This window comes from Stegostoma tigrinum, chromosome 37, assembly GCF_030684315.1.
Source record: "Stegostoma tigrinum isolate sSteTig4 chromosome 37, sSteTig4.hap1, whole genome shotgun sequence".
NCBI lineage: Eukaryota > Metazoa > Chordata > Chondrichthyes > Orectolobiformes > Stegostomatidae > Stegostoma > Stegostoma tigrinum.
In genome coordinates this window covers 3,174,391-3,452,500 of record NC_081390.1, presented here as the reverse complement: position 1 = coordinate 3,452,500, position 278,110 = coordinate 3,174,391, and the positions used below count along the sequence as shown (strand labels likewise).

The 278,110-nt window shown below is 42.2% G+C and overlaps 1 protein-coding gene across 12 annotated transcripts; it reads left to right on the top strand.

Moving 5' to 3' along the window:
- The first annotated feature begins 42,388 nt into the window (after positions 1-42,388).
- Positions 42,389-271,279, top strand: LOC125467494 (paired box protein Pax-2-like). 12 transcript variants are annotated; one of them, XM_059640241.1, is made up of 11 exons: positions 42,389-42,522; positions 56,343-56,508; positions 59,078-59,275; positions 63,951-64,036; positions 69,631-69,723; positions 71,047-71,169; positions 206,547-206,743; positions 221,725-221,851; positions 244,439-244,540; positions 258,703-258,789; positions 262,104-264,938. In XM_059640241.1, exons 1-11 carry the CDS (start codon positions 42,498-42,500, stop codon positions 262,223-262,225), a joined length of 1,326 nt encoding a protein of 441 aa, XP_059496224.1. In that variant the 5' UTR covers positions 42,389-42,497; the 3' UTR covers positions 262,226-264,938. The 12 variants fall into 12 exon arrangements, with proteins under 12 accessions (XP_059496224.1, XP_059496226.1, XP_048419366.1 ...); XM_059640243.1 differs by lacking the exons at positions 42,389-42,522; positions 262,104-264,938 and adding exons at positions 52,059-53,585; positions 271,166-271,279 and having other exon boundaries at positions 56,298-56,508; XM_048563409.2 differs by lacking the exon at positions 42,389-42,522 and adding an exon at positions 52,059-53,585 and having other exon boundaries at positions 56,298-56,508.
- Positions 271,280-278,110: the final 6,831 nt, after the last annotated feature.

Genomic DNA, 278,110 nt, shown 5'->3' with positions numbered 1-278,110 from the left:
TGTTGCCAGGACCAGGAAACTATGCTTTAAATTAATTAACTTCAGACCTTTGTAGCTGTTCATTTCCGTAAACAAACATTTTAATATGCAGTAATTAATTAAATCTGCCAAGCCTATCCCCACCTCCAAATGATCTTACAGCATTCTCTCTATGTTGGCGTCTTTGCTGAGCAAGCATACAGCAGGAATGGCACAGTGTTAAGCTTTCTTATTTCCACTTAACTCAAATATTTCTCATTTATCAAACATTTAATTTAGTGATTGTAGCTTCTCTTTCACCTCTTTGGGGATTCTGTCAGCAGTGTTATATTTTCTTTTAAGGATAGCCGCTGCAGAATTAAGCAACATCATCTTATTTCTACTGCTCAACATTATTTTCTCACTCTTGCTACTCATTTCAATGTTTAATTTTATTGTACACTATAATCAGATCAGAATTTTTACTGGATGGGGATGGGGAGGTCAATACTAATGTGTTTTAATTTTTATTCAGCCTGATAAAACTGCTGAACAGTTAAATATTCTGGCACGAACCAGACAAAAATAAATCCCCATATTAAAACTGATTTCTTGCATTAATGCTTCATATTAGTTAATTATATTGCTCTGTGCAAAATTAAATATTTAAGTAGTTTTTTTTAATTGTTGCTTTATGCAGTAATGATTTTTAATAACGTACCCTGTCTCTGGAGGAAATATTTTTGCACATAATCTTCTTTGAGAGTATGGACTAAAACCACCAGGTTAAAATTCACTTTGGGTAGTAACATGACATTGTTGACATTGTACCAACTGCACATTAGTTGTCTGGTTTGATATTCAGCTCATTGACTGCAATGGAACTGAACATTGAGTATGTGTCTTGTGGTATTATGGCAGTGTTCCCACCCCTGGACCAGAAAGTCACAGCAAGTCAAAACAGGGTGATTTAAAATAATTATAAAGGGAGGGGATGCAATACCACTGAAGATGAGTTGTCGCTCTGCCATTGTTGTCCTTGGGTTAAGGACAAGTTGTTTAATGGTAGAGTAAAACAGCTACTGTTATCCTTTTACTGGCCTTCACTGTTTCCCCAAATGGCAAGAGAAATTCATTGGGTGTCAACTGGGTGATTTCATTCTGATTCTGCCACTTGAGCCGTACCAAAGGGTTTAAGGGCAGTCAAACTAAGGTTAAGTTCCAGTGTGCACATAAAATTTACCTGTTGGTCACTGGCAATATCTTCAAGATTAGATTGTAGTAATAAATATCAGGAAGATCAAAGCCAACAGCAATCTTGCCTGCCAACTGAATATTCCTGCCTTGCCTCTCTTAGGGAGGTCTTATACAGTTAAGTGCCTCCAGGAATATTAATGATAGCGGTGAACCTTCCCATAGTATTGCAGACCGCAAAGGAATTGGAGGGATGGGGGAGACTTCATCTCTACTAGCCACTCTCCATTACAGTCAGTGCACCTGGAAACAGTGATAGATCTTCACTCGCTTTCTTTCATTTTCTCACATTACTGCCCAGGCATAAAATTCCATATGGAAGTTCATTTCAGATGCATTGCCCATTTGTTGAAAGAATTACATCTAAAAATAATATTAACAAAAAGAATACTGTATTGCAGAAATATAACTTCACTATTCAATGCATTTACTATTCCAATGTAACTAGAATAATCTGTCAGTGAGTCCAACCTGAGAATAGATTCTTTTCCTTACAATAGTTCCTGTTATAAATTCTTACAGAGAAGGACCCAAGAGAGATTAGGAGCCAATTAGTCATGCATCTGAGAAATTATACGTTTTCCCCAATAGTAAGATAAACATGTGGGGTGACTCTCATTGTTCATGACGTGTGCAACTTTCAAAAAATTCTTCAAAAGTAGATTTTCCAAAGGAACATCGTCTTACTAAGTTAGTTAAGCCATTGCCGTAAAGCTACAAAATCTGCTTTCCTATGATATCCGTACCAAACAAGCCTTCCAAAAGTGTATAACTCTCAATATTGCATTGTGACACAAAAATCATTACCTTTATGAGATAGTTTAGTCATCCATGTTCTTTGGCCACCAAATCTGTTGCAGTTCTCCCATTCAAAATACTCCAACTTTGAAACACAGATACTTGTAGTTAGCGATACTGGGAACTGCAGATGCTGGAGAATCTGAGATAACAAAGTGTGGGGCTGGATGAACACAGCAGGCCAAGCAGCATCTTAGGGGCACAAAAGCTGAAGGGTCTAAGCCCGAAACGTCAGCTTTTGTGCTCCTAAGGTGCTGCTTGGCCTGCTGTGTTCATCCAGCCCCACACTTTGTTTATTTGTAATTAGTAATTATCTTAACATCTATATCATGTCTACACCTGCCAGTAATATACCCAGCAGTGGCCCAGGATCAGCAAGAAATCATCATGTAGAGAGGCAATAAGTAAACTTGATGGGATTTGTCTTTTACGTTCCCAAGTCATGGCTTCTCTGCCCATTGCTAGTGGATCATATGAATAAAAATGGTCTAATAATCAGTCATATGTCAGGAATTGATTAACTGCATTGACTTTCATTTATGAGAAACATGTTATATGTTTCAAACAGTTGTCTAAACAAACTGACTGATTTCTGTGTGCCCAGACCGCAAATCCAAAGCAAATTTACTGGCAGGCAGCGTCACAACTTTTTATACACAAAACATATGGAGTCCTTCAAAGTGAAGTCTATGAAAGGAAGATACACATACAGCAGCATAAGTTTGTAAATTGGACATTTGCTGCAATTTAATGGCCTTTATTGGTGTCATGGCAGGAAGGCAGCATTCAGCCTTCTGACAATGGTCTTAATCAAGGCAGAGGTGGGAGGGTGGTAGAGTTGCACCCCAAAGCCTACAGCCTGAATAAACACCTCTAGCACCTCCAAACTCACTACAGGAGACTACATTAAATTTGAGTTTCTCAATGAGCATATCACTTCACATTGGAAAAGAACATAACAACATTAGAACTAAGAGCTTGAGAAGGAAATTCTGCCCATCGAGCCTACTCTGCCATTTAAAATGATCACAGTTGATCTTATCTTGGCCCCACTCCCATTTTCCTGCTCCCTCTCCATTACCCTTCCACCCATTATTAATTTTTTTTAAAAAACTGTCTATCTCTTCCTTAAATTTATTCAATGTCCCAGTATCAACTGCATTCTGAATTCCACAGATTCACAATCCTTTGGGAGAAGTCATTTTGCCTCATCTCTGTTTTTAATCTGTTACTCCTTATCTTAAAACTATGACCTCTCATTTTAGGTTGCCCCGCATGAGGAAACGTCCTCTCTATGTCTGCTTTATCAATCCCTTTTAGATCTTCTCTCATTTTTCTAAACTCCAGAAAGGCTGCACCCATCCATAGATTGGTTGTGTATTTGTACAGGGAAGACTGTATCAATGCATGCAAAACATGTGGGTCAACGCACATATCGAGTAATTGTACCAGTAAAAATGGGCATAGGGACAGAATGCCTTCGTGCACATATATAATAGCTATAGCAGTGTAGGGACTTTGTGCGCACCATGCACAGGACTCCATTTAAATAGTTAAAATTAGAAAATTCAATCCAACTCATGCACATTTGGAATTTCAAAACAAGACACCCTAAAGCTCTTTCCAGTCCATCTTCCGAAACTGCTTATCTGAGACACATCAGGAGCAGAGCAATAGTTCCCAGCAGAGAGCAACTCTTGAGTTTGGAGCATCTCAGACTCTAATACCATTTGAACTGTTTGGGTAGTTTGCTGGGCATGTTTGCAGAAAGGTTTATCTTTCCTTTTCGAAATGTCACTTAACCATAACATAGCTGAGATGAAAGTGACAAGGGATAATTGGTGCTTTTGTAGTTGATTCCTCCACACTTCACCAAATTGACTTTCAGAATCCAACCTGCCATCAGCAGCATTCTCAGTCAATTAGGTAAGTAACAGAAGGAACTTCCTGTGGCGTCATGGGTATACACAGAGACATGTTTGCAGTTTGCTGAACATTCACAGAAGAATGACTCACTGCACTGTCACTCATTCTACAGATACATAAACTATAAAATTATTTGCTTAAATGCCCCATGTTGACCTTAATAAGATGGTATCATGTACCTATGTACCCATTATCTTGAATCTATCAAGATGACTTTGAATCAGATTTTTTTTTATCAGAATGTTTTATAATTACATTTATTGTAATGTATTCAATGATACAACAAAGTCACCTTGTTTGTCTCTCTTCTCTCCCCTCCTCCTTGCTGGATAAAGTTGAGATTGAACCAGCAGTTCACTGTTTTGACAAAGCGACCATCTTTAATCTCTGAGCAAATGGATGTTGATCATCCAGCAGGGAGGACTTTACAGTGAAGACCAATCCTCTTCCTCCACTTTGTCTGCACTTTGGGGTTCTCAAGTCACCTTGTCGCAATTGGTAATTGTTTCTCCTTTCTGATTCGAAAAAGTTTAGGGTTTAAACCCAATTACAAGGCTGCAAGGGGAAGATTTACAGACCTATATATTTAAAATCCCATTCATTTTGAAGGAATGTTAACCAAGCTGGTTCTGTGATGAGGAGATAGCAAGAGCTGCAGATACTGGAGTCAGAGTCAATACCATGTAGAGCTGGAGGAATACAGCAGGTCAAGCAGCATCAGAGGAGCAGGAAAGTTGATGTTTTGGGTTGGAACCATTCATCAGGACTCAGGACTGATGCTTCCTGAATAAGTGTGTAACACAAAACATTGGCTTTCTTGCTCCTCTGATGCTGCCTGACCTGCTGTGTTCCTCCAGCTCCACACTGTACTGGTTCTGTGATGAGCTCCAAAAGCCTGTCGGATGATGGAGGCCAATACATACTCTGCGCACATTCACATGTAGTCTCCTCCTAGGCTGCAATCTGGGAGTTAGAACCAAAAAAATCTGCACTTAGATTTCTAATCTAGGATATGAATGAATTGCATCCAATCTCATCAGAAAATGTACTAGGAGGTGCTGAACACATACCAGTAAACTACACCATTGAGTCTTGGAATGAAACATTTTGTGTAATTTCACCCTCATACTTGTACTTCAGGGACAGCAAGTTATTTTGATGACAATATGTGTAAACCAAGACCAACTGAGTGCAGTGTTAACCAGATTGGCCTGTTTGAAATTCTTGATTTAGGATTTAGTTTTAATTGCTCTTAACCAAATTTGAATTTCCCTAGAGATGTTGATCTGACACTTGAATGTTTGTCATTCTAGTGTTCCTAAATATGTGCCTCTGTATGTAAGCGCTCATGCACTCTTACACTGAAAGTGTGAGGAGCTCAGTCTAGCACACAGTGACATTTTGCAGGGTATTTCAGGGACTGGGGGAAAGGATGCCTGGAATTTTCAGCACAGAACTTAAAGTCCTGTTGGAAAACATCCAGAAGAGGAAAGCTATCCCATAGCTATAGGAGGGAAAGATACTATCACATCCTTTTCAATTTCCTGTCTCTCTCTCTCTCTCTCTCTTTCTCTCTCCTGAAGCAGCCGATCCATACAAGTGAACAAGGAATAAGCCTAGGCCATTTGGCCCTTCAAATTTGCTTCACCAATCAAGAATGTCTTGACAGATCTGAGCTTAACCTCAACTCTACATTCTTGCATAACCCAATAATCCTTCATCCTATAGGTCATCCAGAACCCATCTACCAATGCCTTCAAAATATCCAAGATTCTGTATTCATGGCCTTTTAAGGAAGGGAATTCCAAAGACTCCCAACGTTCTGAGGGAAAAAAATTCCAACATCTGTATTTTAAATGGACAGCTTCTTTTTTTAAACTATTGCCCTTAGTTCCAGATCCTCCCACAAGATGAAACATCTTTCCAACATCCACCTGCCAATATTGTCAGGATCTTATTTTTCATAAAGTCATCTCTGTCTCTTCAATAGTCCAGAGGTTATTTGCCTAGCCTGTCTAACTAATCGAAATACTGCTCTGTCTTATCTCATATTGCCCTCCTATTCCTCTAGACAGACCAAGAGGGACCCCCAGCAACCTATTGATGACCAAATAAACCCAATCACCTGGTGAATCTAATAATCTGGAATGTTTACTCTTTTAAGGTGAAGTCTTCAGAGTATTTGTTGATCTTTGGTCTTGTTTACAACAGTTTGCATTTTGGGGAGGATATTAGTTGAAGTGTTTGCCAGTAAAATACAAACTCAGCCTCCTAAATGAGCACTTGCAGAGATTTGAAGTAGCGGTGAGTCCATTAACAAGCTTCTGGTTGTCTGTTCCTGAGCACTTTTCAATTCCTTTCCAAGATGACATCCTGCCCTAAACACAGGCTAAACTGGCATTGCTGCTCAGGGCAATATCTTATCCACATTGTAGGATCTTCAGCTGTGCTGCTGAAAATCCTCCCCTCATGTTTTAAAACCTGTGACCAGAAATGTTTTTAATGTGGGTTATGCTTCTGCATAAAAATTATGTTCAAAGGTAATAGAAGATACAGATTGGGTGGCAATCAGGGGTAAATGTACAAACGCTCCAAAAATTGCAAAGGCCCAGAAAAAGGACTTTGTTTTCTGCTGGACCTGAATGTCTGGTTGCAATGTTGGACACAAGAAAATGGAGCAATGGAAGACCATTCACCCAAACATCATCATGGCTGAACTTTGTCTTTAACTTGACTTTCCTTCTCGCTTCCTCATTCCCCTTGATTCCCTGAGGGAACTGTCTATCCCTGCCTCGACTACGTTTAATAATGGCTCACCCACTACTGTCTGAGGTTAAGAATTCAGAGTCACAACCCTTTGAGTGAAGAAATTTAGTTTCCCTGTCTTACCCTGACATTGTTTCCTATTTTGTGTTTGAATGTGCAGATAGAAGCTCATTTTTTAACACTCAGGACCTTGCTAGCTGGGCCAGCATTTTTGCCACTGCCTGAAATTTTGTAAACCTTTGAGTCTACCCTGTACATCCCCTTCACAACTTTGAGTTCTGATGAAGAGTTGCTGGGCTTGAAATGTTAACTCTGCTTTCTTCCCATAGATGCTGCCAGACCTGCTGAGTTTCTCCAGCAATTTCTGTTTTTGTTTCAGATTTCCAGCATCCACCATTCCGTGTTTTATTTAACCCTTCAGGGTATTTGAGTTTCAATGAGAACACTTCTCATTCTTCTAAACCCCAGTGATTGCAGCACAAATTATTTAGTCTTTCATGGCTATAGGACGATCTTATCATAGCATGAGACACAAGTAATAAACCTTCACTGTATCATCTCCACTGAAATTACCCTTGCTTAACAAAAAAACAATGTGAGATGTCCCTGGTTTAGTCTGACCTAAGACCTATACAAATGTAACAAAGCTTCTTTATTATTTTAAACAAATGCTGTCCTCCATCCCAGTCAACTGCATCTACATTTTCACAATCTTCCCAACCATCACTACCCCTCTAATCTGACACACCCAACTCAAGGAACAGAAGCAGCGAGAGCTCAGTGTGAGAGTTGGTTTGCTTGTTTTAATGGGTGAGAATATTTTTGGGCTGAGGGGTTTGATAAATAGGTACAATTGGTCATTGAGACTTAGACATATTATTGCCATTTGAGGGGAACTGACTTAGACATAGAGTCATAGAGATAACCAGACAGAAACAGACCCTTTAATCCAATTTACTCAAGCTGACCAGATTTCCTAAATTAATCTCATCCCGTTTGCCAGCATTTGGCTCACATCCCTCCTTATCCTTCCTATTTATACACCCATCCAGATGTCTTTTAAATGTTGCAATTATATCAGCCAATTCAATGCAAAAATGCACCACCCTCTGCATGAAATTCTTGCCCCTTAGGCCCCTTTTAAATCTTTCCATGCTGACTTTAAATCTATGTCCTCTAGTTTTGGACACCCCTATCCTCGGAAAAAGACTTTGGCTATTCACGCTATCCATGCCCCTCATGATTTTATAAACCTCTATAAAGTTACCCCTCAACCTCTGACATTCTGGGGTAAATAGCCCCAGCTTATCCTGTCTCTTCCTACAGCTCAAACCCTCCAATCCTAGCAACATCCTTATAAATCTTTTCTGAGCCCTCTCAAATTCAACACAGAATTGAGCACAGTATTCCAAACGTGATCTAACCAATGTCCTCTATATCTACAACAAGACATCCCAACTCCTATACTCAATGCACTGACCAATAAAGGCAAGTGTACCACTTTCAAAGAACTATGAGCCTGCGTTCTAAGGTCCGCTTATTTGGTAACACACTCCAGGACCTTACCATTAAGTGTATAAGCCCTGCCCTGATTCACCTTTCCAAAATGTAACACCTCCCATTTATGTAAATTAAACTCCATCTGCTACTTGTCAGCCCATCTGATCAAGGCCCTGTGTACTGTCCACTCGGCCACCAATTTGGGTGTCATCTGCAAATTTACTAGCCATATACCTCTGATGTTCACATCCAAATCATTTATATGGATGAAATTGTCCAAAATTCCATAATCCTTTAAGCCACAAGAATGGGTTTTCCACAAACGATGGGAGAATCTGTTTTGCAAAAGAGACACTCCTTGTAGGAGTGGTTTGGAGTTACGCTGTCAGGAGACCTGCTTTCTGATAAGCTATTCAAGTCAACCTGTTTACCTGTTCAGTTGGATGTAAAAGATCCCTGACGCTCATTTAATGGAATGTCATGTATTTCTTCTAATGACCAATCAGACATTATTAGGAAGTGAACAAATAAAAGTGAATCTATCTCATTGTTATTTGTAGGAGTGTTCTGCGTGCAAATTGATGGCTGCATTTGCTACATCAGTGACATAATTTTGAATGTCTTGGGACCTCTGTAAATGTCATACAATCAAAAGTAGAAATTGCTGGGAAATCTCAGCAGATCTAGCAACATATTTGGAGAGAAAGCAGAGTTAAAATTTTCAGTCCAGTGGCACTGTACAAGTACAAACATTTGGACTGAAATTTGAGTGAGATGCAGTGACCTCAACTCCTCTCCCCACCATCCTACCTAAAAGTGTACTGTGAAGATGCCTCCAGATTTCTGGCCAACTTTGTATTTTATGGCCATCGGACTCTTTGGAGTGGAAATCCTGCATTCAATAGCTGCCAAGCAACCAACCAAATGGCTGGCAGGTCTCTTCTCCCCAGCAGCGCCACCAGATGCAGTCGCCATTCATGGGATTTCAGGCAATCCAAGTAGATAAAGAATCATGGAGCTTGGGGCACTCATGTTAGTTAAAGAGTTCCCCAGGATGAAGACAGCAGGCCCAACAATGGATTGAGTGTCTGGAATCAACTGGATAGGGGGGACGAGAAATGCATGGGCTACCTACATTGTGATGGAGCCTATGATGGACACAAGGTGTCACTGTCTAAGCACAACCATGATCTATTGGATTTTGCCTGGCAACCTGTGCTCTTGGTACAGGCTTTCCCCAATGTAGAAAACATCCCAGTGGCAGTGGGCGTAAGTCCTTAAGTTGTCATTACTTCCAATGGGCATAGGAGGTAAGAGACATCCCCTCTCCCCTACTGTGGTGACGACACTTGGTACTAGCCCAACCCGGACAGGGAACTTCCCAGCAGCAGCCATTCAAATGTCACTCCAAAGCCAATATTGGTCTGCAATTAAACAAGCCTCCTGACTCCTCTTCAACCAGAGGTGAAATGGGGGGAAGGGAATGGGCAGATAATTGGCATAGCAAGACCGTTATGGTGCCTAGTTTTACATCATCCAGTTGGCCTGCCAACCTGTCCCAGAAGCAAGCATTGAATTTAGTTGTTAGTTCTCTCTAACCAAAGAATAGAAGTAAATCAGAACTCTGGCATGTCAGACATCATGGCGAATCCACTATTGCAAAATATCAAATAATATGTATCAAAAGCTGTGACATATAATTATTACGGCATGATTTGTATCTGAGAGCATGGTATATCCAAGAAAATGGGACATCAAAGATGGTCATCAATAACTGTTACATATCAGAAACAATTTTTAACATAGAAAAGAGATACATCAGTAACAATGTTGTCAGTAGAGATTCTCATTTAATATCACAAAATGAATAAACAATAATTGTACTTGCACTCTGTACAATAACTCTGAGCATATAGATAATGTGTAGAGATAATGTGTAATAACAATATGATGGCATGTTACATCGTTTGAAACTTGGAAACAGTCGGATGAAATGTGCTCTGCTGATCTCACTCAAGAATACAATTCCTAAAGTTATTTAATGATAGACTATATCATGAAAAGTTTGAGAATAAACTGTAGTTTGCATTTTCTCTTTTGAGCTGCACTCTGAACAGGTTGCATTGATGAAATCATGAAGTGATCGGCTACATTTGTTTTCACGGTGATTATGCTAACAGTGCTGAATAAAGTAGGCTGTGAGTCTTTCTTCCATCTGCCAGACAAAAGATTTTAATCATTAATCCATGAGCAGCCACCGAACATCAGTGAATTGCAAATTACAGGCGTTTTACTGTCTCCAGCATTTCACATTCTCACTACTTCTGTCACTCATTGGTTTATATGCAGCTTTCATTCCATCCATCACTTGCCTTTCCACAGTCATACACATTTGCGTCCGTAATTTTGTTGCTTGCTCTCCTTGAGGCACCTTCTTCCCTAGATCATTTCATAACAGTGAAACTGTGAAGAGCTCTGTCCAAGTGACTGTACGTGAGTGAACTTAAGCTGTGAACTTCAATGTGTGATTCCACCATCCCAGTGGAAAACAAACCACAGCCAAGTCCAATCCTACAGTTCTCTGATAGCCGTATTTAAATGGATTCCGGGGGACTTTTTAGATCACGATCAGAAATAGTAAAGTATAGCTTTAGTAAAGTATATTACATTTTAGACTGAGTGCATCAGATGTTGGGTATATTCAATGGTGAATTCAGTCCATTTGATGCTGGCAGCTTGAAATTCAGGCAGAATGACTGTCTCCTGAACTAGGTGTGTTGAATGGTGAAATGGTTGAGGTAGATGGTAGACTAAGTGTGTTGGATAATGGATTGGGTGTATTGGATCATGGATTATGGAGTTGGATGGTAGAGTGGGGTTTTGAATTGTCAACTGGGTGAGGTAGATAGTGTTCTGGGTATAATGGATGGTGGGCTTGGTTTGTTGGATCGTGGACTGAGTGTGCCGCGTAGTGGATTGGGGTATTGGATGGTGGACCTGAAGCACTTGGAAAGTGGACTGAGAGTTGGATAGTGAATTGGGTGTGTTTGATGATGGACAGGGTAAGTTAGATCATGGGCTAGGTGTGTTGGATAGTGAACTGGGTGCATTGGATAGTGGATTGGGTGCATTGGATAGTGGACTGGGTGCGCTGGATTGTGAACTGGGTGTGTTGGATAGCAGACTGGGGGAGTTAGATAGTGGATGGGGGAAGTTGGATCATGAACTAGTTGTGGGGGATGTGGACTAGGTGTGTTGGATAGTGATTAGGTGTGTTGGATAGTAGACTGGGTGTGTTGGATAGTGATTAGGTGTGTTGGATAGTAGACTGGGTGTGTTGAATAGCAGACTGGGTGTGTTGGATAGTGATTAGGTGTGTTGGGTAGCAGACTGGGTGTGTTGAATAGCAGACTGGGTATGTTGGATAGTAGGCTGGGTGTATTGGATAGTGGCTTGGTGTGTTGGATAGTGGCTTGGTGTGTTGGATGGCGAACTGGGTGTGTTGGATAGTGGCTGGGTGTGTTGGATAGTGGCTAGGTGTGTTGGATAGCAGACTGGGTATGTTGGATAGTGGCTAGGTGTGTTGGATAGTAGACTGAGTGTGTTGGATAGTGGACTGGGTGTGTTGGATAGGGGCTAGGAATATTGGATAGCAGACCGGGTGTGTTGGATAGTGGCTCGGTGTATTGGATAGCAGTCTGGGTGTGTTGGATAGTGGCTAGGTGTGTTGGATAGCGGACTGGGTGTGTTGGATAGCAGACTGGGTGTGTTGGATAGTGGCTAGGTGGGTTGGATAGTGTACTGGGTGTGTTGGATATTGGACTGGGTGTGTTGGATAGTGGCTAGGTGTGTTGGATAGTAGACTAGGTATGTTGGATAGAGGCTAGGAATATTGGATAGCAGACCAGGTGTGTTGGATAGTGGCTCAGTGTGTTGGATAGCAGACTGGGTGTGTTGGATAGTGGCTAGGTGTGTTGGATAGTGGCTAGGTGTGTTGGATTATGGCTAGGTGTGTTGGATAGTGGACTGGGTGTGTTGGATAGTGGCTAGGTGTGTTGGATAGTAGACTGGGTGTGTTGGATAGTGGCTAGATGTGTTGGATAGTAGACTGGGTGTGTTGGATGGCGGGCTGGGTGTGTTGAATAGCAGACTGGGTGTGTTGGATAGTGATTAGGTGTGTTGGATAGTAGACTGGGTGTGTTGGAGAGTGGCTTGGTGTGTTGGATGGCGAACTGGGTGTGTTGGATAGTGGCTGGGCCTGTTGGATAGTGGCTACGTGTGTTGGATAGAAGACAGGGTGTGTTGAATAGCAGACTGGGTATGTTGGATAGCAGACTGGGTGTGTTGGATAGTGGCTAGGTGTGTTGGATAGTAGACTGGGTGTGTTGGATAGTGGTTAGGTGTGTTGGATGGCGGACTGGGAGTGTTGGATGGCCAACTGGGTGTGTTGGATAATGGCTAGGTGTGTTGCGTAGCAGACAGGGTGTGTTGAATGGCAGACTGGGTATGTTGGATAGCAGACTGGGTGTGTTGGATAGTGGCTACGTGTGTTACATAGCAGACAGTGGCTAGCTGTGTTGGATAGTGGCTAGGTGTGTTGGATAGTGGCTTGGTGTGTTGGATGGCAGACTGGGAGTGTTGGATGGCCGACTGGGTGTGTTGGATGGCCGACTGGGTGTGTTGGATAGTGGCTAGGTGTGTTGGATAACAGAGTGGGTGTGTTGTTTAATGGACTGGGTGTGTTGGATAGCGGACTGGGTCTGTTGAAACATGAAATGAGTGAATTGAAGAATCGACTGGCTCAGTTAGAGAACTGGGGGAATGGGTTTCTCTGCTGAACAGTCATCAGGACACAACGTCTTCCTCAGCCAGTAGGATCTATAAATGACATGGGAAATTTCCTTCTTCACACCACAACCTCTTCCCAGAATTATTAAAAATGGCACTCATGTATATTTGCAAAAGGAAACTAGCCCTGTGTTATTTCTAGTGTGACTGCACCATTATCATCACATCTTTCTATTTATTGATGTGAACCTGAGTGATAAAGTTAACCAGCTAATAATATGAAGTCACTTATCGGGAAAAATATATTTTACATAAAAGCAGCAGAAAAAATAGAGCTATACGTCCATTATTTGGCTGACAAAAATAACAATACCTTCCATGCTACAAAATCTCATAAGAAATTGAGAGCTTTTCCGGACAATGCAGTTCTAGAATGACGATAATGAACATCAAACTCTTCCATTTACCAACGCATTGCCTTGCAAAGACAGTATTCACAAAATTAAAAACAAAAACTGAGTGCAGTGGAGGCCTTCAAGGCAAAGATCGACAAATTCTTGATCTCAGAAAGAATCAAGGGCTACGGGGAGAGTGCAGAGAAGTGGAGTTGAAATGCTCATCAACCATGATTTAAATGGTGGAGTGGACTTGATGGGCCAGATGGCCTTACTTCCACTCCTATGTCTTCTGGCCTTATGGCCTTATTATATTTTAAATTTATTGTTGCATTGTAAAAGAAAACTGATGAATAGAAAGATGGGCTAACCCAGCAAAATTTGGAATCTATAAAGGAGAGAACCAGAAGGGGAGCTTCAAATCCTGTCTGCACCTAATCTTATACTTTGACAAAAAACACTAAAGAACTTTCAAAAAAAGCAGAAATGTTACAATATATTGGTGAGAATATTTGTATAATCAGATCAGTTAAAACTAAGTGACTTTGAGCTTACAGCAGAAGCTGCATCTGTAATAAAAAGGAGCGAGGGGGAGAGATAGGTTAAACAGAAAGGGCAATGTGACTAAGACAACAAGGTGTAGAGCTAGATGAACACAGCAGGTCAAACAGCATCAGAGGAGCAGGAAAGCTGACGTTTCAGTCCTGGACCCTTCTTCTGAAATTGGGGAGGGGAAGGGGGTTCTGAAATAAATTGAGACAGGGATGAGGCAGATTGAAGATGGATAAAGAAGAAGATAGGTGGAGAGGAAACAGACAGGTCAAAGAGGCAGGGGTGGAGTCAGTAACGGTGAGTGTAGGTGGGGAGTTACAGAGGGGATAAGTCAATCCAGGGAGGGCAGACAGGTCAAGGAGGCGGGGTGATGTTAGTAGTTTGGAGATGGGGTTGGGGTTTGAGGTGGGAGGAGGGTAGAGTTGGGAGGAAGGACAGGTTAGGGAGGTGGGGCCAAGCCGGGCCGGTTTTAGGATGCAGTTTGTGGGAGGAGAGATTTTGAAGCTTGTGAAGTCCACATTGATACCATTGGGCTGCAGGGTTCCCAAGAGAAATATGAGGTGTTGTTCCTGTAATCTTTGGATGGCATTATTGTGGCACTGCAGGAAGCCCAGGATGGACATGTTGTCGAAGGGGTGGGAGAGGGAGTTGAAATGGTTCATGACTGGGAGGTGCAGTTGTTTGTTGTGAACTGAGTGTAGGTGTTCCAGAAAGTGGTCCCCAAGCCTCCACTTGGATTTCCCATTGTAGAGGAGGCCACATCTGGAACAGTGGATACAGTTTACCACATTAGCAAATCTGCAAGTGAACATCTGTTTGATGTGGAAGGTCTTCTTAGGGCCTGGGATGGGGGTGATGTGGGAAATTTAGGGGCAGGTGTAGCACTTCCTGTGGTGGCAGGGAAAAGTGCCAGGTGTGGTGGGGCTGGAGTGGAGTGTGGAGCTGACAAGGGAGTCATGGAGAGAGTGGCCCCTCCGGAAAGTAGATAAGGCTGGGGAGGGAAAAATATCTTGGGGTGGGGTCAGATTGCAGATGGCGGAAGTGACGGAGGATGATGCGCTGGATCTGAGGGCTGGTGGCGTGGTACGTTTGGATGAGGAGGATCCTGTTTTGGTTGTTATTGCAGGGAAGGATTATGAGGGATGAGTTACAAGAAATGCGGGAGACATGGTCGAGGGCATTCTCGACCACGGCAGGTTGATGGTGTTGTGGTCCTTGAAAATGAGGACATCTGAGATGTTTGGGAGTGGAATGCCACATCCTGGGAGTGGATGCAGCTGAGGAGAAGAAATTAGGAACAGGGGATGGCATTTTTGCGGGAGGGTAGGTGGGAGGAGGTGGAGTTCCCAGAGATGGAGACAGAGAGGTCCAGAAACAAGAGAGAGGTATTAGAGATGGTCCAGGTGAACTTAAGATTGGGGTGGAAGGTGTTGGTGAAGTGGATGAACTGTTCGAGCTCCTTGTGGGAGTATGAGGCAGCACCGATACAGTCATCAATGTAACAGAAGAAGAGGTGGGGTTTCGGGCCAGTGTAGCTATGGAAGAGCGATTGTTCGACCTAGCCTACAAAGAGGCAGGCATAGCTTGGGCACATGCGGGTACCCATGGCCACCCTTTTGTCTGTAGGAAGTGGGAGGACTTGAAAGAGAAGTCATTGAGGGTGAGTACAAGTTCAGCTAAGCGGATAGGGGTGTCGGTGGAGGAGGACTGGTCGGGCATGCGGACAGGAAGATGCGGAGGGCCTTTCGACCATCTGCATGGGGAAGTGTCTAGGGACTGGACATCCATGGTAGAGATGAGGCATTGGGGACCCGTGAATCAGAAGTTTTGGAGGAGGTGGAGGACATGGGTGATGTCATGGACATAGATGGGGAGTTGCTGGACCAAGGAGGAGAAAATGGAGTTGGGAATAGGTGGAGATAAGATCAGTGGGGCAGGAGCAGGTAGAGACAATGGGTTGACGTGGGCAGTCAGTTTTGTGGATTGTGGGAAAGAGATAGAAATGGGCGTTGCAGGGTTGGGGAACGAAGAGGGTGGAGGCTGTAGGTGGGAGGTCACCTGAAGTGATGAGGTTGTGGATGGTTTGGGAGATGCTGTTTTGGTGGTCGCATGTGGGGTCATGATTCAGGATGTGGTAGGTGGAGATGTCAGAGAGCTGGCATCTGGCCTCAGCAATGTAGAGGTCGCTGCACTACACTACAAAATGCCTCTCTTGTCCATAGGTTTTATGGTGAGGTTGGGATTGGAGCGGAAGGAGCGGAGGGCTGCACCTTCTGTGAGGACAGGTTGGAGTGGGTAAGAGGAGTGAAGAGGTTGAAATAATTGTTCTGTGAGGCAGAGGCAATGTGACTAATCTTATTTCTTGACAAATCTGCATAAGTGACAACAGTTCCTTGATTTGAGGATGATATTCAGTCTATGTTATTGATATCTGCCATGGTTCTTCATGTACCTGAAAAAACACTGGTCTTTGGGCGCATGGGAAAGGGTTTGGGCACATGGCCCACTCTATAGAGTGGATTCCAGAATGCAGGATTTTCTCCTCTTTCTTCCTGTATTTGCTGCTGGTCTGCCTTATTACTGAGTCTTTTGAACTAGAACTGTAATGTAGCTTGATTGGCAAGCTGTTACTGTTCTGAATGATTGGTAGCAAACTTCTCCTAGATGTTTGTGTCAATGTTGCCAACTTCATGAAGATCTTCAGAGTGACCTGGACTTGTGCATTAAAAAGCAGAATTTTTTTTTATCCCCGATCATTATCCAATCATCCTTCATGCAATAACAAAGTGTGGAGCTGGATGAACACAGCAGGCCAAGCAGCATCTTAGGAGCACACCTGCTGTGTTCATCCAGCTCTACACTTTGTTATCTCGGATTCTCCAGCATCTGCAGTTCCCATTGTCTCTCATCCTCCATGGAATGTTTGGCTAACACTTTTTTTTAACATGGACCATCAATGCACTGCACTTAGTTCCTTCTTAGATGATCAGTTGTGAATGGCAAAGCCTTTTTAAAGTTATGCACCATATCTAGTTCTGAAATGACATGAAATAGACATGAAATAGATTACAAACACATTTTTATTTGCCCTGCGATGTTCCTAACAGTAGAGCTGACAAAGTAAATTGAAGGGCATTTCTGGCTAAGTTTGCAAATTCGTTACACATCATTCCATGAGAGGTTACAGAGGAGATGGATATGTTTTCTTTTGTGTAATACAGCAGCTTTCAGTGCTTCTTGTGGTCTGTCTTCCACCGGACTTTGTGATCTTCCCCCAGAGGGAGAAAGGAAGCACTAAACAAAGCCTCAGTGCCATTAACAATATGTAAGCATACAACAGATTACACTCTCTACAAGATGCCAAAGGGAACAAAAGCAAGTATTTGTGATGGTTTGAATAGGAGCAGCCCTTTCCCATATTGCAGACATACGACTGGAAGCTGCTTCCCATCTGACCTCAGGAAAGCAGCTGGGTCCTAATGCCTGAGGTGGCCTCTTTGCAAACTATAAAGCTGAGCCCAGCTCAGTGAATTCCCAAACCCCGCAACACAGGGTAGTGGACTCTTACAGAAGAAAAGCTGCATCATTTCCTCAAAACAGGGAACATCAACCCTTGCAGGAAATTTCTGATAGTTGTTTTATAGAAAGGATTAATGGATATCCCAGTGGCAGCATTCAAAAGGTTAAGAATATACTTAAGTATCAGTTACTGCACCCTGACAATGAATACAGTAGCATCCCTTTAAAGGTTAATGAAATAACATGTGTTCAAATGCATCAGACAACAGCCTTTCTCTTGCATTAGTGTGAAAGGTGCGGATGAGGGGATCTTCCATCTTACCTGGGCAACTTGAATCACAGTCCTCTTTCATACTGGCTCTGTAACTTCTATACAGACCAAGGAGAAGATGTGACATCTGAGGTAGCACCAGTTCACTCCTCATGCATTGCTATTGTGTCGCACGAAAAACATGTTTGTATTTTTGCTAGCTGCTGGATTCCCTAATTTAGAGTTTTATTCCTCCCTATTGCTGAGCACTCAGTGTTAAACCCTGACAATCCCGACTCAATATCACACATTAAACTATATCTGAACCTAATTATCGTCAGAATGAAACCATAAGACATAGGAGTAGAAGAAAGCTATTCACTCAATCAAGTCTGCTCTGCCATTCATTGAGATCTTGTCTGATGTGATAATCTTCAACTCCAATTTCCTACCTTTTCCTCATAGCCCTTGATGATCAAAATGCAGTCCATCTCAACCTTGAATATATTCAATGACCCAATCTCGACAAACCGCTGTGGTAAAGAATTCCACAGACTCACTACCTCCTGCAAAACAGATTCCTCCTCATGTCTAGCTTAAATGTGCAGCCCCTTATTTTGAGATTGCATCCTCTAGCTTTAGACTGTCTCACAAAAGGAAGCAATGCCTCCATGTTTACTCTGTCAGGATCTTATAAGTTTCAATAAGGCCATCTCTGATAATTGAAGATATCCCAGCTACTGTTGAATTTAAATTGAGGCTACCATGTATTATGAATCCCTAATTGCCTGAAGGGTAATTGAGAATTGTAGCTTTGGAGTCATATGAAGGTCAGGCAAGGACAGCAGATTTCCTTCAATGAAGCGCATTAGTGAATCAGATGGATTTTTAATTGGCCATCAATAGTTTACCAGATTTTCATTGAATTCACATTTCATCATCTGCCACAATGAGATTTGAATTGATGCATCCAGGACTTGAGCCTAGGAACCCATGCTACTACAAAACCATCTCCCCGGATGCACCTGTCAGGCACTTATTATGACCTCCAAAGAGTCCAATAACAGTTTAAAGAGAAATTTGAACTTGCAGTACTAGAGTCATAGAGTCATATGGCACAGAAACGGACCTTTTGGTCTACCAGTCCATGCTGAATATAATCTCAAAAAAAACAAGTCCTGCTTGTCTGCTCCTGGTCCATATTACTTCAAACCTTTCCTATTCATGTATCCGTCTAAATGACTATTAAACATTGTAATCGTATCCACACCCACCACTTCCTCTGGAAGTTCATTCCACACATGAATGACCCTCTGAGTAAAAAATGTTTCCACTACGCCTTTTTTAAATCTCTCTCCTCTCACGATCAAAATATAATCCCCAGTTTTGAAACTCCCCACCCAAGGGAAAAGACACTTACCATCACCCTATCTATACCCCTATTGATTTATAACCTCTATAAAGTCACCCCTTAACCTCTTACCCTCCGGTGCAAAAAGTCCCAACCTATTTATCCTTTCTTTATAACTCAAACACTCTATTTGGTGAAAAGGTAACATGTCAAGATTTCATATTTTGAAAGATGTTTTACTGTAACATTGACTAAAAGCCAATCACTATTTATTAAATGTTATTTTCCCTTCAGAGGCAATTTGTAATTAAAACCAACAACATAGAGGTCACCCCTTTCTGCTGTTACTGGCGACCAGAAAGGTCAATTTTGTTATGTTTCTCAATCTCTTAAGTAGCTGTTCCCTTGTCTTCCAACCAATCCAAAGTTTCCATGGCTTTTAACTTCTGTTATTTTCCTTTCCCAGTACCTTCATTAAGACCCTCCATATAGTTTCAGCCAGATAAAACATCCATATTTCATGTTATGAATGGTAAATCCAGGGTTTTCTCTGCATAAGGTGCAGGCCTGCTCCATCTCTAGCTTTGCTCTCTTTTCAACTGCATGCAAATCTCCTTTTAATCTGAATGATTCCAGAATTTTTAGGAAAACTTGTAAGGTGATTTCAAAGTAACTTCTTTCACCCTTCCCTCCACAGCAATACTAAATACACCTGGTATTAATCTAAGTGAAAATAGCAATCCATTATTTCCAATTGTCACATCTTTTCAGCTTAGAATCAAAGCATCAGGTTTCATCAAAACTGTTTATGACTTGATGCTGATCACATTTTTATAGGTTTCAAGAGGTTTGGAGTCTTCTCATTGTGAGTTAGAACAACAATCCATGTCTCACGTGTTCACATATGGCACAGCTCTTTCTATGACACAATAGAACATAGAACATAGAACAGTACAGCACAGAACAGGCCCTTCAGCCCACAATGTTGTGCCGACCATTGATCCTCATGTATGCACCCTCAAATTTCTGTGACCATATACATGTCCAGCAGTCTCTTAAATTACCCCAATGACCTTGCTTCCACAACTGCTGCTGGCAACGCATTCCATGCTCTCACAACTCTCTGCGTAAAGAATGTGATGCCTCTGTTGCTGTACCAATAAACAGTTCCTTAAAAATATTAATCATGTACCTCACACTTGTAGCACAATGAATTAAATGCATTTGTGTAGTCTGATTTAAGAATAAACAAATTCCTCAACCTAATCTATGAAGGACAGATTAGTTCTCCGGAAGACCCCAGTGAAACTGAAATACCATACTTTGAAAACACTATTTATAACTTCATCTGTGTCTATTAAAGCTTTCTAATGCAGTGGGTCCATCAAATGACTCAGACAGCAATGATGGTTGAACATAAAGTCAACATGCTTCAAAGAACATAGAACATAGAACATAGAACAGTACAGCACAGAACAGGCCCTTCAGCCCACAATGTTGTGCCGACCATTGATCCACGTATGCACCCTCAAATTTCTGTGACCATATGCATGTCCAGCAGTCTCTTAAATGACCCTAATGACCTTGCTTCAACAACTGCTGCTGGCAACACATTCCATGCTCTCACAACTCTCTGTGTAAAGAACCCGCCTCTGACATCCCCTCTATACTTTCCACCAACCAGTTTAAAACTATGACCCCTCATGCTAGCCATTTCTGCCCTGGGAAATAGTCTCTGGCTATCAACTCTATCTATGCCTCTCATTATCTTGTATACCTCAATTAGGTCCCCTCTCCTCCTCCTTTTCTCCAATGAAAAGAGATCGAGCTCAGTCAACCTCTCTTCATAAGATAAGCCCTCCAGTCCAGGCAGCATCCTGGTAAACCTCCTCTGAACCCTCTCCAAAGCATCAACATCTTTCCTATAATATGGCGACCAGAACTGGACGCAGTATTCCAAGTGCGGTCTAACCAAAGTTTTATAGAGCTGCAACAAGATCTCACAACTCTTAAACTCAATCCCCCTGTTAATGAAAGCCAAAACACCATATGCTTTCTTAACAACCCTGTCCACTTGGGTGGCCATTTTAAGGGATCTATGTATCTGCACACCAAGATCCCTCTGTTCCTCCACACTGCCAAGAATCCTATCTGCCAAGACTCTGTGGTCAATGCATCTGAATCTTAAATAAGTCTAAAGTTATCTCCATGATCTCATGAGGGAGACAATTCCATTGCATCCCAAAAAATTTCTTAATATTAGAACCAAATTGTCCTTTCACAATTTAAACCTCCTATTCTGTCTTCTGATAATTCAATTTGCGATTTAAGATCAAAGATTTATTTTTGATTCATCATCCCAGTGTTCCAATGGCAGTCATAGTGCCTTGGCTATTTAAGTTGGCCATGATACTTGACATAAATTGACATCTGGGCATTCATATCATTTTCTGTCTTCCACTCTGTCAATATAATTATAAATCAATATTGTTCTACTTTGTTTATTGGTGATCCAATGATCGGGTACCCTAGGTGCCAAGTCTAGTAGCAGCCCAGATCTTTCTCAATATCACTCTCCTCCAATTCCACACTTCTTACAGATCATAAATTTCACTTTCAAATTGCATATGTCTCATTGTTGTTTGTGTTAGATTGCAGCTGACACAGTCGTGTTGATTATTAGCTTATATTTAACTTTTTGAAGTGTTTGGCTTCTGCTTTGAATCTCACTGCTCCCCTTCCACTTACGCACCATCTAGAGTTCAATCAAATTGCAATCAAATTTTCAGTGTTAGTTATTAATGCAGATTAGCAGGGGTCAAGAATTAACCCAAGAACCCAATCCTCAACCTCAGCAGAAGACGAGCAACTTGTGACATTGTTTTCACCTCTCAAGTTCTGCTCTAACAAGTGGATAAAGAAAAGGCTCTTGAAGAATATTAAACTCAGCACAATGAGGCAAGTGATGTTTTCAAATCAATTAAGTGCCTCAATAGGAAACGTCAGGTCTGTTCCCTACCTTGAGACAGAAGATTGATGGAACTAAAAAGGGAGAGGAATTTTCATTTAATTGTCAAGAAGACATGTTTAAATTACTTAGCTGCAGTGATGAGCTGAATTTGATTTCATGCAACAAATGAGACAAGTCAATGTTAAGTAAATGCAAATAACTTGTTTTCAACTTTTAAGCATTTACAGGTCTTGGAACTTGCAACCTGAAAGACCCGTGGTGCTTTCAGAGTGCCTGCGTTTGTTTACACAGCACCATGGCCTAGGGCAAGTTAGTGTTTCCATAATGGCACCACTGGGATACAAAGTAGGCTTCATGTCATGTTTTTTCCATAACCTCAAACATCTGTCCTCAGCTACCATGCTGTCAGCAAAGGTTAACACGATATATAAATGTTTCTTGAGACAACTTAACATTATCATAGCTATTGAGTTACAATGACACAGTGTAGAATGGTGATGTTATATTCCGGTCCTTCAGACACTGCTCAGTGCTCTCGGCATGAGGCTGCTAACCCCAGTAATAATGTTTGTTAAAAAAAACACCATAAAAGAAAAAAAATGTGTTGCAAGGTCGTAACACGTCGAAGGGTCCAAATGACATCTCATAAGTGACTGCAAAGCCTGGGAATTTAATCAAAGTTGTCGCAGTGCCTTGAGTCAATGGATATGTGTTACTTTAAACTGCAATATATTTACATATTAAAGGGAAATGGTCTGAAAGCTTGGAAGAGCCAGAACTATTGAAGGTCAGAGATAAACTTGCATTGACAAACTAAAATAGCGCTGAAATAGAAATATGGAATGCGGCACGTAACTCAAATTAATATGACAGGGGCTTTAGTTTGTCTGATGCTACAAAATAAGCTGCATCATGAAATAAATAACAACTTAGGTTGTTAAGGAATACATTTGCAAAGTAAAAACATGCTCTGTATATTAATCATCAGGTCTTGCACATATTAAAAGGGACCAGTAGCCTCAGCATATTTTGCAGTACATTTTATTGGAAACATTAAATGCTGGAAATATCAAACGCTAGATATTTTAGTAAATACCAGAGGTATTTGTCCAGAGTACAACCAGATATTTTACTTGTTCAGAGGAATGTCAGACATGTTATATATTATGCACTTTATGCTTTGTAAAGATGACCAGGGTCTGTGTATTCAATATTTTATTCACGACAGTAAATATCAGACTTTCGATAAGTTATAGAACAAATTATACCCTACATGTACTTTGGTGGATGCTAAACCCTGCTATACCTAATATCAGACCTTGGATAAGGAATATTAAACTCTGTGTATTTTATGAGTTAAGTCAAACACTGATATTAAATGAATATCAGACACAATTTATTTTATTTTGCTTATCATATAGAGTTCATATTGTGACTAAGGTAGCTTTTTGGATCAGATAAAATATATTCTGAGCTTTATGCATAAAGATATCAGTTCTTTTACTTGTGAGTGATAACGGCTATCCAATGCTGTAGATATGAGATACAACATATAATATTTAGTATACTAAAGTGGTTGTTTTTGGCTGGTACAGATTGGATGGGCCAAAGTGCCTTTTTCTGTACTATAGACCTCTATGACTCTAATGTTGAATATCACTTATGGAGCTAGCATCATTATGTACTGCACCCAGAGATACCAGCTCTTGGGTTCGTGTGCAACTCACAACCCCATTACAATTTTTTCATCCAGGTCCCCATCCCTAAAAGTGATTGCCGTTGAAGTGTTAGCATTCATCCATAACATGGAGTCTGTCTCATCAATGTGTTTTTGACACCTTGTTTAGAAGCATGAAGTGAGTTCAAGGATCTAAGAACAAGTCTCACCATTCAGGTAAGGGACTTATGCTGAATATCATCCTCCAGTTTACACTACCTCAAGAGGGCAAAACCAGTTGCCATCCAATTTCTAGGTTTAGTTTTTATGTTTTAGATTTTCACAATTATTCTTTTGTCATCACCTGGTGTTATTGTCTGATCATCATATGTCATGCCCAGTTTACCAAATCTTTCTTCATGGGACAGTCTCAGCATTCTGAGGAATATTCGCTGCTCTATGACAATGAGATAAGGAGACCAAAACCCCACAGAGGAATCCAGGAACAGACTAACCAAGCTTCTTAACAATTGAAGCAAGGCTTCCCTGCTCCTGTGCTTGAATACTCCTGTGATAAAAGCTAACATTCTGTTAGCTCACGTTCTGTTCACCTTCCTAATAGCTTGCTGCACCTGCACGTTCATCTACAGAGACTTACTGGCAAGAACACCTCATTCCCTTTGTATATCTACATTCCTTAACCTCTAATCATTCAGCCCACCACCATCTCACTCCATTTTTTGAAAGTGCTACTCCACTAATCCTACTTCTTTACTTGTTCCCAATAACCTGGCAAATAGCTTTCTCAAGTTTGAATCCAGTTTCCTTTGGATGTTGTCGTTGAAACTGTTTCTGGCAACATTTCTTGCAGTGCATGTGTTACAATTTAACAGCTCACTGTGAGCCACATGGTAGCCTAGTGCTGAGTGCTGCTGCCTCACAGCACCAGGGATGTAAGTTTGATTGAGCCTTGGGTGACTGTCAGTGTGGGCTTTCCTTCCACAGTCCAAGGATGAGCAGATTAAATGGATTGACCACACTAAATTGCCCCATAGGGTCCAAGGATGTGCAAGCTAAGTGGATTAGCTATGGGAAAGATGACATGAATGGGTGGGATGCTCTTTGGAGGGTCAGTGTAGATTTGATAGGCTAAATGGCCTGCTTCCACACTGTAAGGATTCTATAATTCACTGCGTTAAATAGATTCTCACCCCTACTCTGAATCTATTGCCATCATCTGGGTGGGGGTAGCTTTTATAAGGGGGCATAGTTTTAAAGTGAAAGTAGGTAGATATTGAGGAGGCGTCAGAGGTAGGTTCTTTACTCAGAGAGTGGTAGGGCCGTGGAATGCATTACCAGAGAAGGTAGAGGAGTTGGCCTCATCAGGGGCATTTCAGCGGCTATTAGATAGGCATATGGATAATAATGTAAGGTATCGGTGGAGGTTAGATAGACCTTAGATGTCGGGTAAAAGTTCAGCACAACATTGTGGGTCGAAAGGCCTGTGCTGAGCTGTACTGTTCTATGTTCTCAGTTCAATTTCAAAGCTGTATCCACTGATAAGCAACCCTCTTGACTCTTGGAAATAATTTCTCCTAATGTATTCATCAAAACCAGTTATAATTTTGATCAAAATTTATCCTTAATTCTAACTGCTATAAGCCAATAATACAAAGAAGTGATAGGGTGTTATATATAGAACGATACATATATAATCCTCCTGGATCTCCTGTTAAGCGTTGAGTGGCAGTGTCACTTACTCCTGCTGGCCGCTCACAACACAGACACTGTGCTTTCAGCATCATTACAGAGCAGACAGCCTTACTCAACCAGAGACATCGGTGGTGAAAAATGTGTGTTATCTTTTAAGACAGTAACCTTAAGAGTGCACTGTCAAAACTCACACATGAATAATGACCACTTGAGCATGGCATGAAAGGCTGACTACTACTCTAAGAAAGAGTCTTGTCTTTTAGCAGGAACAAAGATGGAAAGCAGATCAAGTGGGCACTATAACCAGTCTCCTTGACCCAGGTTAAGGACTCAAAGCTCATCAAATCCAAACAATGCAAAATAACAATCAACAAAGCTCTTAGAACAGTAAATGCTACAACCAAATTGATTCTGGAGGAAATCAGGAGTAAATTGTATTAGGGTTGGTGCAAAGCAGTGGGTCCCTGATTCTCCAGCATCTGCAGTTCCCATTATCTCTAAATTGTATTAGGGTTGGTGCAAAGCAATGGGTCCCTGATGAAATTCTCTGCCACATTCCCAATATACTTCTGTCTTGACCATTTTACTTCAAACATGGCAAGGCTATCCAACCAGCAGAACATGGGCATCACTTAAAGGGTAATGTCTGGCCCGGAGCTGTCACTGGGATGTACATACAATTTTAACAACTACATCTCCCTGTGTCTGCGTGGGTTTCCTCCGGGTGCTGCGGTTTCTTCCCACAGTCCAAAGATGTGCAGGCCAGGTGGATTGGCCATGCTAAATTGCCTGAAGTGTTCAGGGGTGTGTGGGTTATAGGGGGTGGGTCTGGGTGGGATGATTCAAGGAGCAGTGTGGACTTGTTGGGCCGAAGGGCCTGTTTCCACACTGTAGGGAAACTAATCTAATCTAATCATTGTGGGCCAGCAGGAATTGAAATATGCTTGGCAAAGAATTTATACAGATTTCTTAGTTGGTAAGTAAATTGAACAAATTAAACATAGAATCCATACAGTGCATATAGAGGCCATTTGGCCCTCAAGTCTGTACTGACCATCCCACCCTATCCCTATAACACCACACTTGGGATAGTTAGCCCATCTAGCCTGTATGTTTTGGTGGACTGTGGAAGGAAATTGGTGCACTTTGTAGAAAACCACACTCCACACAGGCACCCAATGCTAGATTCGCACTCAGGTCCCCAGTGCTGTCAGACTGCAGTGCTAACCACTGTGCCACCCTATTAATGCTGTTTATATCTTTTAGGTGAACTGTAGAAATTCATTAAGGGGCCAGAGATTTGGACTTACTTCGCACAAAGGTGATCAAGTGCTTGGGACATACGGGTGAAGTGTATGAAAGTGGAAAGCCCCAGAATTACTTGAGCACCATTGCTGTAGCAAGAGAGGAGATTTAGGATTTTTCTGCAACGATAAGTTGAAGTGTTCTCAATTTTCTTCTTTATCCAAGTGCTTTTAGCTATATTGAGTTTGTCATGATCGTCTGTTGTTAATTTACAAATTCCATCACCTGATTGTTAGAGATAATGGGAACTGCAGATGCTGGAGATTCCAAGATAATAAAATGTGAGGCTGGATGAACACAGCAGGCCAAGCAGCATCTCAGGAGCATTGTTATATTTTTTTTTGTTATATTTATGATTGTTATATGTGAGACCCGGACTAAATTAATTTCAAAAGGATAAATACTGATCTAACATGGCTTCCATGATCATAGAACAATGAATTTAGATATGTCCAGGACGCCCATGTGGAATAAACAAAACAGTCTGCACTATAATGACCATTTTGTCTAAAGCTATCTAAACTAGACAACTGAGTGTGGAGTAAATCATATCTCTGATTTCAATTCATGTGATAATTGTATGATAATTTCACATTTTCGGGGATGAAATGCTCAATTGCCAGTTAGCCAGATTGGAAAGACAAGGCAGCCAGGCTTGGGAATATACAAACAAACTATATTTCAGTAATTGTTTTTGAGTGCAGATCAGGCATAAGGAAATATGAATTTGTAACAACAAAAGTTGTATTTCTCTATTCATCATGGAAGACATCTGGTGAAAAAAAATGAAGCAAGACAAATTATATTGAGAGCCCAAAGATATTAACAAACTTAAGGATACCCGTGAACAATTAAACCACTATAGTCTCATGTTAAAAATATATCATCAAGGACACAAAGGACTTTTAAATTTTACAACATTTATTCTTCTTGACTGTACCAAGCAACATGTACTGTTCAAATTTTACACCAATGATTTTGTTTGTGTTTGATGTCAAGCTTTATTTTTGTGGCCCTAGAAAGTAATAAATTTCCTTTTTCTTTCACTCAAAGAAATCTTCCAATTGCACCTTCATCCTGCACAGTATGCTGTTTGAACTGAAGTCTGATTATTTTAATAAAGCTTTAAAAAAGTGCTAGCAGAGAGGGGGTTAAAAGCAGACAGACAAATTCCCCTTCTTCACCTGATCACAAGAAATTGCCAAGGTTGTTTTGGGTGATTGTGCTAACATGTGGCATTAGCCTATCAGGCAAAGAACACACAATATATCTGTGATAACAAGGTGATAACAACCCTTCAGAAGGGTCTAGGCCTAAAACATCAGCCTTCTTGCTCCTCTGATGCTGCTTGGCCTGCTGTGTTCATCCAGCTTCATACCTTGGTATCTCAGGTTCTCCAGCATCTGCAGTTCCTACTATCTCTGACACAATATATCAGTGTTCAGGTTTCTTTGCATTAGACAATAACTGTATGAACATGTTCTGCAATTCTCACTCTCTCACAGCTCTTCCTGACACGTACCTCCAAGTTTCTGCTGTCAGTCACTTCCTTGTCTCACCCATTGATTTCCAGATAAGTCAAACAATGCAGGTTGACTTAGTTGCTGGTGTTCTTTATCTCTTCCTGTCAAAAATGCGACTTTCTATGAAACCATCTTCCCTTTCCTCATTGATCCCTACAGGGGCATGCTTTCTAGGGCACCACCAACATTTCCAGCACTACTCAATATTGTACCTGCAACAGAATGTAACTCTACCATAGGTTATTCACTGATGTTAGAACTGTGTCCATACTATAGAAGTCATTGCTGGTTAAACTTGTTTTCAGACATGCTGTTGTTCAAAAAGTTGCTTCACAAATACAAATTTTGCTTTCAGTAGAAATTTCAGCCATAGGAGCTTCAACTCCACAGAATAGCTTCGGCACCACTTAGGGGTTAGAAGTAGTCAAACAGGAGGTTGGAAGAACACAGCAAGCCATGCAGCATCTGAAGGAAACGGCTGGATGTGAGGATAGGAGTAGCTGTGCAACAAAGTGGAGGGGGTGTGGTACGGGGTGGAGGCAGAATGATGGTAGGAGGTACGATCTAGTTGGTCGACAGGAGGGATGAACCTGGTGAAGTAACTTTTCTGAGGAAAGCTGACATTTATGAAATTGTATTAATTGGAGCATTTCCTTGATTAAGAGGATCAATGTTGATATCATTAAAGGAAGAAAGAAATTATACAGTTTGTCATGATAGTGATAAGTATGTGTTGCTAATTTACAAATTCCATCGCCTGATTGTTATGTGTGAGACCCTTGTTCAGAAAAAGGAACTGAAGAAGAGCCCTGACCCGAAACAACAACTACTCTGCTCCTCTGATGCTGCCTGGCCTTACTTCTTTGTTTTGACCACTGCCTATCCTACTAGAAATAAGGGGTGAATGTGTCATGCATCTGTCCCCTCCTTGGACACACTTTCCATATTTAAGGGCAAGGATGTTGCACAAAAAAGTGCATTAAGTTTAAAATTTCAGGGACTTGTACGCAGGTGACAGTAGTTTCTTGAAGAAAAAGGGAGGCCAGGATGCTAATTATTGGTTGTCAAAACACTTTAAACTCCCATCGGTTTGACCACTGGATAAACTTTACACTTTGAGAGTGAGAAGAAAATTTGGGCTATATAATAGATATCGCTGAAATAGCTGAGCATGAAATTAAAAGTTAACTAGCCTAGGAATTATATGTTGATTTGATGCTTAATGTGTCCATTGTTGAGCTAGATGAATCTGTCTGGAAGCAACAAGGTATTAATTAAACTAAAGACTAAAAGCAAACATTGTACTTGCCATTCCATCATGTGACGTAGAACCCTGGATCTTCTACTGGCATCACATCAAAGTATTGGATTTGGATCGAAAAAACTTGAACGTCCATTAGGAGAATTTAATGGTAGGGCAAATCACACATCGTGCATTCTTCATTATTCTTGAGATATATGGAGATTACCCTCCAAAAAAATGATCATAGATGGCCAGGCCACAGATGCCACATGAATGATTTAAAAAATCATCAAAATCACATGCAATTTAGGTCAAACTCAGACAGTAAAGCATTTACCATGATTCATCCATAAAGCAATAACAGTTGAGTACAGGTCACAATAAGTAATGCTTCAACAGCCCTTGGCACTGGTCAGAGTGCAAATTCGATAACAAGCCCTTGCCAAATGAAACAGAGAATGTTTTTTTTTCAAATTGGGATGCCCTGTCTCCTATTATGGACATGTTAAAACAAAAAGCACCAGCCAGCAGTTGAAAACTTATCTTGTGTAGTTACTAGTATTTGTTCTTGTATTATATGGATGTTAAGTCACCAGGATTGACTTGGATGTATCTGAGGATGCTAAGTAAGCCAGGATGTAGATTGCAAAGTTCCTGACCATAATATTACAGTTCTCTTTAGCTGTCAGTGAGGTGCAGAGAACTGGAGAGTTGCAGGTGATATATTCTCATTCAAAGTCATTGACTGCAAGCAGGTCGAATAGCTAATGGAGTCAGCAAAAACTTTTCAAAATGATAATCTAAAACAAAATTATGTTGAGGTTAATTCATCCTTAGTGTTTGCTCTTAATTTTGGCAAATCTGAGTTTACTCTCTGTAGGGAAGTGAAGGCCTACAGGAAATGTGATTGAGGTGTTCAAAACTGTGAGGGATCTGAATAGGGCAGATAGAGAGAAGCAGCTTATATCACCAGAGATGTTGAGGAATAGATAGCACCCATTTAACCTGATTCTCAAAACAGCAAATGGAAGCAGTGAATAATTGGGATTCACAATGCATGGCCTATCGGTGTTGTAAAAGATGATTCACTCACCTTTCAAAAGCAAATTGAATAAGCACCTGAAGACAATTCAATTGTGCAGAGCTCTAGAGACATTTGTGGCAGGGTTTAGGCTGTGGGACAGTGAGTTTTTATTTCAAAGGAGTGCAGTAAGCACAAGCAGGGCAAATAGCTTCCTCAGGCCTGTAATCATTCTGTGACTCTATGTTTCAAGGCAAAGATGATACACCAAATCATTCCTCCTAATTTGACACCAATATGCCAATCTCACTCATAGGCATATAATACAGAAAATGGGAAAATATGATTCTTTGAAGTAAGTATGCTTTTCTACAATTTGCATTCAAATAATTATATGCCAATCATCTGCAAGCCTTCATTGTTTACATGTTATAACTCACTTGGAGCTTCCTAGTTGTTATATATAAATTATCCAAACTTCCCGTACCTATTATTTAATACACCATTTGAATACTTTGATTAGATTGCGACACAGTTCTCAGCTCTGGGTATTCAGTATTCTGTAGGATTAATTCTATGATGAGTTGCTTCTGTCAGGGTAACTGTGTTTGAAGAAACTGCAGGTTAGAGATATTATAACAGGATGGTCCCAATTTTGAACTCACACTTCCCAAACAAATAGTTGAATTAATTACCAGAATTTATAGAATTGAGCCCTTTGCATATAGCAATTAAAACCTTGCGATTAGATTCTGGGGTAAATACAGTCCCATGTATTTATTATTTGACATGGAGTTGTTCTGAATGCTAGTGATTAGATGGTAGTGTGTACTTCACCATTATTTAGAAAATAAACTGGGCCGCATGAATTGACTGTGGCCTGTAGCTCAGATTTTGTTTTGTCTTTTTGGAAGAGCAATCACAGGTTCAATGGGCCAAATAGCCTCTTTTTGTGTTGTACTAGTCTAAAATTCAGCAAATCAAGATTCCTTCGGACAGGAAGTTACACCACGACCGCATCTGACTACGCAAGTGGGCACAAAAAGTCACTTGGAACGATTCAAAGCAGAACGAAGAGTTCTCCCGGAGTCTTGAACAACATTCCCCTTTCAACCAATAACACCCAAAAAAGAACGGACTATCAGATCGCTCATTCACTTGCGACTGCTGGAATCTTGGTGTTTGCAGATTTTTGTCTGCATTGCAACACTTTAAAATCAAGCGCCAATTATCCTGCACTTGGAGGCAGTTGGAGGACGCGAAAATTGCCCTGGATGTTCAAAGTCTTTCTTTGCAGGTTTCCTATCTTATTTATTATTAATTTAGACCTCCTCTATCTTTATTGGAATCCATACAATTATTCACTCTCCGAGATCCATAACTATTGTATATGTAAACTGTGGGGTGCTAATGTATGGAGTAAACACTAAACTGTTGGCTCTGTATCAGTTTACCCCTTTCAGAGTCTGTTGCCCACTCCTCCACCTGCCACAGGTTGGGCATAACTTCTCATCTTTCACTTTCGTGTAAATTCTTATAGAACAAAAGGCGAACGCGCGGAACAACGTCAGTGTATGTGCTGTGTTGAAAAGAGCACAAGTTCTCATTAAAAATCTCGACTAAAAATTAACTTGGAAGAAAACAGATTTGATACAACATGTCCTGTTTAACGGAGACCTGGTATCAGTGGCTGGTTAATGATTTCAGGCAAGTCATGCAGTTTCATGGATTCGGATGTTATTTCCTGAGTTGAATGGTGGTGTCCAGTGCGTAGTACGCCCTCTCCACCCGCCCCACACCCCCACCCCATTTAAAAAAGCATACAGTGCTAAGCCTTTTATGTATCACTTCACAAAATGCAATAACCTATGCTATGAAACTGCATGATGTGATGTTGTTTATGGTTTATTGCTCAATGTAGGCAGGACAATACTTGTACTACAAAACTGAAAAACCTCCATAGGAATGTGACAATGTTGAGAATTGCTGGGAAGAAATAAAACTGGAGATTAAATAGCTCCCCTTGAACTGTATTGAAACAATTAGACTTAGTCTGGTTTTGCTTGTATTACCCGAGGCCAGAATTTTGCAGCTTGACACTCTCCTCATGTGATACAATATGTATCCCTTTTACCAGGCCTCAACAGCATATTCCTTTGACATGAGAAGTGTAACTCTGCCAGTTTATATTGTACCTTTTGTTTTAATACAGAATACTTTAAAATGTGAAACGTATTAAATGAGTAATAAAGGAGTAGAATAGGGCATGTAACGGGATTCCTAAAACACGGAGGGTTTTGAAAGGACCAGCAATGAATTGCATCGTTAGGTCAATTAGTAATTAGATCAAAATCTTCGAGTCACAGTGAGGATGGGTGAGTCTTGGCAGCTTGTTTTTGATTCAAAGTATTGTGGCAATTGATAGAAATAAATGTAAAATTCCATGGATGCCGGAAATGTGCAGAACATAGGGGAAAAACTTAACCCCTTGGATTTTAAACATTAACTCTATTTCTCGCTCCACGGATGCTGTCAGACCTGTCGAGTTTGTCCAGCCATTTCTGATTTTGTTTCATATGTCCAGCATCTGTTGATCTAAGTTTTATATCAATGTATCAAAAGGATATTATTCTGTGACAAAGGATTTTGACTTCCTCCAAGACTTTGTTTCATAATATTTATTGATGTTTTAATTCCTTTACACTTTCACGTGATGTAAATGCCACTGATGTGGCCTGTATTTACTGTCCATCCTTAATTGCCCTTGAACCGTGTAACTTGTTAGGCCATTACAGAGTGCACTTAGTAATCAACAACAATGTCGCGGGCCTGGAGTTAAGTGCAGTGAGAACCCAGTAAGGACAACAGATTTCCCTCGCTGAAGGACATTAGGGCCACCGGACTCCAAACGTTAACTCTGTTTTCTATACACAGATGTTGCCAGATCTGCCGAATTTCTCCAGCAATTTATGTTTGAGATTTCCAGCATCCACAGTTCCTTATTCTATTTTCGTGAACCAGATTTCATTTTAAGGACAATCGATTGTGGCTTCACAGCAACATTACAGAGATTAACTTTCATACTTCATATTTATGAATTGAATTTAAATTCTGCCAGTTCCTGAACCTTTGTCACAGAATTCCTACAGAGCAGAAAGAGACCATTCGACCCATCAAGTCTGCACCGATCCTTCCAGGACCATTCCACCCTGTCCCATCCCTGTCATCCCCAATGTGGTTATTTTTACCATGGCCAATGAACCCAATCAGCACATCTTTCAACTATGGGAGGAAACCCACGCAAGACACAGGAAGAATGTGCAAACTCCACACAGGCAGTTACTCAAAGTTGGATTTGAACCCATGTCCCTGGCTCTGTGAGGCAGCAATGCTAACCACTGAGCCACCAGATCATTAACCTGGACCTCGGCCTTGCGGCTTGCACTTGGCCTTCATGTGCTCCGCTTGGTGATGCATGAAGTGGTTGGTGCCAGCCGTTTGTGGATTGCTAGGCCAGCAACATTAATCGTATTACCGCCCTCTTCCCAAGTAAATTAGCTTGTGGCTCAGTGCTAGTGCCCCTACCTCTAGGCCGGAGATCCCAGTTCAAGTCCCATCTACCTGAGATGTGCCATAGCAGCATAATGTTATTGAAATGGCGCAAGGAACAGATCGATCTAACATCGTTAGATGCCGAGTGCGTCCAACCTAATGATAGGTAGAAAGTGCGAGTGGTGTCCATCTGGAGAATGGGTGCTGCGGTTGGAAATTTTCTGTGCTACATGCACTTCTGTGGTTTTAGGTTTATGACAATATCTGCCCCAGAAGGTTCAGGTGAAATAAAATGGCCTACAGTCCGCGTGGAGAATCTAAATACCACTCTCAATATACAGCGGGTAATGATGGACGTTTCACGACAGATTCCACAATCTGTTCAGAAAAGGGGGTTGAGGCCGAGGCAACCCATTGAAATTAACGAAGCGGAAGAATACAAAAATTCAAAGAGGGGCTGTAAAACCTACATGAAGGAACATTAACAGTCCCAATAACTTATAAAACATAAGTAATCTCATAGTAATAAAACGAACGCAATGAAATTCTACATAAAAGAAGCTTATTGCGGCCATATATTTCACCAGCACGCTTGGGACTACTTTGGACTATTTCTTTTCACACGGTGAGCGGAGTTCTCTGGTGCTATTCGGTTGAAAAATCTGAAGTTAATCTGAATCTCTGATTTTCTATAAGAAAATACATGGGGCATAAAATGCAAGAAAATGTAGTTCACGACACTTTAAACTACAAGCATTCAGAGCCACAAGAACCTCGGCATTTAGTGAGATGTTCAACAGATTCCACTGAATATAAATCATTGATGAGTTTTCAAAGATACACAGATTTCATGACTATTTACGCCATCCTTTGCAAACTATGATTAATAAGGCAAATTTATAAATAATTTGAAGTGATCCTTGTTTTTTTTGAACGATGACTATTGTGATAAATGCATGTGCCTTGTAGATAGATGACTGTTAAATCGGTTTAATTGTTGTTCTAACCGATTTATCAAAGTTTGAAATAAATTATCTAAAACTGTCTGAATGGCACATGAATACAAACTCCTTTTTAGCAAATATTTATACAGGTTTTTATTTGCCTGTATTAAACTCTATAATATTTCTATTTAAATATTTGTTTTATCGAATCTAATATATAATCTTCTACACATGCATGTCAAACACATTATTATAGTATATTTGAAATAAAATGCCCCAATGGTTATTACTAATAGAAGTAATAATTAATATTATTATCGATTTTGGGTTTGAAACTCATACAGGTTTGATGTAAACAGCACTTATCTCATTTTTCCTTGTAACTGTACCGCTGTGCATATTCATTTAACCAGAACTGGCACAGAGCTGCTTGACTGAGCCGTTTTCTCCTGTAACACAGGCTACATGTGTGACATCTTCGGTTCTGGACCATAAAAACTGCAGTAATCTACAATGTGTTGCATGCTTAAATAGCTGAGTGGCGTTTTTGCTGCTAATATTTCATGTCAGGCAGAATTTCAGTACGGTAACACGAAATCAATGACCTAAGCAGGACAATGTAATTAGCGAGCAGCAGAGATCTGCCGTGAAGTCCACAAACAAACACACACGCACATACAGTGAGAGAGAGATTATTGAATTAAATAAGCGAAAGCTTTAATTCTCATTTAAGTTTAAACGATTATGACAAGATGGCCAAACCACCCCTTCGATATCAGCACGGTGTTTGCTGCTAAACGTGTGAAATGTAAAAGAAACCGCTTGAAAAGTCACCAAAAAGTTGCTATCACTAACGAATCTCGGAAAAGAACTTTGAACGAAGAAGCATTTCGTTGTATAGGAGTTAAGAGCATTTTTTTAAAGGAGGAATTATTTACAAAAAAAAATAATTTGGAACAGCAGAAACTTCATTCTGGTAAAATTTATTTGCAGCATTGATCTTTTGGAGCTGTTTGCATATTTCAGTCTAAACTTGTGAAACAACATTATTGTTCGCCAATAGAGAGTTTTTGGTAACAAAATAGAAGCTATTTGCAAATGACACTTCACTTGGAATTCTTATGGACCTCTCTGTCACGGTTATGAGATTTCTCATTATTTTATTTCATCCTCCCTATAAAGCATTAAAACAACCCGTGAAATGTGACTGAGTGGCGTATTGGAACTTTGTAACAGGGTGACAAAAGAATTTTGTTTTTTAATCTGTTGGTATCACGTGGACACTGGGCAATAAAACTACTTAATTTTCAAGATTCCTTTAAATGAGTTCAAGTGTTGACATCTGACGCTTTAACCGCTGTAGCGATCAATCTCCGTAGGCTAAGGTGAATCAAAAGTAGACGCGGGTTCATCAGCGAGAAATGTATCGAAAAGCCGGTCACTTCTCTACCTCTGTCGCTTTCTGATCCCCGAGTAAGGGGCAGGGATAGTGTTGATGATCCTTGAACAATGTTGGAGGTTCATAAACAGCATTGGGTTAGTACAAAAACCAAGGATTTTGTTTATAAAAGAAATGAATAATTTCCACCGCCTTAAGTCATTTCAAACATTTGATGTAGACCACACATCTCTCTCCGTGTCAATATCAACGGTCACACTTTTATTTCTGTCCCCGTGGGTTTCATTCACTTAACCGAGTCCAGCGGGGCTGTCCCACGACGTGAATAGTGTTGTAAAAGATTAGCGGTTAAATGTAGCTCTGTGATGCTCCTTGAACTCTCTGAGTTTGAACGGTGCGCTCAAATGATATAGGCCAGGTTCAGACACGCCAAGTCAGACACAAAATGTTTGAAGGTAGACTCGAATATGTTTGCGCCAGAGAGGTTATTCACTCAAACCTACAATCTGTATAAGTCGCGAATGTACACACTTTGCATGCCTGAGTGTAGGTGCATGTTGTTACCCTTGTTCAGTCTGTAGTAGTGATACAGAACTGTTAACAACTGACTGGAATCAAGCAATGAAATACATCATTAATGGTCTCATTTCGTCGTTAACACAACTGTAAGCAAATCAAATTTGGAAGGTGCAGTGTAATCAATTAAGCCAGGACAAGGCTGTTTTGCCCATATATCTTACATATTAAGTGGAAGGGACATTGCTGCCTGAATAACAAATTGCGACAGCATTTGGGATCATTCTAACGGTTCAATATTGATTATAACCCCAATTTGATGTCTTTCTTGTTTTAAACAGGTAAAGAAAAATCGCGCGTCCAATTAATTTATTTCTCGTGAACTCAAAAGTGTCTTTATTTCATTCTTCAACATCTTTTTTCTAACTTCCACGACTTTCCCTGCTAAAAAGGGGAAGTTTTTTTTCCCAGGCGGTGCGCTGCCTTCTGAGAAACGGGTATGAGATGGGTGCGTATTAAATGGCAGTGCTACGGTACTGACTTTTTGTTCCTTGTCTCTTCCTAAAACTATCCCGATGTGTAGCTTACAAATCTCAGCTAACCACCCGTGCGACTGGCAAGCACGCACGAGAGAACGAAGGTGCCACGTCGAGATGGGATTCTCTCCCCGTGTCAGTGATCTTAAATCAGTAACTCTCTACTAAATTGGAACGCTTTACGCTGTGAAGAGATCCTCGGTGAAAAGCTGAGGGCAAATAGAGAGACAGAGAGAGTAACTGGCAGGGAATAAAGCAGTGAGATGAAGAGATGGGGAAATGCGTTGGACTGGACCTGTGCACACACGGACGCAACACACTGTACAAATGTGTTCTACACCTTCTGTCATATATTGTTGACTATTCCCTCTCCTCTCTCAAGTCTCTCCCTTTACTAAGCTGACCAACATTAGCAGGTGTCCCAGTCCTGGGGCCTTTGTATGTGTTTGTCGCTTTCTAAGTGCCCTGCAGTGCCACCTTATAAGAGGCCAGGTGAAGCCGTGCAGAACTAAGTTAGCTTGGTGCAGTGCAAGCGCCGAGTTAATGAACTGGAAAACTCCGGGAACGCGTCACTCTCACAACAGAGAGAGAGAGAGAGAAAAGTTAAGCTTCAAAGTCCACAGTCATTTCTGAGGGGAATCGGGTTACGGGTGTCATGGAGACGGGACCTGAACCGTTTCTCCCGCCGTTTGTGCTGGTCAAGATAACGGGGCGGGCGCAGCCGCTCACAGCGCTGTGCTATCCGGGGGGTGGGTTGGGGGTGGGAGTGCGCGGGGACCTGGAACTGAAGCAGACAGCATTACACAGATTTACAGTAACTTCAAACGTGATTCCTGCTCTCCCTTTACTTTGTCATGCTGCCCCTTCTGGCTACAGGCTAAATAACATGTAGCAATTTCCAGCATCACTTCAGATATCAAACTGCTTTACATGCCTTTCTTTGCACATGCACAATTTAAATAAAACACAAGCTGGAACAAAGATTGTTCCAAAACATCACATCGAGAAAATATGTGCTAGAAATGATTAAACGATTAAGTAACATGGAACTTGTTAATGCATTGAATTTCAAGATTATTTTATTCCATTTTCAATGCTAAGAATGATGCCTACATGTTCTTCGTAATCTAATCCGCGCAGAATTTAATGCTGAGCAAACTACTATTTCAAATACAAACCACACTAACAGTTCCTGCATAGCCGTTTTCGGTACATTACTGTCGGTATATAATCGCCATTTCAGCAGGCAAAATTGATTCGACTTGGCATTTATCCCGTCCTTTTTTTCCTGAAATTCTACGCAGTTGAATTAAATCAGTTTGCAAATGTTTCTGAAATCAGTTTTCCCGCGTGCCAGTAATCCCTGTTCAAATTGCAGATTAGATGCGACGATTTCGTTAATAATTTGCTGCTACCTGCGGGCCTTGCTTCACCATCAGTGTGTCCACCATCTACTGCGTTCAGGCAAACAGTCAAGGGCTCTTGGGTGGTGGGGGAGAGACATTTCCCGATTAATATCCCTTCTAAAACTCTACCTGATTTACAAACACACAGGCACAATCGCGCAGAGGCCAGAAGGCGGGATGGGATGTAATGATATTTAGAAATCTGGGACCTGTAGACTCACGTATCAATTACACATCTGGCTTCCCACTTTCAGATACTGGATTTCATTTAATTTTCTACCAAATAATTTTAAGGTGTATTAAATGAATACGAGGTGGCAATTTTGCATTTATCACTCAGAGTTATATTCCCTACCTTCAGCTCTGTTTATTCTGCCGAACTTTCCAATGTGATGCTCGAAAAGTAGCAATTCGAACATCTTTTCCATTGGAATATCTGCTCACGGCACACGGCTATCCTGAACTCCCTGGAAACTAAACTATCTCACTCCAGCCCTGTATTATAAACGGCGGGGTCTGTGACAAATCTACATTTTCATAGTTCATCATTTCAACGTTAATCAAGTAGTTAGAGAGACCACTTAAGCAACTTTCAATAAAGTTCTCTTGTTACTTTAGGACGGCGCTACTTTTGAATTCATGCCTATGTTTACACAAAGTTTGGTCTATCACAGATCTCGTCTTCAGACAATAATAAGGTCCGTCCTATGCGATTATTGTAACTAGTACATCAGTAAAACGAGTGTTCTTAAACAGGGGAAATATATCAGGCGACCTAAAACCACTGATGGCGATTTTTTAAAAACTTAGCGTTTATATTCTGTGTCACTTTCTATATATTATCTTTGTTATCTGGTTCTGCTACCTGAGAGAGAAAAACAAAATCCGATTTCTCAAGAATGCGTGAAAAGTCCATTTGGGACGGTTTGTTGACGGTGCCTATCTGGTTACTTTGACCCGCACGTTTGTTCATTTTCCTGCTTATAGCTGCACAAGGCATTAGTGTCTCAGTTGTTAGATGGCAGTTTCGTTCACCGCTTGTGCAGCCTTTCTGCTGGGGAGACTATACGCACAGAAATATAGAAACCGGCCAAACGCACACATCAATGAATCTACTGGCTGAGCCAACATCGAACGCGGCTGAACGGTGAAAACGGAACATAATCTGCGCCCGAACTTGGCATGCTTGTCACGCCAAGAAACTAGCCCCTTTTTTTGTTCAGTTGAGTACTATCAGGAAATCATAGCTGACATTTCCGAAATTATTTAGAATTATTTCTAAATTTCTGTTTCTGTATTATTTCTGTTTTGTCTATTGTTGTCCTTTTGTCAACCAGCTCTAATTGCATCGCCTCTGTCTCATTTGCATCAATTAAATGCGCGGTTCATTCGCTGTTTGAACACCCTTTTGGCTTGTGTGAATCACTTGGTCTGGGAAAGGGAGGGTCAGTTCTGGACTTTAACCGTTCACGGGTTAAAATTCGATTTGCGTTTACACCTAGTGGCACATGGGAATCGAATGGGAAGGTAAAGTGGGTGATACCTTTCTTTTCTCGGGGAGGGTTGTGACACAGGGTACCCTGGGTGGGTGATCAGAGAGGAGCCGTAAGTGAAGCGCCTCGACAGGCCCAACTCAACTTTGCTCAAAATGCAAGAAGGTGATGTTGATTGGAGATTGAAAGTTTGCTGGACCCACCCACTGGCCTCTTCAATGCAGTAGCGGAACCAAGGCCAACCCTAACTGGAGCACCTACCTAGTCTTCAACAGTCACACCAGTCCGGACTCCAACCTCCAGCTCTGACCCAATCCAACAGAGAAACCGCTCGAATATGGTCCTCCTCTATTTTATGAACAACAACTGTTCGAATGCTATCCCCAACATTAAACCTTGAACTAAATCAACCTCAACTTTAACTGTGACCCTAACTCCATCTCTAAACGCAGCTTTAGCTCTGTTCCGGCATGACTAGCTGCAACCAATCAAAACCCGAACCTAACCCGAACCTTAAAATTCTACCCAACCTGCAAACAAACCCCAATCCTGTCTCCAACGTTAACTCTAGTCCTGCACTGGCCCTGGCCTTAATCCAGCCCAATATATAACCCTACGCCCACCCTATCTAACTGTAAATCAACCCCAATTCTAGCCGTAACCCTAACCTAAAACTAACCCCAACTTTAGCTTTAATCTATCGTAGCCAAGTGCAAGTCAATCCAATTCCATACCCAACCCTAATCTCAAATTTTAACCCTAATTCTACCCTAACTGCAAACCAAATGTAGTACTAACCGCAATCCTAACCTTAATCCTATCCCCAAACTTCACACTATTATTTTCCCCTAAGTGCAAAGAGACTCGAGCCCCAAGTTTGACCCGAATCTTAACGCTAACCCTAAACTTCCCAAACTACCTGCAAAACAGTCACAAACCAAGCTGAAGCCCTAAACTTAATGTTAAGTCCAACCTTAACTCTAATTCTACCTTGACAAACTGTAAACCGATTCCAACTCTAACCGCGGCCTTTATCTTTATCCAAACCGCAAACCTGACTCCAGCCCTCATCTCAACGGGACGACGAACTCTCATACCACATGCAAACCCGCCCCCTCCCATGTCCAATTTCAGCACCAATTCCAGTATTAACTCTAATACTGACCCAAGTGTCAAACCTCAGGAATGATCCCAAACAATTAATTCACTTTTGTTTGTTATTCTCTTTCCTTCGAAAATAAATGACTTTTTTGCGTTCATATTTAAATAAGCATGTTTTCCCTGCTTCCGTTTATTAATACATTGATTATGGGGTTAACCATTCGGGACCTGCAGCGTTTTGCTGCGGTTCTAGTTCACTGTACAGAGTGTGTGTGTCACTACAAGATACGACCAGCCGCTCTCTCTCATTTCAAATACAGTTTGACCGCAGAAAGCAACCAATCAGTCTCTTCATCTGGTCAAACTAACTGCGCCTCTGTCCGCTCCCACATTGCGGGGGGAGGTTGCGTTTTGTTCTCCGCAAAACCTCCCTTAACCCATGCCATATACCGACTACCAATGACGCTCCCCCCCCCCCCCCTTATCTCACACACACACACACACACACACACACACACACACACAGAGCTCCATCTCCAACTTTCAGGAAGTTGTTTAAAACAGGCGCACTTCTAAAATACAAATCTCAGAATAATCAGTGTCTTAAACCCACCTTTCCCCTTCCCTTCACCTGTCCCGACCGAAAGTGAGAGACATTTCCAATTCCGTTTCTGCTTTTGGTCATCGGCCTCACCCTGCAATTAAGGAAATTCCTTTCTGATTTCGCTTTTAACGTTCATTAATCTCTCCCCCTCTTGTTTTTGTTTAACCGAATCTACACGGAGTTTCAGGTTTGCTTCCATCACTGTGTAACTTCAGTTAGTTGCAGGCACGACGAGAGAATAAGGTGGTGGTGGCTGGGGGGGGGGGGGGTGCAGAGAGAAAGAAAAAAAAGGACAGACACCCAATGTTTGGGTGGGGCGGAGAGGGGTTATAACGCCAGCGATACGACTACAGCTAAGGAAGCAGGGAACACGACCGTGAGGGGCGAGGAAGAGGAGAAACCAGCGAGAAAGTTCGGGAAGCCGGCAATATTCTGTGGAATCAGATTGTTAAAACAATGGCTCAGAGGACAGGGCGAGCAGGTAGGATGAGCCATGTTGTCAAAACTGATTATCTGATCTGGGGAGGGAGGGGGGTCATAAAGAAGTGAGATTGCTTCTCTGTTTTTTGACTCTATCTATTTCAGCATGTAATAAACTGGGGTTAATGCCGTCAGCTTTAACCCCCTATTTTTTTCCTAAGGAGCTGAGGACTTGGTGCAGTGAGGGGTGAAGGAGGATGGGGGTTGATCAGTCGGGCACTGGACCTCCCCTCGGGAACATTGTTTTCACTTCACACAGACGGAACAGGAGTGTCAGGCCCTTCACCACCCCCTTCCTCCCAGTCCTGCGTTGACCAGCTCATCACACCTTTAGGGTGTAGCTATGTTGCCTGAAATGGTGTCGGGCTTAATTTTGAAACAATATCTTTCCCCTCAACTTCAAAGGTTAGATACTTGACAGGTCTGTTTCTGAGTCACTGCAGACTGTGTTGGTAAGTCTCTTAAAGTGTGCAGTATAAACCAGTTCCCACTCTTGCAATAACACTGAACGTTATCACGGTTCTGCTGCGGGTTTTATTAACGTCTGGCCAGCATTGCCTAGCTATTTTAGATTTCGCATAATTATTCTCATGTCAATTTGGCTGCGTCTTAAGCTATTACTTTAAGTACATCACGTGAATTATTTCGCCGCATCTCCCAAATATTTGTCTTATATATACATATATGTATATATATATTCTGAGGCTTTGAATGCGCCTCATGTTAAACTGTCGCTGGCATTCCCTGATCATTTGTTAATAGACGTTTGCAGCATTGTATGAGATTGTAACTGACTCGCGGAGCACTCCCACGGCCTGCCTTCGATTTATTAATTCAGAAGAAACCGGAGGCAAAAATAAAACGCCTCAAACATGTTGTAATTTCTTCCTCGGTCAAGTTTAGCTTGAAAAACACATACGCTGTCTGACAATCCGACTTCCCTTTCCGGGCTTTGAAAGAATCAGGAAAGGGGACAGTATAATATTGTAGCCGTAGAAATTGCACCAACAATTGGATGGTCAATGGCGGATCCTTCTTAAAGTCAAATTAAGAGCCCAATACAAAACCGCTGTAATGATCTAATTAATTATGACAAAATTAAAACAGAACAAGTGAAAAATCAATCTCCGATCATGTCGAGTGTACAATTAAATTGATTGTCCATCTGGCTTCGTTCTACACCCGTTATGAATATGCAATCTGTACTGTCGCCAATTCCGAGACCCCCAGGATTAATATTAACAGCACCGTCTATTTACTTCCAATTAGATTGCGGCGACTTAACCTGCGCGATTTGGATTAAAACAAAAAAAAATCCAGAGATGAAGGAGCAAAAATTGTTTCTTTCACAATAAAGATCTCCCCAATCTCCTTTCAGTAAGAGAGTGCCAGCCGCGAAGATAGAATTTTTGTGAATGAGATTTCTGTCTTTCGGCCAAAGGATGTCTCGATCGATACTCTGCAGGCAATCCGTTTCCCTTCCGTTGCGCTTGCCTTACCACGGCTATTCTCCCGGAAAGAGAGGCCACTTAACGGCTACGGGGAGGACTCCTGCAAATGCAAACTTCACTTTCCTACAAACTGCAACCACCCTCCGCCCCCTACCTCCCGGAGAGTCCCTGCACACGAGGGAAGGGTTCTTTTTCTCAAAAAAAGTGAATGCATCGGTACCCCGTTACATTTGCAAATGTGTATGTGGTCATCAGCACAGGGCAGGATCCTGGACTCAACCCGAACATTATAACATAACGCACAAATTGGTTTGGGGCATTTTTAGCAACCATGTAATATTGCAGACACTGCGCAAGTTAAGCATTTTGAGCGGTCGTATTTAAAATGCAGGGCGAGATTTTAAATTAAATTCTTAAAATTTCATCCAAATTGAGGCGAGAATCCCCAGTTGTCAATTGCCTCTCTGGCAGTGGTGTGGGCCATAATCGACAAACTTTTCCTCAAGTCCTCTGTTTTATTTTGGAAGGCGCATGCTTCTACTTTTAAACATATATTGCAACGTTTAAAACAAATGCTGCGTTGCAGCGAAGCAAGCCTGGGCGAGTTGATGTTACGTGACGCTAATTAATTTTACATAAATACGAAGTCACAGCTGTGTAGCAATTATTTTCAATGATGAGTAACTCCGAATCTTTATTTCTGGCTGCTCTGTGTGTGTGTAAGCCACGGCCTCAAACAGCAAAGCTGAGAAATAGTACCTTAGCGTATGCAGGACACTCTGTAAGACAACGGTGTCCATTGTTGGGGAACTAATATTTCAACTCCAAAGGCAAATACTCTTTCTCAGGTTCTGGCACCCAGGCAGGGTGATCATGGGCGCGACCCTTTTAGTCTAAGGACACCGTGGCAACAATTGCTCTGGTTAAACGCTAACGAGTGTGTTTAGAAATATTCTCAACAACTGCTTCTCGTTTGATTGCTGGCTTCGCCTAGAAAATCAAAAATAAATGACGAATTCGCAAGTTCGACTTCTCATATGATATATTAATTGACAGACTAATTGATCTATCGATAGGACAGATTGATTGGCAAGTTGCAAATAGAAATTGTGTTTGTCCTACTAGGCTGATCTCCTGGCGTCTGAAATACCTTTTTTTACACCAAGGTAAAGCAATGAAGGCGGTAGACCTGCATTTTACTCCCCCCCCCGCCTCTCTCTCCAATGTATAAAACTTTCGTAATACCATCCCAATCCTTACTATCAAATTCAACCAGCCATCCAAGGTGCAACCATACAAATGTATCCGATTATGAAATTTCACTCCCAAATTATCAATTTATAATCTCCCATGGTTTACCTGACTGTTCAATTCTCGGGTTAAGTAAACACCATCTCAGAAACCGTTCACTTTATCCCGTTTAATGGATTATCGCCGCGTCAAGATATCGAATTACACACAATGCAAATGTTCTTTTTTTAATATAAGAAAAGTCAGCAAGATGGTTAAGAGGTTATGTGCTAAAACTCACACCCACTGGCACCGGGTCCTATGGCAGTGTAAGACCCATACATCGATCGTTAAAGTTGCCTCCGACACAGGGAGCTGAACGGAGCTAAAGGCAGATGCATTCTGAGTTTTCAGTGACTGACCAGCACCTGGCTGGAAGGGAAGGGGGGAAGTGGGGAGGGTGGTGTTGTTGGAGGAGGGGTGAAGGGAGGCGTGGGTGTTGGGGAAGTGGGGTGGAGAAGGTGGAAAACCCCAGCGCACAGATTTTGAGGGGTGGGGGCTGAGGGTGGTTGGAAGAGGAGTGGGCGCTCCATCCAGTCCCGTCTCCGACTGGAGACGCTTGGTCGCAGTCAACCAGCAGCAGCTGATGCTAAAGACGAATGGATTTCTGTCACTCGCTCAGGCGGCTTTTAATTAGGGGGTCAATTTTGTGCGCGCGCGTGTGTGTGTGTGTGTGTGTGTGTGTGTGTGTGTGTGTGTGGTGGGGGGGGAGATGTTAGTCAAGGTGGGGGTTGTTGTCTAATCTCCACTATTCCCAAATTACATTTCCCCACTAAACAGCAACTATCCAAAAGAGGACTCTCTGATCGAGAGAGGAGAAACATTATAATGCAAAGAGTTTCAAACACAGCCATTGCCTCCAGAAACTGCTCAGATTACCACTTTGTTGAAAAACAGTGAGGTCAGTCTGTGGCGCGTTATACAAATCCTATACATATGCACTACCATCTTAAATATAATCCAGCCAGACTCAGACAAAAAAATATATTTTATCCTTCTTTGCGGCTTCTTGATAATTTCAATACCTCATCCTCTTCCTACCCGGGTTTCCGTTCCTGGTTTAGTATTCTGCTACCTCTGATTTCTTCGGCGCATTACATGTAATTCATGCTATTGCGTTGACTTTTAAATTTTATTAGGGGCAAGATTCTTTTCAATTCTCTCCCCGTTTTTCATCTTATTTTTTTCCCCTGATTTATTCCCCTCCGCTCGACACACACCCAGGAAAACTGTCCGCGCTAAATCAGCAAATTCACAGACTCACAGGTGCGCGTTTTAAGTCCTTACACATCCCCGGGCATCTCTCTCTCTCACTCTATTTGCAAACATGTGTTGTGGAGATGGAGAGCCTGGGATCCGCCTGATTTCTGCGTGGAATACACGGCTTTCTTAATCAGTGAGTGGTTATGTATATTTAGAACATACATGTGCATGAGGAAGGTCGATATATTTACTTTGAGCCCAATTTCCTGGTCTATCAATTTACCAGTGTGCACATGTGTGTTGATATACATATGTACATAGGTATATGTCGATCCATATTTGTGTATACGTGCCGCAAATGAGTTTCTCATTATGATGAAGTATGTTTAACTGTGTATATGTACTTACTAATATTTGCTCGTGTCTGTGTATTTGTGTTTATGTACTTGCGCAAGTGTGTCGATTCTAGGTTTACTTCTAGATTTGTGTCAATATTCATCGTGTATTAATATATGCCTGTGTAAAATTTGTGGCTGTGTACATATACATGTCTGTGTTTCAATATTGTTTGTGTATTTATAAATGTGAGTGGAAATGTCTGCATATTAATCTGCATATGTGCGTCATTTGTGTGCTTACATGTCAATACATGTATGTCAATCATTTTTTTTTAGATGTTTGTATGTCTGTCTAATGTTGTTTCTATATGTATGTGTGTGTGTTGCAGCATAGTCTTGCTACAGGTGTCTTTAGCACCGGCGTTTTGCAGGTAAGATCCGCATGCCTGGCTAACCGTATAGCATGGTGCATCCACAGAATGAACAAGCCCAGGATGAAACACATTGCCAACATATTGAGGGTAGGGTTGCTGTTGTTGAGGTGATTGAAAGGAGATCATACTTCAGAATAACATCTATCCTATTGGGTTTTCTTTTATTGATGATGTTATTACCATGGATAGGAAACTATAACAGAAGCCTTCGGTGGACAGAGTCTCCAATTCTGCAAATATTCATTTTTGTGCGTATCTTTATAACAAGCTTAGTTTATATTTTAAATGGAAAGGGTCATTTAAATTTGGGGGGGCATGGGTGTTGAATCAAATGATAACCAAAAATCGAAGTTTCTCTGGACATTACATATTGAAGGTTGCAGTTATATTACGCCTAGCTAACACATTAATAGAACGTGAATTTGGGATGTAATCCTTTGCCCGGGCCGGCCAGATACAAAACAACATGTAACATTTTCTGCTCCCGATTCCGAAACGAAAAAAGTGTTAATTGTGAGGTGGCTCCAAAGTACCTCTGCACGTGCGCTATTAACATTCAAAGCAGGCAGATGCAAAAAAAAGAGAAAATAGGCTATTACCGATGTAGCGTGACCAGATTGGGTATAACATTCATTTTATCCCTGCTTCCTGTTTCAACGATATAGCCAGCACTGTAAGGAAGAGGGCAATAATCTTGGGGAGGGGTTCGAGACAAGTGAGGAGGGGGGAATAAGAGGGATTAAGGAGAAGGGAAAAAAACTAAGTTGCTTTAGGCAAAATGTTCTCCGGACTGTGAAATTGCCGCTACATTTGCGAGCAGAATGCCTCAACTTTGCTAAAACGCGCATATCCAGCAAACCCAAACCTAGTCAAGGGCACAAACTGGAACCATCCGCTCATTAGTGTCTCGCCAGCACATCTTAAAGCACTTCTAATTCTGCTTGTCCGTTTGTTTGGGGTTGACTGGGGCCTATATGTTGTGGTTGGACTGCATATACATTAATCCGAGGGTGTGCCTACATTTTTGGATCGGCAGGCACACATAGAACCAATCTTAAGACTGTGTAGATGCGTGTGTCCATCTATCTGTAAATACTCAATGAAGCTTAGTTAATACCATCTTTCTTTTCTCATTGTCCATCTCTGTAAGGGAAATCATACCTATCCATCGGGAGTGTGCAACTTCCACACGGCACTGACACTGTCTCACCACTCCCCCTGTCCCGTGAACCGACACCCCCCAACACATATACCCCCAAAACACCCAGTATTATCTCTTAACAGTATAACGTTTGCAATACCACCCACCAGGTCCCAACATCACACTACAGTTACCTGCTAAATGCATTGGCAAGATGTTTCAGAAAGGAACGGTGCTTGTGTGTTTGAGGAAATAAATTGTGACAAGCTCAAAATCATTCACCTAAAATGAAAGATTGGTCATTTGCTTTTTTTCACGGAGAACTTCAAGTGGAAACCATTGTTTGAGCAAACACACATGTATATCGTGAACATCCAACTGCAGCCCGAGTAATTTCCAATTCATTATCCTCCCGTACTGTCCACTTTTATATTTAACTTTTAAACGCTTCACATCAAAGGCAAACACACCGTCACGGGTAATCCCACGTGTAAACACCGAAAGGCGTCAAATCGAGCCAGTTTATTTACACCTAACACGATTATAGAGTTAAACAAGTGAACGGACAAGAACAGTCTGGATACAACATAGCATCAAGGGATTTGCCTCTCTCGCATAGTGTATCAAATGAAATGCGGATTGACTGCAACCGGGCAGGGGCTGGTTTCCAGAATCTCCACAGAATGTCCTCTCTCCGCTACACACTCCTTGTCCTCACCCTCCCTCCTCCTCTTCTCCACACTACCCCCCCCCCCACACAAAAAAAGTTTATTTTTCTTTAATTTCCGTTGGGCGAGACGGCACATTTCTTTGAAGTGCAAATAAAGCGAGAGAGGCTTCCTGTGAAATAGGTTAATGAATGGCTGTACAGCGGGGTCACCCAACCATCACTCCCCCAAATCCCTTCCAAGTCTCTCCCACCCTCTTGTCAGACTGGTATCCAAAGTTTTGCAAGTTGCGCCTCAGATAATAGAGTCGATTTCCTGTCCGCCTTTGGTCATGTCGTTTACTTATTTCTTAAAATACCGACTAACGGACTGCCCTAACACCTAAGTCAGCTTGCAGTGTAGTTTAACAGAACAAAGCCACTGTTTGAAATCACTTCATTGCCGCCTATCATACACCGATTAATACTCCAAGATGCGTTGGTGCCCCTGTTCACGACTAAATAAATCCAGCACCGTGCGTTGCTACAGTCTCAAAGGGTATTGTAAAAATAAATACAAGGACTGATCAAATGTTTGTTGTCGGAACCGTCCCGCGGAGAAAAAAGTGTCACTTTTCTCTCGCGGGTGATGCAAAACATTATTTTAATAAAAAAAACCCAGCCCGGGAGTTTGAAAGCACCATACTTTCCAGTGACTATTATAAGGTCAACTTGAAAATTCTTACAACTGCTAAACTGGACGCACCAAAAGAGTTTGTTAGCAATGGGGTTGGGCAATAATTGCAGCAAAAGTGACACAGGATCTCGCCCCATTGCGCTATTTTCCGCCTTCATCGTTTTGAGTTGTAAATGCTTGTCCCCGGGTTGCAATTCCGAGTTTCAAGCCCTTCCTGAAGCGCAGTGACCATTCCCTGTGCCCCAGTCCCACTAAAATTAGAGCCTTGAACAAACTCCTGCGCTCGGTCAAATGAATTTCCGCGGGATCTTCTCGAATGATCTCTCGAACGGGATGCCAGTGCCATCCTCACATTTAGTTGGGAAGGGTAAAACATCAAAATTTGACTCTGTCTCCTGGAATCCATCCCAGCGAGAAAAAGAAATAAAGATCCAGAAATGTTCCTAGCTACAGAAATGCTCCCTAACTGTCCCTCCGTGCCCACAGTTAATCCCGTATTATACTGTTTTATATTAATTGCATTTTATTATCATTGATCAGCAGCTAATAGCGCCTGCACTATTTAAGCAAGTATTAAAGTATAAGCCTGAATTATGTGGGTTGAGCTGAGTTGAAAGCGTTCCTTAGCAATACACGAATTTTAGTTTTGGACCTGGACTGTGCTTGGATAGATATTGTGCAGGGTCACCGCCGGCACTTCTCAAGCTGAACAGTGAAAGCGGGAATTGTTTGCAAACTAAAATTACTTCAACTACAGAAATGGAGCTGGGGGTCTGGAGTGAGGAGGGGGTGGCGAGGGAGACAATACACGAAGGAAAGATTTCAATTACAATATGCAGCGCACGATGACAGAAAATCGTTTGAAAACAAGCGGCTTGATGACAGATTAAATGATTTGTCACCGAGAAATCAGACTGTTGACTCCATTCCAAGAAGGACTGCAGTAGTAAATAGCGAAATTAATACAACTTAACAGCGAGTAGCCTTTATACCCATATTTGTATCGAATAATCTGATTGAGAAAAGATCAAACGGAGATTCCATTCACAGTCACTTGCAAATTTATGGCCAGAAAGAAATCAAAAAAGTCATGTTGGCCAGTGTTTCAGGGAGTTATACTTTATATATGTGATATATTTACAAAAATAAGGTTTCTATTGTGTCCCGGGAGAGTGAGCGCTGAGCTCAAGGAACTGTGAATATTTCCAACTTTGAACTCACCTACAACCTTTTACTGAAGTGATCTGACTTCAGAGAAGTTAGAAGCCAGCGCCACCTGCAGAACTATGGGCGACACGACGCCTAACTCACTCCATTTATCGCTCAAAAACCTTGCACATACACAAATCATTTCTTTACAATAAAACAAATAGGCACCTGAAATATTCTGGTCGGCGAACAGGCAAGTGAAGAAATGAAACGCACATTAACTACCCATTGCAGAAAGATTATGGCGAATTCTGAAAGCTATTAAGAAGGAATGAGTTTGAGGCTTTAGTACTTTTGCATGGTCGGCCCATGCTATGCGACTGAAATTGCTGTGGGTCACTAAATTGATGCGTCTACACATGGACTCAGTGAAACGTTAAGAGCAAACATTATTAATAAAAAAAAAACTTCAGAGAGACAGGGCAAAGTGTGATTTGTAAACTCTGTTGATATACCAGAAACGTTTATTTTAAAAAGGTCTGTCAATCTAATTTCACTTTCCGCCCCGTATAGACAGCTCAGGTAAACTAACGGGGTCTGTGAGGGGGAGGGGTGCGGCGGCTGGGGCTGGTTAAATAACTTGATTGCACAGAAACACCGGTTAATATAATCAGATATGCAAACAACATCTCAGGAAGTGGAAGCACCATAGTTGTCGTTTGATATATATCCTTCTTTGGAAGCGGCTGATTGCAATAAAGAGTCAATCTGTTTAAAACAAACAGATGTACAGGGAGAGCCTGTTCCCGCAGAATTCAATTTGGAAATAAGACAGGAATACATATGATATGTTAGAGGAAAGTGCAGAGACCCAGATTAAACGAAATACAGAGAATGCGTGGAGTTGCTCTTGATTAAGGTCTGTCTACTTATTATTTTCGTCCTATCGTCTTGTTCATGTCAAACGGGCTGTTTCGTAATTCAATTCCCCAAATAACATCGAAACTCAGATTCCGAATTTAGGTTTTGTATTCGTGCTAAAGTGTAAGATTGCGCGGTAAGCGTATGAATGAGAATTGAGTGTCTATGTGCCCAGGTCTATGTGCGTTGAGTTTGTGCGTGCCTCCGTGTACATGAAGTGTATATGCGTCTGTCAATGTATCTGGAAATCGTGTGCGAGGTATGCATCAATGTATTGGCAAGTGTATGTGTTTGTATAACTCTGTCTCTACGCGTACATGCGACGAGATGTGTCTGTGTATGTGAGCACGTGCGTAAATGCGAGTGTGCGTGTAGCGAAGAGTGTTTGTGGTGTTGTGTGAATGCGTGTCTCTGTATGTTACTTCATGGCTCTATATAAATTAATGTATATGTGCGCGCCCCTGTAAGAGTGCATTTATGTAAGCGTCTCTGTCTCTGTCTGAATGTATGTGTTCCTGTGTATATATGTGTTGCATATGTTCGTATATGCGTCTGTATATGTATGCCTCTGTGTATGTGAGTACCTGTCTGTGTGTGTCTGTATTTGAGTGCGTGTCTCAGTGTATGTTTGTCTGTTTCTCTTTGTATGTGCAGTTCTCTGTTTGTTAGTGCATTTTTGCATGAGTCTGAATATAAATGTGCGACTCTGTACACTAATGTGTATCTGTGTTTCTGCATATGTGAGTGAATGTGTCCTTGTGTCTGTATATGTGAGTCTGTGTCTGTATATGTTTGTGTATGTATGCTCGTGTCTGTATATGTATATGTGTGTGTCTATGTGTGTCTGTATGTGTGTGTGTGTGTGTATGCGCGTCTGTATACGTCTGCGTGTATCTATTTATTTATGTGTTTGCGAATGGTGACTCTCAACACTGGCAGATCACGGGACCTCCTCATTTGGGGTCCAATCTGCGCTGGCGAATCACAATGTGTTGTAATCTATTGGCTTTGTCTGACAAGTCATCCATCTTTCTAAAGGGGACTGGAGTGGCTGGAATCTGCGCAGGGTTTTAGAGAGAGCCACGCAGAACCCGGGCTCCAGTCTGTACTTCAAAACCTGCAACCAGCACCAGAAACTAACCAGAGACACGCTCTCTGGCTCCATTGGGCACTACCGCCCTGCAGAACGGCCTGTTACCCTTGCGCAACTCAGGCACCATCAGTCGCATCTGAGGAGACAGGGCGAAAGCAAAGGATTTGAGTGAAGGTGTACAGAAATTTTCAGAGGGACAGTGAAATTGCCAAAACGACGCATTGCGCGTTCATTTCCCGTCACTGCGTGAGCGCTTCTCTCTCTCTCTCTCTCCCCCTCTCTCTCTCCCTCTCGGTCTCTAAACAGTCTATAAATCCGAGACTTGGTTTCCGACTGATTTACTCCAAAAACATTGCAGAAAACTGGACGGACATGTGTCTCACCTGTGCGACTGCCGACCTATCTCTCCCTATCTCTCCGTGTACCGGGAACAGCGAGTGAGGACGCCGGCCGCCAGTTACAACTTTCTTTCCCGGAGTAGTTTTAGTATTTTCGCTCGACGCCACAGCTGAGAAGGGGCGGAAAAAAAAGAGAGAAAAGTTGTTTTTGTTTTGTTTTGTTTACAGTCAATGTTATTTTTTTCTGCATTAACGTAAGCGTTTAATTAAAAGACGAGACGGCGGATTCAGTCCCCTTCATTTCTGTAGCGTTGGCACTCATGGATATACATTGTAAAGCAGATCCATTCTCAGCTATGCACAGTGAGTAAGAGATTAATTGTACTTTGTATTTTCTAACGCCAGTTTTAAATGAAATATTAGTGCTGCGAGGCGCAAATTAATAAAGCTTTCTAATTGTAACTGCTAATATATTTATTTAGTACAGAAAGGTAACGAGATGCACATTTCATAAAAGGGCGATTTTATTAATAAAGGCAAGGACTATTTACTTGACAAAATGTCACTTACATCTAAATATACATGTCCGGGTTGTTTACGTTGGTAACAGAAAGATCACGGCACATATTAAACTGAGAATTTGAGGAATACTAAGCAGACCAAATATAATTGCACTGGAAAAATAAAAGGGGATGGTTGAAGCTCGCGGGAGTTGTGTAGCTTTTAAGAAGGTCATTCAACGAGTCTCTCCCTTGCACTCTCTGCTCGATTGTAAAGGGAGAGTGAGTGGTTTTCTCGCCAAACATATTACCCAGGTTTCGCTCACAAATATCTTCTAACATTCGGCTTGTCACGTTGCTTTTTACCAGTAACTCTCAGGTAGAAGATTCTCTCTTTTTCTTTCTTCCTCTCTCACCGTCCTTCTTGAGAATTTGTGTCTCCTCGCTTCCAGCTGCTTGTAAGAGATAACATTTACAAGGGAGCCCCGACAGTTCGGGTGGCAATGAAATAATCTTTTCATACAGCCAGGATTTGACAAGTGCCGGGTCATCCCGTTTCTGATTTCAGCGTTCACCACGTGTAGGGCCCCATAGTATTAGAAATCTCTCAAACACTATAAACCGAATCACTGCACTAATATATATATAGTCAAATAGATATCTTTTATTGCACTAGGTTGGATTATTAAAATAATTTGTAATTTGTACCAACCTCGATAGAATTTTAACGTCGTGTTGAGAGGAAAATAACTCGTTTCACGTATTGTCATTTTCTTTGTAAAGGTAAACGCACACTTATAACGCCAACAGAAATAACAGCGTAAAAGGCTTTTAAATTATTGATTCTAATCTTCCCTTGATGATGCAGCTTTCAAATAATACCGAATCTAAGATATCAAAGATGGTTTGAATTATTGATGCTGAATCAGATAGGAGTTTTGCCAGATAGTAACTTCAAACCACATCTCGGCAGAGTAAAGGAAAAGCGCGAACAAAACAGCTATCATTAGAGAGCACTTTACCTCACTCTCCCAGTTGTATTTTGTAGGACAGATTGGCAAATGCTTTGTTTCCTTTTTAAAATAATCAAATTACAATGGGAATCGAGTTAAAATGTGTTGGGAAGATCGAGAAAGATTTTAAAGAGTTTTGTTTTAGAATAATCATTCTGTACAAGATTGTCCTACACAAATCCATATTTATAATCTTTCGGTCTGTCTTGATTTCGGGTAATTCAGAATTAGTTAGAACGATGTCACATCATTGAGTTAGTGTTTGAAGCGAAGGAATTGCGTTGATGTCGAAATAACCGCGGTCACTCCAGTGTAAATAAACTTCAGACAAGTACACTGCGAGCAAGGAGATCATCATTGTCTCCTTCTTGATCCAGTGAATCACACAAGTCTTGTAAATAAGGCGAGGCGTTTGATACGATTCCTTCTGTCCGTTATTAAACAGCATGGCCACAATAAATAACACAACGTCTGAAGTTAAAGAAAATAACACTAGACAAGCGACACGTTATTTAGGACTAGCTGTGTGTGCAAGTTTTGAAACGTAAACAATTGGTCCACTTAATTAATCGGTGCCCAGCATATGCACCCCATTACAGATTGTAACTTATGTGTTCTATATATATTAACAGATTGGCTGATGCATTTATAAGTCATATAAATCCATAGATCCCTTTTTAGCTTTACAGTGCCCCAAACTGAAATTGTCTACTTTTTTAAAACAATTTTCCACTCAGTGAAATTGCTGATTGTCACCCGAGCAAAGCAAACTGTACCCCCGATAAAAAGATCTCACCAACACTCCCATGCCCCTCCAAACCACGCACACACACACACACACACACACACACACACTACAGGAGCAGAAGAAACCGAGACAGAGGAATTTTCAGACGCCTCCTCCGAAGCCCTGCAGCGAGGGAACCCTACACATTTGTAATTCTCTGTTTTCCACACTCTAACCGCGCAGATACCAGCGTGCCGTTTAACAAACAGATCATCTTACCGCCCCGTCAAACATACACGCACACACTCACAATACAATCAACACTTGGTCCACAAATGAAAATGGAAGCTAATTCAAAAGTGGTAAACATGGATTTTTTTATTAAAAAAATCCTGATGATCCTCAATTTTCAAAGTGCAATGAATATTTCTGCTTGTTAAAACTGCCACGTCTTATTGTGTGAGGTACATTAATTTAATCCGGTATCAGAGATTTTAATGTATAAATATACGGGCTTTGTATTCTGTAAGAAGGCAGAACGAATCAATAAATGGAAGTATTGTAGTTTTAAAATAAGACATTTCATGTGCCTTTATGTATAATTTAATGTGTGAACTTTAAAAATGTATCGCTGTTTTACTACACGTGTCCACATATATGTAATTTCTTTATTCCATGCTTTCGATTTTCTTTCCTCTCGTTCTCTTTTCTCTTTCTATTCCCATTTCCTCCCGCCCTTTTTTCTCCTTCCATTATTTTGTTGCTTTTGCGCCACTCCTCCCTTTTCTCCCTCTCTCTCTCCCCCCTACCCTTGTCTTTTTTTGCTCTCTTTCAGGTTGCAGTTCTACCTGGGATGAGTTCAGTTGTGTGTGTTTTGCAGGGCATGGGGGTGTGAATCAGCTGGGAGGAGTATTTGTGAACGGCAGGCCCCTTCCCGACGTGGTGAGACAACGCATCGTAGAACTTGCACACCAGGGAGTCAGACCCTGTGACATCTCTCGACAACTGCGGGTCAGCCACGGCTGTGTCAGCAAGATACTGGGCAGGTGAGGGGGGATACTGCCAGAGACAAGGGGCAAACAGAAATTAACGTAGCCAAGAGAGAAACAAAGGTTAATACAATTCATAAACCTACACAAACACATGATCCCGGAACTAGTATGAGAAATTGGTTAGTGGCGCTCTGAAGTGAAAGGACCCCCACAATAAAGTCAATTTATGCTCCAACCTACTTACACTGATCAAATTCACACCACCACTAATTACAATGCCGTTGGCAACGAAAGTTGAATCAATTAGCAGCGGAAATTTGGAAAAAGAAACTGTTTTAACAACACTAATATAGGCAGTGTTATCAAAGTGGCATACTGGGTCTAGTAACGGCACTACAAACAGTCCAGTGTAAATGATATGGGTAATCCAGGAGGCAGACAAGGTACAAAGACAGAGAAACACTCCCAGGACAAGAAGGTAGCTAGATGAACCATCAGTTAAGATGTGCCAAATCGGACCTGAACGCGAAATCGAGCGTTATTTTTCGAGCTGGTATGCCCCATTGTGAACACACTCCAGTTTTAAGTAGATCAGATCCGCCTCTAACGGAAGAAATCACTTACAAAGCAGGAGTGGAATAAAACGAGAGTGTTGGGGGGAGGGGGCGGTCTGTGGAGAATTTGTAGCTCGTTGCCAGGGCCTGTGGGGTTGACGTGGTTTATGCAAATATTCACAGATTCAGTAGAACAGGTGGAAATAGGGGGTGGACTGTATTTTTTGCAAGGTTTTAAAATACTCCACTACCTGCGATTTTAATCCCTGACCATTATTTTGGGAGTGGACGAGAAGGTAACATATTCTTTCGAAACTTCAGAAATGTCCATTTCTCAGGCAGTTATGCGAACAAGTCAGCCATTCAAGAGAAACTGAAATAAATAATGTTTTAATATCACAGAAATAAACTGGAAGTTAAAATCTAGGCCCGGAATAGTACGTGACGACTGATATTTCACTGTGAAACGAGCCATTTGACAAAGCCAGACTTAGAAATCTGAGTGACGTTGAAACAGGAGTCTCAAAAGTGTAAATCTTATAAAATATCACTGCAGCTGACTCCCGTTTTGGAGTCGTCACTTTAATTTTTTAACTTGCTTTCTGAAAGTTATTGCATTTAGACGCTGAAATTTTCCTAAGAAGTCATAGAGACACAAGAAAAGGGAGGCAGAAAAAAACACAAGTTAGAAATCCCTGGTATCACGCTGGGCATTTAGTGCCCAGTGATCACTGATTGTATTGCACCCGGAGTGGAAACATTACTGTGGTGTTGGAACCATTCTAATACGATTGGGGCCATTTGGGAATACACAGCGCTGGGAGCGGGTGGAGATAAAGTGGTTTGGCGTTAACCCCACTCGTCATTGCTTATGTGGCGCCAGATTAATAGGTGCCCAGACTCTGTATTTTTCCGAAGGCTGGTATTTGTTTACGCGGAGTGTGTTCAGACCTGGAAACGTTTTGAATCTCCACTGTGCGGCCACTGATCAGGAGAATACCACCAGCGCTGAATCTCAGCCACGCTGCCCAGGTCGGCTTGGAATGTTCCCTGGTTTACGCCGTTTCAGATCCTGAACGAATCCATGCTGGAGTTAAACCCGCACTAGAATTGCAATCGCATTGCATTGTTATTTTCATTCGACCTTCCCCATGCCACCACACTGCCCCCCACCCCCGCCCCCATTTACAGCCCAAATCGAACAGCGCACAGGGGGAGGCGAATGGTATTTTTTCCCACTTCAACAATGCGAAACAGTTTGATTTTAAAATAATAACCTAACCTGCATCGCTTGCACAACCCTTTACCATGAAATGGACAGAGGGTAGGAGGTTAGCGCTCGGTGACAGTGGGATAAAGGGCAATAATTATTAACTGTGAGAGCTGTGGATCTCAGTTTCAGATAATGCAGGGGGGATCGTCTCCAGATCGTGGCTCTCAATTTCTACACTGTCCATTCTACTTAAGATCCCTAAACAGGACACAACGACTCAGAAGCAAACAAGCTTTAACACAGACACATGCATAGAGCCGGGGAGAGCCTCCACTCTCAGCTCTTCTGCCTTCTGTCCCGCTCCCTCGGGCGGAAAAACAGTCGGCAGAACAATCCAGAAACTTCGCCCCCTCCGCCACCAAAGGCAAAGTGGCAGCTTCAATGTTTAATTTTAATTGTAACCTTTATAAAACTGTCTCCCCCGGTGAGGAGAAGAAAATGACGCATAGGGTTGTATTAAAGCTTTCTAATCTTTAAGCGAGCTGACGGGTAGTTAGAGAGTAGGGAGGACTGTAGCGCAGACAGGTTAATACCTTTGCATACATACACTGACTTATTTGTGTTTCAGTATGCCATATTCATTTTATGGGGCTGTAAATAACGAGTGAGGTCGAGTTTTGTTGTCGTTTCCCTAAATTCAATTATATAAGAGATAGAACAATTGTGTAATTAATATCCATGTTTAATCTAATTGTTGATTGCGGGAACTCCACAGCGGTGCGGAAATGACAGCATTCTTTGCTGAAGTTTTACTTGTCATATTTTTTTCGCTTTTCTGGTTCGTCTACCCTATCAGATATTATGAGACGGGCAGCATCAAGCCCGGAGTCATCGGCGGCTCAAAACCCAAAGTTGCGACCCCGAAAGTCGTTGATAAGATAGCGGAGTACAAGCGCCAGAATCCAACCATGTTCGCTTGGGAGATTCGCGACCGACTACTGGCCGAGGGGATCTGTGACAATGACAGCGTGCCCAGTGTGAGCTCTATCAACAGGTACAGGCGTGAGACTGGGCTCCGACAGCCCTCAACAAGTTAAAGTAGCAAGTCTTCATTTATAATACTGAAAAGAGTCAGCAATACACAGAGCGAACGAATAGCTAACCAGGTTTCAACGCTCAGCGTTATCTTCAGTTAGAAGGATAAGTTAGAAAGTAGGTCTGTTTCACTGAGGGAAACAATCGTTTTCAATCGCCACTAATAACTTCACAATTAAGTTCAAGGAAGTGAGGAAGTATTTGACTAAACCGCGCGCCGCTATAAATGTAGATTGGCCTGAGCAGGACATTTGGAAAAGCGGTGGCAGGGGGCGAGAGACAGACCGTGGAGACTGTTCATATCAAGAAAAATTAAACTTTAATTTTGCAAGATATAGGACGGTGTGCAGTAATCTGCCTCATTGATATAGTCAGAAAGGACGGAATGTTCTGTCCTGAGAGTTAAAGAAATATCCGTTCCTAACTCAAAGGAGTTCAGGAATAGTATCTGTTTATACAATATACCAATATAAAAATACCAATCTGGAAATACACACAATCAGCTAACCACATTTTTGCATCACTCCTGAAACGTGGGCTCCTAATGGGAACATATTAAATCTATATCAGAGGCGGCGGTCTCCTTTCTGAACTCACCTGGGATCATAGCGAAACAGGCAGCTATATCAATGAAGGGCAGGTGAATAAGACCCGGATGCACTGCCCCTTTTCGCTGTTTAATGTAATTGCAAATTGGTGGAAATGTAAACTATTAGGGAGGCTCTATAATACCATTGATTTAAAGATTACAGCCTGGGCGGTGCTTCTACAGAAACCCCCTGAGTTTTGCTGGAGGGAAGAGCGGCAAGTGGGGAGAGAGAGCCCATTCCATATCATCACAGGCAGGCGGGGGGTGGGGTGGGGGAGGCTCTGTAATTTTTTTGCGGGGGGAGAGCATTTTTTTTTCGCAATAAAATAGGCCAGTTTGGACGATCGGCGTGGGTGAGGGGGAGCGTTGTAATCAGCTAGAGCCAGGGGCAGATTTCTTGCAAGGAGAGCGAGAATTTTAGAATTCACAGAAGACCCTTCTCAAATTTGCACTAGATAAGTCGGGTCGATTAATTATTGTTATTAGTTAGACAAGTTGAAAAGTTACTGGACAGAGAAACAAAAAAAATTGTACACGACTTTTATTTTTTTCGGTGTGCGTCTTTGCACTCCCTTCACTGCTTGACTTCTGTTTATTTTCTCTCCTCTTTCGCTCATGCTCTCTCTCTTTTATCTTGTTAATTTTCTGACGCTTAATGAAGTTTTGCTCAGTCCAGGTTAGCGGTTCTGAAATCTGGGAGGAATGCAAAAGCTCTTTATAAGTAAATGGAGCTGGCTGGCTCTGTGAATGTGCACTTTGTCTAAGTTCACTGAGGTCCAGCTATATGAAACCGCGCCTCTACATCTGCAGTCTTACCTGAACACACAGGCATACACATGCCGGTACTGAAGTGGACTGTTCCCCTGAAATGCTGAACAGACTGACAACTCTTGTTTGTGCATTTTTCTTTGAAAAAATGAGATTTGCTTAAACCTATTCGGCAGCCTCTCGTAATTCGCCCCAGTGCGCTTCAGCCGGTCAAATCCCTAAAATGTTGAGACTGGACAGTTAAGAAAGCGTCTTACTTACAAACTGTATTCAGAAAGCTTCCTCAGGATTGTTCTGCGTTCCACTCCCGCCAACATATAATGCCCGCTACCTTTCCCCGATAATAATCCTCACTTATTATTAATTCTCGGTGCTGAGCCGACCGTGTTCCCTTCGGTGTGTTCTGATTTTGTAACATTAGAAAAAGAATTTAAGGTGGGGAAAAAAAACTCGAATTCGGAGACACGCGAAGAGGAAATCAAAAGATAAAGCAAGCATTTTAAATTTTCCGCTTATAAAACAAAACTGAGCCACACAATTGTATAGCATTTATGTAACGCCTCTAATTTTTCAACTCCCCACACAACCATCTTGAAGGGAGCGGGATCAGACGCACATGTTGACTTTTTTTGGGGGGTGTAATTTCTGTACGGATATACCCAGGACTAGTGCAGGAAGAGACTGGAGAGGAGACTAATGAATGCATTCTCTACAATATCTTAGATCCTTGGTGGAGAGAACACGGCAATATTACTTCGATACCAGTATCTGGAAAGGGTTTATTTATCTACGGCCGCCTCACGCCGTGACCAATAATAACCGGCTGTAACTCGATTAAAATCAGTTTTTTTTATTTTTCTACCTCTGGAAGTAGCACTTTTCAGATGTCTAACAGGTGTTTCAAGCAGCGGCTCGCTGTTATTTCAAAGGGAGGGGATTCTCCTGATTTGAGAATGAGATTTACCAGCTAATCGTGCCCCCTCCCCCTCCGCCCCCGCCTTTGCCGGCCGAGTTCGTTCTTCCTTTCCGCCGGACTGACCTCGCAACCGGCCGCCAAACATCTAGCCCAGCCCCGCAGTATTTACAAAACATTGCATTCTGCTCCCCTCCCTTCTCTTTTTTTAAATTTCCAAACGATCAGAGTCAGATTGCATGCATTGAATAGAGGGGGGAGGGGAGGAATTGAGAAATAAAAGATAGTTCGTGGTTGAAAATAACAACCTGTGGTATTCGGGGTTGGGGGGATGAAGAGGCGATTTTGTGAGTGTGTTGGAATGCTGGGCTACGGATATGAGCTTTCCCCGGTCTGTATTCGCTACTGTTGCCACCAGCGACACATTTTACCCGATCGCTGGTAGCGATTCCACACAGTATTTAAAGGCAGTGTGTTTAACATTAAAACAGAGTCTTTTAAAAAAATTGCATGGCAGTACAGTCTCTCACAAGGGCAATTTGTGTGGATTAATTGCATTACAGCATGTTGGTAAAAGTTTTCGGTTTCAATTAAAACTGGAGGTGGAGTGGGAAGAAATCGAGTTGGCTGCGAGAACTGGTGTGACAAAAAAAATTAGAATCCAGAAAAGAAACAATTAAATTAATTCCCCCCCTTTCCCATCTTAATAAAAGGGCGTTGCTTTGCGGTGTCGCCTTTTAATTCAGTATACAACGATTATCTCAGATCATTCCATTGGCAAGTCCACTTTGTAGCTAAACGCTGTCCTTGCATGAATTTTTAAAGATTACAACTAGACAAGGCTTCACTCTGTCGTTACATTGCAGTCAGGAATAAGAAGCAAACGGCTGGTGGTCATTAAAAAAAATCCAAGCCCTTCTTTCGATGCTTATTGATTCCGACTCAAAGCAATTTTAATATTTCTTCAGGGAATTTTCCGCAACGGCCAACTCATTAATTCGCCCTTCTAAATTGCTTATTCAATATCCAGGACATGGATTCCGAATAAAGTCGCTGAATTTATGTGGCTGGCGCAAGTCAATAGGTCAAATAACAGTTATGGTGGAATTTGGGAATCCAAATCAAATATTGATACATGTTTTTTTTTTGATAAGTCCTGTAGCTTTTGTCGTGTAACCCCAAGGACATTACCGCGGAGATTGTGGGCGATCTTGTGGCCATTAAAATCAATGAGTGTTTGATGTATATCGACTGTTTTATATGAACTCCTACCAGGGATCCCAAGTGTTAGAGGTCAGGCAATAACATAGAGGCGGGGGCTGGGTGGCAAAGGCAGCTTTAAGAATTAGCTAAAGCAGACTCGCCGGCTACAACGCTCGACGCGAGGGAGGGGACAATCCCACAGTGTGTTGTGATCGTTGTGCGCATCTCCAGGGTAACTACTAGAGTAGGTTTGGGTGACCTCCGCAGTCAAGACTCCGGGCTGGGTTATCAGCTTAAAGTTCCCCCTTCCTCCCAAAACACACACACACAGATCCTGTGAAGTAGAGGGTTGGAGCCGTGAATCCTCCCATAGTCGACCAGTCCTGGAAGACTTTCATCATTCTTGCTGCGGGAGCTTAAAGTGGGGATTAAGCTCCGGGGCAGTTAGGGACGGGGAGAGTAAATATCAAATGAAAGAAGTGAGGTGAAAACAAGCAAAAAAAATCTATATATATATTTAAAAACCGTATCCCTCCTGCGTTAAATCATTTGCAGACCCCAAACTATAAATTGAGATGAGAGATATTAAGGGGGCACGTCGAACATTTTAATTTTTTTCGCCTTTTCAATCTATTAACCACAACTGTTTTAAATCTGCGAGAAGTTAGCGTTGTTTTTAGACAGGGCCTTTGTTGTAAATTTCGTTGTCGGAATAAATCTCGACATAAATATAGCTTTTCTTCCCCTTTACTCGCCTTGCCTTCGCTCAAACGGTAACATTTGCTCGGCGCAGAACGCGCAGACCCAGTTTAAAATACCTCGGGAGTGAGCCCCTTTCAAAGTGTCATTAGTACAGACGATGGGAGAACGACTTGCAAACAGCATTACAGAACTATTGCATTCCTGTCACAAATAATTTATGGCTTTCCATTTGCATTACTGGCCTTGCAACTAATTCCCAACTTTTCTCCAGCCGCAGATCAATTAAATCACATCCTTTTTCAGCAGGTCTAGGCACCTCACGCAGATCTGACTCTGGGAGTTCTGCCTGGGGAGCCTGGGCTGCCTTACACGCGAGACAACTAGATTAGACGTGACCAGGTAGAGTCAGTCGCCCTGATCATTGAGGTGAATTGATGTGATTTCATGGTTTGTTTGCAGGATCATTCGGACCAAAGTGCAGCAGCCTTTTCATCCCTCACCGGATGGGCCCGCCACAGCAGTCGCTGCACCAGGCCACACAATAGGTAAGAAAGCAAACAGAGCTGGCAAGCAAATGATAATCATTTCACACCTATCAGTACTACACATTTCCCTATCACCGACCTACACTCCTGCTCTCCAGTCCATGCTGCTCTTGGCTGCATGTGTTGTTGATGTGGAATCTTTTCCAGGCCAGCACAGCTATTAGATAAAGAGTCATCTAGACTAGAAACCAGTAGCTTGCTAACTCTCAAATGTGATAACATGGTGTAGAGCTGGATGAACACAGCAGGCCAAGTAGCATCAGTGGACCAGAAAAGCTGACATTTCGGGTTGAGACCCTTCTTCAGAAAATTGGGTCTAGGCCCAAAATGTCAGCCTCCCTGCCACTGCGTTCATTCACTCTACACCTTCCTATCTAGATAAGAATGACATATTATCTTGTCTGAAAAGTATTAGTGAAGCAGATAGGGTTTTATGACCATTGATATCATCATCATCACACCCCAGATTTATCATGTGAAATCAAATTTCAACAGCTGCTGTGGGATTTGAACCCATGTTCCCAGAGAATTGACCCTGAGTCTTTGGGTTGGCTACAAAGTGACATAACCATGACACTACCATCTTCTCCAACTAAAGAAGACCATCACTACTTCAGATAAGGTGCAGAGGAGATTAGCTTGACAGTTATTCAGGGTACAGGCCATTCGTTACTTGGAGAAGTCAGAGAAGATGGGAATGTATTTCTCAGAGCTGGAAAGGTTAAAAGGTGAATTGTTCGAGGTGCTCAAACTATGAAAGACTTTGTTTGTGTTTGCGAGGGGAGATTGCTTCCAGAATAAGTTGATATGCAGAAAAATCAGATGATAGACCTGTTTATTCAGAGAGTTGTCATAAACAAAAAAGGGTGAACCTTATATTAGCACCTTTCATTAGCACAGAATATCCCAAGGCATGTTGCTGCCAGTGACATATTTTAGAATTGTAGCCATGGTTCTAAGTCAGGAAACATGGCAGTCAGCCTCTACACAGCAAGAATCCAAAACCACAACATGACAGTGATCACCTGAGCAGTTTTTATGATGTTTAAGTATAAATATTAATTAGGATGGGAGGGATAACTCCCCTGTGCTTCTTGAAAATAGTGCTACATAAATATGTCCATTCACCTGAGTTGGCAGACATGACTTCAGTTTAGCATCTCTGACTGTACATGCACCAGAGTGTCAGCATCACTTTTTCTATGAATATGCTGGCATGGGGCTTGAACCTATAACCTGTGAGTTTGACGCAAGAGGGCTGCTAACTGAACTACAGCTAATTTGGGACAGCCAACCTGAAAAAAAAATACAGAGGAAGCAGATTCAAGAGTTAATTTAAAAAGGATTGGATAAATACCAAAAGGGGAAAATTTATAGGAGCTAAGGGGGAAAAAGAACAGGTGCACACTACAAATTAGGTAATCCATTCAAAAGGACTGAATTTTCTCTTTTTTTGTTGCATGTAATTCTCTACCAATATTGATATGAAAATGGATGTTTTTAAAAGGCATACACACTGGACAGGAAACTAAACAAGAGCCAGCAATCCTGAGTATTTCATAATATGCACTGATATAATCTGTAAAAGTACTGTGTAAAATGCTACTTTTACCAAGATACATAAAGATATTCAATTGATTTGTACAAAGATGATGCATTAAAACCTGCAAATCTACATTGTTCCCAGTTTGTAAGGTACTTGTAAAGATGGCTTTACATGTTTAATTTTTAAAATTAGAGTTAATCTGTTATTGTTTTGCAGTCATTGAAACATCAGAGACTTGTAATCCTATAACACAGTTTCAAAACTTTTCATTTTCAACAGCTTATCTTGAAGTTCTATAGTTATTAGAACAAAAAGGGGACGTGGAGGTCATTAGGAGCTCTAACAAACACGAGTGACAGGAATAGTCAGTTGAATGTGCAACCATACTTAGGGCCCCTTTGGGTACTGCTGCAGTATCTTAAGTAGTACTCTGGTTTATCATCCCAGTTGAACGGTGACAATTTGACAGTGTGGCACTTCCTTCTACACTTCACTGGATCATCAGTTTGGACAAGGGGATGGAATTACTGCAAGGGTTTAGGAGTAGGACAGGGAGACCGAATGGTTCAGGTACATAATTTTTTGAAATTTGCATCGCAAGTGGACAGGCTGGTTAAAAATGCATTTGGCATGCTGGCCTTCATTGCTCAGACATTTGAGTACAGGAGTTGGGACTTCATGATGAGGTTGTACAGGGCATTGGTAAGGCAGCTTCTGGAGTACTTTGTGTAGTTCTGGTCACCCTGCTGTAGCAAGGATATTATTAAATTTGAGGGGGACTCAAAAAATGTTTACCGGCATGTTGCCAGGAATGGAGGGTTTCAGTTATAAAAGGAGGATGGATAAGCTGGGACTTTTTTCACTGGAGTGTAGGAGGTTGAGGGCTGAGCTTATAAAGGTATATAAAATCATGATGGGCATACATAAAGCAAGGGTCTTTTCCCTACATGGAGAAGTTCAAAACTAGCGAGCATATTTTTTAGGTGAGAGGAGTGAGTCTTATTAAGGACATGAAGGGCAACTTTTTATACACAGAGAGTCGTTCAAGTGTGGCATGAACTGCCAGAGGAAGTGGTAGATGCAGGTACTGCTGCAACATTTGAAAGACATTTGAGTAAGTACATGAATGGGAAAGGTTTAGCGGGATATTGGCCAAACTGAGGCAAGTGAGACTAGTTTAGTTTGGAACACGTTCGGCATGGTTTGTTTCCATGCTGTATGACTCTAACTCTGACTGTAACTAGTAGATTCCCAGTAAGTTGGCGTGTACAGCTTTTTAGACAACTTCTCTGGTACCTCTGCTTATTGTCTGGAAAGGGTCAATTGGGGGTCACTGGGAGAACTCCTATGATTATTACTGGGACATGTGCTGCATTTTGAAGTGGATCTTGTGTCCATCACTCTCCAACCAGAAGGTGAGATTGTCACCAGGTACATTAAGCTAGCAAATCTTCCATACCAATGGGGCATTTTCCATTTCTCACATCTTCTGACTTCTTGATTTAAATTTTTAATTCATGGGAAACATTTGGGAGGTTACTATGCAAATTTACAGCTATCAGGAAGCAGTATCTTTTTGTACAGTTATTAAGTTTTACTACACTCTTCCCAGGATAGATTCCAATGAGATATCCCATGAAACCAGGTCTGAAAAGATGGTCCTTCTTTGTTTTTGAAAAAAAGTTGATTTTTCTATGGATTTGATTGAAATAGTTTAGTCACATAATCTATATATAGTACATAGTGATTGTAAAGCCATGCATTGAGACTCCCACATTGCAACATTTGTAGCAACCATTGAAATGTAAGCAAAGAAGTGCAGCTGCTGAAAATCTGAAAAACAAATAAAAGGGCTTCTCTTTCTACAGATGCTGAGTTTCTCCAGCACTTTCTGTTTGTCTTAATTGCAACTATCTGTTTGAGCAGAAGATCTTCAATCACAAAGCTAGTGACTGCAAAAATTCTGTTCCAGTTCCTCAGAGCTAGGAGGACACTAGCCACAGAGCACATTGCAAGCATGGCTCTGCAGAAGTAGTACGTACATTCAACAATCAAACTTTCCTCAAATATGAGCCTAAATGCTGTCCAGTGGGCTATCCAGTATTGGAGGCCATCACAGCCAAACCTGCACCCATCTAACCCAATGTTCAAAAATGCACAGCGTAAAAACCCTGACTTTGCATTTCTCTTCCAGCCATAGAATGAGAGGATAGTTTGTGGGACATTCAACCAGCCTTGTTTGGGTTCAGTTAACTCATAACAGGCTGGGAATCAAAACTGAGATTATATCCAAACGACCCAGCTTTGCATTAGGTAGGCAATTCAGTCAGTAGACCTTTGACAGATGCTTGTACATTGAGGAATTCAAGGCCAATGCAGCCAGGTATAGATGGGAGTTTATTGTCTGGATGGGGAGACATTTACTGTGGATGTGGTGAGAACTTGTCAAACTTAAAGCTGGGGATCCAACTGTTTTCTACTTCTTTTCACAGAAAGTGGTCTATGAGGAAGATTTATAGATATCTTGGCTTGGGTAATCAGTGTGATTTACAGTTACAACACAGCGAGACACCATATATGCATGCCCAAAATGGGGCAGTTACTGATGACAAGATCACACAGATCTAGCTGAACAATACAGGCCTGAAAATGTAGACAGGGGGCCGATTGTCTCCCCTGTCAGTCACACTGCTGTTATTAGTCACATTGTATAATGCATGATATATATATGAGTTACATATAAGTAATTAGATGTGCATATATATATATACATATCCACATACATACGTATGTTGTACAAACATGCGGAGAAACACAACACAAATTTAACATATCCATGGTAAGTGAATGTTTCTTTTTAATTAAAGCATTAACACATTGTGAAACTCTGCTGGAGTAGCATCATTTGTGTGTTTATTGCTGATATGAGAGGCCATCCTTTTTATTTTTGATTTGCACTGTACATTTTAAGAGTAAGTTAATACAATGAGGTTGAGACCAGTCAACAGCCTCAGCAGCATTTTGGCATCATTCAGGGAAGGGGGGACCCTCAGAGGTAATCAGCTGAAGTGGCAGCGTCCTGGCCTACACTGATGTCCCATTGCATTGCAGGAGGCATAGGGGACCAGCTGACCCATGTTTTGTCCCTTGCCAGGATCAACAATGAGTAAAACAAATGGCTATCTAATGGTAGCTATGGAACTGTCACCCACCCTTTCCTGCTGCTAGCACTGGGCACACAAAGTTATCTGCAATGCCAGTCAGCAGCCCCTGTTCTTGGTGAGGTGTCTACAAGGCATGTTGGCTAGGAGTGATTGTTGAAGGGCATCGGACATAATCAGTGGACAATAATACTGTAGAAGTGATATATATCTGCACCTGGATGTGCTGAGAGAGGGGGAGACTGATACTGTCCAGTGTTCAACCAGTTCAGTGAAATGCACTTGCACTCACAGCCATGCTGCAGTTGTGATCAAGACAATTGTTGGCTCTTAATTATTTAAAAAATTATAGTTAAATTTTTCTCAGCTTCATGACAGCCATTAAGTGTGATATTACTCCATGATATAAACGTAAGCAAAGCCCTTGCAGTTGAAACTTAAATCAAAGTTGGTTTGATTTATTGTTGTCACATGTATCAAAGTACAGTCAAAAGTTTTGTTTTGCATGCAGTACAGGCAGATTATAACGCACAAGGAGAACATCTTAACCTTTGATCCTTGATGCGTTTTCTGGTGCATTGAGAGAGGCATGAAGGTGAAAAAGGTTAACGGACACGTGGCTACATGGATGGGGTGCTGAAGGACTTTTGGAACATCAAGGGAAAAATTTATTAATCTATGAACTTGGGATTCTCCATGAACTGTGCTGCTTTTAACATTCCTATAAGTATCATTACATACAGTAAAACCAATCATCCCTTTGAAGGCAATAATATTGACTCAAACCAGTTTTATTATCAGAGAGTGAATGTACAATCTGAAATTAGACTTTTCTTTTTTATTTAAAATTTTTTATTTTCCCAATTTTGTCTCCCCATTCCTACCAGATATTTCCTCTCACTGGGCTGCAGATCTTTTGGGAACCAGCTGCCCTCCAATACCTTGCTCGAGAGGCCTTTATTCACGTCTGAACCTTGACAGTGAGTATTGGCCAGCTATTCATTCCTGGAAGGTATCACAGCTGATAATTTTTTAATGGGTTGCAGAATGTAGAGTTCTGTGGTTAAGTTAACATTATTGACTTTGAGAATGTGGTGGTGAGCAGCCTTCTTGAACTGTTGCAGTCTGAGTGTGGTTTGGGTACACCCACAGTACTGTTTGGGAGGGAAGTCCAGGAATTTAGAAGAATGGTGAAGGGATGGCAAAATAAATTTAAGACAGGGTATCATGGAATTGGGAGGGGAATTTGCAGGTAGTGGCATTCTTACACATTTGTTCCTCTTGTCCTTCAAGGTTGTAGAGATTGTGGGTTTGGGATGTGCAGTTGAAAGACCCTTTAAAGATTTACTGCTGTGCATCTTGTATATGGTCGGTAGGGATACATGTTGTACTGTTGATAGAGGGAGTAATTGTTTAAACAATTAATGGTTTGTCAAACGAGCAGACTATTATGTCATGGATGCAGTTGAGTTTTTTTTGAGTGTTGTTGGAGCTACACCCATTGAGGCAAGAGGGGTTATTCAATCAGAATCCTGACTTGTGCCCTGTAGATGGTGGACAAACTTTGGAAAGTCAGGAGGTGAGTCACTCGCCAGAGAATTCCCAGACTCTGACCTGCTCTCGTAGCCACAATATTGATGTGGCTGGTCTAGATCAATTTCTGGAACCCCAGGATATTGATGGTGGGAGAATGTCTTTGAAAGTCAAGGGGACATGTTCAAGTTGCCCTGCTTGAAGATAGTCATTGCCTGACACTTTGAGCAGAGCACATAGTACTTGCCACTTATCAGTCTGTGCCTTGTTGTCTAGGTCTTGCTGCACAGAGGCACTGACTGCTCCATAATCCCAGATCTGAATCCCATCCCATCTTGACGCAATAGTCGCACTCCATCCATTTAGTGATAAAGGTTGTGGGTTAATGATCTGGTGTGGGAATCTGAATGATATTTTCCATCTCTCTCCTTAACTCATCAATACTCAGAAGAATTGAAGCCCTCTAATATTGCCCAGTTAACTATTGGTTAACTTATTACAGACAAATGTAGTATTTGAAAATCCCTAGCCTCTTTGAATTATTATTACATCAGAAAATACCTCAGCACTCTTGGCAATAGGCAAATTATATTTGGTTATACTTCATGCTGATTAACCTCCTTTATGAGCCATAAAGAATATTGACCACTCTCATTCATGACCATTACAAACTCAGTTAGTTTTGCCCAAGCCGGCTGGAGAGAATAACAGGTTAAGTTGTTGAATGCACTGTGCAACACAAGTTTAAAAAAAATATTGATTTCTTTCAGTCCCAAGCACAAACTCTCCGCCTGTGTCCTCAGCATCCAATGATCCCGTGGGATCGTACTCCATCAACGGCATTCTGGGCATTCCACGATCGAATGGCGAGGCCAAGAGGAAACGAGATGAAGGTAAGAGGGAAACATGATCCATCTTTTTGTACTGTCACCTGTAGGGCAGCTAGTATTTCTGGCACGGTGTCTGCATGCTATCCATCTGCTCTTTAATCATCTTCTAGTTTACATAAGGTTTGGGCTGTTGGCTGCAGTGAGGCTGCAGATGGGGTTTAATGTTTATTATAGAATTCGATTCTGCAACTGGGTTTGTGTAATGTGATCACTTAAGGGGTGTTATTCATTAAGGGTGTACAGTTGGAGATCAGTGCAAGGGCCTATAGTTCTAGCAATGGAAATTACAAGCTCATGCCATTGTATGACCTTCCAGTGCTGGTTAGCATTGGCAACTCACACATTTAAAGAAGTGAATGCTTTCTGTTGATGTTTTGTGTGGGAAGGTCACTTCATTACAGTCAAGAAGGAGTTAAATGTATTCCTTGCTTTGTGTGGAGATCCGTCCGCTTCTTTGGTACAATCTCTGTTTAGACAGAGCATCAAGAATTATTTCAGAGGTGTTAACCTCTTGGGCACTCAAAGGTTATGCCATGTACTGAGCAATTTTTGTTTCTGTTGGAATTGCAAAAGGGATTTTTCTTTGACCTTCTGAGTGTAAATTTCAAAGTAAATGATCACATATTATGTTACATATTCCTCTGATGTCATGAATGGCACAAAGTTACTTGATGCGAATAGCGTCCCTTGGCTAAGGAAGGACAAAACTATCCTGCTCCTAATCACCTTCCAATGATTCCAACTGGAATTGGATCTTGGAAGACACAATCAGGCCTGTTGTTGCCCATATTTGTTGGCCTGCTGACACTCACTGCCAAGATTTACACACAAAGAATGGGCAGTGGAGTGAGTTATTGGAGGACATTTAGCGTGAGTTAAGCTAACTGCTGAACACGAGTCAGTGCCTTCAAGACAGGAGGAGATAAAAGTTTGCAATTTTGGAAAACTAATATATTTTGTGAACTGTTGGTGTTCGACCCCTTCTCTTGTCATCACAAAATGCCCTCCTTTGCCCTAAGATCTTAAAGTCAGCTTCAGTCCCATGGTTTCAGAAAATGTTGAGGCTGGCTGCTAGTTTCAAAGAGTTAAATCTTCTCCGTTACCCTGTATCAAGAATTCCAGGTGAAGGGACAAGAGTCATTGTCAATATTCAAAGGGGATGGGAGACAATACTCAGGTTTTCTCAAAATAGGAACCATCTGATGCTACTCTTGGATTTGAGAGTGGCCTTTGACTGTAGATAGAGCTAAGGGAGATTTTGGTTGGTATTTGCTGGAAAAAGGAGGGTACATGTTGTTACATGGAGAAACTCTGTCTGTATTTATTTATGAATGCCAATGCATCCACCCTTGCTATTTTCTAAGCTTGCTGATGGATTTTTTGATCAAACATTATTTATAATAAGTATACAAAAGCATGTAAGACATGTTTTCAGAAACAATAATTGCTGATTTTTATATCTTGATTTATGTATTCTTGTTACATAAAATATTGCTTTAGAGTGCTGTTTTATTTTGAACTAACTCAATTATGATTTGGACATAGTCTGTGCAGTATATAAACTATAGGCAACCCGATGCTAGTGTAAGTGTGCATGGTCTAGCAGGTTCATCATAGTGTTAAAACATTGCGCATTTTTGCTTGTGACAGTGCTAGTATACTTAAAGTGGCAAGGCATTTAAGGTAGCTTGATTCTCACGGGGAAGAATATCACGCTCATGATCAGACACTCCCACTCTGGTAGCAATCTCCATTTTAAACATTCCTCCCAGAGCTTTCATTTCCTCCATGGGACTTAGCCCTCCCTATAACCTGTGGCCTCCACCAGACTCTCAAATCCCCGGGAACTCAGAATTCTGTCCATTCTGCACATCACTGATTTCCATTGACCCTTCCTTGAAGGCTGTGCCTTCAACCACTTGTGCCCTAAACTCTGAAATTCCCTCCCTAAAGCCTTTCTGATTCTATCTCCTAACCCTAACCCTCCCCAGCAGCACCTGTTGTGTTTTAAGTTGACCACTGCCATCTCAAGGGTAATTAGAAATAAGCATTTGAAGTTGGCCTTTTCTGTGATACCTACGTCTCATTAAAGAATAAAAAAAACTCTCCTCCAGTTATACCCTACCGATTTGACCAGATTATAATTAATCTTCCTAACATTTTGTGTGGCTTAATCTCGAATGTTGTTTGATGAAGTACCTCAGGATGCTTTATTAAATTAAATGCATTATATAAACGTGAGTTATTGTTGTAATGGCTTCAGAAACAAGAGCCCTCTATCCCCTCAATCAGTGTGTGGTATGATACTTGCAGGGTTGGCCTTTACTTTACCCACTGTTGTTACAGCTATGTTTTGCTCGTCTGTCCAGGTTCTGCCCACTGCAATCATCCCGTTACAGTCAATGTTGGCATTGGTATTTGCCTGTGTAATTCAGACTGAGATTTTCCTTGTCTCCAGATGGTGAGAAGTAGTGCAGAAACAGCTGTAATGCTCCTTACAGTCAGTGCCTCTTCACCAGCCAGACTCACCCGCAAAGAATGGTGTCTTGACTGGGGTACCAGGGGAACCAGAATGTGAGAGTAAGTGGAGGTGGGGTGGTTGGGTGATGACTAAGTTTGGAGGTAGGCGGTGGGAGGCCGGTTGTCGAATCATAATCAAGAGAGAATCACTGGAGGAAAGAAACGTCCCCATTTCCCTACAGCATCAACAACAGAAGAGGCAAAGTTGGGCCTTACCCAATGGAGAGAATAGGTTGGGCAATGAAGGGACTGCAAGGGGAAGGTAGTGGACCACATTGTGCAGGGGTGGGGTGGGGGTGGGGTTGTTGCAGTGAGAGGAAGTAACTGAAAGGGACAGCTGAGCGTTCTATTTCAAATAACTGACTGTGTGGCTCCTTATTCAACCAGCACCTAGGCCAAAAATAAAACAAGCTTTCTTATGCAGATTTTATAATGAATTCCCTGAAGATTCTATTCAGCCTCATTCCCCCTTCCCCCAACCCATACCCAACCGACCAGAACACTGACCAATCAAACTCACCACCACCACCACCATCACCAAACCTCCCCCCCCCAAAAAAAATAATAAAAATCTGGCTTCTCTTTCTGTGAAGTTTATTAATTGAGTCAATGAAGTGCCTATTGAACAGAACCAGGGTTTCCCACTCATAGGCCTGACCTACACTTTTGTCACTGTTGTCTTATACAATTAATCTTGGATGAAATGATTAAGAAGAGTTAGGATAATTACATGTCAAGATGATGTAGCAAGCCACCCAGGTCAGCCGCGGAAAGCAGCACTGATGTGTTAGATGCTTTTACTCCATTTCTAAGAGAGAAGGCAGAAGAAATGATTTTTTGCCTGGAGCCTTACAGATTATAGACTCACTGCACACAGCACAGCTCTCCATTTTAATTTTATTGAATAAACATTATTATAAGTAGAAAAAAATACAAAAATCAATCAATTCCGACACATTCATACTGTACAACAAATGAGCTGTATATGAGCCTGACGCCGAGGCAGGGTTGAGTGCTATTATATGATTACAGAGCCACTGAACTTTCACATCGCACAGAGAAAATTAAAAAGAGAGAGAGTGGAATTACAAACAAATGAAAATTAAACCCGAGAGTTTTAAAACTGCCAACAATCAAGCCAGGGGACGCTGTGTGTCTGTGAGGCAGAAGACCAGCAGCATTCGCCAGTCAAGCTTGTCCTTTTCACAAAGTGGATTCCAGTCAAAATGCCTGTCCTAATCCTTCTTTACTGGACAGAGTGTGTGGCTCTACCGCTGTGTTGATACAGCCATCCCCCACCCCGGCAATATACGCTGTGTGGACATTGCAAGCTATTAGCGAGTAGTTACAGTGATAGTTACAATTCTTCCACCAGTACAGGCAATCGCCGACACACGATATCCTGAGCACAAACTTCACTTTGGAACATCCCGTGATCTAAAAGCAAGATGGCCACACGTAGATCAACCTCCAACTGGCACGTTGTTTTTGTTTTCTGTTTATAATACTTAGATTCACCCTGGCCAGGAAGCAACTGGAGGGGAGGGAAAAGAAATAGAGGGGTCGGGGGGAGGGGAAATCGACAAACGTCGATCAAAAAAACAGTTAAAATTTACCCAGCTATTGTTACAATCATTCATACTCGCACAGACTGGTAATAATCTACGTATATTCCAATACACCCGTGTTTCTAATAATACATATTTACACGGAGACATGTTCCGGCTCACCGCAGGCTGACCTTGACAAATGTTGACATTTGAAAGACTGAAACCATAATACACTCCATGCAAGTGCTAGGAAGAGCCCAGATGTCAGGCTGGCTTTCCTTCATTATCTCCCAGTTTCCCACAACCTTAGGAGGATCTCCTCCCCATTGTCAACCATTGCGTCCCCTCTTGCAGTTTCACCCCAGCTCAGGCACTGGGAGGTAAAACGCACTTTTTGCACATTTGCAAAATAAGCAAGACCTGGTCATCACGAGAAGTTGGTGGAGAAATCCGATGGGTTGTAGAGTTGCTGCACCCTCCAAAGCTAACTTGAGGGCACCAGCAGGTTAATGAATGTGTTAGATCCAATATTTCTGATCACCACTCTTGCACCGTAATGAGGCCCAGCTTGAGGCAACTGAATCAGAAAGGTTTTCGCAGGCTTTGTTTTTTGGGATAAAAATTAACTCGTTTAAAATGGGATTTCCTTTGCAGCCATTGTTTCAACATTGCTGAGTGTTAGGCTCTGTGTTCGTATAACTGCTCAGAGCATTCATTTGCTGCAGTTTATTAGTGAAATGTTGCCATGTATTCAGCAAGGTGAAGTTACTCGCTATGTAACAGTGTGGAGTTGCAGTTTAAATGTCTGAGTGAAGGTTATTGTGCAGAGTTATTAAATTAGCAGGCTGAAGATTACTTACTGTGTTGAGTTTCTAATGTAACTGCTCAGGATGAGGTTTACCATTAAGCAAGAGAAACTGCTTGGAACCTGACTGCTGTTTACACTGACATTACCCTAGAGTCTCCAATGAGGTAAAATTCAGAGGATGAACATTCATAGCAGGACAAACATTTTTTGATTTGATTTATTATTGTCACATGTACCTAGTTACAGCGAAAAGTGAAAACCAGAAATGGAGGAGGTGGGTGGAGATGCTGTCTAATGTGGGCAGTGTGGCTGACAGAGGGAGGTCAGGTGATAACACCTTCAGAATTATGTCTAGTCAAAGTCCAAACTCCCAAGTTTCAAGCCTTCTTGAATTGGCAGTGCCTCATCTCCTTGCTGGCTCTGCACATGCCTGTTTTGGAAAGAATTCCACTTGTCAAGGCCAAAACCTACTTCAGTTCAACTCGAGCAAAATCTGGCAGGGGTGGACACTGCTCACTTACATAAAAGGCCGTAAGAATTTCATTTTGGAAGTTGGCATCCGACCAGTTTAAGGTCAATAGTGACTCTGGTTGGGCCCATACCTCCGCCTGTCCCCTTTCACTCAAACAATCTGTTATCCATTGCTATGAATTTAGTCACAAATAAATAATTACGGGCAGTATAGAAGACTCTGATTTAGCCCTTGCTCTTTTGTTTTAATCTTTCTGGTAAGTGGGGTGGGAGATTAATCTTTAATTCCCAGAAACTTCAGGATTGTCTCAGAGTGTTGGAACCCTACACCAGTCCTAGTGAGTTAGCAGCCAGTATTAATACAAAGCAGCGTGCCCTTATAGACTGACACAAACGTTGTGCTTTTACTACTGCACAGAATCTCTTTTTAATCAGCAGGGTCAACCTCTCCCACATCTGTCCACCTGTTCTTTGGTGATTATTGTTTTGATTTTTTTTTCTTTTGGTTCCTATTTATTTGGAAACTTAGGAAATCAAATATCTTGAGATGACACTGAAGTTTAGCAAGGCTCAAACAACCCGCAGAACCTCAGAAAGGTTACTATAGAAACTGTATGAATCACGCTGTCTGTTAAGTCACCTCTCATTAAAGCATGTTTTTGTGTGCCTATAAAGGATCGTGTTGTGAGGAATGCAGTGTAGTTCCATTAAAACTCCAGGAGTCATTCACAGTCAGCCCAATCACTTCCTCCTTTTTATTGGGAAATCAGCACTTTTTTTCAAAAAAGAAAACAAACGTTTTTCAGCCACAATAGATTGAAAGCTGCTGTAATTAAACGGAGTTTTGTCAAACCTACTGGGTACTGATCATTCTAATCTTCCTGCCACAGTTAGGATAAACTCTTTCTTTTTCTTCCTTTAAGCTTTCTTCTGGAGAAATTGACTCCTTGCTGGGCCACAATTGCACAGGCTGCCGCGCCCTGTTGGCTATTAGTCACATTGGTAATGAATGTCACAGGCTGTTCGGCCGCAGGTTGCATCACAGCTGAGCCCAATCCTACCACTGTCCAATGTTCAAATACAACACAGTGGTCAGAATGGATAAAACTATTTTAGTTCTTTTTGTGCTCCTCCTAAACCAGGGCACCAAACTCAATCATGGGGCCTGAGACAACTAGCCAGCTTGAACCAAGATCCTTTGGTCTACAAAGCTCAGGTGCTAACTGAGTACATTTCATGAAAGTATTTAGTGAGCAGCCATGTTGATTATTATCACAGGGAAATAATGGTGTCGTGGTAATATCACTGGATTAGTAATCTACAGATCCAAGATAATGTTGTCGGGACATGGGTTTTAATCCAATCAGGATGGTGAAATTTACATTCAACATTAAAAAAATTCTGGAATTAAAAGCTACTCTAATGGTCACATGTAAGCTTTACCATAAAAACCTATCTGAGGGTGTGTATGGCACAGTGGCAGCGTCCCTGCCTTTGAGCCAGAAGGCCCAGGTTCAAGTCCTGCCTGCTTGAGTGGGTGCAGATTGGTTAAAAAAATCAACAAACCCACCGATTGACTAATCAACTTTAGGGAAGGAAATCTGCCATTCTTCCCTGCTCTGGCCTACATGTGATTCCTGATGCATAGTGATTTGGCTGACCATTAACTGCCCTCTGAAATGGCCCAGAGACTCAATCAATTCAAAGATTGATTGGGCGTCAGATGCTGGCATTGACAATGATGCCAATATCACATAAAGTCATACAGCACAGAAACAGACCCAATAGTCCAACTAGCCCATGCCATACATAATCCCAAATGGAACCAATGCTCCTGGCCCATATCCCTCCAAACCCTTCCTATTCATGTACTTATCCAAATATCTTTTAAATGTTACAATTGTGCCCACAGCCACCACTTCCTCAGGAAGTTCATTCCACACGCGAACCACCCTGTGTAAAAAATTTGCCTCATATGTCTTTTTTAAATCTCTCTCTTCTCACCTTAAAATGTACCCCTTAGTCTTGAAATCCACCATCTGAGGGAATAGACAACAACCATTAACCTTTCACTTTGGCCTCAGCTTTACTTTGATTCACATATATGCTTTATCAAATGAAACTGATATTTACTCAGCACTTCTCATATCACACTGCAAAAGTACATTTTTGCACAATTACATCTTGAAGTTGTGTGGTCATTATTACCGAAATCAGTTCAGCAATTCAACAGCCTTGCTTTGAGCTTCGAACACATAGCCTTCTGTTTCAAGAATTGGGGTGACCCAACTGTGCCAAGCTGATTGAGCTATGGATATTAATGCCAAATATTACTCAGCTCCAGAGTAAGACATGCTCATTTGCTGCTGGTAATTTCTTTGTGTCCAAGCTGATGCAAAAAAATGAAATCAGGGAAAGCATTTTCATCCAAAGGACATTCAAGTTGGTATGTAGCATGTTGTCAGGAAAGAGCAAAGTTGAGCATTTTAAAAGGCAAGTCGATGTTCAGGAAACAAGAAGGCAGGGCCTGTAATTACCTTTTTACTGTACCCAAAAAAAAATCCTTAAATGTTCACTTTCTGATACTGCAGAGTATGTGCCCTTCAGTAATAACAATGGAGCCTCAACAATGATGCGGTTATACTGGAATATAAGAAAATCACAATTAATGAAGGTCATTTAATTCATCCATCCAGGAAAATTATACACTTTCCCCTTCGCATAATTCAATTATTTCAGAATTGATTCAGAGGGGGTTTTTTTGTCTTCGCTGTGCTCTATGTGGGAGTCCATTGCAAGTTTTGGTTCCCCTTTTAGTGTGACATTGATCTTAAATTTGACCTTTATTCACTTCATTCTGTCTCTCTCATCGCCCTCGCCTCATAATTCAGCTTAATGTAATTTTCTGGACTCCCCGAGTCTGTCCTTGTGTCTGGTTAAGTACAATGGAGCATATGCATTAAAATATTGCACTGGATTATACATATATTCTGGAGTGACAACTGAATTATACACAACAGAAAATATATGCTATGATAGGAATATTGACAATGTACACTGCAGTATGCTAATTGCAATGTGTATATAGAGTTTTTTTTGCAGAATGTAGAGTGGAATTTGGGTTTTGGAGTTGGCAGATTACAGGATAGCTTAATAATCAAACACTGACTTGCGTTAAAAATTGAACTGTTTCCAATAAGTTGCATTAAACAACGTAGATACAACATCAAAACAGTCATTTTATTCTGTAAAATATTAATTCATCTGATAAATTGACATTGAAAACCTCAAATTAACTGTATATGCTAGAATATGTCCATTAACATTTTTCCAAATGGAGTTGTATGTAGTAGGGTACATTCACTGGAACATGCCCATCTTGAATTCATTCTCACCTTAAAATTCACATTATGATGTGAATGTTGGGATGCAGACACTGAAATGAAAACAATGCAGTTTGTGGACTGGAATATTAACAATTAAGTAAACATGCTGGAGTATTAGGTGAGGAAGAATGAAGTATAAATGAAGTCTGCACACTGTGGTTTGAATACAGAGCTATATGTGAACTGGAGTATATTTGTTGCAGTATGCACGTGGGACTATAGACGGTCGTGCATGCATGCTCAGAAGTATAAAATTGAGTACGTCGACGACAGTATCTACTCCTACGTTTCTTGAGCTTCCCCTGTAGTTTCTCCTGAAGCCACTTTTCAATTTTTAAAAATCTTATTGGAGTGCTAACTGTGGGCTTCGTGGAGTGAGATTTGTATGGATTGTCAATGTGTCAGAGCTTGACTTGTTTTTTTTCGGGAATTGTCTAACAGAAGAAGTTCAGGGGCTGGCAAGAGAAGTAAAAGAGCAAGGTGTTAAACGTCAGTAGGGACTGCTGGGTGATGGACTGCACATTTGCTCAATGCATCTGTTTCAAATGATTTGCCTAATCTGCAGTTTCCTTGGGTTTAAATCTCGGGCACATTCTTGTCAGTTCATGCTTGGTGGGAAGGATTAGGGATGGTTCATAGGTCAGGTCAATCAAAACCCTGCCACGAGAAGGAGCTTTAATCATGTGACTGCACTTCTAATTCAACAGGAAGCAGATATGGTGTCTTGCAATACCAATAGGCCTAGTAAAGGCTCTTGTGGCAATGTGGTAGTGCTCCTATGTCCTCCTCAAGAGGACAAGGTTCAAATCCCACCTGCTCCAGCAGTGTGATAGCATCCCTGAACAGATTGATCAGGAAATTATCTAAGAACAGGCCTGAAACACCAAATAACATAGAGGTGATATCCAGTACTTAACACAGGTCAATTCAATTACACTTCCTTTTCTTAATCTAATTGTTACTTAAAATGAGGTCTATTCAACAACACCAGAAAAGTTACATTTCTGTAGCACATTTGACACGATAAATCGAGCCAATATGCTTTGCAGGAACGTTATGAAACAAGACAGAAGCCACAGGAGGCAAAATCAGGTCATGTGACCAAATGCTTAATCAAAGAAGTAGATTTTAAAAGAGCAAAAGGAGAGGTGGAGAGGTGTGAAGAGGGATTTCCTGCATGGAGGGCCTTGGCAACTGAGGGCCCTGACGCTGATAGTGGAGCGATTAAAATTGTGGATGCTCAAGAGGCCAGAATTAGATGAGTGCAGATGTCTCGGAGGGTTGTGGGGCTGCAGGAGATTACACAGATAGATTCAATTAAAAACATTGATGATTGAATTAGTAAAACAGCATTGCATTTTAATGGTGGCCTTAATTAACATTTCAACACGTCAACCCATTCTTTCACAGCACCCTCTACCTCCTTATCTCTCTCATTCTCTTCTATCCCTTGTACAGGCTTTTAAGATCTAACTCTGCTGTTAGTAGTTCTGATTTACCTGACTTCTTCCTTTGTCACTACTTTTACATTTCTTTCCTCTCCTGCTTGGTAAAAGAAATATGGGCAAGAGAGACAGAAACAAGCACAATGGGCCAAATAGCCTCCTTTTGTACCTTTGGGTAAGGTTTGGCCTCTGGTAGTTTTGATTTTCTAATTTTTCCCTCATTTCCACCTGTTCATGCTGAAAGAATCTAATATAAATCACCCCTCTTGTCAATGTGAACTGTTGAAAGGTCATCAAGCAATTTCATGACAGAATCCATGTTTCCAAATTTGGGCTGTACCTAGAGGGAGCACTTTGCATGTTATAGTGAGGTGAAAAACTATTATGGGCAGTTCTGTCAGTGATATGGTGGCAGCTTGAGGTGAGAAATTAATGATAATAAATATAAAGTGCATTGGTTAAAATGTGATTTTAACAGTAATGTTTATGGTACACACATCAAGTGTAATGAAATGCACATTTTTAATTTGCTATAAATTCCTGCCGAAATTAGGTATACCCATTTATAATAATCTTATTAAAACAGCTAAATAAATGGTTAATGCTTGCATTAAAATGTTATGTGGCTTAGCATTGCCCATTAGCAAACCTACTCTTTAAGACCAGAGTGATGTTCAATATTGCTTCATCAGTGACTGTATTGTTGAGTTAGAAATTCTAAACTTAAAGTCAATACTGACAAATTATTTAAGTCAGTGGTATTTTCTAGAGTGATTTCGCAAAACAAGTGATGCTCCTGAAAGGGAATTCCTCATTAAATTGATCATATTCATAACCATCATCACTGAGAGATGAATTTGAGAAGAAGGGTTGCTCCCCTTCCCGAACTATTGCTCACATTTCGAGATAACAACAAAAATATCAACTTACATTTATAGAGCACCTTTACTACAGAAACCAAACGGTCCAAATTATTTTATACTGCTGACCTGTGGTGATCCTTGGTTCAGGGATTATTTGCTCATCTTCCTCACACTAGTTCTTATCTAAATCGGCAGTGGGAAGGCCTGAATACATTTTCACTGCACAGACTAGTAATCCAGAACCCCAGCCTAATATTCAGGAGATAAGAGTTCAAATCTCTCCAAGGCAGAGTGGGTAAAGAGAATTCTGTAAAAATTTGGAATACAAAGCTAGCCTAAAGGCAACTACATAACCACCGTCAATTGTCATAAAAACCTATCTGGTTCACTAATGCCCTTTCGAATCATAAAATCACGGAATTATAGAACCCTTACAGTGTTGAAAGAGGCCATTTGCCTATCGAGTCCATGCCAACCCTCCAAAGAGCATCCCACTTAGACCCTATCCCTGTAATCCCACATTTACCATACCTAGCCCACCTAGCCTGCATTACCCTGGACACCATGGGACAATTTACCATGGCCAATCCACCTAACCTGCTCATCTTTGGAAGGGAATCTGCTGCACTTACCTGGAATGGACTACATATGACTCAAGAACCACAACAATATATCTGCCATCTTAGCAATTAGGGATGGGCAATAAATGGTGGCCTAGCTAGCAACATTCACATCCCATAATGGATAAACAAAATGGAGCAAATTAATTCAGAAAAGGATGATCTTTATTTAGTCCTGAAAACAATTTAAACATCAAAGTGCTGTGGAACGTTGATATCACCTTTAAATGAAATGAAGATTTTGAGTCAGTTTTAGCCCTGTTAAATGAAATAACATGGACAACTATTAAAACAGACACCAGATTAGTTGCAGAAAATAGACTCAATCCTATCTTTAGCAATAGAAAATGCTGCAGAAACTCAGCAGATTTAGGAGCACCTGTGGAGAGAGAAGCAGAATTCGCTTTTTGAGTTCAATATGGCACATCAAGAAAACTCAAAACATTACCTGTTTCTCTCACCACAGCTGCTGCCAAACCTTCTCAGTTTTTACAGAATTCTCTGTGCTTGTTCCAGGTTTCCAGAATCCACTGCACTTCATCTTTATTCAATTTTATCTTGGTTGATCTCAATGAGGAACCACGTTAGAGAATTGAGCTGTTATTATCACAGCCTTATCTCTGACTTTCGGATGAGGCCTTAAGCATGACTTTCTCAGAAATTACCTAAATAAACCAGGAATGATATTAACAGTCAGACCCTTAGACATTTGACTGTGCTTTCAGTTACACAGAAATATGAAGAAGTACAAATAAAACTTTTAGGGGAACAACAATGAAAATATTGCATGTAAATAGTTGTTTATGTTGATAAAGATGTAGGTTCTGGGCAGCTGGTGGCACAGGAAAAGGAGTTTCAATGGATCTGTTACAGAGACAGTAGGAACTGCAGATACTGGAGAATCTGAGATAACAAGGCGTAGAGCTGGATGAACACAGCAGGCCAAGCAGCATCAGAGGAGCAGGGAGGCTGACATTTCGGGCCTGGACCCTTCTCTGTTTTATGGATTTCAAAATAAACTTATATTCACTAACTGCCTTTGAATACCATAAAAACAGTTTGCTGGTGGCATCATTAAAAACTGTACATAGTTCACAATATTTGAGCTTTGTCTACTGTTTTGTGCTTTTCTTTAATTTACTCACATAGCGGTAGCACAATGCCAAGGGTATAGCTAGGTTTCATTGTTCTACCTTTTAGCTTCATTCAAATTTCAGTTCAAAAACAAAAATATAATTATGCAGCAACCAAAATCTCTCTCTCATATGTTAATAAACCAAGGGTATTTGGATAATGAAGAATCTAGAGAAATCAAGATTCCTTAGCTTACTACTTTTGTTTTGGTAGCTGAAATTTCTAATGTTCAATATAATATTTGTACGTTAATAAAACCACTACACATTGACATGACTAAACATCACTTTAAATCAAATGTGTCTTTAAATACCTTTATTAAATGAATGTCTCATACTTGCTCAACAGGCTGTGCTTAAATTTGATATTTTCTCCCCAGCTGAAATGAGGTCCCGCAGACTTAGTGGGTTCAGTGCACACAATTTCCAACCATGCATCAGTAGGATTCTCTCACTATCAGTAAAATGATGTAAATGGAGTTGAGTGTTTTGCAGTTTTCCCAGATGGTTTCAAAATAGGCTGATGAATGAATCCTGAGGTAAAGTTTCAGAAAACTTAACAGCAGTTCATTTTCACTTGAGAGAGAGTGAAAATGAGAGTCAGCTATTCAGATAATGGGAGGGAAATCCATGTGGCTGAGAGTTTAGCTCAGTCAAATCCAATATAGTTACACGGATTTAAAATTGGACACACATCTGTAGGTGTTAGAAAATGAAAGAGAGAAACAGAGTGAGAAAGATAGAAAGCAATGGGTGCTGCAATCATCTGGGCTTTTTTTAGAGTCACGGAAACCCTACAGTCTGGAAGCAGGCTGCTCAGCCCATTGAGTCGATATCAAGCCTCCAAAGAGCATCCCACCCAGAGGCACTTCCCTATCCATTCCCTTTAATCCCGTATTTCGCATGGCTAACCCACCTAGCCTGAACATCCATTGTCACTATGGGAAATTTAGCATGGTCAACCCACCTAACCTGCGCATGTTTGGACTGTGGGAGGAAACCGGAGCACCCGGAGGAAATCCACACAGACATGGGGAGAATGTGCAAACTCCACACTGGCAGTTGCCCAAGGCTGGAAACAAATGTAGGTCCCTAATGCTGTGAGGCAACAGTGCTATCCGATGAGCCACTTGTCTGAACTGAAAACCAAAGTTATTTACAGTAAACAAGGGTAAAGGATTTGCATTTATAAAATATCCTTCAGAATCTCAGGGCATCATAAAGTGCAAAGTTCACGAAAAAAGTAGCACAAAACAAGCTCCCATAAACACAAATGGAATAAGTAGAGTTTTATTGATGCTTGTCAAGGAATATCTATTAGCTGAGGCATCATGGAAATGGTGGTAATGTCAGTGGACTAGTAATCCAGCTCTGGGAACTTTGGTGCAAATCCCACTGTAGCAGATGTTGAAATTTGAATTTAATAAAGCCTGGAGCTAAGAGCTAGCCTAATGGTGACTGGCTAACCATTGTAATACAAACACCTCTGGTTCACTAATGCCCTTTAAGGAAGGCAGTCTGCTGATCTACATGTGACTCCAAATGCACAACAATATGGTTAACTTTTAATTGCCTTCTAAAATGGATGTGAGAGTCAGTTTGTCCAAAAGCATCTTAGGGACGGGCAACAAATGCTGTCCTTGCCATCAACGCCCACATATCATGTAATAATAATTTGCCCCCGTGGATTTTCTTTAATTGTTTGGTGGGATAATAAATATTGCCGTGGTTTAACATTACATCCCCCAGACAGCACCCCTTTAGTAGATTCATAGAGTTGTGCAGCATGGAAACAGGCCCTTTGGTCCAACTTGTCCATGCCGACCAGGTATGGTAAAGTAATACAGTCCCATTTGCCAGCATTTGGACCATATTCCCCTAGATCCTTCCTATTCATGTACATCCAGATGTCTTGCAAATATTGTAATTGTACCAGTCTCCACCACTTGCTGTGGCAGTCCTGTATATGCACCACCCTCTGCGAGATAAAATTGCCTCTTAGGCTCCTTTTATATCATTCCCCTCTCACTTGAGCATCAGATTTTGTGCCTAGTTTCAGGCCTGACACTTGAATACACAGATAACAATGCAGAGGTGAGTGTGCTACCAATAAAGCTACCAAGCTTGACACTTGTAGACACATATTCAGGACTTGACAGCAATTATCTTTAATAGATATATTTTAGTTAATGGGATACTTTATTTTTCTTCATGTCTTATTTGATACTGTAGTTTGATATTGGAGCTGATTTTTGCGAACAAACAACAAATTTGGGATTTAATCCTCAAAAGTATAGCAGCTTAATTAGAGTCATAGACTCATGCAACATGTAAACAGACCCTTTGGTTCACACCAACCATGTTCCCAAACTAAACCAGTCCCACTTGTCTGCGTTTCTCACAAATAAAATTTATTCATGGCAGCGTGTACTTTGCTAGTACGTGCAGGTCGATAGAATATACTGGAAATTGTAGTGGTGAGAGTGGGAGCAATGTGAAGGAAAACAAATGAAAGGAAATTATGGAACAGTTTAAAGAAGGAATGCCAATGCCTCGATTGCTCTATTGCTGAAACCCTCATCAAGGCTTTTGTTACCTTGGCTATAGAATTGTTGCAGTGTAGAAAGAGACCATTTGGCCCATCATGTCTGCATGGTGGGAAAATGGAACCAAGTGAAACGCTCATTCAGAGAGGCAACTGTCTGTGTGGAGTTTGCACATTCTCCTCATGTCTGCATGAGTATCCTTCAGGTGCTCCGGTTTCCTCCCACAGTCCAAAGATGTGCAGGGTAGGTGCAATGGCCAGGCTAAATTGCCCATAGTGTTCACGGAGGTGTAGATTAGGTGGGTTATTGGGGGATGAGTCTAGGTGGCATGCTTTGAGATTCAGTGTGGACTTGTTGGGCCAAAGGACCTGTTTCCACACTGTAGGTATTCCATAATAAACACCACACACAACAGGGCAGCAGGAGGCTGACCAATACTCCCTCCCAAATTGTTTTTAGCTGTGTGGATCTCCTGAGGTGCAGCAGAGGCCTCTGAAACCAACTTGCTCAGATCTAGAGAAGAACCTCAGTGCAGCTGAATGGCCATTTTCATAGAATCCCCACAGTGTGGGAGCAGGCCATTCATCACATTGAATCCACACCAAACCTCCAAACAGCATCCCTCCTTCTCTTTCCCTATTCCTGTAACACAGCATTTGCCATGGCTAACCCACCTGGCCTACACATCCCTGGACACTATGGGCAATTTAGTATGGCCAATCCACCCTAGCCTGCACATCTTTAGACCGTGGGAGAAAACTGGACCACTTGCAAGGACAATGTGCAAACTCCACACAGTCATCCAAAGCTTGAATTGAAGCTAGGTCCTGCAAGGCAGCAATGCTAACTCCTGAGCCCCAACTGTGCCCCACAATTTCGTCTGCCATTTTCTCAAGAAGAAGGACAGCACAGTTTTTGGAATGAGCTCAAGTTTCTAGAGGGTGCTGGTCACCCAGGAGACAGACTGTTGCAGTAATCTAGGCTAGCAATTTAAAGTAATTGGCACAAAAAGCTGGATTGTTATAAGAAAAATCTTTTACATTCAATGAGTGGTTATGGTCTGGAATGCATTTCTTGAGCGGGTCGTGTATTCAGTTGAAGGATTGACAAGGAAACGAGATTGTTATCTAGAAAGAAAGAATGCACAGACAGTTGCCTGAGGCTGGAATCAAACCCGGGTCCCTGGTGCTGTGAGGCAGCAGTGCTAACCACTGAGCCACCGTGCGCAGCAATACCACATTTCTGTGTATGCTCATTCACTGCTCTACCTAGGCATGGTGTTCACAATAAATGCAGCCTAGCAGAAAGTAATGGAAGTGTTCAATAGGTCTTGCAACATCGATGGATAGACAAACAGAGCTGACATTTCCCATGAAGACCTATCATCAGAGCCAAAACCTAGAAAGATAACAGGTCTTAAACAGGTGAAACTGGTGAGACTGGGATAAAGAAGAAAAAGGTAGGACTTTGTTAAGAATGTAAGAAGTGAGAGATTAAAGGACAAAAGAGTTGAGGTTGCAAAGCCAAAGGGAATGGCAATGGGTAAGGAAAGAAACAACAGTTGTATAGGGGAAGTGTGAATAACAGAATAATGCAGAGCCACCACCTGAGAGAGAAAAAAGAAATCAAAAGAGAAACCTAGACTAAAATCAAAATTTAGTTCAAAATTATGGTCTGAAATGGTCAAACTTAATGCTAAGTGGGAAGGCTATATAGTGCCTAATTGAAAGAGAAGGTACTGTTCTCCCAGCTTCATTGGAACAGTGCAGCAGGCCAAGGATGGAGAGGTCAGTGTGATACCAAGATAGAACTGATAGAAATGAGAGTTCACTGGGCATTTTTGAGGTTATGCTTATGGATTGAGTGGAATTGCTCTGCAAAGAGGCACCCTATGTTCATTTAGTCTCCCAATTTGAGTTAACTTTACTAGCTTTATTTAGCATGAGTAAAGTGGAAAGTTTACAAGTCTCCATTTATGGCACCATCTTAGGGACAAATGGTGACTAGGTACAGATTTGTGAGTACAAATTCTTAGGGAAGAAAATGATTAAATAAAGAAACAAAAGTCCAGCATTACAGACCTTCAAAAGTACCAAAAAACAAAATGAATTAGAAAAATAAAGAGATAAAAAGTTCAGAATAACAGCCCTTCCATGATAATATAGTAAAGGAAGGAAAAAGAAATTAAAAAGAGAGAATTTAAGACAGACAAGAGAATTTAGAGTATATTGCATTGTAAGAAATAAATAGACTGCACTAAATTGAAGGAAGGACATTGTTTCACATGAAAGGAATGTTTGGGGTCTTGAATAAAAATGATAGACGAAATGAATAAAGAAGCTGTTATATTTCCTATGATTTCATGGAAAGGTCCCATGAAAAGGTCCCATTAATTTCTTTTTCCTTCCTTTACTATATTTTCTCTCTCAGGTGGTGGCTCTGCATTATTCTGTTATTCACACTTCCCCTATACAACTGTTGTTTCTTTCCTTACCCATTGCCATTCCCTTTGGCTTTGCAACCTCAACTCTTTTGTCCTTTAATCTCTCACTTCTTACATTCTTACATAGAAAATGATGGGAATGATGGAAGAGTGGTTTGCTGTGTCCGAGAGGGAATAGTCCCTTCAGAAATAGAAGGTGCGCGGAAGGTGAATGTGGTGGTGGCTTCGTGCTGGAGGTGGCAGAAATAACTGAGGATGATGAATTGAATATGGTGGTTGGTAGGGTGAGAAGTGTGTACAAGGGGAACCTTATTACAGATCCGGGAGAGAGGAGAAAGATGAAAGCAGAAGTGTGGGAAATAGAATAGATATGGTCAAGTGTCCTGTCAGTCACAGTCAGGGAAATCTCCAGTTGTGAAAACAAGAAGACATATCAGAAGCACTGCCATGGAAGATTAGGCCGTTGGAATAGATGAGACAGAGATTTTATTAAAAAGCAATGAAATGGATTTAAGCTTTTGAGGAGGCAGAATGAGGAAATGTAGTTGAGGTAACTTTGGGAGTCAGTAAGTTTGTGTTGTATACATCATGATAACCCATCCTGAAGAAATGGAGTCAAATAACTTGAGAAAAGGAAGAGTCACACACAAGTGGGTAAATTCTAAGCAGCTGTCAGAAACTTCGAGGTAACTGTTTACTGCTGTAATCTCCATGGCAACACTTCTACCAATGACAGTCCATTTGCCAACCAATCAACACCACTTTTTCATGAAATATAAATTGTTGTTCTCTTCAAGATTTGGTATTTTTGTGAGTAATTGCAACATGAAAAGTTTTCCTTTCTTTAACAACCTTCAGGTTCTATACGACCAAGCAGTTATTTCTATGATACCCATGCCTGGGGCATTCAAAAAGCATTATTTCAATAAAATCCACTATTCCATGTAACCAAAAGGCACATTTTGTGGTCCAGCATCCAATCCTATTAAAGCTGCATTTCCTCAGCCTTATGACCAATACTAAAGCACGGGGAAAAGTACAAAAGTGTAGAAGATTCAAAACTAAAAATAATGTTAGCTGCAGCCAGCATTTGGCTGGAAATTATAAGAAGTCTATGAAGGGTAGAGTAAAACACTTGACTATGTCAAGTGTTTGATTGGAATCAAAGACTGTTCTAGCCCAACATAACCTTGGTGAATGACCAAAGATGCTGAATGAAGAAGTTGGAGTTATACACTCTCTCATTACTCTGGCCATGTTAGAAACTCTGAAGACACTTGTTTCCACATATTCCTATCTCCTCATAAAGGTCTGTGCAGTTCTCAGTGTATGGGAGAATTGCCGAGTGCCAGACTTTTACGTTAGAAAAGAACAGCATTCTCTATTGTTAGGGAGGAACTATCATTAAGATGATGTAACATCTGTGGCATGTAGGAGGTAACAACATCAGCATTCCTGTTGTGACCTTCAGCTGTCTGTTTGTAAGTTCTAGGATTTTGTTCATAAACCTCTCTGACAATGTCTTCACCTTTCTCTTCTCTAAGAAATTATTTGAAATGTACCTCTTTGGCCAAACATTTCCTTCCCTTTCTTAATATTGCTTTCTTTTACTTGGTGGCAGCGTTTGACTGACAACTCTCTTCTGAAGCATCTGAGAACAAGTTACTACCTTACCTGTGCTATAGAAATGTACATTGTTGCTAACAGGGCTTTCAGTCAGATATATCATTTGAGATACTTCATCATGTTGCATGGTTCCCTTTCCCAACTGAACTGTCTCCCCTCCTTCATCCCTGAAGATGCAATGACCTATTTAGCCATGACATTATCTGCCCTGAATGCCAGTGTTTGTAAATCATTTGATTGTGGGATATATCATGGCTGAGCTAGGAACAGCACGCGGTTTTCCACATAGTTTAACAGGGCACTTGCAAATTTATCCTTGCCCTCTCACTCAAATGGTGCTGAGGCTAACTCACTGTCTTATCCTTACTGTTGCCACAGCTGTGATCAGCCAATGGTGGAGTGAGTGGGAATGAAACACAGTTTCTTTTCTGTTCTTTTTTGCTCCAGACATCAATGCTTATAAACATCAGGACATGAGAGCAAACTGCGTTGGTGTTTGAAAGATTAATTCTTCACTCAGTATTTCTACTCAGAAAAATTCAAGATTATCTGAATTAACTAGAAATCAAAAGTTCTGGAGAAACTCAGTAGGTCTGGTAGTGTCTGTGGAAAGACCAATGGAAATCACATTTCCAGTCTTCTCTGTTTCTGTTTCCACAAATGCTGCCAGACGTGTTGAGTTCCTCTAGCACTTCTTGTTTTATTTCAAATCTCTAGTATCTGCAATAGAATCATAGAGTCATACAGCACAGAGACAGACACTTTGCTCCAAACAGTCCATGCCGACCATAATCCCAAACTAAACAAGTCCCACCTGCCTGTTCCTGGCCCATATCCCTCCTAAACTTTCCTATTCATGTACTCATCCAAATGTTGTTTAAACGTTCTAATTGCGCCCAATTCCAACACTTCCTCAGGAAGTTAATTCCACACGTGAACTACTCTTTGTGTAAATAAATTCCTCCCATGTCTTTTTAAGATCTCTCTCCTCTCATCAGTGTTTCCAAATTTAAACAACTTGTGTTGATCCTCCAAAGCTAAATGTTTTCAGATAAAACTTGACATTAATATTGTACAGTTCTGTGTACTGAAACAACCCTGTGATTCTGTAAACAATGCAATGAGTTATTATAGTAAATGATTAGGTTTTAAAGAGCATCTTAAAGGAGGAGAGAGAAGTATAGAGGCAGATGAGTTTAAGGAGGGAATTCAAGAGTTTTGGGTCAGTCAGCATGGGCACAAAACCTATGGTGGTCTTGGGGAAAGAAGGCGAATAAAGTGCAAGAACTTAACATTGAAGCAGTGGTACAATCTTGAAGGACTGCAGGAGGTTAAGGAAATAAAAAGGGGTGAGGTTATGGAGAGATTTGAACATTCACAAGATTGGTCCCCTTTGGTTACAAAGGAGCTACCTCCATTACAATGGCAAAACAACAATATAAAGGGGTGTTTTGTCCGTAGGATAGCTTTGAACTGAAAAGTTTGACCTCACCTATTTTGGGAGAGGACCCTCAAACTAAACAGGGAGGTGTTAAAATTTCAAAGACAAGATGCTGTGATAAAAGAGAAAAAAATTGTATATCAGTAATTGACAGTGTGGAGACTGACAGCCCCCGGTATATATTGGAATGTTTTATTTGTTCCTATTACCTTTGTTTGTAAAACAGAAACCAATTTGAAAATGTAATTTGCAAGAAGAATGGACGTAGGTGGGAGTCTGGCAGTGTGGTTGAAACACTGACAGCCATAGCGAAAGCAGTCTCAGTCCTGACTGCTCCCAGGCTCCTGACACGAAGGTGAAAATAAATTGCATATTCAATCACCTTGGGTTAATATAGCTCCTGCCACACACCACCTCAAAAAAACAAAAGCCCTTTTTTTTCACATTATACAGAATGCAGTGCAAAGAACTGAGAACTGAGTTAGTGACCAAATTGGAGTCATTAATTCTGGGCTAATGTGGGAATCATCTCTTACCAATTTCCGAGGATATGAGGGACCTCGGTAAAAGGTTCAGAGAGGGACAATGAGATAATGTAGTGCGACGTCTATTATGTACATGGTGTCTTTGGAGAAAGCTTAGGGGACACAGGTGTCATAAGGCCCATTATTTCTGCCTTTGTCATGTGTTATTGTAAATTAAAAGTAGCATGTTACACTCTGCGGCTATTGGAAAGGAGGATTGTGATTGTTCCCACAGCAGAGAGGCAACTCCACTGTGTGTGAAATGTGACATTTAAAACAAAATTTGCAATTCCGCTGAGAAAACCTATTAATTCGCAAATTAAGATTTTTTTTGCCTTTCTGATAGCGAACCAATTGAAAAGACAAAAAGAAAATAGCCTAAAGGATAAGTCGTATTCTCTGTCTCAGCAGAAGTCTATCTGTTTTCTGATGTGGCAGCAGAAACAGAATTCAGTTCTCCCATTGAGTGGCGTGTGTGGTCCATCAGATTTAATCCTTTAACATGGAGCATTGCACATTTTCCAGATAGACCTGTAATTGCAGTTAGTCAGAGACCGTCACTCTGTGCTCAGCTTCTTTTGGTGCAAGTTTGAAAATATCGCTCTGTGGGGTCAAAAGTTCTGGAAGGGTTTTGATGTCTGTGGGGTTGGGAGAGAGTAGATGTAACTTTGAATTACCCACAGGGGAAAATAAATCACGTGGAGAATAATATTGGAATGACCGGCTTTATTCTGCCCTTCACTCCTTTCTTTACTTCGAGATGTTGGGCTCCCTAAGAATCTTCAAGGGTATTCCTTATATTTCTGCTCAGGCTTTTCACTGTGGTATATTAACAAATTAATGGAAGTGATGAGAGTGATCAGTACGCAGAATAGTTTAACTCTGAAATTAGCACCCACGGTTTTTAATAACGAGTAACGAGAAATATCCTTAATCCAATGATACTCTGTGGATTTTTACTTATGAGTCCACATTACTGTTTACCTAATAAAAACCAAAAGAACTGCAGATGCTGCAAATCAGAAATGAAAACAGAAGTTGCTGGAAAAACTCAGCAAGTCTGGCAGCATCTGTGAAGAGAAATCAGAGTTAACTTTTCGAGTCTGGTCAGTTCTGAGGAAGCGTCCCTGGAGTTTAATGTTAACTCTGATTTCTCTTCACAGATGCTGCCAGACCTGCTGAGCTTTTCCAGAAATTGACATAGAAACATAGAAGATAGAAGCAGGATGAGGCTATTTGGCCCTTCAAGCCTGCTCCACCGTTCATCACAATCATGGCTAATCATCCAACTCAATAGCCTGTTCCCCTGAACCTTTGATCCCATTCACCCCCAAGTGTCATATTTAGCCACCTGTCAAATATATTCAATGTTTTGTTATCAACTACTTCCTGTAGTAGTGAATTTATAGGCTCCCACTCTCTGGGTGAAAAAATGCCTCCATCCTAAATGGTCGACCCCGAATCCTCAGACTGTGACCCCTAGTTCTGGACACACCCACCATCGCAAACATCCTCACTGCATCTACCTTGTATGGCCCTGTTAGAATTTTATGAGGCTGCCTCATTCTTCAAGGACCGCAACGTCCCCTCCGCAGTGGTCGAGAACACCCTTGACCGTGTCTCCCGCATTTCCCGCAACTCATCCCTCACACCCCACCCCCGCAATAACCGCCAAAAGAGAATCCTCTTGGTCCTCACATACCACCACACCCATCTCCGGATACAACGCATCATCCTTAGCCATTTCCGCCATCTACAATCCAACCCCACCACCCAAGACATTTTTCCATCCCCACCCTTGTCTGCTTTCCAGAGAGACCATTCTGTCCGCGACTCCCTTGTCTGCTCCACACTCCCCTCCAACCCCACCAGACCAAGGACTTTCCCCTGCAACAGCAGGAAGTGCTACACTTGCCCCCACACCTCCTCCCTCACCCAGGCCCCAAGAAGACTTTCCACATCAAGCAGATGTTCACCTGCACATCTGCCAATGTGGTATGCTGCATTTGCTGTACCTGTTGTGGCTTCCCCTACATCAGGGAAACCAAACGGAGGCTTGGGAACTGCTTTGCAGAACACCTACGCTCGGTTCGCAATAAACATCTGCACTCCCAATTGCGAACCAATCCAACTCCCCCTCGCATTCCTCAGACAACATGTCCATCCTGGGCTTCCTGCAGTGCCACAACAATGCCACCCAAAGGTTGCAGGAACAGCAACTCATATTCCGCTTGGGAACCCTGCAGCCCAATCGTATCAATGTGGATTTCAAGAACTTCAAAATCTCCCTTGCCCCGGCCACATCTCAAAACCAGCCCAGCTCGTCCCCACCTCCCTAACCTGTTTTTCCTCTCGACTATCCCTTCCTCCCACCTCAGGCCGCACCTCCATTTCCTACGTACTAACTTCACCCCGCCCCCTTGCCCTGTCCGTCCTCCCTGGACTGACCTATCCTCTCCCTAGCTCTCCACTTATACTCACCTCTACAGGCTCCATACCTGCCCCTTTAACTTGTGTGTCTCCTCTCCACCTATCTTCTCCTCTATCCATCTTCAATCACCTCCCGCTTTCTCCTTATTTATTTCAGAACTCTCTCCTCATCCCACTTTTCTGATGAAGGATCTAGGCCTAAAACATCAGCTTTTGTGCTCCTAAGATGCTGCTTGGCCTGCTGTGTTCATCCAGCTCCACGCTTTGTTATCTTGGATTCTCCAGCATCTGCAGTTCCCATTATCTCTGATGTCATTAATTCCTACTCTTTGTTTCCTTTCTGCCAACCAGTTTTCTATCGATCTCAGTACATGTCCCCAATCCCATGTGCTTTAATCTTGCACAATATTCTCTTAGGAGTGTCTTTGTCAAATGCTTTCTGAAAGTCCAAATATACTACATCCACTGGTTCCCCCTTGTCAACTCTACTCATTACATTTTAATAGAATTCCAACAGATTTGTCAAATATAATTTCCCTTTCATAAATCCATGCTGACCCTGCCTGACCCTGCCGTTGCTCTCTCCGCTATAAAATCCTTGATAATGTATTCCCCACTACCGATGTTTGGCTTCCTGATCTATAATTCCTGGTTTTCTCTCTACCTCTCTTTTTGAATATTGGAATGACATTAGCCACCCTCCAAAATGGCGTGACTGTTCCAGAGTTTATAGAATCTTGGAAGACCACCAAAGCATCCATTATTTCTAGAACCACTTCCTTAAGTATTCTGGGATGTAGATTATCAGGCCCTAGGGATTTATCCGACTTCAAACCCATAATTTTCCCAGCACCATTTCTCTACTAATATTGATCTCCTTCTGTTCTTCCCTCTCATGAAATCTTACATTCTCCCACATTTCTGGTGTCTGATTAGAGTCCACCTCTGTGAAGACAGAACCAAAGTATGTACTCAGTTGGTCAGCCACTTCTTTGTCCCTTATTATACATTCCCCCGTTTCTGTCTGTATGGGACCTGCATTTGTTCCTATGAATCTCTTTCCCTTTGTGTACCTATAGAAACTCAGAGTATCGGTCTTTATCTTCCCTGCAAGTTTACTTTTGTACTGTATTTTTCCCTTCTTAAATCAATCCCTTGGTCCTTCTTTGCTAAATTCTAAACTTCTTCAAATCTTCTGACATATTATTTTTCTTGGCCAATTTATATGCTTCGTCCTTGGATCTCAAATTTCCTTTGTAAGTCATGAATTGGCCCTCTTACTCATTTTACTTTTGTGTTTCAGTTCCCTCATGCGCTCCTTGGATGTCTATCCACTGTCATCCCTTTAAGTAACTCTCTCCAATCAATTCAGGGCAAACTCACGCCTCATCTCTTCATAGCCTCCTTTATTAAGATTCACCCTAGTCTCCGAATCAACTACTTCACTCTCCATCTTGATAAAAAATTCTATCATGTTACTGCCTTTCATCCCCAAGGGGTCTCACACAGCTAGACTGGCAATGATTTCCTTCTCCTTACACAGTACACAGTACTCAGTCTCAGGTGGCCTGCTCTCTAGTTGGTTTCTCCACATTTGGTCAAGAAAAGCACTCTGTATACACTCCAGGAATTCGTTCCGTATGGCACTGGGGCTAATTTGATTTGCCCAATCTATGTGCAGATTAAAATCATCCATGATCACTGACATTCGGTTATCACATACATCTCTAATTTCTTGGTTAATGCCATTCCCAACGCCACTGCAGTTTGGGGGTCTGTAAATGACAACCTGCAATGTTTTTTTGTCCCTCAGTATTTCTTAATACAGACTCCACATTGTCAGAGTTAATATCCTTTCTCACTATTATGTTAATTTCTTCTTTAACCAGCAATGCCACTCCACCACCTTTTCCTTTTTGCCTGTCCTTCCTGAATATTGACTACCTTGGGACATTCAGTTCCCATCCTTGGTCACCCTGCAGCCATCCCTCTGGAATTCAAACTATACAATACCTGTTTATATCGATCTGTGCGATTAGTTCGTCCACTTTATTGCAAATGCTCTGCGCATTAAGGCACAAAGCCTTTAAGCTCATCTTTTTACCATTGTTTGTCTTGCTCTTATTTTTCTCAATAGTTCTGTTTGAATTTTGTCCTTGGTTTCTCTGCCTATCACTGTTCTTATTCCCTTTTCTATCCTGTTGTTTTTGTCCTTGCTTCCTCCTTCTCTGACTCCTTTCACAGGTTCCCAACCCCCTGGCATATTGGTTTAAATGCTCCCCCAAGGACATCAGTCCCAGTCCTGCCCACGTATAACCCATCCAATTTGTACAGGTCCCACTGCACCCAGAGCCAGTCCGAATGCCACAGGAATCAGAAACCCTACCCATGACACCATCTTCTCAGTCACGTATTCATCTGATATATCCTGTCATTTCTCCTCTGACTAGCACGTTACACCGGTAGTAATCCTGAGATCACCACCTTTGAGGTTTGATTTTTTAGCTTCCTTCCTAGCTCCCTGTGTTCTGCTTTTAGGACCTCATCCCTTCCTATGTCATTTGTACTGATGTGTGCCACGACCACTGGCTGTTCACCCTTCCCCTTCAGAATGTCCTGTACCCATTCTGAGACAGCCTTGACCCTAGCACCAGGGAGGCAATATGCCATCCTGGAGTCTCGTTTTTGGCCACAGAAGCATCTATTTCCCTTACAGTTGAGACCCCTATAACTATTGCCCTGTTACACTTTTTACCCCTCCCCGCTGCAGCAGAAACAACCATGATGCCTGAAGGGTCTAGGCCCGAAACATCAGCCTTCCTTCTCCTCTGATGCTACTTGGCCTGCTGTGTTCACCCTGCTCTACACCTTGTTATCTCATGGTGCATTGAATTTGGCTGCTGCTGCATTTCGCTGAGAGGTCATTCCCCTCAACAGCATCCAAAACAGTATAAGTGTTTTGCAGGGGAATGGCCACAGGAGATTCTTGCAGTGCCTGCCTATCTCTCTTGCTCTGTCTGGAGGTCCCCCACTCCCTTCATGCCCACAGAGGCTGAGCCTTCAGTGTAACCATCTCTCTATACATGTTACCCACGATACTCTGTGCCTCCTGGAAGCCCCACAGTGTCCCCAGGTGATGGTCCAGCTCTGAAACCCGAGCTTCCAGGAGCTGTACCTGGAGACACTTGCTGCACACATGCTGACCTGGAACTGACCCCTGCCTGACACATGGAGCATACCAAGACTTTGAGCTCTCCTGTTGTGGTTTACCTTTTTAAATTACACCTTGGAGAGTATTTTACATTAGATTAAATCAAATCCAGTTATTTGTCACCCTTTTATTCTGGGCTGCAAAATAGTCTTTCAGTTAGAAGCTTTAAAAAAAAAGCTACTTTAAGTAACAGAAGTTGTAAGGGTTTACCTACTTTACCCAACCTCACCAATCAGCTCTCTCCCTTGTAGTCATCTGCAGCAGGGTGAGAACACTTGCTTGTGTTCCACACAGTAACCTTTTTTATCTTTAGAGAAAGAAGGAGGGTCAGAAACACTGAAATAATGTTTTGGGTTTAAATGTCCTTTGACAACACTCCCTTCAAAGCCACTGTTTGGTGGTGGTGACTACACCAAAGCCTTCAACCCAACCACAAATCTGCATCCGCACAGCCCTCTACTGGATACTTGTCTTCACTGAACTTGGAAGGCGTCTTGCTGTGGTTCTCATTCTGGTAGTGGTGACTGCGCCAATGCGGGTCATTTCCCCAGCCACCAATCAGAGTTGTCACAGCCCTCTATTTTTGCTTCAGTGATAGTAGGATCTGCAGATGCTGGAGAATCTGAGATAACAAGGTGTAGAGCTGGATGAACACAGCAGGCCAAGCAGCATCAGAGGAGCAGGAAGGCTGACATTTCGGTCTTGGATCCTTCTTTCATGCTGCTTGGCCTGCTGTGTTCATCCAGCTCCATACCTTGCTTTCTCTGTTTTTATTGCTGTATACCTAACTATGTCATAACGTTACAGGCGCCTTACTCAAGTAACCTTATTGGGCATGACTGACTATTAAGCATTCCCTTTTGGAAGTCACTGCCTTTTGTTGTACACACTCTGCTGCATTTTCATCCAAATTGCCAAGCGATGGTGAGCCTGGCATTTTTGCTCACCCACAGTGAGAAATTTCAAGACTGGATATTTGAAGACACATCATCAATATCAGCATCACAGACATCCTGGTCTCATTTATTATGGGTTAAATCAAAATTAAATTACAATTAATTATTAAGTTAAATTGTAGCAACAATCAGGAAGGTAAATGGTATGTTGCCTTTACTGCGTCAATATTTGAATACAGGAAAAGAAATACCTTACTGAAATTGTATAAGCACCTTGGTGAGACTGCATCTAAAGTAGGTGAGTGCAACAAATTCCACCAAACTGATCCTGGGATAGTCAGAGTGTCCTATGTGGGCACTGGGCTTGTACTTTGTAGAGTAGAAGAGAATGAGAGTTAATCTGTATGAAACATACAGAATTCTTACAAAGGTGGCACAATGGCTAAGTGGTTAGCATTGTTGCCACACAGCGCAAGGGACATGGTTTGATTCCACCTGTGAGCGACTGTCTGTTTGGAGTTTTCACCGTGTCTGCATGGGTTTCCACCAGGTTTCCTCCCACAGTCCAAAGATGTGCAGGTTAAGTGAATTGGCCATGCTAAATTGCCCATAGTGTTCACAGATGCGCAGGTTAAATGTGTTAGCCGTGGGAAATGCAGGGTTAAGGGAAAGTGTAGGAGGATGGTTCTGGGTGCAATGCTCTTTGGAGGGTCAGTGGGACTTGTTGGGTGAAACGACCTGTTTCCTCACTGTAGGGATTCTCTGACTCACCAAGGTAGGAAATGTGTTACCCTAGCCAAACAATCTAGGAGCAGGAGACATATTTTCTGAGCAGCACATTTAGGCTTGAGATGAGGAGGAGTTTCAAACATGAGCTAGTTGAAATGTAAAAAAAGCTAGAGGGGCTGAGTGTTGCTATACATAGAGTAAAACATTGCACTATACCTGTTCTTATATCGTTTGGGTTAAATATAAAGTGGAACATTCTCCAGAATGAAGGACTCCAGGGTAAGGTATTTAATCCCAGTCTACAAAAGTGGCCACTGATATTGAAGCAACTTTCTATTCTTACCTCCTGTCAATGAAATGGATAGCTCAGGGATTATTTATCTCAAACTGCTGAGATCTCAGTTCTGACACCTCTCACTGGCTGCATATATGGGGCTTGAGATGTCTAAGGAGAGAAGACATTCAGCCAATCAGCAGATAATGATTTGAAATAAGTCGTTGAGGATATGAAAAGAGCCTCACTCCATGCCTCTCACCATTCTGTAGAAACTGTCTGAGTGAACAATGCTCTTGTTGGTTGCGGAAGCTTATTTACTGTAGAAGGCACCGTACTCCTCACACAATTCATAGATATAAACTGGCTGTCAAGGACAGGATTACTGACTCATGTTTCTCCTCCCATAGCCCATTGATACTGAGACAAATTACCCAAGCCCTTCCCCCAGTTCTCAGAGGTCAGCACAAAATGGGACGGCATGGTGACTCAGTGGTTAGTACTGCTGCGATTCCATCCTTGGGTGACTGCCTGTGTGGAATTTGCATGTGCTCCCTGTGTCTGCATGGATTTCCTCCGGGTGCTCCAGTTTCCTCCCACAGCCCAAGGAAACGCAGGTTAGGTGGGTTGGCCATGCTAAATTTCCCTTAGTGTCGAGGGATGTGCAGACTACATGGATTTACCCATGAGATTTTCAAGGTTACAGGAATAGGGTGGGGGGGGGTGCGCCTGGGTGAGATGCTGTTCAGAGGGTTGATATGGACTCAATGGGCTGAATGGCCTGTTTCCACACTGTGGGGATTCTATTCTATGAAAGTAAGGATTGAGGCTGGAAAGTTCCCATTCCATTTTTCAAGTGCAGTTGGCCTGATACGACAAAGCTTGTTTTTCCAAGACAATGTGGTAGCAAATCATTCCTGGATCCAAGAGAGTCTTCCCACAGAACGGATTGAATTGCTGGTCGTTTCTCCTGCCTATTGCATCTCTGTGCCCACAAGGATGAAAATACACAGTGTAAGAAATTGATATTGTTCGGTGCTGTTTCACTAAATAGTAAAGGAATGTAGCAGTTCCTCCCAGCTATAAATGCCACACCTCATTAACCCTCAAGTGCCACTTGTACAATAGGCTCGATAGATTGAAATTGCTCGTCATAGATGTCTGGTTGCAGAGGATGCATATAGTACCCAGAGTGTTCTGCATTCTACTCTGCAAAATACCTCACCATTAAGTCGCTTAAGGCCAGGGACACTGGAGTGGAACAATCACTGAGAGACTTGAAAATTTGAATCAGACCCATAGAGTCAGATGTGTATCACTTTAGTGCTAGGTGTTATTATCTCAGTATCCATTTCAGACAGGGCTATGTTCGTCTCACTGCGAAGGAGCCACGGTTTGTTTAAATACTGTGATGCATTTAAGAGAATGGTAGGATAATTTTACATCAGGGATCAGGCTGACTGCCCTTCTCAACCATTTAGAGTGTACTTAAGGAAACCTCATATGAACAATTGGGCTCTTAAAGGGTTTGAGGGATATTTTGCTGTTTCCTTTGCTTTCCAGTTTTGCAGCGTGTTTATGTGGAATACAAAGCAGCAACAATTTATGTTGAGTTTGGACTTTTTCAGCAAACTGAAATGAGGAGGGTGATGGTATTATTGCTGGACTGTTGATTCAGGGACCCAGTAGTGTTCTGGGGTACCAGGTTCAAATCCAGCCACTGCAGATGGTAGAATCTGAATTCAAGAGTTTAATAATGACCATGAATTGATTGTCAGAAAAACCCATCTGGTTCACTAATGTCCTTTAGGGAAGGAAACTGCCATCCTTACCTGGTCTGGCCGACATGTGATTCCAGGCCCAAGGCAATTTGGTTGATTCTGAATTGCCCTTTGGGAAATTAGGGATGGACAATGAATGCTGGCCTGGACAGTGACACACACATCCCATAAATTAATTAAAATCCCTGGATTAACCTGTGTTCATGGGTACAGCCCTTAGTTGATCAGACCTCATTGGTTAGGATGCCATAAAATTTGGGACTCGGGGTTTGTGTGTTCTGGTCCCTTTGACTGTACTGTTTACACATATAGTGCACCTCATTCAGGATTCTGGCTTATAAAACAGTCACAAGTATTTGACTCTGTGAAGTTCCAGCAAAGTTACAAATGTACACACCCAGCAGGAACATAGTGGTAATAACACTGGACTAATAATCTCAAGCCCTGGGTGTTCAAATCCTGTCGTCAGATGGTGATAATAAAGTGTGAAGCTGGATGAACACAGCAGGCCAAGCAGCATCTCGGGAGCACAAAAGCTGACGTTTCAGGCCTAGACCCTTCATCAGAGAGGGGGATGGGGTGAGGGTTCTGGAATAAATAGGGAGAGAGGGGGAGGCGGACCGAAGATGGAGAGAAAAGAAGATAGGTGGAGAGGAGAGTATAGGTAGGGAGGGGATAGGTCAGCCCAGGGAAGACGGACATGTCAAGGAGGTGGGATGAGGTTAGTAGGTAGGAAATGGAGGTGCGGCTTGAGATGGGAGGAAGGGATGGGTGAGAGGAAGAACGGGTTAGGGAGGCAGAGACAGGCTGGGCTGGTTTTGGGACGCAGTGGGGGGAGGGGATGAACTGAGCTGGTTTTGGGATGGGGCGGGGAAGGGGAGATTTTGAAGGTGGTGAAGTCCACATTGATACCATTGGGCTGCAGGGTTCCCAAGCGGAATATGAATTGCTGTCCCTGCAACCTTCGGGTGGCATCATTGTGGCACTGCAGGAGGCCCATGATGGACATGTCATCTAAAGAATGGGAGGGGGAGTTGAAATGGTTCGTGACTGGGAGGTGCAATTGTTTATTGCGAACCGAGCGGAGGTGTTCTGCAAAGCAGTCCCCAAGCCTCCGCTTGTTTTCCCCAATGTAGACGAAGCCACACCGGGTACAATGGATACAGTATACCACATTGGCAGATGTGCAGGTGAACCTCTGCTTAATGTGGAAAGTCATCTTGGGGCCTGGGATGGGTCTGAGGGAGGAGGTGTGGGGGCAAGTGTAGCACTTCCTGCGGTTGCAGGGGAAGGTGCCAGGTGTGGTGGGGTTGGAGGGCAGTGCGGAGCGAACAAGGGAGTCACGGAGAGAGTGGTCTCTCCGGAAAGCAGACAGGGGTGGGGATGGAAAAATGTCTTGGGTGGTGGGGTCGGATTGTAGATGGCGGAAGTGTCGGAGGATGATGCGTTGTATCCAGAGGTTGGTGGGGTGGTGTGTGAGGACGAGGGGGATCCTCTTTGGGTGGTTGGGGCGGGGGCGGGGTGTGAGGGATGTGTTCCGGGAAATGCGGAAGACACGGGCAAGGGCGTTCTTGACCACTGTGGGGGGAAAGTTGCGGTCCTTGAAGAACTTAGACATCTGGGATGTGCGGGAGTGGAACGCCTCATCCTGGGAGCAGATGCGGCGGAGGCGGAGGAATTGGGAATAGGGGATGGACTTTTTGCAGAAGGGTGGGTGGGAGGAGGTGTATTCTAGGTAGCTGTGGGAGTCGGTGGGCTTGAAGTGGACAGTTACAAGCTGGTTGCCTGAGATGGAGACTGAGAAGTCCAGGAAGGTGAGGGATGTGTTGGAGATGGCCCAGGTGAACTTGAGGCTGGGGTGGAAGGTGTTGGTGAAGTGGATGAACTGTTCGAGCTCCTCTGGGGAGCAAGAGGTGGCGCCGATACAGTCATCAATGTAACGGAGGAAGAGGTGCGGTTTGGGGCCTGTGTAGGTGCGGAAGAGGGACTGTTCCACGTAACCTACAAAGAGGCAGGCACAGCTGGGGCCCATGCGGGTGCCCATGGCCACCCCCTTTGTCTGTAGGAAGTGGGAGGAATCGAAAGAGAAGTTTTTGAGGGTGAGGACGAGTTCGGCTAGGCGGATGAGGGTGTCGGTGGAGGGGGACTGGTCAGGCTTGCGGGACAGGAAGAAGCGGAGGGCCTTGAGGCCACCTCCCAGTGTGCACCTCCCAGTCGCAAACCATTTCAACTCCCCCTCCTATTCTTTAGACGACATGTCCATCATGGGCCTCCTGCAGTGCCACAATGATGCCACCCGAAGGTTGCAGGAACAGCAACTCATATTCCGCTTGGGAACCCTGCAGCCCAATGGTATCAATGTGGACTTCACCAGCTTCAAAATCTCGCCTCCCACCACTGCATCACACAACCAGCCCAGCCTGTCTCTGCCTCCCTAACCTGTTCTTCCTCTCACCCATCCCTTCCTCCCACCCCAAGCCGTACCTCCATTTCCTACCTACTAACCTCACCCCACCTCCTTGACCTGACCGTCTTCCCTGATCTGACCTATCCCCTCCCTACCTCCCCACCTATACTCTCCTCTCCACCTATCTTCTTTTCTCTTCATCTTTGGTCCGCCTCCCCCTCTCTCCCTATTTATTCCAGAACCCTCACCCCATCCCCCTCTCTGATGAAGGGTCTAGGCCTGAAACGTCAGCTTTTGTTCTCCTGAGGTGCTGCTTGGCCTGCTGTGTTCATCCAGCTTCACACTTTTTAATTTTGGATTCTCCAGCATCTGCAGTTCCCATTAAGTCAGATGGTGAATTTGAATTCAATTAAAAATTCTGGAATGAAAAGCTAACCAAATGGTAACCCATTGCCAGATAGTTCAGTTATGGCCTTCAGGGAAGGAAATTCAACATGCTCATCTGGTCTGGCTTATGTGCCACATGTTGACTCTTAATTACTCTCTGAAATGGTCCAGCAAACCACTCAGTTCTATGAAACTGCGACCAAGACTAAGCAAAGGAATAAATTTGGATAGACTACCTACCATTAATGTAGGCAGCAGAAATAACAACCCTGTGAAGTCGTCCCTGCTGAGGGTATTTACCTGGACACCTGAGATAGCTGTGTCACAGATTAGTAAAACAACAACCTGAACGAGTAGCGATCGCTTACAATGTCACTAACACTGCTAATACCATTTTGGCATGACCTGACACAGTGGTGCGCTGTGGAAAGGAAGTACCTTGACTCCTTGCCTCACGAATCCACACAGAATCAAGGTCAAACATGAGTAAGGAAGCCTTGGGCTGATTGCCGAACATCACCACCAACACATGTTGCTGGAAGAACTCAGCAGGTCTTGTCGCATCTGTGGAGAGAAAGCAGAGTTAATGTTTTGGGTCCAGTGACCCATCTTCAGATTATTGTAGGAAACAGGCTGGGTCCATGGCAGGTGGTGCAGGCACCATCAAGGGGAAGAAATGCATTTGAGTTCTTCTTTAGCAATCCATGTGCCGCAGATGTACATAACAACAGGGGGGAGGATGACCCCTGCACAGCCATTGTGCAGATAATGTCCCTTATTCAGATGAAGATATCCTCCATTGTGTTGTGTGGTACTATCACAATGTTAAATGGATTGGACTTTGAATAGATCCAGCAACTCAAACTTGGGTAACCATGAAGCACTGAGGGCCATCATCAGCAGAAGAATTGACCTGCAGCACAGTCAGGCCATTCCAAGATTGTGGTGGAGTCACAGGGCTGCATGCAGGCTCTTACCTGGAGCTCATCTGCTCCTTTCGGCTTTCTTTGTTCTTTACGCGTATGCTTTTTTTCTTTCTTTTTTTGTTTTTCTTTGGTGGGTTAGTGGGCAGTATCAGCACAGCATTGAGAGCAGGCCATGCATGGGTTGGCGGGAGTTGAATGTGGCTCCTCCCAATGTTTGGGTCTGGTGGCAGTGCCAAGGACTCCTAGTTGCAGGATGCCCAGAGCGAGGACTCCTAGTTATTGGCAAGATGGCAGTGGAGCCAGAGACTCCTGGTTGATAGGCGAGTGTGGGTTCAGCATGGCACTTGGCAGTGGCATTGGTGTGTTGTGCCCAGTGGTGAAGAGATGGTGCCTAAAGAGTGGTGACTGCTGCACTCGTGGGTCTGGTACAGGTGGCGGTGAGGGAAGTCGGCAGCACAGTTGTTGTTAGTAAGGTGGCTCAGGACTCATGGTGGGAGGTGGCAGAAAGAAGATAGATTCTCTTTCAGTTACAAGAATAGAGATTGCTGCTAAAGCTCAGCGGGTCCTGAGGCATCTATGAAGAGAAATCAGCGTTAACACTTCAGGTCCCCCATTACGTCTGTTTTACTCATTTTATTATAAAGTCGAAGAGCCATACAGCAAGGAAACAAATACTTCGGTCCAATCAGTCCATGCCGAGTATAGTCACAAACTAAACTAGTCCTACCTGCCGGCTCCTGGCCCATATTCCTCCAAACCTTCCCTTTTTCATGCACTTATCCAAATGTCGCTTAAACGTCGTAATTATACCAGCATCCACCACTTCCTCAGGAAGTTCATTCCACATGTGAACCACCCTCTGTGTAAATAACTTGCCTCTGATGTCCTTTTTAAATCTCTCTCCTCTCACCTTAAAAATGTGTTCCCCTGGTATTGAAATCCTCCATCCGAGGGAAAAGACAACTCCCATTAACTCTATGGCACCAAATTGTGGCAACATTTGAAGCTTTTCACTGTATTTCAATGCATTATTCACTGTAAAATGCAAGTGGCAATCAATCATTCAATTCAACTCAACCTGCAACCTCATGACATTACATATCACCATTCTACTATTACTATTCTACTAAAACTGAAAGATCAACTCTGGTTCAATGAAGAGTACAGGAGGGTAGATTAGGGACAACACCAGGCACTCCTGAAAATGAGGTGTCCACCTGGTGAAGCCAAAAACACAGGACGACTCGCACACCAAAGAGCAGATGCAACAAGGAATAACCTGCACACTGATGCTCAGTTTAGGTACAGCCAGGGCCACTCAGCATGTGCCTTTAAATACAGCCTGTATAAAAGGGCTGAACTCCAAAGGTGAGATGAAAGTGACAGTCTTTGATAGTATCCTTGGTCTGAGTAGGGTGTCAAGGAATCCTGGTAAACTGAAGTTAATAGGAACTAAGAGGAATGCTGGTGGGAGTCATTCTTAGCACAAAGGAAGTTGGCTGTGGTTGTTGGCAGTGGATACACGGGAACACTACTACCTGAAAGTTTCCCACCGTCCTGGCTTGGAAAAATATCGCCACTCCTTTTGTGTCAATGGATTAAAATCCTGGAACTCTCCAATCAGCATGCTTGCCCAACCTAAACTCCAAGGATAGCAGCAGTTGAAGGAGGCCATTCATCATCACCTTCCCCAGGGCAATTAGGGATGGGCAATAAATACTGTCCTAATTAATGATACTCACATCCCCAAGAATGAATTTAAAAATATACTGATCTCTGTAATACAGCTTTCTAGCACAGTGTTATGTCATCTGATATGGCATCACATCATCAACAGACACCTTCTCATTATACTGCAATCCCAAGGTGATTTAACAGAAGGGTAATAAAAAGAAGCAAAAATACCCAAATAATATGGCTTTAATTTGGTGCACTTATGGGACTTGAACAGAATAGGAAATGTTCAAAGACTGAACACGAGGAAGTTAAAAAGTAGGCTCACAAACTATGCTGCAAGTTAAATCATGGAGATGTTATTGTGTAAAGGAGTATGCATGCCTTAATGCAATTGTATAGAGCCTTGGCAAGATCACACCTAGAATATTGTGCATTTTTGGTCTCCTTATCTAAAGAAGAACATAACTGCCATAAAAAAAAGTGCAGTGGAGGTACACTAGATTAACCTCTGGGATGACCAATTGTTTTATGAAGAGAGATTGAGGAAATGTGGCCTATATTCTCTGAAGTTTTGAAGAGTGAGAGTGAGCTCATTAAAACTTGCAAAAGTTTTACAGGGTGAATGTATGTGAGCATGTACGAATGATATTGCCTCTGAGTACTGAGCCTAAAACTCAAGGGTACAGTGTTCGAAGAAAGGACTTAGAAACGGAGGAATCTCTTCACTTAGATGGTATTGAATTTGAGAAACCTGCACCACAGAAGATTGTGGAGACTTACTCAGTAGGTAGGTTCAAGACAGAGATCAATAGATATCTGGATACTGCTATTATCAAGAGGTCGGTGGATAGTGTGGAAAAGTGACATTGAGATGATCAGCCATGATCTAATTGAAGAACAAAGCAACCTCAATAGGCTTACTGGCTATTCCTGCTACTATGTTCCTATTCTTCAGAAGCACTGCATAATATTTCTAAGCTGAAGTGGTGCGAGTTTGAAAAAGGCAGATCTGAATACCGACATGTTATCAAAGCACCCACCACAGCTGCAAGCTCCAACATCCCCAGGTGTGGACTTGCTGTTAGCTGAGGTGGTAGTGTTGAGATTGGACATGTTTACCATGGTTTGTTCCAGGTGGATGTTGGCATCAGCTACAGTGTCAGTCTTTTGGTGGTCAATGTGTGCATCGAACAGATACCAGTTGGTCATCATTTTCATCACTGAGCATAGTGGCGTGAAGAACTGAGCATCACTCAGGAGTTGTTCCTGGTGAGGCTCTGGAAGGGGTAGATGTTTTAAAATATTACTGTACATCTTGTAATTATTGCCCTTGCTAAGTTCAAGAAGTAACATCCACTAATAATTCAGCAACTAACTCAATTTAGAACTGATAATGATAGTGTGTGACAATTCAGGATAGAGTGATAGTGGCAATTGAAATCCGTCACTATTAGTAATAGTGACTGACAATTCTAGACAGATAGTAATAGCAACTGATTCAATTCAGTGAGAAGAGTAATAACGATTGACAATTCAAGACAGATAGTAATAATGTTAAATTAAATTCAGCATGGATAGCAGACAATTGAGCACAAATAGTAATTGTGTCTGATTCAATTCAGGACAATATGATTTTTGTTACCTCCCAGTCCATAGCCGAGAGATGTCTGGGTCAACTGTAACATACTCACTGCTAGTCTGCCTGAGAGTAGACAAATCGTCTCAAACCAGGAATACACCTTGGATCTTTTATGGGTGTTGAGGCTTTGAAACATGCAAGGTTTTTATTGAGTAAGATTGACTGGAGATGAAACCACTTCAAACTTTCATACGAAAGACATCAGGAACCTTTCCAACACAGAGTAACGTGAGAGTGGAGTGGTTACACTGATTAAGGAGTCACTTGAGCTGTGAGATCTGTTTCTGCCAGCACAGAAATGGTTAAAGAAGATATTTATAGAATCATAGAATCATATAATAAAACATGAGATGAGTAATGAGATGATCTGGCTAAGGAGTGCATGTGGGAGATCATTGATTTAATATTATTATTAAGGGAGAACTGAGCAGCAATTGTATTCACACTGAGATTGTTTAAACTTGTTGAGCTGGCTTACACAGGGTTTCAAGCTAAAACACTGTGAAGAGATATGATAGTTTAGATAACACATGGAATTGCACACTTAATAGAGATAAATATGCTCATTATTATGAAAGTCTTGTTACCAGTTACATTGTGAAAATAATTGACTCTCCAGATACATAATTATGTTACGTTATGTAAAATTTATACATGAAAATACCATATGACTATGCTATGGTGTGAAAGTGTGTGTGAATTGATGTATATTTATATACAATATAGGCCAAAGGAAAGAAAAAAATCAACATTTATTACAGTAAGAAATGGCAGGCACCCTATATGCATTAAGGAGCAAGATACATCGACATTTTAACATTTTTAAAGCATCAGTTGATGCTTTCAGCACTATTACATATTACATATATGCACATTACCGTAACATAGAAAATTAAGTTTAACTAACTAACTTTTAGGTTTTATAATCAATCAGGAGTTTATAGTTCTCTTTGAAAGTATACAGACACTTTTACATCTCTCCGAGTGTGTATTAACAATGAGCTGGTCCTAGGGAGTGCAAACTCTGTGACCCTCCTACTGTGTGGAAAGACTCGGATACTTTTAGTGCGTACAGGCTCTGCAATGGTGCTGGGTTTGTCCTAATGTGCGCAGAGATTGTGACTCCCCTAGTATGTACAAACACTGAACACCTTCTAGTGTGTACAAACACTCAGTTCCTCCCAGTGCTTACAAAGTCCTGGTATAATAAAAATGATATTAATAAATTATTCAGAGATAATGGGAACTGCAGATGCTGGAGAATCCAAGACAACAAAATGTGAGGCTGGATGAACACAGCAGGCCAAGCAGCATCTCAGGAGCACAAAAGCTGACGTTTCGGGCCTAGATGAAGGGTCTAGGCCCGAAACATCAGCTTTTGTGCTCCTGAGATGCTGCTTGGCCTGCTGTGTTCATCCAGCCTCACATTTTGTTGTCATTAATAAATTATTAACAGTTATGATCAACATAAACAAGAATATGAAATCTGTCCAAACATTGAGAACATCCTAGTGCTTAAAAACTGTTCTAGCATCTATTCTAGCATGGTCCAGCATTATGACTGCCTTTGTGTATACAAAGACTGAGGCCATCCAACATGAACAAATATTGAGACTGTCCAATGAATAAAGTATATACAAACATTGCAACTGTACAAGTGTTTAAAAACACAGAGACAGCCCAAGTGTGTACGACTACTTAGACAAACACATGCTGAGTCCAACCATGCAGTAAGCTGATATTTACATAATTTCAGTGATCTGTACTATCTGGTGGCCACTCCATGCATAACCTTGAAAATGAAGACAATGATCTGCCTGCTCCACCACTTTGAAGTTGGACTAGGAATCAGCATGTTAGTCATCGATGAGCAGCAGGCATGAGAGCAATACAGGGCACAGAGACACAATAACACGTGCCCCTGAGGGGAATGAATGGCCGCCAGCACATAAATAGTGAGGAGGAACTGATTAACGTTATCTGCTGCACTAGGTGCTTTGGATAACATTGGCTACAATGATGTTCGCAGAGTTGCCCTTTCCTCTGTTAACTGGTTTTCACACATTAGGCAATGGAAGCACAAAAATGTAATTAATAGCCATATTTCATTGACGTGATTGTGTAGCTCTGACTGTTCTAATGGCTGAAATATTCACTCCTTAAGTGGTAGTTGACAATAATAACTATATGTGAATAGTTGGGCCTTATCATCAATAATGTCAGAATACAAAGGACAGTGAACTGGGATCTGGTGAATTCCAGATCTATCATATGTTTTTGTCTAGTGTAAGTATTAAATAAAGGTCCACCAGGTTGTTTGAGCATGATATTCAGTCTAGGTCTAATATATCTAAAATCTGATCTTGGTTATTGTATGTGGTAGCAGTGGTAGTATGCTGTCAGTGAGCTGTTTGCAAGGGGCCCCAGCCAATGCTGATGAAAGCTGGAAAATATGAAGCCTTCAGCTTCCATAACACACCAAAGCATCCAGAATCCAGTCGTGATAGTAGCGGATGTAAAAAGATGTAAATACACAGGAAGCCGATTACAGTAGGTCTCCAAACGAAGGGTCTAGGCCCGAAACGTCAGCTTTTGTGCTCCTGAGATGCTGCTTGGCCTGCTGTGTTCATCCAGCCTCACATTTTATCATCTCCCCCCCCCCCCTACAATGGGATGTGTTGCCTTAAGAAGAAATGTTGGCCAGGCTAGGCTTGTAAGCACCAGAGTTTGGAAATGTAAGAGATCCTGATGGGTCATGACAGGGTGGATGTTTCCACCTGCAGGTGAATCCAAAAATAGGAATCACTGTTTCAGAGCAAGGGGTTTGTCCATTTAAGGTGCTGGGGCAATTTTTTTTCTGTTAGGGGATCAGGAACCTTTCTCAAAAGGTGTTGGAAGCAAAGACCTTGAATGTCTTGGAAGACACTGGGAGATAGTTTCTTGATAAGTGAGATTGTGGGTGGGGGGTAGTGGTGAAATTTTATCATGAGCAGGCAGGAATGAATAGCAGAGCAAGTTCCAGGGGCTGAAAAGCTTACACTTCCTCCCAACTTGTCTGATAGTGTGTATGTTTGTTTGAGCCAATGCTCGCTCTGCTCCCATTGCTGACCCATTGCTCCCACTGCTGTTGCATTCAGTGTGGGCTCAAAGAAGCATAGATCCTGTTCAAGAGGTTTAGCTGTTCTTACTGTATGACGAAGACAGTACAGCTCATTGAAGTCCAAAGATGCTATACTATTAATGCCTTTGCTGCAGCATGTCATGTATATGGCATACCAATTCGCTCCTGCCATTCAAACACAAGAATATGAAATGCAGTTGGAGGTTTATTTATTTTTCCATTTCCAGAAAGTCCCCTACCTTTATTTGATAGTTGGTAGTGTTACGCTAAGATCTCAGTGAGGTTCCCCAAGTTATTACAATGCCAGATAAGATACTCCAAATTGTTTCTTTATTCACCTTTTGGTTGGTTGTAATAAGATTAGTCTACGAAGTCTCCTCTCTGTTGAGAATATATCTCCTGCAGACCTGAATGAACTCATGTTTTAAAGGTGCCAATTTAACTAGGCTTCCTAGAGTTTAAAGAAAGTGAATTACTAAACATGAGAAGAAATAATATTGCAACACACATTCACACAGGTTAGAAATGAAAAATGTCTCCAAAAACAGTTAAAAGATACACGTTTCTGCCTCGAGATCATTTGTGAAGTGTGAAACATTGATAAGTCAAACTGTTGATTTCAGGATTTGTGGCTTTACAGACAGTTTGGAATCCTTTTGACCTGTTTGCTTTTGCCTGGTTTACAGGCTGCTGGCTTGTAGCTCTCAGAGCAAGATGCTCCTTTGCCTGCAATTCTGGGGAGATTTGTGGATGGTTCTGTGACTGTGATTTTTACCAAAAACTCATACCAAATTCAGTCGAACACATGAGTATCTCAGGTCACTGGTGCACTTTCTTCCCCGAGCACACACAGACCAGTGTTGGTTGGATTTTAACCCCTGTTCTCATGTACTCTTGAAATGAGAAGACACAAAATATGTCCTGCACTCAAACAGCCATTTTTTTTCATCATTTTCACAATCTAAGAAAACGGTCAGGAGATTTTTCTTTCCATTTAAGTCGGCTGAAGCATTTATACTAACTTAACAGGTGTGACTTTCCGTGACCTCTCTCTTTCCAGACAGCCACTGAATTTACGTGTACAGTCATTTGTTTGGCTGTAACAGTCTTCTCTTAATAAAATAAATCTCGGAATAAAGGTTCAATCTGCCCTTAGGTATCTAAGGTTATAACTGTGCGGTTTCTCCATCATGATCGATTTGTCAGATTTTCTCTCTGAGCAGATTGAGGGTTTTTCTTTTCCCAATAATACCACATGTACACTTGCTTTACAAGCAAATTAGACTGAACATCCTTATGCCATAGTGATGTCAGGAAATATTCTAAATGCCTGTGCATCAAATACTGCTATAACTATGTCTAAGGTTGCAGCTTCCTTGCTATCTGTCACAGGATTGTGATTCAAAAACCTAACCAGAGTCTTGAGTAGATCTCTTAAACTGGCACATAAGGCCAGATGATGCAGGAGCAGAAGTAGGCCATTCAGCCCATCAAGTCTGCTTCACCATTCAATCAGGTCATGGCTGATCTGAAAATCCTCACCTCCAATTTCCTGTCTTTTCTCCATAACCCATGATGTTTTTACTGATTATAACTGCAGTGTTCTGCCTTGTCAGAGATATCTTCAAGGTGAAATGTTTAACTGGGAACTTGGTCTGCCCTGAGAGATGATAGGGTAGGCAGTGGTCTAATGGTACGATTGCTACACTGACCTGGGTTCAAATTCCACCATGGCAGATGGTGGAATTGGAATTCAATAATAACCTGCAAATGAGATGACCATGAAACCATTGTCGATTGGAAGGAAAAATCCATCTGGTTCACTAATGTCCTTTTGGGGAAGGAGATCTGGTGTCCTCACCTGGTGTCGCCTACATGTGACTCCAGACCCCACAGCAATGCGGCTGACTTTTAACTGCCCTCTGAGCAATTAGGAATTGACAATAAATGCTGTCTAGCCAGCGACACCCGCATCCTTTGGAAAAAAAGTATCTCACAGCATGTACACAGGGTGATTACAGAGGTGTCCCAATCAACATTCATCCTCCAACCAACAGTGTGAACACTAATGATCACAATCTCATAGCCCTTTTTGGGACTTTACTGTGTGAAAATTGGATTCTGAAGTTTCCTAACTGACAACAGTGACCATATTTCAATGGCTGGAATGCTGTTAGATGTACTGGAATATCCGCAGGACTGTAGAAAAGTTACAGCATAAAAAGAGGACATTCAAGCCAGCCTATCTTAATTCCCCTTAAAGCACACGGTCCATGGTCTTGTAGGTCACACCAATTCAGGTTTCTCTTAACTAAACTAATCATTACACTGGGCAGAAGTTTCTACTTCCCCAGATATCCTCGCTAATCCTTCTACCAAACGCCTTAAATCTGTGCTCCCTGGTCATTGACTTTTCTGCTATTGGAAACAGATCTTCCTTGTCTATTCTGTCCAAATCAGTCATTATATTTTAGCCCTTGAGTAAGTCACTCATCAGGCTCCTTTAATGTATGGAAAACAACCCTACTCAGACCAACCATTCATCATTGCTGAAATTTTCACGTGTCAGCAATGTTCTTGTAAATCTCCACCGTATTCTCTCTCATCATTACTTCTTTCTCTAAATGTTTAGGCCAGAACTGTACACAAAGCCCAACCTGAGGCCTAACCAGCACCTTATGCCCTTGGGCCATGATAAGCACCATGCAGATTCAATTTCTTTGTATCATAGTGTTGTCCTATCCATGTTCTTGAGTGGAAGCTATTCCATAAAACAAAGCTGTGACAAGTTTTGGCAGCCTCCTGCCAAGCAGGCTGGCATAGCTTGGAACCCGCTGAACTGACTTAAAAAATGTCTCAATCCGTTACAGAAAAACAGCAATGACGGCGACACTGACTTGCATTTAAATAGTGCATTTACACAGCAAAATGTCCCAATTTTACAAGTAGAGGCAGATGATTAACTGAAATGCCGTGCGCTGAACAGCCAGGCCACAGTTATTGCTGAATTCTGCCTCCCAGCGCTGTTACATATAAAAGTGAGGTGGGTTCTGAGCTGGTGATTAAGTGTGAAATGGTCAATGTCAGAGGCAAATTGGGATTATCAAGATCTCTAGTGTGACATAAGGATGCTCCCTATGGAAAAGTGGGGCTTCACACAAATAAACATGACCATTGATCTTTAGAAATAGGGATGTTAATCAAAAGCTGAAACCTTTCTGATTTGCATTTAATTCAGGGAATCACATATGCTAAACATAGGAAAGTCAAAGAAACTTTTTTAAGTAGAATAATAATAGGATCTCTTATTAAAGAAAATAGCAAACATTGCATTTAATCTTAGGAATTATATGACATGTACGTCCTATAACAGCATGAATTGTTTGGATTATTTTTATTCCTGTTGTAGATGTAGAAAGGATGTTTCCTCATGTGGGACAACATGGATTGAGAGGTTAAGGGGAAACAGATTTAAAATAGAGTTGAGAAGAAGTTACAGTGTGTGGTGGATGCTAGGACATTGAGTAAGGGTTATAGAGAAAATGCAGGGAAGTGGAGCTGAGGCCAAGATTGTATTAAATGGAGGAGTAGAGTTGAGGGCTGAATTGCCTGCTTCTGTCCAGAACCTATGTTCTGGGGATGTGGGCATCTCTGGCTGGACCAGCAACCATTGTCCTCCTACTGTTGCCCTCGAGAAGATGATTATGAGCCACCTTTGTGCATTGTTGCAGCCCTTGGTGTACAGGGATACTCATGGTGCTGTGAGGGAGAGGCTGCTAAGATTTCCCTAAAGGACATTATTGAGTTAGCCAATTGAGATTTTTACAACTTGATAGTTTCATGCTGTACTAGCTTTGTATTTCCTGATTTAGAAAAATAAATTGAATCCAAACTCACAAAAGGCCAAATATTTGAACTCATTTCCCTGGATTGTAATCCAGGTTGTGCATTAAAAGTCTAGGAGATGGCAGCATGCTGTCATAATGAATGGGACCAACTGATGGCTATAAGATCACAAGATTTTGTGTGTAAGTCCGTTTGTGGCAGGTAGGACTTGAATGTCGTAGCGTCCCATTCGACCCCTCGACTCCTTTCTGGGCCTCTGAAAACATCCCACCCAGACCCACCCCACTACCCTATCCCTGTAACACTGAATTTCCCATGCCAATTCACCAATGCACATCTTTGGACAATGGGAGGGAATTGGAGTACCCAGAGGAAATCCCTCACATTCACATGGAGAATGTGCAAACTCCACACAGATAGTTGCCTGATGCTCCTGAGTACTGCGAGGCATCAGTACTAACCACTGTGTCACCATGCCACAACAATCTAGGGCCTTCTAACTTAGAGGTGCAAACACTACCACTTCATCACAAGAAAACAATGAATACGCAAGCATGAATTTTAGATGTTTTGTACTGATGAGTTGATCAGACAACTTGGGTCCAGTTTGGAAGCTGTCGAATAACTAAAAAAAAAACGATCTGATCAAACTAAAATCTGTTGTTTCTGTCAATTCCGCCCTGATTATCTATAATCTATCGCCATATAACAAGATTCAGTGCTCCCATAGCTATGTTAAAACTCACAAGGAACAATAGAAATCTGAAATTCAGATCTGAGAAATAAAGTCATTCTTAGGAAATAGGTTTTGAAACTCAATCTCAAATTCTCTTCATCTGTTCATATTATTTTGGACAGATATTTTTAAAAATGTAGTCAGTGTCTAGCTTGGCTAAGCATGATTGTTGCCAAGTTGGAAATTGTAGCTTAAGGCATCACTACCAAATCGTTGTACGTTATCTAGGTTAACACTTCAGTGCTTTACTTTGTTAGAAGTCCTGTCTTTCACTTACACTTTTAACTGAAGATATTCGCTCGTTTGGTAAATGGAGGAAGATCCTCTTGTACTTTTAAGAAGGGCTGAAGAGTTTGTGTATTGGTCTGGTCAACATTTATTCTCAACCATATTGCCCTATTTACTGGTTGTTCAAGTCATTGCTGTTTGTGGAATCCTGCTGTGTGCAATTTGGATGTTATAGTAGCTACCAAAGCATCTGTGAATATCCTTCGAAACTGGATGATTAGGCTATGAAATTTTCTGAGACTTCCTGATGATATGGAAGGTCTGATAGAAATGTGTGTTCTTTCAATTGTAACCTCAAATTGTTGAACTCTCTGATTTCAGCTGAGTTGTGTAAGGGTTGAAGCTAAATAAATTCTTCACCAAACATTTCTCTGAAATTGATTATGTCCTGGGGGTATTAAGAAATAAGAGCTTTCATAATCTCCAATGTATAGCTATCGAACAGCAAAGGTCAGTAGCGAATTTGGCATTTGATTCCCTTTTCCAGGCTGTGACCTTAAATGGCTAAGGTTCTCAAAGCTGCTGTTACCATTATATTTCTCCCCAGCATGTAGCTGCTGCATATCTACCTTACTATTTGTTACCATTCCTCTTTCTCATGGTGAAACACTGTGGATGTACAACTATGTTTGTGTATGACAGACAGCAAAGGAGCACCCTTTTCAATTTACCCACGATGTAGAAGGCTGTAGAAAAGGCCACTTTACCAAAAGCTGCTTCGTTGACACAAATGCAGAGAATGTTGGAGAAACTCAGATGGTCTGGCAGTATCTGTGGAGAGAGGAAACAGAGTAATGGAGTCAACTGGCTAAATTAAGGAAGGGTGTTTCTGATGACCCAGGAGTCCAGAATTTGTGACCACAGTCTAAAGACAAAGAATAGGCCATTTAGGACTGAAATGGGGAGAAATGTCTTCAGCTGGAGATGAGTAAACTGTGGAATTCATTGCCGCAGAAATCAATTAAGACCAATTTTTTTTTCACAAAGGAGTATGATAGTTCTTAGGGCTAAAAGGTTGAAAGGATATGGGGTTACTGAGTTGGATGGTCAGCCATGATTTTACTGAATGGTGGAGCAGGCACGAAGGGTCAAATAGCTCACTCCTGCTCCAATTTTCTATATTTCCATGACTGAAGGTTCAGCACTGGAAATGTTCTATGAGTATGGGGAAGAAGGAAAACTCTACTGGAAGGGTGTACAAACTGCCCTGTAGCAGCTGAGTCAGATTTCAGCAGTGTGATGGGCAGAGTTCAGTTTGTTTCCAATGACCCATTGTCAGAACTGAAAAATGAATGTGTCAAAATGTAACTCTGTTTCTCCAGCACTTTCCATTTTTGTGTCGGATCTCTGGCATCCAAGGTTTTGGTTTAATGAGCAGATTGGGCAAATATTCTTCGGAAACTGTAATCTTCAGAAGGAACAATAATATACAACAATGCAGAGGGGGAAGGTGTATTGTTTGGGAAGTCTGAAAGGAAGTGTAGAGCCATGACAGTTGGACCATTCAAGAGTGGGGCCAGCTCAATAGAGCAACTAGTCTTTAAATGTGCATTGATTCAACTGGTCCTTACCTTCCCATTACAAAAAACAGAGTTGATTGTGAGTGAGAAAGGAATTTAATGACATTGTGTTTTGTGTCAAAGCGTGTCTCAATTTTCTAAGCTGAAGATTATGTTATCTCCTTCCCTTTTGATTATTGATAGTTAATGGAGAACAGATTTTTTAAAACAATCAACCTGTTCAGATATGTACTTAACAGGCAGATGAGACTTGAACATGGATCTTCCAGTCCAGAGGGAGAGAAATTGCCATTGCATCCCAAGGCCACATGTTTCTAACCACTTACTAAAAAAAATCATCCTGTTCAGACATATGTCTGTGCTGTGTCAAAGTTTAACCCTGACCTTCTTGCCCAGAGGTAGGGACAATACCCTTGTGCCATCAAAACCACTATGTTTCCTAATATGTATAAATTGTAAATTCAGCCCAGCTGAGCCTCTCAGCTGCATGAACAAGGATCCAGCTGAGAACATGTTTGTACAACCATCTTTTAAATAAAGTACAGTTTACCTGATGTCATTGATAAGTCACAATACCCTCTGGTTAAAATTTGATAAAAGCTTTCATAGGAGAGGTAATGTTGAGCTCAATAAAAAAACACCAAAATTAAGAGACTATAGATGACCATGAAATCATTGTCAATTGTCACAGTAACCCAGCTCTTCACTAATGCCCTGTTGAGAAGGAAACTGCCATCCTGACCTGGTCTTACCGACACGTGACTCCAGACCCACAGTAATGTCCATGACTCTTAACTGCCCTCTGGGCAATTAGGGATGAGCAATAAATGCTAGCCTATACAGCAGTGCTCACATTGTGTGATTGAATTTTTTAAAAATCCTCACCACAACTTCCTAACCTTGCCAATTATTCTACCCCACTACCTGGCCAATACCTCAGGTTAAATCAGACTGTTTACAAGTTTAATGGGCTATCTGGGCTGATCTTCTCAACTGAATTCCTCTTATTAAGGATTAAAAGCACCTGCTCATGATATTCATTCATGGCATGTGGGCAGTGCTGTCGAGGCCAGCATTAATTACTGCCCCTAATTGCCCAAAGGGCAGGTAATAGTCTGGCACATTGCTGTGAATCTGGAGTCATCCGTAGGCCAGACCAGGTAAGGATGGCAGATTTCCTTCACCAAGGGACATTGGTAAACTAGATGGATTTCTATGACAATTGATTGCTGTAACTTGCTTGCCTCAGGCCAGTTATATTATTGATTTCAAATTTCGCCACCTGCCTTGTCCATAGTTTAATGCACAATGAATATTATAGAAGGTTTAACGAGCACAAATGCTTCATAAATTTACTATGTATCACCCAGGGATTAATATGTATTGCGTAGATTGAAGAAGAACTTGCATTTTTATAGGGTTTCTCATGAGCACAGGTCATTTCAAAGTGCTTTGCAGCTAATGAAGTACTTTTAAAGTGTAGTAAACCAGGAAATGTAGCAGTCAATTTATGCACAGCAACATCCCCCCAAAGAGCAGTGTGGGTTTATTTCTGTTTGTTAATGTTGATGAAGGGATAAATATTGCTCAGAAAATAGATTTGCCAACTCTTGTGGGACAATTTCCACAAGATTTTATTACAAGGTCTTCCATCTTCAACGTAGGCAAACAGCTAACTAAAGTGTTGAGAGAAAATTTAAATGAAACAATTCTTTCAGTGCTCATGTGATTTTTCTCCTGGTTTCACTCCCAATAGTGGCTGAGAGATTAGCCTATAATTTGTTCAAGTCCTGTAACATTGGCAATGCAATCATCAAAGTGTGTGGTGTTAGTGGAGGTTCAGGAATGCTCCAAACAGCCAGAATTTAATAGTCTTAGAGCCATACAGCACAGAAACAGACTCTTCAGCCCAACTTGTCCGTATCGACCAGGTTTCCCAAAATAAACTAGTCCCATTTACCTACATTTGGCCCATATCCTGCTAAACCTTTCTTATTCATGTACCTGTTCAAATGTTTTTTAAATGCTGTAACTGTACCTGCATCAACCACTTCTTCTGGCAGCTCATTCCATATACGCACCACCGTCTGTGTGAAAACGTTGCCCCTTAGGTCTCTTTTAAATTTTTCTCCCCTCACCTAAAATCTATGCCCTCTAGCTTTTGGACTCCCTACCCTGGAGAAAAGACCTTGGCAATTTGCTTTATCTATGCCCTTCATGATTTTATAAATCTCTATAAGGTCCTATGGCCCTCAATGTCCTATGTCTCACTGAGTGAAGTCCCAGTCTATCCAACCTCTTAAACCCTCCAGTCCCAATTATGTCCTCATAAATCTTTTCTGCAGCTTTTTCAGTTTAACAACACCCTACCTCTAACAGAATAGTGTTGAAAGAAAAACAATCACCTCTGCTGCAGGAATCCGAAACAGGGGGATGCTAGCGCAAAGTGTTTGATGTCAAGAAACACTTCTTTATGCAAAAACTGACAGAAATATGAACTCTGTTCCCCCAGAAAATGGTGGAGGTTGAAGTTAATTTCAAAAGTTTGAGTTTGACATTCCTTTTATAGTCAAGGGTATAAGGGGCCAAGTTGGGTAGTTGGTGAATAAATAGACATCAGCAAAGATCTAACTTGAAAATTGGAACTGGCTTGAAGGATTGAATGGTCCATTTCTGTCACTTATGTATCAACAACATACACAAGTCAGAATAAAAGCTAACACTTTTAGATGAGTGTAAAGTACCCTGATCTGTGTTGTAATTCATTCTGTGATAATATTGCATTTCTCACATTGACTTTCTCTGATCCCTGTTGTAAGATGACCACACTTCCATGTTGGCTATGGGGTAAATCTGTGCTGTAACCGACTTCCCACAATGATGAGATGATGGAGAGATGAGACAGAGGGCTTTATTCCCTTACTCTTGGTGGAAGTGAAGACTAAGTCTAGAATGAAAGGCAAATATCTAATCCCTGCATCACCTTACCACTTCATCATAGAATATTCAATGAGAGTGGTTTTTAAAGAGCATCTTCTGAAAATCACCTTTAAGATTCAAGCTTTCTGTAAAGTGTTTTCAAATTTGCTCCACCTTGAAAGAGCATTTGTTAAATGCTTTACTGGAGTGGGGGTCTTGCTGACAAGGGCAGTATTTGTCACTCCTCCCTAATTGTTCCTTATCTGAATGGTTTGTTCGAGCCACTTCAGAGATCAGGTAAGAGTCCATCACATTACCATGGATCTGGAGACACAAACCGGCTGAGAAGCAGCAGAGATCGTAGGAACTGCCGATGCTGGAGAATCTGAGATAACACAATGTTGAGCTGGATGAACACAGCAGGCCAAGCAGCATCAGAGGAGCAGGAAAGCTGATATTTTGGGTCGCGACCCTTCTTCAGAAATGGCCTATTTCCTTTTCTTAAGGGGAATCGGTGAACCAGATGTTGACAATAACATGTGTCACTAGGCAGGGAATTCCACAGATTCACAACCTATTGGGTGAATAGGTTCCTCCTCAACTCAGTCCTAAAAGTGCTCCCTGTTATTTTGAGGCTATGTCCCCAAGTTATAGTTCTGGGATACTAAGAAACCCAAGGGAGAATGACTCCACCTTGCTCGTGAGAATTCAGGCTCATGGTTCTACAAGCCTGAGCAACGCAATCATGATACAGTCATGATGCCATCAGCAAAAAAAACTAGCAATGTTCTCCAGGTTATGAATGGAATAAGATTGTAATTTCTATTGTGATTCTTGGTTACATATCCTTTGTCTTTTTCCATGATTTGTACTCTGCCCTGGTTCAGCTGAACTGAGTGCCCACAACCTTCTAAGTACCACATTGAAGATTTATCCATTATTCGTAGATAAGCTGCAACATTCTTGACTTTTCACAACGTGTCCCCATGCACCCGTTCCAACTGGAGTCAGTGTACAGCAATGGGCAGTGCGGACCACAAAACTTTTTGATGTAGGGTAGCAGAAGTAGGCTGTTCAATGAGATCACAACTGATCTGACAATCCCTCAGTGCACTCCGCTGCCTTTTCCCCATAATTCCTGATTCCCTCACTGATTAAGAATCTGCTTCAGCCTTGAATGTGTTTAAGATCTGGCCTTGACAGCCTTCCGCAGTGAATTATCCCACAGATTCATTATTCTCTGAGAGAGCAAATTCTTCCACATTTCTGACTTAAATGGGTGACCCCACACTCTGACATTATGCCCTGTGGCCTGAGACTCTCCCAGGAGGGGAAGCAACCTCTCAGTATTTATCTTGTCAAGACCCCAAAGAATCTTCTTTTTTTCAATAAGGTCATCTCTCATTCTTTTAAACTCCAATGGGTATAGATGCAACATTTCCTGACTACCTCCAATGCCATTATATATTTCCTTAGCTAAAAGGACTAAAACTGTCCAATTATTTTCGTTATGTCAGCCTTGCCTTGAATGGTTTCAGCAAGAATGCCCTATTTTTATGCTCTACTCCCTCTGAAATAATTTGCCTGACCCATTACCTGCTGAATTTAGCCTTTAATGATTTATGCATGAAGAATCCCAAATCTTTCTGTGCCACAGCTTTCTGCAGTGTTTCTCCATTTCAGTAATATTCGGCTGTTCTATTCTTCCTGTCAAAAGTGCATAAGCTCACATTTCCCCACATTATGTTTTACTTGGTAATTTGTGCCCACTACTCTATTGTCAAACACTTCTCTGTATCAAGGGGAACGAAGGCATGTACCACTCTCTAATGCATCCCTCTCTCATCTGTTGATGTTGCATGTTCCCCACCCACCCCCAACATCCACCCCGTCCAGACTGTGATCAATATCACAAATCAGGAAGTATTGTAGTCAAAATCTTTGGGCATTCCTGATCATAAGATCTGAACAGGACCCTCCCTCTTTACCCCATGGCAACTTCCAATTCTAAATCACACTGTGTTGCTTACATTGATAGCAGAAAAGCACAAAGCAAATAACACCAAGTTAAGGCCATTCAGCCCATCAATATTTCTGCCTATGCCACCCAGATTATTTCAAGGACACCATTCTTTATGTAAAGTAGTTCTTCCTAATATTAATGTTAATTTATTTGGTTTATCTACGTTATATTTATGTGCTGTTTTGTAGTTTTCCGCCTCACCTTTCCATTTAATATTTCTATACATTTTCTACACGTGCTGCCTTCCTTTTGAAACATCAACACATGGCCCAGTGGTTCATTCCTTTTATATTCGGATCTTGCTTCTGTCTGTATTTGTCAGCCACGGACCAATGGGCAGCACTCTAATCTTCAAATATGGGTTCAAGTCACACTCCAGGGCTTCAATAGAAGAAGTCAAGGGTGATGTACCACCGCAATGCTGAGGGTTCCAGACCCACCAATCTGCATGGAGGTATTATAGGATCATAGAATTATTGAATTCCTACAGTGTGGAAAGAAGCCATCATGCCTGCACTGCCCATCTGACGAGCATCCCACCCAGGCTTGCCCTCCCACCCTAACCCTGTAACTTCGCATTTTGCCTGTCTAATCCATAGCCTGTACATCCCTGGATTCTATGGGCAATTTAGCATGGCCAATCTCCCCAAACTTTGCACTGTGGGAGGAAACTGGAACACCTGGCAGAAGTCCACTCAGACAGATCCACAAAAGCCTTTCTGTCTTCTTTCTTTCTGCGCATATTGAGTATCGGAAACCTGCCAGGCTCAGCTGGGTTTGGGAGATTGTGGAGGAGCAGGCGGGTATGATTTTTCAGGGTGAAGTGGCATTGGTGGTGGCGTAGGGCAGTGAAGATTTGTTTGTTGCCTTATAGTACTTACCTAATTAGGTTGACAGGCCCAAGTTTCGATTAGCTATAACTGATATGGCTGGCTCCCTCTTCTCCATGATACAGAGCACTCAGAAAGAAATCATGTCAAAAAGAAGTCAATTACTGCTGCTGACGTTGGTGAATTAATAGAGCAGCTCACCAGCTGTAAAAATGAGTCAGGCATTAATTGAGCCTCAGCATCACTAAGGCCATGCTAATGATGGCGTCTGTGGCGCGGATCATGTTCAGACCTGCCGAGCACATGAGTGTCAGCCTTGTTGTTCGACAGTGTAAAATTAAATTAATAAATCCCGAACACATGGAAACATAACATGAAATTAATGGCCTTTGGTGCCAGATCTGATGCAGTCATTTGCTGCCCGCCTTTCCGCACCACGGACTTCATAAATGTGAGCAGTTTCTCAAAACAAGGCTGGTTGTTGTACAATGTAATTTCTTTTCCCTGTCTTGCTGTGTTCTTTCAGAGTTAACACAGGCGTTCCTTGTTAAAACTTGAGAAGCCAACTCTTATCAGAGGCTTGGTAGAAGTAAGCATGACTTTGCAGCATTGAGATGGTAAAATCGATGTTCAAACCCACCACTTTCAGCCCTTTTTCTTTTTTGTGCTCCTATAAATAAATTCAGGATCACTTAACAACCTGAAGAGGCTTTTACGCTGAGGACCCTTCCTCCTTTTATCCATCAATCCTACCTGCCCACCTTCTCATCAGATCCTTCATCAAAAAGCTTACTGAGGTGGAAGTTTTACCTGGTGTGTCATTTATTAGAAAAAAATCAATTAAAAATAGAGTCATGGAATTTTATAGTAGAGAACGAGCTCACCAAAGTGTTGTTACACACAATGGAAAACATTCCTCTGGTTACTACATTGTCCAACTCAGCAGTAAACATTGCAAAGTACTGTTAAGACATGAAGTAGACACAAACACAATCACAAACGTTTGCCCTCTTCTCACTTTCCCAAATAAGGCTACGTTTCCAAAAGGACAGCATGTGATTTAAATTAACTCTTTTTTGCCTTTTCATTCTTTTAAAGATGGCATACCATGTCCCCAATCAATGAGGAAGCCAAAATCTGAGACATGTGGCTACTCTGATCAACACCATCATTTATATTTGGTTTGGCTGTGACTTTTATGTCAGATAAATCTGGGGAGCTTTAAGGCTAGGTAGTGTGGAATCTTGAATCAGCTGTAGTTTGGGAAGTCTATGAATGCTCAGGAAGTAAGCGTAGGACCAGTGAAGGAGTAGGTTTCTTCCCAAATTATATTGAGTTAGTTTATTTTGACCGAGGATCCATAGGGGCACTTGTGTTTGGATACAATGATCTAGACTTAGATGGTTGAACATCAATAAGGAACAGATTATAAACAGTTTTTGCAATCATCTAAGGAGGAGGAGAGTAACTAAAATAAATGTTGGTTCCTTGGAGGTAGAGACAATATAAATTACTGTGGGGAATGAAGAGGTGCAGAAGTGTTAAACAAATGTCTTCTGTTTGTGTTCACAGTTCAAGACATGAATATCAGACCAGAAATAGAGTAACAAAGGGGTTAAGAACAGAGTGGGAGTTAAAGTAATCATTGTCAGGAAGAATAACATTCTGGATAAAATTAAGTGAATAAAAGCCAATAAATATCTCAGACTTGATGGACCTCATCCTAAAATTCGAAACAAACTGACCAGGAGAAATAATGGCTGCACTACATTAAACTTTCCAAAGCTGGAAAATAAATCCAACAGGTCACGAGTTCACAAATGTGTAACAATCTCTGCAATAACACAAGCTTTTAAAATAAGTTTTTGAAAATATATTTGAACTCTCGTGAACAAATAAAAGGAATTGTATGACATGATTTCAAGTTTTAGTCTTTTACCATAACAAACAAACTGAAAGGAGCATCAACTCAACAATACTTAGTAGATAAATCATACACTGAGCTATAGATAAGGCATTGACCTTTAATAACCTTTCAATATAATTTAAAACTCCATGCCTGCTATAACTCACTGCCACAAGAATTGCAGTTTTTCTGGGGATTCCCAGCTTTAAGTGGGACAGCTTCTTCTTGTTTTACTGAGCTTTAACACAAATGATCATCAAGACTTGTTGCCCGCAGTTTCTGAAGAAGTTCTAAATCATTTACCAGCAGCCAGCTCCCTCCAGAGATTCTTTTCATCCCTGCTAGCGACACCAAAATGAATCCTAAAGGTTCCTTAGATTACAATGGGATACGTCTCAGTAACTGGAGACCGTCTTTCCTCTCTGTTGATCATGAGAATTGCTGCTCTTTTGTTTTTTTCTGTGACATCGCTTTTCCTTTCTCTCTTTCTTTTTATCCTTTTTATGTCTTATCCAAAAATAAAATCAGAGAGGGGAAGTTTATCTACGGTGAGCACAGATGCTCTTGCTTCTGTTTCAGATGTGAACATTTTAGAGTATGGTCCTAATAAGTCTCACCATGGGCCCACCTGTCACTGTAGTAATGGAACATCCAAGCATGTTGTCGGACAGAATTCGAAGCAGGTTATATGCACTATCAATTTTACCTGGATTTCAAGGCACAATGCCAAATCATAATCATCTTCTATAATCTTGTATTTATCACCTATATCTCATAAAGGATCAAAATCAGGAGCAGCATGGCGGGTCAGTGGTTTGCATTGCTATCTCACCGCACTGGGAACCCGGGTTCCATTGGGACTGACTGTGCGGATTTTGTACACCCTCCTCATGTCTGTGTGCATTTCCTCTGGGAGCTCCATTTCCCTCCCACAGCCCAAAGGCGTGTAGGTTAGGTGGATTGGATGTGTTAAATTGTCCATAGTGTCCAGGGGTGTGCAGGTTAGGTAGATTAGCTATGGTGGGGTTATGGGAATAGGGTGGGTGGGTGGGATGCTCTTCGGAGTGTCGGTGCATATTTAGTGGGCTAGGTGGTGACTTTTCACATTGTAAGGATTCTATCATTGTTCAACAGAACTATTGAACACCAGAAACCATCTCATTTACCAATGTTCTTTAGAGAAGGAGATCGGCCGTTGCTCTTTACCTAGTCAGGCCTACATGTTGCTACAGTCAGGCAGTAATGTGGTTGATTCCTAACTGCCCTGTGGAATGCTCTGGAAAGTCACTCAATTCAAAAGCAATTAGGGATTGGCAACTGAGAGTGCTGGTGACCCTCACATCCCCTGGAAGAATAATAAAAGGAAAACCTGATAAAAACACAACATTGTAAATACCATGTCAAATAACTTTCTACATGCCATTCAAGTACTATTCTATCTCCCATTGTCTTATGCCACATCAACAGTCTTCCTTCAGTGGCATTATAAAATGTAACTCATCACACCCAGCCTTGAGTAATAATTGTGATTTGATGTTTAGTTTGTATGGGTTTTTGGAATTCTAAGTTTCCTCTCAGTGACAGCTCATTTTACCACTGGTGGATTCATTTTCTGGGAGATGTCATGGCAAATTTCCTTTTTTGTTTTGAGTTAGTTGCGCAGCTCTTCAATGCTCTGGGCTAGAAAATTGTACACTGAGTCTGGTCTGGTCAACGTTGCCAAGTACTACATTGTTAATCAGGGTGTTGATCTTGTAACACAGTCTTGGAATTACTCTGTTTCAGGATTTTAATTCAAGATGTCCATCCCCTTTCGTAGCCGTAGCTTTCAAATGTTCAAGTGTGTAAGGCTAATCTCAACAACTGAATTATCCTTTTCCTGTTAAATGCGAATTTGCTATTATCTTCAAGTTTCTTTCTATGATTTAAAGTTCAGAGTTTCACCTTTTTCTCAGAAATAATTTTACATCTCCTTGGTTGTCTTAAGAATCTAATTAAAATCACAACAAAGTTGAGTCAAAAGAAATCCTGTTTGGCTGTTTTTTAGTTAGATTTACAAGTTCCCTTAAATTCTTTTTGTTGTTTGCTGTTCCACTCGACATGAACTCTATTAAAATCACTTCCTACAACAGCAATTGCTTCTATGTTCTCAAGCTTAATTAATGGACATAAATCTTCCTTTTAGATCCATGATGTTAGTATTAGTTACAGCAGGCACATTTGATTTGAAGCACTGTTTTTGTTTATTTTGCCATCATCACTTTTGACTGGTGCTGCTATCTGTGCTGACAACTCAGATTTAGGGTCTTTCTACACGTTTAAATCAGGAAACTGCAGTTTTTTTCCCAGCTGTTATTAGCATTTGGTTTCTGTCCAATGATCCAGCATCTCTTTTAACATCATATTTGAGCTTTTAACATTTTGGACACATCTTCATTTAGGAATAGTCATGTCTACAGTAGGAGTACATACAGTTACTAATTTCTCTAAATTATTTGTTTCTGCTGTGCATTTTCAATTTTGGGTTTACAAGACTTGACTCGCATCACGGGAGAAGGTAGCATTTTATCTCCACAAAGATAACATAAAAACAAGTCACAATTTCAACATACTTGAGGTGTACACTTTATACACTTGAGCTGCACAAAATCGTGAGGGGCACAGATAGGATGAATGCATACATTCTTTTTCCTAGGGATGGGGAATTGAAAACTAGAGGGCATTGGTTGAAGGTGAGAAGGGGAAATGTTTAAGAAGGATCTGAGGGGAAACTTCTTCATGCAGAGCATGGTGCACATATGGAATGGGTTGTCAGAGAAAGTTGTTGAGGCAGGTATAATAGCAACATCAAAAAAAATTGGAAAGGTACATGGATAGGAAGGTTTTAAAGGGATATGGACCAAATGGGGGCAGTTGGAACTAGCTGAGTGGGCATCATGGTGAACATGGACTAGTTTGGGCCAAAGGGTCTGTTTCCATGCTTTATTTCTCTGTGACTCTATAACCTCCACAGTTACGATAAATCACATTTACAGTTAAATTTATGAAAAAACACAGTTAAATGTCCACAGTTTAATGTTAAATGTCTTAGTTCAAACATTCTTAAACAGTGTGCCTTCTAGAGGGAGTCTGTTTTCAAATATCAGCATTGGAGCAAACCCCATTTTTCTTAAAATATCATCCTGTTTGCTTACTTTGCTGCGGAAAAATGTAGAGACATCTCCGTGAAATACAGCATCCTCATGAGGCTCTTTATTTTGATTTTCTTGATTGTCGATTCGTTCAGAGGTATTGATTTGCCACAAGCATCAGTGACTGATGCAATTTTTTTCTGCATCTATGTGCTCCCACAAAGTTTACTATATTTGCTTTTAACTTACATCAATCAGACTTCAAATGTGCTTTCTTATGAAAGAAAAAATAGTATTGCTTCCTGTGAATCATACTTATTCTCCACACTGTCTATTCAATACTATGATGAATGTTTGCCTTTTTATTTCTGCTTTTTCTTTAAGTAACCAGAATTCTGCACATGATCAGATCTATGACAGAAGGGAGAGACCTAACTGAGGTATATAAGATGCTATAGCAGTTTGACGTGAAGGATGTGGAGGAACCTAGAATGAGAAATCACAGGTTTAGGGTAAGGAGTGACAGATTTAAAACATATGACAAGGAATTATTTCTCTCAAATCTGTGGAATATACTACTCCAGTGCTGTGGGCCCAGGAACACTGAACACAGTTAAGGAAGAAATGGATGTATTTTTAATTGGTAATGGGTTAAGCATAGTGGGGTACGGCCAGGAAATTAGAGTTGAGGCTAAGATGAGAGCAGCCACGATCGTATTATATGATGGAATGTGCTTGAAAGGCTGAATGGCCTATTCCTGTTCCTGGTGCTTATGCTCTGTTATTACTTGAGATTCTTGTGCGGGTTTTCAGTCAATGGCCTGTGGTTACTCATATGTTTCAAACACAGTTTGTCACCGCCATCCTTGATTGCAGCAACACCTACCTGAGAAATTTTATATTTTTTGAAGTGGTACCTTATTCTAAAGGGACATATATTAAACTCTTGCATTAAAACTACCTGCCTAACATTTTCAATATCTTACTCAATTTTTGTAGCCCTGTGCCATAAATAATTTATTACTCTTTAGCAAATTCCACAAATAATTGATTCTGTTTCTTTGTCATCTCTAAATTTTTGTCTGTAAGCTTCTGACACCATCTCTTATGGGTTGGGAAGAGCATTCCACACTATTATAATCACTCGATTATACATTTGAAGACAATTAACTTATTTCTTACTTTTCCTCCACAAACACAGCATGCAGGAAGACTTAAAATTTCCTTTGGCTAATGTATCTACGTGGCAGTTTTCTCAAATGACACACAACATGCATTTCGTATTCTCACTGAATTTTGGCATGAGGTGGATATTCTCTGTCAAATCAAAGACTGGAAGTAAATCTGGCTTATTGTCATATTTCCCTGGTTTGCCATGTTTCTTTAATCTAAACTGTTCTTTTGGTTCAGTTCAATATTTCTCTTTAATTTGTCTCTTCCTAGATTTTCTTTTCCCCTTCGAAACACATTTCCCTATTTTTTTGTTTTGTAATTCAAATTTTCATACTTTTCTTTTTTCAAACTTTTTGTTTTATTTTTATGTTTTCTTCAAAGTTCTGTCTTTTTGACTCCAGTTTCAGTTCTTTTTCTTTTCAACCTGGATTCTAATGAACTCAGTGCATAATTATCGATATTATTGTTTAATTCCTCAAGATTCTGCATTGAGGCAGTCCTGCAACAATTTCAGCCCATTGGTGCCTACTTTTCATTCAAGTTCCAGTTTTCCTGCCATCACCTTCAAATTATCAATTGTTAATTGTTGAATGGCATTCACAGGCAGCTACTATCATTCAAGAGCAAGCTCAATAATGGAATTAGTCATCTTAACTTGTAAATAAATACAGAGAAACAATTGTGAAGTGTTATCTGTTCAAACTTGGGCAAATTCCAGTGTACTAAGTTCCAGTCTCTGGGTTCACAATTCACAAGTACCCACAATTTGTTACATTCTCTGCAAAGACTAGTAATAATTTTAAAAAATCTGTTTGAATTTTCATTGGTGATCTGAGGCGAATCACACGACAAGATTTCAAATTTGTTTTTTTTACTGTAACAAACAAATTGGAAGGAACATTGACCAAACAATACTTGGCAGCAGATTGTAGTCAACTGCAGTTGAGATATACCTCCGTAAATTTTTTACAAGTCCAAAAATTCTACAGCTTAGTCCTATTCCATTGTCTACTATCATCATAGTTGCAGCTTTTACAGGAAATAGTCAAATATTGCTCCCAGCTTCTAATAGGTGCAATTCTCCTATTTCTTCAAGTCATGATGTCAAGTGACTGTCAAAATCTGCTTCATTCAGTTTCTAGACTTCCTGAGCTGAATACCAGTAGTAAGGCCCGCACTGATGACTCTTTCTCTTACTACCTGTTTCCTTAAATTGTTGGAAGATACATCTCTTTGACCAAAGACTAGATTTCCTCACATATCTCTGTTTCATAGACCAGAATGATAAGATCCTTCTTTCTGCTGATATCTGAGCTGCTGTCCTCAGCCTCTTTATGAAGCCCCTTCCTCTTCTTACTATTTAGGAACACAGAGAGGGGCAGGCTGCAAAGCTGCTCTCGTCTTTCTTACAGGTGTGACCATTTTTCCTGCAGTAAGTTTCACTCTGGTCTGTCTGTCCCCACAATATTCTAGTCACCCAGGCTTGAGTAGAATTTGAAGCAGAGATAATGGGACCTGCAGATGCTGGAAAATCCGAGATAACAAAGTGTGAAGCTGGATGAACATAGCAGGCCAAGCAGCATTTTAGGAGCACAAAAGCTGACGCTTCGGGCCTAGTCCCTTCATCAGAAAAAGGGGAGGGGAAGAGGGTTCTGAAATAAATAGGGAGAGAGGGGGAGGCAGATTGAAGATGGATAGAGGAGAAGATAGGTGGAGAGGGGCAGATAAGTTAAAGGGGCGAGGATAGAGCCTGCAGAGGTGAGCGTAGGTGGGGAGGTAGCGTACCTCCATTTCCCACCTACTAACATCATCCCACCCCCTTGACATGTCCGTCCTCCTTGGACTGACCTATCCCCTCCCTACCTCCCCACCTACACTCACTCCTACAGGCTCCATCCCCGCCCTTTTAACTTGTCTGTCCCCTCTCAACCTATCTTCTCCTCAATCCATCTTCGATCGGCCTCCCCCTCTTTCCCTATTTATTTCAGAACCCTCTCCCCCTCCCCCTTTTCTGATAAAGGGACTAGGCCCGAAATGTCAGCTTTTGTGCTCCTAAGATGCTGCTTGGCCTGCTGTGTTCATCCAGCTCCACACTTTGTTATCTAGAATTTGAAGCAGACACTTTTCGCTACTCCTTTTTACCTGCAATAAGAGAGGCAGACCCACAACATAATATAATGCATTCATAACAATGTAACAAAATCTTCTGGCAGTCTGAGCAATGTGGGCTATGATGGGATTGGTGACAGAATAGTGCCACAAGTGTAATGAGGCCTTTCTTGGAGTCGGGAGCATCTTTCTTCACTTATTATGCTTTTGACAAGCAGCATGATGAGTTTCTTGCTCAGCAATGGCCAATTATCAATTAATAGGAATTATTGCCTATTAACCAGCTTATTAATAACCCACTTGCCTCATGAAAAACACCTTTGTTTCTTAGCCAAAATTGACAAACAAACTGGATGTTGAGAAACATCGGCATTGAAACCAGAGCAGGGACCTGGCCACTTCAGCTTGCCACTTGATCTAAAGGACTTCTGTGCTGAACACTGGGTACCAGTGTCTCAAGGCACACTCCATTGGTACCAGCCACATACATCCCATCTCTGAGGACATCGGCCTCTGACATTTGCTGATCTCTAAGAACAACCAAAGGCACACCTCGTCTCAAATAATGCTGATCTCGTTAATGCTGATCTCGCCTACCACATGCCCTGTGCATTGTAACCCCTATGCCTCTGACTAAGTTTTTTTGATCTGTGCATCCATGTTTTCTGTGATCTGCTTGTACTGCTCATAAACAAAACTTTTCACTGTACTTCACTACACATGACAATAAATTAATCAATCAGTCAATCTCAGGTTTTCTTACAGGATGCCTCTACAATGGCAGCTCTCATTGTAATGCTTCAGGTAGGACATTGTGTGCTCAGGGGCACACACCCACCAGGGCTGTACCTCTGGGCTGTTTGCTCACTCACTCTGACCCTACCTGGATTATGACAGTATTCCTGCCTTGCATTGTCTTATCTTTCCTTACTGCATGTTGCCACTCTACCAGAGATACCAGGCTCCTATTACTTCTGCTTTGCCTGCATTTAGAGGAGATACAAAGGCAGGAAGCTTGTCAGCAGGCTTCAGTCAAGTCAAGCAGATGGGCTTTGCTCAGGGGATCTCTGCGCAGTGAATCAGGAGCAGCCTCTAGTACCAGTCCTGATGGTTAGCCTGCCACTGGGGGCAGTAACAGTCCAGCTACTTTCCACGTAAGAAGTGAGGAACAGAAGGTTTTTTAGATTACCTACAGCATGGAAACAGGCCCTTCAGCCAACAAGTCCACACCGTCCCTTGAAGCATCCCACTCAGACCCAACCCCCTATAACCCACACACCCCTGAACATGATGGGCAATTTAGCATGGCCAATGCACCTACCCTGCACATCTTTGGACTGTGGGTGGAAACCGGAGCACCCAGAGGAAACCCACAAAGACACAGGGAAAATGTGCAAACTCCACACAGACAGTCACCCGAGGCTGGAATTGAACCTGGGTCCCTGGTGTTGTGAGGCTGCAACTGGTGTGGCAACTCATTCTGTAACATTAAGGTTCCAACCTCTTTTGGCCACGTCATCTGTTTAGCTACCCTTTCAAAAGAGGGAAAATACCCTTTGACTCCATCCCCATCAAATTTAGGCACTTAGCATTGATATTTGGCTAAATCAAACCCCTCATTGGAATCGGAATCATTTTTCGACGTTCAAGTCTTTTCAATTCCAATTCCCTTGTTTCTCAAGTCTTGTTTTCTCTACTAATTCCAAGAGTATCTCAGCCACTTCCAACTGGGACATCCCAATTTCAGTTTTCCGTTCCACAAGTTAGAAAATCACACGAAGCACAGAAAAAAAATCACCACAGCTACTGGAGTACGTACATATTAATTGCTAACTTCAGAAAAATGTAAACCCACAGGTCACTAACTCAGTTTGTATCACAATATTAATAGAATATAAAGAAGATTGCACATCAGTGCATTGTGTGATATGCAGAAAACGTAGAGATTGTGAATGACATTTTTATTTGATTTGATTTGTTGTTGTTGCAGCATGTACCCAGATGCAGTGAAAAGTGTTGTTTTGCGTGCTATAGGCAGATAATACCATACAAACTGCATCAAGGTAGCAGAACAGAGTACAAATACACTGTTACATCTCCAGAGTGAGTGCAGTGAGAGAAACTATTTATCAGTGTGGGTCATTTAGCTTCAGTGGCTGATATGCAAGCAGAGTGAATCCAACAGTGGACTCAGTTCCTGAACCAGCTGAGATGACCATGAAGATCCCTCCTTCCCTACCTTGATCCTCACCTGAGATGTTGTGATCTTCAGGTTAGATCACTGCCAGTTGTCCTTCTCTGTAATAAGAGAATAGCACTATGTTGGCTTTACCTTTACTATGGGTTGATGAGTTACAATATATACGGGACAGAGAGAGAGAGAGAGAGAGAGAGAAAGAAACAGAGAGAGAGAGAGGGTGGAATCATATTGGATTTTTAGAGGTGTGGGCTGTGGTCAGATGTTTGATAAAATCAGGCAAGAAGTTCAGCAAGGTTCGTATCTATGTTGGGAACAACTTCTGCTGTCATTCATCATCTTCACTGGCGGGGAGGCATGCTACTCACTGGGCTGCAGGTAGTTGCCAGTAAATGAGATTATTTCTTATTAAACACCTTGACAATGCCCCAGCTCACGTTGTTAATATTCAGCTTTCAATCTTACTAAATTCATCAAGCAAGATAAATATCGAGACAACTCAACATGGAGCCACAAATGGGCACTGGTGGTTTCAGCTCGCTACTCGTTTCCTTGCATTATGGTTCATTTGCTCTTGGTTTGTGTTCCATCTCCCAGTGCCAGTGATACTGCTGGACAACCCTTTGATAGCTACCCTTTCAACACAGAGGTCACCAGTCAACCAGGATGTTGTATGAGGAGAGCCAAAGAGGTCAGCCTGACCCAGAGCTGTGTATGTGCATTGTTTGCCTCAGTTTTGCATGGTGCAATAAGCTCTCAGTGCAGGGCTCAATTGCTTGAACCTCTTCAGTGGGCCCTGAAGTGATGCCGGAAATTGTGTAATAATGCCATTCAGCCCCACATTGAGAGATGAGCAACCAGATACACTGCTAAAATACATGGATTTATACAAAAGTTCAGAATCATTTATAAGCTGTTTTTTCCCATGCCAACAGAGTACCCTCGATTGGGTTCTTCCACTTTCCCTCCAACTCTGTCTTAGTTTCGTCCCTGGATTCACATCCAGGGTGGGGATAAAGCCTGTTTGGCAGTGGAGCCAGTTGACCTGGCAGTTTGATTGCATGATCCCAGGTCCACTTGTGTCTAGACGGGCCAGACATACTGAGGTTTCTCTTGCCAAAGGCAAGCTGACCAATATCAGCTTTAAATGCCAAGGTTCAGAGGGTGGCAAAGTGGATGTGGAGGGTCTGGCCACCTCTGCAGTGTTCTAACTGGAGAATTCTCAGGGCCCTGTGTTTTGGTGTCTCCTCTGGTTGGTACCTCCTGGCTCCACCCTGTGCCGTTGTGATCGAAGGACAGCTGGACTGTTCTGGTGCCCCCTCCCCGACAAACGCCATGCCTCCCATGCTAGGCGATAGCTGGGGTGATGGAATGCAGTTGAGTGCAGACCCTGAGGCTGCTGGTCCGGACTCTCCATGGCAGTGGAGGAGGTCCCTGATAGCTGATACCACATGGTCCTCGCCTGCCTGGGGCTGATCTTTGGCACATGCCTAGTCTTTGGCAGTCCTCTGAGTGCCAGCGGCCAGGCCATCCCTTCCTTAGCCAGCTGAAGTGCTCCCACACTCATGAAGCTTACAATACTCACTGAGGTGTTGATATCTAAGTTGGGGTGGGATGCAGGAGGCAGGCTTGTTGATGCTTTCTTGGTCTTCTAGCCCTCTTCTCCTTGTTAGGCAGCTGAACATTTCTCTGCAGAGGGCATTCTGGCTGGACCTGTGATACCCAGAGAGAGAGAGAAGGCATCACAGCAGTAGTTCGAACCAGTGTTCAGTGACTGATGCGGACAGCAGGATTTATGTGTGAGAGTTGTGTTGTATAGTAGAGTAGTAGAATAGTTTTCCAAATTGCTGGGACGTGGACTGGTCCTAATCTTGCCCTGCAAAGGCTAGGATTCTCCCCTTGTACAGGGCTTGGAAGCAAATGTTGGGCACTGTTCTAAAGATGATGAGGGCACAAAGGATGCTGGTGTTTCATCAGATATCCGCTAAGTGGTACAATAGGACCAAAACTGGGCATGAGAGATGCTATAAAGTAATTAATGCAACAAATTTGGCCCAACATTGTTCGCAACTCACTCAGCCTCGCTGTGTAAAAACTTGAAAACAACTTGACACAACTTGGATTAAAACAAAAATGTATAAGATTCAGACTGTTTGTGTATCTATTCATCATATATACAGGAGAGAGTGAGACTCTGAATCCGTGTGCTTGAATTTGTATAGCAGAGAAAAAGGCTGTTGGTGGATCAATAAGTGATGTGCAGTAGAAATGAAGGCCGATATATTAGTGTATTATAGTGTAAACAAGACAATGATTCTCTGTGAATCAGTGTTTTATAATATATATGGGAAAGGGAGCGTATGTGAAGTAGCATATTACAATATAAGCTGGTACAACTGCAACATTTAAAAGGCATCTGGATGGGTACATGAATAGGAAGGGTTTAGAGGGATATGGGCCAAATGCTGGCAAATGGGACTAAATTAATTTACGATGTCTCATGAGGATGGAAATGTTGAACCAAGAGGTCTGTTTCCGTGCTGTACATCTCTATGACTTTATATGCTGCAGAGAGTCTGTGAATCATTACATTATAGCTTCTCCAGAAGAGGGACAAACTTTCTTCAAAAGTGTATTATAATATTTGCAGGAGAGTGACTGTCTGTGAATCAGTGTATTAAATTGTATAAAGGGGAGAGAGTGCATGTGAAGCAGTGTATTACAAAATAAAGTGAAGAGAGTCAGTGTATTATAATGTGAGCGAGATGGTAGAAGATGAAGTCGCCCTGTGAATCGAGTAGTGCATTATATACAGGAAAAAGACAGTATGTGAAGCAGTGTATTACAATATATGCAGCAGAGAGAAAGTCAGTCTATCAGTTGTTATATACAAGGAAGTGAAAGACTTGGTGAGTCAGTGTACTAATGTTTAGCCAGGAAACAGAAAGATAGACTGTCTGTGAAGCAGTGTATTTTATTACAGACATCATGCTTTAATTGTTAGAGAGCAATTGTTATAATATGTACAGGATTGTGAAAGACTATGTGAGTAGCATTTTAAAGTGAGTACAGGAGAGAGAGAGATCATGAATCAGTGTTTTAAATTCAAGAAAGAAAGTCACGCTATCTGAGAGTCAGTGTATTAACCTACACCTCACGAGGTAGCGTGCTGGAAATCAAGGCCTGCTATGCCGGAAGTCAGCACAACTGTGATTTTATAAATATACTTCAAGATTCTACAGTTCACCTGTCAGTTTAGACCCATGTGGACAGATTGCATAAACTAGTTTTCTGAACTTAGCAAGATTTCCAATGATTACAAATGGATAGATTCTAGTGACAGGTAAACAATAATGAAACTTTACATATAACTCTACTAATTACACTCTAATTCCCTTATAAATACCCCCTACACACACATACAGACTAATGCAAAAACACGGTGTTTTTGGTGGAGGACAACATTGGAAAGGCAGTTCAATAGTTCCCTTACCACAGGGTTCTTTGAGACGATCCTATTGTTTGTCAGGATTTGCTGTTTAGTGATCTCTCATTTTTCCAGATACATATATTTGCCTTTGGCATGCACAGAATGACTGCTTCACAACTTATAATGTCCCTGACTTATTGGTTAGCAGTAACAGCTTACAGCAACTGATGAGGGAAAATAAATTGCCTTTCTTCAGGCTTTAGTTTTTTTTCACCAGAAAGACAGTCCCTTCCCTTCTGGAAGTCTGGTGGCTTCTGGCTAATTAGTCACTCCCACAAGCTATTGAGCTACCTGGGAGCCAATCACATAGTCGTTGACAAGCAGACCTTTGTTACTAACATCTGGTCATCACTCCACAAACGAATCAACTATTTGTTGCTGGCTGTATCTCTGTAATCTCTGGTTGCAGTTCATCTGGGACAATACCTCCCCCACTGGTCGCACAATCAACAGCATAAGCCGTACTTACAATAATTGCCATAAAAGTGCAGCAATCCTTTCCACAATCCTTAGTTTTTAAAACAGATTTTTTTCCCATTTCAATCTTGAATCTGAAATATAGAAAATAAAAAGATGTAATCTTCAAATGCCTCCACCCTTAGGAGATGCAACACCATTTCAAAAATGCATTTCATCACAAAACAGGTGAAATACAATCAATAACACACAAGATTTATATCCATTCATGCTTCCTGTATCGCTATAGCCTTGTACAATCTTAGCATTACTTAAATCTTCAACATTTTAGGCTCAGGTAAATGCATCTGCTATTAAATTATTTTTTCCAGCAGTGTGAATAATCTTTACATTAACTAGTTGAAATAAAAGCTTTCACCTAAATAATCTTGCATTCTGAGTTTTAAACTTTTCAATGAGTGCCCTTGTATTGTGATCAGTGTAAACTAAGATTTCTCTGTTACCATGCCAGACATTGACTTCAAAGTGGTGAAGGGCTAATAATAATCCTGGAGTGTCCTTTTCTACAGTCAAGTACTTCTTTCAGTAGTGGTTTAGTTTCTTAGTGAAGTAGACCCCTGGCTTTTCTATTCTTGATTCATCATCCTGTGACAAGTCTGCACCTACCTCCAAGTCACTAACATCAATCACCATTTTGAAGAATCTCAAAAAAATCAGTGTGGCCAACACTGGTTCATTTATTTGGATTGCTTTCAGCTTCTCAAAACCTTGTCTGACATTCTGCTGACTACACCACTTTTACTTGCATCTTGAACAAATTTGTTAAAGGCATAGCTATTGCGCTGAAATTGTGCTTAAATTTTCATTAAAACCAGCACTTCTGTAAAATAGTCATGATTTTTAATTTTAGTTTAAGGAACATGGAGGCTTTACTTTCACCATCCTTGTTAAAACCCGGTCTTGTTTGACCATTTGTCCCTGGTAAGTTACTCATGATTTTCCGACTTTGCTTTTGGCTAATTTTATAACTGAGCCTGTCAACTGTAATTGCTCAAGCCGGTTTTCTCCTCGTCTCACATACTCTGTCCAATAACTGCTATATACCAGAACACCATGTAATTAAAGTACTAGGTTACAAACCTCAGCTGTGACTTGAATCACAAGCCTCTGGAATGTAGCTGGGTTGTTCTTTAACCCAAATGGCATCAGTCAACATTGGTACAATCCATTTGATGTAATGAAAGCGGATATTTCTTTAGCCCTTGCTATTAAAAGCATTTGCTGGTGCTCCTTCAATAGATCAACCTTAGAAAGGAACGAGGCAATGGCAACCCTATCAATATGGTCTTCTAACCATAGAAATTGGGATGAATTGATCTTCATGACTACATTGGTTTTTCTTCAATGTACACAGAGGCGAGTTGATCCATCCAGTTTAGGACGGACCAGCACCAGTGAACTTCAGCCATGACCAGGTTCAGTTAAGGTTTTCAGCATATGTTGAATCTCCATATCTACTTGATATTGTTTCTCTGGGCTCCACCAATTGGGATATTTTATCGGTCCTGACTCTTCTACATCTATGCCATGCCTAGCTAATGAAATCGACCCAGGTGTGCCTCTACAGATTACCTCATCCCTCCTCTGTTGTTTTACAAAATCCTCCCATGTCCTTGCATATGAAAATACAGTTAATAACTGTCCCAGTAGCACACTGTCAGCTTGTTGAATTATAGGAGGTTCATTTTGAAAACCAGTCTTTTTCCCTCATTCTTATTACCTGTGTCACTTTCCATTACTCCTGCCACCCAACACACATGTTCCTTCTTCTCTTCTTTTTATCATGTTTATGTACCATAAACGATTCTTCTTCCTATGATCAGGAATATTTATCAGCTAAGTGTCTTGAATATACCTCCTAGCAACTTTATATGGACCAGTGAATTTCACTTTCAAGTATGCAACATTATGAATACTTCATCTCCCTTTCAGCCATTCTAACTGCTGAATGTTTATCTATCTACTCTTTCATTTTCACTTGCGCAACTTTCAAATGCTCTTGTGCTACCCCAAATGCTCCGGGTGAGTCTTTCAAGAGACATGGACATGTAATCCAACATTGGACATTCATCTTTTTGGTTCAAGAACTTCTCCCTAATCCATCCTATTTGACCTCAAATTTAATGACCATGTATCTGTTAAATGGACTCAATCCAGCAGATTCATTTGGAGAATCTCTGCTAGAAAATAATAAGAAATCTAATCCTATGTGCCAACTTCATTGGCATTTGTGAATGTGTGCCTAAATCATGGTTTTGAGAGTTTATTGATTTCTATCTACCCAAAATCTCATCTTCACAATCAACTCCAAAATCTTACCAATGACCAAGGTCAAGCTAATCAGCCTGTAACTTCTTCTCTTTCGTCTCACTCCCCCCTTAAATAGGGGGGTTACATTAATGACTTTCCAGTCCTCTGGGACCCTCTCTGACTCTGATGCCTGAAAGATCACCACTTACACCTGCACTATCTCTTCAGCTATCTCCTTCAGAACTCTGGGGTGTAGTCCATCTGGTCTTGGTGATATATTCACCTTCAGACCTAAGTTTTTATAGCACCTTTTCCTTGGTGATGGCCACCATCCTCACTTCTGCCTTCCCAACTGCCTTGAATTTTTGGGATATTGCTCATGTCTTTCAGTGTGAAGACTTGCACAAAGTACTTATTCAGTTCCTCAGCCATTTCTTTGATTCCCCATTATTATTTCTCCAGCATCATTTTCCCAGTGGACCAATGTTCACTTTTGCCTACTTTTGTCCTTTATATATCTGAAGAAACTCTTGCTATTCTTTTTATGTTACTGGCTATCTTAACTTCATATTTAATCTACTCCCTGCTTATTTCCTTTTTTTATTGTCTGTTAGTCTTTGCAGGCTTCCCAGTCCTCTGGCTTACCACTGCCCTTCACCTCATTATATGCTTTCTCTTTTGCTTTCATGCTGCACCTGATTTCCATTGTCAGCCATGGTTGCCTTTACTCCCTCTAGTCTGCTTCTTTTCCCTCGGGATGAATTTTAGCTGTGTCTCCTGAATTACTCCCAGAAACACTGGCCATTATGGTGTCACTGTCTTTCCTGCTGGGCTCCACTCCAGGCCAATTCTGGTCAGCCTTGCCTCATGCGTCTGTAGTCACCTTCATTCAGCTGTAATACCATTACATCTGATTCCACCTTCTCCCACTCAAATTACACAGTAAATTCTATCATATTATAGCCACTGCCTCCTAGGGGTTCCTTCACCTTAAGCTCCCTAATCAAGTCTGCCTCATTGCACAACACTAAATCCAGAATTGCCTACTTCCTAGTGGGCTCCCCCATGAGCTGCTCCAAAAAGCCATCTCATAGACATTCCACAAACTCCTCTTCTTGCCATTGACGACCAACCTGATTTTCCCAGTCCACCTGCATATTGAAATCCCCCATGACCACTGTAACCGTGTCTTTCTTTCACACCTTTTCTGTCTCCAGGTGTATCTTGTGCCACAAATCCTGATTACTGTTTGGAGGCCTGTTCCCCAACTCTACCCTCACAGATTCTGCGTCATCTGGCCCTCTGTCTCAGACATATTAATTTTTGTTGTGCTACTGTCTTTATTTCTTTACAATATCTGGATGGTTACCACTATTCAATGAATAACGATCCATTCTTCATTCTTAGGTCTATGGCAAGCTCTCTACTTTCTCATCAGATCTCTATTTTATAAAAAGTAGCACTCTGGAACTCCTTCGCCCTCAGCTTCAGTGTGAGCTGCCTGTGCTAACTTACTTAACTTTGATTCTTGAGCCTCAATGAATGAAAATGTTCTGAAAAGTTCTTTCAAATTATTGCCATTCTTAAAAAAAGTTTCAGCCGCCCTGACATCTGCTTGTGGTATCACTGTGACTCTTTAGTCATGGACTTCATTTAGCTCTTGTCATTCCATACCATAGAAAAGGGAGATATAGAGTATCTGTGAATCAGTGTGCTATATTGTCTACTGGAAAGAGAGAGCATGTGAAGCAGTGTATTAGAACATATACAGGAGTAAGACTCTGAATCAATGTATTACCTACAACATAGAATGTCGGTGAATCAGTGTATTATAATTCTTACAGGAGAGACAGAAGTTATGAAGCAGTGTAATGATAAAGTTGCCAGAGTCTTTCCAGACCCATAGGGCTACTCTCTCTTTAGAGAGAAACAATTGGTGGTGGTTTAATCTGAGGATCACTACATGTCTGGTGAGGGGCGGCGGAAGAAGTAACCTCTGCCTCTGTGGGAAATGAGCTCATGCTGGTGGTGTCACTCTGCATTACAAACTAACAGTCCAAAGATTTGCAGGCTAGGTGGATTGGCCATCTGAATTGCCCGTAGTGTTCAGGGGTGTGTGGGTTAAAAGGGGAGAGGTCTGGGTGGGATGCTCCAAGGGGCGGTGTGGACTTGTTGGGCCGAAGGGCCTGTTTCCACACTGTAGGAATCTAATCTAACCATCCAGCTAAGTGAGTTAACCAGCAGCTCCCCCACCCCACCCCCACCCATGTAATACAATGCACACAGGAACAAGAAAGACTGTCTGTGACTCAATGTTTCAAAGTATATTGTCAGAGGGAGAGAGTTACTATCTATAAATCAACGTAATGTATTATGTACAGGAGAAAGGGAAACTGTCTGTGCACCAGTGTATTATCACATATACAGGAGAGGGAGACTGTGAACCAGTGTATTATAACACATCAAACAAAGTGAGAGTGATTGACTATGAATCTGTTTATTATGGTATGTTTAAAAGAGAGACTTTAGGTGATTTGGGTATTTTAACATTCACAGGAAAGGGAGAAACTGTTTCTGAATTTGTGAATTGCCATTGTAGGAGAGAATGAGCGCCTGTGAATCAATAAAGCCAAAAAATACTTGTGGAGAGAGAGAGAATACTAACTGTGAAACAGAATAGTAGTATATACATGATAGAGGGAGACTTTGAATAATTCCATTAGAATACTTCCTGAAGAGAGCAACTAGTTGTGAATCACAACAATGTACTACATACGGGAGAGAGACAGACTATCTGTGATTTATATTATATTCTACACAGAAGTGAAGGAATGAGAGGTTATGAATCAGTGTATTAGTTTGTCTACGGCAGAAATAGAAATTGCTTGTTATTAAACTTATTACAGTCCTTATAGGATAGAGAGATACTTTGTGTGAATCAGTGCATTATGGTTTTATGCAGGTTAGAGAGAGAGAGACTATCCTTAAAGCAGCATATCAGAATATCTACAGGAGAAAGAGAGATGCTGGGGACCTCTGGAGCTGGCCTTCTCCTTATCTCATGTATCATTCCAAAATATCAGTACATTACCACAATATCATGTAAATAAACTGTGCAGCTACAGACCTCAACTATGACTTGATTCATAAGTCTCTGGAATGTACTGGGGATATTCTTTAACTCAAATGAAATCTTTCAACATTGGTACAAGCCATTCAGTGTAGAAAAAGTATATATTTCTTGCCAGTACTCCTTTAGTAGATCAATCTTAGAAGGAATAAGGGCCTGCCAACATCTTCAATATAGTCTTCCCACCATGGGACTGGGCACAAATCTGGCTTTGTAACTGCATTTACTTTCCTTTAAAGTAAACAGAGGTTTGTTGATGCATTCAATTTCAGAACCAATATTATCGGTAAATTCCAATTGTTTTGACGTCGTTCAATCAAATGTTTTTCCAGTCTCTGTTTCGAGTTGAACTTGTTTTCTCTGAACTCAACTGATCAGGTTGCTGTTTAATCTGCCCTGGCTCTCCTATGCCCACATCATGCCTTGCCGATGTATTCGTCCATGTTTGGAGATTATCTTTCACTTCCAGTAGTCTAAAAATATTCTCCCCTTTAACTTGCTGTGTTAGCTAGTCATCAGGAAGCTCACTTTGAAAACTGTCTACCTCTATTTCTACCCAACTCTCAACATCTCCATGATCATCCTGCAGTCTTATCACATAACACACTTTTTCCTCCTTATCCTCTTGTCTACAATATCTTTTCATTGAATTTGAGTGACCCATACTTCCCTTAGCATAGTTATGAGCTTGGATGTTTAATTTGAAGAAAAACGGCAATGTCTCCTCTTTAGACAGAAATCTTCTGTATTTCTTGCCTACCCTGCGTACCTCTTTTGCACACACAGGAATGTTTACTTCTAAGTTCTTAATTGTGTTTAAAGCTACGATCTGATCCATGGCTTTCTCTTTTGAGTTTCCTTTTCAGACAAATTTCATTGGTTGCCCTCGCAACTTCCAATATTCAGTACGAATGTGTTCCACCTTGTTACAACAAAAGCATCTCAGCTCAGTGCTTTTCCTTCAATCCAAGAAGGAATCCTTGGGACACAACCAGTGATCCACTCCTTATCTTAGCTACTTGCGTTCCTCTCATTCTCCCATTTTTTATCCTTTTCAAAGTAATGAGGATTAGTTCTATGAATTAGCTCATTAATGGTCTCTTTCCAGCAGTGCAACATTTTGGCCCTCAACATGTGTTCTTATTACAGATAGTAGTGGTGCTTAAATTCCTCTTGGAGAATAATCTCTCTAAGAGTGAGAGAAGACAGTCTGAGAATAAATGCACAGTAAAATATGCAAGAGAGAAAAATCATTCATGAGTTATAAATGTGTAATATACACAGGAGAGAGGGAAGCCTGCCCATGAAGGAGTATAGTATAATATATACATGAGAGAGAGGGTGTGTCTGCATGAATCATTGTAGTGCGATATATACAGAGATAGACTGTGAATCAGTGTATTATCATAGATACAGGAGGTGGGGGGGTGGGGGGGTGGGAGAGTGTCTTTGAATCATTGCATTATACTATATGCAGGAAGGAGAGAGACACGTCCTGTGAATCAGTATATCATAATATATACAGGTCAGAAACAGGCTGTCCTTGACTCGGTGTATTTTATCCAATACAGGAGCGAGTGAGAGACTGTCCATGGTTCAGTGTATTTTATTGAATTGTTTGAATTGAATGTGAATCATGAGAGAGAGGATTGCTGTGAATTAGTATATTACAACAATGAGAGTAGAAAGAGATACTCTTTGTAAAATGTAAATTTACAAGAGAGAAACTGTATGTGCATTAATGTATTGTAGAACATAAATTTGAGAGAGACTGTGAATCGGTATTTTATAAAACATACTGTTGAGACACAGACTTGTCTGTGAGTCAGTATATTTTAGTGTAAACAGGAGAGAGAAACTGTGAATTAGCGTGTAAGAATACATCGAGAATACACAAGGAGACTATCTGTTAATCTGTGTATTGTAATACATAGATAATAGAGAAAGAAACTACATGTGAATCGGCATATTTTCATAAGCAGGACTATCAGGTACTATGTATGATTTGGCATGTTATACAGGAGTAAGACAGACTGTGAATCATTCTTTTATAATTCACAGATAGACTGCATGCGAAGCAATATATTATTGTGTATAATGTTGAAGGAGAGACTCTTTGTTAATCAATGCATAGGCCCTGTGTAACTTACCTATGCCACCCCTACTTCTGAATTCAAATCCTCTTGAAATGAAGGCCACCTCACCATTTGCCTTCCCAATTGAATGCTACACCTGCCTGTTTCCTTTCATTGACTGATATACACGGACACTTAAATTCCTTTGTATGTTTATAATTTCCAATATATCACCATGTAAATCATATTATTTCTGTTTTTCAAGATCCCTGAAAGACACAAGGAGTTGCCACCTGCCACCTGGAAAAAGACCCACTTATTTGCAATCAGAACTCGTAAAAACTGCCAATGCTGGAGACAGAGATAACACAGTGTGGAGTTGGAGGTACACAGCTGGTCAGGCAGCATCAGAGGAAGAGGAAAGCTGACTTTTGGGTCAGAACCCTTCATAAATGGGGTACCATTTCTGAAGAAGGGTCCCGACCTGAAACATCAGCCTTCCTCCTCCTCTGATGCTACCTGACCTGCTGTGTTCCTCGAGCTCCACACTGAGTTATCACTTACTTCCACTCTCTGTTTCCAGTTTATCAATCAATTCTCAATCTGTGCCAGTATGTTACGCCCAATCCAAAGTGCTTTAATTATGCCTACCATCCTCTTAGGTGGAATTCTTCACCACAAAAGGCTGTTGAAAATGGTTCATTAAATATATTCAAGGCTGAAGTAGATTTTTGATCAGTAAGGGAATCAAGGGTTATGGGGAAAAGGCAGAAAAGTGGAGTTGAGGTTTATCAGATCAGCCATCATCTCATTGCTTAGTGGATTAGATTTAGCGGCCTGAATGACCTATTTCTATTCTGGATTGTAGTCTTACGATCATATTAACTTTATCAAAATCCTTCTTGAAATCCAAATATACCCCATCCACTAGTTCTTCCTTCTCTATTCTATTAGATGCATCCAGAAAAAACTCCAGTATATTAGTTAAGCATGATTTCCCTTTCATAATCTGATGTTGACTTTGTCTAATCCTGTTAATGCTATCCAGGTAAATAAAAACGGTAAGAACTGTGGATGCTGTAAATCAGACACAAAAACAAAGTTGATGGAAAAGCTCAGCAGAGTTGCTGCTGGGCCTGCTGTGTTCATCCAGCCTCACATTTCATTCTCCTGAGACGCTGCTGGGCCTGCTGTGTTCATCCAGCCTCACATTTCATTATCTTGGATTCTCCAGCATCTGCAGTTCCCATTATCATTGATGGAAAAGCTCAGCAGAGTTCTGAGGAAGAGTCACCGGACCCGAAGCATTAACTCTTTTTTCCTCCACAGACCTGCTGAGCTTTTCCAGCAACTTTGTTTTTGTTCATGCTTTCCAGGTGTTCTGTTATAATGCCTTTTACAGTAGACTCTAGAATGTTCCACATTATTGATGTTGGACTAGCTGTCTGTAATCCTTTGTTTCTTCTTCCCATCCCTTTTAAAATAGTGGTGTTATATTTGCCAACCTCCATTCTGGAGAACTGCTCCAGCATCTGTAGAATATTGGAAGATAACCATCAACACATCGAATATATCCAGGGCTTTAGCATTTTGGATTGTAGACTATCACACTATGGAGATTTGTCAGACTTTAACCACATTAATTTCTTTTTTAAACTGATGTTGACTTTCTTCAGTTTGTTCCCCCATCCCCACTTTTCCCTAATATTTCTAGGACAGTATGTATCCTGTTTTGTGGAGACAGAACCAAACTATGTGTTCAATTCTTCTGTTGTTTCTTCGCCATTATAATTTTACCATTTCTGACCATAACAGACCTGCGAGTGTTCTTGCCAATCTTTTTCTCTTCATGAATTGATAGAAGTTTTTATAAGCACTTTTTATGTTATTGCAAGTTTACTGTCCTACTTTATTTTCCCCGACTTGATCAATCTTGTTGTCATTTTTTTGCTGAATTTTAAACTGCTCCCCGTTATCAGACTTCCTGCTTCCTCTGGTAATTTTAGATTGCTGTGCTGTCGATCTAATAGAATTCCTAATTTATTTTGTAAGTTTATTTTATTTTATGAATGTATTTATTTATTTATTTTCAGTTTTACTCTCACAGCATATAAGAATGAATAATTATTGTAATTCATGCATAAGTTCCTTAAACATTATCATTGACTATTTGCCATCAACCTTTTTTGTAAAGTTCCCCAATCTACCATTGCCAACTCATAACTCCTACCCTTTATTTAGATTCAGAACCCTAATTTCAGATTCAGTTTCTTTACTCCCTATCTTAATGAAAGATCCTATCATTCTTATGGTTGGTCTTCCAGAATGGAACCCACTCAACAATGTTATTAATTAATCCTTTCTCATTGCACAATACCCAGTCAAAGATAATAGTAATTTCCATAATGTTTTGGTTTAAAACATATCATATAAATATGCCAGGAAATTCTCCTCCACAGTATTATTGTTTGTTTAGGTTGCCCGGTCTGTATGCAGATTGAAGTCATCTATGATTATGGTTGTAACTTTATTGCATGCATCTCTAATCTCCTGTTTAATTCTTACCTTTACATCTCTGCAACATTTTGTTTTACTGATTTCTTAATAGTCAATGCCACCATATTTTCTGCCTCTTAGTGTTTCTTATCTCCACACATATAGATTCTGCATGATGATTTTCTGAGCCAATATCCTTCCTCTGCATTGCATTAAAATATCGCATTAAATGTCCTTTACTAACAATGCAACACCCCTCCTTTCCTTCTTTGTCTGTCTTTCCTAACTGTGAAGTACCACTGGATGTTCACTTTCCATGCTTGGTCACGCTGCAGCCATTATTGCAAATTTATCATATAATTGTGCTGATGATTTATCTACATCACGGTGAATGCTTTGCATCTTAAGAAGCAAACCCTTTAGACTTGTCTTTCTAATCATGTCATCATCTTCGCTTTATTTCACACTATGGTTCACTAGTTTTATACCCTTGTTTTTCTACTTCCCACTTTTACTTCTTACTTTTTTCGTCTTTAGTTTCTATCCTTGTTTCTCCCTTCTCTATCTACCTGCTTAGGTTCCTACCCCTGTGCCATTCTAGATTAAGCAAAACTTAACATTTGCAAACAGCACCCTCAAGGGCATATGCATTGAAGAGAGAGAGAGAGAGAGAGAGTCTGTGAATGTCTGTGTCATACTACACAGAAGCGAAAAAGAATGTGAAAGTCCATTATAATATTCTCAAAATTGAAAGCGAGACTTTCTGTTAATTAGTGTATTGTAACATAGAGAAGAGGGAGAATGTGTGTCATAAATCAGTTCATCTGTGAATCAGTGTACTATAATACAAAGAGGTGAGAGACAATCTTTGAAACACTGCATTATAGTATTTACAGAACTGTATGTGAGTGTACTGTAACAGGTGCAGGAGAAGAAGAAACAGTGACTGACGATTTTGTATATACAGGAGAATGAGAGACTGTCCATAAACCAGTACACTGATTATACACTATAACAAACACAAGCATGATGGAGACTGTGCAACAGCGCATTACAATGCATAAAAGAGAGACAGAGAATATATGTGGATCAGTGTGTTGTAATATATACAACATTGTGAGATACTACCCATGAGCCAGTAGGTCAGAGAGAAAAAGAAACTGTCCGTGCATCACTTTATTATTATCCATACAGGAGAGGGTGAGTATCTGTCCATGATTCAGTGTGTTTCAGTATTTATAGAGAGACTGCTAATCATATAGAGGGAATGGCTGTGATTCAGTGTAATATGAAACATACAAGAGAAAAAGACACTCTGTATCACTGTATCATGATATATTAAAGGAGTGAGAGATTGTCTGAGTCAGCACGTTATAAAGTATATCAGGGAAAGAGAGACTGTAAATCTGTATTGTAACACAAACTGCAACGATAGCATTTACAAATCAGCGTATCATGGTCTGTTCAGAAGAATGGTAGCCTGTGCATCAGCATATTGCAAAATATATAATAAGCAATATTGTGTGAACCTGTAATGATACGTACGGAAGAGAGGGAGATTGTCTATGACTCAAGTGTAATGGGGAGAGAGAGAAACATTCTGCCAAACAGCATATAATGATAGATGTAGAAGAGAGTTACTGTGTGAATCAGCATATCATATATAAAGGAGACAGTAAGACCATATGTGAATCAGTGTATTATAGTTTATACAGGAAAGAAAGCGTCTCTGAATCATTGCACTCTGAGATATACAGGAAAGAGCGGAGACTGCCTGGTGAACAATATATAAAGTGTCATATAAAGTAGGGATAAAGTCACCATAGTCCCACACTCCCTGTACAAAGAGACAACTCGTAGTGAGTTTAACCTGAGGGTTACCCCTCAGGCAAAGGCCAAGGATGGCCAAGGATGGCAAGGATGGGAAGGAGGGCCATCATTGTAACCTTAGTCATTGTGGGAAATGGACCCAAGCTGTTGGCATCAAATTTGCAATGCGAACCAGCCACCCAGCCAAGTTCTGAGGAAGGATTCCAGACCCAGAATGTTAACTCTGTTTCTTTCCTTCACAGATGCTGCCAGACCTGCTGAGCTTTTCCAGCAATTTCTGTTTTGTTTCCTGTTTTACAGCATCTACAGTTGTTTCATTTTTTTATCCAGCCAACTCCAAAAAGTGTAATCCCATTGTCCCATAAGAGAGAGCCGACTGGTCGTGATTTAATCTGAGGGTTGCCACACCTCAGCTGAGGGGAGAGGTTGAGGAAGAGTGCCCTTCATAGTGACCTCAACCTATATAGGAATTGCACCCACACTGTTGACATCACTCTGCTCTCAACCAGCTGTCCAGTCAACTGAGCTAACAGGAGAGAGAGCAACAGTCTGAATCAATGCATTGCAGTACATACAGGAGGAGAGAAAGAGTCTATCTGTGAAAATGTTATGTAATATGTACAGCGGAAATGGAGAGAGGTAGTCCATGACACAGTGTATTATAATACATAAAGGCAAAGAGTGGCTGTAAACAGCATACTACATGACACCTAGCAGAAGGAGTGACTGTGAATCAGTGTTCTATTTATATACAAGAACAAAAGTAGATGATGAATCAGTGTTCTGGAATATATAGAAGAGAGAGAGTGCAATAATGATTGTGAATCAATATAGTGATATACATACAGGAGAACTAAGAGAGACTGCATTAAGATAAACAGGAGAGAGGGAAAACTGTCTGTCAGTCTCTATATAGTAATGCATATAGGAGATTGAGAATGATTGTCCCTCAGTGTTTTATAATACCCAGTGAATCAGTGTATTCTAATACATGCACGAGAGGGAGAGAAAGGGGAACATCTTGTAGGGGTGTGCCTGACATGCACTATGGTGTAATGTGTAGCACAATGGGGCGACAGGTGTGCTGAGGCCCATTCCAATGTCGAGCTCATCTCCAGTCATCTTTTGAACTTTTCACAAACAACAAGGTAAAATTCTTGCTAGGCAGTGGCAAAATGTCAACCGATCCTCATTTTTGCTTGATAAACATATTGTTAACACCACAGCTTGCCTTATTAATATTTACACTCACATCTTACCAAATTCATCAAACATAGAATCTCGTCAGGGGAACTAGAGTGTCTGCCTGGTGAATTCAGCTGACCGTTTACTCTGAAATACATCCATATTGACTATGACCAAACTATATGCGTCCATGGGCACCAGCCACACAGACATTTCTCTGTGGATATTAGCATTGACATCTATCTACCAAATATGACATTCCTGTTCCCTGCATTGCACTCTCGAAGCACAGACTTGCATTGCAGGATGCAGCATGGAACTTTATGCTCAGGGACAGGCATCCAGCTCGCAGACTGGATTAGGCTGCATCTCAAGGGTGTTCACTCGCTCTCTCAGTGCTCACTCACTTGGCGTCTACCTGACAGCATCCTGGCCTGCCAATTAATGCAGAATTAGCTTGCCCAGACAGTGCATCCATCTCACACCAACCCCATGTGCTAGCCATTTATAAAGCAAATATACAACATTTGCAGCATGAAGACCTCCCAATGAAGGCATCCTCCAAACAGTAAGCCAAGGTTTGATACATGCAGGAGAGGGAAAGAGTCTTTCTAAGTTTCAGCATATTATGAAAAGTACAGAAGAAACAGGGACTCAGTGTTTTATAATACACAGAGGAGAAAGAGAGACTGTCTGAATCTCTATTATAATATGTACAAGCTGGAATCAGACTGTCAATCAGTGAATTACAATGTATACAGGAGAGAGACAGACAGACAGACAGACAGGAAGACTGTCCATGAGTCAATGTGTCATAATATATAAAGATGACAGAGAGACTGTCTGTAAATCATTATAATATGCACCGGACAGAGATAGAGAGTCTGTGAAACAGTATGGTCTGTGATATTTCAGTGATACAATAATACCTGCAGAAAATGGAGTCCGATTGTGAATCAGTGTATTATAAAAGCTATAGAAGACAGAGACTGTCAATGAATTTGTGTGTTAATATATACTGAAGAGACACTGATTGTGAATCAGCTTATTATATTATATACAGGAGAAAGATTAATAGAGGCTGTCAGTGAATCAGTGCAGTATACAGAAGACTGAGAGACTGTGTCTCAGTGCTTCATAGTTTGTATGTGACAGTGGGGGACTGTTTATTGGTGTGTTAAAATACGTACAAGAGATAGGAGAACTGTCCACGTATCAATGCATTATGAGGACATAGAGATAAACTTCCTGTGAATCAGTCTATTAATGTTAAATACAGAAGAGAGAGAGAGAGAGAGAGAGAGAGACTGTGTATGAAGAAGTCTATTACAACCATACAGGTGAGGTGGAGACTGAAAAGTGTATTATATGAAATTCAGGAAAGAGAGGGGAACTTTTTCCAAGAACTAGTTGATTATACGACAAGCATGGGAAAGTGTGAATCAGCGTAGTATATATTGGATTGAAACAGACTGACTGAGTCGAGTTTTAAGACGTATACCAGACGGAAACACCCTCAGCTGCATTTTATAGGGCATCCCAGTCACCTGTCATTCCTTGACTAAGGCTTCAGAGGGAACCTGCTCACTAAAATGCGAACTGCCTCGCACCCTTTAATGCCTGAAGCAGTGATATTGGCTAAGTTTGAGATGTGTACTCATTCCCACAACACCACCTTTACCACCTACCACCAGTCTGTAAAAGATGTCCTTCCTCAGAGATCGAGCTGCGGCCAGTGTTGACACTACAGACAGTCCCTGAAGAAGATGAGCCCTGAGCAATACCGTCCTTAAGCCACCCACTATCCAAGCAGGTACCTACAGTAGGCAACCTACTGATCACGTTCCACTACAAATTTAATCTCCCCTTATTCACTGAACTCCTCAGCTGAGCAGCAGTGTGCCGTTTCCCCACACCATCCTGATAAACCTACCACTCTGGGAATAACCGCAGAGGATTTGCTGCAGGGGATTGCCAGGCGGAAGCATCCACTCAAAACCATTCTCTCATCTAACTAACAAAAAAAATTGAATTGTAATACAGCATGAAGCAGAAAGCGATTGTCCAGGAAGCACAGTGTACTTTATAAATATGGGGAGGAATTGTCAGTCGATCACAATATTTGATAATGCACCCGGAAGAATGAGACTGTCAGTGAATCTCTATTAGAGGATACATATAGGGAATACTGCCAGTACAGTATCTAACAATAACAACAAAGAAAGGGAGTATCAGAGAAACATTGTTACCATTATTGAATAGAAGGAGAGAGACTCTTTTTCCTGCGCTGGCTCTCCAAAGGAACAATTTACCTTGTGCCATACTGAGCTTATAAAACACTGCTTGAGTGAAGGCAATTGCATAGCCTCACTCAGGACATAGAACATAGAACATTACAGCGCAGTACAGGCCCTTCGGCCCTCAAGGTTGCACCGACCACTGAAACCAATCTGAAGCCCCTCTAACCTACACTATTCCAATATCATCCATATGTTTATCCAATGACTATTTAAATGCCCTTAAAGTTGGCATATCCTGAACAGATGGACTTTAGGTCAGCCCCATTCTCTCTGTTCTCCCTGTTTATTGGGAAATGACAGCGGGTGGTATTACAGCAGAACTGTTCATGCAGAGACCTAGATAATGTTCCGAGGGTAGTAGGAACTGCAGATGCTGGAGAATCTGAGAATAACAGCGTGTGGAGCTGGATGAACACAGCAGGTCAAGCAGCATCAGAGGAGCAGGAAGGCTGATACTTCAGGTCGGGACCTTTCTTCAGAAATGATTTCTGAAGAAGGGTCTAGGCCCGAAACGTCAATGTTCCAGGGACCCAGAATCATGACAGATGGTAGAATATGATTTCAATAAAAATATGGAATTCGAAGTCTAATTACAATCACAAAACCATTGTGGATTGTCAGAATAAACCATCTGGTTCATTGATATCCTTCAGGGGAGGAAACTGTCATCTTTACCTCATTTGGCCTACACGTGGCCCCAGACCCACAGTCATACGATTGACTCTTAACATCCCTCTGGGCAAATAGGAATAGGCAATAAATGCTGGTCTGGCCAGCAATGCCGTCATCCTGTGAATGAATTAAAAAATGCCTTGCATATAATCTAGAGCATAGTATGTACACTGGGCGAGAGACTTTGTGTGAATTTCAAAGTGAGTACATTGCAGAGAGAATCTGCAACTTGATTGTAACAAGGCCAGCCAGTGGACGTCACAGAAAATGAATTCCCTGATTGGGTGTGTTAATCTGGTCTAATTGGGGAGTCCTGGCTGACAGATATAAACAGGAGTGTCAAAAATCCAGTTCACTCTGGGATCTGGCTCTGAGGGAGCTGGATCAGTTTCAAGGACTCTCCACATGTAAATAAACGGTGAATTTGGTGACAGGATACTGGCCTTCGCAGAGTTATTTCAGTGGTGATGAGAGAAAAGCATGCTCGCAAAGTAATTCACTCACAACAGGCATCTTTGAGTTAGAGTGAGCATTTCTGGCATTGTGCCTTTATTTGGGAAGCTTGCCTTGTTTGATCCTGCTGTCAAGGAGTTAGCCCAGTATGTGGAAAAAATGTGTTAGTTTTTTTTCTGGGAAAATGACATTAGGATAGGTAAAAAGTAATGAGTAATTCTCCTGTCAGCTTGTGGACCTGCAGCTTTTTCAGTTATTTAGGAGCCAGATTTTGCCTGAGGCATCAGATATTAAAACCTTTCAAGAATTGAGGGATTTAGTTAAGAAATATTACGATCCCAAGCCTTCCCTAATTCTGAGATAGTATTGGTTGTACTCAGCAATTTGAGAACCAGGGGAATCCTTATGGGAATTTTTGAATAGATTCAGAGAACAGAGGTATGTGATTTTTGTCTAAGCCTAATGAGATGCTGAGAGATTGTTTGGCATGTGGGATTAATGATGCGACTATGCAAAAAGTGCCTACTAGACTTCAAGCAGGCGCTACAACTGGCTTTACCATTGGAAAATGTGGCAAGTGGAGCATATGAGTTGAAGGGTATTCTGATAGAAGAAGACACCCTTGTCAGTTCACTGAGCTTATAAAACACTGCTTGAGTGATGGTAATTGCGTAGCCTCACTCAGGACATAGAACATAGAACATTACAACTCAGTACAGGCCCTTCGGCCCTCGATGTTGCACCGACCACTGAAACCAATCTGAAGCCCATCTAACCTACACTATTCCACTATCATCTATATGTTTATCCAATGACCATTTAAATGCCCTTAAAGTTGGCTTATCCTGAACAGATGGACTTTAGGTCAGCCCACAGCAAAACCACAAAACAAAGCCAAGCCTCAGCCAAACAATTAAAAATTTCTTCAGGATCTGGGCCGGCAAGGCATTATTGTTGTTACTGGTATCCAGGAGAGTGCACACCCTGAAAAATCCACCTACATCTAGTTGGAACAGTTAAACTACTGAGCAAAATGCAAACCAGACCAATCAAAATAACTGTCTGGTTAAATGGTCACCTGGTTCTAATAGAGGTCGATACTGACATGGTTATTTCAGTAACTGCAGAGCCAGTCTTTAACAAAATTTGCTCTGGATTCCAACCCTTTGGCTTGTGCAAGACCTCAGCTAGACTGAGAACCCATACTGGGGAATGTTCATAGATTAAGAGTTTGTTTCAGTCTCTTATGAGAAGCAGCTGGTTCAGTTACCACTGATCTAAATGGAAAGCTCAGGCCCAAGCTTAATGGGGTGGAATCGGTTGATTCACCTCGATTGGCTGAACACTTTTTGATTCAAAAATGGCTGTCTGAGTGAAGTCCTAATACCCTGAAATTTTTCAGGCAGTTCTAGGGATTATCAAGAGAGCCAAGGCCACCTTGTATGTTGGCCAGGAAACAATTCCACAATTCGGGAAGGCCTAGCCAGTGCCATTTTCCTTGTGGATAAAAGTAGATGGAGTAATCAGGAGGCTGTAAAGTGAAGGAATCATCAAACCAGTCCAGTCTATGAAATGATCGGCACCAGTTGCACCGATTGTGAAGCCCAACATGGGAAATGCAGCCATCGAGGACTTTCCACAGTTATCTTTTTGCTTTTAACACTGACCAATAAACTGTAGCAAGAGTCGTCTCCTTAAAACCATCTGAGAGTCAGCAGATCCGTAGAACACCAAGCACAAATGAAGGAGGGTTTTCCAAGTCTTCAAAGGCATCCATTGGAATGAAATCCAATACAATATCAAAAAAGCTCATGCAAACAACCCCTTGTCTCTCCAGCTCTCTCTTCGTCATTGCCCAGGATTCTTTTCTTGCTGCTTAGTGCAGCATTTCTTGATAGGTGTCATGGGATCGATTTACAATCTTTCCTGCAGAAGACATCAATCCTGTAATCATCTGCTTCCCAATTTCACTGAAGAATAGCTGGTTTGTCTTATCCTTCAATAATACCTCAAATGCCTGACGCACACAGTGTAGCTTTGCCAGGAAGTCCTCGTCACTGCAGCATTCCAGATGCTCCATTCTATATGATCGGCAAGCAACCCGATCATCTCGAACAATCTGCATGGCTTCTCCATAGAAAGCAAACAATCTGGACGACTGAAATCTCTTCTCATTGAATGATAAAGAATCAAATCGCTGCTGAAAAGAACGAGTCTTCTGACATCACACTGATGACATAATCAAGATAATATTGTCCGGAATACTCTCCATTGGGAAGGCCAAAACCCCACGCACTCAAAATCAATTTGCCTTTGTGGGGATTTTCAACAAATGGGAAACTGCTTTCGCAGCTGGATAAATACTGAATCCCTTGCATAGAGGATTTGTACACAAAGCTAGCAAGGGAGCTGCCCTTCACAAAGTTGTACATGAAACATATGTACTTGTAATTGTAGATGGTGAGGATTCTCAGAACTATGCTACAGTTCATACCCATAAGGGTTTGTACCAACATATGAAGCTGCGATTTGAGTCATCGTCAGCCTGTGCAATGTTTCAGTGGATGAAGGAGAGCATTTTACAAGATCTAACCCAGGTTCCTGTTTATCTAGAAGATGTGCTAGTAGCAAGGAAGACCAATAAGGAGCACTTAAAGAACTTGGACATAGCCCTTCGATGTTTCTTGCAGCTGGGCATATGCCTTAGAAAGGGAATAAAAATGTTTTGATGGCCATATTTGGTGCCAGAAATTTGCATCAATATCTTTAAAGACGTAAATTTGTAACAATAACAAACTATTGTTAAGTCTACTTAAAGAGGCCAAGACAGTGCCACCCATAGCTTCAGGCTGAATTCAGTAGTGGACTCTAATACTAATGTGTCTAATTACAAGTTGGAACAGCACCTGGAAGGCTGAGTAGCAAATGTGGATGCATTGAGCCATGCCCCGCTGGCAGATTCATCACCGATGATACCACCACTGAGTCCAGAATGGTTTTAAATTTTCTGGATATACTGCTAGACACAGCTGACTATAATAGATGTTGGGTACAGAAAGATCAGCTTCAGACAAAACTGAAACAGTTGGCAGTGAAGGGGAAAACCAACGAGCCATCACAACAGGACTTAAGCTTTCTTGGGCCCGGAAAGACCAGATCATGGTGGAGGACAGCATATTGTTATGGGGAGCAAGGGTGATTGTCCTGAGCAAAGGTTGCCATCGGATACTGAGGTTTCCAAAGTGAAGATTTTGGTGAGACATTATGTCTGGTAGCCAGGTTTGGATATAGTTGCGTTAGTGGGGCAGTGATCAGAGTGTCAACAAGGACAAAAATTACTGCCAGCAGCTTCCCTACATTCGTGGGAATGGCTGGGTATACCCATGTCAACTTTATATGTCCTTTCATAGCTCAATGGTCTTAGTCATTGCAGACGTCCACTCAAAGTGGCTGGACATTCATCGAGTTCAGTTGTCAAACATGGAGATGATGATAGAAAAACTGCATAGATCTTTTACAACAGATGGACTTCCAGAAGAGTTGGTTACAGATAATGAGCCATTGTTTATTAGCAATGAATTTGAATATTTCCTAAAGTCAAATGGTATTTGACATATAAGGAAAGCTCTATACCATCCATCATCCAATGTTATAGCAGAAAGAGCAGTCCAAGTTTTGAAGACAGGCTTAAAGAAACAGTCTACAGCTTCCCTTGATACCAAACTGTCCTAGTTCCTATTTGAGTTTAGCACCACTGCTCATGCAACTACACGGATAGTTCCAGCAGAATTGCTACTGGGGAGAAGATTCTACATCAGGTTAAATCTGGTCTTCCCCAACCTGGGATGGAAGTTGAAACAACATCAGGAATGCCAGTGCCAGACACAAGACTGGCTAAGTGAAAGGGATAATTTACTCTAGGGGACAACGTTTGGTGTAGGATCAATGGGAATGGCTGTGCATAGTTAAGAGGCATGGTCAACGCGAGTTCAGGTCCAAGTGACACATAAAGTTTGGGCTGGTGTGACAGGCCTGAATAAGCACATGTGGACTATATAAAAGCTGGAAGTCCACAAACAAGGGCAAAACATGCCCTGCTCCTCAACAGCCTTTCCTACTTCTCTGGAACCTGTGGGTGCTCGCTTTCCATCAAGCATTGGACATATCTTGGAAGCTGAGTTGGACATGGCAGATGTCACTACCTTAAAGCCTTTATTGCATGAAGAGGAGAATGAATTTCATCTGAGATGCTCTGGGCACAAGAGATGAGCTACTTTGCATTACATACTGCTCATATCAGAGGTAGAGTTGGAGAAACCTGACCCGTTGATCAAATGCTCCAAGAAGAACTACAAAGAAAAGAGAGCCGGCCTATGTCCTTGGACTCAGAGGGGAGGGACCATAGTGATTGTAATGAGGTTAGACAGGTAGACCTCATAGAATATGAGTCCCCTGATTGAGGTGTTACCCTGGTTCAATCAGGGAGCCCTGGCTGACAGAGATATAAACAGGAGCCAATTAATGTGGGGTTGGAAAAGCACAGTTGGTCAGGCAGTATCCAAGGAGCAGGAGAGTCAATATTTTGGGCTGAAACTCTCAGACGTTCCGTTCATTCTGAGAGGTGGCTCCGCGGGACCTGGATGAGCGTCAAGGACTCTCTGCATACACTGACATGTCTCCACATGTACTGAACAAGGATCTGAACGTCCACCTGCAATTCTATAATGCTATGAGGTTTGCACATGGGTGAATTTACCTTTAGTGGTGAAGGGATGGTGGGTGCAAAGAGTTGGGATTTTTTGGCTAAAAGTGAAGGAGTTAACCAATGTTTGAGGTCCATAAAAATCAGTAAAAGCCAGCAGTCACTTTTGCATGCAATTAACCATCATTTGATTATATATGGTGTGTAGGGAGAGGAACGGTGTGTGAAACTGTTACAATCTTTACACAAGGGATTTCAGTGAAATACAGTAAGCTTTAATAGGCACAGGACAATAAGACGTGTAGAGAGAGACAGCGACGTTCTGTAAGGTGCACTGTATAATATTTACTGCAGAGGGGCTGTCAGTGAAACACAATGTGCTAAAACACATTATTACATAATACCCAACACCAATGAGGCATAGTGTATTATCATATGTGACTGTATGAGCAAGGAGCAATTTCCGGTTTGTGAAAAACAATAGATTTAACTCTATTGAGGAGAAGAGAAGCAGGTTTTGAAATCTGATGTGTTCTAAAGTTTAGGGAAACATATATTCTTTGAAAAGTAGATACACGAGACACTGTCAGTGAAATACAGCACATTGTTACATTTACACTGAAAAAGACCATCTTTGAAACACTTATACAGAAGCGAGGTGTCAATGAAATACATTTTATTGTGAAATACACAGACAAGATGTTAGCATTGAAATGTAGTGCGCATGAATGAAAGAGACACAATCAGTGCGACACACTGTATTTTATACAGGAGATAAAGACTGTCCTTGGAACATGGTGTAATATAATGGAGATAGGGTGAGATATTCAGTGCAACACAATCACAGAGGGAGACTATTCAGCCCATTGTGTTGGCTCTGTTTAAAATAGCAATTAATCTTGTACCGTTCCTCCTTTTCACATAATATGGAAGTAGGTAGCAGAGAATAGCCTTGACTTATCAACCTCTGGATGACAGGCCAGGCAAGTTACTTCTACATCTCTCTGTGAATAGCCGCTGCCTATCCAATGCAGCGCATAGTATATGTCGGGCATGGGATTGTCAATGTAGTGTAGAGTATACAAGAACAGAGAAAATCTGTGAGCCCATGAGGCACAGAATACTATAATGTGCACCAGAGAATGAGATTGTCAATGAAAAAAAGAGTTTTTAATAATATATGCACGAAAAGATACAAACTATTAGTGAAACTGTGCATTGCAATATATGCAGGGTGACACCAGTGAAACACAATGGTCCAGATTGTCTGGTTTCCAGAGAGTCAACGTTGGGACGGTTGTGCAGGTCTCTTCAAAGGTCCAAATGCATGACTCCATGGGATTTTCCTGGAAAGCTTCCAGTGGGCAATTACCCATTCCCTGGGGCACTGCATGAGTATCTCCGACCCTGAGTTAGAGACAGACACATGGGAGGATGTGACTGACTTGAATAGTTACCCAGGAAATATTAGGTAGATTTAAAGCATGTTTAATGAGAAAACTAACAGCCTCCAACTCTCTCTTTTTCTCTCAGTTCCCTAACTCCCAGCTGTCTTGTGGAAAAAACCCAACTCCCTAATTTCCCCGACCTTCTGTCTGCCTTTCTTCGGACATCCTCCGCCCCTCCTACCCCCCACGCATACTGACCCAACCATTCCACTCGACCTCAATACAATGCCACACACCTCAAATTCTTACCCCTAATCTGATTTGACCCAATCTCTCCATCCTACCCACCTGCCCCCTGACATCCCACCCATTTTCCAACCTGTCCTTTACTCACTGATCACCTTTACCCCACTGAACACCTGACCCATTTATCACCTCTCCATCTTACCCAGCTGCCCTCATACCCAGTTGCTATTTTACCCGCTTACCCACTTAACTGACCCACTCTACGCTCTTATCCACTTGCCACTCAACTGCAAACTCCGATGTTCACACAACCACACTGAGACCTACTGGAAGATTTAAATTTACAAGAATATGGCAGCTGCAACATAAAAAAAGAGCACAAGGTTTCTGTGGCTCAAAAACAAAGTTGTTGGAAAATCTCAGCAGGTCTGGCAGCATCTGTGCAGGGGAAAACAGAGTTAACCTTTCGGGTCCAGTGACCCTTCTCAGAACAAGGGTTCTAAAGACCCTTGTTCTGAGGAAGGGTCACTGCACCTGAAATGTTAACTCTGTTTTCTCCTCCATAGATGCTGCCAGACCTGCTGAGATTTTCCAACAACTTTGTTTTTGTTCCTGATTTACAGCATTTGCAGTTCTTTTGGCTTTTATTTAGGTTTATGTGGCTGTGAGGATCTCTGAGATGACTGAGTGTGGAAGGATGCCCCATAGAAAGAAATAGCTGAAAAATCGGAGGGAGGTAAATTGGTAAATTTTTTTCTAGCCACCACCTGAGGTAGACTGGGGGATGTAGTCTGATGTATTATGTATCACACCAATGATATAGTACTGGCTTTCCAAAGAAGTAATTTATTGAGTTCAATGGCCCAGACATTTTGGATAATAAGAAAGCACATAGAAAGGTCAGTTTTAGACCTTTGATTACTGTGCTCTGTGTCACCACACCAGTCTGTTACTATTAGTTATCTGCAAAATGCAGTGCATTATAATATTCACCATAAGCAGGACATCAGTGAGGCACTGTTTATTATACTATATACATGAGAGACTAACTGTTATTGAAACACAATATTCATAATATATATAGAGATAGATAACCAGTGGAAAGAAGTTTAAGGTATAACACACAGGAGATGGAGACTCTCAATGGGACAGGGTGTGTTATAATATGTTGGGGAGGAGGGGGCTTAGATGTTGGTTAACTGAGTTGGATGGATAGATAATTAGCGATGTGAAGTGATTCCAAGAGCTTGGGTTCAATTCCTGCATTGGTTGAGGTTACCATGAAGGACTCAATGGAGTCAAGTTAGGTAAAGGGGAAGCTCAACGAGATCTATGTGTTCTTGTACATCAGTCAATGAAAGCAAGCATGCAAGTACAGCAGGCAGTGAAGAAAGCTAATAGCATGCTGGCCTTCATAACAAGAGGAATCGAATATAGGAGCAAAAAGGTCCTTCTGCAGCTGTACAGGGCCCTGGTGAGACTGCACCTGGAGTATTGTGTGTAGTTTTGGTCTCCAAATTTGAGGAAGGACATTCTTGCTATTGAGGGAGTGCAGCGTAGGTTCATAAGGTCAATTCCCAGAATGGCAGGGCTATCATATGTTGAAAGATTGGAGTGACTGGGCTTGTATGCACTTGAGTTTAGAAGGATGAGAGGGGATCTGATTGAGGCGTATAAGATTATTAAGGGATTGGACACTCTGGAGGCAGGAAGCATGTTTCCGCTGATGGGTGAGTCCAGAACCAGAGGACACAGTTTAAAAATAAGGGTTAGGCCATTTAGAACAGAGTTGAGGAAAAACTTCTTCATCCAGAGAGTGGTGGATATATGGAATGCTCTGCCCCAGAAGGCAGTGGAGGCCAACTCTCTGGATACTTTCAAGAAAGAGTTAGATAGAGCTCTTAAAGATAGTGGAATCAAGAGTTATGGGGATAAGGCAGGAACAGGATACTGATTGTGGATGATCAGCCATGATCATGATGAATGGTGGTGCTAGCTCGAAGGGCCGAATGGCCTACTCCAGCACCTATTGTCTATTGTCCATTGTCTATTGTCTATTGTCTATTGACTCTCTTTCTCAACCTTTCCCTCTGGTGACCCTCAGGTTGAAGCACCACCAGTCATCTGTCTCTGGTGAGAGAGCAGCACTTTGGTTCAGTAGGCTTCTGGAAAGTTAGTAACAGAGTGACAGAATGATTGCAGCACATGAGATGGCCTTTCAGTCTTTCATGTCTGTACTGTTCTCTGAAGAAAGAATTTACCTCGTGCCACATCTTGGTCTTCTCCTCATAGTCTTGTATATTTTTCCTAATCAGATAATGAAGAAAGTAACTAACAGAGGCTGGCTTCAACTCATTGACTCTGGGTTATAAAGCCCAGCATACTTGCAATAGACCATGTAACTCCCATTATTTGCCTGGAAGCACCATGCTTTGTAATGAACACAGGGACAGCCTGGCTATGAGTTACAATGTACTAATATATATAGGGCAAAACATCATTGAAACTAGATATTATAATTTATCCACGAGGGAGACTATCAGTAAAATACAACGCTTGAATACAGGAGTTTGGCATGGGATTAAGTCATTTGGATTTTCAGATCTTCAGTAAGATCATGGCTCAACTCTATTTTGTTGTCTGCCCCCTTCCATTTCCCTAGACTTCATTGTAGATCCAGACTCCATCTAACTCTACCTTGATGCAATCATACAGCCCCCACTCCTCTTCTGAGAAGGGAGTTCTGTATTCCCCCAGTTCTAGACTCTACTACAAGGGAGAATATTCTCTCAGCATCTACCATTCTACTATAAAAAGCTCCATCCCATCAGGAATAATTCAAGTGAAACTTCTTGAAACTGTTTCTGATGCTATTTTTTTTTCTTATGTAAGGTGTCACAGTATTTTTAAACCATGTACAGGATGCAGGCTGTCAGTGAATGAAATTCTATCCTAGGACACATTGAGAGACACTGTGTCATTGCCTGACTGTCAATTCAAGAATGATGCCTCCTCAAGGTCATCAATTTCTGCCATCAGTCTTCATGTGACTGGACAGGCATTAATCTCCATTAGTGTTCATTGTTCACTTGGGTGCACTTGGTGTATGTTTTCCACCAACATTGTTTTAGAGGGTGGCTGCAGGCTGGAATGGATGTCATCTTCTCTGCAAACTAAAGTACTTCTGGAACAGAAAATAAGAATGCATATTGGCAAGAAGGAAGTGGACTTCTGGAAATGAGATTCCTGCATAGCACTGTGAACTGCAGGTAAATTGGCTGACTTCCCTATGTACTTTTCTGCTTTTTTCTTCAAAAGATCATTCTCATTATGTAGGCGATTGTCAACATTAATAATAGCTGGCTTGAGAGAGTTCTGCAAAGTTAAATGAAGACTTTTGTCCTCTATCTCAAGATCTTCTTTGTGTAATACATGGTCACCACTCAAATACTGAATAAAGTTTATCTCAACTAATTGTTCACAGTGATCTTAGAGCTCAGAACATTTCTGTAATGGAGAGAGTTTACCTTAATCAAAGTGTCATTTTGTTGTACCACTGGAAGGAAACATGATATTTCTGCATTGGACTTACACAAGACTATTGTAGTCACTCTTTTCTGAAGGCATGGAGTTGTGGGAATCAGCTAATATCTGAGCTTTGAGATCAGCAGTCTCTTGTTCGTTAGACTGCTTCAATCTTTGATGAATTATATCCTCCTTTTAATGCTCAAATTTAACTTTTGCTAAGATTCTCAAGCACAAAAACTATTCAGGTTTGGGCTTTACCTTGTTGACTAAAGTAAACCTTAAGGGCTTCCACAGCTTGCTGATGAGAGCCATATGAACAAAAAAACAAGATGAGGCTACTTGGCCCTTCGAGCCTGCTCCACCAATCAATAAGATCGTGGCTGATCTGATTGTAACCTCAGTTCTATACGCCTGCATATTCCCAATAGCCTTACATCCCCTTGATCATCAAGAATCTATCTACTGCTGCCTCACAAGTGTGATCACTAGTTCTAGATTCTCTTACAAGTTGAAACATGCTTTCAACATCCACCCAATCAAGTCCTGTTAGGATCTTATATGATTCAGTTGAGAAACTTCTGACTCTTCTAAACTGCAGTTGATATAGACCTAGCCTGTCTAGCCTTTTCTCATGAGGCAATCTGCTCATTTCTAAGGATTAGTTTAGTAAACCTTCCTTGAACTGTTTTTTATGCATTAACATGCTTCCTTCTCTAAATATGGTGACTGTAGTAACTGTGTGCAATGCTCCAGATGCAGGCTCACCAATAGCCGATATGACTGAATTATGCCCTTACTCTTCCATTCAATTCCCCTCACAATCAACTACAACATTCAACTAGCTTTCCTGATTACTTGCTGTATCTGCATTGTAGATTTCAGCAAACTATTTTGTACATAGAGTTTCTAAATAATGCTCCCTCATGATTGAAGCTCATTTTGAGCCCTTAGCCCCTTAACTATCAGGGTATCTACACTTCATGGCTCTTCAGGGCACTTAGCTCATAACACTGGAAGACCATTTGCTTCCAGGTGAATTTCCTAAAACTTCGCCAAGGTTTTATTTATCTCTAATGAAATCTGTAATGCGATCTGTGGGAGAGTCAAGCAGGACGTGAAACATTAGCTCTGTTTCTCTATCTACAGATGCTGCTGGACCTGCTGAGTTTCTCCAGGACTTTCTATTTTTATTTCTGGTCATCTCTAATAGATATTGACGGGGTCTAACCTTGGAATCTTTTGTCCTGTCCCTCTGTGTCTTCTGCTGCTTGCACTCCCACTGTAGTGACATAGTTGCTCTGTTGATACTTGTCACCCTCTATATGACTGGGTGGACTGTGATCCCACCAATGGGATTTCTTAAATGTGTTGTTTATGTTCTGTTTGTTCATGTGCTTGTTGAATTTTTGGAGGGCTCCTTTTTATTGCCCACATCTGTAAATTCGCTGAATGATGATACTCCTTCACTTGCTCGGGCGAAATGTATTTGCTAGAATCTTGCTGCATTTTCTGCAAAGAGCTTTCTCCTACACATTACTTCAGTTGGCTGAACAACTGCTTTGCCATGCAGTGTAATGTCAACTGCGTGGGTTCAACCCTTGTTCTGGCTGAGGTTACCGTGAATGTCCCAGCTTCTCAATTTTGCCCCTTGTCTGAGGTGTGATGACCCTCAAGTTAAATTCACCACCAGTCTTCTCTCTCTGATGAGAGAGCAGCCCATGGCCTCTAGGACTGTGATAACACGGTGTAGAGCTGGATGAACACAGCAGGCCAAGTAACATCAGAGGAGCAAGAAAGCTGACGTTTTGGGTTGAGAACCTTCTTTACAAATGGGGGAGGGGAAGGGGATTCCACCTATCTTCTCTTTTATCCATCTTCTATCTGCCTCTCCCTCTCTCCCTATTTATTTCAGAATCCCCTTCCTCTCCCCCATTTCTGAAGAAAGGTCTCGACCCGAAACGTCAGCTTTCCTGCTCCTCTGATGCTGCTTGGTCTGCTGTGTTCATCCAGTTCTACACCATGTTATCTCAGATTCTCCATCATCAGCAGTTTCTATTGTCTCTGTCTCTAGGACTGTAGCGGCTTTACCTTTGTTATAATACATAGAACAAGAGAGAAACAGGTTGGTTTTTAAACAGTTTATGACTTGCAAGACATAGATGATGAAATTCATCATTGTCTCTAATGAGCCTGGTCAACCTTGGTCTAACTGAGAACTGGGATCTCAGACCCAAGGCTAGATTCATGATTTATCAGGTAGAGGTGATTCCTGTGGTTCGATATGCAACAGTACATACTTCAAAGAACTGGAGAAACACCACCAGCAGTACTTTTGCAAGATCCTCGAAATCCTTGTAGGTAAGTAGCCTTCACTGCCAAGCTAGCCTTGAGGTGCTGATCACTCAAGAGTAGCTCCACTGGATGGAATGAGTAGATTTTACAACTTAAATAGAATTCCAGCAGCAGCCATTCACGGCAAGAGACTCCTAGATGGACAATGGAAATACAAAGCATCCTGAAATAAGTCAAATATCATCACTGTCTCATGTGAGATCCTGGCTTGTGACCAATCAAAACGGAGAAGGCTCATTCCGGAAGGTATTGAGCTCTATCTGGAGACTTTGTTAGGAACATGTGGAGTTAAAATGTTGGAGGGAGAGCACAAAACAATAATCTACTCTTCCAATTAACCCTTTAGCACCACTTGAGTGGGGAGGTGGTGATCTAGTGGTATTATCAGTGGACTGTTAATTCAGAGACCCAGATAATGGTCTGGAGTTCGTTCTGGGTCCCGGGTTCAAATCCTGCCAAGGCAGATGGTGGAATTTGAATTTAATAATTCAAGAATTAGGAATCTCATGATGACTATGAATCCTTTGTTGATTGTCGCAAAAATCCATTTGGTTCACTAATGCCCTTTAGGGAAGGAAACTGCCATCCTTACTTGGTCTGGCCTACATGTGACTCCAGACCCACAATGTGGTTGACTCTTAACAGTCCTCTGGGCAATTAAGGATGGGGCAATAAATGCTGTCTAGCCAGTGATGCCCTCATCCTATGAATGAATCAAGGAAAAAAAACTTGCCATGCATGTGGCAGAGCCTGTTGGTCATGTGAAAGCCGAAAGAACTGCGGATGCTGTAAATCAAGACCAGTGACAGAAGCTGCTGGAAAAACTCAGCAGGTCTGGCAGCATCTGTGAAGAAAAAAAATTAGTCTGTTCTGAGGAAGGGTCACCGAACCCGAAATGTTAACTTTGATTTTTTTTAGTTCACAGATGCCAGACCTGCTGAGCTTTTCCAGCAACTTCTGCTTTTGTTCCTGCAGGTCATGTATTGAACTAACCATCATCTCAATATCCAACCAAACCAGAGTGAAAGCAGATTCATTTGACCCTGTGGGACTGTTTTAGAGAGGAGAGATTATAATATAGTGAAATATAGTTAATTGTAACATTCACTGTCGAAAGAAAATGCCATTGGAACACCTTATATATAGAGAGGGTGATGCATTGCCAGTGAAAAACAGTTTGATATTAAATATGCAGAGAGAGAGAGGTTTTTTGTCAAATAAAATATATTTTAATATATAGAAACAGAGACAGTTAGTAAGTTCAGAATTACAGAATGTTTATTGCACTAAATGAGGCTAGTCAGCCCTTCATGTCTGTGATGGCTCTTTGAAGGAACCATTTATTCAGTGCTCTTTGCCTGTAACCCTGCATATTCTTTCTACACAGATAATAAGAATTTAAAATAACAGAGGGTGGTTTTGATCCGGCCACTAGGTTATGGCCCAGCATACTTCCACTGCACCACACTGCTACTTGTGACTAAGTGCAAATCCCAGTCTTTTGCAGTATACACAGTAACAGACTGTCTGTGAAGCAGTGTATTATAACACACACAAGGATAGACTCTATCAGTGCAGCATTATTATATTGTGTACAAAAAAGAGACAGACCATTAGTGAAACATGGTGTGAAAGATTATTAGAATAAACATCTTACATTTTTCCCCTGTCTGGTACAGATTGAGAAACTCAGAGCACACAGCATTTTTTCATGTTTTGTTTCTGATTCCAAGTGTTCACAGGTGATGGCAGTCGCTGATCTTTGAAGGTCTATCAGACTGGGATCAGACTGTGTGACTATTTCCAGTGCTGATCATTGCAGGCCTGAAAATGCTTTTAGACAATCCTAAGGCAAAGAGCAAGTTGCAGAAAACTATTGATAGAAAAGAGGTGAAAATAAGAATAAATCAGGTAATTATCTAAAGGACTGAGATGGACAATGAATACTTACATGGAGAACAGCGAGATAAATAACAATACAATTACACTGACCATAAATCTGCAAATCTGACAAGGGACATGAAGCAAAAATAAACTATCGTGTAAATATGCAAAGTTCAAGAAGTTTTCAGGATATGAAAGACTATCCAGAGGTAGCTAACTAGCATTACAAGTGTTCAACATCCCTGCTTGAAATATTGACCATAAACCCAAAATAAACTAGTTCCACTGCCTTCTGGCAGCATCAATGAGAAAGAAACAGAGTTAACATTTTGAGTCTGGTCTAACTCTTCTTCAGAACTGCCGGGATGTCCTGAGGATGAGAGAGAAACTACATAAATACAGGTTGTTTCTTTCTTTTAATTCAGTAATGTTTTCAGCTTCTACACTCAACAGTCCCTGCGTATGTATGCTTTCCAGTGAATGTTTGAAAAACTGTGAGCCTGCAAGTCTGAACTAAGAAATACTGGTCTATACACTGTCATAGTGTAATTAAAGCACAGGTTTATTGGTTAGAGCAAGAGATGCAGAGTGTAAGTGAGAAAGAACTATTTTATTCAGAAAGTGGAGAAGGCCTACAACTCACTGTTTGGAGGCTATTCAGCCCATTGAAACCAAACTAGAGTCCATAGAACAAGACAATCAGTCCTACTCTCTCAGTCTCAGTGTATAGCCCTCAAATTAATTTCCCTTAAGTGCCTATCCCATTTCCTTTGGAAACTGTTGATCATTTCTGTTTCCATCAACCTCCTAGGTACTTTTTGAGGTGCTGAATTTCAGATAAAACCTTCAAAACCAAAGCCCCCCTACCGTCTCAGGTGGTTGGAGAAAAGCCCCTCGTGCAATCTGCTGATCCATGCCTGTTTATGTGCTCTCAACAAAGGCCAATTTCACTCCCATCATTCCAGGTTTTGGACTGTACACAGGCAAAGTGAATGGGAAAGGCACAAGTATTGGGAACGTTTCCATCCTCAACCACAGTTGACATTTTTCTAAAAATCCTTCTGGGACTCATCTAAGCATTTCACCTTGAGATCAACCATGAAACAGAAAGCCATTGTAGTAGCTGATGTACAAGGAAAGAAAATCAATCTTGATAAAATTCTCCTCCAAGCCACTCACCAATCTGAGTTGGAAATATATCACTGATCCTTCAGTGTTGCTGGGTGAAAATCCTGAAACTCCCCACCTAATAGCATTGAGGATCTGCCTGCAGAACTGCAGCATTTTAAGATGCAGTCACCACTACTTTCTCGAGCACAATTAGATATTGGTATTAAATACTGGCCCAGACAATGAAACTAAATCTTATGAATGCTTAAGAAGTAAAAATCAAAATGTTTTAAAGACACTTGAGGTTTCCTCTTGAGTCATAGAGTCATAAAGCGCAGGAACAGACTCTTCAGTCCAACCAGTCCATGTCAAACATAGTCCCAAATTAAACTAGTCCCAGCTGCCTGCTCCTGGCCCTTTTGTTCCAAACCTTTCCTGTTCAGGTACTTATCCAAATGTCTTTTAACTATTGTAATTGTACCCGTATCTACCACCTACTCTGGAATTTCATTTCACACACAAAGCACTCTCTGTATTTAAAAATTTGCCTCATCTGTCTTATATAAATCCGTCTCTTTTCAACTTTGAAATCCACCATCCTAGAGAAAAGACAGCTAGCATTAACTCTATCTATACCCCTCATTATTTTATAAACTTCAACAAGGTTGCCTCTCAACCTCCAGTGCTTCAGTGAAAAACATTGTGCTCCTAAGATGCTGCTTGGCCTGCTGTGTTCATCCAGCTCCACACTTTGTTATCCCAGCCTATCCAACCTTTCTACATAACTCAAACCTTCTATACCCAGCAATGTCCTGGTAAATTTCTCCTGAACTCTCTGCAGCTTACTATTATTTTGGCAATGCAAACTGACTCGAGCAAGTTTTGTGCATGGTTTGATCTCAGTCAGAAAAGTGTATAAATCCGTTAGAAACAATTCAGAGAAGCTTCACTCAATTGATACCTGGGTTGAGGGGGTTATCTTTTGAGGAAATATTAAATATGCTGGATCTGTATGTACTGGAGTTTTGAAGAATGAGAGGTGATCTTATTGAAAGAAATGAAATCCTGAGAGAACCTGACGGGGTAGATGCTGTGAAGATGTTTCTCTTTGTGGGAGAGACTTGAGGCATGTTTAAGAAAAAGGAGGCTCCCAATTAAAATGGAGATGAGGATTTTTATTTTCCCTCAGATGGTTGTGAGGCTTTACAATTCTTTCTCATAAAATCGGCAAAGGCAGTGTCGTAGAATATTTTTGAGAGTAAGGTAGATCGATTCTTGACTGACATTGAAGTTAAAGGTCATAGGGGATAGGTGGGAATCTGGAGTGGAGGCCACAACAGGTCAACCATGATCAAATTGAATAGCAGTGCCTTTGAGCAGGTCTAAGGGCCTGATTGGCTGACTCCTGCCCTAATTTGCACATTCAGATGTTCTGGAATCCAGCCAAACTGAAAAAAAAGGTGACCATGAGGGGGATGTGAGGAAGCTTAGCACATGATAGTCATGGACCTCCCACAATGTTGCTCATTATGAATTTGATAACAGAAACATAAACCTGAGTATCAGCAAGCCTTGCTCCCTACTCTCCCTCCCCCTGCTAAACTCAATATGATCATGGCTGATCATCTAGCTTCGTACCCTGTTTCTGAATTCTCCCTATAACCTCTGATCCCTTTAACCTTAAGAATCCCAAAAGCATGGAAGCAGGCCATCAAGTTCACATCAACCCTCTGAACAGCATCCCACCTTGCCCCAACCCTACCCTATCCCTGTATTCCCCTGGCTAATTCAGCTAACCTATACATCTCTGGACACCGTGGGCAATTTAACACGGCCGATCCACTTAGCCTGCATATCTTTGGACTGTGGGAGGAAATTCACACAGATTCAGGTAGAATGTGCAAACTCCCCTCAGAACGTTGTTCAAGGCTGCACTTGAACCTGGGGCGCCCGTGCTGAGAGGTAGCCATGCTAACTGGCGAGTTACTGTGCCACCCCAAATTAGCAGCTACCATAAGCTACTTAATGATATACTTACAGCACAACATATTATCTGTTGCTAAAGTGGATTAAAAACAAAATGAGGCCATTTGGAGTTGATTTGCTCTCTGGTTAAATAGTCATTGGTTAAACATATCAAAGATAATGGAATAGTGTAGGTTAGATGGGCTTCAGATTGGTTTCACAGGTCGGCGCAACATCGAGGGCTGAAGGGCCTGTACTGCACTGTAATGTTCTATGTTCTATGTCCTATGGTTAGGGAATGTTTTCGATCAGGATGCACTTGTCAGTTTCGTGTTGTGGCACAGAACCAATCACATGTTCCAATTATTTCCCATCTGTATCAGAACATGATTGTGTGGTGCATGATGCCCTTCAAGTGCTTATTGACACTTTAATACATTAAAGTTGCTTTCCCTTACAGCAAGACTGTTTCCTCTGGATCCAAGTGTTCAACCAGTTAATTCAGAATTCTGCTGGTAAAGTGGATTATGTCACGTTAAAGCTAAAAGCTTAACTGTTGAAAAAACAAGTCCCCAGGCCAAAACTTAATTTTCTTTGATCAAGGAAACCTACGCATTAGGATGTGCTTGTCAATTCAGGCTGGGGCAGAGAACTGAAACATTTATTACGAATTGTTCGTGTGACATCTCCATTGTGACTCTGTCTTGGGACGAACAGGCTTATACAGACAGATGTAAGTCTACAATTCCAGCGTAGTGCACTGATATTTAAACCTAACTGTACCTAAAAGCTGAACTTGCAACACTCTTTAGTAACTAAAACATTTGCTAAAAACATGCAGAGAAATTAATTTCAAAACCAAGCCTCTCCAGATTGCATAGGAATAAATCAAAGACTTACAAAGGACTGCGGGATCAACTATAACTGACAAATAGTTAAAATCAGGCACCAAAGGTATTCAAATAAAGATTGTTGGAAAAACAGCACCAACACTTTTTTCTTTATTATTTTTAAATGGTGTCAGAGAAATTTGCATAAAACAGTTTGTGACACCTGAAGTGTGACAGAGAGCTGCAGTTTGATGGACAGCAAATTCACTGGTATGTAAAGTTTTTTTTATAATATTGTGACAATTTTCCTTTAGCGCTGTCAGCAATAAATTAGTGAAAGTTGTGTTTTTATAAATAAAGAAAGGATTTTTAAGTCACTTTCATAATCTCAGTCAAAAAAGGACCTTGGATGTTGTAACAGAGGAGGTGGCCTAGTGGTATTATCTCTGTAATGGTACTCCAGAGACCCTGATAATATTCTTGCAGACCCAGGTTGAAATCCTATTGTGGTAGAGGGTGGAATTCAAATTCAGTTTTTGAAAAAAAAGACTGGAATTGTCAAAGATCAGAAAACCCCACCTTGTTCACTAATGCTGTTTAGGGAGGGAAACTGCCATCCTTACCTGTTCTGGCCTATGTGTGACTCCAGACTCACAGCAATGTGGTTGACTCCTAATGGCTCCCATTATTCTTCAAATAATGTCATGTATCTACAACGGTTTCAAATCCCATCTGAAAGTACATCTGATAGTATCTCTGACAGTATACCACTCCTTCACTGCTGTAATTCTACGACATCTTAATGCAGAGAAAACACAATGGGTATGATAGCTTTGAAAATTTATCCCTAGAAAAGATATGTTTGGCTTGGACAGTCATGTAAAGGGCCTGTTATATGGCACAAAGAGAGTGGGGTTGAGAGTGAGACTAAAATTGACTACACAAGATGAATTTTCACCCTGCCCTCCCCAGGTACAAAGCACTAGACATTAAATTGGGTCAGTAGTCCCCATAGCTTACCTACAGTGTTCCCGGTCCTTACCTCAGAGCAGACCAGCATAGTATGTGCACTCACAATGGCTGCCATGGAAACAAGTTGGGATTGGGGGAAGTTTTCAAGTGGAATGGTGGCTCACGGGTCAGCACTGCTGCCTCACAGTGCTAGGGACCTGGGTTCAATTCCACCCTTGGTGACTGTCTGTATGGAGTCTGCATGCTCTCCCTGCGTCTGTGTGGGTTTCCTTTGGGTGTTCCCGTTTCCTCCCACAGTTCAAAGATGTGCAGGTTAGGTGGATTGGCCATGCTAAATTGCCCATAGTGTCCAGAGATGTGTTGATTGGGTCAATTGGGAAAGTGCAAGGTTACAGGGATATGGGAGAAGGATGTGTCTGGATGGAATTTCTCTTTGCAGGTTCAGAGTGGACTCAATAGGCTCCTTCTTCCACATGGTCGGAATTCTATGTAGTCTGTATGCCTCGATTTCCTCCCACAGTACAGGCATGGGGAAAGGAAATCAGATATCATAGAGCAGTAGATAATTGGGCTTGCTAGTTTTTCCAGCAGAGATAGGGAACTGTGCAAGAGGCTCCTGAACTGATTCTTGTTGGCATTAACTTGGCAATCTGGGTTAAACGTCAACGTGACGCTAGCAGACCTTTCAGTTTTATTTTGTTTTCCTCCCACTACTTTCAGTGTCTAGTCCCTATCAGGTTTGGACCTATACCAGAGGCCCGTTAAACTCACACAACTCATCTAAATTTAGGTAGGCATTTGAGTTCAGGTCAGAACTGAGCAAAGCACAATTCAAATCTATGAGTGGTAAAGGAAAATTAATGCCCTCCCCCTTCCTTATTTTTAGACAATATTTGATAACCTGATGACAAGAAACAAAGATGAACAAGAAGCATTAAAAGGAGTTTTCAAAATCTTGATTGGTTGATAGATTGCTTTCTCCTAGCTAATGCATTTGCATTTGACCAAATTACAATTAAGAAACTTGAATTAAAATTCACAAATTTGCACACCAGTCAATGAGCTGGAGGTAATTTGCATTGAACTTGAATAGTTTACCTGGAAGAATTTGAATATTAGCCAATTTATACTGCAAGAACAATTTGAAAGAAAAAGACATATTGCAGAAAGAGGTGTTATGAGGAATTGAGACACAGAATATTTGAGAAATAGTGGCTTTTAGTGAGTCCAAATGACATCAGGCGATACAGTGGCATGACAATATAATTATACATGTTTATAAAAAGGATCCAGTAGATATCCTAGAGTGTTTGTTTTACTGATTAGTAATTATGCTCTAATGGGGTTTGGAAAACCAGGGTTTGTTCTACTACCAGGATAATTATAGCTTTTAATAAGGAAGTGGGAGGAATGTGGAGCTTTGGTGTATAAGAGAGTGGCATGCTGGGGCGGCACGGTGGGGCAGCACAGTGGGGCAGCACGGTGGGGCAGTGGTTAGCACTGCTGCCTCATAGTGCCAGGGATCCAAGTTTGATTCCACCCTTGGGTGACATCTGTGTGGCGTTTGCATATTCTCCTTGTGTCTGCGTGCGTTTCCTCTGGATGCTTTGGTTTCTTCCACAGTCCAAAGATGTGCAGGTTACATGGATTGGCTGAACTAAATTACCATAGTGTCCAGGGATGTATAGATAAGGAGAATTAGCAATGGGAAATGCATGGTTAGAGGAATACGGTGGGCCTGGATAGGATGCTCTTTGGAGCGGCAGTGTGAACTTGATGGACTTAATGGCTTGCTTCCACGCTGGAGGGATTCTATGAGCTTCTATGAGTGGAACGATTTAGGCAAGATGGAATCCCCAGGGTTTAATTTCACTCCTTTTCTTAACAAGGTGCAAGGGCTGAAGTGGAGCCAAGTGCACCTCCAGTAGGCTCTGGCCCTCCTGGGTCCCTCACTCTCTGTTGATGTCTGCTCTCCTCCTGCCCCCATGTATTGCCTTCCAGGCTGTGGCTCTGGCCTATGCCGCTTCTGGAAAGCTGCTCCCAGTTGGCCTGTCTGGGGAATGGGAAATTCAGCCAGTGTCTCTAAATTATAGCTGTGCATGCTTCATAATTCAAACAGGTGACCATCCAGAACTAACCACCAGGTGACGTCAGGAAAGTCAAGATAGAACTCAACTCCATCCTCAAAATAAGAACCCTTCACTCACACAGAACTTTTCTTGCACTCGGAACATCTCAGAATACTCCACAGCCAATAACTATCTCCAAACAGAGGGAAGCAGGCTATCTCCCCTTGACATTCAATGACATTACTATTGTTGATTCCCCACTATCAACATTGACCAGAAACTGGAGCAACAATATTAATACTGTGAGAGCAGGCCAGAAGCTAGAAATTCTGCAGCGAGTAACTCACTGTCCAGCTCTCCATAACCTGCCCATCATCTACAAGGCACAATTCAAGAGTGTGATAAAATATTGCCTGTTTGTCTGGATGGTTGCAGTTCTAACAACTATCATGAAGCTGAACACCATCCAAGACAAAGCAGCCCAGTTAATTTCATTACATGCTTCGGCATTCACTCCCTTCACCATCGACACTCAATTGTAGCAACGTGCACCAGATGCGTTGCAGTGACTCACATGTGTTTCTTTGACAGCACAACACCTTCTGAACCTGTGACCTCTGCCATTGAGAAGGACTGGGGCAGTGGATACATGGGAGCACCACAACCTGAAATTTCCCCTCCAGGCCACTCACCATCCTGACTTGAAAATATATCACCATTTCTTCAGTGTCTTTGGGTCAAAATCCTGCAACTCTATACCTCCCAACATCACTACACCATGGGTACTGCAACAGTTCAAGAAGGCAGATAACAACCACCTTCTCCAGGATGTTTCGCGCTGGGGAACAAACGGCTGAGACTGTGATGCACAAATTCTGTTACTGAGTGAAAAAAAAATCTAATTTACAGAGAACAAACCTCCTGCAAACCTCAATGAGCTCTTTCGACATTTAGAATTTGAGAAACTGAGAAAACAAAATCCCATTCACTGTACTTCAATTTAAAAAAAACCTTTTCCCTTGCTAAGATTTTATTTCAGTAAAGAGAGAGAGAAAGCGTTAGTGAGAGGGTATTTTACATTCCCCAGCTTGCACTTCAGAAATACCTGCTGTAGGTTACCTTTCTTTAGTTAATCCGTTGCCAGTGCTTATTCATGACTTTGTCTCTTCCTGATTTGATTATTCCAATGTTCTCCTGTCTGACCTCATATTTTCAATTCTCCATGAACTTCGACTCATCCAAAACTCCACTGTCCACTTCCTAACCTGCTCCATTACTCCCTTAATTGCTGAGGTAGAACTCTCCCCTTCACTTCAAATTAAAATTCTCATCCTTCTACTTAAATCCCCTTCACAGACTTCTCCCTGTCTCATTTCATGTTTCACAGCCCGAATCACCCATCTCACTCCCTATTGCTGTGAACATCTCTCTTCCTCTGATTTTGGCCTTTCATGCTTCTGACTTTCACTATCCCATTTCCTTTAAATCCACCAAACCTCATTGCATTAGCACTTGTTTTTCCACTTTCAAGACCAACCCTAAACCACATCTCTTTGTCTCAAAAAGCTGTCAAGCCCACCACCTTGATTTGGTGCTCGTTAAAGATGCCATTGTAAGATGTTACTTGTGTTGTTTGATATCCAGGAGAGAGAATATAAATATTCAAAGGATAATCCTACGTGGTCCAGTGACCACTGCTTGGCATGTTCCTGAATTATCCTCTGAATGGAGGATATTTTGCATTGGGAACTTAGATATTGAACTCTATAGTTTAAAAACACCCTCAGGATTTGACGGGGCAAAGGCTTTTCATGTAATATTGAAGCATATTGTTTTCAGTGCGTGTTCCTGTCATTGATGGATGCCAGTGGATATATGATATATAAAATGTATATAGCCTGGTAGCTAAACTGCACAAGCTGCTCTGGATCTTCAGTCAGATAACTGCTGATTTATTACCTGAAGCAAATACCTCCATAATGTGGTGGCAGTAGACGGACTCTGGACAGTCACATTCCCACCATAGAGAGACACTTTAATATTTGAAAGCTGTTGGTCAATCAATGAGTAGGTAAATGCTCAAAGGCTTCAAGCAATAGGATTTCACAGTCTCCTGTGGGAAGGTCAAGACCTGTCGAGTGTCAAACCTGTGGCAATGTGACTTGCCTCATAATTTGATTGTTTGATCTAATATACTCCCTGACGCTGCTTATTGGAACACTAATACTGACTGATGTCAAACCGTACAATGTCAAGTGTGGCAGCAATCAATATAAACACTGCCTGAGATCATTCAGTACAGTTCATTCACATCATCATCACCATCATCATCATCATCTCACCACAGTCAGACCTAGTATGGGATGAGCAACTCTCACCATTTAGTGCACTGCTGTGTTCAGCCTGGCTTATTTAGAGTGGGTATTCAGTGAAAATCAAACACAGAGATCTATTTGGACAAATGTCTTGTTATTAAGTCAGTATATATTGTACAACATTTCTTGAGGATTGGAGAGTGAGATAAGGAATTAGTGTCTATCACATTTGGAATCAGTTTGCTGTGTGATTGTACTACTTCGTACCTTCACTTGATACATTTATGGAACATAAATATGATAACGGAATGACGATGAACAACAATAAACTAATATTTCAATCAGAGAAATTCAACTTGGACTTTTTTTTAAGGACTGAAGAGTTGCAGGTGAAAATTTATTCTTGTTGCATGTTCCTGTTCTGATGCAAGTGGTAAAAACACTTCTATCTGAATGAGGGTTGTGCCTTTAAGATACACTTACATGTTTGAGCACCATCATCTAGGCTGACCCTGTAGTGCAGTACTGAAGGTCCGGTGCACTTTAGGAGCTGCTGCCTTTTAGCTACCCTCTTTTTAAAAGTTTCCATGGCCACATTTTGCAAAAAAAGCAGCAGCGTTATCTTCAATGCCCTAGTCAGTAGTAATCCCACCTACAGCATGCCTAAAACAGATTGTTTGGTCATTATTTCATTGGTGCTTGCTGTTCACAAATTGGTTGTTGTGTTTGCTACACTGAAACAGTGACTAAATTTGATAATTAATTCATTGGCTGAAAAACACTTTGAAATGTCACAACAAGCACTATATCAACACAAGTCTTCCCTTACAGCACAGAAAATGTTCTTAAACATTCAAAGGAGTTCTGCAAGAGATATATTTGGATATATTTGGACATGTGACCAAAGAGATTCACACATCTTTTTTATTTGGTCCTCTATGCAAATGAGGGATATACTTGCAGACTGGATTCAGAATTGTCGAAATAGTCGGTGCAGAGATTGACTGATTTTTGTGACTAGAAGTCTGTGTCCCCTGGGGTTCCACAGGGATCAGTGATGGGGCTCTTGCTGTTGGTTGTTTATGTAAATGATTTTGACTTGAATGCAGGTAGGTTTATCAGTAGATTTTCAGATGATTTGAAAGTTGATCGGCGGTAAATAGTCTTACATTACAAGAATATACAGGTTGGATGGTGGACTGATCATTGACAAACGGAATTCATTCTGAAAAGACTGAGGTGAAATACTTGGGCAAGACAAACAAAGCAAGGAAATACATGCTCAATCCTTTGAGTTTATGAGTTAGGAAGCCACGTTGAGGTTGTATAGTCTCTTCTGGAGTACTGTGTCCAGTTCGGCCACCCAGTTATCAAAAGGATATTTTTAAGCTGGAGAAGATTCAGAAGAAATTTACCAGGATGTTGCTGAGTGTGGGGGATAACAAGCTGGAGAGCTGGATGAACAGCAGGCCAAGCAGCATCAGAGGAGCAGGAAAGCTGACGTTTCGGACCTGGACCCTTCTTCAGAAAAAGTATGGAAGGTTTGAGTTACAAAGAGAAAGCTGGATAGGCTGGGACTTATTTCACTGGAGCGTAGGAGATTGAGAGTGACCTTGTAGAGTTTTTAAAATAATGAAGGGTATAAATAGAGTTAATGGGAGTTGATTTTTCCCTATGATGGGTGATTTTAGGACTGGGGACACAATTTTAATGTGAGAAGAGAGAGATTTGAAAAAGATATCGGGGCAAACCTTTTACACAGAGGGTGGTCATCTGTGGAATGAATTTTGTGAGTAAGTGGTGGATGCAGGTACAATTACAAGGTTTAAAAGACATTTGGATGAGTACCTGATTAGGATAGATTGGAGGGATATGGTCCAGGTGCAGGTAGGTGGGACTAATTTACTTTGGGATTATGGCCGGCATGGGCTGATTAGACCAAAGTGTCTGATTCCGTGCTGTAAGACTCAGTGACTCTATGCGTCGATAACTCTATGATTGATGGTAGGACCCTGGGAAATACTGAAGATCAGAGGGACATTAGTGTGCAGATCAACGTGTCCTTTCAGGTAGCAAGACAGGTTCATAAAATAGTTATGAAGGCAGATGAGATAGTTGCCTTTATTAATCTAGGCACAGAGTTTAAGAGCAGGGAGGTGATGCTGTAACTGTATAAAATGTTGGTTTGGCCACAGCTGGAGTATGTGTGTAGCTCTGGAATATGGATGCAATAGCAGTGGAGAGGGTGATATACCAGGATATTAACTGGCTGAAGAGTTTTAATTATGAAGAAAGATTAAAGAGACTGAAGTTGTTTTCCTTCGAGCAGAGACTGAGGGAAAACTTGATTAAGGTGCATAAAGTTATGAGGGACATGGATGGAGTAAACAGGATGGAACTTCTTGGTGGAGATTTAAGGCAAGGAGCAGAAGGTTTACAGGGCATGAGAGAAAAAATATTTTCACTCAGAAGGCGATGAGAATCTGGAACTCACTGTCCATAAAGGATAATAGAGGCAGAAACCCTCAGAATATTTAAGAAGCATTTAGCTGTACTCTTACAAGGGTGAGGTATTCTAGGCAAAATGGGATTAGAGTAGTTAGAAGATTGCTTTTGAATGATGCAGACTTGATGGACCGAAGGGCTTTTTTCTGTGCTGCAGACCTCTGTGACTGTATGACAATGGAAGCAATCCAGAGAATGTTAAACCGGTTGATTCCTGGAATGCAAGGGTAGTGTTGTGAAGAAAGATTGAGTAGGTTGGGCCTGGTTAAAGTTTAACAGAATGAGAGGTGGTCTTATTGCAACATATAAGATTCTGAGGGGGACTTAACAAGGGGTTAACTGAGGCTCCGTTTTTGGGGCAATGGGACACAAAGGGACACTGTTTAAAAACAAGTCTACCCATTTAAAATGGAGATGAGGCAGAATTTCTTCTCTCATGGAGTAGTGAATCTTTAGAATGCTGTATCCCACTGGAGGCTGTGCCACTGAATATATTCAGGGTCATGGGGGAGAGCCAGGAGAATGCAATTAAGGTCACAGCCTTGGAGCAACCTTATTGGGCCAAATGGGTGATTTCTTATGTTCTAATGCCTGTGTAATGTCCTCATTGTTGCATGCCTGCGGAAGCAACAAATGGCAGCATGTGTATGAATTACTTAAGAGTCTTAACAAGAATTGGCACTTGCCTGAAAAACAAAATATAGGTTATTACTAGCGTGTGATATGTACAGATTACATTGACTGTTCAGACATCACCACAGCGACTGTCGGAAGCTGGAGGTGATGCATCTGATCCTATCCAAGTCAAGAGGTGGGCTCCTTATTTTTTCATGCAGGGCTGTGAGATGTCATCAGATTGAGTAGAACATCATGCAGATTTGAGCATTAGCTCATTCAGCTCCATTTCCTTATACAACATCATCTCATGAGCTGTTTCCCCAATGAATCACACCTATACACTCAGGTATGTAACTACTTTTACATTTAATATAGCCACATCTCCTCCAGCACTCTGACTTTGCAAATTCAGGTGGTCTGTATGTTTCACAATCCCTGACAAAGCAATCTCTTCAGACTGGGAAGATGAGGAGGTCTTTGGCTTGAGGGCTGTTGGTTTTGAATTAGATCTTCTGTAAAACATTTCTTCACTGGAGGACCTCTTATCTCTTGGGTGCCTTTCATGGTTGATTTTGTTCTATTTGGTACAATACCTAATCTGGAAGACTTTATTTCTTGAATTATTTTTGCAGGAGAGCCCCTCCTTGCTAACTGAGGCAGTTGCCTCATAACATGATCGAGAGGACCTTTCCAACGTTGATAACAGCTGCTCTGTAGAAACAAGTACTTCCTGCCTTGTAGTTTCCTAGATTTTCAGACCATGCAGTTTCTCCTTTTTGACTAGGCCCAGAATCTGCAGACATTGATCTGTTTTCCACAGAGTGACCTTCAGGTCATCTCCATTTTGTTCAAGAAAATTGTAGTCCTCAGTCTGCTGATACATCTTGCAGAGTAGGTTGGGTGTCTTCAGTGGTCATCTGTGAAGGTCTTCCTAGTGTCCTAGACATTTTCACATCCTCAATCATGGTAGAAAGCTGCTGTCTACTTATCATCTCCCCTGTCACTGGTACTAATAATTCTTTGGAAGGCAAAGCTTTGAACTCTTGCTGCTGACCTTGTGTTGGGTTATCTCCTGAAAACAAAGTTACATCTGTTGTATCCGTGATAATGGGAACTGCAGATGCTGTAGAACCCAAGATAACAAAGTGTGGAGCTGGATGAACACAGCAGGCCAAGCAGCATCTCAGGAGCACAAAAGCTGACATTTCGGCCCTAGACCCTTCATCAGAGAGGGGGATGGGGAGAGGGAACTGGAATAAATAGAGAGAGACTCCCCCTCTCCCTATTTATTCCATCTCCCTCTCCCCATCCCCCTCTTTGATGAAGGGTCTAGGCCCGAAATGTCAGCTTTTGTGCTCCTGAGATGCTGCTTGCCCTGCTGTGTTCATCCAGCTCCACACTTTGTTATCTTACATCTGCTGTGTCAATTTGTTCAACAAGCTACTTTGCTTTCGGTTAAAAGAATCATCAATGAGCTAAAGTGAGTGCTACTGCTTAGACTTATTCAAAGTATTTTCCTCTCCTAGCAAACATTATTCATTTTTGTCTTTTAAATTCTCTTCATTAATGATTTCTTAGAGCATTGAATGTGGAAGTTGGGACATAATGTTCTGTCTCTGCAGGACATTGGTGAGGCTGCTATTGGAGTTATGAGTACAACTCTGGTCACCCTGCAATAGAAAGGATATTATTAAATTGAAGAGGGTTCGAAAAAGTTTTACCATGATGTTGCTTGGACTGATAGATTTGAGTTGTAAGGAGAGACTGGATAGGCTGGGTTCTTTTGCCCTGGAGTGTAAGAGATTGAGGGGTGGCCTTGTAAAGGCTAATAAAATCATAAGGGGCAGAGATATGGTGAATAGCAAAGGTCTTTTCCCTGGGGTGGTGGAGTTCAAATCTGGGGGGCATATTTTTAAGGTGATAGGGGAAAGATTTAAAAGGGAACTGAGGGGAAACTTTTCCACACAGAGGGTGGTTCGTCTATGGAATGAACTGCCAGAAGAAGTGGTTAGAACAAAGAACAAAGAAAATTACAGCACAGGAACAGGCCCTACGGCCCTTCAAGTCTGCGCTGATCCAGATCCTCTATATAAACCTGAAATAACACGGTGCAGAGCTGGATGAACACAGCAGGCCAAGCAGCATCAGAGGACCTGGAAAGCTGATGTTTTGGGTCGAGACCCTTCTTCATTTTCTGCCCTTCACCATCTGGAACTCCACTAACCTTAGTGTCATCTGCAAACTTGCTTATCAGACCATCTATTCCTTCCTCCAGATCATTTATGTGTATTACAAACAACAGTGATCCCAACACGGATCCCTTCCACTACAATTCTCTGTCTCCTGTTGCCCAACCAGTTCTGTACCCATCTAGCTAGTATACTCTGGACCCTATGCGACTTCACCTTCTCCGTCAGCCTATCATGGGAAACTTATCAAATGCCTTACTGAAGTCCATGTATATGACATCCACAACCCTTCCCTCATCTATCAACTTTGTCACTTTCTCAAAGAATTTTATCAAGTTGGTAAGACATGACCTTCCCCACACAAAACCATGCTGCCTATCACTAATAAGCTCACTTTCTTCCAAATGTAAATAGATCCTATCCCTCAGTGTCTTCTCCAGCAGCTTCCTCACCCCTGATATCAGTCTCCCTGGTCTATAATTACCTGGATTATCCCTGCTACATTTCAACATCAACAATTCTCCAATCCTTCAAGACCTCACCCATGCTCAAGGATGCTGAAAAGATATCTATTAAGGCCCCAGCTACTTCCACTCTCACTTCCATCAGTAACCTGGGATAGATCCCAGCTGGACCTGGGGATTTGTCCACCGTAATGCCTTTTAGAATATCCAACACTTCCTCCCTCCTTATGCTGACTCGACCTAGTGTAATCAAACATCTATCCCTAATCTCAACATCCGTCATGTTCCTCTCCTCAGTGAATACTGACGCAAAGTACTCATTAAGAATCTCGCTCATTTTCTCTGACTCAATGTATAACTTCCCTCCTTTGTTCTTGAGTGGGCCAACCCTTTCTCTAGTTACCCACTTGCTCCTTTTATATGAATAAAAGGCTTTGGGTTTTCCTTAACCCTGTTTGCCAAAGATATTTCATGACCCCTTTTAGCCCTCTTAATTCCTCATTTCAGATTAGTCCTACTTTCCCGATATTCTTGCAAAGCTTCATCTGTTTTCAGTCACCTAGATCTTATGTATGGTTGATGCAAGCCCAGTGGCAATATATAAAAGACATTTGGATAAGTACATGAATAGGAAAGGTTTAGAGCAATATGGGTCAAATTCAGGCAACTGGGACTCATTTATTTTGGGAAACTTAGTCAGCATGGATGCGTTGGATCAAAGGGTCTGTTACCATACCCTATGACCCAGTGACACTATGAGTCTAAGATAGGAATGAAAATCATTTTCAACAATCCTGTAGAATTACAATCTTCTTTCCTGTTGACAGTACAGAACATTTCTCACATGCCAACATAAGTAATCCTAAGCAGCACCTGCTCAGTGAAGCCCAGTTTGGGTTTGACAACATTAACTCTGTTCCTGACCTCATGACAGCCTTGGTTTAAACATGGACAAAGAGTTGAATCCAGAAGTGAGGCAAGAATAATAATCCTTGACATCAAGGCTACATTTGACTGAGTATGGCATCAAGGAATCCTAGCAAAACTGCAGTCAATGGGAACCAGGGAGCAAACTGTCTGGTGGTTGGACTCTTACCTGACACAAAGGAAGATAGTTATGTTGGTTGGTGGTCGGTTATCTCAATTGCAGCACATCACTGTAGGGTAGTAGCTTCGGCCCAATTATCTCAGCTGTTTCATCAATGCCCCTCCTCCCACCATAAAGTCAAAAGTGAGGACATTCGCTGATAACTGCACAGTGTACAGCACCTTTCATAACTCCTCAGATACTAAAGCACTACATGTAAAAATAAAACAAGGCCAGGAAGATATCCAGGCTTGGGCTGAAGCAAACAAGTAATATTTGTGCCACACAAGTGCCAGGCAATTACTGTGACCAATAAGAGACAATCTAGCTTCCTCCCCTTGACATTCAATGGTGTCACCATCTCTGAATTCCCTACAATCAACATCCTGAGGATTACCATTGACCAGAAACTAAACTGGACTGACCATAAAATGCAATGGCTATGAGAGCTGGTAAGAGGCTAGGAATACTGCGGTGAGTAACTCCCTTCCTGATTCTCCAAAGCCTGTCTGCCATCTGCAAGGGACAAGCCAGGATTGTAATGGGATATGAAACCCTGCTGCCTATCACTAATAAGCCCATTATGTTCCAAATGTAAATAGATCCTATCCCTCAGTATCTTCTCCAGCAGCTTCCCCTCCACTGACGTCAGGCTCACTGGTCTGTAATTACCTGGATTACCCTTGCTCCCTTCTTAAACAAAGGGACAACATCAACAATTCTCCAGTCCCCCAGGACCTTACCCGTGCTCAAGGGTGCTGCAAAGATATCTATTAAGGCCCCAGCTATTTCCTCTCTTGCTTCCCACTTTCCTGGATGAGGGCAGCCCCAACAACACTCACAAAACTTGACACTATCCAGAACAAAACAGCCCGCTTGATTGGCACTATATTGACAAACATTCACTCCCTCCACCACCAATGTTCAATAGCAATGATTTGTACTATCTAAAAGATGCACTGCAGAAATTTGCTAAAGATCCTTAGACAACACCTTCCAAACCCAAGACCATTTCCATCTAGAAGGACAAAGGCAGTAGATATATGGGAACACCACCAAATGCAACTTCCCGTCTAAGTCAGTCCCCTTCCTGGATTGGTAAAATATTGCTGTTCCTTCACTATCACTGGATCAATATCCTGAACTCCCTCCCTAAGGGCAGAGAACAGCACATGGACTGCAGCTGTTCAAGAAAGCAGTTCACTACCACCTTCTCAAGGGCAACTAGGAATGGGCAATAACACTAGCTTGCCAGTAATGCCCAAGTCCTACAAGTAAATTGTAAAAAAAAGACATTTTCTTCTTTCTGGGTCCTGCCATTGGCGTCAGAATTCCAATCAGAGCGGGTGCTGGTTGCTCCTTTGTTGTTTGGTTGACTGAGGTTGGCTTATAAACCTATTGCTGTCTTCGGAGTAGTCAGTCTCCTGGTCCTGCAATGATATGGAAGTCAAGCCTCTTGTGAAGATGTGATGTGACGATGCTGGTGTTGGACTGGGTTGGACAAGGTCAGAAATCAGATGACACCAGGTTATGGTACAGCCTGACCTGGTGCTGTGTGATTTCTGACTTTGTGGAGACGAAAATGTGCGATACGCTGATTGTGAATTGCACACACCATTTCAGTTCTCTTATATTTGTGGTGTTGCAGTTTTACTTGCACAGTATCTTTAGCCTTGGAAGTGAATCCACATAGTTTCATCTCCATAATTTCTGCTTCTCCTTCTCGGACAGTGACACTCACTCCTGTATCAAGCTTAAAATTAGTCACCTGTCTATTAACACAAATAAATGCTGTCAAACTCAGGTGGGTTGAATCACTTGTTTCTGCTAGCAATATCTTTGATATAGAATAGAACATATGGAATAATCTATCCTTGTCACATGAGCTATGGTGCAGAAGTGCAGGAGTAAAGTGAGAAGTTTAAAAAGTTGCCTCTTGTGTTGCCATTTTAGGTACAAATGAAGAGGTACAAAGCTTAGACACAAAAAGTGGAATAAAAACGAAAAATAGCTGCATGACTCTACAATGATTCATAGAATAAGTTGGAAATAACACATAAGAGTAGACATTACAGTTAGATAAACAAATGACAGAAAAACGTTACATTGCAGTAGCTCAGCGCAGGGGTTTCAACACATGCTCGGACAGCTCACGCCCCGACCTTCACTCCGGGTCTGCTTCCCTGCCCTGACCTTCACTCCAGGTCTGCTTCCCCACCCTGACCTTCAACCCGGGTCTGCTTCCCCACCCTGACCTTCACTCCAGGTCTGCTTCCCCGCCCTGACCTTCACTCTGGGTCTGCTTCCCTGACCTGACCTTCACTCCGGGTCTGCTTCCCCACCCTGACCTTCACTCCAGGTCTGCTTCCCCACGCTGACCTTCGCTCCGGGTCTGCTTCCCCGCCCTGTCCTTCACTCCGGGCTTGCTTCCCCACCCTGACCTTCACTCCGGGTCTGCTTCCGCACCCTGTTCTTCACGCCGGGTCTGCTTCCCCTCCCTGACCTTCTGCTCCCGGTCTGCTTCCCCAGCCTGACCTTCGCTCAGGGTCTGCTTCCCCGCCTTGACCCTCACTCTGGGTCTGCTTCCCCGCCCCGACCTTCACTCCATATTTGCTTCCCTGCCCTGACCATCACTCCGGGTCTGCTTCCCCACCCTGATCTTCACTCTGGGTCTGTTCCCAGCCCTGACCATCACTCCGGGTCTGCTTCCCCGCCTTGACCTTCATCCTGGGTCTGCTTCCCCACCCTGACCTTCACTCCGGGTCTGCTTCCCCACCCTGACCTTCAACCCGGGTCTGCTTGCCCACCCTGACCTTCACTCTGGGTCTGCTTCCCTACCCTGACCTTCACTCCAGGTCTGCTTCCCCGCCCTGACCTTCACTCTGGGTCTGCTTCCCCGCCCTGACCTTCACTCTGGGTCTGCTTCCCTGACCTGACCTTCACTCCGGGTCTGCTTCCCCACCCTGACCTTCACTCCAGGTCTGCTTCCCCACGCTGACCTTCGCTCCGGGTCTGCTTCCCCACCCTGAACTTCAACCCGGGTCTGCTTCCCCGCCCTGACCTTCAACCCGGGTCTGCTTCCCCGCCCTGTCCTTCACTCCGGGCTTGCTTCCCCACCCTGACCTTCACTCCGGGTCTGCTTCCGCACCCTGTTCTTCACGCCGGGTCTGCTTCCCCACCCTGACCTTCTGCTCCCGGTCTGCTTCCCCACCCTGACCTTCGCTCAGGGTCTGCTTCCCTGCCTTGACCCTCACTCCGGGTCTGCTTCCCCGCCCCGAGCTTCACTCCATATTTGCTTCCCCGCCCTGACCTTCACTCCGGGTCTGCTTCCCTGCCCTGACCATCACTCCGGGTCTGCTTCCTCGCCCTGACCTTCGGTCCGGGTCTGCTTCCCCGCCCTGACCTCCACTCCGGGTCAGCTTCCCCGCTCTGACCTTCACTCCGGGTCTGCTTCCCTGTCCTGACCTTCACTCCTGGTCTGCTTCCCCGCCCTGACCCTCACTCCGGGTCTGCTTCCCCACCCTGACCCTCACTCCGGGTCTGCTTCCCCACCCTGACCCTCACTCCACATCTGCTTCCCCACCCTGACCCTCTTTCCAGGTCTGCTTCCCCCGCCCTGACCTTCACTCCGGGTCTGCTTCCGCACCCTGACCTTCACTCCGGGTCTGCTTCCCCGCCCTGACCTTCACTCTGGGTCGGCTTCCCCGCCCTGACCTTCACGCCGGGTCTGCTTCCGCACCCTGACCTTCACACCAGGTCTGCTTCCCCGCCCTGACCTCCACTCCGGGTCAGCTTCCCCGCTCTGACCTTCACTCCGGGTCTGCTTCCCCACCCTGACCTTCACTCCGGGTCTGCTTCCCCGCCCTGACCCTCACTCCGGGTCTGCTTCCCCACTCTGACCATCACTCCGGGTCTGCTTCCCCACCCTGACCTTCACTCCGGGTCTGCTTCCCCGCCCTGACCCTCACTCCGGGTCTGCTTCCCCACTCTGACCATCACTCCGGGTCTGCTTCCCCACCCTGACCCTCACTCCGCATCTGCTTCCGCACCCTGACCTTCACTCCGGGTCTGCTTCCCCGCCCTGACCTTCACTCCGGGTCTGCTTCCCCGCCCTGACCTTCACTCCGGGTCTGCTTCCGCACCCTGACCTTCACTCCAGGTCTGCTTCCCTGCCCTGACCTTCACTCCAGGTCTGCTTCCCCGCCCTGACTTTTGCTCTACCACGGCTTCTCCAAGCCGACCTTTGCTCAGGGATTACTTTGCTGCACTAGCCTCTGCTCCAGGACATGCCAACTCCTCCATTCCTCTCTGGGGCAGTCAAAACCCTAAGTTGAAAATGAATGCAGCATAGAGGAGAAAAAAGAGAAACAAATGAAAAAGAATGGCAGAGCAGAGGATCTCTGTCTGGATTGTCTTCCTCTGCCACTATCTTACCATCTTTTATCATGGTATATGTTCTGTCCCATTAAGCTCTCTGTGTGTGTTAGGCATTGGACTGTTGCTTATCTAAAGCTGTGTTCGACTTGTGCAAATCCTTTGGAAATCATTTTTAGATTTTCAGATGACACATTACTTGCTGACAGCTGCAATAACCACTTGACCCTGTGAATCTTTTTTCTTTCACAGCATCGACATTGGCTACTGGTATCTGCTGTTTGGTTTACTCTTTGTGTTGACTTGTCATGCAAGTATAACTAATGCATAACTTCCCCAACTCTTGAATTCAATTCCCTTTTGCAATAAAGCATTACATTCTATTTGCACTCCTGATTACTTGCAGTACCTGCATTCTAACCTTCTGTAATTCATGCACTATGACACCCAGATCCCTCTGCATCTCAGAGCTCCCACCATTTAATTACCAGCTTATAAATCCTGGAAGTGCTCTACGGATGACAAATTGGATGAAAGTCAAGAATTTGAAAATGCAACGAATCTTGAGCTGGCAGTGTTTGACAGAAATGTTATTTAATTGCTGAGGCAGAGTTGAATCACTTGTGGTATGTGGATGTGGAAGATCTGGGGTCATCGGGATGTGTCAGGGAGTCGTGCATTTTTGTTCATTCAGAGCACTGCATTGTCAAGTCAGCTCAGGTTGTGTCTCTGAGGTTACCTGATAACCTGTCCGAAAAATACGTTTCTGGAACAAATTCTCTTTCGCGTGATTCTTGTTTAGGTCTGTATTTTCAGAAAGATTTCTTATGAGCAAATGAAAGGCCAGGCTCTGGCTGCTGGAGATACAGCTCCCTCTCAATCTTAACATTTTAAATCAATGAGAAAGTGAATCAGGACCCTGTCAATACCTGGGAGAAAGAGATATGGGATGTATTATTAGTGTCACTGGACTAGTAATCCAGAGATGTGAGTGAATGCTTTGGGGAATAAGGGGTCAGATCCCACCATGGCAACTAGTGGAAGTTAAATTCAATTAAATACAGCTAGAATTGGAAACTGTTCTCAGTAATGGTGACCATTACTGTATAAATTTGATGTGAAAAAAACACCCATGGCTCATAGTGTTCTTTAGGGAAGGAAATCTGCCGTGCTTATACAGCCTGGCCTACATGTGACTCCAGGCTTACCACAATGTGATTGTCTCTTAACTTCCCTCTGGAATGGCTGAGCAAGTCACTCAGTTTGAGGGCAAATAGGAATGTGCAACAAATGCTAGCCTTGCTAGCAATGCTTATATCATGTGAAAAAATAAAGAAAAAGAAATGGAGACATTTGTGACAACTGCCAGTTACACACAGTGCTGTAGAGAGAGAAACTGACAGAAAGGGCCAGCAGGCCTACATACTAGATTGAGTTGGAACTTGCTGTAAACAGAGGCAGGTTGATCTGTACATGATTTAAATGAACTGGTTTTGACTAACACAATGAATACCATCATCAAGCACAAATCCTTTCTGCACTCAAGGATTAGTTAGCAAACATCTTATCAGCTGTGACTATTTCTGCTCATTTAGAGTGTAAGGGCTTTCCATTATCACATAGCACCTTTCACATTATGAGGAAATCCCAGTATGCTTTACATCCAATGAAGTTTATTTTGAAACCAAAACAGAGAATCCTGGAAATACTCAGCATCTGTGGAGACAGCCACAGAGAAGAAAGGTCATTGACTGACATACTAATTGTGTTTCTTCCCCATCAGTATTTTAGGAATTTCTAGAATCCACAGCAGCTAATTTGTACACAGATCAGATGAAGACAATTAATATTGACAGTCTCATATATGAGGTCAAAAGCTGCATAATCAGCAATATCAAGTGATATCAGATCACCATGTGAACGGGGAATCTGATTGAAGAAGTTTCTCATACTCAACCATGTCTCACCACTGCGTTCAAATTGTTAATAAATGTTCATCAGTTCTCACTGGTATGATGTGTCTAGTCCTTGTTTGCCAAAGGGTCCTGAACACAGCTGTAGTATCCACACAGATAACGCTCATGTTTCTGAGTCCAGAGGCTGTGAGATTGATCAGGGTCTCAACCAGAAACTTGAGCACCTAATACAAGACTGACACTCTGATGCTCTATTGAGGGACAGCAAGGTCCGATAAGAAGGAATTAGATCATTTATTTTCACCACAATTATTAGACAAGGTGTTGGGGCAAAGTCTCTGCTGCTTCTATGTATAATGCCAGAGCTTCTTATCCATCCACCTGTGTTGGTAGAGAGGACATCTACTTGTTAACAAAAACTATTTCAGACAATTATCAAGATTATTTCTCAAGTCTTTGGAGCGAAGACCTCACAATCTCCTGGCTGGGAAAGCCTGAGCCACAATTGACATGAATAGCAATGATCCCTGAAGGGATCAGTGAGATTTGCTGTAGCTGGCATGGAGGGAGCGGGTGAGCAGAGTGGGATTCATTGGAATGAAGTCAAGATTCAAGTATTCCACCCCGTTTAACCTCAGCAGGTTTGTGATATAAAAAGACAGGAGAAAATAACTGTGTTGGTCAGGAGCAGTGCAGCTTGCTGTCTGAAGGAATCAGTAACACAGAGATGGGGAAGCTTCAGCTGAAACAGTCCTTCTGGGCCTGTACAATCTGCAGTGCGACATTCAGTAATCCCCTAGAACTGTGGATTTGACCCCATGGCTTAATTCACACATCTTTTTCAGTGCTATGACATACACTGCTGGAAGGCTATACATCAAAAACTGGCTGATGTGAACGCAATCTCAGGGGCTACGGTCGAAATGATAAATGTATCTTTACCTCTGCTGCACCCCCAACCCCCCATCCTTCCTGCCCCATGTGAGGGTTCTGACTGCTGACAAGCATCTACTGACCCCTGCTGGATGATACCTATTTGTGTGGATGGCAGATGGACATTTGCCAAACTTGATGTATCTGGGGATAGCAGATACTGGAGCTAAAATAGTGATAAATAGGAAGGTTATCAAATATTATCCATTAAACAATTTGAATAACGGTCCTGAAGTGAAGTGCATTGTCACTTACAGTGAAGAGGGAGATATTTATTATTCCAAAGCAACCCGATGATGTCTCAAAGCGAATTTTGACCAATCAAATAGTTTTGAGGTGTAATCCCTGCTGAAGTCTTGAAAGCAACAGAAGCTAAATCATACATAGCAAGTTCTGCAGAATGCCATATAATACGTGATTGGTAATCTGATTTTGGTTGGTTGAGGGATAAAAATTGAATGGGGCAAACACTTTGTTTTAAAAAGAAAGATCACAGTAGGTAACAGTGGAAAGATGGCATCTCCAATGGTGCAGTACTCAATCATATGTCACTAGAGTGACAGTTTAGATTGAGCTTCTGGACTGGGACATCAATCTCTGATTCAATGACTGATTAGCCTGGGGTCCAAGCAAGGCATAGAGGTGTGCATAGCATGGAAGGACGCTATTAAGCCCACCAAGCCCATACTGGTACCCATGAAGCAATCAGGTCAGTCTTACTTTGCCCCTCAGTCTTCGTACTCTCGAAAGTTTCTTTCCTCCAAGTCCCCATCCAATATCCCTTAGAAATCATTAATTGTCTATACTTCCATCATCTTTGTGAGCTGCAAGTTTCAGGTCATTACCACTCGCAGCATAAAAAGCTTCTTTCTCACATTTACCTTCCATTTACTGGTATTATCAGCCAATGGGATGAGTTTTCCCTTGTCTACCTTATTGAAGATCGCAATTGTAGATCTCAATCAAACCTTCACTTAGTTGCCCTTGTTGAAAGGAGAAAAATCTCACTTACTGAAACCACACTTTCAACCAAAGTCCCTCATCCCTGGACCCATTCTGATAAAACTCCTTGTGTCCTCTCAGGGACTTTCACATCTTTCCAAAAGTGTGACACCCAGAACTGAATATTTTAGTTAGGCCCTAATCAGAGCTTTATAAAAGTTCAGCTCAACTTCTTTGATTTTGCACTCGATACTTCTCTTCATGAAGTCCTCAGTGAAAAATCATCGAAACCCACTGAATCCCAATTATTAACATGAGGAACATCCAGTACTGACTGGAAACAAGCTTGCCCATGATTGTATCAGGGCAGATCTGACAGCAGACTGAGTTAGTAAAATACAGGGCTCCAAATTGCAAGGGGACCTTATAGGGGAAAGATCATTTCCTGGAGTGGGGCTGGTGAGGCAAGACCTGGTCTTATCATCGTTGTCACTATCTGGTTTCAGTCAGGGGTAGACGTGGCTGGGCATGTTCTTAAAGGTTTCATTATAATCCCTCCTGCCTACATCCTTCATATGCCCATGGACCGCCATTAACCCCTGCCATCAAACAACTCAGCCTTCCCAGGGTCACTTGGCAGAACAAATTCGGCTGAATGGTTGGTCAAATAGTCTTTGGTCCCAAACTCCGGAGCTGTGTCACAATTGTATATGACCATCTCTGGTTCCTTGGCAGAGTATTACACAATTATTTTAATGCTACTATGAAATTTCTCTTCAGCTGCCTGCTTCGGTGTCCAGATTTTGATGCATGAACTTTATACTCAAAGATACAAGTTAGGAGCAGGAATAGACCACGCAGCTCCTCAAGACTGACCTGCTGTTCACTAAAATCGCAGATGATCTGACTGTGCTCTCAACTTCACTTTTCTCCCTACCCCGATACCTTTTAATTTCTTTATCAGTCAAAAATTAACTCACTCAGACTTAAAAATTGTCTTCAATGCTGTCCCATTATTTTGGGGGCAAGAAATTTCCACTGGCCTATGACCCTCTTGGATAATAAATTAACTTGACACATATGGGACAGCCCCAATTTATAAACTGTGTCCCATAGTTCCAGTTTCTTCCACAAGGGGAAACATCTGCTTTAATAAGATCATATTTTATGTGCCTAATCTCCAACAGATACAAGCCCAACCTTTCTAACATTTCCTCATAAGACAACAGCCCCTATCCCAGAAATCAGTCAAGAGAACTTTCTCTCAACAGCTTCTAATGTCCTTCAGGAATGTTTGTTTCCAAAGACACTATCATTTGGTTTCTTGTGCTATTTTTGAACACCTGGACCGTCTGCTCAGCCAGACATTTTGAGAATGTGCGATAGGGTGCTGTGTGATTGTGCTTTACCCCATTTGTCTCAATTAAGGTCTGAAACTCCCCACTAGAAGTGCATTCCCATTGTCTGGTTACATAGACCTCAGGTATACCATGTGTTCGAAAAAAATGGTGGAGTTTTACTGTGGTGTTTTAAGAGGTAGTAGAAACCATTTGGTGCATGTTGATCCATTTTGAACAGGTCTCATTATTGTTAGAATGGACCTGAGCATGGAGCCCTGAATGGTCCTGTGAAATCTGCACATACTTGCATCCAGGGCCTCCTCAGTCATTTCCATGGGTGCAGTGAGGCTGCTGGCAAGGCCTTGTGGCTTTCCCAGAGAGTTTTCCACTTTGACCAAGTTTTCATTATCCATGTCTATGTTAGGCCATGACGTCTTGCCAGCATTTTCATTTCAGAAATTTCTGGGTGCCATTTTGAAGTATTGAATGTTAGCCTGGACATGGGACAACCACCTGAGTTCCCCATAAGATAATGCCATCTTTCTCAGTTTCTGATACTTTCAGATCTAGGATTGCAACTCTTCAGTAAGATATTCTTGTGATTCACCATTTAGGATGAAATGACATAGCTTCACCAATGGGGTCCTTTTGGGTCCAAGCCTCGTTATGCTTGGCCAGTACTGGTAGGGTATCCAATACATTCATGATAACTTCATCCATCTTCAGTTGTAAATGTAGGCAGTTGGGTAGCGGCTGGAGGCTCAGGTCATCCACATTGGCTATATTTCTCCCTGGAACATCCTCTACGGTATATTCAAAGGCAGCTAGTAGCATTGTGCAGCGTTGGATCTGAGCTGATGCAATGGGAGGAATTGCCTTGTCTTCCTTGAAGAGGCCCAGCTGAGGTTTGTGATCAGTTACTATGGGAAATGCCAACCATAGACATATGAGTGGAACTTTTCCACTGTGAATCCATAGCCAAACCTTCCTTCTCAATCTGGGCCTGCTCCCTTTCTGCCTCCACCAGGGTTCCTGATGTGTACATCATTGGACATTCTATCCCAATTCCACAATGGTGCAACAAAACTATCCCAATCCCATAGGGGCATGTTACAACGAGTGGGTTTAGCACTAATGTATTTGTTGATTGTAGTTGTTGTTTGATGTTTGCAAAGGCTTTCTCTCGTAGCTTTTGCCATGACCAATTCTGAATTATTTTACCAAGACATGGATGGGTGCCTGGACAGTAGCCCGGTTGGGTATGCATTTCCTATAATTATTCATGAGACCTAAGAAAAACTTCAAATTCATTGCATTCCATCGAGTTGGAGACCTTTCTGCGTCCTTCACCTTCTCTTCAACAAGGTATAATCTGACTTTGTCAACCCTGTGCCAAGGTATGTTACCTTGTCTACCCAGAACACACATTTTTCCCTTTATAGTCAGATGTAAACCTACCTCCAAACTCTTCAAATGTTCCTTAGCAGTAGGTCCTAAGATTAAAACATCATCCAGATAGGCTGCCATTATAGACACCCTTGTAGGATGCTCTCCATCACCCTTTGAAAGATGACACAAGCCGAGGTAAAGGCGAGTGAGCATACTCATGCAGTCTTTTGTGAGTACTTATAGTGACATTGGAGGTAGCTGTGGCTCGTATCCAATTTAGGAAATATGTGGGCCCCACACCAGCTTTGCATTTAAGTCTTCAAGTGTGGCATAGTGTATCTGACCAAGTGGGAAGCTCTGTTGACTGTGAACTCTTAATCCCCGCAGAGATGGACTGGGTTGTCAAGTTTTACAACTACAATGTGTTTGGTGGCACTTTTTATCATCCTGAGGTCCTCTTGGAACTGTCTGGGATACTTCCCAGTGACTTCATGTAGATTGCCGGATCCATTTTAAAGATCTGTTGCCAATCCAGGTGGATTACCTGTAGACAGTTCCTTCCCAAAGTTTGGGACCTGGCTCTTGTACTACCATGAGGGAGAGTCAAACTGTTCATTGCCCTGTATAACTATGCCCATTAGAGTTCCCCAAAGGTTTTCTCCCCAACAATAGATACAGCTGTATCTGTATTTACCTCCATGTCTAAGGGGCAGCTGTTTACTGAAGTTTTATCGTAACTGAGGCCACTTTGGGAGCAGTGATGTCATTTAGCTGTATCGGTTCCTCCTTCGTGGGCTGATTTATTTATAAAACCCTGTCTTGAGGTGGCTTTGCTCTTCAGCCTGGGTGCTAAGCATTTCACCTGTGATGGTAGTCTTGTCTGGGGTGAACTCTATGACTACAAGTGTAGCATGGTTACTCTTACTTCTCACCATATTGTGAAGAATCTCATCCACTTCTGGAACCTTGCATCCTGTGGCTCCAATTGACCTTTCTTGGCAACAAATGTTAGTCCTGACTGTTGACTGCTGGGGTTTTGGGTCTGTGGTATCAGTGTGGCCCAAGATTGAGAATGGACCTGAAGCTTCCGAATCTCTTTATCCACGTTTTCGTGAGAAGGGGCAAATTCTGCAGCTCCCTTGAGGTCTTAATCGGGTTCAGTCAGTAGATTCTTCTGGGCCGCAATATTATTCACTCGACAAACTAAGTGATCCCTTAACATTTCCCAAAGTGCTGACTTGTAATCAGTGTTCTGCCACTTCCCACAGTCTCATTAAGAATTCAGTAACTGATTTCTAAGGAAGTCTACTTGCCATGTCAGGCCTGTAACACTGCAATATAACAGATGGTTTGGTGTCATAGTGGTCTGCTACTGTTTCTATCAGTTTGTCAAATGTTTTTGACTCCGCGGGTCCCTTTCTATGCCATTGTCTGTAACAATGGGAACTCATACACAGCCAGCTCCACAAGAAGATTAATTTGTGATTCTCCTTGGACTTTCTAGAGGTTATCAGAATATTCAAGATACCCAGTAAGAGAATAGAAGGGTCTAGGCCTGAAATGTGAGCTGTCCTGTTCCTACGATGCTGCTTGACCTGCTGTGTTCATCCAGCTCTACACCTTGTTATATCAGAGAATACGTAACTCTCGTTATTAAAAAGATAAACATCGTACAATAAGAATGATACAATCACACCAGCAGCTCATGGCCTCCTCTACATCGGAGAAACAAAGCGGAGGCTTGGGGACCGCTTTGTGGAACAGGCTCGGTTCATAACAAACAACTGTACCTCTCAGTCACGAACCATTTCAACACCCTTCCCACTCCTTGGATGACATGTCCATCCTGGGCCTCCTGCAGTGCCACAATGATGCCACCCAAAGGTTGCAGGGACAGCACCTCATATTTTGTTTGGGAACCCTGCGGCCCATTGGTATCAATGTGGACTTCACAAGCTTCAAAATCTCCCCTCCTCCTACTGGTTCCCAAAACCAGCTTGTCCCCACTTCCCTAACATGACCTTCTTCCCACCTATCCCTAGCTCTTATTTCAAGCCCCACCCCATCTCCTGCCTGCTAGCCTCATCCCGCCCCCTTGACATGGACTGACCTATCCCCTCCCTAACTCCCCACCTACACTCACTTTTACTGGCTCCATCCTCGCCTCTTTGACCTGTCTGTCTCCTCTCCACCTATCTTCTCCTCTATCCATCTTCGATCCGCCTCCCCCTCTCTCCCTGTTTATTTCAGAACCCCCTTCCCTTCCCCCATTTCTGAAGAAGGGCCTGAAACATCAGCTTTCCTGCTCCTATGATGCCGCTTGGCCTGCTGTGATGATCCAGCTCTACACGTTGTTACCTCAGATTCTCCAGCATCTGATGTTCCTACTATCTCTCCACAGAACATTACCAGGTCTCTGAATTAATAGCCAACACATAATCTCATCATCTCCCTATTTTCTACTTTAGGTCAACTTTAAAATAAAATACTAGCCGATCCACACTGAATTGAACTGAACAAAAAAAAATGTGATAACTGCAAGCAGCACCGTGCAGTGTCAGAAAGTAACTGTAACTGCTGGTTGAGAAGGTGCCGAGGTCTATTATCATTTTGCACTAAGAGCTTGTGGAGCTGGAGTGAATGATAAATGCCTTATATCGATTGTCCTATGTAGTAGACCCAGGCTGATAGAGAGTAATTAATGACTCTATTTGTTTCTGTACCGAGGAGAACAATTGAGTTTGATACAGCAACAACTGGTGCCAGTGTGAAAGGCCCCAAGGGAGTCGTCCAGGAAAAGCCTGTACTGAGACAGCAACACAGATCTGTGGCCATATCCCTGAGATGCTATCTATATTGTAACTGATACAATTTGACATGGAAAAGAAAGTACAAATGTGTTGGTTGAGGCCAACAAAGATTTGTTTAATAGATACGCGAGAGCTGACCGTAAAGAAGATATGTATATTCCTTAGTGACTTGGGCATAGCTCTAGCATTGTTCTCTGAGTTAGCCTTAAGAGTACCTTTTAAAAAGGTTGCTGTCAACAATTTAAAATTAATTAATTTCCTCATTAACCCTTTCACCCTTAATAATTATGCTTCCATGAATTACAAATGTCCAGATTGGAAGACATCAACTGCATTTCATAGCACAATTAATCAGAGTTCACAAATTTAATAATACACTGCTGCTGTTGCTGCAGCAACAACAAAGTACATTTATATTGCATCCTAAGTGAAGAAAAATGTCCTCAGCCATTCAAAGTAAAGGCTTATTCAGGGGCTTTCTGCAAGGCTGAATTTGTTGTCAGTTTGCTGCTTGCATGATAACAAGTGAACTGTGTCTGAAGCATGTGATACTAGACACCAACAATTACGTGCCCCTCCCCCCTTAATTAGCTAATAACGTAGGACTGCTCCTTGTAGTCAATTGTTCAGTGTATAACTCAATCAAACTCATTTGATTGGATCTGAGTCTGTAACTCAGTCTAGGGTATTCATTATTCTACATCCAAACCCCTCAATTAGACCCCAGATGTAACTCAGTCTCTGGTTTCCGTTAAACCACCTGAACCCCTTCATTAGATGCCAAGCTGTATTTCACCCTACACGTCTTGAAATGACTCAGATGTACATTGCCATCATGATTAACCTCATAGCCAACATCCTCAATGAGCCCGCTTTTATAATCTTAAACGTGTAGGCATGTATGTGTGGACCACACACTGCGCACAGGGTTCTGATATTGACCCCACACAGACTAAAGTAAGAAGTAAAAGTGGTAGGTTCAATACAAATACAAGGAGAAGGTGTTTTCTTTCTCCGAGTTGGTTTAAGCTCATCTCCTGGCCTAGCCAAGGAAAGGTCAAGCCTTGAAATGGAACAGCAATAACACCCTGAAATAGTACTATCAGTGAAACATGATTGATCAATTGAATTCCATAGCAGTGAAAAATGCGGGATTAAGTAGAGTATTATACGCACAATGAGTTGAAGCATGATGTTCATTTCAAGTTCATTTCTGGAGCCTTTGCCATAAGATCAGGCAATCAATAGGGCCTTGCATATCATATATCACCCTGCATTGAAAAGAGAACATAATCTGCAGCAAATTTAGAATGACAGATTTGTTGGTATCAGAAGCCCCAGACTAAACTGAGAGTGCCACATCCTGCACTGAGAGAGATGGCTGACAGTTGGAAGAGATTTAAGAGGCTGCTTGTGATCGAGGGAAGGAAAGACACCATGCATTAGAATCAGGTGCAAAAACAAGAGGGGGGGCATTCAGACAAATGGAGCAAGATTAAAGGCAGGCCAGCATCTGTGCCTCCTGCATTGGACTCAATCTTGGAAAAGAACAATTTAAAACTGAGATTTGAAATATGAAGAGTTTTGATGATAAAATGCACGTTCCCTATCAATATAATAGGTAATGTTATATTCAGCTTCTGTGCAATAGGTATTGAATTTATGCAAGGCTTTATGTATAAAGAGCAGGGGGCAAGTTCAACAAGGAATGCTTACAGGAAGAGTTGCTTGCAAACTTAGACACTACATGTCGTCACCACAAGAATCCTCTGTGCCTGGAGGTGGGAATGCCACTTAATGAGGTAGGGTGGTGACATAGCCAATTCCTACCAATTTCCAATCTTCGATTTAGGCAAGAATTGCACACTTGAAGAAATTAGGGGACCAGTTAAGGGCTGGGGTCTAAGCCAGCTGCCTGTCACCATGTGACGTGCTTGGCAGATCCAACTGTGTGTGGAACTTGTCACTTTGGTGAGGGACGCTGCCGGATCGAAGGACTGGACTTTTGAGGATGGGTGCCCACAAGGAGCCAACTCTTACCATTGGTATCCCCCCCCCCCCCGATCTGAAAAATCCCATTCCGCCACAGATCACTTACCTTTATTCTAGGTCACATGGTGATCTGTGATCTCTGAGGCAGCTGCTCCATGCCCAGAGACTTGCATATCATTGCTGAGCGCACAAGCTGATGGCCTCTCATTGGCCAACAACTCACTCTGGGTTGGATTTCAGACTCCAGAAGAACCCCAGTGGTGCCCTCCTCTCCACGTTATAGGCATGTGTTTCAATGGGCCTTTTGCTGAAAGACATAGCACAGATCTCCTGTTGGGTTTCCAGCCAGCAGTTGAGATCCCAGATTTCACACCATGATTCAGACACACATTCCCAACTTGTGCTCCTGTCTATCTTGACTGAAGCATTGGGAGATAGCTGGAGGGCAGTCCCTACCTCTGGGTGTTCTGTGGATTAGGGGGTGAATTGCTCACAATGCTAGCCATGTCACTTGAAATAGATATTTTCACATTACCATGGTCATCGATGTTATCACTCAACTCTGGAGCAGGTAAGACTTGATCCAAGGCTCCCTGGATGAGAGGTTGGGACGCTGTCACTGCAGTGCAAGAACCCAACAGTGGATATAGTTATTTTAATCAACCTGTTCAAAGATGTTATGACACATCTTTAAGCAGGTGGGATTTGAACCTAGACACTAACACGGTGAGACTTTAACCATTAGAAAAGGCTGAACCTATTGTGGATTTTTATCTCTGGAATGGCGAAGATTGAAGGGCGATTCAATAGAAATTGTTGAGATTATGAAAAGGGTTTGATTGGATACATTCAGAGGAAATGTTTCCAATCATGAGCGAACATAACATTAAGCTTTGATGTTGAAGCAGTGAGGAAATCATTTGAATATAATACAAGCATGTAAGTAAACTGGAGTACTGTGTGCAATTCTGGTCACTCCACCAACGAAGGACATGATTGCATTGAAGAGGATGCAGAGGAGATTCACCAGGACCTTGCCTGGGCTGGAGAATTTCAGCTTGAAAGACAGATGCTGGATAAGTTTAGGTTGTTTCATTTAGAGCAGAGAAGGCCAAGAGTCGGGATAGCCGTTAGAGATGGAAAAGATTGAGCTTCATGGACGGGATGAATAAAAAGCAGTTGTTCCCCTTAGTTGAAGGGTCAATAGCAAGAGGGCAAGAGGCTCAGAGGAGATTTGAGGAAAAAGTATTTAACCTAAGGGATTGTGGGAACCTGGAATGCAGTGGGAGGACAGTAGATGTGGGAAACCTTACAGCCTTTAAAAAGGTATGTGGTTGAGCACTTGAAATAACATAACATTCAAGGTTTAATGCTGGAAGATAGCATGATATCAACTACCACAATGCTAAAATGAGTTTAATAATATAGATGGTGGCGAGAATCCGGAACTCTTTGTTAGGGTGCCAGATGCAGAAACCCTCTTAACATTTCAAAAATATTTAGATGTATACATGTGATGGCAAGGCATTCAAGGCAATTGGCCAAATACTGGAAAATAGGATAAAAATAGTTGATGCTTGGTTCTAATTGACACAGTGTCAATGGGCTGAAGGGTCTTTTCCTGTGAGCCGTAGATGTCTCTGACTCTATGAGTCCATGATATAGAGAAAGGAATGGAGGGTTATACTGATAAGGTAGATGGAAGCAAGTGAGCGAGTGTGCAGCATATATGCTAGCAGAGGCCAATTGGGCCAAATGGTCCATCTCAGTTCTGTACATTCTCTGTATTTTTACATAATTAATGGAAGGTTCACCCATTTGTAAGTGCTTGGGTGGGTTTTACAGAAGTGAGGCATAAAGCTGTAAAGCAAGCACCAGAGCCTGCCTTCACTGGCCTGAGAAATGACCTTACCTTTTACATCTGGAGCCCTGTACATGCATATTTAATGATAAAAGTGAGTCAGATACAAGTCACCAAGATCTTCACTTGTGGCCAAAAAGGTCTTTAGCCAAGATTTTCACATTTTCTTTGGACTAAATATGGAAGAGTTTCCTCGAGGGAAAACTACGGCCTGCAGAGGTCATGGAAGCCTGCTGCATCTTCCAACAGTCAGGCTGCTGGAAGGATATCATTCAGAATTACAACCCCAGAGCTGCAATCTCCACTGGCCTGGAACTGCTGGCCAGTCAGATGTTCAAAGCTCAAGAACTAACAGTACCATAGTGGTGACTGGGATATCCAGTGACCAGAACTCCAGATGGAAGATCATTACCAAGAAAATTAGGTGCTGGGATTGGGGTACCAGAGAGAGGTGTACAAGGGAGTGAAGGAGGAGCTTGGGGCTGACTCTCAGCAGTCAACCCCTACCCTTAGTCGAGGCCCTTGCAGATTGAGAGACCCCAGCTGACAGCTTGGCTACGCTCGGTTAATGGACAGGTAGGCTGGCTCCTTCTCATCCTGCCTGAAGCCAAATTATTTGCAGCCTAGCTGCATTGAGGCCCTCAAGCCATTAGGAATTGAAGACTTCAGCATCTCAATTGGTCGTGGGGTGGCAAAGTTAAGCTTGGGACATCCCCCCACCCCTGCCACGTCCAATGTCCTCCCCCACTTCCAAGTTAAATTTATGCAGAACTGGGTACCTCCCTGATGTCAAACCACCTGATTGTCCTCTCCTCCAGCCAGCTTTGCCTCGTTTTTCAGGAATGGAAGATTCTGCCCATTGATCTAATTTGACAACAATCAGCATTAACAACAAAAAAAACTGATTCTAGTCACTGCCTTCTGCAGAAAGCAAAGTGTAGGCAATGAAGGTTTGTCTGTGTGATGAACTGCTAGAGGAAGTGATTGATGCAGGTACAGTCACAACATTTAAAAGAAATTTGGAAAGGTACATGAATAGGGAAGGTTTAGATATATAAATGGGCCAAATACAGGCAAATGGGACTAGTTTAGTTTGGGAAAATTGGTAAGCATCGAAGAGTTTGACCAAAGGGTCTGTTTCCATAGAATCATTCCGTGTATGATTCTGGGAATCAATAAATTCTGACATAGCAGGCATCTTTATGAAGAACAGAGAACCGAATTCCGGCTCTTTAACAGAGGGGAACATCAACCACAGGCTTGAGAATTAAACTAGAAATTAGGTCAGGAGCCGGATCCATTGGAGAATTCCTGCCCCATTTATTGCTGAAGCAAAGGGCTTTCAAGAGGTTGGATAGTTGTACTCATCGATTATGTCCTAGTGGGAGTTTGGAGGAGGAGCTGGTAGATGGTGCGCTCCTGGACAACTATCTGATATACTCAGCAGAGCCTCCATTTGCTGAGGGTAGGCATAGATGCCAACCTGGCCCACAGGAGCAGCATGGTGGTCAGTGACTATTACTACTGCCTCAGAACGCCAAGGACCTGGATTCGATTCCAACCTCAGGTGACTATGTGTGGAGTTTGCACATTCTCCCTGTGTCTGTGTAGGTTTGGTCCAGGTGCTCCAGTTTTCTCTCACAGTCCAAAGATGTGCGGGTTAGGTGGATTAGCCATTTAAATTGGCCGTGGTATATAAGTGTATGGGATATGGGCCAAAAAGTATAGGCAGGTGGGACTAGTTTGGTTTGGGAACGTGGTTGGTGTGGATTAGTTGGACCAAAGGGTCTGTTTCCATGCTGTATGGCTCTAAGGATGTGCAGGCTAGGTGGATTAACCATGGTAAATTAGAACTCTAATTCTGTAAGTGTGGGATTATGGCGATAGGACAGGTGGCTGGTTCTAGGTGTGACATTCTTTAGGGGGTTGGTCCAGACTCAATGGGCTGAATAGCCTCTTTCTGTAGGGATTGTCTGATTCTGAAGTGTTTTCTGTTTTGCCCTGCAATCTGGCATAGCACAACTCGGCTGAGAATGTTCAAGGAGCAGTGATATAATGACCTGTGTGGCCAAGCATTGGGGGATTTGTCGGTAGTAAATCTGTTACCCATCCCAGACCATAGCTGCCACTTTTGAACAGCAGGTTTTGGATTCATCACTCCACACCCAGTTCTCTAATCCAAAGGACCTGCCCTCAGGATTTGGACTGGAATCAAATCATATGAAGATGGAATAAGGCTCTACTCAATAACTTGTAGAGAAAGATCTGATTTATAACTGAAAGAGTTGTAGAATTTGGGAATCAGAGACAAAAACAGAAATTGCTGGAGAAACTCAGCAGATCTGGCAACATCTGTGGACAGAGGAATAGAATTAACATTACGGGTTCAGTGATACTTCTGCAGATATTACTTCTGATTTAACCTGGGAACACCTCAAGAATTGTCAGGTTCTTCTTAATTTCATCTTTTTACAGGATTCAATCCAAAATGTTTCCTCGCTGTGTTCATCTTTTGGGAAGTGCACAGAGATTAAGCAAAAGCCTTTTCTCAAGGGTGATAATTCGCAAATATGGTATTACTTGCAATTTTGGAATGAAATGTCAGGCTCTGTATCTGACACGTGTCCCATTTTGGACTGACACCAAAGTTGAATTTTACCCCATTGCTTCCCATTCAGGCAGTGGAACTAAAATATCAGTTACATCATCAACGCTGTTATATTGTTGTAAGAAATGTCTTTGGCATCTGGTCTGTCAGAAAATTGAGGATTTGAATTATAAGGAGAGGCTGGATAGATGGGACATTTTTTTCCCTTGAGTGTAGAAGGCTGAGGGGTAACCTTACAGAGGTTTATAAAATCATGACAGGCAGAGATCAGGTGAATAGTTGAGATCTTTTCCCCAGGGTCTAAAACTAGAAGGTGGGTAGGTTTAAGGCGAGAGGAGAAACATGCAAAAGGGACCTGAAGGACAGTTTTTTTTTCACACAGAGGGTGGTGTGTAAGTTGAATGAATTCCAGAGGAAATGTTAGAGATAGATACAGTTACGCCATTTAAAAAAACGTTTGGACTGCTACCTGAATAGAAAAGGTTGAGAAGACTATGAGCCAAACACAGGCAAACAGGGGCTTTCCTGCTCCTTTGGTGCTGCCTGGCCTGCTGTGTTCATCCAGCTCTTCACCTTGTTATTTCAGACTCCAGCATCAGCAGTTCTTACTGTCTTCAAATGGGATTAGTTCAATTTCAGAAACCAGGTTGGCACGGACAACTTGGATCGAAGGGTCTGTATGACTCTGTGACTCTAAATTTAGATCAAGTCTCCAAGGCAAGTAAGGACCCTGTGAAACTGTCCTGTTGTATCCTATTCTAATCTCTAACTTTGTTTCGGGACTGCATAGTCCAGGCTATATACTTTATGATAGAGGGAAAAACCATTTATAAAGAAAATATAGTAATACCGGGAAATGAAGGTGTTGGAGTTTACTGGTCCTCCATTTTGAAGTTCCGAGACAAGTTGGACAATTCCGTGTGTCTTTAAAAAGCATTCCTGTGTTTTTTTTACCACCTGTCTTGCAGCATTTCTCAAGGGCAGGAGTCTCTCAAGGGCAATGTTAAAATTCTTTAGCCCATTGTGGAGCAGTGGGCATTTGATTTAAAATGTTAAGAATATCCCCTTTATAATTCAGACAAAAAAAAACATAAAATGCAGTTTGTGTCCTCTTCCTTTTAGATACCCAGGATGCCTCCGGGCCGAACGGTGATTCTCAGGGAACTGCGGAGAGTGTACGGAAGCAGCTGCGGAGTGAAGCATTTGCCCAGCAGCAGTTGGAGGCCCTGGAACGCGTCTTTGAGCGGCAACACTATTCAGACGTTTTCAACGCTGGCGAGCATATCAAATCAGAGCAGGTGAGATGCTGTACAACTCAAAGGTATTTTGTGCGAGAGGTGTTTGTCCTTCATGCTTGCACACACGCAAACGAGGAAACATTCAAAACTTGCAGTGGTTCAGCCTGTAGCAGATGCATCTCTGAATCAGGTGGGATAACAAGGTGTAGAGCTGGATGAACACAGCAGGCCAAGCAGCATCAGAGGAGCAGGAAGGCTGATGTTTTGGGCCTCAACCCTTCTTCAAAAAATGAAGGGTGTAGACCTGAAACGTCAGCCTTCCTGCTCCTCTGATGCTACTTGGCCTGCTGTGTTTATCCAGCTCTACACCTTGTTATCTCAGATTCTCCAGCATCTGCAGTTCCTACTATTTCTGAATCAGGTGGTTCAGCACCAAATTCTGTGACTTGAGCACAATAATCTGGGTCTAATGCTCCCAGCGCTGGTCTATGGGAACCTTGCATTGTTGGAGATGCTGTCTTCAGACATTAAACTGAGGCATCTCCAGATTTTCAAGTAAATATAAAAGATCCTATAAGGAGAGCAGGGGAGTTCTTTCTGTTACCCATGAACAATAATCTCTCACAATGATGGAAAATAAAGTAAATTTTCTTTTCATTATTACATTGTTACTTTGTGATCTTGCTGTGCACAAGATGGCCAAGTGGTGCTATCACTGGAGTATTAATCTAGAGAACTAGGTAATGGTCTGGAGACCGGGAGTTGAATCCGATAAACCAGAATGGTGGAATTTGAATTCAATAAAAATGTGGAATTAAGAGCGGAATGATGACTATGAATCCATTGTCAACTGTTGGAAAAACTCATCTGGCTCACTCATGTCCTTTAGGGAAGGAAACTGCCATCCTTACCTGGCCTGGACTACATGTGATTCTAGACCCACAGCAATGTGGTTGACTCTTCACTCTTAAATTAGGGATGAGCAATAAATGCTGGCCCAGCCAGTGACGCCCTCATTCCATAAATGAAGCAAACTTTCCTACTTTTTTATTCAATTCCCCTTGCAATAAATTATAACATTTTATTAGTTTTTCTGTACACTTGTTGTACTTTCATTCTGGTCATTTGCAATTGGTGAACTTGGAACGCTCAGATCCCTCTGCATTTCAGATCTCTGCAATCTCTCACCAATTAGATGATATACTTTGTACGCTTTGTGTCAAAATGGATTGTTTCACATTTTCCTACAATGAACTCTATCTAAGGCCATAAGACCATAATAAATAAGAACAGTAGAAGGATGTTTAATGTCTCAAACCTGCTTTACCATTTAATAGTATAATAGCTGATCTGACATTCTTGATGTTCATTTTCTGCCCTTTCCTTCTATCCCCTAATCCCCTGACTAATCAAGATTCTATCTATCTGTCACAGCTTTAACTAAATACAGAGACTCTGCCCCCACAGTTCTCTGTGGCAAGGAATTCCAATGACTCACAACTTTCTGAGAGAAGAAATTCCTCCTGATCTCAATCATAAATTGGCATCCCTTAATTCTGAGACTGTACCCTGAAATTAGCCTCTCCCATGAGGGAAAACATCCTTTCAACATTTATCCTGCTAAGTTCCTTTAGAATCCATAGGTTTCAATAAAATTATGATTCCTATATTTTGCCAAATCTTCACCCATTCATTTAAACTGTTTATATTTTTTTTCCAGTGTCTTAGGTTCTCTTCACAAATTACTTGCCAACCTGTCTTTGTTTCAGCATCAACTCGATAACCATACTTGCATTTAAGTCATTTATGTTATTTGTAAACAGTTGAGGTCCCAGCATTGATCACTGTGGCACAACACTCGCCATTGCTTGCCGACCTGCAAAAGACCCACTCATGCCAACTCTCTGCTTCCTGTTAGCCAGCTAATCTTCTATCCATCCCAGTGTGCCAGCCCCAACTTTCTGAGCTTTTACCTTCGATAATAACCTTACTAAGTGCTTTCTTGAAATCCTAAATTACCCTTGAGCCAAGCAATATCTCAATTTTACAAATCTCATCCTGGTTTACATTTCAAGTCATGGCTCCACTACTCCCTATCTCTGTGATTTGTGCGGTCTCAAAACCTTCTGAGATATCTGCATTCATCTATTTCCAGCCTTGAGCTTTCCCAAATTTCAGTCACTCCACCATCTTCATTTGCCTGGTCTCTAAGCTCTACAGTTACCCTACCTCCACTTTTACACAGTTTGATGTCTCTTGCCTTGGTCAAAATTCTTCATAAATTGTACTTTTGTAATCTTTTGTCCAACTATCTCCTTATGTAGTCCATGCTGAAATTTTCTTTTTGATTCTCCTGTCAAGTGCCTGAAATGTCCCATTATGATAAGGTGCAATATAAAAACATTTTGTGGTCAAACCCTTTCTTGCATACATATCTTCATTATCTGCTGGGCCTAAGTGAAGACTGCTGAAGCCTACAGTAACCATTATATTATGAGACCATCATTTAAGTGGGGCAGTATAACTGAATTCAGTGCACGTGGAAAACTTTAAGATAGCACCAAAAAGTGACCATGAAAGCAAGTGTTGTAACAATCCAACTGAGTCACTAAAATCTTTAAGGGCATTATACCTAGCTTTACCCATGCAAGCCTTTCGCCTCCTGCTGCACAGTTGACATTTAATATCCTGAAGATGACTGGTAATGGTCATCAAATATCACCTCACCAATATTGCCATAACCTAAGAATGAATTCTAAAATAGCAATTGTTACCTATCTGTTATCCTGCACATCACCGAACTGAACTCCTCAATGTATCAAAACTCTCTACATGCGTCTGCCGTGACTCATAAAAGTCAGTTGATGGGGCACAGTTGAGTACAAGCTATTAACTGCTTGCCATTTTTTCTACAACCCATTTGAACCCCTTAATTCCATAGTTTTGTGTTCGTCCATCCTGCTGTCTGCCAATGCAAATCCAGTTCATACTTCAAAAGCAAACAGATTAGTTAGGAACAACTTCACCTGGATTTTGCACTGTTGATGTAAACTTCCTTAGTGGCCTGTTTGAAAACAGTTGCTAACAAGTCTTTTTAAAAAGCTCAGCAACTGATTTAAACAGAAAATAATACGGTGATAGCAAAACCAGTCACCTGTCACAATGTAAAATATTAAATCCCAGCTTTGTTCTGGTAAATCTGTGCATGACTCTTAACAAGAGACCAGAATTAATGAATAATAACATTGCTGATGAGTCCTCATGTTAAACATATGATGCACAATTACAAAATGAAAGTATATTTATTAAGTTTACAATAAGACAACTTCCAGATCAGATAATTTATGGAATTTATAAGGAGAGAATTTTATAATTTTTGGAGTTTATTCTCACGGTTGACACTGAGTGTTTGCAAGGATAGAGTTTCTTATGAGAATGCTTATATTGAGACCATTTATATGACGCACTTGATAGTGAGAGAGATTGCAGTGACAAAGTTTACAGCAAAAGTTCAAAGTGAATATGTATACTGCAAGAGAGATTGTGAAGCAAATATTTTGATACATCGTATTGTGAATGTGTCATGAGAGTTTACAGTGAAAATGTTTGATGAGAACGTTATGTTAAAAGTTTGTATTGTAAAAGTCTGAAATGCAAGATGTGATGAGGAACATGAAAGAACTTGCAATCAGAGTTTCTAACTGTGACTAACTTCAAAAGTGCTTAATTACTTGTGAAGTGCTTTTGAAAATCCTGAACTTGTGAATAGCACATGATCAAGCAACTTTCTTTCCTTTCTCGTTTTCTTTTTCAAACCTACCTTCCTTTTTTTTAAATTTTCTTCTTAATTTCTTTTACTCCCACCCTTTCTTTCTTCCTTCCTTCTATCATTTCATTGTTTCTTTCACGATATCTTTCTCGATGTGGGTGTAAGGGGAAAGCTTGCACCATTTACAGTCTCAGTTATTATGCACATCTGAGCTTAAAAACCTTTTTTGAGCAGTGACATAAAACAGGATGTATTGGCTTGGCTGCCATTTCACTGCAGCACTTGGTATTCAGTCCCATTGTTGCCAATTAAATTAAATGTCAGACACTACATAGAGTTGACATTGAGAGTTGATATTGAGTTTACACTGTAACTTGGCTTACAGTGTGTGTGCTAGTAATAGAATTCACAGGGAGACAGCTGATAATGAGTGAGTTTAATACAAGAAACTTTGAAAATTTAGTGTCATTAAACATTTTGTAAAGGCTGGACCATACAGCAAAGGAGATTGAAGGGAGGTAATTTATAATGAGCAATTTTGTAAACCTTGTTCCTTCATAAGAACTCTCTTAACTATATCCATCACCATCTTTTTGCCCTGTCATTTCTTGTGGTCTCTTACTCCAATGGTCTCGTTCACTAACCAGGCTATTTCTGTGCTCTTGTTTCTGTATCTCCCATTCACATTTCTCTGTACCTTTCCAAACTCACTTCCTTCTGCATGAGTCTCTGGACAAATAAAGCTCTTCCTGCAAGTTGCTTTCTACTTCCCACTCTCCATTGACCACAATGCCTCTACAACTGTCTATTTCCCTAGCTACACACCTTCCATGGGCCATTGATGCCCTTTACTGTCTCCAATCCTTGATATCCTCCAGTACAGCCACCAGCTCGACTTCTCTTCAAAACAGTGAAAATTTAAGTCTACCTGATGACAGCTGACTTTCCAATGTTGCCAGTCCACATTTAATAGAATCCCTACAGTGTGGAAGCAGGCCATTCTACCATCGAGTCCACATCCACCCTCTGAAGAGCACCCGACCCAGGCCTGTCATGTCCCTGTAACCCTGCTTTTCCCATGGCTAACCCACCTAGCCTGCACATTCCTGGACAGTACAGGTAATTTAGCATGGGCAATCCACCTAACCTGTATGCCTTTCAACTGTGGGAAGAAACCAGAACACCCAAAGGAAACCTATGATGACACAGGGAGAATGTGCAAACACCACACAGAGAGTCATCCAAGGCTGGAAACAAACCCAGGTCCCTGGTGCTGTGAGGGAACAGTGTCAATTACTGAGCCACTGTGCTACCCCCACTCTTCAACAAATTCCACTTTCCTCTTGCAAAAACATTAATAATTCAGAATCATTCTGGACCACTCAGTCAAAGCCACATTTTCGCCATCATTTATTGAAACCCCTGTCCCCTGCCCTTCTACCTCATATCTAACTAAAGATGAGTGTCATGTGAACATTTATTTTGAAAGAGTTTTGTTTATTTTGAACTTATAGTGTGGAGTGCTTTCAATGACTGAGTTTATTTTCACTGAGTTTATAATGAGTGTTTATAGGGAAGGAATTTATAGGAAAAAAGTTTATAGTTGTTGAATTTGTATTTAGTTTATGGTGTTTGAGTCTTTAATGAGCTTATGGTGATTAATCACTTTTATAATGAAAATTAATGGTTAGGGAGGTTGTATTGACAGAGATGACAGGAAGAGCGTTGTTCTAAATGAATTTGCACTGAGAAAAGTCACAGTAAAAGAGTTTATAATGAGGGAATTTGTACTCAGAGTTTATAGTGACAGTGTTAAACTGAGATAGTTTATAGTGAGAGAGTTTGTCATCGGTAGTTTTGGTGCTAAGGGATCAAAGGTTACTGGGAGAATGGGGTTGAGGAACTTACCAGCCATGATTAAATGGCGGAGCAGACTTGGTGGGCCAAACAGCCTAATTTCTGCTCGTATGTCTTCTGGTCTTATGTGGCCCATGCCAAATTTATCTTGGTGAGGCCTCTTGGAGCACAAACTGTAAGTGTGCAGAGTGGGTCAATTGTAACACTAATCAGCGTCTAACACTGATTTATTACCAGTGCTGCCATTTTGGATTTCACACCTCTAGGTAACACTTCTTCCTAGACTTACACAAATGTTCAGAAGCAGGAAGAAACACTGCCAGCACTATTTGAACCAGCCAACAGAAACATGCAGGTTATTTATTGATTTGTTGTTTTTTATTCTTTCATGGGATATTGGCATTGTTGACTGGGCCAAGCATTTATTACCTGTGCCTAAGTGCCCTTGAGAAGGTGGAGGTGAGTTGCCTTCTTAAGCCGCTGCAGTCCATGTGTTGTAGGTAGACCCTCAACGTTGTTAGATTATAGAATCCCTACAGTGTAGAAACATGCCCTTTGGCCCAACAAGTCCACATCGACACCCAGCCCAGACCCATCCCCCTATACCCCACCTAATGCACACACCCTGAATGCTACGGGCAATTTAGAATGGCCAGCCCACCTAGCCTGCACATCTTTGAACTGTGGGAGGATACTGGAGCATGAGGAGGAAACTCACACAGACACGGGGAGAATATGCAAACTCCACACAGAGAGTCGCCTGAGGGTGAAATCGAACGTGCGTTCCCGGTGCTGTGAGGCAATAACACTAACCACTGAGCCACCGTGCCACTGTAGGGTGGATTTTATTGAAGACATCAAAGCAGAAGCAGTAGACACAGTGACAAGCTGTCGTAATGTCTACAGAAGAGCCCAAAACAGGAAATTGCATCGATGCTGGACAAGATTAATGAAAAAAAACTTTTTCCTAACTTACAAATTGTAGATATAGATGCAGATTTTACTCTTTTGGAAGCTCCATGATATAAGTGAATTTGCAGTAAACTGAACCATATTGTGATTGACTGAAGGTAAGCTGCTCAGAGGCAGATGGAGGAGAAGGGTCCTCTGGAGAAAGAATAATCCAGCTAGGTTTTTCAGGACCATTTCTTCTGCCCTAACCTAAGCCAGCAATAGTCACCTTCAACTGACAGTACTCAGAACTGCAACAGTGTCTGAAACCAGATCCACAGATTCAGACCAAGGTGTGAAAGCTGCAGAACTGACTGTGACCCTGAATCACTTTGCACAAGATCCTTCCAGATTGGTATATGCTGCATTTTAAAGGAAATCTAACTTAGGGATTTGGATATTGTTGGCTGGGTCAGCATTTATGGCCCACCCCAATGTGCCCCTTAGAAAGTGGTAGTGAGCTGCCTTGTTGAATCATTGTCATACACCTGGTCCAGTGCATCCACATTGCTGCTAAGAAGAGAGTTCTAGGGTTTTGGCTCGGTGATAGTGAAGGAACAATGATATATTTCCAAGCGAGGATGGTGTGGGCGTGGAGATGGTGTTGTTCCTATGTATCTGCTGACCTTCTTAGTTGTTGAGGTTGCGGATTTAGAAGGTGTTGTTGAAAGAACCTTGGCAAATTGCTATTGTGTGAAGACAGTACACACTGCTGCAACTATGCATTGGTGATAGAGGGAGTGAATATTGAAGCTACTGGATTGAAAGGTCTTATACTGAGAGTTCATTATGAGAATAGTGCACCTGATTGAGGGGATTGCATGTTAGAGGTTGCTTTTGAGTGTTGTTGCAGCTGCATTCTTCCAAGAAAATGGAGACTGCTTCATCACAATCCTGACTTGTACCTTGTAGATGGTTGACACGCTTTGGTGGAGTCAGAAGGTGAGTTACTTGCCACAGAATTCCAAGCCTTTGACCTGCTCATGCAGTCACTGTATTTTTTTATAGATAGTAGGAACTTCAGATGCTGGAGAATCTGAGATAACAAGGTGTAGAGCTGGATGAACACAGCAAGCCAAGCAGCATCAGAGGAGCAGGAAGGCTGACGTTTCGGGCCTAGACCATTCCTCAGAAATGGTTCGGTTAAGTTGTTGATCAACAGAATCTCTGATAATAGTGAGGTATTCAGAAATGGCAAAATAGTTGAATATTAAGTGGAGAGTTCCAGCCTCACACCGATAGGTTCTTGTGCCCATTTTGCTGATCCTGTTTATGATCAGAACCATGAGATAAATCCAAGTGCTGCTGCAGTGAGAAGCAGCATTTGAGGCAGGGTCTCTTCGTTGTCCAGGTATGGAACATTGGAAAGTGGCAGAATCAGCTTCCTGTTTCAGCATGTGCAGGTATCATGTCAGAGAAACCTGGCTACAGTGTTAAATACCTCACAATTCAAGGAATCTTGCTATAACCAAAATGTCAAAGTCTTTAGCAGAGGGTAGAAGAGACAATATGTGTCAATGAATCACTGGGATTTAACGTTCTGCTAAGTTTCTTCCTTTGACATCTCTCAGTAAAGTCAGGTGCACTATTCTCATAATGAACTTTCAGTATAAGACATCTCAGTGTCTACTTTCTTATTATACACACACTTTGAGTGTGAAAATAGGTGGAGGACACCCAGGTGTCTGCTAGGCACATTTATCACAGTAATAGAGGCAGCACATAAAGCTAGGGCTATATGCTAATAATGATTGTGGGAAACAAGCCTACAAATATATTATTGAGTTGCTGCATGTCTCAGCAAGTGACCAATGTCTGTATGAGGTTAGCTCTTCCCCTTTCATTTCCCTGACTGGCTTGATAAATCCCTGATCTTAATGGCTGTACCTTCTTGACTGCCAGGCACTGGAGGATTCAACAGATTGTAATGAACTGGGACAGTCAACTTTGGTAAGTGCTGACAGGCTACTCTAGAGCAGGCAAAGCAGCAGAACTATTTCTAGAGCATACCAATCACTGGCTCAATGTTGTCCCTTCATCGTAGCATGGTTCCCATGTGCAGGGGCGGGTCAAGGGCCAGGCATGAAGATAGTAGCCCTTTTGTCCCTGCAGCCACTTTTCATAGAATCCTTACAGAGCAGGAGCAGGCCATTCGGCCCATCGAGTCCACACCAACCTTTCAAAGGGCACTCCACCCAAACCCACCACACCTCTCCCACCCTGCATTTTCAATGGCTAATCCACCACCCTGCACATCCCTGGACACTATGGGTGGTTTAGTATAACCAATCCACCTAGCCTGCACACCTTTGGACTGTGAGAGGGAACTGGAGCACCCGGAGGAAACCCACGCAGACACAGCAAGGACTCGCAAACTCCACACAGTCGCCTGAGGGTGGATTCGAACTCCAGTCCCTGGAGCTGTGATTCAGCAGTGTGATCCATTGAACCACTGTGTTGCTCTCCACTGAGCCACCATGCTGTCAACATGGTAGATGAAAGGTTGATGAAACAACAAGAGGATGGAGTCAGAACGAATGAAACATGCACTTGTGCCAGGTTAGTGGGCCTTCAGGACAACATTGACCACAATATCATACAACCCTGTCATAGTAACCTCTGCAGTACATGTCAAATCTTCAACATGGACATAACTGTCATGTGTGGGAACATCACTCACTGCGTGCACAGCAGATACTCATGTGACTTGGCCAACGTTGTCTATCTCATATGCTGCAGGCAAAGATGCCCTTAGGAATGGTACGTGCAGATGCTATGACAATGGATGAGTGGACTCTGCAAATGGACGAATGGACATAACCAGTCAGGGATGTTCCCTCCTGGTGATCACGGACATTTGGTCTCCAATCTTCGGGTAAACATCCACCAAGGCGGATGTTGGGATACATAACAACGCAGAGTCACCGAGCAGAGGCTGGTAGCCATGTTCGGTACCCATGAAGATGGCTTCAACCGGGATCTTGGGTTCATGTCACACTACCCGTGACCCCACCACACTATATATTTTCTCACACACACACACACACACACACACACACACACACACACACACACACACACACACACACATAGACATACACACTCACTCACACACGCAGTCACTCACCACACACACACTCACGCATACACACACACGCACGCGTGCACACACACATGCACGCACACACATACACACACACACTCACCCCCTTGCACACACTCTCTCTCACACACGTACACACATGCACGCAGTCTCTCTCTCCCCCCCACTCGCACACACAAGCAAATCTATGGGGTGAATTTGCGTTTGCAGATATATTTTATTTTGTCCAAAAAGCACACAGTTTATAGACAGTCAGTCAATGTGGCGCTTTATAAATTCCTACTTCAGAAATAAAACCAGTCTGACTCCAAAGTAAAACACAGATTCTAAACAAGGTCTCACACCTAACATGATTGACCTAAAATGTCACCTCTTCTTTACACTGATAAAACTTTTAGTTCTCTCAGGAATGTGAATTGAAAGGAATTTGGGGATGTACATATACATATTAATCAATTAAAACCTTCCAGCTGATTAAAGATTTAATAGCACCTTAGGCTTGTATAGTACATTCTCATCAATGTTGTGAACCTTTGACTTATACTTATAAATTCTGAGTCTGATAGTATCTTTCTCACTAACACCTGAAGAAGGACTAAGGCTCCAAAAGCTTGTGTTTTCAAATAAACCTGTTGGACTATAACCTGGTGTCGTGAGATTTCTGACCTTGCCTGTGTGGAGTTTGCACATTCTCCTCGTGCCTGCATGGGTGTCCTCTGAGTGCCCCAGTTTCCTTCCACAGTTCAAGTATGTGCAGTGATAATGGGAACTGCTATGCTGGAGAATCCAAGATAACAAAGTGTGGAGCTGGATGAACATGTGCAGGTTGGGTGGATCGGCGTTGCTAAATTGCTCATAATTTCCAGGGATGTGCAGATTAGGTGGGTCAACCATGGGAAATACAGGGTTACAAGGATAAGGTATTGGGTTGGGTCTGATTGGGATGCTGTTTGGAGGGTCAGTATGCACTTGATGGGCCAAATAGTCTGCTTCCACACAGCAGGAATTCAATGATTCTGTGATTATATGTCATCTTCTTGTGCTGGCCAGTATCTGTTGTCCATCCAAAATTGCTCATAAAAGGAGTGGCATGCTATGCCATTTCAGAGGGCCGTGAGGATTGAAGGAGGTGCTTCATGTCTGACCTGCTGTGTTTTTCCAGCCTCACACCTGCAGACTCTGGTTTCCAGCATTTGCAGTCCTTATTGTCTCTAGGGCACCAGAACTTGCTCACTAGGGCTGTGACTAAGTAAGCAGAGTCTTCATCCCTGTGTGAAGGGCTGTATAATAAAATCAGAAAAATTATGAAAATAACATTTCTCTTAAAAAGCTTTCATCACAGTTTGGAAAAGCAGATTTCTGATGTTGACCTTTGACCTGACAAAAGAATGACTGAGTACACACACATATAGATCAGATATTGAGTGTTAAATGAATACCCCGTATTCAAAGGAGGGAATTGTAACTCAGAGAATCTGTCTGGTCGAGTGAATTTTGCAGTAGGTGCTTCAACAACACACACTGCCCCTTTGAAGTGAAGCCCCATGTGGAGACTGTTTGTCTTAATGCAAAAGAAATTACATTGGAATGTCACTATGAATCTCCAGCATCATAAATGAGGGCTGTGGCCGTATACAACTTTTTATAGCTGCTGCCTTATTACAATGGATAACCTTTATTTACTTTCATTAGACTATTAAACAACAAGAGTCTATTAATTTTTCATCTGAAACTCCATCCGAGCCCATAAAGCAAACCAGTTGCTTAATTGAGTTCATTTTAATTTCCCTCCAATCGCACTGAATTACTCCAGTGATAAATCAGAGGGACAGGCCTTACCCCCAGTAGAAAGCCTAATTTGCAGCTAATTAGAAAACTGATTCCCAGTGAAAGATCAATACCACACCGAATTGGAAATGACTTGCAATCTCCGCCATGGAGACTGAAAGAGCGAGTGAGAGAGCGAAAAAGAGCACGTGGAGAAAAAGAAAGCCATGTGTCTGGAGTGCAGGGGCGAAAGAGAATCAGTCTCAATCTAATGTAATATTAATGAGGACAGTTGGCTTGTTGGTCGTTTGGTTGTCTTTTTTTATCATCTTTGTAAAGGTAGCTTTGAGACGTAGCTGTCAGTTTGGATGGGCGCTTGATATAGTCGGACGTGCTTTTAAATTCAATGAGTCACCATCCCGCACTCCTGTACTCAGTGGTTTCTCTGCTCAGAGCCAGCCTTGCTTTGGGGAATTGCAGTTATGCAATTGAATGCCATTAAGAAGAACGCATCGCAGCATCTGGGCGACAGTTGAAGGAGAGAATCCAAGGTTAGCTATTGTTGATTGAGACAAGACAAGGTCAGTGAAAGGCCTATCAGGACATGGATGTTTGGGGTATCACTCCACTTAAGGACCATTACAAAAACGTGCCATAAAACTGCAGATTTTTTTATGTATCTTCCTTCCAACTCTTCCTTATTCCTGTTCTTCAGTCTCCTTTTGTTCCCCATCTGTTCTTTGATTACTCTTTGGCTTTTCACTGTCTTTCCAGCCTCCTTCCTCTTTTATCCTCTTGTCCATCACTGATAGTCAGTGTTGGGGCTTGAATTTTTCTTTCAAATCATTTGCAATTTCTGTACTCATATCCAAGATTATTATGACAGGGTTGGGTAGTAATACTTTGTTAGGGGATTAAGGTATTCTCAGTCTATTAGGAACCAAATTGGCCATGAACCTCTGGAGACTGTAGAGGATATAGGCCAATAGCTCAGGAAAGATGGAGGGAGAAAATGGAAGAGGCTATCTTCTCATAGAGTCATAAGGTCATACAGCGTGGAAACAGACCCTTTGGTCCAACTCATCTATGCCGATCAGACATCCCAATCTGATCTTGTCAGCATTAGCCAGCATTTGGTCCATATCCTGGTAAAGCCTTCCTATTCATTAACCCATCCAGATGCCTTTTAAATGTTTTAATTATACCCACCTCCAACACGTCCTCAATCAGCTTGTTCCACATACTCACCACCCTCTTGTGTGAAAAATTTACTCCTCAGGTCCTTTTTAAATCTTTCCCCTCACACCTTAAACCCATTGCCTATAGTTTTGGACTCACCCAACCTAGGAAAAAGGCCTTGGCTGTTCACCCTATCCATGCCCCTCATGATTTTATAAACCTCTATGAAGTCACCCCTGTCTCCAAAGCTCCAGGGAAAATAGCCCCAGCCTATTCAGACTCTCACTGTAGTTCCTCCAGTGCCAGCAACGTCATTGTAAATCTTTTCTGCACTCTCTTGAGTTTGACAACATCTTTCCTATAGCAAGGAGACCAGAATACTATACGCAGTATTCCAAAACTAGCCTCACCAAAATCCTGTATAGCCACATGACATCTCAAATCCCATATTCAGTGCCCTGACCAATGAAAGCAAGCATGCGAAAGGCCTTCTTTGCCACTCTCTCTACCTGCAACCCCACTTATGGAATTGTGCATTTGCACTCCTAGGGCTCTTTGTTTGGCAGAACTCATGAGGGCCATACCATTAACTGTATAACTCTTGACCAGGCTTGTCTTACCAAAGTGTAACCCCTTACGCTTATCTAACATAAACCATTCTACCACTCTTCATCCCATTGGCCCATCTAATCAAGGCCCTATTTTCCGCTGAGATAATCTTATTTGCTGTCCACTACACCTCCTATTTTGGTATCATCTGCAAACTTACTAACTGTAGCCCTATAATCACATCCAAACCGTTTATATATATCATGAAAAGCAGTGGACCCAGCAATGTCAACCTTGTAATTCCAATCAGCTAAGCCGTGAATGGATCCTTCCAACTTCAAGGGGCCAAATCAACCTGAACTCCTTAGCTTCTGCGAGACACTTGAAAGGGCATAATACAACTCACTCTAGCAGAGGCCTTGCTGTTTGAGACTTTGTAAAATCATTTTGGGAGTATGGTAATCACTTTAGAAGGGGACAGATTAACTTTTCAAATTAAAGTGGTCTTAAGTGGGAGGTAAAGGACTGAAAATTAAATTTATGTTGTTTATTTGAACTTTTGGAGGACTCCACTATCTCTTGGACTGAAGAATTGGCTCTGCTTGTGTTTTTGAAGATTCTTTGCTGGCTTGAGGCTATACATTCAGCAACCAGACAGGCAGCAAAGACTTTTAGCCCATTACTCTCAACTGTATTTGAGCTCATGCCCCAGAGATGAAGGACCACCTCACCCTCTGCCTCGTTTTGTGTTACATTCATGTGAGACTTCCCGCATTTGAACTGAACACTTCACCTGATATACTAATGCCAACCCTATACCTGCTGCTTGTTTGAGATCCTATTGTAACATTACTGTGAGCAATAAAGGTAGCCCCGTGATACGTCAGTGATATTCAAGCCTCAAACTCTTTCTTCCCCAAGTTCAATGTCTAACCCAGCAACTTGAAACCAAACTCCTGGCTGACCATCTGGTTAGTTATTGAGGGAATTTGGTGCTTTCAAAGGTAAAGTATTTTTTGGAGGGATACTACCCTTTTCAGTGAATGTGGAGTATCCCATTGTTTTGAAGAATACATAAATATGCCTGTACCAACTATATTCAGTCTCTTATTGCCAGTCTTATTGCTTCAGCGGCTTGTGAGACTTCTAATCTCTCATTCCTCAAAAACCAATGGAAATAGAATCTTTGGATATATTTAAAGAGAGATAAATAGCTTTTCACCCATTTGCTTATCATGAGTCTATCAGGTGTAGGCGGAAATGTAGAGTAATCAGACTAACCATGATCTTAGTGCCTTGCAGAGCAGACTCAAGGGGCCGAGTGGCCTACTCCTTTTCCTCATTCATATTCCTGGATGTGCTTACAAGTCACTGCTAGCAATTTTCTATATCTGACTCCCAAGTCTTTGCTGTAACCCTATGTTTCCTTCCCAGAGTCAATTATTCTCTGCAATTCATTCCCAAGTACATGTTACGCTCTGTATCTCATTCAAAATGTCTGTTACTCTCAGTGTCTCTGACCCAGTTCTCTGTTGTTTCTGTCTCTCTCTTCAATTCTCTATTATGTCACACTGATTGAATGTAAAAGAATTGCCATTCTCCAGCAGTCTCCTCTGGGTAAATTAAAGACAAAGCGTCTGTTATTTTTGAGGGCAGGTTCGAGGGATTTGAGGCCTGGTTTCAAGTCCCTCCTGCTCAAGGCGGAGGGGGAAGCGTAAGAACATTTCTGAACTGGTTGATTACAAATACAGATTAAATAAAAAAATGCATGAAGTTATGAAAGGTGATGCAAGTCACTTGCAAGGAAATCCAAACCAAACTCTTGTCAATTCTCTCTTCATTACACCATGTTTGTGTTTCTCTCAGGCTAATGAGTATTCCCTCTCTGCCCTGGCCTCTGGATTGGAAGATGTCAAAAGCAGCCTCTCAGCCGCGGCCACTCCTGACCTTGGGACCAACGTTTCAGGACCCCAGAGCTACCCTGTTGTGACAGGTAAGGTGGCTAGCTCATTTGCCAGCTTAGAAGAAAGAGCGAAAAATATACATTGCAGGGCAAAAACATTCGTGGGTCACAGGGAACATTCAAAGTTGCATTGTTAACTCAATTGTTATTGTTGATGGACAGTCTTCTCCCTGGTCACCTATTCACTGTTGCATTTCCTTCAACATGATTTGTGCATGCAAAGTTTAAATGTAACTCAAATCCTTCAATATTTTTGCTGGATTGGCTAATAAAGGGTTAAAGATATTTGAGCAGTGGCAGTCTGAGAACATTCATTGGTTTCTTCATGGGATAGCCACTATACTAGCTCTGAACTAGACTTTTGTTTCTCCCATGTAAAGATCTAGAAGGCAGAGATCAAAAGCCCACCTCTCAATTCATGAAGAATTCTCTGGGAAGTTGTATCAGAGGACTGGATGTGCATGATTTTTGATTAATTTCATATGCTAATTAACTTGGAATGGATTCTAATAGATGATCACTCAATAAATGGTTAGATGTGAGAAGGAGTGTAATTAACCATTCTGAGGAATCATTAAACTAGACTCAAAACTTTGACTCTATTTCTCTCTCTACAGATTCTACCAGACCTGCTGCCTTTCTCCAGCACTTACTGCTTTTATTTCAGTTCTCCAATATCCACAGTATGTTGCTTCTATCCTAGGTAATGGAAGGATAGATGGTTGGATGGGTAGATGGGGAGAAGATTTAAGGATGGAGGATTAGATATATGTATTGCTGGCTTGACTTGTAATAACTAGTTAAATAGCTGGCTAGAAACATTAAGATATGGGCAAGGAAAGTGAATGTGTGAGTGGATGGTGAGTGGGAGGTAGGACAAAAGGTAAATGAATGGACAGTGGAGGGAATGAATGTGAAGAAGGATGAATAAATCATGAGGGTGGATAATTATTTTTCTTTATTTGATAATGTAAATTGGGCATTGTCAAAGATAAAGCCAGGATTTATTGCGCATCCCTAAACAATTAACCTTGAACTGAGTGATCTGCTAGGGCTATTTCAGAGGGCAGTTTAGAGTCAACCACATTTCTGTGGGTCTGCAGTCACATGTAGGCCAGACCAGGTATGGATGGCCGATTTCCGCTCCTGAAGGACATTGGTGAATCAGATGGGGTTTTATGACAGTCTATGCTGGTTTCATAGTCGCTATCACTGAGACGAGTTTCTAATTCCATATTTTATGAATTCAATCTAAATTCCAGCAGTTGCCTTATTTTTTGGGATTTGAACCCATGTCCCTAGAATTTTGGCCAAAGCCTGTGGGTAACTAGTCTAGTACTGTTACTACAAAAGTACTATCTCCTAAGTAAGAAATGGTCTGGTGAGTATAAGAATAGATATTTGATAGATTCAACACCATCCAAAATAAAACAGCCTGATTGATTGGCATCCTTTATACCATATTCATCATTAACTCCCTTCACCAATGACTGACAGTATGTACCATCTATAAGATGCCTTGTACCAACTCACTAGTACTCCCTTGTCTGTACCTTTCGATCCCACAAGCCCTGCCATTTGAAAGGGCAATGTCAGCTCCGACATGGGAAACCACGTCCTGTAATCTCCCTCCAGGCCACCTGATATCCTTACTGGGAAAATACCGCCATTCCTTCATTGCCTCTGGATCAAAAGCCTGGATTTTCCTCCCTACCTGCGCTATCTGTACTCGTCTCTACACCCCAGGAACTGCAGCAGTTTGCGAATCCAGCTGATCACAAACCTCTCCATGGAAGTTAGGGATGGACAACAAATGTTGGCCTATCCAATGGTGCCTGCGCCCCATGAATGAATTTTTAAAAAGGCAAAATAATGGATTGAGAGCTGGATGAGATGATTACTTGATGGATAATTTGATTGAATGGATGGCTAGTGACAAGGTAGAATTCTGGCTGGATGAATAAATGGGTGGGTGGGTGGATGTTTTGATGGTTGGATGAATGGAAATGTGTGCCTCAGTGGATTAATGGATAAATTGAGAGGTGCATGCATTGGGTGAGTTTTTCTGTGTAAAATGATTCTTTCAGATGGAGAATAGAATCACTTTTATTTTTTTCACGCTCCATGATTAATAAACAATGGTATGGCTTTTTCAAAAGCAGACTGCCCCTGTTCATTCAGAAGCCGCAAGCTGTGTGTTTAATAGGGCTTGTTGCCAAGAGCTACATTGCAATTCACGATATTGTTTGTTTTGCATGTTGTTGGAGCAAATTGATTACCTTTGCCACATCATGTGCAACGAAGGATAAAAGTGTGGGTACAGCCATGGAGAGCAGGAAAGAATAAATTAGATGTTTTTAGCCAAAGTGATGGTCAAGAGCTTCAGTGTCCTGTGGGGGAGCCACATTAACGTGGTGAATCTTGCTCGTGGCCTGGAGAGTATACATAGTCGTAGAATCCCTACAGTGTGAAATCCAGCCATTCAGCCCATCAAATCCATACTGATCCTCCGAAGAGCATTTCTCCCAAACCGACTCCCCGACCCTATCTGTGTAACCCTGCTTTTTACATGGCTAATCTACCCAGCCTGCACATCTCTAGACACTATGGGAAATTTAGCACGGCCCATCCACCTAACCTCCACATCTTTGGACAGCGGCAGGAAACCAAAGCATCTAGAGGAAAACCACGCAGACACTGGGAGAATCTGCAAACTCTACACAGAATAGAATAGAATAAAATAGAATATCCTTTAATGTCACGGGTATTCAGTACAAAATACAGTGAAAAGTATGCACCGTTGCCGTACATGGGCACCATTCACATTAACTTAGAATAAAATAAAAATAGATAACTTAGAGAGAATCCAACTTTCCCTTCTCCACTAATCCTGCTCTGGTCTTCCCAGCCCCCGCTATGCTGCCACCTGGGGCCCACTCCATGCAGAAGTGACAATCCTACTCCAGGCTTCGTAGGCTGACTGATTCTGTAGCCACACTGACTCTGAAGATGCCTTCATCACTCCAGAGCCCATCGAAGCCATCTCTTGCTGAAGAGCTGTCCTTATCAGATCAGTTTGAGAGAGACAATGTCCCAAGGGTGAAATTGAACCCATGTCCCTGGTGCTGTGAGGAAGCAGTGCTAACCATTGATCCACCATGCCGTTCCATTAAATGAAGATAAAATTGGATTCGGTTACAGTGCTCCCTTGAGGATAATAGCTAGCTGGCAAACTGGCGTTTCTGGCAGCAGGCCAGAAATGGGGGTGGGTGTGGGGTGATCCCACTGTGGCAGGTTATGGGACCTCCAGCAGCAATTTACTCGTGTCAGGCAATGAAATAGATTCCATCAGGACCGCTGACCCCTTAAGCAATCCAGCAACCAATTCTAACTGAGAATGGAGGATGCTGCAGGGATACTCTACCATACCAACCACATGTGAGTGGCCTGGGGTTACTGGGGAGGTCAGGCACGAGGGTACGCAGTGGGGTGGCACTTTGACAAGGACTGGACAGTTGTTACTGAAGTGCAGCCTCCCCACCATGGGTCATATGGTGTTTGAGTAAGAGGGAAACCCTTTTGTAAGGCCTTCAGAATGCTACTAGATCTCCAGAGGTGGTCTCCCACTGTGGCAGGAGTTGGACCCACCATTGGCAAAATAGCCAGAAGCTGTGGGAAGAGGCTGTTGACTGTTTAATCGCCTCAATGGACTGGAAGACTGGCCTCCACATTCTCCACTGGTGGTAAAATGTCGTGGCAGCTGGGCATGACGGTGAGTATTCCACTCTCTGGCGCCTCGCACCAATAGTTGGCTTTCTTAGGCACCCTGCAGAAACCCTTTGCACTGCCTCCATCACCATGCCATCCCTCTGCCTGATCCCAGTCCCCACAATGGTAGATTGTCTAAAATCGGATGGTGGTTTTGTGGGAACTTACTATGTGAAAGTTGGTTGTGCTTTTCCAATATTGCAACTACACTTTGAAAATCAGCTGTGAAGCATTTTCTTGCCCTTGCCAGTGCAAATTGTTCTTGATTACAAACAAAGAACTCCAAAAGATTGAGTTCAGAAGCCAATTGTCCCCCCATCACCTTCAAAAGTGTGATATTACAGACCATGAATCCATATTGTTCATATCTGGCATCACACTAAGCCAGCTCTTGTAGTTTTTCAGCATTTACTGTACACAAAGCCAAAAATGATGGAAGAGCAATGGAGAAAGGGTTGCCAGGCAGGACTGGAGGATAAGTTGCTCTGCCTATGCCTTGGTTTATCTAATATCAACAAACTCAGGAATCAAACTTAGTGTTGTGCACCCTGATTTCTCCACTGCACAACACACTGCCCCTCTACTGACTGTAAAGCTGGCAGTAGTCTAGCTTCCTGCAGATGAAGTGGGCCCGATATTATCGATGAACCACAAAGATACAAGACCAACTAACAGACAAGGAGTTAAATTCAATAATGCCCAGTTGTTAGTGTCAGGTTAGCGTGAGAGTGCTTTATTAAAATTCACATAATTAGACACAAACCATCAAAAAAGTGACAGTAAATGCACTCTGTCATAAAGGGCACTGTTTGAAGTCTGAAATGATATAGTGCAGCAATGTGACAAAGCAGTGCCTTATCTTATAAATATGTGGATTGATGATTTGACTAACTGGTTAGGCCAGAACAGAAAAGAAAGGACTATTTCTTCCTTTGTTGTTGAGATGCTTCTGGGTTTCATGCTTAATCATTCATGGCCTTCATGCTCACCTTGCAGCACATGGTCACTGACTAAAGAGCTGAGAGATTTTCTTTCAAATTTTATCTTCCTTTTTCTTTTTGCTTGTGGCCTGTTTATGTATTTGGATGAGTTTTCATCTTCATTTCTTCCCCTATAAGCAACATTTTCCAGTCAGTTTAAGATCAAGATTTGCTCCTCACTTTTTTTGCCACCGTTCTGGACACAAAATCACTGAAAGTGCCATTGGAACCCGTGCCTGATTCATGCAGCCCAGCTAGCTAGGACCATTCAGCTTTCCAGAGTAGAACCTGTCAGGTACCATGCATTTTGCACATTGCACTGATTGCACTGAATCCAAGCAAAATCATGGAACTCCGGAACCACACTCTGACGTTTGCCATCACTGTTTAATTATTAGAACCATCAAAACAGAAAAATGCCATTCAGCACCTCCCCCAGTCTTCTTGGGGAAGTGTGGGAAGAGGAGTGAGCTACTCAGTTCCTTGAGATTATTTCACTTCTATTCTTGGCTGATCTTTGTCTCAGCTTTATTTCACCAACTTTGCTGTGTATACAATGATGCTTAACAAAGGTCTACCATATAGAGTCCTGAAGATGTTATAGGTTCAGCAACAACAGCATCTTGAAGGACAGGAGACCATTAGGCCATGAGATTAGGAGCAGAAGTAGGCTATTCAGCCCATCAGATTTGCTCCTCTTTCTTGCTTTTTTGCCTTGAGAATCTGAGATTTCCACTTTCCTTTCTGTGAAAGTTCTTTAGAGTGGACCTTGACAGACCTTCCCCTACAGTCAGTTGACTTATTTTCAAAATTCCACATCAATTCGGGGGCACCTCAATCAGCGCTAAGAGAGATCCCACCATCCTATGGGAAGGAATTACCTAGGGATCATAAGATATTGGGAATCTACAACTGACTGTACGTCTATTAGTTCTGAGAAAGGGTCACCGACCCGAAACGTTAACTCTGATTTTTTTCTTCACAGATGCTGCCAGACCTGCTGAGCTTTGCCAGCCACTTCTGTTTTTGTGCATCTGTTATCTCCTTCCATATAGCAACCTGATAAGCACACATGGTTCCCTCCCTCACCAGGCAGCAATGATTCCACCAGCAGTCTGTTTGCAACCCATGTGTTCCAGCAGTGGAGATCCCTGACTGTGCACAGGCTTATAAATTACCAAAATTGCCTCATTTGAGAGATTTTGCAAAGATATGTGACTGCCATAATCTTGACCACTCTTTCAGCGTTCTTATAGTCAGAGAAACATCGACCAGATCGATCCCTACATGCAGCTGTGCGTTCTCTCTCACACACACACACACACACACACACACACACACACACACACACACACACACACACACACACACACACACGCGACAGATAAAGCTATGCTTTCTCTGGCTTGGCAGAGGCTGAGGGGAGACTTGAGAGAAGCCTATGAAGTTAAGAGGTGCATAGATAGCGACGACAATCAGAATCCTTCTCCCAGAATTGAAATGTCTAATATTAGGGGGCATGAGTTTAAGGTGAGAGGGGGAAAGGTTCAAAGGGAATGTGAGGGGTAACTTTTTTGCACAGAGTGGTAGGAGTCTGGAATGTCTTGCCGGGGTGGTGGTGGAAGCAGACCCAATAGGGGCACTTAAGGGGCTTTTAGATTAGCACATGAATATGCAAGGAACAGAGGAATATGGGCCAAGACCAGGCAAAAGGAAATAGTGTAATTTGGTGTCATGTTTGGCACAACATTGTGAGCTGCAGGACCCATACCTGTGCCGAACTGTTCTATGTTAATCAGAAAAGGAGCTAATTTGGACATGTATCTTATTGTATATAGTACTTCTGCGCTGGGATTTTCATTAAAATAAAGACCAGAAGGACGAAGATACAATTCACTCCTTCTGAGTCCAAGATTGCGTCCAGGTTGAGCATCCATCAGGAATCCCAATGGGAGTATCCTCAAGAACCCTTCTTGTACCTGAAGGTACCCACCTTTTGCTGCAGAGAGTAACTAATGCAGCAGTTCATTGGGTGAATCTGCCAACAACACAACAATGTGTTTGACAGGAGAGCCTGGAAAACCTCCTTAATCTATCTCTCATGATGCACCTGATTGCTCATTGTACAGAATTATACTTGTCCTGTTGCAAACTGTTGTAGTCCACCACAATATTGACTAGTACCTCACTTGAACTCTGGTGGCATCTGCAAGCTTGGAAAATGTATCCATGCTTCTAAAGTCCACATTAATATGAATTGTGAAGTCGTCTCAGTCTTGATCCTTGTAAGACCCCATTTCTCATCTTTCTCCACTCTGAATAACTTCAGCTATTCTTGCCTTTCATGGTGAGTACCCTCAGTGACTTACACGTTTATCCTTATTTTGGGCCAGACTTGATCAGTTGCTCTCCCAGCTTCCAATCAGGTCAGGGTTGGAGTTCCACAGGATGCATTCGGTAACAGGTTAAATGCTTTACAAAATTACTAAAAATATATCAAGTGTTTCTGTTATGAGCATTCAATGTTCTGAAAACCTGAATAAAACCAAGACCTGTCCTTCACATTGTTCACAAGTACAGCCTCTCGACTATTCCTTTCTGACTCCAGTGCGTACAATGCAAACGCAGTCTCAATTTGATCACCCTGATAAAGCATTTTAATATTTTCACATGAGTTCATCTGTTTAGATCAGCTTAGGACAAGATCTCAAGATGTTTCTTCAAACTCTGTACACAATGATCTCACAGCAGAATTTCTGCCCTAAGCTCCTCTTGTTGCCACCTTCCAGCAGAGACGCCATCACACAATGACTGAGATCACAGCTACATCACCCATGCTTTAAACGCTCAGCTGCATATTCCCTAAACCCTATCTGTCCATAAAATTAACTGCTCAGACCTGTTGGGGACAACTGCTATCCCTACTCTTATAGGTGGGCACCATGGTTGTGTTTTGAAAATATGAAGTCATGCATAACCCCAAGAGAATTCTATCATCCAGGTCAGCAAAGTGAGCTTTATTGCAAGGAGAATGGAACAAAGAAACAGAAGTTTTCCCACAGCTGTACAGGTGAAACCACATCTGAAGTACTTGTACAGTTGAAGCCTCTGTTTAGGAATGGAATCTTATTGCAGTTGAAGCTGTTCAGAGTAAGCTGTGACTCCTGGAATGAAAGGTTTTCCTATGATAAAAGGCTAAACATGCCATGCATGGTTTCACTCGACTTTAGAAGGTTAAGAAGTGATCTTATTAAAGCATGGAAGTTTCTAATGGGGCGTGATAGAGTGAATGCTGAAAGAATGTTTCCCCTTGTTGAAGACACTGGAACTGGGAGGCATAGTTTAAAAATAAAGGGTCTTCTCATAGCCATGGAGTTGTAGAGTCATACAGCATAGAAACAGGCCCTTAGGTCCGCCATGTCTATGCTGACCAACAGAAATCATTCTACTATATTAATCTCATTTACCTGTACTTGGTTCATAGCCTACACTGCCCTGGCATTTTGTGCAATGGTCCACATGCTTCTTAAATCCAGCGAGAGCACATGCCTCTACCACCCTCACAGACAGAGCATATCACATTTCTCCCGCCTTCTTCATGATTTTTTAATTTCCCTGAGTTCTGCTCTAAGCCACTTACTCCTCACCCTACACTAGCACCCCCTGCTCTTAGCCAAGTTTGCCACGGGGAAGTGATTATCATGATCGATTCTGGCTATGCCTTTCATAATTTTGTATACCGCTAACAGATTCCTCCTCGGCTCTGTCTGCTCCAAGGAAAACAAACCCCAGCCTATCTAGTTTCTCCTCATAACTGAGACTTTCCATCCCAGGCAACATTGTGGTGAACCTCCTTTGTACCCTCACCAGTGCAATTGTGTCCTTCTCATAGTGTGGTGACCAGAACTACTCACAGTTTTCCATCTCTGACCTAACCAATGTTTTAGAAAGTTGTAACAAGACTTCCCTGGTTCTGTATTCTATGCCCTGGCTAATGAGGCAAGCATCCCACATGTCTTCCTCACCAATTTGTCTACATGTGCTAACACCTTCAGGGATGTATGGACTGTATACCAAGGTCCCTTTATTCCTTAGTACTACCTGGATACCTACCATTCATTGTGTAAATCCTTCCCTCATTAGACCTCATACTTAGCAAGAATAAATTCCATCTGCCATTGCTTTGCCCAATTTACCAGCTGACTGGAATTGGGCTGTAGCCTGAGACCATCCTCCTCACTATCAACAACACGACCAATTTATGTGTCATCTGTAAACTTACAAATTATATGTTCTACGTTTGTATCCAAGTCATTGATGTATATAATAAACTGCAAGGGTCCCAGCACTGATCCCTGTGGTACATCCGAGATAACAAGATTTGGAGCTGGATGAACACAGCAGGCCTAGGCCCGAAACGTCAGCTTTCCTGCTCCTAAGATGCTGCTTGGCCTGCTGTGTTCATCCAGCTCCACACCTTGTTATCTCGGATTCTCCATCATCTGCAGTTCCTATTATCCCCGTGGTACATCACTGGTCACAGGCTTCCAATCACAAAAATAACTCTCTACCAACACCCTTTGCTGCTTATTTGCCAGCTAGTTTTGGATCCAGTTCGCCAATATGCCTTGTTTTAAACTCTGTTTTAGATGATGATGAAGAGAATTTTCTTTCTCACATAGGCTGTTCATCTGTGAAATTCTTTTCCCAAGAAACCAGTGGAGGCAGGATATTTCAATATTTTTAAGAGTTAGATAGATTCATACCAGTTGTATGATGGTAGAATTGATGTGTAAAAAGAGATTAGACTGTCTTCACAGAAGTTGAGAAGAGTGAGAGGGGATTGCGTAGAAACTGATAAAACTTTAATAAAACTAAACAGGGTAAATGAAGAATGTTCCCAATGACTGGGGAGACCAGACCAGGAGTCACATTCTGAGGATACGGAGTAGGCAATTTCAGACTGAGAAGAGGAGAAATTACTTCACCCAGTCAAAAGTAAGCCTATGGAATTCTCTGCCATAGAAAATGTTTGAGGCCAAAATATCAAGTGTTTTCAAGAAGGAGTTAGATATAGTTCTTAAGGCTAAAGGAATCAAAGCATATGGGGAGAAAATGGGGACAGTGTACTGAGTTGGATGATCAAACACGGTCATCTTAAATGGTGAAACAGGCTTGAACGGCTGGATGGCCAATTCTTCATCTGATTTTCAATGTTTCTATGATAAGGGAGGTGGGATACAGTAGGCTGGAAAGTAAAGATTACAACCAGACCTTCCATAATTTTGTCAAATGGTGGAAGAGTCCGAGGGACTGAATGACCTATTCTTACTGCCATGTTGAATTGGTGTTTTCTGGCCCTTTTCGAAGATCCCTTCATTCCTCAAATGTAGTGCAGCTTTTGAAAGAGCAACTGCAAGACTGTCTCTGCTTTCCACATCTCTGTCAACTGGGGGATAGAACATAGATCATAGAACATTACAGTTCAGTACAGGCCCTTCAGCCCTCAATGTTGCACTGCCCTGTGAAACCAATCTAAAGCCCATCTAACCTACACTATTCCATTATCATCCATATGTTTATCCAAAATTGCAGTATGGATTGCAGTATGGGCTTTACTTTCTTCATCCATCAAGACCTTTAAGATCTTTTGTCTGTGCGGTCAGTTTGTCCATGCAGATGGATCTCCACTGTTGCTGGTTGGCACTAAGGACTGTATAGAACATAGAACATAGAACATAGAACAGTACAGCACAGAACAGGCCCTTCAGCCCACAATGTTGTGCCGACCATTGATCCTCATGGATGCACCCTCAAATTTCTGTGACCATATGCATGTCCAGCAGTCTCTTAAATGACCCCAATGACCTTGCTTCCACAACTGCTGCTGGCAACGCATTCCATGCTCTCACAACTCTCTGCGTAAAGAACCTGCCTCTGACATCCCCTCTATACTTTCCACCAACCAGCTTAAAACTATGACCCCTCGTGCTAGCCATTTCTGCCCTGGGAAATAGTCTCTGGCTATCGACTCTATCTATGCCTCTCATTATCTTGTATACCTCAATTAGGTCCCCTCTCCTCCTCCTTTTCTCCAATGAAAAGAGACCGAGCTCAGTCAACCTCTCTTCATAAGATAAGCCCTCCAGTCCAGGCAGCATCCTGGTAAACCTCCTCTGAACCCTCTCCAAAGCATCCACATCTTTCCTATAATAGGGCGCCCAGAACTGGACGCAGTATTCCAAGTGCGGTCTAACCAAAGTTTTATAGAGCTGCAACAAGATCTCACGACTCTTAAACTCAATCCCCCTGTTAATGAAAGCCAAAACACCATATGCTTTCTTAACAACCCTGTCCACTTGGGTGGCCATTTTAAGGGATCTATGTATCTGCACACCAAGATCCCTCTGTTCCTCCACGCTGCCAAGAATCGTATCCTTAATCCTGTACTCAGCTTTCAAATTCGACCTTCCAAAATGCATCACCTCGCATTTATCCAGGTTGAACTCCATCTGCCACCTCTCAGCCCATCTCTGCATCCTGTCAATGTCCCGCTGCAGCCTACAACAGCCCTCTACACTGTCAACGACACCTCCGACCTTTGTGTCGTCTGCAAACTTGCTGACCCATCCTTCAATTCCCTCGTCCAAGTCATTAATAAAAATTACAAACAGTAGAGGCCCAAGGACAGAGCCCTGTGGAACCCCACTCACCACTGACTTCCAGGCAGAATATTTTCCTTCTACTACCACTCGCTGTCTTCTGTTGGCCAGCCAATTCTGTATCCAAGCAGCTAAATTCCCCTGTATCCCATTCCTCCTGACCTTCTGAATGAGCCTTCCATGGGGAACCTTATCAAATGCCTTACTGAAGTCCATATACACCACATCCACAGCTTGACCCTCATCAACCTTACTAGTCACATCCTCAAAAAACTCGATAAGGTTTGTAAGGCATGACCTACCCCTCACAAAGCCGTGTTGACTGTATTTGATCAAGCCATGCTCTTCCAGATGGTCATAAATCTTATCCCTCAGAATCCTTTCTAACACCTTGCAGACGACAGACGTGAGACTTACCGGTCTATAATTGCCGGGGATTTCCCTATTTCCTTTCTTGAAGAGAGGAATTACATTTGCCTCTCTCCAGTCCTCAGGTACGACTCCAGTGGAGAGCGAGGATGCAAAGATCTTCGCAAGTGGCGAAGCAATTGCATTTCTCGCTTCCCAAAGCAGCCGAGGACAAATCTGATCCGGGCCTGGCGACTTGTCAATCTTAATGTTTGACAAAATTTTCAGTACATCAGCTTCCTCTATCTCTATCCATTCCAGCATGCACACCTGCTCTTCAAAGGTTTCATTCACTACACAGGTCGTTTCTTTCGTAAAGACAGAAGCAAAAAACTCATTTAGGGCTTCCCCTACCTCCTCAGACTCCACACACAAGTTCCCTATGCTATCCCTGATCGGCCCTACTCTTTCTTTGACCATTCTCTTATTCCTCACGTAAGTGTAAAATGCCTTTGTGTTTTCCCGGATTCCTTCTGCCAAGCCTTTCTCGTGCCCCCTCCTGGCTCTCCTCAGACCATTTTTGAGCTCCTTCCTTGCCTGCATGTAATCCTCTCTAGCTGAACTTGACCCTAGCTTCCTCCACCTTATGTAAGCTACCTTCTTCCTTTTCACTAGAAGCTCCACCGCTCTCGTCATCCAAGGTTCCTTTATCTTACCCAGTCTTGCCTGTCTCAGAGGGACATATTTACTCATCACTCCCAACAACTGTTCCTTAAACAATCTCCACATGTCTATAGTGCCCTTACCATGGAACAACTGCTCCCAGTCCATGCTTCCTAACTCGTGTCTAATCGCATCATAGTTTCCTCTTCCCCAATTAAATATCCTCCCATTCTGCCTAATCCTCTCCTTCTCCATAGCTATGTAGAATGAGAGAGTGTTATGGTCACTATCACCAAAATGCTCTCCCACCACAAGATCTGATACCTGCCCCGGCTCGTTTCCGAGCACCAAGTCTAGAATGGCCTCTCCCCTCGTCGGCCTGTCAACGTACTGCGTTAGGAAACCCTCCTGAACACACCTTACAAAAACAGCTCCATTCAAACCTTCTGCTCGAAGGAGGTTCCAATCAATATTAGGAAAGTTAAAGTCACCCATTACAACAACCCTACTGCGTCCACACTTTTCCAAAATCTGTCGACCTATGCTTTCTACAATCTCCCTGCTGCTATTGGGGGGCCTGTAGTAAACCCCTAACGAGGTGACTACTCCCTTGCTGCTCCTAATTTCCACCCACACTGACTCAGTAGGCAGATCTTCCTCGACAATGGAAGCTTCTGTAGCTGTGATACCCTCTCTGATTAGTAGTGCTACACCCCCTCCTCTTTTTCCCCCCTCCCTATTCTTTTTAAATGTTCTAAACCCTGGAATATCCAGCAACCATTCCAGCCCATGAGAAACCCATGTCTCTGTTATGGCCACAACATCATAGCACCAGGTACTGATCCATGCTCTAAGTTCATCACTTTTATTCCTGATACTCCTTGCATTAAAGCAAACACACTTTAACCGATCCCTTGGTTCCTTCCCAGGAAAATCCTTCCCACTAGCTGGTCTACCTCTTGCTACTGCCTCACCTGCATCAACGCTCACCTCTGGTATACAGCTCAGGTTCCCACCCCCCTGCCATACTAGTTTAAACCCTCTCGAACTACTCGAGCAAACCTTCCACCCAGGACATTGGTCCCCTTCCAGTTCAGATGCAACCCGTCCTTCTTGTACAGGTCCCACCTTCCCCAGAAGGCATCCCAATTATCAACATATCTGAAACCCTCCCTCCTACACCAGCTGCGTAGCCACGTGTTCAGCTGCGCCCGCTCCCTGTTCCTCACCTCGCTATCTCGTGGCACCGGTAGTAAACCAGAGAACACTACTCTGTTCGTCCTGCTCTGCAGCTTCCATCCTAACTCCCTGAAATCACTTTTTATATCCTCAAACCTATTTCTGGCTATATCATTTGTGCCAATATGTAACACGATTTCTGGCTGTTCACCCTCCCCTTTCAGAACTTTATACATATATAAAACATATATAGTGCTGTTCTTTCCCAAGGTATTGAGCTGGGTGCTAGAAAATGCTAGAAAAGCCCTTCCGATTGCACCTGGCAGCAGCGAAACAACTGGGGATCATTCCCGTGTGTTTGCAGGTGAACGTACTCACCGAGCTATTTATGTCCCAGTGGCTGTCCAATTTTGTCAATACCTGCTCAATAACCCAATAGCTATTGACCCACGTACTACTGTAAAAACCTCCTGTCTTCGGCTCGCTACTCCCCTTCTCTCACAGAGCCATAGAGATCTGCAGCACAGAAAAAGGCTCTTTTTCCCATTGCATCTGCACTGGTTAAAAACAACCACCTTCACAGGACTTCGAGATTCAGCCTGTTCGTGACTTCATCTGCAGAGGCATGGAAGTCATTGGGATTGCCATTCGCCATCAGTTCTGACCCATCAGCAGTCTCAGAACCTTCATACCTGGCAATATCTTCCTTGTCATTGAGCGCCTTGGTTTGATTATACATGATGATGGCACTAGCTACTCTAACTTGGGAGTCAGCTTTTGTATTTATGAACGACAGTGGGAGCCGACACACAACATTTGTCACATCAGAATTTGGCACAGTACACAATGAACCCACACTGCCCTGTGACTGTCTGTCTCAGGATCAGAGAAAAGTTCTGTCAGAGAAAGAGGCCATTCAGCCTATAGTTGGCTGTGCCAGCTGAATAAACTATACTAATCCTACATTCTCAGACCTAGCCTTGGGTATATACAATTTAGAGACAGGCCAGACAGAACTTAATTAAATGATGCAACAGATTTGAGGGGGTGGATGATCTCCCCAGTTCCAAGTGAGGCTTGTGTGAAGCATTAACCCTAGCATTGACCAGTTGGGCAAATGGGGCAGTTCCTAAGCTGTAACTGATTCCAAGAGACTCTGACACTGCAGTGTAGTCTGATAAACTATTGCTGAATTTAATAGATTTTTTGATGAGACATCAGTGGTCCACAGTTCAATACAACATAATTGTCTAAAGGAACCCTGGTGTTCTGACATTTTGACTGTTTTTTGCTTTACTGGGACCTCTGAAAGGTAAAGGGCACTGTGCTTTTTCAATAGGGATCAACTTGGCCCAGCTGTTAACAACAGTCACGAGGCAAGAGATTCTTTCATGTCTCAACTAGGACTTGATCACAATTTGAAGGTTGTCACTCAACCCCAGAGTGTTGAATGACCAGAGCTATTGCTCTCTGGGGTAAACTGTTAAATTCAGGATCCATTTGGCTTATGGGGGGAATGTACAAGATTCTGTGGCACTGTTCAAAGAAAAGTAAGGGTTTTTCTGATATCCTAGCGAAAATTCACCCCTTAATCAACTAGACTGAAAGAGATTAAAGGAACATTCATCTTATTACTGTTTGTTCAGCCTCACTGCATGTAAATTGGATGCTGAGATAACAGTGACTGCATTTCAAACATTAATCATTGACCGTAAAGCACTTTCCAGGTCCAGTATGTGGTCCTGATACTGTTGACGATATTTATGTTTCTTTTACAAGTAACAGCAATATTGTGAGGATTGGAACATTGGATTAAACTATCGGCTGTTTGTTTGTTCAATATTCAATAGATGGAGACATTATTTTTGAAATTAACGTGGTCTTCTTTCAATCAAAGCATTCCAAATAGGATTAGACAACTATCACAAAGGGAAATTTGTGTGGAGTTGCAGGGAGAAGTTAAAAGAATGGCACGATGTAAGCTGCTTTCTCTGAGGACCAGTATTGGATGGACTGAATAGCGTTCTGCTGTGCTGTTATATTTCTGTGGTTCTGTTTTGAAAAGACCTACATTTCTTTCCAGCACAGTAACTGTCAGTCCAGTATTATGGAAAACTGGAAATGAGGTTATTAAGAGTGTTCTCTGTTAGGATAGAAATTGATATTCACAATAATAACAGGTCATGTTGTTTTACTGGTTGGTTCTGAAGAAGGGTCACTGGACCTGAAATGTTAACCCTGCTTCCGTCCCACACATGTTGGACCGGTTGAGTATTTTCAGAAATTTCTGATTTTGTTTCTGATTTCCAGCATCTACAGTTCCTTGTTTTTTTTTTGGCAGTTTCTTTTACTCATTGCCATTATTACTTACTCCCCTTTCCAAATTTCCTTCCCAACCTCTCCTGGTTTGATTGCATTGTCCTCTGTAAGGTATTAAGCAGTAACCTTTAGACGGTAAAGAGGGCCTTTGTGGTGCAGTGGTCATGACTCTACCTCTGAGTCAGGAGGCCCAGGCTCAAGTCCTGCCTGCTCTGGAGGTGTATGATAACATCCTTTGGACAGGTTGATTGGAAAATATTAAGACAGCAAAGAGAACAATGGCAAACTTAACATCAGGACTTCTGAAAATCAGTTGCCTTTCAGATTATGTCATAAACATTGTGTTAGTTTGTGGGCAAATGTCATGAACACAAAGAACATTCTCCACATCTGAAACTATTGGATACGTGTTGGATATATCTGAGATTCTGACCAAATCAATTATGGAAGATTGACTCTGTATTATTGGGATGCCAAGCGGTAAAGGCATGGTCCTTGTGCAGAACAAGCACTGATGTTAGAAAGGATAAGATGGTGAATGAGATTAGTCAGTGGTGATTATAAGAAACCAATCTTGCATCTTCAGATGTAGATCCAACTTCCTTTTAAATAAGTTGAGGTTTTCTGCCTCAACCCCCAAACTGAGCAACAAATTTCAGACCCTTGCCATGCTCTGGGTGAAAATGTTTTCCATTATGTCCCCTCTAATGTTCATTCTCTGTCTCTCATCTGAGTTTTTCCATCCACTTTTCTTCGGTTGTCAGCGTTATGCTCTATTGGTGGGGTGGTGGGAGGGTGCATTTTAAATACAAATAAAATTAGTGACAGTTGCATCTCCTTTAAGACAGTATCTCATCTCCTAAGGTTAGAAATGAATCTCTGATGAAGTGGTATTTGGTGAGGACCACTGCTACCCCTACTGTTGTAGGTGGACACCGTGGCTGTGTTTTGAAAATATGAGGGTATGCGTAACCCTGAGAGAATCCTATCATCCAGCTCAGCAAAGTAAGCTTTATTCCAAGGAGAACTGGACAAAAAAACAGAAGTTTTTCTACTTAGATAACACAGCGTGGAGCTGGAGGAGCACAGCAGGCCAGGCAGCATCAGCGGAGCAGGAAAGTTGACATTTCCGGTCAGGACCCTTCTTCTGAAGAAGGATCTCGACACGAAACATCAACTTGCCTGCTCCTCTGATACTGCCTGGCCTGCTCTGCTCCGCCAGCTCCACACTGTGTTACCTCTGACTCCAGCATCGGCAGTTCTTACTATATCTGAGGAAGGTTTCCTCCAGTTGTACGGGACACTAAGACCAATCTGAAATACTTGTACAGTTTGGTTCTTCTTATTTAGCAAAGGGATATAATTATATTGTTCAGAGTAAGCTCTGACTCCTGGGGTGAAGGAGAGGAGGAGAAGAATGATTGTGAGAGATATATTAAGGATAGGTTTGGTTTAAAGGTTTCACAAGTTTGAAATCCTGCAGTAGGTAGAAGGGAAAATAGTTATGGGTAGAGAGCCGAGAAACCAAACAGATTTGCAGGGATGGAGAGAAAGAATGGATAGATTTCAAAGAGCATTTAAGGGATTCAAGTGGAGAAGTCAAAATAATTTTGAAATTGTCCAGAATGCTCTGATATTTACACAGGGGCAGGAAGGATATATTAACTTTCAGGAAGTAATGTGGGTCATAGGATAGAAGGTAATTATTGTGAATGGTCAGAAAAATAAACACTCTTCAGCCTTGAAATGAGACAAACAAAATAGGACCTTAAGAGACACATCAACTGAAATAGACAAAGGCAAATAATGAAGAATATTTGGATTCAACCTGAGATACAATGCAAGAAAATATAAGGATAAACTGGCAAAAGAAATGAGTTAACAAAAGAGATGTAAAAAAGAATGTTTCTCCTGGCAGGGAGGAGATGCAAGATCTGAAAGATGAAGTTGCATTGGCTTATCTGAAGTCCATATTATATTCCCAGGTTCCACAGCAGAGCGGGATCCCTTGTCTTTGCTGGCTGTGGACTGTCCCGCAGTAAAGTAACATTAACTAAAAGGAAGCAACTCATTATTCATCAAAATTTTAACAAGGACTTTAGTGAAAACGGATTGACTGGAGATGTTGAATCATAGACAATTATAGACCAGAAGGAGTTGATCTGACCCATTAAATCAGTGCTGGCGTTCTGCGATAGAGAAGTTACTTTCACTGTGAAAGATGTGAGTACTCTTAGTGGGCACCAGGAAATGCAGGGTGCTGATTTTAACACTTTGGGTGAGGTGGGGGCACATTTGCTCCATTGGGCACGAGATCCAGTTCTTCAGAGTGGCCAGTCAAACAAATGGCTGGCAGTTCTCTTGTCCCTGCAGTACCACTGAGTATTGTGGCCTTCCACTGGGAATGCAGACAGGCTTCATGAGAAGGTGAGCCATGAGTGAGCCTAGGTGAAGGTGATGAAACAGTGCACCGGAGAGCTGGTGGAGGGGTCGGTTTGGCTAGAAAAGGAGTAGGAGTGTGTGGGAGAAACCCGAGGATTGGGTTGTGAGGGCTAGGGTGAGGTGAGGATAGGCTGGTGAGTGGTCTCTGAATGATACAGGACCTCAAAGGGTGCACCGTGCTCCCTTCCAGCACCTTGCCTGGTCACAGCGGGGTAGGCTGGATATCTAGAGCCGGTGCCTCCCTCTGTGTGTAAAATCCTAGCAAGAAGGAGCAAAAGCATTAAGAAACCGCAGAATGCCCATTAGTTGGATATTTAAGGACTTCAGTGGCCGCACAATCAAGAAGACTGCGATCCTATCCCCCCAATCCGCTTCTGATGAAAGGCATTGAGGGTGAGAAAGGGCAAGAAGGTGGCAATAAGAATGGATTCACCGATTGCCAACTGTTGTCCGGCCCCGATGAGAATTTGGGCATTGAGTGATTTGAAGCAGAATTGCGGATGTACATCAAACATCCAGTGTCCTTTTCAGGGCTGTCGTGTCTCCATTCCCTGTACCTTCCCTCTCTCCTTTGTGCATCTGAACTTTGAACATGGGCCTTCTTCCAGCAAATGCACTGCAGTCGTTCAAGCAGACAGCTCACCCTCATTTTCTCGAAGGCAGCCAGGGACAGGCAATAAATGCGGGCCCAGCCAGTGATGCCCACGTCCTTCAAGAGAATATAAAGAACATCGCAGAAAGTGGCACAGTGTCTCCTTGAAATAACTCTGAAGGATTTAATGCTGGTGTTGGCTTCCAGCTTCTGGATGAGGACTAGTTGGTGCCTGCATGTTTTATGAAGACAGTTAATCAGATGCCAGTCTCTAAACAATCACAGAACAAAGCAGCAAGAATGTGAACATTGCTTATCTTCATAGAAATCCAGTCCTTTTCCACAGCAAAAACTGAGCCCAGCTCAGCACTAACCTGTGCCCATAGAAAAGGGACTGGGAAGCAGTTGCAGCTGGAATCTAATGTAATGGGGGCTTACCTGCTCGGTTTTACTGGAGATTAAAACACAGGCAGTGGATACAAACAAAATCATTGTGGAAGAATAGAGGTGACAGAGAGTCATCTTTGGTTACTGTATAAACAAACTGCTACACACGTTTTCTAAACAGCGTGTCTAATTGTTCTTGTAAGATTATACCCAACTGTATTCTCGCCTTGCTTGCGAGTCACTGAGCTGGAATGCAAGTGTCCTCTTCATTCTGTCAGTTGGTGTTAACTCTCTGACTTACCAGTTTCAAACAACAGCCTGCACTACCTTTTGGCCTTTGGAGCTGGGAGCTAAAACCCACAGGAACCTCAAATTGTTGGGGAATCTGTCAAAGGGTATTACCCAAATCAGGTCAAACATCAAACAAATAGGTCTCACCACATTACCCATTTTATTGAGTAAGCTTTCAGTCACTTGCTTCTGACAGCTCTTTCGTTTGCACATGGTGCATTGTTCTTGCGAACCTATTCGTGAGATAGTTTGCATTGTGTTTTGCTAATAAGGGTTCCAGGCAAATGCAGATTGTTTAGGCTATTGACTGCTTCTGACTCCTGGTTGCATGCAACTGTGCTCCTTATGTGAGTGTACTCCAAAAATAATTTATTGGCTGTAAATTTGTTAGACTGTGATGAGGCTATACCAATCTAAATCTTTTTTATTCCATTTTCAAATTAAAATTTTAAACCATCCAACAAAAGTATATTTTTTAAGTATGTCCCAGATAATTGTTGGAGCAGCATCGACTGGAGTCAGAGGAAATTGGCAAGAAAATCGAGAATTCTGTTGGTGATTCACATTTGTCTGGACAGTCTGATAAAGGCCCAAGAAAGACAAAGGATTCTGAAAGTTCTGACTCATGTTCCCACGTACCTAAGGTTAATAGTTACCCAGGAAACGTTAGAGAATTAAAAACCGGTTGTAGCTCCTGGATAACAATTAAAGACAGCCTGTGATTCATCACTCTCGCCCAAACTAGAACACCTTTCCCACTACCCCCAGCAAGCACCACATCCCTCACACTACCCAGTCTTGCATCTCCCTTCCCCAGGTGGATGTCTTCATGTCCAATCATCCCCTTCCTGGACCCAGAGTTCCACTCTGACACCCTTTCCCTGACAGCATCCACCAGCCCTCTGCCAAACTGATATCCTCCCCACCCTGACCTGACTCGGTTACAGCAGGAGCAAACCCAACTCTGCAATACTCCCCACTGACAATCCCCCCAACCTGTCAAACCCCTGACCCAATGCCCTCCCCGTAGACCTGATATCTCCCACAGCCTGACCAAACAGGAAATCTGGCAGCCAATTTGTTTTCAGGAAGGTACCACAAATAATAATGTAATAAATGACCAGATAATCTGTTTCTTTGTAATTTTATTTGGGCAATGACTTTGGATCGAACCACAGGGCTTTCTACATTTCCCTCCGTTGGTAGTCAGGGCTTCAGCTAAATGTCTCATTTAAAAGATGGCACCCTCTCAATACTACGGTGGAGTGTTGGTCTCGAATTTTGCTTTCAAGGCTTGCTGAACAGTGGTATCTGAGGAACCATAACCCTTTCCAGCAACACTCAAGGCATTCTCCAAGAACCTAGGCCCTGGCCACTGACATACCTATGGTTGTCTCCCTTACCGATCTTTTCTTAGTACAACTTGTGAAGATTTGTTATCTTGGAGTGTGGCTACTATCAGTGACAATAAAGTTTATTTAAAATGATTACAGAAGGTCTATTAGAAACATTAGAAGCCATAATGCCTGACACAGAGGCGAGGTGACAGTGCTGTGAACTGAACTATGGCTGTGTGTGTGTGTGTGTGTGTGTGTGTGTGTGTGTGTGTGTGTGTGTGTGTGTGTGTGTGTGTGTGTGTGTGTGTGTGGGGGCATGTGTTTGCATAACAGTTCTGTGTGCAAGCATATGTGTTTGTGTGTGGGTAGCTGTTCATGTGTGTGGGTGCTTCCACACTTGTTTTTTGGATGTGTGCCTGTGCAGATGCATGTGTGTGTATATCTGTCTAAGTCTCAGTATCAATGTGTACGCATGTCCTTGATAATTGGACCTTACTCATTTAGCAGCTCATGAGATGACATTCTAGCCTGGATTTGTCTCCTCTGTGTTTTGCAGAGAGCACAAGATAATAAAACATTTGCAATTTATTAATCAACAGTCTAATTATTGGTCAGTGAATGATATTTTCTCCTGGTCTCTTAATTGTTTTATCTATTGTGCTCTGTTTAGTACCATAGATCAAACAGACTCATCAGGGTGATTATCTGAGACTGTTCACCGAGGAACATGAGGAGCTAGGGTCAGACCATCATCATGGCTGGTACAAGACATCCACGTGTGGGGCACAGGCACATTCATTCTCACACACATTCACACTCACAAACATATACATTTACGCTCATAAACACACACTTGCACACACGTGTGCATTTCTGGAAGTCTGACACTCACTCACAAACTCATTGTAGTCTCACTCTCTCAATCTCAAACATGTATGTACATAGTTACATTCAAGCACTCAAACATATATCCTTCTGATACAATGAGAGATTGATTCACACATGCACAGACACACACACACACACACACAGACACACACAGACACACACACACACACATACACAAACATGCACAGACACATATGCCACCCAAAGGTTGCAGGAACAGCATTTCATATTTAACTTGGGAACCCTGCAGCTCAATGGTATCAATGTAGACTTCACAAGTTTCAGAATCTCCCCTCCCCCAGCTGCATCCCAAAATGAGCCCAGCTTGTCCCCGCCTCCCTAACCTGTCCTTCCTCTCACCTATCCCATCCTCCCAGCTCAAGCCCCACCCGCACCTCCTACCTACCAGCTTCATTCTGCCTCCTTGACCTGTCCGTCCTCTCTGGACTGACCTACCCCCTCCCTACCTCCCCACCTACACTCATCTTTACTGGCTCCATCCCCGCCTCTTTGACCTGTCTGTCTCCTCCCCACTTATCTTCTCCTCTCTCCATCTTCTATCCACCTCCCCCTCTCTCCACATTTGTGTCAGAACCCTCTCCCCCTCTCTCATTTCTGAAGAAGGGTCCAGACCCGAAATGTCAGCCTTCCGACTCCTCTGATGCTGCTTGGCCTGCTGTGTTCATCTTGTTAGATCACATACATTAATGTTTGGTTGTGATTTCTTGCTTGTATGTAAGGTTTGTTTCTTTTCTTTTCAGGCCGTGATATGGCAAGTACAACTTTACCTGGCTACCCTCCACATGTTCCACCGACTGGGCAGGGCAGCTACTCCACCTCCACACTGGCTGGCATGGTACCAGGTAACTCAAACATTTACCGAGAAGCCTTCAAGTGAATGGTGATGAACGTTCAGCATTGTCCTGGGAAATCTTTCTCTGTGGCTGTACCCCATTTCTCGGAGTGTGCCAGGTTTGCATGTTATTTTTGCAGCTGGATAGTCACCAGCAATGAGAGAGTGACAGTGCAGGCATGATGAGTATTTCAAAGAGTATGAGATGCAGTAGAACTGCTGGATGGTGGCTGGACATTTCAGCTGCAGAGCAATGTTAATGGGTCCAAAGTTGTGGTATTGTCTGGGACACCCTATGGAATGATGTAGAGAAAGGGTTTTGAGATTTTGGCTACTTATTAATTTGTAATCCATTCATTTTTGGTTAAAAAGAAGTGATAATCAATCTCTTTGAAAGAAAAACAACCTAAAGGAACAAAAAGGCAGTTGGTGACCCTTGCTTCAATGCAGAGTGAAAACAGTGCCTTGATTAAGCTGGATTCCAATTATTTGATATCAAAGAGTTGAATCATAGAGTTTTGTAGAGGAAAGTCAGTGGCCAATCCCTCATATCTCTGCGAAGGAGATATTCAGACCAAGCCCCTTTCCCTTGCTTTATCCCTAAACACTTCACTTTCCTATTTACCCATTTTACTTTTATTGTCTACAATGAGTACTATTTCTACAGGTTTTCTCTTAACAGACATAATCATAAGAACTAATTACATCACAGAAGGAGGCCACTTGGCCCATCATGTTTACACTGACTCCCCAAATGGACATTATGACTTAGTACTGCTCTACTGACTTTTCCCTGTAACTTTGCGCATTATTTCTCTTCAAATGATCACCTCTGCCCCCTTGAATGTCTCGATTGACACTGACTTCCACCACACTTTCAGGCAGGCACTCCATACCTTAGCTACTTGCTACGTGAAAAAGCTTTCTTTCCTCAACTCATATTCAGTCCTTTTGCAAATCACTTTAAATCTTTGCCCTCTTGTTTTTGATCCTTTGCTGAGTGACAAAAGTGTCTCCCTATCGACTTTATCCAAACTCCTCATATTTTTGCAAAACTTCAGTCTCATCTCCTTGCCAAAGGTAACAGACTGAACTTTTCCAATCTATTCATGTAACTAAAATTCCTCATCCCGAGTACGTGCACTAACCTCTCAGAAAGCATAGCAAAGTGTGGACCTGGATGAACACAGCAGGCCAAGCAGCATCTTAGGAGCACAAAAGCTGCTTGGCCTGCTGTGTTCATCCAGCTCCACACTTTGTTATCTCGGATTCTCTAGCATCTGCAGTTCCCATTAGCTCTCTCAAATAGCATTTTCTGTTAATTCTTTGGTGATGTTCTTGGACTGATTTTGCTGTAGTCTCGTGGGTCACTCATGAAAGAGAAACAACTAGTGATGAGTTTAACCAGAGGGTCACCACGTCTCAGACAAGATGTGAGGTTGAGGAGGTACCTCAGCTGGTATGAGAATTGAACCTGCATTGTTGGCATCACTCTGCATTGCAAGTCTAGCCAACTGATCTAACCAAGTCCCATGGTTCTGGTCTCACTAATCAGCAGGAAAAGTTTTCTATATTCATTTTAGCCAATGGTCTTCAAAACATGACCATTCCTTTTTGACCTCATATTAAACTTCTTTGGCTTAATGAAAAGAATTTCAGTTCAACTAGCCCTTAAAGTTTTTGAAAAATGTTCTGTATCAAGGTATCACCTTTTCAAAAGATTGGCCAAACTTCTGGATCCCTTGAAGTGAAGGAATGTCACCCATTATGACTTTTGTTAAATCAGGAATGTTAGCCTCAGAGCCTGTTAGAAGTCATTGTGATCAGGACTGCATTTCGAGGCACATTCATCAGAAGATTCCTTCAGAATAGTGGGGCCTAGAAAGGGCTGGTTCAATTTTGCTTGAGAGGAGCTAAACCAGTGTAAGAACGTGAAGATCCAGTGTAAAGCAAGTTTCCAGATGAATCGCTGGGATGGATAAGGATTGACAGGATATATTAAGTGAGGATTTATTCCCAGGTTGGTAAGGTCTCATATTAGGGGACACAGTTGCAGAATAGGAGGTCAGCTATTTATCTTAGAATCCATCCAGCATGGGAACAAGCCCTTCAGCCCACAAGTCCACACCAAACCTCAGAGCATCCCACCCAGACCTGTCCCCCTAAAACCCACCTAATCTACACCTCCCTGGACAGTATGGGCATTTGGCATAGCCAGTCCACCTAACCTAGGCATCCTTGGACTGTGGGAGGAAACCCACACAGACAAGGGGAGAATGTGAAAACTTCCCACAGACAGTCACCTGTGAGTGGAATCGAACCCAGGCCCCTAGCGCTGTGAAGGAGCAGTGCTTACCATTGAGCTAACGTGCAGTCCCAAAGTATCATAGAATCACTACAGTGTGGAAGCAGGCCATTCGGCACCGACCCTCTGAACACCCAGACCCATTCTCCTAACCTTTCCCTGTAACTCTGCTATTCCCGTGGCTAATTTAGCTAACTCACACAGCCATTACACACTATGGGTAATTTAGCATGGCCAATCCACCCTGACCTGCACTTCTTCGGACTGTGGGAGGAAGCTGGAGCCCCCTATGGAAACCCAGGCAGACACAGGGAGAATGTGCAAACTCCACAGAGACAGTTGCCTGAGGATGGAATCAAAGGAATCAAGCCCCAGGCTCTGCGAGGCAGCAGTATTAACTACTGAGCCATGCTGGAAACTATACTGAGCTGAAGAAGAATTTCTTCACTGAAAGCATGGAAATTCTTTGGAATTTTCCACTGTGGAGAGCTTTGGAGGCTGCATCATTGAATGTATTCAAGACAGCGATTGATAGGTTTCTGGATTTTAAAGTCAGCATGGTGAAGGATTTTATACTTATATCCTCTGGTCTGGGATATGGGAATCGTGCAGGAAAATAGTATGGAGGTTAGAGATAAACCATGGTCTGTTAATTGGCAATGTAAGTTCAAGGGGCTGAATGGCCTATCTTGCTTCTGTTTCCTATATTCTGCAAGCTTCAGTATTGTTTAAAAATCGCATTGGAAATTGGTCCTGCTTACAAAACTGGACATGCCTATAGACTGAACCAGTTACCATGGCTAAACGCCATTAATCACTTACGGGCATCCCATGGTGAAGATTCTTTACATTAAGTTCTTTTCAGACACACAGAAACATGTTTTTAAAGTTGATCAAGTTTACTTAATTTAGAATTGGTTTCTTAATATGTGGTGGACCTGACAATCATATATTAAAGCCTCAAATTTATTATGATCAACCCATTTTCAGCAATAACTATATCAATAAAACTGCACCAGCATTATCAGTCTTAAATACATCAAACAGTAATTGTTAATGCAAAGAAAGGAAACAATCATGTTTTATTACATTTTATTACACCTCCCGATTGTGCTAGTTCATGGAAGATTTTATGTTTGTTGATTTAAAAAAGAAAGATTTGCATTTATATCATACCTATCAGGACCACAGGACATCACAATATGCTTTGCAACAATTAAGTGCTTTTTGAAGTGTAGTCGCTATTTTAATGGAGGAAACACAGCAGCTAATTTGCACACAGCAAGGTCCCACAAGCAGCAACATGATAATGAACAGATAATCTGTTTACTTGATGTGGATTGAAGACTAAGTAGTACCTAGCATACCAGAGATAACTCCCTTGCTCTTCTTTGAAATAATGCCTTATAATTTTACTCCAAATTAAGGGGCCAAGTGTTGAAATGTTAATACTGTTTCTCTCCCGACAGATGCTGTCAGTCCTGCTGAGTTTATCCAGTATTTTACTTGAGACTTGTAAACCCACATGAAAGGGCAAATGGATTTTGAACAAAGAACAAACAATGACACAGCACAGGAACAGGCCCTTTGGCCCTCCTCACCTGCGCTGACATATTTTGCCCTTCCATAGTAAAACTGTCTTCACTTACAGGATCCATATCCCTCTCAGGAGCAAAAACAGAAGTTGCTGGAAAGGCTCAGCAGGTCTGGCAGCATCTATGAAGAAAGAAAAATCAGAGTCAACGTTTCAGTTCCATTCTGTGGAAGGGCCACTAGAATACTTTTATTTCGTACCCTTCTAACCCTTCCCACTCATGTATTTGCCCAAGTGTGTTTTGAATGCTGCTATTTTGTCTGCTTCCACCACCTTTTCTGGCAATGCATTCCAGGCGCTCACCACCCTTTGTGTGAAAACATGCCTCGCACATCTCTTTTAAACTTCTCCCCAGCACCTTGAATCTGTCTCCCGTGGTAATCGACCCCTCCACCCTGCAAAAAAGCCTTGTACTTTCCCCTCTACCCATGCCGTTCACAATCATATAAACGTCTGTCTGGTCACCTCTCAACCTCCTACATTCCAGTGAAAACAAACTCAGTCTATCCAACCTTTCTTCATGGCTAAAATCCCCCGTACCAGGCAACATCCTGGTAAAGCTTTTCTGTACCCTCCCCAAAGCATCAACATCCTTCCAGTAGTGTGGTGACCAGAAATGTACACAGTATCCCAAGAGTGGTCAAACCAAACTTCTATAAAGTTGATTTTGATTTAACATTTCAACTAAAAGACAGAGCAGTGCTTCGTCAGTACTTCAATGGAGCATCAATCTTAATTTCTGCACCCAAGGATTGGATTGGAATGGAACTTAAATCTACAATTGTGGGAGCGAGTGAATGTAAACTCAGTCAATTAAATATATATGAAATAAAAAGCTAGGATTGGTTATGGTAAGTATGAGCTGCTAAATTGCTGATGTCATCATTAATGTTAGGAGGGAGACCTGCCATCTTTACCCAGTATGACTTTCATGTGATCAATGACAATTTTTCACTGCCCTCTGAAATTGCCCAGGAACTCATTTAGTTGTTAAGAAAGTGGCTGGAGTGTCAGTCTGTGTTAGATGCTTAATTCCCTGGATTCTGGCTATGATCTAGGGCTGTGATTGGGCTCCTCTGATTTGGCCTGTGGCCAGTCACGGGACTGTGTACAGTCATGGGATTGTGTACAGTCATGGGACTGTGCACAGTATTGGTCTTTTCAGTTAAGGAAAGATGAAAATGGGTTGAAAATGCTTCAAAGAACATTTACTCAATTAATACCTGGAATGAGTGAGTTGTCAGAAGGGAAAATGTTGGACAGCTAGGCTTGTATCCGCAAGAATTTAAGATGAGTAAGGAGACATGATTGAGACATTTAAGATCCTAATTGGGTTTTATAGAGTGGTTGTAGACAGGATGTTTCCTCTGATGGAAGAATCTAGAACAAGTGATCATTGTTTAAAATGAAGGGGTTGTCCATTTAAGACAGAAACAGAGGACATTTTTAAGAGTCTTTGGAACTTACTTCCTGAAAAGGCAGTGGAAGCAGAGTCTTTAAATATTTTTATGATAGCACTATTTGGAAGGGAGTTCCAGGATTTTGACCCAGCAACAGTGAAGGAACAACAATTCAAGTCAGAAAAGTGTGTGGCTCAGAGGGGAACCAGCACATCATGCTGCCCTTGTCCTTCCACATGATAGAAGTTGCAGATTTGACGGGTGATATTGAGGGAGGTTTGGTCGGTTACTGCAGAGTATCTTGGAGATGGTACACTCTGCTGCCTCTGTGCTTCGGTGAGAGGACTGAATGCTGAAGGTGGTGAATGGGTTGCCAAACAAGCAGGCTTTTTAGTCCTGGGTGCTGTTTTTCATGTATTCCATGACATTTCTGACTTGTGCCTTATAGATGGTGGAAAGGCATTGGGGAGGCAGAAGGTGAATTACTTACTACATAATACAATAGCCTCTGAACTGCCCTTGTAGCCGTAATACTTACATAGCTGTTTCAATTCAGTTTTTGGTCAATTATGACCTCCAGGATTCTGGTAGTGGGTGATTCCGCATTGGCACTGGTGTTGAACATCAAGGAGTGATGGTTAGATTCTCTGTCATTGGAGATGATTATTGCCTGGCACTTGTGTGTAACAAATGTTACTGGCATCTTATGAGCCCAAGCCTGGAAGTTGTCCATGTCTTACATTCGCAGGGACATGAGCTGCTTCAATATCTGAGGAGTCATGAATGTTGCTGAAGAATAAAAAAAAACATGATCAGGTAGAGCCAACATAGTTTTGTGGAAGGAAAGTTGTGTTTCATTAATTTATCGAGTGTTCTGAGGAATTAAAAAGCAAGGTGGTTAAAAAGAAACCTGTAGATGTGGTACTCTAAGTTTTCACAAGGCCTTTCATTTGGTGCTGTCTCAAAGTTCACATGGAAGGTGGTTACATTTTACCATGGATGAAGGATTGGTTGGCTAACAGGAGGCAAACAGTAGGGCTAATGGCTCGGTTTTTATTTGGCAAACTGTAACAAGTAAAGTTTCACAGGAATCAGAGTTGCACCCTCGATAGCTACAATCTATATCCTTTACTTTGATGAAGGGAACAAAGATAACACAGATACATTTGCAGATGACACCAGGATACATCAGAAAGTAAAGCTGGCAGGTAGAATATAATGTGGACAAACATTAACTTGTTAATTTTGGCCAGAAGAATTGAAAAGCTGCATTTTATTTAACAAGAAAGACTGCAAAGTTGAACAGTTTTCTTTATTTCTTTATTAATCTGCCTTTCTAGTCTATGTTTTGATTTATTTTTTCTGCGTTTTAAGATGGCACTGGAGAGTAGCAACACTATACAACACTTTTCACTGTATTTTGTAACAAAATATGCATGACAACAAGTAATTGTTTTTAAGTAAACAGAGTGCTAGCACATGACTCACAAAAAGCCAATGCATGGGTGCAACAAATGAGAAGGGAGTAAAGTGTATGTCATTGCATAAAGCAAAGGAAATGGAATATAAAAATTTGCAAGTTTTCATGCAACCTTGTAGGATCTTGCTGAGACTGCTTCTGCAGTGCTATGTACATTTTTGGCTATTTAAAATATAATTGCATTAGAAGCAGTTCAGAGGGGGTTTACTCAATTGCTTCCTGAGATAAATGACATCTTATGAGGAAAGGTTGAACACATTGGACCTACACCCATTAGAGTTTTGAAGAACGGGTGGTGATCCTATTGAAACACACAAGATCCTGAGAAGACTTGAAGTGTAGGTAATTGGTAGATGCTTCCTCTGGTAATAGAGACTAAAACTAGGCAACACAACACACAATTTAGGCATGAAGTTGCCCTTTTAAGAAAGAGATGAGGATAATTCTTCGGTAGAGTATCTGATCGAACATCATTTAGAAATCCAAATATGCTACATCGGCTGTTTCTTCTTCATCTATTCTACTTGTTACATCATCAAAGAATTATAATGCATTTGTCATTAATGGTTTCCCTTTAGTGAAGCTATGGGGATTCTGTTTGACTAAAATATGTATTTTTAAATGATTTGCTGTTACATCCTTTATAATAGACTATGGAATTTTCACAAAGATAGAAGTTAAGCTAGCTGGCCTATAGATGTCTGTTATTGTCTCCTTCCTGTTTTGAATAATGATATTTCATTGGCAGCCTTCTAATCCTCTGGGACTTTTCCAGAAACCAGTGATTCTTAGAAGATTACTACCAGTGCGTCCACAATCTCCGTAGCTATAACTTTTACTATTGTAAGATGCATCCAATCAGGTACTTACTGGCCATTAGACCCATCAGTTTCCCTTATAATTCTACTAGCTATTGTGTTTCTTCTTTCCTAACTTTTACCCATTGTTTATATAATATTTTTTGAAATACCATTATTGTTTTCCATCTGAAGATTGGCACAATTATTTATTTAACTCTTCTTCCATTTCCTGGTTCCTAATTATTCCTTACCCGTGCTCATCCTTCAAAGCTCACTTCGGCCTTATTCTTCCTTTTTTGTACTTCTAAAGAGGGTCTTACTATCTGTTTACACATTATGGGTGGCACGGTGGCTCAGTGGTTAGTACTGCAGCTCCACAGCACCAGAGAGCAGGGTTTGATTCCAGCCTCGGGCAACTGTCTGTTTGGGGTTTGCACATTCTCCCTGTGTGTGTGTTTGTCTGTGTGTGTGTGTGTGTGTGTGTGTGTGTGTGTGTGTGTGTGTGTGTGTGTGTGTGTGTGTTGTGTGTTTCCTCAGGGTGCTCTGGTTTCTTCCCACAGTCCAAAGATGAGCAGGCTAGGTGGTTTGGCCATGCTAAATTGCATGTAGTGTTCAGGGTGTGTGGGTTATAGGTGGATGGGTCTGGGTGAGATGGTCCAAGGGGCAGTGTGGACTTGTTGGGCCAAAGGGCCTGTTTCCACACTACAGGGAATCTAATCTAATCTCCTGGTTAGTTTTCTCCCTCTTTCTTATTCGTCATTATGTTCTTTTCTCAAAAAAAGAACACTTTTCCAATCCTCTGATTTATGCTGAAATGTTTCCACATTGTACATTTTTCCTTTCAATTTGACACCAAATTTTTGACAGACAAGGCAATGAACTACAACAGAGAGCAAATAAGTAAGTGGAAGTGATACCACAACTAAATTGGCCACAATCTTATCAAATGGAAAAAACAGGCTCCAAGCTTACCGTGGGGATTAGAATTCCGAAATACAGGATGCAGCTGGCCTCTGTGATATTGAAAGCAGCAAATTGCATCCTGCATGAGGCTGTCGGGACAAGGAGATGAAAGTCATCTTAAGATTTGTAAGTCGCAGCACCACGGTTCTAATTTTAAGGCCGATGTCACTGAAATTCCAAATGATAGACCTAAATAGGCCAGAGGATACAGCAGCAGAATTGGGCCGCTCAGCCCATTAAGTCTGCACTGACATTCAATCATGGATGGTATGTTTTTCAATCCCGTTCTCCTGCCTTCTCCTGTAATGTTTGATCTGTTTACTAGTCAAGAACCTATCTATGTCTGTCTTAAATACATTAAATTACTTGGCCTCATCAGCTATCTGTAGCAATGAATTCAAAGGCATGGAAACATATCAGGGCCTTATGAGACCTTACTGACTACTTATCAGGCCACATTTGGAGTACTGTGAGCAATTTCACAGAATCTGCAAATTCGTTACCTTCTGAATGAAGAAACTCTTCCTCATCTCAGATCTAAAAGGATGTCTCTATATTCTGAGGCTGTTCTCTTAGGCCTTAGTCTCTCCTATGAGTAGAAATGTCTTCTTCACATCCACTGTATTCAGGCCTGTCCGTATTCTGTGAGTTGCAATCAGATTCTCTCTTGTGCTTCTAAACTCCATCAAGTATAGGCTCAGAGTCCTCAACCACTCCTTATATGACAAGCACTTCATCCCCAGGATCATAATTTTGTAAATCTGAGAAGGCTCTGATATGTTTCTCTGCCTTTTGACTTATTGTGTGGCAGGAAAGGCAGAGAGACATGGGGAGCAAAAGAGATGACAACAGGCATAAGATGAATAGTAGAGAGGTGGTTACTAATGTTAAAGAAAGTAAGTCACAGAGAGGAAAACAGGGATAAGCTTGTGTTAATGTGGAGACAATGACCTGGCCGGCATTAACAGAAGGCAGGCAGTTGGGAAAAATCCAATGTTGGAAAGCAAATTTAACATGCTTGATGACTATCTAGAATGAGATAAGATAGTTCCTTCCAGTCACATATCACCCCAGAGCTCATTATCCAACTCACATTTTCCTGAACCATCGATAAACACTGTTGTGAGCTGTGCAGCTGCTGTGGAGCGAATCTGGTTCCCTGTACTTAACCTGCGGTTCAGGTTCAAGAAAAGCATTTCAGGGTCACAGAATAGAAGAAAGCCTGTAATTGTTTAAATCACAATCTTGAGCTTGAGTCACAGCCTCTCTATCTCCACCCCAGGACTTTTACTTGCATGCCAATCAATCCTTGCAGTCAAGTCCTAGGAGCTTTCAAACTTGGTGTGTGGAACAAACATTGGCAGCAAGTCCTGGATGAGACCAGATTACTTGTTCCAGGGAAAGTTGTTATACATTATTGAATCTTCTGGCTTCCCCCTTTTGTGTGTCAGGTTTATCAAACCCTACTTACTTGTAACGAGAATAACACTTCTTTTAAATTATATTTGTACTTAATTGTCTCACTCACTGCATATAAACAGATTCAATCTTTTGATTATAGTTTTGTTTCTAACATATGGTGTCTGTAGTTAGATTTGAAGGCCTTACAGGTAACACTTCTGATGGGGAATTGTTCACACAGGAGGTCAGCTACAATTGTTCCATCCAGCAAATTACAGGAAACATTACAGAGAATGTGCATTCCCAAATAGAGGCACCACAGCAGGAGTGATATTAGTAAAATCAATCCTGTAACCCTCATCAAAGCTCTCACTGCAGTGCAAGGAATACAGTTTTGCATTTGTTTAAATTAAACTGTCTGATAGTTTAACTAAAGAAGCTAAGCTTCATATTGTGTGCAGTCATGAGGAGCTTTAATAGAGATTGAATCAGGAAGACCATTGACCATATCTGAACCTGTTTGTTGTCATCATGTGCCCACTCTGTCCCTCTCCCCATCCCATTTAAGAAGAAGGAAACTTAGCAGCCTTTGTTACATTCCTTCCCTAGAGTGCAGGAAGGGTCCGGAAATGTCAACTTTCCCACTCCTCTGTTGATGCCTGGCCTGCTGTGTGCCTCCAGCTTCACTCTGTGTTATCTCATAGCCGACCTTATAGAGGTTTACAAAATCATGAGAGGCATAGATAAAGTGAATAACCAAAGTTTTTCTACCCAGGGTTGGGGATTCCAAGACTAGAGGGTATAAGTTTAAGGTGAGAAGGGAAAGCTTTTAAAGGGACCTGAGGGGTAATTTTTTCACACAGATGGTGGTATGTTTATGAAATGAGCTTCCAGAGGAAATGGTAGAGGCTGGTACAATTGCAGTTTCAAAGACATTTGAATAGGTACATGAGTAGGAAAGATTTACAGGGATATGGGCCAAGCACAGGCAAATAGGACTAGTTCAGTTCCAGAAACCTAGTCAGCATGGATGAGTTGGTCGAAGGGCCTGTTCAATGCTGATACTTGTATGAGTCTAATTTGGTACAGACCTACCCTGCCTGTGATTATCATGAAGAAGAGGAAATCAAAGAAATGACTGGGCTTTTACCATGCAAATGTAATATTGTCTTTGACATTTTTCCTAATTAACGACAGTAATAAAATATTTAACAGAAATACTCTGTCTCATTCATGGGTCCATCTCCAACTAAATTTCATCAATCAAACTCACTGGTGTATATCCATGGTCTTAATCCTTGAGAGTGATTCCATTGTGTCCATGGACAATGTTACTCTTCATTTTTAACTCCAGTAGTGTTGGCACTTCCCACATAGGATCAGCCATGATCCTACTGAATGATGGAGCAGGCTTGAGGGGCCAAACACCCCTCTCCTGTTCCCATTTCTTGTGGCCTTTGTTGATGTGTAATTTAGTTGCATTGATGCGGCAATAGTCTGCTGCAGCAGCAATGCCTGTTGCTGCCGCAAGGGGTAATTGAGGCAAGTGTCAGATTCATTTGATGGGGATCTCCAATGGGACATGCAATGGGATGGGATGGAAAGGCATGCTGCTGGAATATGATGAAGAGGCTGGAAGAAGGTTCATGTGGACTAGTTTTGGGCTTATTCTATGTTGCAGATTTGATGTAGATCAATGTAACTCGAAGACCAGAGGTGAAACCCACGAGGGCCAGTTGGGGCAGGCGATTGAGGTGAGGGTGAAATTGGAGGCTCCAGCTTAAAACTCTGCCCTTGACACTCAAAATATGGATGGAACACTTCTTTCTCATGTGTTAAACCCTACCTCTTTACAGAAGGATACTATGGGGCAAAATCAAACCATAGCAGACACCCTGGCAATCCTAAAGCAACATGGCAGACCCCCACAGGGGTTTCACATTGGTTTAGGTACACCTGCCCTCCCAGAAAGTTAATTCTGTCAAATGCATCACGTTGAACTCACCACCAGACGTCCCTCTCTAACGAGAGAGCAGTCCAGTTAGTCCTCTGAGACGATGGCAACTTTACTCCATTGAACTAAATAGGGCTCAGGCAATTAGAATTCTAAATGTATTACTTGAAACATGTTGTTTCACTCTCATTAAATTAATTTTTAGCATATCTGAAGCATTCCTCTGGAAAATCGTTCTTCACTCTTTTCACTCTTCAAGGAATGTTCTATGTCCTATGTTTTGTTTGCTCCACTTTCCTGTCTTTCCCCAAAAACCCTTGATTCCCCTTCCTAATTAATAATCTGTCTATCTCAACCTTGAATATACTTAATGACCCACCCTTGACAGCTCTCTGTGGTAAAGAATTCCACAGGTTCCTTCCCTTCTCAGAGAAGAAATTCCTTCTCATCTCTATCTTAACCGTGTGATCCCTCATTCAGAGATTATGCCTCTGGTCCTAGATTCATCCAAAAGGTGAAACAACCTCTCTATATTACGCCTGTCAAGTCTTATAGTCTTTTACAGAAAGTGATGTCTTAATCTTTGTTGGACCTGATGATGAGTGAAACATCGAAAGTAGCAGAAGGAGTAGCCCATTCAGCCCTTCAGACTGAAACAAGCCTGATCACCTGGTATCAACCCAACATCTCAGCTTCAGAACATCTGTTCAGGAGTTTCTCAGAATTCTGTCCTACCCTTCAGCTGTTTCACCTTTCTTCCATCATAAAGTCAGAAGTGAGGATGGATACTCAATAGCAAACAGTATGCAGCCACATTCATGACTCCTCAGATACTGAAGCAGCCATGTCCAAATATAAGAACTGGACAAGGTCCCAGTTTGGGCTACAAGTGGCAAGTGTCACCAACAGAGTGGAAATGGAGTGAATTTAAATTATGATTGCTTCATTTATCTTAGGATCAGGGCAGTGAGCTAATGTTGGCTTTCCTCTTTTCCCTTTTTATTCTATCTCTAACTGAGGTTAGCTAAAAGGTGTTCCCAAAACCTTGTTTGTGATCCCATGTTTCAAAATAAACCCTGAGGGTAACTGCTTAAGATGAAGTCAAAGATTGGATTTATCAACAAAACATTCAAAAACATGGGGGTAATTGCTTCACTGCTCCATCCATGCACACCCACACTCAGGAATTTTATTATGGCAGGACAGTAGAGATGATTTACAAATTTCAAGTGTTGGATTAATCCAAAGTTATTTTTAAAAATCAGTTCACATGAGTTACAGCTTGCCAGACAGTAATGCCCAGTAATAGGTCCCTTGGTGAGCTGGGCTCAATGATGTCCTTTCTTGCAGTAAAAGTCTCAGCTTCTTTCCACCTAGCAGCACCGAGATAGAGATGGAGTCCGAAGAAAGCTGCCAACTCAGCCTAGACCCCTGCTCTCCCTGTGAAGAGCAACTGACTAGGAATCCCAGTATTGCATAGTTGAGCAATTCAGCAAACTCCTATTTCAGTCATGAGACAAAGTCAGACATCATCTCTTATGTGTGTTATATACCTTTATTTTTAATCCAGGCCTCCTGTCAGTGTATATACATTATGCTTATTCTCATTCTCATTGAGTCTTCTGGTTGGTATCACTGTTGCCTTGTGAACCTCCATGATGAAAGGTTCCATGATGAAATTCCAGCTCAGGGTTAAGGATGCCCTGCATTGTTGATGGTGCCAGTCTTTATGATAAAATGTTAAACCTAGTCTCTGCTAAATTGTGGAGGGAGTAGGGGTAAAAGATCTCATGGTGCTATTTTGTGGAAAAAGCAGAGGAATTATGCTCAATGTCTTACTTATTTTTATCTCCTAGTCAACAACATTGAAAAGAGACAGATTATTTAATTATTCTCACTTTACTGTTTATGGGATCTTACTGTGTGAAAATTCACTGCTGTATTTCCTGCACTGCAACAGTGACCTCACTTCAGAAACTCTTTCCAATGAGTTCTAGCAGCAATTCAGTGTTAGAGCTAAACCAAAGTAATAAATGTAAGAGAAACAGGCCAACCGTGGACACACAACTCACAACTCAATGAAAAGTCTCCATTTTCTGAAGAAGGGTCCCAATCCAAAACGTCAACTTTCCTGCTCCTCTGATGCTGCCTGGCCTGCTGTGTTCCTTCAGTTCCACACTGTGTTGTCTCTGACTCTAGCACCTGCAGTTCTTGCTATCTCCAAATTATTTTCTGCTTTTTTTTAAAGCATTTTCTTCCTCCTTTCTTTCCTTAGGTAGTGAATTTTCGGGAAACCCTTACACCCATCCACAGTACACAACCTACAATGAAGCCTGGCGTTTCACTAACCCGGGATTACTAAGTGAGTATTTTCTGGATCATTGCTGTTACCAGTTTGTTCCTCTTGCTCCAGAAAGGCCTTTCTAAATGTGATACATGTTTAAGAACTATGAACAACTAGATTCATTTTTAAAAGCTGGGCGAATGCACTGTCAATTCTACTGCTTCGGTTTTCCTATATATTTTGATGGTTGTTTCACTTTCCCTCAAATAAATATTCATTTCAATTGCTGAACTAATTTATATTTGGGCTTCCCTTGCTGGATCAGTGAATTAGTGCACTCCAGCGAGTAGGATTGTATCAGGACCCTGTCCAATACTGAGTTTGATGATTTCAGCTATGACAGCAATGATGGTGGTGGGATTTGTAAAGGGGCAATGGTAGTCAGTATTGCTCGCTGAGCCAGGATTAACCAGGTAGGCTTCCCAAGATTGGCTGCTACCCCATTATGAAACAGAGGACATGATCAGGATGCACTGTGAGGGCTCCCACAGTTGATTAGCCTGCCGATTATTTCTTTTTACCTACTTGTGAGCTGTGCCTCAGCAAGCTGTTTCCATCTCTGAGACCTGGCCCAGCCAGGGGTCAGAACATTCAAACTGCACAATTTATAACAAATCCATTTTGTAGCAAATTACTGGGTGTTCAGTTAGATTTTTGTTTGACCCGCAAATACCTGGATTTAAAAATAGACACAATGTTACTCAACAATTTTACAATTGAAGCCCTTGTCATCACAGAGAATAGGAACTCTGTTACTGTAATCAAAGCTACTGTTTGCTGTGAACAGCCAGGGAATGGAACATTATGCATTTCAGATACCCAAGGTCCACATCAAATGCTTTTTGCTTCATCCTAGAATGAAAGCGAGGTATTCTTTGCTCCGCCCCTACCTAAGAAGAATGACTGCAATATTTCCCACTCCAGTCATTGTCTGTATGAACCCACCCATCAATGTGGTTTGTCGGTCTAAACCATATAGAAACTAGTTTGCAAATGCTCTAACTTGTTTCTTATAGACATGCAGACAGCAAACAGCAAACAGAAAGAGCTTTGTCCTGCTAGTCTGTGTAGGATTTGAGTTCAGGTCCCAGAGGTAAAGTGATAGTGTCTCACAACAGTATTCAGCCCATTCTGTTTAAAGCTGCTTTAATCTTCTTGGAGGGCTTGCAAAATGATGCATATTCTTTCTTATTCTAGTTGAATAGCCTCACTGATATCAGCAGTGTTGTTGGTACCCAATCCCTAAACCCTGAGACTTCACACTGAGAAGTCTTTAAGCAAACTCATGGCTAAAGGGTTTGGAGTTAAACTCACTTTAAAATTCTCATCCTTGTTTTCAAATTTCTCCATGATCTCAACTCAAACTATTTTCATCCTCCTGGCTGGCTCAGTGGGTAGCACTGCTATTTCACAGTGTCAGAGACCTGGATTCGATTCCAGCTTTGGGCGACAACCTGTGTGGAGCTTGCACGTTCTGTTGTGGGTTTCCTCCGGGTGCTCCGGTTTCCTCCTGCAATCCAAAGATGTGCAGGTTAGGCAGATGGGCCGTGCTAAATTGCCCTATAGTGCCCAAAGATGTGCAAGCTAGGTAGATTAGCCATAGGAAATGCAAAGTTACAGGGATAGGGTAAGGGGTTGTATCTAGGTGAGATTTTCTTCAAAAGGTCAGTATGGACTCGATGGGCTGAATGGCCTGCTTTAGGGATTCTCTGATTCCTCTTCTTCTGGCTAGTTGCATGTTCCCATCACTGATGACTGTGCCTGAGTGCACAACTGTGGTCTTCCCTCTTAAACTCTCCACCTCCATACCTCTCCCTGCTTAAAATGCTCTTTAAAACTTACCAATGGACCAAGCTTTATCATCTGTTTTAATATTCCCTGAAGTGGCTTGGTGTGTTTGATCACACTCCTTTGAAGCACCAAAAGATCAGAAGTAGACCATTTGGTCCATTAAGCCTGCTGTGCCATTCAGTGAGATCATGGCTGATCTGGAAATCCCCAATTCCGCTGTCCTGCCTTTTGGAGTGCTATACAAATGCAATTTGTTGCTAACATAAAGCCTTGGAAGTGAATTTGCTCTGAAGAGGGCTTACTAGTTTGATTGGACTGTCAGAAATCTGCGACATGACAAAAATGAATTCCACTATTATTGAAACCATTCTGAGCAGTGCCATTTGGCTCTGGCACACTGTCCGCTGCCAACTTGCTCGGCTGTCTTTCATTCACGTCTATTCAATATCGTCCCTATTATCGGTATTGCCACATAATTCTGTAAGTAAAAATTGAGGCCAATTGCCACTCTTTGCCCAGCATTTCCTGGGAAGATTCAGAGCAGAATTGGTAGAAATCTGAGAGGTGCCAAGAATGTCAAAGACTGATAGGCAAGGAGAAGATCTTACGAACATACCAATTAGGAGCAGGAGTAGGTTATTTGACCCCTCCAACCTCATGCATCATTGAATATAAGCTGATTTTGCCCTCAACTCTATATCCTCACCTACCCTCAATAACCTTTGCTTTCCTTTATTAGTCAAGAATCTCTGTCATAAAAGTATTCAGTGATCCTACCTCCGTGCTGTCTTGGGAAGACAGTTCCAAAGACTTTTAAACCTTTGATAGAAAGGAAAAGTTAGGCACTATTCAACTTGGCCCATTTGGATACAACTGCTGTTACATCCTGACATCATCATTGTCTATCAGCTACACCCAGTTGGAGTAGATAGGGGTCTGGTGTGGTGTCACTGGACCAATAATCCTATGGCCAAAGCTGATGATCTGGGGACATGGGTTCAAATGCCAGCTCAGTCACTGGGGGTCATTACATTTGGCCAGTAAATCTTGACTGTAAAGCCTGTCTCAGTAATGGTGACCATGACAGCAGTCATCAATTGTTGTAAAAACCTGCCTAGTTCTCGAAAGGAAATTTGCTGTCCTTACCCGGTCTGGCCCAAATGTGACTCCAGGTCTGTAACAATTATGGTTGGGTCTTGAATTCTGTCTGAAATGGCCAAGAATAAGGGAGAAGCAATGAAAGCTGGCCTTGGCAGCTGTGGCCACATCCCATGAAATTATAAAAAGGAGCCGGAGAGGAGGAAGTCCCCTAGTCAATTTGGGGTAAAGAAAATTCCTGAGGAGATCATAACTGGGGTGGATGACAAATATGTCGGTGCATAAAAGCAGACCTGGGCACAGCGAGCTGATTGTCCTCATGAAATAACCAAGTCAAGCTCACTTACTCTGAGGTGGGCACTGTTTGCTGATAAGTTTTATATGTCCTTCCAACTGGTCCATCTTCTCCTGTGTTAACTTTCAGGTTCCCCTTATTATTATAGTGCCGCATCCAGGGGTGCTGCACCCCCCACTGCTGCCACTGCCTATGACCGCCACTAGTTACTATGGCAACCACATGAAACTGCAAGATGAATCTCTTGGGCTCCACATTGTACCAGTCTGATCAATTTCAACAGTTGGGATGAAGAACTGGAAAACTTAGAAAACAAAATTGTTAATCTGTGAGAGTGGAGGAAGGACAGATAATTGAACATCCATTCTGAGCAACGTGGAACACCCTGAGTTTGGCTGTTTCTCCTTCAAACTGTGGTGCCATTGGTATTTTTAAACTTTTGGCTTTATTTCCCATTTCAGCCCCAATTGACTGGACTGGAAAAAAAAAGATAAAGAAAAGGAAACAAAATAGCTCATATATAGATATATATATATGCATATATCGTAATGAATGGATTGATTTAAGAAAAACATTAACAAAAAAAAGCTGCTTCAGTGCTTCAAAACATTAACTTGGCATTTGGACGAGCTCGTGCTCCCATGTTTAATTTGGTGATTGCAATGATTCCAAATATATCCATAGGCCTAATGAAACAACAATGAAAGAACATCTGTTGTTTACATGAAGACCATGTCTGGGAAGGCAACAGCAACATGACAACTGGTGGGTTAATCAAACGGACTCATTCCTCGCTGCATCATGTTTACAAGACAGCCTATCTCAAAACTCTGGCTGAATGTTGACTCCTGGTGTAATGGATGGAGGGAATGCACCATACACTCTGTAGCCTTGCTGCCCACCCCTGTGTGGCATCCTTGGCCCTTCCTCCCCTCACACCTGCTATCCCCGCCCCCCCACTTCCTGCTTAGGGTCGGGGGAGGCTCTTGCTGGTACTTATGCCATCTCTTAGTTGCCCCCTTGGCTGCACCACTGTCCCTCACATCCCCCCTCCCAGACTGGACCCACCGAGCTCTGTTGAGCTCTCTGCTCCTGGCGATTCTCCAGATACTTTGGTTCCTACGACATACAGTCTTTTCAGGAAATGACCAAAAGCAGTAAGCGCTACCTGTGAGAAGTACCCGAGAGCCACACTTAACCATTCAAACCCTAACACACTTAACGTGCAACGATTCTCAGTAAATTCGATTGTGTTTCACTTCCGGAGTTGATGATGGAAGGGATAGAATGAAGACCGAAAAGCAGTTTACTTTCTTCAACAGATTGACCTTGGATGAATGAAAGGAAAGGCCACATAATAGCTGATGTTTCCATGTACTTTTTTTGCACTAGCTCTCTGATTGTACCAATTATGGCTGCAATGGGTTTGGAGTTGGTAAGGGGCACCGATTTCTGCAGTAGAACGACATCGTTAAAAATGCTTTCCTTTCTAAGAAAGAAAAGAGTCAAATGGGCACTTAATTGGCTTGTATTTTGAGTTTACAGTTACTGCACTCCAGTGGTGAAAGGTATTAATGAAGCCTGTAGATAGACATTACAAAATAGCTATATGCTTTGGCAGTCACAGTAAACCCTGCCTTCTGACTACCTGCCAGAAACCAGAGCTTCCATACACAACAGAATTAAGAGCAAGGTTATCTTAGAATGATTCTGATGGTGGGGTAAAGGGGTGGAACATTCACTGAGTTGTCCAGATTATTGCTTGTGCTTATTGTGGTGGTACAGATTGACAATGTGTTCTCCACTACACATACTTTAATCTGTACACTGACATAAGAAGCCAGTGTTCTGGAGGTTGCTTTTCTCTGCGTCATCACCACTTCTTATCTGCATGCGAGTGCAAAAAAAGAACAGGCATTTCACATACACACATATAGATACACAGACACACAAATACACTCATACAGATAGACATGCATGCACACACATATAGGCAGGCAGGCAGGCATATAAACAGGAACATTCTGACAGACACACAGGTACGCACGAACAGACAGGCATACAAACACACATATAAGGAGAGACATACAAGTACACACACGCGCGCACACACAGAACAAGCACACGTACATACAGACAAGCAAATGCAAATACTGGTGGATCTCTCTTTCCCCCGTTCCGCACCCTCAACAGAACTCCAAATACAATCCTTACAGAGTCACAGACAGCACAATATTCACTGCCACAGCTCCCCAGTGCTTTTGTTTGTCTCTTTCCTGACCTGTTCACAAAAGCAGGTACAACCCACTTGGGTACAACTTTATAAAATTAATTGGGGGCTGGGGGTTAGGGGGAGGAGAGAGAGGTTTGGGGGACTGGTGCGTGCGATGGAGAGTCAGAGGCAGGGGTAGGGAGGAAGTTGTCAAGAAAGAGACACACAAACGTGGCATGGTAAGGGACAACCTACATGGTACTGCACTCTGAAACAACTGATTAAAAAAGTGAATGTAATTTTTATTGCAACATTTGCCAAAGACTCGGTTATTATTAGGTTTTTATTTACAGGATGTGTATGCATTGATTGTAAATCAGTATTATACTACTACATAAGAGATTTGGAATTTATATGATAATATGCAGCTGAATCTTCAATGTGCATATTATATGACAATAGAACTGTGTAGAAAGAACTGTGGAAAATAATAATCCCAGCAATTACGTAATGTATTGTTACTTGCAAAGGAAGGATTGCTGCTTTGTAGGATGATATTTGCTTATAATGTGAAGAAATTCCTCTTGTATATATACGTCACAGCTGCATCTATTAGAGAATACACTGATACAGCAGTGTCTTGTAGATTTACTGACAAAAGACAAAAAAAAATCAGCACCTGTTCTGTTAAAAGTGTTTTGTGTTTCCTACAATGTTCGAATAAAGCACAGCATGGCCCTTTATTCTGGTGGGCACACAGTGCTGAGGAAAGGTAGTCTTTCACACTGGACTTATAATTTTTATTTTGTTTTTGTTTCATTAGAAATGAGAGAGAGGAAGGAAAAAGGGTTCTTTTAAAAAGATTCAGAGATTCAACACTATGCAAATTTTAAGAAGTGCTGTGTTTTTTATTCTGTTGTTGTGTTACACCGATATCCAACTTCAACTTCCTTGTGAGACACACATGCAAACACACACACACGCACATGCACAACACACACACACATGCATGCACGACACACACAACACACACCCACACACGCACACATGCACAACACACACAACACACACGAGTGTCAGACATGGTTGGTAGAATGAACAGGGTTGTTGTGACCTGACTCGGTTCTGGAGGCTGTTCAATCGCAGAGATCACTTTCCTTGTGATTCGCTCGCTGTCAACTGGACCTGTGTTCTGACTGAGGCACCTGCCCTCACCTCCGTCGGAGCTGCTTTTTCTCTTTTTCGTAAAAAAAACACGAGCAAACTCTGTGACCATTAGATGTTTAGTCGCAAAACAGAATCCAGCAGAGATCATTGTGATCAACTCTTGCATGCTGTTATCACACTTGCTTACCCAGTGGGATTGGGTGAAAGGGGCATGGGCGGGAAAGCCTGGTGGGGAGGGGTGGGGAGGGGTTACAGAGGGTTGGGGTGGGGTGGTGGTGGGGTGGGGAGCAGATGGGGAAGGGGAGAACTTGGACTCATTTTGGACAAAAGAAAAACTCACTTATCTCAACTGAGAACGAAACGCAGATTGTATGACTTTAAGCATCCATCGGATGGACTGAGAAAGAGGGCTTGTGATAAAAGAGTTGCACTTCTTAAGAGAATTTTAAAAATATTTTAAAAAAAACACAGAAATTCAGTTTTCTTTTTGGTTGGGATTAAACAGTCAAACTGCTGGATTTCCCAAGGGACTGATGGTGGCGTTCGGGGAGGTGCATAGGACTTGGCGGGGGGGTGGTGTTGAGGGTTTGGGAAGGGGAGAAAAAGTGGGAAAGTGTTGGGCATATCATCACAGCCCAGTGAGAAGTGAGTGAAAACAAAATGGTTGGATAGCTGGATGGCAGGGAGCTGGGAGTGTTGACAAGGCAGCTGCCTTTATTCAGTACCTATTCATTGGAAACTCCCTTTGCAAAGCTTGGCAGTAGAGGCATGGTGTTGTCACTACTCTTAGAGACAATTTGGAAGGTCTACAAACTGACCCATGCGGCTTTCATTAATGGTTCTATTCTGTTCAGATTTCTTTGTGGCACATGAGAAATAAATTCTTTTGTATGTCTCCTCTGAGTTTTGCCTCTTATTAATTGGGTTCTCTTTGTGATAGTGTGATGCATAATTAATGGAACATGGCTTTGGAGATTCATTTTTGCTTTGTAATACCACTGTTAATATTTATATGGATTGATTATAATGTGGCAAGATGTAAACTTATCTACGTTTGTGGAACTTTATAGCAATGCAAAATATTATTTAAATGCAGAAAGAGACTGCAAAATTGTGCACCACAGGGAGATAGGAGGTCACCTGATACATGAAACATCAAAATATCAGCATATCAGCAGCAAGTATTTAGGAAGATAAATGAAATGATGGCTTTTATTGGATGGGAGATCAAATCTATAAGTAGAGTATTATTATGACAACAAAAACAAAGTTGATGGAGGAGCTCAGCAGGTCTGGCGGCATCTGTGGAGGAGAATACAGAGTTAACTGTTCAGAACTGGGTCACCGGACCTGAAACGTTAACTCTGTTTTCTCCTCCACAGTTGCTGCCAGACCTGCTGAGCTTTTCCAGCAACATTGCTTTTGTTCCTGATTTACAGCATCCACAGTTCTTTTGGTTTTTCTTTGAATTATTATGACATCTGTGCTGGTGAGGTCACATCTGGAGGAGATATACTTGTGTTGGAGGCAACTCAGAGGAGGTTCATTTGATTGATTCCTCAGCTGGAGAGTTTGCCTTATGAGGATTAAGGTGACCCTAAACTTGTTAGACATGCAAGGCCTTTTAAGGGACAATGGGAACAGCTCCAGAGTTGATTGAGAGTAGCTGATGCTCATTGGGCTTTGTCTTTAAGAACTGAATTCTTCTCTGTCCTCCGGTTATGTCCATGTCCAAGTGTCTTTGGAGAGGGAGCGTGTGGAGCCCACCAACACCTTTGAGGCATTTAGAGAGAGAGTGGGCACTGGAAATGGCTGGAGCCCATTATCTCCCCCACAAACCTGATTTCGAGTTGACAAAGTAGTTTGTTCGCTTCACTTTGTTTAACTTTTTTATTATTTTTGCATTGCCCCTGGTGGGCAGTGCTTGTTAATTCTTATTTCATTTAGGTAATTTGGTGGGGGACTATTCAAAACAAAAATGATGAATTCTTGTCTCTTCCACAGCTACATCCATGCACAGGTGTCCTTGGCCAGAGAGCACACAATGTGCACTAGGCCCCTCAAAACGTTTGGAAAGCAGTTGGCACCTCAGGGGCTAGAGTTCATTATCTCTGTCTCTAACACTGTTTTGATTTAGACCCTCCTTTGTGCATCCCTGCCTGATTTTAGTTAATATTACATAGTGTTTGCTGTAACTTGTTAATTGGGTGTTTAGTTTGCTCAGTGGCGGATTTAGTTTAACAAAAAGATCTGGATTCGTCCCGAGTGTGGAGTTAGCTCTGGCAAAGGGAAGAGTCTGGAAAGGAAAGGTGGAGACTGGTTTCTGTGCTAAACTGTAGATTTACCATGAATCATTGTAAATGCCTAAAAGCCTTTCACTGCCTAATTCATCAAGTGGATATCAGTGTGTTAAACAAAACTCACTGGAGTTTCAAAGAATGAGAGGTTACTTATTGAAATTACAAGATTCTAATGGGCAATCAGAATGTAGACACTGAGAGAATGTTTCCTCTTGAGGGGAAATCTAGAATGAGGGGGCACAATTTCAAAATAAGGGGAGAGTTAACCTTGTGAATTGTTGGAGTAGCAGAGGTTACTGGATACATTCAAGGCCAAGCTAAATGTTTTTAATTGTCAAGGGTGTCAAGGGCCAAGAGGGGCATTCAGGGAGGCAGAGCTAAGATCACAGTTCAAGTCAGCCATGGTCTTGGTGAAGAATGAATTGAGGAGAAATGGCCAACTCCTGCTCTTGTAATCTTTTGTCTAATGGAGGCTGTTGTCAGGGATTTGATGCATCATGTTTGGAAATGAACATAGCCCAATGGTGTTCATCACTTAACATCATCCCATCTTTAATTGCACACAGTACAGCACATTAACTGTTTTTGCAGCAATAGCATTCAGATTCCTTTTCCTGTTGAGGAACCTATTTCATGCTTGGCTGAAAATTCGGCAGTAACAGCAGCAAGACCCTTCACAAACATCCGTGCCTTTTCTAACTCTCCTACCCAGTGCAACAGATGGCTAGATCCCACTGGGCTTTATAGCTGAGCGTCAGCTGGGGTCTCCATCTATGCACCATCCAACATCAGGCCTGGAATGGTGGTGTGGAGTGGGAATCCTGGTGAATGATTACAGAGGGTCTGGGGTCAACTGAATCTCTCCAATGGTAAAGTGTTCATAGAGAATGCAGGGGAAATAGAGAAAGTAGAAATTCATACCTAGATAAAAAAGATCGTTTTTTACACAAGAGACAATGTAAGAACGGATAAATTAAATGGGGACATTATTCGAGAGAGATACTAGCACTTTATATCCAGATTTGCAGGCTGTCTCCACCCTGGAGCTATAAGTTATAGGACCCATTATTTTGTCTCCTACAGGCAGCAGCATTGATCAAGGCACAATGTCCATCTGCATTCAGTATATAACAGATGCATCACTTTGGCAACCTGGCACCCCCCATTCAACCCTCTGTAGCAAGTAATAAATGATTGGCAACTGCTTTCGCACAATGCTTGATGTGTTGCACTGACATTTGTAGAACTTCCTTTTTAATCATAGAATCCCTACAGTGTGGAAGCAGGCCATTTGGCCCATCAAGTCCACACCGACCTTCCAAAAAGCATCCCACCCAAACCAAACCTCCCATCCCTGTAACCCTGCATTTCACATGGCTAACCCACCCAGATACTGATCCCTGAACACCATGGGAAATATTCCATGGCCAATCCACCTAGTCTGTACATCTTTGGACTGTAGGAGGAAACTGGGGCACCTGGAAGAAACTCAGGCAGACACGGGGAGAATGTGCAAACTCCACACAGACACAGGCAACAGAGGGTGGATTTGAACCTAGGTCCCCAGTGCTGTGATGCAGCAGTGCCATCCACTGAGCCACATTAGAATAAATGTGATGTTAGTCAAGGTGATTCCATATTTGAACAACAGGGTTTTCAATTGTAAAACATGCAAAGATGAACACTATCTGGGAAAACACTCAATATTGCTCCAAAGGGCAATATCTGATTCCTTCAGCTTCAGCTGTTCCTCTGCTGGGCAACTGAATGGCACCACCAGATGTTTCTGCTGCTTCCGACAGAAACTGTGTTATACGCAATGAACAATATTTTACCCATAACTAACATCACGAAAAGAACATTCATTCTTATCCCCTTTCTATTAGAATGACGGACAACATTGGATAAACTTAGCAGGATGGGAGAAAGCAGAGTTAACAGTTCAAGTCCAGTGTGATTTCTTCTAAAGAAATGTACCGAACTCGAAACAGTCACTCTGTTTCTTTCTCCACAAATGCTGCCAGACTGCTGAGTTTCTTCAGCATTCTCTGTGTTTGCCTCAGATTTCCATCATCCCCTGTGTTTTGCTTTTATACTATTAGAATGACCTTCCTATTCCTAAATTAGCTGCCAGGCTTTCTAAATTTCAACAGTGTCTCCACATCAAAAAGTGCTTAATTAGCTGTGGAGTATGTCAATAGGAATCTGTATAAATGCAAGTCTATTCTCCAGCAAGGTAGTACTTTGGAGTCCATTAGAGAACCTAGCTGAATACAATTAGATGACAATCTGCAGCACAGGACAGGGAATGTACACTAACTGACCATATGATGTAGATCAACATTCAACTTATCCAGTAGAAGAGAAATTCACTTTCTGTTTTACTAACTGCACTAATGTAATCAAGAAGATAGAAATAAACTACATTATCAGACAGCAGTCTGTTCCAATTAATAATGTACAGCAGTTCAAAACAGTATGCCTTCAGGTCCTGTGGCTTCAAGCCTACTCTCTGTTCACAATACAATGTATACACAAAGGTACAATAGGTACTGGATCAAAAAACCAATATTTGATACTTCAGGTCAATTAGCCTGTTCTCAGCAATGTGAGCTTTGAAATGCAATTTCAAAGGTAAACAGTGTTTTCACAATGTAATGTCTGTCCCGGTAAAAATAGTGCATCGCACCTTGTCATGCTTAGGTGGCATTCTTGGTTCTCTCCCACCATTACCACAGTGGACTCCAAGTTCAAATCCAACTGCAGAGATCTGAACATCGTTTGCAGACTAACATTTCAGAGTCAAACTGTGAGAGCATGGCACCTTCGGAAGATTTTACCTACACTCTTGGGTGAATAGAAATAATCCTGCAACACAGTTCATAAAGTCATACACGCACCGAAACAGACCCATTGGTCCAACCAGTCCATGATGATCATAGTCCCAAACTAAACTAGTCCCACCTGCCTGAGCTTGGCCTATATCCCTCCAAACATTTCTTATTCATGTGCTTATCTTTTAAACTTAGTAACTGTGCCTGCATCCACCACTTCCTCTGGAAGTTCATTCCACACACAAACCACTTGTGTAAACTAATTGCCCCTCATGTCTTTCCTAAATCATTCTCCTCTCTCCTTCAAAATATGCCTCGAGTCTTGAAATCCCCTACTCTAAGGGGAAAAGACACTTGTCATTCACCTTATCTTTATCCCCCATGATTTTATAAACCTCTATAAGGTAACCCCTCAACCTCCTATTCTCCAGTGAAAAACATCTCAGCCTACCCACTCTCCCCTTATAACTCAAACCCTCCAATCCCAGCAACATCCTAATAAATCTCTTCTGAAAGGAGAAAATGTTTCCTCCTATGTCCTAGCTTATAATTATCCATCAAACAACCGATTATCATATTGAAGTCTGTGGGACTTTACCCATATACATTTCAACTGTGATGTTAAAAGCACAGTGATGTTTCACATTGTAGATGTCTTTCTATGTGATCAAATACCTTCCTACCATTTCTTCTCCAGATCTTGCTCCACTGATAAAAGAACAATGAACAAAGAACAAAGAAAATTACAGCCCAGGAACAGGCCCTTCGGCCCTCCAAGCCTGCGTCAGTCAAGATACTCTGTCTAACCTGTCATCTATTTTCTAAGGGTCTGTGTCCATTTGCTCCCTGCCCATCCATGTACCTGTCCAAATATATCTTAAAAGACGCTAATGTGTCTGTGTCTACCACGTCCGCTGGCAATGCGTTCCAGGCACCCACCACCCTGTATGTAAAGAACTTTCCACACATATCTCCCTTAAACTTTCCTCCTCTCACTTTGAACTTATGACCCCTAGAAATTGAGTCCCCTGCTCTGGGAAAAAGCTTTTTGCTATCCACCCTGTCTATACCCCTCATGATTTTGTAGACCTCAATCAGGTCCCTCCTCAATCTCCGTCTTTCTAATGAAAATAATCCTAATCTACTCAACCTCTCTTCATAGCTAGCACCCTCCATACCAGGCATCATCCTGGTGAACCTCCTCTGCACCCTCTCCAAAGCATCCACATCCTTTTGGTAATGTGGCGACCAGAACTATGCACAGTACTCCAGATGTGGCCGAACCAAAGTCTTATACAACTGCAACATGACCTGCCAACTCTTGTACTCAATACCCCATCCAATGAAAGAAAGCATGCCGTATGCCTTCTTGACCACCCTATTGACCTGCGTTGTCACCTTCAGGGAACAATGGACCTGAACACCCAGATCTCTCTGTTCATCAATTTTCCCGAGGACTTTTCCATTTACTGTATAGTTCGCCCTTGAATTTGATCTTTCAAAATGCATCACCTCGCATTTGCCCGGATTGAACTCCATCTGCCATTTACCTGCCCAACTCTCCAGTCTATCTATATTCTGCTGTAATCTCTGACAGTCCCCTTCACTATCTGCTACTCCACCAATCTTAGTGTCATCTGCAAACTTGCTGATCAGACCACCTACACCTTCCTCCAAATCATTTACATATATCACAAACAACAGTGGTCCTAGCACAGATCCCTTTGGAACACCACTGGTCACAAGTCTCCAATTTGAGAAACTCCCTACTACTACTACTCTCTGTCTCTGTTGCCTAACCACTATTTTATCCATCTAGCTAGCACACCATGTGACTTCACTTTCTCCATCAGCCTGCCATGACCCCTACTGAAGTCCATGTCTATGACAACTACAGCCTTTCCCTCATTAATCAACTTTGTCACATCCTCAAAGAATCCTATTAAGTTGGTAAGACATGACCTTCCCTGCACAAAACCATGTTGCCTATCACTGATAAGTCCATTTTCTTCCAAATGGGAATAGATCCTATCCCTCAGTATCTTCTCCAGTAGCTTCCCTACCACTGACGTCACGCTCACCGGTTGATAATTACCTGGATTATCCTTGCTGCCCTTCTTAAACGAGGGGACAACATTAGCAAGTCTCCAGTCCTCCGGGACCTCACCCGTGTCTAAGGATGCTGCAAAGATATATGTTAAGGCCCCGGCTATTTCCTCTCTCGCTTCCCTCAGTAACCTGGGATAGATCCCATCCGGACCTGGGGACTTGTCCACCTTAATGTCTTTAGGATATCCAACACTTCCTCCTTCCTTATGTCAACTTGACCTAGAGTAAGCAAACATCTATCTCGAACCTCAACATCTGTCATGTCCCTCTCCTTGGTGAATACCGATATAAAGTACTCATTAAGAATGTTACCCATTTTCTCTGACTCAGCGCATAACTTTCCTTCTTTGTCCTTCAGTGGGCCAATCCTTTCTCTCGTTACCCTTTTGCTCCTTATATATGAATAAAAGGCTTTGGGATTTTCCTTAACATCCTGATGCATGACTTACTTAGTTTTTTCCCAACTTCTTTTGTTTGCAACGAATCAAAACCTGGGGCGGAATTTTCCTCACCCCTCAATGCCATGGGGCATGGTGAGACGTGTGTAAATATCAGCATTCCCGACATTGAGATCAAAATATCCAACCTATTAAATGCTGAGATGAGATTTTCGTGAGTGAGCAGCAAACAACCCATTTCATTCTCATCCTCACCACAACAAATCTCATCTCATTCATGCTGTCTCATGCAGTGGATAGAAACTGAGCACTGACAATTACCAATGTGGAAGTCTGGTGATTCCAGCTTGCCCTTTGCCCTTGTGGAGCTCTATCTTGGACTCCCGGTATCACTTCTTCTGGCATGCTCCATTGGCAGAGTCCTGATATACCCCACATCCATGGACATTGGCATCTGAAACATCACTGTCTCACCACCATGGCACATCTCTGATTCACTTAGTTCCACCCTTTTAATGTTGTATTTCAAACGCACCCTTCACCCTCTCATTGCAATGCCGCTTCCTGAACAGTTTACACAAAGCGATGGGCATTCAACTCATGGTTCGGACTAAGGTCCATCTCAGGACTCCTCACTCACTCTATTAGTGCTTACTCACTTTGTGTCTACTTCAAAGCTTAAGGAATATATGCTTTGCCTTGCCTTGCCTTGCATTTTTCTACTTTTGTTCCCGCAGCCAGAGGATACAATGCTTCTATCCTGACTTACCTTGTAGTGGAGACACAAAACCGAGCAGCTTGTCAGGTTGCCAACAGTCATGAGTCGGGGACTGGATATATTGCTGGGTGGCACCATGCTACGTCAAACATCATCAGTCTACATGGCATAATATATTGCATGTGCCAAGCGGCTATGTCTCAAAGTTTAAAGTGGAGCAGTGTTCAGTCAAATGCCTTTCAATCCAGGGGCTTGGGCAAAGCCAGTCAGATTTCAGACAGGGTCAAAGCACCAGTCCCCATACACTCTGGGGGAGTAGGCCACAAGCAACCCTGTGGGGCCAGTGCAACCTCAATGTTTAGCATTGCTATATCACAGCATCAGAGACCTGGGCTCAATTCCACCCCGGGCGACTCTCTGGGTGGAGTTTGCACATCCTCCTTGCGTCTGTGTGGGTTTCCTTGGGATACCCTGGTTTCCTCATGCAGTTAAACAATGAACATAGAACATAGAACAATCCAGCACTTACAGGCCCTTCAGCCCACAATGTCATGCCAACCTATTATCCTACTCATAGAGCTATTCCTATAGAGTTGTGGTATAACCTCAATTTCCCTGCCAATGAAAACCAACACACTATGTGCCTTCTTTACAACCCTACCAACTTGGGGAGCAACTTTGAGGGATCTATTGACGTGGGCTCCAAGATCCCTCTGTTCCTCCACACTGCCAAGAAACCTGCCATTAACCCTGTATTCTGCATTCAAGTTCAACCTTCCAAAATGAATCACTTTGCACTTTTCTGGGCCAAATTCTGTCTGCTGCTTCTTTGTACAGCTCTGCATCCTGTCAGTGTCCTGATGCAACCTACAACAGCCCTACACACTGTCCACAACTCCCCCAACCTTTGTGTGATCGGCAAACTTACTAACCCACCCTACCACTTCCTCATCCAAGTCATTTGTAAAGACCACAAACAGCAGAGACTCCAGAACAGATCCCTGCGGAACACCACTGGTCACCAATCTCCAGGCTGAATACTTTCCATCTACTACCACTGTCTTCTATTGGACAGCCAGCTTTGTATCCAGACAGCCAAATTTCCCTGAATCCCATGCCTCCTTACTTTCCGAATGTGCAGGTTATGTGGATTGGCCATGCTTAATTGGCCATAGTGTCCAGGGGTGTGCAGGCTAGGTGGATTAGCCATGAGAAATGCAGCATTACAGGGATGCGATAGAAAAGCTGGGCTTGGGTATGACACTCTTCTGAGGGTTGATGAGGACTCAATGGGATGAACAGCCCTATGCTTCTATGATGTGAGTCCAGGGATTCACCGGAAGGAAGATAGGGTGCTATACAGATATCAGTCAGGGGTCTGGTCATTCATTACACAATGTTGTCCAACTCAGTCATTCAACGGGGTGCGCCACAGTCGATCCTGGAGTTCAGCTGCAAAAAATCAATGAGTGGGTAAACATGGGGCCATTACTGCATAGAGGCTGCAGGGGATTAGAAGCAGAATGTGGAAATGCAGCAGGGATGAGAATTGTGAAGGGAGGGGCAACTCAGTCTATAAGGGGTAGATGATAGAACATTGAAGGAAAAAAGAGTAGGGTCATGGTGGAGGGCATTGACAGCCAGCAACTCCCTTGTTTGGATGAGGGGGAGGTGCACTACTAGATGTGGCATGTTTATTCAAGGCTAGTGGGTGGATGGGCTAAAGATGGAGGTTTAGGTAAATGGTTTTGGTGGGAACATGAGGAAGTTCTGAAAGGGAATGTTTTCCAGTTGGGGCTTGACCAAGATGGAGAGGTCCAAGCCTGAGGCTTTCTGACTCAGTAATCACCACTTGCTTCCATCATGCCATGAATAACATATGGCCAATGGAGATGGAAATGGCTGTGTCCACAGCCAGAATGGGCAGGGCTAATGCTTTCTTCTGTGAGTGAGGCTTTAATTTCAAGTAATGTGAAGCCTTTCAAAGGGCAACAGTATCACACAGACACATACCCAGTCCAGGAGCAAGCATTACCGGCTCTATGTGAACCTCAGGCATGAACTTACTGTATGCAGTCTAAATCCTTCACCAGATTGTCCAACATTACTAATCAATTCCACTCATGGCCAGCATGCACTGGCATTGATTTATTACTTGGGAAGATACTGAGCAAATGGCAATCACCTATTATTTACCCACTGCCTGCACATGGTCAGCAGCTACTCACCTCACACCTTGGTCTATTAAACATTGTGTAACACTAAGGATGATGAAGCTCTGTAACGTTGTAGTTGCATCTAAATAGAACTCTGCACATGAAGCTGACGATGAAAAGTGAAGATGCGCTTACAATGTGATCCTGTATTGACATCAACATGTCACCCACGCACCTTCTTCCAATCCATGATGTCTCAGTGTAGTCCTGGGGTACACAGCTTGGTGGAGGGGCTCGTCCCAACAGTGTCTTATCCAGAAGCACATGCACCCTCCTTCACTTGAACTCCTACAGAGCCGACAATGGTAGGCAGTGTGGAGTTGGAGATGGCTAGTTACCTCTGGAATGTCCTGAAAGGAAATTTCTGGGTGGCCAGTTAGCGGCACCTCCTTTGGCAGTTTGTTTACAGACACTGTCCTGTCTCCTTGTGAGGAAGGGTGTCTTGGAGTGAAGTCAAGGTCCCTAGTTCCCCTTGATATTCGGGCTGAGGGCCAATGGCCAGAGTGATGGACAACAGGTTTATGCGCATATCCAGCACACACTGAGTCTGCTGGATGTGGCTTTTCATGCCAGCCTTCAACCTGTCCAGGGAAGCAGCCAGGCACTCATAGTCCTGAGGCAGTAGAATCCTTACCCCTTTGCTGAAGCTCTATGGTCTGTGTCAGATTGCCAAGGGCCCTTTTCAAATCTGGCTCCTGAATCTCTATGTGTGTGTCAATGAAGTTACGAATGGCCATGGAAAACAATAATCAGTGGGAGGTTTTCTTGTCCATGTTTAATCGGAAACCACAAAACTTCATGGCGTCCAGAGTCAATGTTAAGGATTCTTAGGACAATTCCCTCCTGATTTTATACCATTGTGCTGTCACCTCTGCTGGTTCAATCCTGCTGGTGGGACGGGACATATCTAGAGATAGTGATGGTGGTGTTAGGGACATTGTCTGTAAGGTATGATTCTGTGCATATGACTATGTCAGGCTGTTGATTGATAGCCTGTGAGATATAGTCCTCCCAATTTTGGCACTAGCCCCCAGACATTAGGGAGGAGGACTTTGCAGGGTCGACAGGGCTGTTTCTGCTGTTGTCTTTTCCAGTGCCTGGGTTGATGCCAGGTGATTCGCCCGGTTTAATTTCTTTTGAGTCTTTGTAGTGATCAATACATCTGAGTGGCTTGCTTGGCCACTTAGAGGACAGGTGGGAGGTATACACATTGCCAATCATACGTAGGCCAGACCAGGTGAGGATGGCAGACTTCCTTCCCTAATGGGTATTACTGAGGAAGGTAGGTTTTTCCTGACAATCAACAATGGTTTCATGGTCATCAATAGACTTGTAATTCCAGATGTATTTGTAATTGAATTCAAGTCCAACCATCTGAAAGAGAGATAGTAGGAACTGCAGATGCTGGAGAATCCTAGATAACAAGGTGCAGAGCTGGATGAACTCAGGAGACCAAGCAGCATCATAGGAGCAGGAAGGCTGATGTTTCAGGCCTAGACCCTTCATTAGATTTTTCTGATGAAGGGTCTAGGCTCAAAATGTCAGCCTTCCTGCTCCTATGATGCTGCTTGGCCTGCTGTTCTCAATCATCTGAATAGCTGGATTTGAACCCAGGTCTCTAGAAGATGAGATAGCAGGAACTGCAGATGCTGGAGAATCTGAGATAACAAGGTGCGGAGCTGGATGAACACAGCAGGCCAAGCAGCATCAGAGAAGCAGGAAGGCTGATGTTTCAGGAAAGGTCTAGGCTGTGCACCTAGTTATCTCTAGAACGTGAGCAGAGCTTCTGGATTAATAATCGAGCAATACAACTGCTATGCCATCACTTCTCCTGTATATATCTTTTAGCTTCCTATATACTGGATACGTTCCCTTTTAACTTTGTGTGTGAACATCCACGCTGCATCTTTGTTATATTTCTGCTGGCTTGCAGGTAAGAAACATAGTCTTTCTTTCACTAAGAAAACCTTGTGACTGGTTCTGGATTCCTAACTGTGAGTAGTTAACAACATTTTAATGGAGAAAGATGTAAAATAGTTACATGCCCTCACTGCAGCTGACCAAGAAATTTGAAATTCGGAGAGCTTGTTCAGCCCTTCTGATAACACTATGTCACTGGTACCAATATAAACCACATCATCAGATTGCCCACACTACCCCTGCAAGATGATGTCTAGTTTTTCAGTGGCATTCTGGACTTG

Bases quoted from the DNA above. Each gene is read 5' to 3' on its own strand.
- LOC125467494 (XM_048563409.2), top strand. From the start codon at position 53,543: ATGGATATACATTGTAAAGCAGATCCATTCTCAGCTATGCACA. The intron at 71,170-206,546 runs GTAAGAGGGAAA...CATAAAATGCAG, and splicing joins CAAGAGGAAACGAGATGAAG to TTTGTGTCCTCTTCCTTTTA. The intron at 244,541-258,702 runs GTAACTCAAACA...TTCTTTCCTTAG, and splicing joins ACTGGCTGGCATGGTACCAG to GTAGTGAATTTTCGGGAAAC.